This window comes from Drosophila persimilis, unplaced genomic scaffold (genome assembly GCF_003286085.1).
Source record: "Drosophila persimilis strain 14011-0111.01,24,50 unplaced genomic scaffold, DperRS2 tig00000191-arrow-pilon, whole genome shotgun sequence".
Taxonomy (NCBI): Eukaryota; Metazoa; Arthropoda; class Insecta; order Diptera; family Drosophilidae; genus Drosophila; species Drosophila persimilis.
Window position 1 is genome coordinate 252834 of NW_020825298.1, and position 217342 is coordinate 470175.

The 217342-nt window shown below is 45.1% G+C and overlaps 22 protein-coding genes, 1 long non-coding RNA gene and 1 pseudogene across 38 annotated transcripts; 10 read left to right on the plus strand and 14 right to left on the minus strand.

The window, feature by feature from the left end:
• Positions 1–9030: 9030 nt before the first annotated feature.
• On the plus strand, positions 9031–13652 carry LOC6595580. The gene is made up of 2 exons (XM_002020921.2): positions 9031–9269; positions 12279–13652. The coding sequence occupies exons 1-2, from the start codon at positions 9197–9199 to the stop codon at positions 13298–13300; spliced, it is 1095 nt and encodes a 364-aa protein (XP_002020957.1). The 5' UTR covers positions 9031–9196; the 3' UTR covers positions 13301–13652.
• An 8288-nt stretch (positions 13653–21940) lies between these two features.
• LOC113565690 (galectin-8) lies at positions 21941–24256 on the minus strand. Of its 2 annotated transcripts, XR_003408717.1 has the most exons (3): positions 23071–24256; positions 22702–22977; positions 21941–22639 (listed from the first exon to the last, which is right to left on the minus strand). XR_003408717.1 is itself a non-coding variant. In XM_026988485.1 (2 exons), exons 1-2 carry the CDS (start codon positions 24224–24226, stop codon positions 22922–22924), a joined length of 1212 nt encoding a protein of 403 aa, XP_026844286.1. In that variant the 5' UTR covers positions 24227–24256; the 3' UTR covers positions 21941–22921. The 2 variants fall into 2 exon arrangements, 1 of the variants encoding a protein (XP_026844286.1); XM_026988485.1 differs by having other exon boundaries at positions 21941–22977.
• A 2026-nt stretch (positions 24257–26282) lies between these two features.
• Positions 26283–27784, minus strand: LOC113565630. The gene is made up of 3 exons (XM_026988159.1): positions 27745–27784; positions 26676–26820; positions 26283–26602 (listed from the first exon to the last, which is right to left on the minus strand). Exons 1-3 carry the CDS (start codon positions 27782–27784, stop codon positions 26434–26436), a joined length of 354 nt encoding a protein of 117 aa, XP_026843960.1. The 3' UTR covers positions 26283–26433.
• LOC6595579 (galectin-9) lies at positions 27636–30992 on the minus strand. Of its 2 annotated transcripts, none has more exons than XM_002020920.2 (3): positions 30557–30992; positions 28881–28996; positions 27636–28807 (listed from the first exon to the last, which is right to left on the minus strand). In XM_002020920.2, exons 1-3 carry the CDS (start codon positions 30929–30931, stop codon positions 27787–27789), a joined length of 1512 nt encoding a protein of 503 aa, XP_002020956.1. In that variant the 5' UTR covers positions 30932–30992; the 3' UTR covers positions 27636–27786. The 2 variants fall into 2 exon arrangements, with proteins under 2 accessions (XP_002020956.1, XP_026844285.1); XM_026988484.1 differs by lacking the exon at positions 30557–30992 and adding an exon at positions 29389–29478.
• Positions 30993–32789: 1797 nt separating this feature from the next.
• Positions 32790–37060, minus strand: LOC6595578. 2 transcript variants are annotated; one of them, XM_026989188.1, is made up of 5 exons: positions 36855–37060; positions 36509–36726; positions 35780–35911; positions 33213–35716; positions 32790–33157 (listed from the first exon to the last, which is right to left on the minus strand). In XM_026989188.1, the coding sequence occupies exons 2-5, from the start codon at positions 36644–36646 to the stop codon at positions 32842–32844; spliced, it is 3090 nt and encodes a 1029-aa protein (XP_026844989.1). In that variant the 5' UTR covers positions 36647–36726; positions 36855–37060; the 3' UTR covers positions 32790–32841. The 2 variants fall into 2 exon arrangements, with proteins under 2 accessions (XP_026844989.1, XP_002020955.1); XM_002020919.2 differs by having other exon boundaries at positions 36509–37060.
• Positions 37061–46087: 9027 nt separating this feature from the next.
• Positions 46088–85581, plus strand: LOC6595577 (mucin-5AC). 2 transcript variants are annotated; one of them, XM_026989186.1, is made up of 13 exons: positions 46088–46152; positions 47205–47309; positions 71125–71678; positions 71759–71955; positions 75645–76209; positions 76268–76314; positions 77826–80942; positions 82576–82662; positions 82728–82921; positions 83457–83682; positions 83952–84389; positions 84458–84656; positions 84725–85581. In XM_026989186.1, exons 2-13 carry the CDS (start codon positions 47240–47242, stop codon positions 84896–84898), a joined length of 5868 nt encoding a protein of 1955 aa, XP_026844987.1. In that variant the 5' UTR covers positions 46088–46152; positions 47205–47239; the 3' UTR covers positions 84899–85581. The 2 variants fall into 2 exon arrangements, with proteins under 2 accessions (XP_026844987.1, XP_026844988.1); XM_026989187.1 differs by lacking the exon at positions 77826–80942.
• Positions 85582–86766: 1185 nt separating this feature from the next.
• LOC6595576 (ionotropic receptor 21a) lies at positions 86767–89466 on the plus strand. The gene is made up of 5 exons (XM_002020917.2): positions 86767–86997; positions 87060–87341; positions 87398–88277; positions 88373–88565; positions 88617–89466. Exons 1-5 carry the CDS (start codon positions 86767–86769, stop codon positions 89458–89460), a joined length of 2430 nt encoding a protein of 809 aa, XP_002020953.2. The 3' UTR covers positions 89461–89466.
• Positions 89467–90558: 1092 nt separating this feature from the next.
• Positions 90559–98737, plus strand: LOC6595575 (protein lethal(2) giant larvae). Of its 3 annotated transcripts, none has more exons than XR_003408732.1 (9): positions 90559–90641; positions 92143–92295; positions 94413–95191; positions 95252–96446; positions 96509–96614; positions 96683–97325; positions 97392–97843; positions 98057–98204; positions 98268–98330. XR_003408732.1 is itself a non-coding variant. In XM_026988587.1 (9 exons), exons 2-9 carry the CDS (start codon positions 92212–92214, stop codon positions 98587–98589), a joined length of 3501 nt encoding a protein of 1166 aa, XP_026844388.1. In that variant the 5' UTR covers positions 90560–90641; positions 92143–92211; the 3' UTR covers positions 98590–98737. The 3 variants fall into 3 exon arrangements, 1 of the variants encoding a protein (XP_026844388.1); XR_003408733.1 differs by having other exon boundaries at positions 98057–98173; positions 98268–98315; XM_026988587.1 differs by lacking the exon at positions 98057–98204 and adding an exon at positions 98457–98737 and having other exon boundaries at positions 90560–90641; positions 98268–98376.
• A 1357-nt stretch (positions 98738–100094) lies between these two features.
• On the plus strand, positions 100095–101729 carry LOC113565631 (ionotropic receptor 21a-like). Its single transcript, XM_026988160.1, has 4 exons — positions 100095–100107; positions 100318–100515; positions 100611–100803; positions 100855–101729. Exons 1-4 carry the CDS (start codon positions 100095–100097, stop codon positions 101696–101698), a joined length of 1248 nt encoding a protein of 415 aa, XP_026843961.1. The 3' UTR covers positions 101699–101729.
• A 1757-nt stretch (positions 101730–103486) lies between these two features.
• LOC6595574 (ATP-binding cassette sub-family G member 4) lies at positions 103487–114388 on the minus strand. Of its 5 annotated transcripts, none has more exons than XM_026988592.1 (11): positions 114228–114388; positions 111995–112049; positions 106408–106624; positions 105971–106094; positions 105816–105903; positions 105649–105750; positions 105436–105581; positions 104868–105381; positions 104637–104805; positions 104310–104566; positions 103487–104241 (listed from the first exon to the last, which is right to left on the minus strand). In XM_026988592.1, exons 3-11 carry the CDS (start codon positions 106613–106615, stop codon positions 103813–103815), a joined length of 2037 nt encoding a protein of 678 aa, XP_026844393.1. In that variant the 5' UTR covers positions 106616–106624; positions 111995–112049; positions 114228–114388; the 3' UTR covers positions 103487–103812. The 5 variants fall into 5 exon arrangements, with proteins under 5 accessions (XP_026844393.1, XP_026844391.1, XP_026844392.1 ...); XM_026988590.1 differs by lacking the exon at positions 114228–114388 and adding an exon at positions 112401–112836; XM_026988591.1 differs by lacking the exons at positions 111995–112049; positions 114228–114388 and adding an exon at positions 108858–109018 and having other exon boundaries at positions 106408–106679.
• On the minus strand, positions 111105–123778 carry LOC6595601 (ATP-binding cassette sub-family G member 1). Of its 2 annotated transcripts, XM_026988589.1 has the most exons (8): positions 123309–123778; positions 119911–120028; positions 118682–118871; positions 117540–118373; positions 117348–117470; positions 111932–111977; positions 111762–111862; positions 111105–111698 (listed from the first exon to the last, which is right to left on the minus strand). In XM_026988589.1, exons 1-8 carry the CDS (start codon positions 123490–123492, stop codon positions 111198–111200), a joined length of 2097 nt encoding a protein of 698 aa, XP_026844390.1. In that variant the 5' UTR covers positions 123493–123778; the 3' UTR covers positions 111105–111197. The 2 variants fall into 2 exon arrangements, with proteins under 2 accessions (XP_026844390.1, XP_026844389.1); XM_026988588.1 differs by lacking the exons at positions 111105–111698; positions 111762–111862; positions 111932–111977 and adding exons at positions 116475–117068; positions 117132–117232 and having other exon boundaries at positions 117302–117470; positions 123309–123777.
• A 3532-nt stretch (positions 123779–127310) lies between these two features.
• On the plus strand, positions 127311–129321 carry LOC6595600 (glutamine synthetase 1, mitochondrial). The gene is made up of 2 exons (XM_002020912.2): positions 127311–127493; positions 127726–129321. Exon 2 carries the CDS (start codon positions 127733–127735, stop codon positions 128933–128935), a length of 1203 nt encoding a protein of 400 aa, XP_002020948.1. The 5' UTR covers positions 127311–127493; positions 127726–127732; the 3' UTR covers positions 128936–129321.
• A 4768-nt stretch (positions 129322–134089) lies between these two features.
• On the minus strand, positions 134090–134882 carry LOC6595599. Its single transcript, XM_002020911.2, has 2 exons — positions 134751–134882; positions 134090–134691 (listed from the first exon to the last, which is right to left on the minus strand). Exons 1-2 carry the CDS (start codon positions 134835–134837, stop codon positions 134191–134193), a joined length of 588 nt encoding a protein of 195 aa, XP_002020947.2. The 5' UTR covers positions 134838–134882; the 3' UTR covers positions 134090–134190.
• Positions 134883–134946: 64 nt separating this feature from the next.
• LOC6595598 lies at positions 134947–136459 on the minus strand. The gene is made up of 3 exons (XM_002020910.2): positions 135570–136459; positions 135288–135501; positions 134947–135228 (listed from the first exon to the last, which is right to left on the minus strand). The coding sequence occupies exons 1-3, from the start codon at positions 136381–136383 to the stop codon at positions 135015–135017; spliced, it is 1242 nt and encodes a 413-aa protein (XP_002020946.1). The 5' UTR covers positions 136384–136459; the 3' UTR covers positions 134947–135014.
• A 57-nt stretch (positions 136460–136516) lies between these two features.
• Positions 136517–138033, minus strand: LOC6595597. 3 transcript variants are annotated; one of them, XM_002020909.2, is made up of 3 exons: positions 137189–138033; positions 136920–137133; positions 136517–136796 (listed from the first exon to the last, which is right to left on the minus strand). In XM_002020909.2, the coding sequence occupies exons 1-3, from the start codon at positions 138006–138008 to the stop codon at positions 136586–136588; spliced, it is 1245 nt and encodes a 414-aa protein (XP_002020945.2). In that variant the 5' UTR covers positions 138009–138033; the 3' UTR covers positions 136517–136585. The 3 variants fall into 3 exon arrangements, with proteins under 3 accessions (XP_002020945.2, XP_026844395.1, XP_026844396.1); XM_026988594.1 differs by lacking the exon at positions 136517–136796 and having other exon boundaries at positions 137048–137133; positions 137184–138033; XM_026988595.1 differs by lacking the exon at positions 136517–136796 and having other exon boundaries at positions 137049–137133; positions 137199–138033.
• Positions 138034–139315: 1282 nt separating this feature from the next.
• Positions 139316–140092, plus strand: LOC6595596 (31 kDa ribonucleoprotein, chloroplastic). The gene has a single exon (XM_002020908.2). It carries the CDS (start codon positions 139337–139339, stop codon positions 140051–140053), a length of 717 nt encoding a protein of 238 aa, XP_002020944.1. The 5' UTR covers positions 139316–139336; the 3' UTR covers positions 140054–140092.
• A 173-nt stretch (positions 140093–140265) lies between these two features.
• Positions 140266–149201, minus strand: LOC6595595 (TOG array regulator of axonemal microtubules protein 1). The gene is made up of 10 exons (XM_026988586.1): positions 147053–149201; positions 145225–145572; positions 144670–145154; positions 144529–144607; positions 144412–144454; positions 144185–144347; positions 143898–144124; positions 143718–143835; positions 141791–142101; positions 140266–141581 (listed from the first exon to the last, which is right to left on the minus strand). The coding sequence occupies exons 1-10, from the start codon at positions 149060–149062 to the stop codon at positions 140266–140268; spliced, it is 5100 nt and encodes a 1699-aa protein (XP_026844387.1). The 5' UTR covers positions 149063–149201.
• Positions 149202–149877: 676 nt separating this feature from the next.
• On the plus strand, positions 149878–150631 carry LOC6595593. The gene is made up of 4 exons (XR_003408734.1): positions 149878–150064; positions 150121–150260; positions 150317–150535; positions 150605–150631. It is a non-coding gene; the product is annotated as an uncharacterized LOC6595593 (long non-coding RNA).
• A 3448-nt stretch (positions 150632–154079) lies between these two features.
• On the minus strand, positions 154080–174211 carry LOC6595592 (cadherin-related tumor suppressor). Its single transcript, XM_026988581.1, has 7 exons — positions 168758–174211; positions 165350–165658; positions 165061–165294; positions 164790–164991; positions 164429–164721; positions 157596–163924; positions 154080–157516 (listed from the first exon to the last, which is right to left on the minus strand). The coding sequence occupies exons 1-7, from the start codon at positions 174179–174181 to the stop codon at positions 154747–154749; spliced, it is 15561 nt and encodes a 5186-aa protein (XP_026844382.1). The 5' UTR covers positions 174182–174211; the 3' UTR covers positions 154080–154746.
• Positions 174212–176635: 2424 nt separating this feature from the next.
• LOC113565623 lies at positions 176636–177082 on the minus strand. 2 transcript variants are annotated; one of them, XM_026988113.1, is made up of 2 exons: positions 176926–177082; positions 176636–176849 (listed from the first exon to the last, which is right to left on the minus strand). In XM_026988113.1, exons 1-2 carry the CDS (start codon positions 177034–177036, stop codon positions 176652–176654), a joined length of 309 nt encoding a protein of 102 aa, XP_026843914.1. In that variant the 5' UTR covers positions 177037–177082; the 3' UTR covers positions 176636–176651. The 2 variants fall into 2 exon arrangements, with proteins under 2 accessions (XP_026843914.1, XP_026843913.1); XM_026988112.1 differs by having other exon boundaries at positions 176911–177082.
• Positions 177083–180969: 3887 nt separating this feature from the next.
• LOC6595591 (cleft lip and palate transmembrane protein 1) lies at positions 180970–183348 on the minus strand. Of its 2 annotated transcripts, XM_026988110.1 has the most exons (3): positions 183262–183348; positions 182423–183188; positions 181903–182348 (listed from the first exon to the last, which is right to left on the minus strand). In XM_026988110.1, exons 1-3 carry the CDS (start codon positions 183301–183303, stop codon positions 181978–181980), a joined length of 1179 nt encoding a protein of 392 aa, XP_026843911.1. In that variant the 5' UTR covers positions 183304–183348; the 3' UTR covers positions 181903–181977. The 2 variants fall into 2 exon arrangements, with proteins under 2 accessions (XP_002020939.1, XP_026843911.1); XM_002020903.2 differs by having other exon boundaries at positions 180970–183188.
• A 181-nt stretch (positions 183349–183529) lies between these two features.
• LOC6595590 lies at positions 183530–185576 on the plus strand. Its single transcript, XM_026988111.1, has one exon. It carries the CDS (start codon positions 183561–183563, stop codon positions 185460–185462), a length of 1902 nt encoding a protein of 633 aa, XP_026843912.1. The 5' UTR covers positions 183530–183560; the 3' UTR covers positions 185463–185576.
• On the minus strand, positions 185494–187206 carry LOC6595589 (annotated as a pseudogene).
• A 1015-nt stretch (positions 187207–188221) lies between these two features.
• LOC6595588 (ubiquitin-60S ribosomal protein L40) lies at positions 188222–188758 on the plus strand. Its single transcript, XM_002020900.2, has one exon. It carries the CDS (start codon positions 188235–188237, stop codon positions 188619–188621), a length of 387 nt encoding a protein of 128 aa, XP_002020936.1. The 5' UTR covers positions 188222–188234; the 3' UTR covers positions 188622–188758.
• Positions 188759–217342: the final 28584 nt, after the last annotated feature.

Genomic DNA, 217342 nt, shown 5'->3' on the forward strand with positions numbered 1-217342 from the left:
CACATATACATATGTATGTACATTCACGGGATATAATTGGTGGTGGCGACAATCTTAATGAATTCTTAAACATTTAAAATACATAAATATGTATTACTTCAGCGTTAATCCATTTCTTTATATGTATGTACTTTTTTATATTGTTTTTAAATTATAAATACACTCAACAAAATTTCTCAGAAACAAGTTTATTGGTAATAAAATAATTGGGATGAATTTAATAGAAAACATTATATTCTTACAAGTATTAAAATGTCTTCTGACATTTAATTTTGTAAAAAAAAGTTGTGTTTGTTTAACCAAAATTTTCTTTTGTGTTGACGCACCTTGGCCGCGACTTGGAAAACACTTGAGATCATTTTTTGCGCTGACGACAAATTATGACAAACTGTGAGGGGAGCGATAATTTCCATACACCCAAATATATGGAAGACATGGCCAGCTGCGATGCCGGCAATTTTGTTTATGTGCATTTTAACCCAGGGTTGCGCCTTATTGCCCGTTAACGTCTAGGGGCATTTAGAGCGAAGACATAAATATGAGTTGCTTGTCTTCCGATTCGTAAAAATTTAAATATTAAACAGTGAATGCTCAAAATATGCATTTCCAAATACAAGACTTTGATTTCTTAGTTATAATCTCGAACTAATAAAAACCTTTCCATTATGTTTAAGGACTGCTTTCGAATTATCATCTTCACTGATTGTCCATAGTATCCTGATAGTAGTCCATATTACCCTGATAGTACTAATACATGTAATAGAGAAAGGTGCTGGCAACAAAGACTGGGACGCCTCCGCTATCCGTTTTGAACTTTTGTGCCAGAAAGCAGACACTTGAACGACAGATGCCACTATGCGCCAGCATCAAAACGTTGCCAAAAAGTCGGCCGCTGGGTACAAAGTCCAATTAGTGACATTCTAACAAGATGTTGCATACAGACTCGCACCGCGATCGCCACGTATGTACATATGTATTTAATACTCGTATACTCAATGAATCGGTCCGAATAAGCAAAGCTCTTCTAATTGTCTACATATTTTTAACGGCTGGCGCCAATTTTCTTCATGTGCAGCGTACTATCAACCAGAAGTTGTATATCTGAGGCTGTTCGACTGCAGTATACCCGGTAAAGTTTCTGATAAAATATTGTTTTTAAATGTTCATGTATGTACATACTCATGTATATACATATGTAGTCGGGTTTCTTTCTTCCTGATTCTTGTTTTGTCTGCCAAGTATCAGCATTTTGTTCTTTTTATGAACGAATATTATTTTGGTTCTGGAATTCGGGAGTTTTGGCTAATCGCTGGCCCTTTAGAAAATCTAGGTATTAGTTTAGCCAGTCATTATTTTTAGATTATGTGGCTTTTGACTCCTATGGCCACGTAGGGCTATGCTTATGCGAATGTTCAAGTTAAAATATACAAAATATTCGTAAAAAACCTAATGTAATGAAAAAAAAAGAAACTGTAAATATGCATTCTAATTAGTACTCTTAAAAAGATTAGTATTACTTTATTGGCAGACCTATGCTTTCAGCTATTTTTGGCAGGTTAAAGTGCTAACTTGAAATGTATTTTGGTCTTGCCAAGTAAACGTTGAAGCAATGTGTTAATTAAATTATAGTAAACTATTTGTATCTGCAGATTTGTGCTATTTTTATTATACTCATATGAATAAAACCATATTAATAACTGTCTGGCACCTTTCGAGGTGTTCATTTTTGATTACTTTGCCGCGTGCCAGACGGGTCGAAGTAAGAATATTGAAGAATGGGCCAGGTACACCGAGAAATAGAATATGCAATTAAACTGGATTTTTAAAGTAAATTTGAAATTTCCAATATCTAATCTACAATATATTTTACATATTTTTTGTACGACAGATATTGCGGCAGTACGTTTTAACCAAAAAAAACTGAATACTATTTTTGCTGATAAACTAAAATGACTACCATGGTCAGCACTAACCGACACAACGACAAAGGCTAGAAGGGTATAGAATAGAAGAATAAATTCATATGAAACACTATTTATTATGGCAAACAATTGTTCCAAACAATAGAAATCTTGCTAAGGGCTCGGTCCAGTCGCGTAGTGCAAATTTGGGTGGGTCAGCGCCGGGATTAGGAGGGTGCCTGCTGAGCGAAGCGGTAACGCCAGATCATAAACTCTCGACTGAGCCCTTTCGACTGGGCGTTCGTAAGGAACCAAAACTAATCCAATTAATAATTTAACATTTCTACTAAGTATGTAATATTGTTATAGTGTTGGCAATTTATCGTAATGCATCAGCTGCATCGCTTTCAATAAACTTTTCACTTTATTTTCGATAAAATTTGGATACCTTCAGTTCCTTGCTCCATCGTCAGGGTCATTTTACCTGCTGCTGATACTCCGTATTATTGAATGAACTTTCCAAAAGCACCTGAAAGACCCAACCGCATGTAGCAGTTATTAATTTAGGCACGACGACGCCGATCAACAGTCGATGCCCGCCAGCATATCTTCAGCCGCAGAGGCAGTTGGTCTGCACCTTTCCATGACAAGGCGTCCTCAAAGAACTTAGGCCGGCTGTGTCCCGAACACTAAAAATAATAGCGACAGACTTTCCGTGCAAACATAAGTATATATGTACATATACTCGTATCTTATATATACATGGGTATATGTGCATGTGTTTGATGGGCAAGTGCAGTCTATACATGTTTCTGTGGTACGTGGGTATACGGAAAAGTGCCTTGAATACTTAAATTTCTCTCTTAAATTAGCTATCGATAGCCATCACAAATGAAAAGTAGAGTCCTACAAGCATTCAATCTGATTTCTGCAGCAAAACACGCAACTTAGAGAAAAGTGTTTGTTTGTGAATGCAGATTAATTGTAAGTTTTAAAACTCATGATTTGAGAAATTTGCGATCTTTCGTCGCATAAACTTAGCAACAGATGTGTTCAGCACGCAAATGAAGAATTCAAACCAGTTGATGTTGTTTCGACGCCGACAAGTGGAAGTGGCGAATGCGCCAACATTGGCAAATGAGTGGCCAATAGTCCGTGTCGTGTCCATCGCTATACGCTGTGGCATGTGTCAACGTCAGCGCGCGACAACTGCAAGGCACCTGGTCGACATAGTGGATGGTGGTTATTTTACTTATTTGCATTGCATTTATGACACAGCATACATAGTCCGAGGCCACGGCAACCAGCTGTGCGCCTGGCGCCAGTCAAAAATTAACAAAATCGTCTTCTGTCTGGCTCTTTGTGTGTTGACTGCAAAAATGAAAAATCCTATATAACAAAAGGCAAATGAACAATACAAAGCCATTTTATGGCGAGGATATTCAATGCCCAGATACGAACGGTTAATAGCAGGAAGTGCAGCTAAAGGCCAGCGTGAAGACAGGTACCACAAAACCCTAATATTTCAAGATTCTGTCTCTTGCCTGAGGTATTCTGAGTTGAGGATTGTTTTGAAATTCGGCCAAACTTGCTTTGGCACCTGCCTAGCTTTTTTGCCTGTACGCAGTTTCAAAAAAATATTGCTTTTTATCAGGGCCACACAAGTTTAGCCCTAGTTAATAGAGCTTCTTATATTGTATGTTTTGGTAGTGCTATGCGGATCTCAGCATGAGTGACACTGAGGATGCAAACCAAGTGTGGCCCAATACTTTTTCGAGCGCCATAGACCGGTGTATAAATAGAAAGATTCGAGGCAAATGCAGTACCAATACCACCACATGCCAAGACATTCTGTAAAGTAACTTATCCTCTACCTCGTTTTGGGGCTGTGGCCTGATGGCACTTCTGCCCAGAGCGATCTCGATTTTCATATTAACAATTTGCTGCTGCCGTATTGCTTCTGTGTAATTTCCTATACACAAAGCAGTATGTATGTACATATGTATGTATATGTACATACATATGTGTCGACGCTCATACGTCCAGTCGGGGGATTTGACGGGAGGGTGACTGCATGAAGATGCAAACGCGTTGCTTACATTTTTGCTGATACGCTTGCGGGTGTTTCTCGTACCAAGAAGCGTGGGAAATTGTTGCGATTTCGTTTTCTGGACTCATTAAATGTTCTTTTGGCTTCTTCCTATTGCGTGCAAAACCTCTCACAAATTGCAGTTGTGGGGGTTGTCTGCAATCTGTCTCGCCAGCAGCCCTGATTTCGAACTTTTTGACATTAATAGCCTAAGTTTCAGTATCTAATTGTGTTTTATGGGTATGATTGCCCGCACGCATGCATTTGATTGCCGATGTCGATTCCACGTTTGGCTTGCGGCTGTCACGTTTTAAAGGAGCTGAGCTTTTCCCTGCTCCTGGATCAAAATGAAAAAAGTCAAACAAGCGTCCGATATATTAAAATATTTAATTGAGGTGTGTTTGGGGGGGGAGGAGGTTGAAACCAAACCATTTTGGTGTGGGTCGCCTTAATCACCTGCTGTTACATACTAGTTAGATTAGGCGGGAGTTCGTTCCCAGCTTACACCAGATGTGCGCATACTCATAATTTCCCAGGCAGAGTCAAACCTTTTCCCAGCAAGGAATACGTCATGTGAAGACACTATGTCGCCAGTCTCAGCGCGACTGGGCGCAAATTTCACACATTTTGCATTTAAGGATGTGTACGTTCCTATCCTTCTCTTTCTGGTCACCATATGTTCCATTAGTCGCCGACAGTGCAGTTTCCATGAAAAATCGCAAATCAGGCTGACGCCGCTGAAGGTCGCAGGGCGGGGCAAGCGAGCACATGTGTTGTCCCCCGAGGCCAGGCAGTGTCCATGTGTGACTGGATGTGCCATGTGCTCAGAACTTCGCTTCTGTAAATAAATTGTTTGAAGTCTGCTGTTGTAAGCAATCCTTTCACACCACCGAGAATACTGCGTGTCAGCCTTAAGAATTGACAAGGAACAAAAAAAAAAACAAAGATGTTAAACAGATTGACGGAAGCTGGTGCTAGTTCTTGCTTTAAATGGTGCAACAGACACTTGTGAATTTACTTTCGCGATAAACTAGCTTGACCTAAAAGATAGTTTAGCTTAAGAGATTGGCCTTGGCTGACATGTTTCCCCAAATGAAGAACAAACAATATGAATAAATCGCTGAACAACTTCTAGGGGGGTACCCGCATCCTCGTGACAGGACAGGCGGGCGGTCGGTTGGTTGCATTACTTTTGATCAATGCTGAACGTAACAATAACGATAGAACATGTGCAATTACGGGAGCGTATGTATGGATGCATGAAAAATTGTATATAAATGTTTCATGCCAATAGTTAGATGAAAAGCTTACATTTACAGTAGGTATGCATGTTTACACAAGCAGTACACTGTGGCTGCTTATCTGGATATTTTGCAGGCTTTCGACCGGGTGTGGCACGAGGGACTACTCGCCAAGATCAAAATTATGCTCAAATCCAAATCCCTCTACGGTCCGAAGGTAAACAGGGCAGACCCTCAAGGTCGCAACATTTGCTGACGACACAGCGGTACTCTCGATGGTTATCTGTGTCAATACAGCAATACCTCAAGCTGTTTGAAAACTGGGTCTTCCTGTTTGGGAAACTCGTGGAGCAGCGTAGGAATCACACATACCTCGGAGTTACACTGGATGCACGTTTAACTTTCGACAGTCACATCCGCAGCGTGAGGAGCAAGTTGGTGGGTAAGGTCCAGAAAATGTTCTGGCTACTTAAACAAAGCAACAAGCTCAGTTTATAAAACAAAGTCATGATCTACAACGCCATACTACCCCCTGACTGCAAGTACGACATTGAGGTGTATGGGATTGCCGCCAAGACTAACCTTGCGAGGATCATGACATTCCAGAGTAAATTTCTGCGTAGGATCTCCGAAGCTGAGTAGTACATCCGTAACCGAGACATCGCCAAGGACCTTAACGTAGCACTTGTTGGTGATGTTATCAACAATCAAGCGAAAAGCCATATTTGTAAGCTCAGAAGCCACCCTAATGTACTGGCTAAGTGTCTTGCGAGATCCAGATACCGGCGTAGGCAGAATACACCAGGCGACCTACCCAACAGGATGATCTAAGAGGACCCCAACCCTAGAATACCTCGACAGATAATTGAGACAAATAATATCCTCATCCAAATTCTTCGACCTTGATGTTGTAATTTTTCTGTGACTGTTGTATAAGTTACTCTAACAGTAACCACAAACAACATAATTTGTAGCAGTGATATTATTTTATAACCAAAAATACAAAAAAAAATGCTGAATATAATAAAAAAAATTTTTAAAACATATCCATTTGGGTACAACTGACATTAGCTATGACAATTCCGAGAAGTCAGTGCTACCTGGCATCGAAATGACTTGGGTGGGTAATTCCAGAAATCTATCAATCGTTCGCGGGTCAGTTGAACTATAGGCATTGGCCGGAAATTAGTCTTAGCAGACTGAAAACAATTAGCGATTGAGACTTGACCTAGCACGCGAGGATAGCGCCACGTCACAATTTGCGCAGGTAACGGTATACGAATAAAGTAGGTATGTGTATTTGCTTGATTTTATTTGTATATGCATACATATGTTCACCATTTTAAATTAATATAGACACATATTTATTTTCCCCAGAAGGAAGCCCCTTCCTCGAGCTTTATAGGCGACTGTATACTTAGTTTTTAAAAGGGTCAGCTTGTGTAACCGTTTGCAGCCAATCTGAGCGCTTTGAGTTTCAAACAGAAGCCAAATCAATAAGTGCAATTCCATAAAAAACTTACCAAACTAATTCTTTAGTAATTCTAGCTGGGGTTTGAAAAAAAATGGTTGATTTTCAAGGAGACGATCAAATTTCGCCGACACGTACACAATCCACTTTTGGAAGTCCAGCGGTCCTTATCCTTGAACCTCGCGCTGGACAAAAGACAACGGCTAAAAAGCTTTATCGCGACCTCAGCGGCGGTAACGGTGGCTGCTTAAGTTGCCACTACGGCGGCTGGAGCTGGAGTCTCCCGTCCAGCTCCAGAAAACAGGTTAGCCAGCCGTCCAATCGCATTCTTATAAAGCAGAACAAGTCCCTAAAAAACGAAAGTCATCATTCAAAAAGTATTCTGCGCGACAGCAACAAACTCGTGCCCAACGTACATCTGCTGCTGAGCTCGGGGTATACCAGGCACAAGGAACCCTAACGATATTCTGGCCCACCTCATTTCCGCGATTGGTTTTGTTCTGTGCCGCGTAAGACGAAGCGAAGGCATGATCATGCGAAATTTAAACTTTTTCCTAGAATTATTTTATTTAATACCCAATACGCACGGAGTACACAAGTTCGGTAAATATGTATGTATGAACATTCCTATGTACATATGTATGTACGTATACATATGTATGCATTTGGAAAAGGATATTCGTGTAGGTATTGAGTTAGACGCATATGTATATACATATATACTCGCTACCTCAATCACGAACATTGACACTCTCAGCGAAAAAGGCCCGTGCTATCGATGACGCCATTTCAGATCTTAAATCTGCAAATGAGGCTACCCTGTGTTTAATTTTTTTCTTACAGCACAGCTCGTAAATTAAAACCACAAACGCCGCCAATCCCAATCCAGACACCAACACACCACATACAATATCCTTGACTTGTTGCATGTGCTGCATACAGCATACACCTTATCACGTGTGGCCAAAGTTATGGGGAGGGGATATTGTCGCCACTGAACAGCGACTGGTGTAGCTGTTTTTTTTTTATTTTTTTTTTTATTTTTTTAAGCCATTTTTGCCGTGTTGTCGCAACTTGTTTGTTGGCTTTGGAAAAATGGGAGCTTTGGACCCTTGACCAAGTGTAATGGCTCTGTGAAATTAAAAAAAAAAAAACAAGCGGACTAGATCCTTGCTATTTAATCTTCATTTAAATAGGTATGTACATTAGTATGTATGGGGGATGGTAACGCTGTGTTACGCAAACTTCTCAAATTTGTTGGCATTGCATCACACTCGTAAATACAAATTAATAATCTGCAACCATTGTCAAAGACGTCAAAAGCAGAAGCATCTACACATATGTGACGCATTTGATTCCTACTGCGCAAACGCCTTGCTGGTGAAACAGATAAAAAGTGAAAAGGTTTTTTGGGGATATCCTGAAAATGACAGAAGCCACGTCAGCAATATAAATCTGGCCCATGGGGCTGGGTGGGAGGTGTGGTGGTTCTAGCTTAAATATTCCAAAAAATTTCGAAACCCAAAATATATATTACCATAGCATGTCCATACCATACCTCTTTTACTTTGTCGGCAACATGTTTCCCAGTCACATTTTTAGGTCCCCAGTAACATATTAAAATTTTATCCGAGGAGGGAAGACTACGAAATCAAAGTAATTGGTTCGTGCCAGTTCGTGAGAGCGTCTTACTTGAAACATACCTTATGTCCATACCATACATTTTTTTTACCTTGCCAGCAACATGTTTCCTTGTCACATTTTTAGGCTGCCAACATATGAAATGTTCGCCGATGTGGGAAGGCCACGAAATCAAAGTAAGGTTGGTTCTTTGTCCGTTCGTGATAACCCCCTACTTAAACATTCCTTATGCCCATACCATACATTTTTTTACCTTGCCGGCAACATGCTTCCCAGTTGCATTTTCAGGTTGCCAGCAACATTTTTAGGTCCCCAGCAACAAAGGCGGGCGTATTTGAATGAATGAAAGAATGAATGAAAGAAACTGTCTGAAACATGTTTTGGCCACCGACAAGGAAACAACAGAAAAAGTAGTGTCGGATTTTCTTCTGAACTCGAAAAAGTTCGTTGATTTTGATATATTAAAAAAAAAAAACAATTCAAACAAGACATTTTTGCCAGAAAACAAATACTTAAAATATTTAATTCAACAAACCCTACTTTTTTGTAAACGGTCTGAAAATACTCGTGAAAATCGGAAATGAAACAGCAATAAAAAAAACTGTTAAATGATCAAAATAGTTATACAGTTTTCTTGTGAAGGAGCCTTATAAACAAGCCCAAGCTTTATATAATTTAAAAACAAAGTGTTAATGATAGAGAGATATCAATTAGTTTCCGTTGATATCGTATCAGTTACTGAAAATCAAACTACTACGCGCCGCTGACCATCGTTAAAAAACAGCGCACTTGGCCCGTTTTTTGGATTACGCGCTCCTTCTAAGCAAGTTTGTGACTTTTAGTCATTTCGACTATGGCTGTTGCCCAACCAGACAAACTCTACATGCAATTAAGTGCAGCGGAACTAGCGGCCATCATTATGAAAGGTAAGAGCGCACGAAATGTTATTAAGGGCTTTGGCCACCTGTTGCCGGCTAACTGTGCAATTTAAACATGCACTTTAATATTCCCCTATATAAGTGCATGCGTACTAAGTACATATGTTCATATGTATATTGTATGTATGTATGTCCCGCACCTGGAAGTTATGTTTTTGGATTATATTTTGCGTGTTGAATAAGTCACATAAAGATCTAGAGGCGGTTGCAGAGTACATTACAGCAATGGATATTATTAATCCGATGCTGAGTCAGCAACTCTACTGCCAATTTGTTATTCTGAATTGAAGTGAAATCTCTGTAATAGAAACGTTACCAGATAAAGAGGTTCGAAAAGCAAAGTAGTTAGAAAAACCAGCTGTGCAAAAGCTCTAAATGAAGAACCGAACATGATGACTATCTGATGACAGATAGTATACTTTATGGGGGATGTGCTGGGCCATTCAGCACCAGCAGCGTAATCATAAAAGGGAAACAGTCCTTTGAGGGTGGCAAGCAATTGAGATACAGACAGATACGTAAACAACGCCAACTATTTGTCGCCGCCGTATGTCTGCCTGGGTTCTGTGACGCATATGTCAAACAGGCACTTTGCCCGCTCTAGTGAATTGAGGACGACGACGTCGCCAGACATATTGGCAATTTGTGTGTGACTGGGTTTGAGCACAGTTGGCCCGAGAACGACTCCACAGATTCACTCAGGATTAAACTCAAAATTTTAAGATTCAGTATGAATCTAGAAAATATGTTTGTTCGTCGTTTCCGAAAGTTTGTATGTGTTCCAAAACTTTGCTTCTTTTAAAATGAAATAATATTTTAATGTAGTGTCGGTATTTTCCCTTAGGGCCTTCGAAGCTTGTCATTGGCGCCAAGTATATTTATTTACCAAACATGGCATTTCAATAGTTGTCATTAGGGAACTCGAATTGATTTTTTTTTTTGTACTATTTTTTCATAATCTAACATTCCTGATAATGTCTGAATCAGCTAGGACCAAAATGAGAGCCACACATTGGTCAATAATGCAAGTAAAAGGCTGTGAGCCATAGTCTCTGGTTAATTAAGCGATCGCAATGCACCATTTAATATTTTGTTGTGTTTCATTCATAAAAATGGCGCGTCATTTTACTACAATACTCGTACACCATTTAGTCGTATAGACATATGTACATACATATAAATCTCATCTATAAATTTATGGATCTTTATATGCACGTCTGAATGTAAATATGTCTGTATGTTGATAAGCTCAGACTTCCCACACACGGAACGCTTCCCAGTGGACCGACCGGCAGCCAAAAGCCGCCTATGATGATAACCTTTGGCTGACTTTTGGCGTGAATATGGGATTTTCTGATGCCTCTGACAGTTAGTGTCTGCCTCTTTTAAGTAGGTTTTAGCTGATTTTCACGGCAGGGCATTCATTCTTGGAAAGAAAGCCCAATAACGTCTAAATGGCTGCCAATTTTAATGCAAAAACGTCAAGTTTGGCTTTGTGATCAAAAACTCATTAGATGCATGTAAAAAAAAATCAGAACTGACTTTGTATCGTAATATGTATGTACCGCCAAAAACATCTTTGTCCCCAAGATTGGGAATTGATCCTATTCGGTTTCTACTCACTACACCGTTTGTCTATCATACTATATAGGCCATCATTCAATGCACTCCTTATATGATAGATAAAAGCAGATGTTAACCACGAATACTTCGTTTATCTCGATCCACACACAAAACCGTACATTCATATATGTAACTGAGATGTTATATACGACGTGACGTGCACAGGTGTTTTGGCTTATACGACGCCATTGACGAAGTCGGCTTTAAGCAAACATTTGTCTGAATAAGAAATACAATCCTCAATATGAATGCTCTACACACAAGGGCTAGAGCTGTAGCTATAGCACTGCTGTTATTTATCCAGCCTGATTTCGTCGCTGCAATGTCAGTCAGTTGCTTTGAATTTCGTATGTTGTTTGTCTGTCTAAAATTAGAAAAGATTAGAAAAGCACAATAATTTGCTTATAAATAGTTGTGTCAACATGCAAAAACATACCTTCCGTCGTGTTTCCATACGTGTCTGGCTCGACTCAGATAAACGGTATACTTAGTACAAGTTAATACATCTGTATTTACATAGGTGGGAAACCGCTATCATATGATCTAGTACGTATGAGGAGCAAAAGTGGGGTAATAATGCATATCATTGGCCAGATGTATTATAGAAATATTTTGTAACGGAAAAGCACATAATTAAGTTCACTAAATGAACAGCTGTACTGTATTCTTGGGTAAAACTTATAGTATACTCTCTATTACTGTTGGCGATAAGAAAAAATAATACTATCCTGCCTGCCCAAGTCCATTGATTTGCATTTCACCCGAACACTTGCGAAGTACACCTTTATTTTTTCGTGTTTTTGTTTTATTAATTACTAACCGGGTTGTTGGCTTCTGATGCAGTGGCTGCTGCTGCTGAACTTGAACTGACTTTATTCGCCAGACGCAAAATAAATTACTTTCAACAAGTAAGCTGTGCTTAAACGCTTTTTAAATACCTTTAGAGGTCAGTGGTAGACCGACGGGCCTGGAAACAGGTTTCATTTTCGCGAGCAATGCAAAATTTGAATTTGCATTTTAGGACGTACATATGTATGTATGTAGATACATCAACACATACATACAATTTTGTACTTGCCAAATAGTACCAAAGGATAATGATTTTATATAGATGTTAATAGTTGTGTCTCACAGCCACAAACTAAATCGAGTACACAAATATATCAATGGGCGTTTGGATATAATCATAAAAGATTTTTGGTGTGCTGGTCAAAACAACCGCGAGGGGCTCCGAATGCCCTATGCGGCATGTGTTTCGCGAAAAGGGGGATTTTTTAAAATTTACCAAGCCTTACTTTAAGCAACCGGTTCAGCGTAAATACGTCACAAATGGAAGAAGACAACTAACATTTTAACTCTTTTGTTTATTTTTAGATTCACCCAATTCAAACGACCGTGATGCGGGTTTTTGTTCCGCCAGCTCGGAAAGCGAAGGCGGCGACGATTTAGCCGTTGAGCAAACGCGCAGTGGCAGTCCCAACATCGAACTAAAAGGAACTGAAGACTTCGGAACAGCAGACTCTAAGCCAATAGCACTAATCCGCAACAAACGCAAGAGTACGGAACCTTCGAAAGTTGTGGGATCGATGACGTCCACATTTGGACAAGCCAACGCTTGTCCTTCCTCCTGCGCGAGTATTGCTGCAACAGGCCCGCTTAAGAAACGCATACGCTATACCTCTTCTGCTGATTCAGCAGTGGTTTTGACACCTACAAGCTATAGCCCCAGTCGTAGTGTGCCAACCCCGTTAAGCTTGGAACACGAGATCATACCAAATCCGGCCCATATATTTGTTCGTCACCCAGGCGTCACTACTCTGCACCGCACGTTCGCCACGCATCCAGAGCAGAAAGAACCCCTAGAATTGGTGACAAAGAAACCACAGCAGCTAATTGAAACAGAAAAAAAATCGGAGACTTACTCCACAATGCAGAACAGAAAACCACAAAATCCAAAAAAGACATTGCACAAAAAAATGGCGAAAGAAGCAATCGCGGCATCATTGATTGATGCAAATCTTAGCGATGAGGACATGTGCAAGGTTGGGTCGGGGTCCGATACTTCTACATTGCGTCCGCACTCGCACCAACGCAATTATAAAAACATGACGCGGGAGCGCCGCATTGAGGCGAATGCGCGGGAGCGGACTCGAGTGCACACTATTTCTGCCGCCTACGAGACGCTACGACACGCCGTTCCAGCATATGCCAGCACTCAGAAGCTATCCAAGCTCTCTGTGCTGCGAGTAGCTTGTTCCTATATACTGACCCTCAGCCGTATGGCTGGTCAGGACTACAGCGCTGATCAATCGGAGCCGTCCATTGCCGATTGCATCGAGGCCGTCACATCAACTATTCAAACGGAAGGAAAGGTGAAGCGCAAGAAAGACGAGTAATCGGTATAGTTTACCAACTCTGAAAGACTTTTATTGGGACTGATTACTGCTCATGTTACTGTTAGTCGCGTGTGTTTGATTGTGGGTCAGTTTGACATACTGTACTCATAACCACACGTTCTAGGTTTTAGGTATAGTTGGGGTCACAAGTGACCGAATAGCTTTACAAGTTTTTAAAGCTTTGTTTATAGAGATATACACACCAGCTAATTTGTAAGTAGAGGGTACACAATAGGCGCGTTATATACATATTCTAGTGTACATACATACTCTTATGTACATATGTAGGTATGCGTACTTGCCATAATTGATATTTTTAGAATCTAAGACCAGCGATGTGATCCTAATTTAAAGTTGCTTTTAAACTTTGAAACTATAAGAATATTGAAACAGCTCAATGTTTTTGGCAGTACAAATATTGAAGAACACAACAATTGTTACCCCTAACATACATATGGATGTATGTACTCACGGCTTTTCATAATCCAAATTGACAATAATAGTATGGGAAATCCTAAAACTGTATGCCAAACTACTAAGTAACTTTGTATGATGTAGGTATACGTACCGATACACTTAAATATAGCCGATTTTCGCATAAAAGCGGCAAATTCCTAAAAAGTCACTAAATTTAATAATGGAAGTCATTAGTTTTACACTACTGGCAAAGTAGATAGTTTCCAATGTACAAAAGTAACTATACCATTTTTACAGATATATTATTCAAGAGATGAGCAAGATGTATGTACACAAATACAAACGAAGATCCGCAAATGGAACTAAAATGAAAACCTGAAATTTTCTTGTCTGTGTGAATATTTATAGTCTTTTACGCCTAAATTGAAATCTCATTGTTATAAGTACAGTGTATATGTATGTAAATTATGTAGAGATATAAACATAAGTGCCATAAAAGCAGTAAATATACAAATCCGACTGTCAAATGCCATGTATCCTTTAACTATCTGGTTGGGAATCGAGTTTACAGTGCAAAAGAAGTGCAGAGTGGTGTTGACCCATTAGTCACCTGGGTGCGAGCGTACTTGGAAGATTACAAACAAACACGAAGAACCAAACAGCGGTAACTGGGTAGAGGCGTTATTTATGTCTATACGTTGAATAATCTTATCGCTTTGCAACAAGCCATTTGGCGGTATAATAAAGTCAACAGGTGCGCACAGAATGGCAGGCGATCGATTCAGTACACCCGAACCCATCAACCCAGCTATTATAAACGCGTTTTGGCACACCATAGTCCCTTATCAGGTTCGGAAATAAATTTGTCAGCTAATCTAGCAGGCACAAAGTTTAACGATATCATGGTATAGTTAACATAGTGCAAGCGTACCCATGACGCATACAGGAACGATGCCAAACTAATAACTAGGCGTATACTATACTCGTATAAAACGAGGTGCCTGCATCTATTTGACCCAGTGCAATAGCCGCCAGAAATTACATCAGCTTTTAGAAAACAGGTTAATTAGAGCAGTCTCTGATCAGTATATAATGACTAAAAATGCAAACGTTACTTCGCTTGAGCCAGGTGGCTGTGCCTACACTTGTTTGTGGCCAATTATACAAAAATATTTACATCAGCTTATTTAAATTTCTACTCGAGGTTATTCTCCTAGTAGTAATCGTACTGTATATTTGAGTACATTTACAAAGAATATATTCAAACAGTGTTAAAATTAATTCAATAATATGGTAATGAGACAACGGGATACTTGTACATACATATATTAGCACAATCAAACTGTTTTTGTGCAAATAATAAAGAGAATGATTCAGCAATTCGACTGTCTTATGAGTAGGCATGTTTGCATTTATCTCTGGCTGGCTGGGAGCTTCAAATTTGATTGCAGTGCAGCATTCTGTAAGCAGTCTGTCGTCGTTGCTATCGATCGAAACAGTGCACAATGGAATTGTATCACGCCCAGCTAACCTCCTCCTCCTCTAAGACTAATCAGATGTAATCCGACATAAAACATCAAATTAATGTTTCATCACTTGAGAAACTGCGAAAGTGGAATATTTTACGTTTTTACCAAACGAATAGTCTATACAAGTAGGCTTCTTGAGTAGGAACATTGACTTTCCATTCTATTCTAGTTAAATTATCTGCTACGGACGTAAGCCTGACGTAATTACAGCAGTCTATTTCAAATACACCAGGCACAGAGGCAGCTATAATAAAAAGCTCCGCCATCTCACTTGAAAAGTGGTTACATTTGTCAATGAAGGCCCTAGAGCTAGTTATAATTCTATATCAATGAACCTGGAATTACATGTAATCGATTTATATGTAATGCCTCTATATATTGAAACAATTCAACATTTTATGAATTATTTAGTTGAGTCTTAGTGCTTCTCTGTATGGAGTTTAGCCATAATAAAATTCTGTTTTGCACAATATGCAAAATGGGAAGTTCATTGAACTAATGAACCACTGGACGGTGGCCATATGAATGCACATTTGTTTCGCCCGGCTGTCTACTGGTGAATCGGTATTAAACTGATTCGGCTTTTTACATGGGATTGTGCGGTTGACTTAGATAAGGAAGACAGCCTGTAGCTGTAGCTGTAGAAGTAATCCATTTCGTGGGTAGTGCTACCGGCATCTACCTTTATATTGTCTGACTACCTAAGGGAAGTTTGGGCAATCGCGTAAAAATTATTTTCAAAACAAAATAATTGAAACAATCATCAAAAGATCATCAAAAAATAATGAAATAAATTTTGCGAACGCATTTAAAATGAGACAAAGCTAATTTATATTCCGACAACACAACGGCGGGACCTCAAGAGCACCGAAGAGAAACAAAAAATTAAATGCAGGGTATGGCAAAGAACCAAGCGACTGCAGCTCTGTTCAGTGATATTAATAAGATTTATTCTCACATTAAAACTCTTTCTCCTTACGCAGGCACAGTCGATACAGTCTCATGTCCCATGTCCCATGTCGACGATTTCCCCAACCATTCGAAATCACACAGAGGCTCCGACTGTAGATTTCGGACTCTGCTCCGACTTCGACTCCGACGCCAAACTCGTGATGTTCACTGTTCACTGCCTGTTGCAACATTAAAGACATTAAACAAATGGACATCTGTTGCCAGCCGGCACAAGTTTTGTGCTTAGCTCGCACGGGGGCTCACGGGGCGTCTTCCACGAGGAGACTTCTACTGCCAACGCAAAAAATTAGCATTTGTGTAAACAATTAAAATAAACTAAACTATGGCAAGTCGGTGCATCACATGTCGTGACGAGATGTTATTTTAGTGGCAGCAAACTGAGAAATTGTTGTGCAAATATTGGCTTAAATATTGTCTAAAAATACCCATTCCAACTGTAGTTGCTGTTTTAACCCATAGCAGACGTCAAATATTGTCGCACCTGTCGCAGGTGTGGCCAACGTCTATTTCGGGGCGCACTTGCGCGTGTGCCATTGAAAGTGCGAGGGTGATCCGAGCCACCTTTCCTCATGGCATCACATGCTGTAGCTCCAAGCGTGATCTGTTCATTTAATATGCGTATAAATTAACATAGCTGACGTTGGCCGGACTGGACTACGTTGATAATTAGGTACAAATTTACTACTTGTCATAATAGCAAGGCTAAAAATAGCTGCCGCCTTTGTTATTTGGTTTTAGGCTAAATTAAGCCTACACTTTAATAAATTTGGTTCGATACATTTTTAACCAAATATTAATCAATTTATATGGTATAGAATAACTTTTCTGTCTGCCTTTTCTGCTTTCTAACCGGAAGTGAAACATTTGGGAGACCGATTTCTGGGAATATTTGCACAGATGGCGGCATTTAGTTAGGACTGAATGAAACTTATTTGCAACGGCAAATTAACATGTCCCCAAATTAACGGGGATGGGATGGGGTCTGTAAGTGCATGTGTGTGTGTTGCAGCACAACGCGCACACGATTCATTGGCGCCAAGATTGCAAGGTACAAGTGACAATTTTTAAATAAAACCAGACTGTCGCGCTAGTGGCGGGGCCATTGCAATCGTTGACCAAGCTAAAACACAAAAGAAGAAAAGGAACCTAGCTATTAGGCGAAGCGACACGACGCGACGCGACGCGACGGCTACTCTTCATTGCTTGCCAAATGTTTGTCTAGCAATTGTCGTGTAAAATATTTTAAATATACTGGATCTTTCACGTCCCAACATGTTATACATATGCATGTATGTACATATGTCCATATTATAGGTACTTACACATATACACACAAAAGTTTATCATTAGCCTTTAATGCAGTAAGAGCTGCATATAGTTCAATAATCGGTCGTATACGTTATTCTTCGTCATCTGTTGTTTCCAACTTATAATACCACCATGCATACTCCGTATTGACACCCAGTTGTTTATTGAATGGCTATCGTGGCCAATTATCACGTACTTTGCGGTAAATTAAGTACAAGCGATTGTCTGTGTGCGTAATTGACGTGGCAGACGGGAATTTCAATTGACAGATAGACAGACGGTGAGCAATGCGCATGTGCGCAGACGTTAACACAAAAGTGTCGCCAGATCCTCGTCGCCAATCTTGCCATGAATAAATGTCACTTGGCGCCAACATTTTGCATTCAAATTAAATTAGTTGGAGCCGGCCATCTATTCGTTTAACATAGATGAAAAGTAAAGCATTTCGAATTGAAGATCCGTTAGCTTACCCCAGATAATTGCCAAAAGGATACAAAAAAGCTGCACGCACCAGTTAGCAAAAGGTCTCATTAAAAAATACGTGGGGGCGTTGTTTGAGTTCCTATATTTACTCCGCAAAAATTTATATTTGGTCAATCCTGTTTATCTAAAAGGGTGTCCGCCGTAAATTATAAACTTGCCTGCGTGAAAGAATTCCAAAGCAATCATCTTTTAACAAACTCGTCTACATAGCATGTATGTGTGTGTATATTCAAAATTGATTGGATTTACTTTAAGCACGCAACATTCGAAGTTTTCATTAGACGAGTGCTTCGTAAACTTTTTGGTTTTTGAAATCAACACAAAATTGATTGTACAGTAAGTTCGTAGAACGATTTTATTAAGTTGAATGTCATATCTGACTACATATTGGCTGTATTCTGAGAAACTATCAGGTGCATATATTGGTTGATACTGGACCAGACTCTTATTGTCTACCTTACTGCGTAATAAAGAAAAGTGATGCAATTTTCACACAAGTTTACAACAGAGCTATGGGAAATTGCTTAGTTGTTTCAATGAATCTTACATTACTTTCCACGGCCTAAAATAGCAGGCACTGCCAACGCAGTTCTGTTGTTCAAAACAATGCTAAAGTTGGACGCCACACAAGCCACCAGCGGATCCAGTTCAACTTTGGCCAACTATCAATGCTATTCAGCGTGCAGCGTCAAAGCAGCGGACCCTGAAAGCCAATATGGCAAGTGCAACATCTGGGTGCACCATCGACTGGCTCTCTAGCAGCAACATGTGCAAGATTAAATGCACAATCCCAGCGAAGTCAGTTACAGAACGCATTAAGAGCCCATCCCAGAGGGCAGTAAGCCATACTTTCCCCTGGCGACGGTCGCGACGGCCATCAAGTAGACCGGGTGAGCAACACGATGCCTATCAGTGCAACAAAATTTACACATTGGTGCTGCTACCAGCTGTGACCACCGCCATCGCCAAACCAAGGCTATCCAGTATAATCCTGGTTGCAATGTAGGAAGACATGCGCATTGAATTGGCGCCAGCGCGTCCACGTCCACGCAACATGCCTTGCCGGACCCACCGCTCATCATCCCACTCGTCTGCCTGTTCTGGCCAAATGTGCCACATTGAAAATGATACATACACATCGAATTATACGTATTCACACATACCTCTCCTATACTTATAGTTTACATATATGTATTGTATACATTTTTCTTGTTTTTACACTTAAATTTGTACTTATGTTTAATGGGGGTCCAATCACATGGCATGGCTAATCCAATGGGCAGGGATTGTACATCGGTCAAATCTAAAAAATTCACAATTGGGATAGTAGGACTGTCCAATATTATTCGCATTCAAAAAAGGTCAGATATTGATTGTATTAAATTATCGACAAACATAATTTTAACGCGACTAGAAAAGAAAACTATATGGGTAGAAAAGGCCCTTTCCAAGACATCAGCAATGAAGAAGCAAAGAAACAGCAATAAACTTGCTGGAATTTTCGTGCAGGGACCCGAAAAAAAAAACTGTTTGTAACACAAAGCAAGTAGCAAAACAACAGACGCCGACCCGACGCTGATGCCATTGCCGACGGGACGGACTGTGGCTGCCGGTGGCTGGCGGATGGCGACGACAATACCGAAAAAGGATGCGAGCGAACGATGTGATTCTGATGTGTCCAACTACCATATAAAAATATGCAATCAAACGAGTGTAAGATTGATCTCGGGCGATATTCTGAGAAATCGAGAGCCGGAGCAGCGGTCGGTTTGTGGGTCCCTTAGTTGGAGGAGAGCACACACACACACCCAGACCGACAAGTATAATACAACATTTTTAAAGAAGGATCGGTCGGTCAAATGTAGGTTTAGAAGCGAACCAAGAATTTCCCATTTTGTGGATTTATCGCTGCCAACAATGGGCACCGATAGCCCTAGTTTGACCAAACGTAAACCTTAAGTTGTAGAGTTAATATTAATAATTTATAAGTGTATGTTTTAACACTGTTATGTATGAAATACAATATCGGCAAAAAGATAAAATGGAGTATTATCTATATGTTGTCGGGTATTTTCTGAATCAGAATCAAACATCTTCGATTTAAGCCGATCAGAACAAATATCCACAGATTTAACTTCCCAACTATTTTCGCCCGAGCTCTGGAAGCTTTGTCCTTGATCAAGTGCTCTTATGGTAGTCCATACGAGAACACATAAAAGGTTGTTGTCACTTCCATACCACGTAATTGGTTCTGACATTGCTTAAAACGCACTCACATTGGCAGGGTTGTCTGAATCCATGGGATTAGCATCGTGTCCAGTGAAAAAAGTGATTGATTTCCTTTCAATCCTTTCTGCCACGAATAGCGTTCTCTGCAGTCCATACACTATACAAAACTGTATGTCCACTCACCAATTTTTCGTTAACTTCTTTTTTGGATGGTTCGTAATTCGGACGGCGACGAGCATTCAGCTTTTCGCAGACTGCGTGAGTACGTCGCATGCGAAACGAGTTGCATTCCGTTGACCATTTCAAACAATTGCCACTGGCAACTGCTGTAGCAACAGCAACAGCCACAGCAAAGGCACAGGGACAGCGGCAGAGCCAGCGGACAAAACCCCAATTGAGGTTTAATTTAGAATGTACCCACTGCTACCGCACTGCGGAGGCATAGGCATTGATTGCGCCGTGTTCTGTGTGACAACAGTACACAGTTGGAATATTGATAAGCCCCTCGATACTCAAACTGCAGCACCAACAGCGGCTCACTTTTCCGCCTGGCCTGGCTGGCTAATCGGCGGAGGCTGGCGAACACAACATGTTGTAAAATGGTGCGAATGCATTTGTTACCATTTACTTCTGAACTGGCTCGTACTATCGCCGGCCCAATTTCGTCCAATTCGATTGGTTTTTTTGGTCGGAAATTCTTCAATGCGACATTTCTTAGGCCCTAATTATACCTGGGCCTGCGTAGTGAGGGGGGCAAGGGTTTATTGCCAGCGCAGGGTTTACATGTGTACATATGTATACATATGTGTACATAGTACGTAGGTATGGAGGATTAGTATCCAAATCCGTAGGGCCGTGCTAACTATTCTTTATTATGAAGAGGATACAATGAGTGGCTATATAAGAGCTGGAGCATCTTGATTATAAGCAATTACGAATTCTGTTATGCTGAGTAAAGAGTCCCGAGACGTCAGCATCCTTTAAATTAAATTAATAACATTATCAATCCTGACAAATTGATACAATGCACTGGCCATGGTATGCGTAAAATGCGAAGCCGGATCAACGAGATGCCACAGAACAGGTGATGATTGAAAGCCATGGACTGCCCAGAAGCAACATAAAGAAGCAGCATAAAAAATATGAAATTAATAATTAACAGGCCCAGCAGCAATAACATCGTCTTCAGCAGCTGGCCAATCAATAGGGGAAGAGAAAACGATACCAGCGATAATTACTATACGCACTATACGCATCCTGAGCGAAGTATCCGAAATACTAAAAGATTGCCACAGCACTTGGAATTCACAATTTTCGGTTAGACTTTTCAGCGATCAAAGAGACCAAATGAACTTTTTGTTTTTTTTTTTTTTTTTTTATAAATTTGAACATAAACGTATGGGTGACCAATTGGCGGTGCCTTCCATGCCCGCATAATTAATTTTGATTAATTACCGCAAATGGGTACACTCATCAAACCAGGAGCCAAGCCAGATTGTCCTCTTTTCGCTCACATTTTTTCACGAAATTCACCAGCATTTCAAGGCCTGTTGATGAAATATTTTTATACTCAGCCGTTCAACGCGTGTAGCAAAATTAACGTCTGTTTAGTTAGATCTGTTAAATATTTATCATTTTGAAATATCTCATTCTTTTGTAACCTGTATGCTGTTCAGTGGGGTTAAGAAGTACAGGCTGGCTATGACTGTTAATTACTTGTTGCGAAAATACATACATTTATTCATGTAAAATAGTTGCTGTTAATAAATGTTATAATAATATATACTATATACATATGGACCACCACCAAAGCCACAAAATAAGCCAAAGGATGCCAGCCAACTCTGGACCCAACGTCGCAGTAGACAATGACAATCTGTAATCCACTTCATTAGCAAAATGGACCAAAGCATGCGTAACACGTACGAACTTGAACCATAAATAATATTTTTTCTTGGCAATCGCAGCGTTGGCAGAGACTACTTCCTTTGGCAAGCCCTGGGAAATATTTACAGGGATGACGTTTTCGGCTTGAATTGTTTTGCTGGTGCTTTTTGTTGGCCATGCCAAAACAATGTCAACTGTCTTGCTAAACACATGTAGACATAAACGTCAATTGAGGACAGCATGCTCAGTGACGACCCTGGCAGTACTGCACTGCAATACTGTGTCCTTAATCGATTATCGTTTTTAATAATCAATTTCCGAGGCCCTTCAGACGGTCAGGTCCGGAGCGGTCTTGTCTGAGCTTCCTCTGCTCGTGCTCCTGCTCCTGCTGCTGCTGCTACGTGCTGCTTATGGGCAGAGGCTCAGTTGACAACGACAGCACATTGACATTTATGAGTTGGAGCGCGGCGCATTGCACTAGACCTTACTCCTTACTCCAGGGCGCAGAGCAGAGCTATTTTAATTGCAGAAAATTCTGTATACGTTTGGTAAAGATGAAATCATAAATCTACGCACACAGTGAGTGGCAGTCGTGTGGTGTGTGTCGGCCGATCGTAGTAGTAGTTTGTTGGACAGCAGCAGCGCCAGCCAACAATAGCAAAAATGGCACCCAGATCGAGGCAATAAAGACGACGTGGTTCTTATAAATATAAATTTGTACAACATGTCTTTCGACAGGTTGCGTTTCCGTCCAAGAAGAAGGGTAAAGCCACATATTCAATAACATTTTCAGGAATTATTCAATGTGAGTTTGGCGCAAAGTTCTGATAGCTCGTTGGATGATTGATTGGTCTGAAAAGGAAAAGATGTACGTCAGTTAAAGGTATCGACATAGCCTGGCAGATCGCTAGAACGATCTATTTTATTGGCATATAGTATACTCACTAGATCGGGGCCGACCGAGCCTGGTGGTCTCGATGACTACATCCCAGAGCCTCACGTCTCCACGGATATTAACAATATCCACACACTCTGGGTTCATTTGATGCTTAAAGCCAAGCAAGAGTTTTCTGTTCACGAACAACTCGTAGTAGTTAGGTCGACATGCAATTAATATGACAAAGGCTTTTCCAGGTCTTAGACTTGTGTTAAGGTGTGACACTTTCCTCTTCACCCAGGAGCCATTTAAATAAGCGCTCCGTGTGATGTTTACCTTACCAACTTTATCGCGTGATTTTCGCAAAAAACTCGGGCTAAAATAAAACGACACGGTTGGCTGTGGCCAAATTTGCTGGCCCTGCTGTAACGCCACACTGAAACTTTGGGGCATCATGCGTACCCGGCCTTCGATTCGAACTGCACGTCCCTCTATGAGTTTTTCGTGGTTTGGCACGCGGCCGTAAAATGGAAGTGCTAGGTTTGTATTTACTTGCCTTGCAGCTCTCTGCAGTTTGGATAAATTGTCCAGGGAGGCCCAGCTATGTAGCATTCTAGTGGCTTCCTCATTGACCCATTTCAATAAACTAGAGTCGTAGACAAACGGTAGAACTCGAGCCACTGATTGAGATAGCCGAATCGGATACTCTGTCACATAATATTTATCAATGACAATTTCATCAATGTCACCGCGTAAGTCGATTGCACCTAGCCATCTATACGGCATGCGATGAGCGTATTCGGCAAAATGATAACCATTTACTGAAATGTAGAACGATTCCACTGTGAGGAGTATCTGCATCCAAAAAGTATCCCCGCGTCTCAGTTGAAAGCGGAGCGGTGATGAATTTTCCTCAAGTCCCCATTTTCCCATTAAACGGGAGTTGCGCACAATATAGTTTTGAGGTAGTCGTGCACCGAGTTGCAGCAACACATCGCAGTGATCGCAATTTTCTTTTCCTTTTATAGTGAGGAAATCGATGGTAAAATGTTCACATGCACTAAGAATAAGTCCGTGGAAAAAGAAACTTAGCCCCGGCCTTGGCGGATCCAACAGTTTAAAGTGTTTTCGTCGATTGGCAGCAGTGCGTTTCTCATAAAACAGTGACATCGCATCCCTTTCTCGTCGCAGGGCAATGGTGGTAGCACCGGGTAAAAAATTCATGGCGGGTAGGCATACTCGAGCAAAATTTTACTAATTGAACAGATTTTGACCGAAAAATAAACGTATATTTGATGAAGATCTAACTATTTCGAAAAACCTCGTACAACAATGTGCTTATGTTGTTGGCAACATTCATTACTGCCTAATGTTTAACCAAAACAGAAAAGATTTCCGCACTGTACTACATGGGTGGTCACTGTCAGTCCTCGATTGGTGCTCGATCGGAAGAGCATTCAGATGTGATTAATCACATCTAATCACAACATACTTTCTCAAGCGTATTCGGATCCGTTCATCAGTGGTATTGTATATGGCAATCACGTAGTAGAACTGTGGTTGGTGAAGCAGCACGGCTGGTTCAAGAACTCGAATAATTAACTAAGCACCAAGCTCAACATAGGAGAATAGTGCATACTGGAGTCTGATTAGGACCTTCACCTCCAGTATGTGGTTGGTTTCCAGTTAGCGATGCAGATCCAACTCGGGTATCAAGAGCGAGAGGGGGGTAACTAGAAAGTCCATTAAAAAACTATAAGCTTACACTTTTTGGAAATAAAAGTTCCCATCTGATTTTAGCCTTGTACTCCGTCTATACAGTGCCACTGACCTTTTTCAGGCGCTTCATTGACAACAAGGTATATTTCACTATCAGACATTGTCAAACATGTGCTTTTTTAAATACAGTAAAATATAATTTGAATTGGCGTTTAAATTCAAAGCGAAAATCGCGCTACAATTTTAAAATATTTTCCAGCAGTCTGGCAGTTCCCTGGCGCTGTTTCACGTTTCGGTGCAATATTTAAACGATGAAGTGGCGCCCTCATCGGTGTAAGAGGGAGTTTCTTGAAAGTGAAGATAAGATATTGATATTAAACGAGGGGGAACGTTGTGAGTTGCTGCGGACACCGCAACTCTACAGTTATACCCGATACTAAGTCAGTATGGCTCTCCTCCGGCAGACGCCGCTAATATTAAGCGACACGACAAAGAATGCGTCCGAGAGAGACAGAAAATCAGTCTGAGCGTGACGTCGGGCACTGCGTAGCCAGTGCAAATTGATTTGTTCCTTTTGGCTATAAAAATGATCTGATCTGATCCAAATCCAAAGCAACCGGATAGATATGGTCATTCTCTATAATTCTGCGTTTTTAGTTTTCTCGAATCTGCAATATTGTGGATGCAACAGATTTTCGTCCTTTGTGGGGGTGGGGCGAAATTCTGAGATATACGTTTTATAGTGACATCTTAAAGGAGTGTGTGTACCAAATTTGGTTACTCTAGCCTTAATAGTCTCTGAGATTTGTGGTTGCCCCAGATTTTCGTCCTTTGCGGGGGCGGAAGGGGATGTGTCGAAATTTTGACACAAAACGGTCAAGGTCCGATATCACAGGAGTGTGGATACCAAATTTGGTTGCTCTAGCTCTTATGGGTTCTGAGATCCTTGAACTCATATTTAGCAATTGGCAAAACCGACCATGAAACCTGTGCGTTAGAGTGAGACAGAGCGAGAAAGAGTGAAATTGTTTTCGTGATTCTGGCTGTAATAATTATACGATCTGGTTCAGATTTTGCACTCTAGAAGATATAGTCATCATTTCTCGTATCGTCGAAATTGTGGATGCCACAGATTTTCGCCCTTTGTGGGGGCGGAAGTGGGCGGGGCAAAGTTTTGAAATATTTTTGGAGCAGTGACATATCACAGAAGTCTGGATCCAAAACATCGTTGCTCTAGCTCTTATAGTCTTTGAGCATTAGGCGCTGAAGGGGACGGACAGACGGACAGACAGACATGGCTCAATCGACTCGGCTATTGATGCTGATCAAGAATATATACTTTATGGGGTCGGAAACGATTCCTTCTGGACGTTACACACATACACTTTTACCACAAATCTAATATACCCCAATACTCATTTTGAGTATCGGGTATAAAAATGCTGATTTAGCAGCATTAAATGCTGTCATAGCAGCTGTCCTTCCTACAGATGTTGCAGCAACATAATATGTAAAATCGGCCTTTATATTGTACGTAGTGTAAATTTAAATATTATTAAAATTTCTTTTTTATAATATTTATTTAATTACACAATTTTTTTACTCATAGAAAACAAGCTTAGCAATTTATTATTGTCGCTCAAAAACTTGGACAAAAGAAATGAATAAACAAAATTCATGCTCGTAGTGGTTCAAGATGCAGCTCTCCATAGCTAGTATTCGTCATAGTACATGGGATTGTGATAGATACGCACATTCTTCCCTTTAACCATCGGATTGTGCTCCAGAGTGACGTTCCATAACTTCAGATCTCCTTGTATGTACACTGTGTCAACAATCTCAGGGCTTACTTTGTATTTAAATTCCAAGTTTATGGAGAATCTGTGGGATTGGTTCGAATGTTGTAATCAGATGGAAATTGATCAAATTGGATTAAATTGGATTTCAGACCTACCTCTCACAGTTAATTGCTATTTTGCCAGTAATGGTGAAGCTAACTCCTTCACTTAGTTTTCCAATTTGTTCGTTGCTGTACTTTGGCAGTGCATCTGAATATTCGTAAAATGAGGCGAAATTCTGAGATATACGTTTTATAGTGACATCTTAAAGGAGTGTGTGTACCAAATTTGGTTACTCTAGCCTTAATAGTCTCTGAGATTTGTGGTTGCCCCAGATTTTCGTCCTTTGCGGGGGCGGAAGGGGATGTGTCGAAATTTTGACACAAAACGGTCCAGGTCCGATATCACAGGAGTGTGGATACCAAATTTGGTTGCTCTAGCTCTTATGGGTTCTGAGATCCTTGAACTCATATTTAGCAATTGGCAAAACCGACCATGAAACCTGTGCGTTAGAGTGAGACAGAGCGAGAAAGAGTGAAATTGTTTTCGTGATTCTGGCTGTAATAATTATACGATCTGGTTCAGATTTTGCACTCTAGAAGATATAGTTATCATTTCTCGTATCGTCGAAATTGTGGATGCCACAGATTTTCGCCCTTTGTGGGGGCGGAAGTGGGCGGGGCAAAGTTTTGAAATATTTTTGGAGCAGTGACATATCACAGAAGTCTGGATCCAAAACATCGTTGCTCTAGCTCTTATAGTCTTTGAGCATTAGGCGCTGAAGGGGACGGACAGACGGACAGACAGACATGGCTCAATCGACTCGGCTATTGATGCTGATCAAGAATATATACTTTATGGGGTCGGAAACGATTCCTTCTGGACGTTACACACATACACTTTTACCACAAATCTAATATACCCCAATACTCATTTTGAGTATCGGGTATAAAAATGCTGATTTAGCAGCATTAAATGCTGTCATAGCAGCTGTCCTTCCTACAGATGTTGCAGCAACATAATATGTAAAATCGGCCTTTATATTGTACGTAGTGTAAATTTAAATATTATTAAAATTTCTTTTTTATAATATTTATTTAATTACACAATTTTTTTACTCATAGAAAACAAGCTTAGCAATTTATTATTGTCGCTCAAAAACTTGGACAAAAGAAATGAATAAACAAAATTCATGCTCGTAGTGGTTCAAGATGCAGCTCTCCATAGCTAGTATTCGTCATAGTACATGGGATTGTGATAGATACGCACATTCTTCCCTTTAACCATCGGATTGTGCTCCAGAGTGACGTTCCATAACTTCAGATCTCCTTGTATGTACACTGTGTCAACAATCTCAGGGCTTACTTTGTATTTAAATTCTGTTATGAACTGCCGGTTGACATAGACTTCAAATGATTCCTTAGCACATACAATGGCTAAACTGAAAGTTCGACCGGGACGGAAATTTGTATCTAACTCTGAACGTTCCTCTTCCGCCCAGCTACCATTGTACCAGGCATTGCGACACACGACTGCTTTTCCGATGGCACCGCTGCTCGCCTTCGAGAATCGTGGGTTTAAATGGAATGCTATTACAGGATGTGGCCATATGTCTCGGCCCTGCTGCAAGTTTATGTAGAATGAATGTGGAAGAAGACGCACGCGTCCTTCAATCTTCAAGCATCGACCCTCAACTAATGACTGCGTTGGCAGGGAGCCATAATATGGCAATGTAAGACCTGGATCGTTTGTGCTGTGTGTACTCTTTGGGCTGTCTGAATGTGTAACTGGCGCACTGATAAGGCACCATTCATGAGGTATATTGATAGCCTCCTCAATGTTGGCATCAATTTCATCAAGTCCGTCCTCTATGTGGAGTGCAATGTTCTTAGCCTGGGATTCGGGCAATCGTTGAGGATAGTTTTCCACTATGATTCGCTGCATTTCCACATCTTCGACATCGCCTTTTACCTCCAGAATTTTAACTGCAATATATGGAATTCGATGAGCATACTCAGCAAAGTGGTTACCGTTCACCGATATCATATAGCAAGCGTCTGTAATGAGCACTTGAATGGCGAAATTATCGCCTCTGCGTAGTAAAAAAGGCAGTGCTGAAGAAACTTCCTCGCTGCCCCATATATCGGCCACTTTGGTGTTTCGGACGATATAATTTTGGGGCAATCGTGGATTAATGTGAAGTGCCACATCCCGCGTCTCATTGTTGTGCACCAAGTTTATGGAGAATCTGTGGGATTGGTTCGAATGTTGTAATCAGATGGAAATTGATCAAATTGGATTAAATTGGATTTCAGACCTACCTCTCACAGTTAATTGCTATTTTGCCAGTAATGGTGAAGCTAACTCCTTCACTTAGTTTTCCAATTTGTTCGTTGCTGTACTTTGGCAGTGCATCTGAATATTCGTAAAATGAGGCCTAAAATGTGAATTTGATTTAATAGTCTTTAGATTTATGAACACTCCTTTACAATACTGCGTAGCGGCTTCGTTAGTTCAGGGTAAATGTTAAGGAAGGATAACATCATTCAAAATTCAAGCAGTTCGTATGAAGTGCCAACAATGGGAAGGCCTACTCAACGTAAAAACTCAAGTTCAATTTTAAAATAAAATTTTAAAAAATGTAGATATATATGTCAGCACTACATTTGGGTTTGGACATTAATTATACACGTAGGCCACATATTTAATTTTTTTCAAGTTCTTCCTATTTTTTTCATTGTTGTTTATTCTGAATGCATAACGAATTTTCAATAACATAACAAAGATCCACATACATTTATGTATACATATTCTTCACTTACTGCTTACCTCATTCAAACCGCCCTGTTTGGTCTGGTCACCACAGCAGAGCAGTTTTCTACATAAATCCCCAAGACACATTTTATATCCTTAGTTAAAACGGAGGCTACACAAAAACTTGAATAACTATACACTTTACACTTCAACATATGTATGCATTCTCTGGTACATTCGGTAAAAACATATTCTATCAATAGGCAAAAAACGAACAACATTTACAGCTATATATGTATATTTAATAGAAGGCCCCTAAGTGTGTAATCAATAATCTTTAATTCAACTAATATCTGCTTTCACGTAGCTAAATGATGATTCAAAAGCTGTCCTTGTATTTACGATCACAGTACATATAATTATATATTATAGGTACATATGTATGTAGTATATACACAGTATGAACTTGGGCACTACAATATATTTTGGTTCCCCATTGCCTTCGGTTATTCGAGAGATTTTTAGGCGTCAGCCAAGCCAAAAAAGTACGCCCTAAAGAACACCCGGTGAATCCATTATTGACCGCTTTGTTTTATTGAAACAACCACTATTATATTATTTGGATTTACAACATTTTTCGCTGCTGCTATAGCAATTGTTTATATTTATTCGGTTGTCTCACGCTTCGCGAATGACTCGCTATAAGAAACTCAAAACAACACCAGTGCGACAGCGCTAAAAAGCTTTTGTACAATAAAAGTGTGCTGCGTACTTCTACTGTACAGATATTAGTACTTGAGAATGTTTTTAAGTATGAGCTTCTGAACGAGCTTCAATATGAGATATTGTACAAATAAATACACATATTTATGCATATTTTTGTTAATAACATTATAATGATGGCGAACGTGCCAGGCCTTTGAACGGAGAAAACAAAAATGAGAGTACAACACTTTTTATGCCACGACTGTTGAAACAGCTGTGCAAAGCTTTCCAATGCACCCCAACAAATGCGAAAGAGAGAAGACTCTTTAAAGCACGCTAAATGTCACAGTAAAGACGCAAAAAGAGTGAATTAAATGAATATGTATAAGTGTACTAGATACTGGTATTCCAAAATATGTAACAAAACCGAAATATAGAAAGCTTATCGAGCTCGTACTCATGCATACACACATACATTTTTAAAGACACATATAGAAGAATATAACCCTAGGCTGTCATATGTTTACTGATTACGTACATTGAACTCCCTGCCATCAACAATTTCGATGTCAGACAAATAATCCATCTGGCAAAGGTGCTGACGCTCCGCTTCCTGAAACCTTAAATGCAGTTCCTGCGCTGTATCGTCGAAGTTTTCAATAATTTGGTTACAGTCTGCGCCGGCCTCAATGGCAGCAAAATCCACGTCTCTCCTACGATGCATGCTTTCCGCGTTTTTTATGTACTGACGCAACCAGAACTCCCGGCAATGAAATCGAAACAATTCTAGTCGACGCTTCGTATGGTAGTAGGTTAAACTGCGGTCAATGTTAAAGGCGTTTTGCCAAAATGCATCCGACAGATCGAGTAGTTCGCGAACGGAGCGGCAGACTAGTAGTATTATTGCCGTCATACTAACAAAAACGGGTTAGCAAATTTACGCGTTTCTCGTGATGCAGATGCGATTTGATGAAGCTTACACTCTCTTTTTTCTCTCTCACTGTCTGGTATTCAGCGCAGACTTGGCAAACGAGATGGGGCTCGTTTGTGTGATGTACGTATAGTATATGTACATACATATGTGCTCAAGTGCTCATGTGTTGGTGCCTGTTGATATTATTTCTGTGCGCACAGTTCTCTAGTCTTCTATGCCAGTGCCGCCACCTTTATGCTAAAAGTTTACATGGGCAATGAAATAGTCAAGCTTTTTCGTTGTGATAAGGTGCGAGGTTTATAAGTGTGGTGCGACATACATATCTCATAACGGAACACATACAAGCAAAATTCGGCGCGAGCGTTGTATATTGTAAGTTTCGATAACTGTGCCGCAATCAGTTGTATCAGCATTGAAAGGCGTTTCTTAACCCAGGGATTTTACCCTTACTTTGATTCTCCTCTGGCTTAAATGATAATGTACAATCGAAGGATTGTACTCAGTACTTACATCATGTACTTGTTCAAAGTGCAGGCGATGTTCTTCATCGCTGCTATAGTTCGCTCCACGCTTTCGCTTTCCATAGCAGCAATTCATCATTAATTATAAGACGACACTATCAAACAAATGTAAACCGAGAATGTATATGTAGTTAATTTATAAGTACGTACATATGGATGTAGGTTTTTGATCAATCACAGCCATTATCAGTTAATGAGATCTGGATAAAATAAATTTTACGATAACGGTGTTTAAATCTTGCCTATGGTTATGTACATAGTGTACATATGTACATGTTTTCTTTTGAAACAAAAAATTTATTTTTAAAATATTGGCGGCGTCACACTGCCAGTGCGGGTCGTTCATCTTCCTTTGCTGAAGAGCACCATTCACCTGCTAGCACCGCTCTGTTGGAACAACCGCCGCACAACGCGAGACATATTCAACTGATGTTTTGCTTTGCTTGTTGTCATCAACTGACTCAGACAAGACAACCTGTGCCCGTGTGTACGAGTATAGTATATAGAATCTTTATTTTTTTTTTTTAAAAACTCGATTCGATTCGTTTCGTTTCAAATTATATAGTTGTCAACAAATCCATATTACTTGTTTAAATTTTAAATTTTATAATACATAATTATCGCATAATACAAATAAATGTTTAATATTTATTTCGCGAAAATAGTGATTGCTGGGGTTATTATGTTATTAAACAAAATCTGAATGGTTATTTAGAGGTAAAACTAAGCAACGTAAGAGTAGACTTCGCAATAGCTGATGACTTACATACATATGCATACTATTAAGAGCTGATTATGAATGGAGGTTTGATCTTCTGTTTTATAGATGGTATTGTTCAATGATTGTAAGTGAAAAGAAACAATTTGACAAAAGCGGCTATCCAGCACTCCCTTCAATTTTCTTGTTCCAAGAAATGAATCGCATAATAGTAGTTTACGTTAAGCATTTTCTATGTTAGAATATTTACATATATATATGTATATGTATGTACAAAAACCCTTATTGGGATAAAAGATAAGATGTTGCAAAATTACTAAAAGTACTTAATACGGACCAAATCATTAGGAAGTATCAAATATGATCTTTAAGCATAAAGAGAAGTGCCATTTTACATACTGGTCCAACTCAGTGTATATATTCCTTGAAATTTTCAAATAGTTTAACTATTTTCGCACCATTACGGCTAATAAGCTTCAGCTGCACAAGTAACTGCTATATACTATAACATAGTTAATGTATTCGCGTGTACATTAAACACATCGACATTTTTGCATGAAAATGCGTCTTAAATATATACAATATTTGTCCAAAAATATATTGTCGTATTTGATACGTGAAAGGTAAGCGAGTCGTGTATTTCAAACATCTCAACGTTGCCGTGTCGACCGTGTACCCATTGAGTGTTGTGATTTCAGGGACGATAATGTTTTGTCACCGCTAGGTCCCTTATAATACTTGGACATAGTCTTGCTGGTGCGTGCGGGGCGACTGCTGCTACTGCTGCCGCTCCTTTCTAAGGCTTTCTCCCCTTCCGTTTTCAACGGCAAGTCATCATCCTCATCCCATCGCTCGGGTTTCTTTTCTTCATCCGCTGAGTCTTCCACTAATACGTCGGTCTTGGATTTGCGATTTCTACGATTCCGCGACGAGGAAGAGCTAACATCTGTACGTTCAGATTTTTCACTAAAAAGAAAAAAACAAGTTATTTGTATGTTTATAATATAACTAGGGCACTCACTCTTTCAGTGATGGTTTTCTTTCTTCAGATACTTTAGATCTGCGTTTCAGTAGCGCAAGCTCTCGTTCCGCTATGGCCTTTTTATGCTCCTCAGCTGATTCGGAAGCACTCGGCTTGGTGGTTGAGTCTGCCAATTGTTTCACTGGCTCTTCCTGCTTGACTCGCTTCAATTGTTGCTGTTGCTCCTGGGCCTTTTTCAAAGAACGTTTTAGTGCGCTTCGGACAGTATCTCGTGAACTCTCCGGTGGCAAATCGCTATTCTGGGGTAGACCAATGGCCTCTAACAATTTTTGACCAAGAGCAGACTTGACATCTGATTTGCGAATTCCTGTTTTGCCGACACCTTCGATATCATTGAAAATACCTGCAGCGGCATCAGTTGTTGCCTCAGGTTGTTCCTGAGTGTTGGGTGTAATATCGTCATTGTTTTTGGCTTCAGGGACGGTACTAGTGGGTGCTTGTGACAATTCTAATGGCTCTTGAGGACTTGGCGATTTCCCATCTTTATTTGTATCCTCTTCTGTATTCTTAGAAATAGTAGGCCCTGTTGCAGCACTGGTTTCATTCCCTTTTATGAGAGTCAGGGGTTCTTCCTCATTAGGCACTATGATTTCAGGCAGTTCGGATAACGGAGTGACGGTCTTCCGCCTCTTTACAATTGGGCGTGTTATCAAAGGTTCTTGGGGTTGCGGGCTTAGGTCGTCTACCTCGCTGATGTCAGAAACAGTTTGAACGCCCTCTAGGGCCGGTTGCGGTTCGACTAGCACAATATCTTCCAAATTTAGATTACTGCTGGATGCACTACGACGACGGTGGCTTTTATATTGGTCTTTTGATTCCTGTTGTTCCTTAAGCATTGAAATAAGCGCTTCGTTAAGCGCATCGGCTGGATTAGATCTGAATTGTGACATTAGCATAGAGTTGATGTTTAGTAGCTCGTTGGTAACACGTTCCGCATTCGATGTGGCGGCTGCAGTGTCAGTGTGCGACTTTCCAGAAACAAATTCGCGGGCGCGCATCTTTCGTTGTGGGCGCTTTACGGAGGGGACTGTCTTTATGAGCCGTAATTGTGGTGGTTCCTGATCGGTGGGACTAGATGGCACTAATTGAACTGACGTTTCCGGAGGTAATTTATATGGAATCGAGCTTGATAAGTCAGCTATGTTTATAACCTCGTTTGACGCCGGTGAAGTCAACGAGTTCGATGCGAAAAGGGATGTAGACGACTGATTTTCGTGGTTTTGCACCACCGCCAGCATAGGAGCCAAATACGGGCCGAGCAACTGCGTGAGATCAGTGTCTTGCAAGAGATTGTTGTCAGACATAATACCGGCAAACTTTGAGCTCTTTAAACGAGTCATTTGCTCTTCACAATTTCCGTCTGAGACTGGCCATTTGAGTGCTTTTAGAATAAGCCTTAACAAGTCAGGATCCCGAATAACACTTCCCAATGAAATGGCATCCGTAAGGCTATTTACATTAGACATCGATGGCGATGGGCCAGAACTTTGTGGACCGGTCGGTGCTAACGTTAAGTCGAGTGTGACAGGGGCAGATTTGGTTGGGCTTGAAACTATCTTTTTAAGTTTTGATGGCCCCTTTTGGACCATGTGGTGGACATCATCCTTTTTTTTCTTGGGTGCCGCTATAATAATGTGCTCCGGCAGTGCTTCTTCGACGCATGGCTCACATCCATACAGGGATCGGTGTGGCACTACTGTAGTGGTGACCAATGGTCTAAGATTGGCAACTGGTTGTCGACTTTGAGCCGATTTCAGCAATGATACCTGTCCACTGTGTATGGCTTTTATATTGTTCAATGCATTTTTGAGATTTCTCCGTTTTTGCTGCAGCACGCTATTGGGAAGATTAGGAATGCCGACACTACTGGGAGAGGGTGCCTGCACGGAAGTTTGAGGATTTCTGGTATCCGTTCCGTTGGAGTTTTGTCCGGAATCCTTTTTGGTGCTACTACTACTGAAAGTAGGTGCGTTGCCCGTAACGCGTCCATGCGTTTGAATAAAGTTAATCACGCCTGCCGGCGAATGTTTCTTTTCCGGGATGCTTTTCGATGTTTTCAAAGCCCTCACATCGGAATGAAGGGGAGCTAAGGATGGAGGACACTGCATCGACCGCTGTGCTATCGACATCGGTGCCGAACCGTAACGCGTATCAACAAAAACGCTGCTGCGCCGCCTTGGTACATTATTGCTTGTCCCTGTACTTATGCCAGCCATGCTATTACTATAGCTGGAAGATGCCACTGGTAGGGCATGCTCCCTTCGCGTCTCGTGGTGGATCTCCTTCACTCTATCGCCCACGATGTCATCCTCTTCTTGAGTGCCCGCCTGGGGCATTGATACAGTGATGGTGGTTTCTGGTCCACGAGTCAGAAAAATCGGACGGAATTCATCAGGCACCGAATGCTTTTCCACGTTTTTTCTAACTGTCTGCTCCATTGGCATGTCAAGCCGTGCTGCCGTTGCTTCGCGATCATTTTTTGGCTGAAAGATTTAATGATATCTAAGCTTAATGGTTTCTTAATTAAAAAGACTGATTAGTTTTACCACTGTGCTTAGTAAAAAGTCCCGAAACACAAGTTGTGTGTGCTTTGCTATATTCGAGAGTGACGATGTTGCCTCCACCTGCCGATAGCAGGATTTGCAGAGTACCTTGGGCAGTGGATCCTCCTCAGCTACCTAAAAAGATTGAAGGATGAATAAACAATACAAATTTGCCATTATTATAATCCCATATCAACAGGTTTAATGTGTCGTGCACCTGTACATGGACGCTTTTTCGCTACCACAGCCACTATTTTCAATTTTTTTTTGCCAATTTTGATCGACCATTACACACATAAATATACGTATTACATGCAGCATTTGCAGTTTTGCACAAATACATTTTCCGTTGTTATACTTAGAAGCTTTTACGATTTTTTTCTCGTTTTGTTTGCGAGAATGTCATATTTGTTAAGCTTTGTTTTGGGAATGCGACTCTTCTTAAGTCGCGAGATATAAATAAATCTATCTTTGCAATGGACTCTAAATTCTGCAGTAACGGATCTGGTTATAGTCGTGCAAACATAAATTTCTTTTTATACTATGTATTACCATTTTCAAATTCTTCAATTTCAAATGGGCGCGAGGCTATACACTACCAGGGATGAAGCACACCAAAATTTAGTATTTTCGCCGATACACACTAAAAATGCCATACCGCGGTCCGGTTTGCAAAAACATTCTGTGCATAGAGCATAATTGCAATACCTCAAGGATTATATATTTACTTACGTTTAGGTATAGATGACGCGATATTTTATCCTTTAAACCTTGGGTCTTGAATATGAAAACACTTTCGACCACAGAGTTGTTTTTGCTCTTAGTGTTGGCCGCACAAATACGACACAAGTGCTCAAACTGTGCATCCATTTTAACAATTTACTAAAATGTCTCAATATTTATGCCGAATTCAATGCACGCACACTGCCATGGGTCGCTCGCCTTGCAAACTATATTTTTATAACATTTTTACAATTACAATTTCGTGAAAGTCGCGCGCGAACAATAACAAACTGTATTTATTCACATTGAAAGCGGCAAGAGAAGAGAGCAACTGATCTTGCTCTCTCAAACTCACATTTTGCTTTCTTCTTTTGACGTTATCCGCACTCGCTATGCTATGTTTTTGGTCGAAAAATAACTTTTCTTTCTCAAATATATTGTTTAAATGTTTTCAGCGCGTGGTTCGTTTTCTTTACAATGTTTTTATAAGGCCACTGCGGTCTATAAGGTAAATTTTCCAGCTTCAAATTGACTTTTGCCACACGATTTCACCAACACTTGCGTTCACACGAGCCAACAAAATAAAAATGAACGAAATAAACGTTGCTGTTTGCTATTACACTCTCCACCCTCCCATACATATGCATTCTTTCACGCACACACGCGCGCTGCGACGGTTTACTGTACTCTCACGTCGCTGTTGCTGTTGCTTATATTACACATTTACACGAATTTTTTGTTTCTTTTTTTTGTGCAGTGGTGTATGTGAACGCCTGGTATTCAGTCTGTTTGATGGCGCACAGCCAGTTTTCCGCTCTGTCCGTGTGGCCTCAATGTTTGTGCCTGTGTGCATATACCAGGGTATATGCATGAATTTTGGTTGGCTTTTCTTTCTGCCAGTACCAGGGGCGGACTGGGCAGATAATGTTTGTTAAAATTATGTCACTGATGATGTGAAGCACTTGATGGAGAGAGATTCTGTTTAGCTTGTATACTAGGTATTAAATATGTGCACTTGTTTGTGAAACCAATGGATATCAAAGATTCGAGTCGAATATTCTCTCTTCTTTACCAAAACTAGTTGTTGCTTTGTTCATGTGTGTGTGTGTTCGTCTGGCGCGTGAGAGTACATGCATACGTGTGGGTATTTGTCGTATTATGCTTTGGTGCTTCTGATCTTTCATTCCTTTTGTTGCTATTTCTTTTCGTTATCGTTGTATATTTCCTTTCGTTTTTCTATTCGTGTATTATGCAGAGAATTCATATGTACATATGTAAAAACTTTTAAATTATTTAAAGTTAATGTATGCAATTATCATCAAAAGGGGCCGGGCGGGTAATAAGAAAGTATTTTAGGATCTCTGAAATATAAATTAATATCGAAAGAACCCATTTAGTCGCTATTTTAATATAAAACAAAAAAGTAGGCAAACGTTTTCCTTTGTTTCAAATTTATCTATATAGATTATATGATCATAGATAGATATTTTCGGTTACATAATATCTATGGGAACCATTTATAACATACATTTCTGAGCAATACCTTGTGTTTACGATTTTCACTGTTAAAAAATATTCTTTCCTTTTTTTTTCATACTATAAGTATAAGAACTCCACTATGTCAAACGCGGGTTTAGGTACAGCTAATATATATGGGTATTTACTGCCTATTTGTATACACACAGAGCTATGAACAAATGCATATGCATCCCTTCGCCGCAAGGTATGCAATATCTGTTTTTTATTTATTTTATAAACTTTTTTTTAATGTTAACGCATGCTGAAATCGCATAACTAAAAGAACATAGCACCATCAATGAAATAAAGTGGCCATATTTGAATAAATGTACATATATGTATGTAAATATACACGGCAGGGAAGCATGGAAGCAAAAATACCATCCTCGGTCAAAACGAGCTCTCCATAAGGATTTAGTGGGTGGCTGACACTTTAATGGGAACTGAACAGTATTAACCACCATTCCCAGAAGATACGGATGACAGCGCTTGAGGTACGAACATTCTCTCTCATCTCTTTAGAGAAGTGACACTCTGGCACACTGGTGTATGCAAAGATTGGTTCGGTTTCTCTAGTGGCGACACACGCGTCTCAAGCCCGTCCTTTCCAATACTCCCTCAATACTGCGTCACAATACCACCTCCCAGTACAAAACTCACTGCTTTTGCAAAGAAGAATATATGCTCTAAGCGCCGAAAGCCTTGGGATCAATTAATATTATGTAACTCCTTCAACTAATATGATTAGAGAAGCCAGTTAAACCAAATAAAGCACGTAGATTGAAAACAGAAACACAAACCATGGAATCTGTTAACTTCTTTAAGACAGAATAATAAACACTGCTGTAGTCAAGAAGAAGGAACATGAAAGGGATTGCGCTTCAGCCCATCTGATTTGCAGAAATTGATTTATAGCACGGAGTGTCTCATATCAACATGGTGGATCGTGTGCATGGATGTGTTCACTTAAAAAGTGTCTACTCTGGTAAAAGCATACATACATACATAGTTAGATATGTACATATGTATGTGTGTATCCACATATTTATATTATTTCACTTCTGCTTCTGCTTTGTTCGCTCCAATGCGAGTTTTTGCACATTTCTCTATTAACATATGAATATGTGCATACATTTAAGTAAGTAAGTATCCCACGACTCTGTAAGAATATTTTAAAAAGATAACTTGAGGAGACTAGAAACTAAAGAGGGATATATTTCCGAAAAGCAGCTCGTACAGTATTTAAATCGGCTAGTCCAAATCAGCTCACCTCTCTAACAGACTGGTCTTGCAGACCCAGGAGACAGAAACTGATTCCGAACCTGCTCCAAATCACGAGGATTTGGTTTCCCGAATCGAGTACGAGGCTGGGCAGGTTCCTGTCGGCTCCAGGTAGTCGCAACCCAATCCAAGAACCCAACACCATTTTCGACCCTACAGGCAGAGTATAGAATGGCATACTATAGACGCAGCGTGCTCACTGAAACGCATATTCAAAGATTAAACTCCAGTACAGTACATTGTGCATATCCACATATATATATAAAAATATAGCCCCAAAAGTATGCTTTCATTCCATTTTTAAAATGATATCTAGTACGAATGTAGATAGCATGTAAATTTATCACGCCGCTGCAAATTGCCAAATATATAGCTATATGATAGTGTGGGTATCATATACATATGTATGTATATATTTTGGCTTTCAGCCTTCGAATTGTAGAAGTACGTTCTCGGCAACTCGCGCTGCCGCTAACATCATCTCGAGTGAGTATGAATGGTGCTTAGTGCAATGAATTCATAGTAGAGGTGGGTGCGGAGAATGCATTGTGAAAAATAGTTTGCATAGGCTGATGGTTGCCATTGCTCTGTGATTCGTACATAGATACTGCTATAAAGGGATTGCAAATGGACGGGCAAAGACCGCACCTTTGCATGTCAAAGATAGTTTGACATAATGTATCATCAATTGAATCATAAACTCAAAACAATTGCAATCCATTTGATACGATCTGAAATCTGAAATTTGGCACAAGGCGCGCACTTATTCGTTTGGACTGCAAGGTGGGGCATGGGGGATGGAAATTCCCCATGAATGCGCCTCATGTTACTCGAGTCATAAACAAAACACGCCTCCTTGGAACTATAATTTCAGTAAGCTCGTCTCCTCATTAAATGCCACGAGGGTACTTCAATTGCTCGATTGAGAATAATACATCTCGCAATGCCTTTACCCATACATTGGCTACAGAAAGCACCGGAAACAACCTACTGCGCTCAAATTATCAAATTTCTAAGATAAATCTTTGATATAAGAACATTAAACTGTACAGAGTATGGTACTTTCCATATTGAGTTAAATTTTACGTTGTTCAGAGATCCGCCTGTTGAACCGTGCCCAACAGTTGGTAATTAATCTGCTTAAAAGTTTCTCGAAAGACATGACTAGCTGGCCATGCGTCTGTCTATTTGGTTTGGTCTGTCCACAGGCAGCCTATAGATCGTGCGCTGCCTTTCGCGCCTGCTGTCGTGGTGTTCACGAATTTGCTCCAAATGTAGCGCTGTGTGACCACAGACCCACCGGATAGAGGCGTGGGGTAGTCAGTTTTGCGGGGTTGGTTTTGTTTGAAGATTATGTAAATAAATTTGGACATTTTTAAATGGGAAAGGTACATTTTTTTAATACTCGACAAGGATTTAAGTAACTATATTTTAGAGACTAAAAAATTGATTGATCCGTAAGTATATTGCCATATCCTCTCTTTGACTTGACACGTGGAATTCATGCAATGCCAACCAACTTCCTATAATATAATATCAACAATTAGTCAGCCATACACAGAGCTCATGGTTTCTTACTTGAGTACGGGTTACGAAGTCAACAGAGAGAGAAAGGAGAGAGACAACTTTTATGACACCATGACCTCTCCAAGTGCTCCCGGTTAAATCAAAGCAATTGGATATTACCACACACAGAGCAAAACAAAACATTCAAGTAATTTGATTTACAATTTGTTTCAGGTTACGAGTTACAGTGATGAAGTGAATACCGCGTAGACATGGGTACATGGGTACACGGGTAGAGTGACCCAAACATGAACGAACAACTACAAACCGACAATAAGAGAAAGAGTTGTGTCGCGTCCCGTCGCTTGCCTTGCGGAACAATTTGGAGCAGAATGTAGACCCCCGATCTCACAATTGTGGGCGGAGCAGCTTTGCAGACAGATAGCCCAGCTAATGCCCATTCGTTATAGTCAGAAGGCATGAGCATTAGCTAACTGATTTTGTAATGCATTGCAGCCCTTGTATTGTGTGCAATTCGAAAGCACGTCAAATTGCCACAGACAAAGCCAAGCCACAACAGATAAGTTTGTTCTCCAAACCCGTAAATCACGCATTGTACGCATCGCAATTGGTCAGGCCTCGCACTTGAACTTGTCCATTGCGGGTGCATGTGTAATGCCAGTTATACAGTTATGCCAGTCTCTGTATGAGACTCCGTTTCCCTCGGCCTAGCCCTCGCTTGCTGTCGAAAGTTAAGGAAGTAGATTGACGCAGTAAGGTTCTGCCAAGAATCAGCAGCGTAAGTTTCTTCCGCATTGCGAGTCGACTCCCGATTAAGCGGAACTGGATCCTGGTGGCAGTTAAAGAGGGCCCGCTAGTAGCCCAGTTGTTGATTTCCAGGTTGGTAATTGTCTTGCTGGCGAAACGACCTTGAGATTTATATGCTTTTGCCAGTTGATATCGAAATGGTAGTTCTGAAGTCTGAGCCGTGTAGTAGAGTACGGCTACAGTTTGTCATTCAAATCCGGTTTATTTAACCTACGCTCGCTGTTTCTTAACTTGGTGCGGTAGAGTGTGATATTATTATCAAAAAGTGGCTACCAACCAGAGTACAGAGTAAAGAGTATGGAGTGTTCACATCTAGAACGATTAGCATGCAGTTTTTAAAACGCCCAAACAGGTATACACACATATGTGCAAGAAAACATTAATAGAGCTGTTGGTGCATCCAGCGGACTTCTCGCATATGCTTGCAATATAATTATTGTCTTAATACTTACCTTAATACCTTCTACATTTCATAATTAATCTATTAGTTAAGCAGTTTGTGAAATTTATGTGAATGTAGATAGCCGTTTTCCAGCAACTACAAGCATAACTGGTCTGGTTAAAGATAATTACTTTAAAAACATAGAACTCGTATATAAAACGGGTGAGACGAATGAAGAACGAGTACGTACGTATGAGCCAGCTTCGTCTGCCACTCCCACTTTGGTCAGTGTTTGCAAATGGCTTAGTTTAAAAAAAATCACAAATGCAAAACGAGGATATAGTTAGCTCCATTGTTTGAGGGACGCAGCCAGAGAACATTCCAATTTCGACAACAAGAGCTTTGACGGGAATGACGCCTTTGGTTACGATCAATTATTGTTATTTTCGAAAGTGAAAAATCATTTGTATAATTATTTCTGAATCCAACAAACCAAAAACTTAAAAGTCGATCAGCGCAAAAACAAGAGCTCACCTTGATGATCACAGAGAACTTATATGATATTAACTGCTGCTCGTAGTTGCTTGAATAAAATAAGGCGTGGTTCGTAGTGTCTCTGGTCAACCGATCAGCAAAGTCCGGTACTAGCCTCTTGTAATTTGTTCTAGACACCAGCATTTTCGCTCTGCTTAAGTTGCTTTCAGCACCTGCACCCTCCGCCTCACTATCTCCGTCTTCGTTTCTTGTGTGTCCACAAAGCGGGAATTGTAGCACAGAGCAGCCACCCAGTACTGATTTGACGGGTGTTGCGACACCGTCACGCCAAGTTGTAGAGAACGGGAAGGTCAACAAGTTACTTCTCGCTACCTTTGTTTTGGCGTTGCATTCACGTTGCTGTTGCTGTTGTTGTTGCACAAAAAAATCAGAATTTCATTTTGTTTATTGCTGCAGCTGAGACTGGAATGTGTACATAGCCAAAAATTCCTGTCATGGAACTTTCCAAAATGCACTATTTGCGACATGTCAAATTTTCGGGATAGTAGAAAATTGGTTTGTTATGTACACATGTACATATGTTTGTACATACATACATATCTATGTATGTATATCCATTTCCCAGCTACCATGTGTGCTTGCCTTTTTTTGGATTGGCAGGTGTCAGCATGTTTTCTTGTTTCCTCACGTTTATAAGAGTGTCTATGTATTACTGTATTTTTGAAAAGGCCTCATTAATTTACTTTATATGTATTAGAAAGGCAAGCAACATGCGTACCCAATGTTGAGGAATTTGGCCGAAAATTACTTTCAATATGCTCCATAAAAGCTTATAGCGCACTTGTGTATGTACGCCGATCAATTTCATGGATTTTGCGTATCACTGGAGCGTTAACGGCTGCAATAAATTGGAATACAAGTAGTCAAAGTCGAACCGTATTGACAAGGGCAAGTAAAATAAAGTACCTGCGGCATGCGCCAAGCATCTAAGTCAAAGGCAACCAACAACACTAAACATCCACCGATCTGCTGGCCAAAATTATACAAATCGAATGACGCATGAAAAAGTTAGTAAGGGGACTGTGAAATGGCGAAGGCAAACATAAAATCTTGTCGGATCTTGGTATCCCTCTCCATCGGTTTTTATTTTGGCTAAGGCACTGTGTCCTTTTAAATGAGGACTGGGATCAAGCACCAAATGCAAGACCTTGTAGGGTAGCTTTATTTTATCACTCTACAGTTTTCAGTGAAGTGTAACTGCCACCGACTTACCATTTTTGATTTGTCACTCACATCAAGAGTATAGTTTAATGCGTTGAATTTCGTATTAACGTTCACGAACACGAATGTACGTACGTACATTTTAATTAAGCTTTTTCCAGGCCATTTTTACCATTCCACAATGATTTTTTCAATTAACGGGACCATTATTATGGGTATATTTTGTTGTTGTTGAAGTGCAACACTCCCATACGTTAATCGACCCCTGAAAACACAATAGATACGTACTCCGAACAAAGCACAATGAAGGCCCTAATAAATGCGGCCTGCATGTGTAGACATAGACGGAGTGCCAGTGTATGTGTTGACATGTAGGCTTACCAGGCCATAAGCTTTTTATAAAAGAAGTAATAGGGAAGTTTTCAAGGTCGGGGACATTTAACGGTTGAGCACATGAAAAGGGGTTTCATGTGTGTCAACCTATGATCGCCTTCTGACGGACACCATTTTAACGAAACCATTAAAATATTATCATGAAAACCTTAAATAGTTTGCAACGGAAAGGAGATTATTGCGCGTTGATAAATTTGCACCGCCTATTTATATAGTGAATGGCAAGTATTTCTGGCCTTTTGGGGCGCTGTCTGCGTCGTTTTTCGTTTTTGCAATGGTACGCGAGACAGAAAACAGAAACGACTAATTGTAAGACATTTGTAAGCACTCATAAAGATTTCGGCTGTCGGTCGTTGGTTAATTTTTGTAATTAAGACATTAAGCAGCATTATTATAATTCGTTTGTGAAATTGTCCATTAAGCCTAATAACTACCTGCCAAACTATGACAAAGTTGCGGGAACATTTGGCGCATGGTGTCTGTTGAAATAAATACCAATCTTCACATTCACATTGCGCATAGACCATGAACTATACACAATTTTAAGCTTACATTTCAAACAGATCAAGAAAGTACGGTTCCAGTGATTGAAATATGTTCTAGGCCCCATCTTCTTAATTTAAACGCTTATATTACCCAGAATCTCAGATTCATCAAAATACGATCAAGTTTTTCTTGAAGGCCCTAAAGTGACCTCCTGGTGGCTCAACTGTGAAAATTAGACACTTCCGAAACAAAACAAAAATGTCTAAGGCAGAACAACGCCTTGTCCTCCGCTCGCAAAATAAATCGTGTGAAACACAGTTCAGTAATAAATAAATTAATACAGAACTTGTACATATATTAATGTCTATGCCATGCTTTAGTCATCAAGTCTAGGCACCCAACCGGCCACTCACCAGAGCGCCTTTTATTCGTGCTCTGCAGGCAGTAGCTTTGGTAGTAGCTTTGGCTTTGGTCGGTTGCTTTGGCCCAGTTCTAGGCCGTTGCCATGTTTCGAGCACGGTTTCACTTTCAATTATCTGACTCCGAATTGTTGAATTAAACAAGGCGTTAGCGTTAAGCTATTCCAAATGTGATCACATTTGGTTTCTGTTCATTGGATTGTATTGGTATGGCAAACATAAGCCACCAAGGACATCAATACGCGAAAGATTTTATACTTTACATGAAAAAGTTCACTGCCAGATTGCCAATTCATTGGCGAGAGACGGATTGGTAGTTCCACCATTGGTAGTTTTACCAAATAGTGCATTCTGGAATGCATTGTAGTTTAGTGTAAATCAAAAGCCTACGGGAAACTGCTCTGCCGAAAAGCAAAATGTCTGAACTGTAACAGTATTTCATAATCCAGCATGGCGCATGGGGCACATAGTTGTGGCGCCGGCCAAGAGAGGCTGGGGAGGTGGCCAGGTTGTTGGTGAGCGGCCGAGCTGGTGTGCTTCGGTTTTTCGTTGTGGTTCGAGAAAAACTACCCAGTTATCTGCCTTGCAGCAGTATATGGTTTGCAACTGCTCGAGCACTGTGGGTAAAATTCTTAGCTAAAGTGCTAAATTTTAAGAAAACAGAAGCATACAGTCTTTTAATGGAATGGCGATCGGAAGCGAACAAATTGCTAAGGAAAAGAAAACAAAAAAATTCCCGCAAATGTTACGATTTTCTTGGTTTACTGTGCAGAAAGATCACGTGGACGTGCTAGTTCTCCAGCTCCCCAGGCAAAGGCCTTTTAATAATAAAACAAGCTTTACTCTTACTTTCAAAAGCTTAAGAGATACCAAAGTGCCGATGTAAACAAACCACGGACCACGAATGCGAACGACGTACGAGTGCAATAACAGCAGTAACAGGCACTGTAAAGTAACAGCAAGAGCCGACCACAGCTCAGTCGAAGCTGGGGCCAAGCTTAAGCTTGGGGCCCGAAACTTGGCGTCGCCTGTCTGAGCTTGCTTGAGTGTCTCGAGACACTTGATCCGCACAGTCGCGTTGTATAGTTGCTCCGATTAGGACGTGTGGTTCGCTCAAGCGCACGGTAAGAGGAGATTCGTGAGGGTCATGTCATATGCCTAAACCGAACGTGCTAGCGCGAATTTTGAAAATAGTTTTCATTATCATTCAAAAATCGATATGCTTAAGCTATATGCGTATATATGCGTACCGTGTGCTGACTGCGACTATTGCCCTCGACTCGACCAATAAATCGTACATAGAAAGCAGGCACAACTGCATTGCAGCAGAGCACCAGCCCCAGCCCCAGCCCCAGCTCAAGCGTGTGTATCGGTAGACTCGCTTTGCGTCGAAAAGAAAGTTTTCGCTAAATATACAAGCATCAACAAACAAAAATAAAAACGTGCAACTTTTGTTTTATTTTGCTTGGCATTTTCATCGCCACGCTCTAGACTCGCTCGCACATCACACAGTTTTCCGATTTGGTAGTGCCCGCGAATACCGTATGCCGTATGGGAAATCTGAATCACAGCAGCAAACGGGCGATCTGCGTTTCGATCTTTCGTTTGTCTCTTTGCATTTTGCTAAGCCTTCTTTTCCATAGCAACTGTCGGTCATTGCAGCAGCTAAGAGTGAAAAACTGAAAAACTGAAATACGGAAAAACCGCTTGCTAAAAGCAAAAGAGAAAAACTAAGTGTTGTAATCTGTGAACGTGTGTGTGAACTATGCATCGCCGCTGTGGGTAAAGCCACAAACGAAAGCTCAAATAACAGGGGAATACAAACACATCCAAATAAAGTGCAGCCACAGCCACAGCAGAAACAAAGCCCACAGTCAAGAAAATTGTAACACAAGGCCCGATACAAAAACAAAAAATCTAAATTGAAAGATTGCTACACTGCCTTCTTAGTTATTTACCAATTGTATGCAACTGAAACAGCTTTTTCTCAACTGCAACTGTTGCTGTTGTTGCTGTTGCTGTTGCTGCTGCTGGTGCTGCTCCCCGTTCTGGCCGTGCTGCCCGTCGAGACCGTGCACCAGCACCGTGTTCGGTTTGAGCTTGTCTATTGATATTTTAAGTTCTGTGAACTAACCTCAAAACGCAACAGCACCAACCACATCAAGAAAATTTACAGTTACAGTTACAACGACGACGCGCAATACCTGCAACATGGAGTTTTCAACATATCGAATAAGTTTTCTGTGGCTGCTGGGATTATGTCTGCTGCTATTCAAAACAGGTAAGTCGCGAACTTCTGGGTCGCAATGGTTAAATACTTGAAGACTTTAAAATCTGGGGAGAGCTCTCATAGCTCTCTATAGGAAATAGCTGATTCATCTTTAGTACGAAATGCAAGGTTCTAATAGTACTTGGCGGAGACCTCCCACATGAGTTCAGTTTACGGCTAGAAAATTCTGCATTCTTAGCAAATATCAATTTTGTTTAGTCAAGGGCTTAGTGAACGCACTATTTGAGATCCAATGGACTCGAATGGCTGGTCGCCTGATTGCCAAGTTTAGTTAAAGCAGTCGAAATTTGATCTTTTCGCGAGCTAGCAGAAGTTTCAAATTTTTCTTTGGGAGGTATTTTCTCTCATGCCTCTTGTTGGGTTGGTCCAGGAGCTACACACGATTGAGTTAATCGGGTCTGTATTTTTTTGAATTGTATTGTAGCTACCTTTCGCAGAGAAATAAGGCTACAAATGGATTGCTGTTACCACATTTAGTGCCACCATTCGAAAGAAACTAAGAGTTAGAGAATACATTCGATATCCGACTTCTCTCTGATCTTTTATCTAAGCGGGATTCATTCGTATGTTTTATATACTCGTAAATATGTGCATATGTGTAAATGATTAACGCCTATTCTCTTTTGTCGATGAGGTGATACCTCAAACATATTGGGTACTTTGTTATGGAAATATATTTTCGGCAGAAAAATTGAGAAGACAAACTAGTTTTGGTTTCGGTTTCAGTCACAAGCAAACCACAAGAAATCGGATTTCAATTCAATAATCTTGGAAGAAGTCAAACCACCAGCTGCAAGCCAGCACTTGCTGCTAGCTGAAGCTACGGCCGGTGGATATTTGGCCAATGTTTGCTATCCACGAAAAATTTACGCCATTGGGGGATTAATCGCTTGTCAAAGAAACGCGGTGAAATGTAAATGGGTGTTTGTATGTGTGCTTACATAAGGAGATAACTAATTAGATGTAGTATGTGAACACATACAGCCTGATCACCTGCTCTATTTACCAGCGAAACAATAACATAATCGAGCATTTCGAGCATAACAAGCCAAACCATGTCAAGCTATTGGTCAGCTGCTCGGGTTGTCCACTCAACGAAATGCTGGGTAATGGTAATGGACTTATGTAAGTTATGCCAATCAGCCAGCCGGCCAACCAGCTTATGGCACAGATATTAATTGCACACAACACACTGGCTTGAATGGCATGAATGAGTTGTGAATGTGAATAAGTGTTTGGCTAAGTGAGTGAGTGTGTCGGTGTAACCGAGCAAATTGCGGTAATAATAACTGTTAATAATCCCCGAACAGTTCACTTAATTGTTTGTCTACATTTAAATATGCAAAATTCACCAATTCACCAAAAAACAAGCCGCAGGAAATCAATGATCGTTGGCCGTTTGCGTATGCATGTAAGTCTGAACAGATAGACTGAATAAACTGAAATAAGAACTGGGTTTCCATTTTTTTTCTTGGTCCACATTAACCGGGTCTGGTCAGGGATTAAGCTAACCTTTAAACGAACTTTCGATCGTGGTTGCTGTCTCACTCTCTCTCTTCTCAATAAAAATACAAATTAATATTAAAATTACGTGCAAGTAATTAAAAGTAAGAGCATGCACACCTACTGCTCCTCATTTCGTTTGGCCACTGCCCCTCGAGTGCGCTGGACGGCTGTCTACTTCACTTTCATTTTCGGAACGAAACGGCACTCAATTGTTGCTTATACCTACCTATAGTAGGTAGCATTAATTCCTCTTTCGTAGGGGTTTGTCCAATGGGTCGTATACTGAATACTTTAGGATAACTTTAAGTTTCAAAATTGTATTGGGACTTGAAAAGAGGCCCACACACATGTGTGCACGTCCCATTGGGCATTGCAGAAGATACGTGCAAGTACAGTGTGTACAGTTACCTTGGCAAGTACTTGGCAGGCAACCTTGCCCTTTCTCTGCCTAGTGCACAAATTATAATGAAAGCTTCAGTTCACTTTCGTTGCTGCATTTTGGAATTGAGTTGAAATCTGTGAGTGCGAGTGTCTGTGTGAGTGTGAAAGCGAAAGACTTCCTAATTGATTGTTATTTCAACGAGAAGTCGCTTCCAAAACGATATAATTATCATTATTGTTTGGTCAAGACCGAAGCTTGGAAGAGCGTGTGAATTAAAACTAGCGACTCACAGTCTACACATGAATATTTGAATAGTGGAGAATGTGCGGAACTTGGCTTAACACTTATCGATGCCAGGAGGGCCGTGATAGGGGAAGAAGGGAAGTGAAATAAACGAACCATAAAACAGTTTCTTGCCACTGATGACACAATAAAACAGAAACAAATGCGTGTACAACAAAGCAATAAAGATAAATAAAAAGCAAAAGAAAGTCATAAAGCATAACACGTAGACTGCTGACTGACTGAGCGGCTGAGACAGTGACAATACTCGTACTTTCCATTTCGTTGAACTATACCTTCCAAAACTTTGATGTCATTTCTACGAGTTAACGAAAGGTCGCTTGGTTGGTCTCCGCTGAAGCGTTTTCTTGTAGAAAACACATTACCCACTACCCACTAACAAATGTCTGTCTCTGGCCCACTGAAAATATTTTCATTCGTTATTGCTGGAAAACGTTCCAGTAAATTTTGCATAAAATCGTATGTACAAGTATGTAAAGCACGACTGGCCATTGCAATGGAAGGGCCTGGTAGAAGGGCAAAACACTGTGAATGGTTAACAGCGAAAGTACCTGAGCAAAAGAACTGTATTCGATGTAGTTTAGTTTCAGTATTACTAGCCTGTACATTGGACTCTCTTTTCGCCACTCCGATGATCGGTGGAGCTCTTCGCTGTACAATTACTGTGGGACACGAAGTGTCAATGCCAATTCAGCAATGGCAACTACCGCCACGCCCCCGCCATTCATTGTGGGCTAACGTAACTACTAACTCTAAGTATGTGTTACCACAGGCCACAGGCGGTGTCAACGCTTACCGTGCGAAAGTGTTGGAGCATGCGGAAGACAGTCATTAAATTACTTGGCTAGGTCTTCGAATGTAGAGTGTAATGTGAACGCTTTATTCCTGTGTATACATACATACCTACGTATGGTGGCATGGCGCAACTTTGTTTTGCATGCACTCGCTCAGCACTAGTGGCTCGGTGCGGTGCACTTTCGCTTTTGTGCGGTCCGGCACGAACACACACCACACACCACACACCACACAGATCTGATGCAGGCTTGAGTGATTCAGTTTCCCAGTACCATGGTAGTCCCTAAATTTTGATTTTGATTTCGAAAGGCCCCAGTTAATTTTCGTTGGGTTGCAAGTTTAAATATTTGGTCGGCACTATACTACACTAAACAGCCATCACAAAACCAACATCCACAGCACCCAACATCCTCTCCTACACTTAACGATTGCCCTAAGAGCTATAAGGTCTTAATGGTGCTACTCACCTTGAAATGCACATGTTATCGTATTATAGTCGTAGCTGCAAATTATTTTCGCTGTGCAATGAGCAATCTATTAAAGCATTGCCACAGCCCGACAACATCCATAACCAATGTGAATAGAGCTTTGACGTTTGTATGCGTCGTGGGGTGGAATTACATGAAGCCCGAAGCTGCTCGGGCTGCTCCACTTAACACTCTCACACCTGCCGCTGCCGCTGCCACTGCCCCTGCCCCTGCACCGTGCCACGGCCAAATAGCTCTCTTTTTCTTTCACTACAACAATGCCTGGCAGCTGAATGTTGTATGTGGATTGCGTAAAAACTTTTAATTTTTATGATTATTTTATGCGTATTTCACTTCACATTCACGCCAGGTTGCATTCAACACACATAGACATAGATAGACACCCGACCCGAGCTGCGTGCCACTTTAATTGATTAGACAGGCTGTGCTGTAGTTTCTAGCTGGACATCCTATGTGGCGGTACAAAAAGCCACCCAGTCAGATGACTTGTGTGGAAATATGATGCATGTCGAAATAACAATACTTCATATTTTTCGAATTTTTCGGGTTTTTAGTTTTTGCAGTCCACACGAATCAGAATTTATAATTCAATTCATTCAAATCGAAGGTAGAAGATAGAAAGGTTGTGTGTCAAAACCGAAGAACCGTGTAGTCCGCACCAGGCACCTGCCAGTAAGTCTGCTGTTTCTGTCTGTTTACTCAGCCCCCCTCGCTGTCCTAGTTTGACTGTGAAAACATGAGCAAGAGTTCTATACACGAATGTAGAAACGCATGATTAATGTTAGTCTAGTTTGAAGTTATGCCATTGCAAATGAAGCAAACAAAAAAGGGCTTGGGATTAAACGTCCAAATCATAATATGCATACGCAATACTTGTGGCCGTTTTTTACCACAGACAAGACAATTTAAGCCCGCCTCTTGAGACTCTCACGGCATTTGTTCTTGGACGCATGATCACGGGATCGCCTGAATTTGCGATGTGGCAGACAACCCATACAAGGTCATTCCGGACCCATAGCTGAGCAATTTAGAAAGGTAAACTTATAATAAATAATTGTATTGTATTGTATTTTGGGCGGACACGGACCGATTTGTCAAGGTCCCAGTCGAATTTAGATACCAGCCACAGTCGGGACTGGCGATTATGATTCACCAGAGTCCGGGAATCTTATGTAAATCTACATTTGTAGGCATCATAAATTGCAATGACTATCCCATACACTCATAAATACATATGTACATACATATATACTGGTACATATGTATGTATCCCTTTATTAATGAACGTCGGGCAGCAGTAACAAGAATGAAAGTAAAAGCTGTATCCCCAATCCCCCAATCCATGCTCGGGCACAGCACGATTCGTCTGTTCGGCCTGTGGCTTTTTCATTGTCTCCTTTGTGGGCAGGTAAATGGATAAACTGGATTTTTGCAGATGCTCGATTCAACGACCTTGACGCGATCGCCGTTGCTGCTTTGTTTTGTAGTTTAATGGACCGTTGTTTTTTTTTTTAAGTTCAAATCGGAATTAAGGCTCAAGGCTGCCAAGGGCACATGTTGACGACATGCTCCGGCTCCTCCTGCTCCTCATACCCCTCGCAATAAGTATGCGCATCGTTTTTCATTTTCAATTTAGCAAATACTTTGCAGTACTGCAGCATGTGCTGTTCACCTTTCACTTTCACCAGCAGCAGTAGCTGCGGCTGTGGCTCTAGTGCGTATTAGTTAGGCCCGCTTAAAGAGCGATGGCGGCCGACAGTGACAATAGCGTAGTTTGCTTGTCTGAGTTTATCGATTAGTGTTCGCGCCGATTGCATAACAACATCTGTATCTCATCTGGGTCGCTAGGAGCCTCACTTCATTAAGTGTTCAGTGTCAAATGCAATGGGCTGCAGGACAGACCAGGCAGGCATCACAGCCGATTACGCATGCGTCGGTCGCACCGAGCTCAAAGCGAAGCTTTTAACATGCAGAGCACTGCTCTATTAATCATTGGGAACGGGCAGTCTGTCAGCTGGGGCTTGCAACTGTTGCAAGCCTGAATGCATTTGAATGCATATCTATGCTTGTAGATACACGGTTGTACATATACACTCAGGTGTATGTACACTTACTTTATGAAATGTAGCTTTGCCCAAGTATCTCTTTGTTTTGGTCATTTACGAGTAGAGTGCGTGGATGATATTTCTGGTAATGTTGCCGTTTAAGCCAATTTCACTCGCCTGTTGCGGTCATTCGGGTTTTTGAATGGCGAGGCTCATTGCACCGCACAGATACTGCCGATTTTCCTGATGAAAACCTGATGGGAAGCCGAAGTCACCACTCCACTCCACGCCACAATCGAATTTTCAATGTCGGAGGAAGTGAGGATGGTGGGCAGCGTGATCCTCGCTTGACCAAGTAACTGGTTTCCCATGCAGCCGATAGTTTGACGACTTTTCAGCGAGTGGGGTGCACTTCTTGATTTGATTTTAAATGAAATCATCCACAATGGTTTTGGTGGTTTGTTGCGGACATTTTGCTTGGAAGGCTATTGCTCCGCTCCGTTGGGTGAATGTTTCCGTACGCGCGCCCAATACAACAAAATACAAGACCGCATTATCAAGTCATCGTACCACCCTCCAACTGTCTGCAAGTCTACCCCCAACTCTGTCACTTGATCTGCAGACGCGGATCACATGACTTTTGCTTTTGAATACTACCGCCAGCAATTCGGCTGGTATATGGCAGTGGCGACTCATCGAACAGGCTACACGTACGAGCAAGCACTTAGACAACATTTAAATACTCGCAAGATGCCGGTTTCAGCTTGTGTGTTCTTCTTTTTTACTTGTTCACTAACTTGTTTCACTTTTTATCACTGAGTTCGTTGTTGCTTTCCAGTCGCAGATAACGGTATTTTCACTTGCAATGTTTGTTTTGATTAACTGGTTTCAGCACCCATTTTGGAGATCATTGATCATCGATGACTCTTAATTTTCATATTCAAACATTACATCTTATATTTTTAATTGTAGGAGGCACTTGGTTCTGGGCATACCTACAACAAGTCTTACGACTCCTGAGTCCAAATAGATGGAGGTGGGTGTATCCGAGTGCACAGGGGCCAACTCAATTTTGTATTTTTTTCTAAGCCAATTTCGCTACACATGCCCAGCTACACATGGTCGCTAGTTTAGTTGTGGTTACTGCCAATTGTGTTACAGAAAAGTTGACATTTAACCGGCAGTGCGGCAAGTAATTTGCATGGTCACGCTGCCGTCACTCATGAGCAGCTGCATTGTGGTGTGCAGGGTGTGGTCCAGCAGCAAACCGCATTCAGCGTGGGAAAATTCGCGTGTATGCCGTCAGACGGCTGAAATTGATTTGACGAAGACAACACATATTCATACTCATACAGAGGAGCAGTTCAATGTCGTGTATATCATTTGTCTAGCTCGCCAGCACTGATTTGATTAATTTATTACTGGGTGCAAGCCCAGTCCTTAGGCAGGCAGGACCACTGGCAAACACAGGCACACATGTCTACAGAGGGTTACAGATACAACGAGGAGATAAAGCGATCATCCTGAGACATTCGTACGCCTGCGTATAAAAATATTTCAATTGTTACTGGTACTTAAAAATGCTATAAATTTATTGTGGCGTGGCGTGGCCCTGGCTGAAGGCTGGATAAGTCGCAAGACGACATCGCCGAAAGAGCGTAGGACTCGCCACCAATATACTTCACTTTTGTTTACAATGGCAGCAGACAAGCGATGCGGATTCCGAACAGAGTGCTGCGCTGCGTACCCGCCTTCTTGTACTTTATGAGATGCTTTTGGCCTGATTGCATGCCAACAATAATTCTGCACTCTACGGCGTGCCGTCTCATCTCCTCTGAACTGTCTTACTCGTACTCGAGTCCTACGCTGAAGTATTCTACACTGAAGTTCGCACCGCATAATTCATAGATGTGACACCGATAAGCAGCGTGTACAATGTACCTCTTGCGCAGATACTACCTTATGACACTGACATGCGTGAGCCGATGTAGGCAACAGTTTAATGCATTTCTGTAGTTCAGAGAGTAACGTTTTACGCGTGGATTACTCATGAAATGGGCCTAGGCCCATTATTTGTTTGTTCTTGGTTAAAACCCATAATTCGTATAAAATTTGAAGCTAGCGGGAAAATACGTGATTGGTTTTGAATGACGGATGACAATTTGTTAGCCTTGAATGTTTTTGTCAGCATCGGATCATACCGAAATATCATCGCGTAGATCTCGACTTTTTTACAAAACAAGCAATGGCAGAACACAGCATTTAAAACACGCATAATTTAACTAAAACTCTTCGAGACGCCAGACCGACCCAATCAAGCAAACCGGATAGTAATCCAACGAACAAATGATATCCGCTTAGTCAAATACGGCTCCGCTTTGCCTGGCAAAGTATATTATGTATGTATGTATTAGACAGTTATTAGTCATTGAGTTATTAAAAGATTCGGCTAAATTAACAAAATATGAGCAAATTCCCAACCGTCCCAACCGTCAGGGGAAGTATCCAACCGTTTGGGAAGTAAGCGATCCGTTAAACGCTCAAAAGTAAAGACGCAATCTTTCGTGCTCGCTCCACAAAATACTTGAGGTGTCAGTCACGAGAGTGGAGGAACACATAAGCTCAGACCAGACCAAAGCTCAAGTTCAAAACTCCAAATGTAGCCCACTTCTGTCAGAAGCGAAGCCACCTCGGAGGACGGGACGTCCTTGACTTTGGCTTTTCACACGATACTAGCCGAGTATCTTTGATCTTTGCAATAAAAATGCTTGTCTAACATCCACCTGACTTTGGTGGGCTTAGAGCAAATAGTATTTGAAAAATTGTATTACTACCAATCATATTTTTGATCTGCTGGCACATCTGTGCATATATACATGTACGAGTATGTGCATACAGCATGTATGAACTCGTATGCCCAGAGTATGTTGCTTTGTATGGTATGGTGCTATTATTAATTTTACTTTTCTTCAACATTTTTGTGTTTTTGTGTTTTTTTCGCTTTGATTAGTTGTGGTTTGACTTTGCCTTCTGCTTAATAATCGTTGCCTTCGCAGTGTTTGTGCTGCCAATTAGACATCTTGATTAAAAGCTGTTAATGAAGCTTTGTTGTATCGGACGCGAACACACGCAGACTTAAATACCACGTTGGAAGCAAGCCCCACACGCAGCCCAATGCAATTTATTAGTTTAATGTCTTGGTTGTGCCGCAGTCCCATAAAGTCTTGTGGCTCCTTCTGTTGCTGTTGGTGGTGGAACATACATATGTGTGTACGTAGTATGTTTGAGTCGACGTGAACTATGGTATTTTTTTCAGCCCGATTCTTACGCCTTAAGGGCTTGCGCCGATTTCTTGTCCGGTCCTGTACTCGTTTATGTATGTTACCCAGAACGTCTTACAGAGAAACTCCATTTAGTTAATTGCAACGACTAAAAGCCTTTTCGGGTTCTGCGTGTCATTTGTGGGGTGAAACCGCAAATGCAACTAATGCAGTGTCATCGCTTGATCACAAGTACAACAACGTTCATCTGACATTTAAAAGAAAGCCCAAGCTGTCATTGGAAACTCCCTGATGGTCATGGCCTACGAAAGCTTACCATCTTGTAATAAGCGGTCGTTTAACCAGTCGCAGCCCAAACAACCGTTGATGCAACATCGCGTCGGGACTCTGCCGGTTTTCGCTTTTTATCATTTGCTCGGTTGTGGTTGGTGCGGTGTTTTTTGGTGTTACTGGTTGCTGGTGCTTTTACCTGCCAAACATGTGGCATCGGTTCAAGTTCAACGACAGGGCGGACAGGTGCGCCTGCGGCGGATGCTCCATACCACCCAGCCGCTTGGATGTCAAAGCATTTTTAAATTCGCCAAATCGTTGATGTTGATGGTATCATTGGAGTTGAAGGACTTCCCTCCTCAGCATATTATCTTCTTCAGCATTTTTTGGGCTTGCTGAGGCAACCTAAATGGTCGCGGCTGGGCTTCGTTAGTCTTCGATTTGATGTAAATGATCACTCGTCGCTTTAGCAGCGCCGAGGAAAAGGTGAAGGTCATTATTAGCCGTTAGCGAGAGGCATTTTATGTTATGTTTTGTTATGTGCTTGTGTATTATATTGTGTATCAGTGGTTTCTGACCCGAATAACTTATTCAGTCCATTGAGTGCAAGATATCTCCTAGATTCTATTTAGACATGTCACACCCAGCATAGACCAAATACGCTGCTGCACAACGAATCGAATCGAATCGACCCGAGCCCTGGTAAGTGCTCCCCACATTACCATATTTAACATTTAAATTGCATGGCCAACCTTGGCATCGTTTTAGCTTACAAAGAGAACAAAGTCTCATGAACAGACACAGAATACAAAATACAGAAACCGAAGCAAACACAAACACACAAACACAAACGAGAACAATCCACAAAGAGTACATGCTCAGAAATTAGAACTTTACAATCACGATCTGTGCTGCTGGTGCCGGCGCTGGTTGCGGCTCTAGCGATGGGACTCTAGCTGGTGGCACTTACCTACAGCGTACACATGTTATTAATTTGACGCGTTTAACTCCATAAATGTTGAAGTGGCAAGAGGGTGCGTGCTGCAGCAGAGTTGAGCTAGACAAACGTACGTCTGTACTGCTGTACTGCATTTGCGGTTGCAAAAGTGGATGGCATTAAGACAAGTTTGTTGCCCAAGTCTTTTGTTTTATGCTACTCGTGGGGAAGCTTCTGGCTTTTGCAGCTGTCTTTAGCTTGGCTTTGCACATAAACGACTGTGTGGGGACCTGGTTTTAATTGGTTCACATTATTTATAAGCTAGCAGCCAACTACTACATACAGACAGACATAAGATCTAATGAATTCCGAAACCCAGACACTCCCTCGAGCTACTTTTTCAAGCTTGGGAACTCAAACACACAACCAACCAAGGCTCAGAGTCACTGGTGAACTGAACTGAGCTGAACTGAACCGCTGTTACACTTAATTCAACAAATTAGTTCGCCAAAATGGAATTGAATTGCGCCCAAAGGCAGCGAGTTTCTGTTTCTCTATTTCTCTGTTGCATAACGCCTAGGCGAGTAGTCGAGTCGCCGGATCTCTCGTTCGAGCTGTGGACTGTGGGCGTTGACGGGCGTCGCTTTAAAAGTTCTTTCAGAGCTCAGGAATGGCAGCTCCAAATGCAATAATTATCCATCCACTCTTTACAATTGGCACCAGGCAAGGCAACCTTTCGATTTTGTTTTGAACCGTTGGGCTTGGGCCTGGGCTTGGCATTCATGTGAACCGTTTACTGGTTAAGGCCTTTAGTTTTTAGTGCCATGACTCACTGGCAGCTTTTTGATACCAATCTCTTTTCACTGCTTCATGAAATATTGCAAGCTTGCAAGCATTTACTTGTTCTGGTTTTGCTTGGCCGGGGATCAATTCTTTTTGGGGGGACAACTTCGCCCATGTCCACTAGCCATATTTGAAATTGCTCTGCGCTGATTAAGTCCCGAAAATTATGTACACACCCCAGCAGGCTAACATTCGCAGCCGTAAAGCGAAGTATCTCAATAGAATATGGCAATGCCACATTCTAGAAGAGATCAGAATATTCCAAGTGACAAAACACCAGAAGATTTCTGGCGACTGAACTGGTTGTATAATAATTCCTATACTACAATACTAACTAAGCCAAAACTTAAGTGTGAAAAATACATGACCCAAATAAAATCCAGGGCCAGATAAATAAACAAACCAAGTGGCAATAATAATAACAGCTATAAGACCGAGCCGGACCAAGTGCTGGAGTCAATTAGATTCAGCACCATTTGCTTTTATTGTCTTGGTATAATTGTTTTTACCATTGTCATTATTGCTGTTATACTAGTAATTGTTTGGTTTTCAAAAAAGGCGCTTTGTCGCCGTCTTGTTCAGCTCAGACTCAGATCCGCCGTCGACACAGAACGCCAACGCAGACAGATAGAAACAAAAATAGTTATTCCTTCTTTATTTCATATATATTGGTGGCAGTGGCGGCGGCGGCGGCGGCGGTGGCGGCGGTGGCGGCGGTGGCGGCGGTGGCATTCTCTTGCGCAACATTAGCAGCAGCCGTCGCCTTTTATAGTCATCCGGGTAAAGGCGTTGTGACCCTGAATTGGTTTCTGACTTGATCTCATAGCGTAATTCTGAAAGCCACAAACCGCGTTCAATCATTACATAAGAGTATTGTCTATGTAAACACTCATGTTCAATCAAACAAAATTCAAATGTCATTTGGGCTGGTTCCAGATATATCCATATATATGTACATCGAGAATACATCCAAAACACTGCTCTCGCACACGGAAAATTGAGTTTTTTGAGTATTTTAGCTTAATTATGTCGCGACAAAATGTGCACAAGGATCATTAAGATAGAGTATCGAAAACATGGAAGTTTGGCGGATTATGGCTCGTATGCCATACAATTTTTTGCATATTGTTCGCTCAGAGCGAACCGAACAGTTTGTTTCGATTTGGGCACACCCAAAATATGCCCTGGACCAAACAGGCGACAGGCGACCAGCAGTCCACTCGTGAGGCCGACATGCCGCTCACTTTTGGATTCTAATGCCAGAAGTCGCCAGCTTATTGCAATGCCTTTCTGAATTCGGCATAAGCATTTAATGTCGTTAGCAGGCGCCCACAATTACATTCACGCGAAATGGCAATGCTCTGTGGATGTGGGTTGGTTCAGACATGGGCTGATCCATTTTTAATTTCAACGGATTTGAGATCAATACTTCCGTTCCTCTCAAAAGTACTAGAGTATACATATATAGGCTTTTTAAAAAATAAAAATGGAATAAAATTGGAAATCAAAAGTTATAATATAATATATAATAATATAATATATAATAATATAATATATAATAATATAATATATATATACATATGTATATATCAATAAGGTATTCAAAGATAAAGGCATTTTATTCTCTTACTTCCAATCTCATATAAGAGTAGGACATTCAGTAACAATCGATAGCATCCACCATAGATAGATAGATGCTATTCCACCTAGCTACGAGTATAGTTTGAATTCAATCTGTGAGTGACTTTTTAGTAATTTGGCTCACCCACACACCCGCACGTGGATTTGATATAGTCGTTATGCATAAGCGCTTTACAAAACGTTTGTAGCAATTACTTTTTCTCTACAAAGCGACTGGAGACTCTGGGGCCACTCTGAGATCTCGCAGTGGCTGGGGCTGGGCTCTGCTGTATTGGACTGTACTGGGCCTGTGCTGGGGCTTGGGCTGGGGCTTGGGCTGGGGCTTGGGCTGGGTGTTTGTTTCGTTTGTTTTCAGATTCGAGCTAAGCTGGCCACCTTTGTGTGGTGTGGTGTGGTGTGGTGGGGTGGTGGCCTTTGCTTTACTTTTGGCATTTTAGTTTATGGCGTGCAGTAAGCGTGTGCCAATGGTGGGTGATCCGTTTTAGGGGCGCTGAACTCGACAACAACAAGGGACAAATAAAAGGCTTGAATTACGACTTACCGCTTGTAGAATTTAAGTTTTGAGCTTCATTTCCACATTTTCCAGATGCACGAGAGGCATTTCCGCATCAAAATACTTACTGAAACACAAAATGTAAAATATTGTTTAATATATGTACATATGTACGTACTCGCACAACACAAATGTGGAAATGTCTTTGACGCCACCAAGAGCAGACATGCGGTACACATGAAGACGGAAAGTGAAGGCAACTCGGCAGCCGTTCCCATGAGAAATATACAAAACATACAGGGCAAAGGGAAACAATGCGAGCAATCTCCGTTGCCTAGACTCCCATTAAGTGACTGCGACGGCGACGGCGACGGCGACTGCGACTGCGAGTGCTGGCTGCCCTGCACGGCCTAGACCTGAGCTCTGAGTTCGCAGCTCCAACTAGCAGGCCGCGAGCTGCCGTGCGAAAATTTGAAATTCAAATGCATTTCTCTGTTATTGCAGACTGAAACTCGAAGTATACGTTGCAACTGCAACTGCAACTGCGGCTGGGGAACGTTAATTACAAGCTGCGTTTTAATATCGTGCAGTAGGTGTAACGGCAAAAGTCAAACAGAAGACTGAAAACAGCTACAGCCTCTGCCGCATTATGATACTCATACCTGCCGCTTACATCATAGTCACCGCATCGATTTATGTCTGGCTCTTGACTGCATTTATTGTAATACGAAAATGTTTTAAACGTGCTGCGAGCGTTTTGCCAGAGCTGGAAGCAAGCAGTGAGCTGCCTCTGGCCTGGCCAAAGACCTTACCCACGCACTACGCATCCCCAGTCTCAGTCTCAGTCTCAGTCTCGTCTCACAGCAGAGTCGTTTCCGTTAAGTGTAGCCAGCAGTCACGACCATATCTCCCAGTGGGTCGTAGATATAAGTTGTTTCAATAGCCCAATTTCCACAATTCATCTTGCAGCGAAAATGAGACGGCGAATCTGTAGCTTCCCTGGGCTTCCCAGCTCCACAGCAGATGTGCGCCAAAATTATTATTTATTATTTATTACGATTGCGACAATTGAACGCAATTTCTTTTCGAATGCGGAAGATTTCAATTTGCAGTTCCAGTCCCTCGCTGTCCGTAGAGTTATTTTCTTTATTTACAAATTACGCGTACGTAATCGTGCAGAGCACTTTGGTCTGTATGACAGACTGACATAAATTTGATAGAGATGGGCTCGAAATTAATCTCAGGCTGTGGAGGACGAATGTGTGAATGTGAATGTGAGTGCGTGGGAAAATATGCTGTGGTGTGGGAAGCCATTGACTGATGCTTGAGTCTGCCAAAAAAATATACGTCTAATCGAACGGCAGATAACGGACAAGACAGAGCCAGATGCTGCCAACTTACAAAAATTTCAGGAAAACTGGCTCGTGAAATGTACAATACGATCCACTTAAAATGAAGACATTGAAATGTTTCTGTTCCGCCCATGTCCCATCAGCAGGAGGCATATATCAAGCCGCGGCATAATGGCCATTCACCTAAACTGCAGGCAGACCACGCCTTTGCCCCGCTACCGAAGATACAAACGATCGAGGCAGCATGAGCGATGGAGTGCCAAAACCATCACGTCAACAACAGCATGACAAGCCATAAAACTGCACCGAAGACGAACGAAGACAACCCATCCAGGTGGTACAGTACTGTTGGCATGTGGTGTGGCCCCCTTCGACCGCAAAAGTGTGATTACCAATTCGCAATTTGAAATGCAGGGGCGTCGTCCTCCCGTTTCGATTGGCAGTAGCCCGAAAATGCATATTGGCTAATTATTTGAGCTATCCCAAAATCCCAAACTCTGAAACTCGTGAATAGCGGAAGCGACAATTATGCAAACAATGAAGCGGAAATTGTAAATGAAGGAGAAAAGTTGAACAAACTTTGCAAACACTATTTGACAAGGCATAATTTGCAATAACGCATCTTCAAGTTAGACCACGAGCACTGATCCACTCCCCATGTGATCATTATTGTATTCTATCCAGTCAGCACAGACTGGAATAAGTCTCCAATTCGCTTTGCAGCATTATAACTTCAATGTCTTCAATATAACCTGCTTGCAGCATTAAGATTTCTTGTGACGTGTGCCCCAACAAGTACTGGAATGTAAGACAGTAAGCCGCCCCGTAAAAATATTACAACTGTTGCCCTGGCAACAAAGATTTCCGGCACTATCAAGTTGTTGCTAGCTACGGTTGTGGTTGGTCTGCTGGTCTGGCCTGGTCATTGTTGCAGTGTCTGCAGTTGCTCTGGTGCTTATCAAAATCATTTAAATGAAAAGTGAAAGGAAAATTGTTATTGCTACAAAGCTCTTATGACTGCCCGTGGCTGTCTATGTCAGCCTCAAATTTGTCGCTGCATGTCCAAGTCCAAGTCAAGTGCTCGGGCTTACGGGGCTCGCTTACGAGTTCGAAAATGTATTTTGGCCGATCATTCAAGCATCCATCGCATAGCACCAGCTAAACTATTTTTAATGCTTGCCTGTTTAGAAACCTTTTACCATTTGATCGAGGGATAGCTTTTGGATAAAATATCTGTATTTCTGTGGGCACTACCAGAGAGCCGTCCAAGTCTTGAGGCATACCAACCGACTTCCGCGCACGTTTAGCGCAATGCAATACAAACTACGATTTAGTTGAAAAAACAAATTTTAAAAATGCTTTATATGTCAAATCAATTCTCTAGCAATAAAGTTGGCCTCTGAAAAATCTGCAATCCCCTGAATTCAGCACCAAACTTTGGCCTGTCTGGTGTCTGGGGTCAACAATTACACGATCCGCTTGTTAGCGGCAATGTTGCGGGGCACCATCTGCAAGAAACGAGTACCTTGACCTGTGTGCGTGTGTATTTGGTATGTGTGGTGATGCCAATGGGGCAGATGTACTCGTACTCGTACTCGTCAGCAGTCACTGGGGCGAGTGGGGCGTTTTCCTTTCAAATTGAATTGAACGCTCAAACGGTAAATGGTAATAGGCAACACAAGCTGCAGACCGCTGAAGCAGAAATTGTTTACTGTATGCAAATTTTGGCTTTTGGTTATCCACACTTTGTAAGTGCTTCCTTCGTGATGGCAGCTACTTTTGAATTTGATGTTCCGCCAAATTTATGGTTTGTTGCTTTTGCAATTTGTTACTGCCATCGCCCACTAGTTTGTTTTCCTCTGTCTGATCTCTGCTGGGGAGCTGCTGGGGATAGACCATGACCTTCGCGGGTATGAGGTCGGATGGGAGGTAAGGCTGTTTTCATCTCTTCATCTGCGCTTGCTGCTGGCCAAGATGCGGCGCAGCGGTCAAGGCAAACTCAAAATTAGTATTTGTATTTTTTTGGTAGGTAGCGTGCACCTACTCCTCGACAGTTGGCCAGACGTTGAGTTTTCTCTAACAACTTTAACACGAGACCCCCCGAATCTCCACTCCACCCCAGCTATCATCATTGGCTATCATGTCGCAATTGTGGCCACAGGAAAGATATTGAAATGTAACGCAGAGCGTCGTTAGCCAGATCTGTGACGAAATCAAGCTGCCATCATGTACTACAAAACACAGCATAACGAAACAACGCAGAAATGCATTTGCAGCAGATCGCCCTCAAGCCAAACAACATTTACAAAATCGAAATCAGTTTCGTATTTGTGGAGCAAATCACGCGTTTTAGCGCGGTTAGGCTCCATTTTTACTGTTCCTTTTCGTAGGTCCGAGCTCCGAGCTCCCAGTAGCACCCCAGACAGCCTCTGTCCAGAGTTTGCTGACTGTCACCGCCCAGACTTTGGCCAGCGGCTGCGATTATTGCAGACCTATTGCCAATTGTGAATGCGACACACGAGCCGTGGACATTGCTTGGCCCATAAATTCGAGTAGTGGCTGTTACTGTTGCAGTTGCAGTGGCCTCAGTGACTAGCCGGCTGGCCCAGTCGATTCACAAGTAAGCGAAAGTGATCGATTTTGAAGTAGGCGTGGCTCTGAGCGGGCCTTGCGCCACAATGTGGCGTTGTCGTTGGCGGCGGCTCGACGTCGCGTGGTCTAGTTGCTGCCACTAGCAAAAAGATCTGAGATACTAGCTGCTACTCGTACATACAGCTGCTATGAATGGCTTGGTGAGTGCCGCAGTGTGCTGTGTGTCTGTCGGTTATGCAACATTCCTGGTTTGACCCACTTTCGCGATCGCCGAAGTTTTTCTTGAGTTTTTTGTCGCCAATACAGCATTGGGCAGCATTCACTTTAGGCAACTTAAATGCAAATATAGTTTATGCCCGTAGACCGCTTTCGGCAAAAATTGTAGTGGAACATACTGGAATACTCTGGAGCAGTATTGTATTGAGTATTGAGACATATTGAGGAACAAACTACAAGAATCCATCCGAAGCTTGCCCCTGCAACAGCAGTTCCTGCTCCAATTCCAACAGTTCGCCGAATTGATCCCTGTGGACTGCAGGCCAGAGGCAAACGAGACCACGGGAGCGACAACCATATTTTGAAAATTATTTGAAAGTTTGCTGCCAATTAACATTTTGAAAAGTTGTCCGGTTGATAAAATCGTGTGCCACAAGTGTCATATTGCCAGTCATAACGAGTGAGCCAACTGGCGTGCTGTGCTGTGCTGCGTGCCCCAAAAGCCAAGTCGTTTGCGTGTATACCGCTGACATGTACATACAGGTGGCTGCTCCATATGACTAAGAGGCATGCTGCAGTCAGCGAAAATTCCGCTGTATGCTGTGCACCATTTTTTTGGCACATTTTTGGTGTTTTATTCAAATTCTGTACAGATTTAGTTCATTTTCGCAATCTTTATGCCAGAATCCTTGAACTAAAACCCACATACAAATAAAAATAAATACTAAAGATCAACTGATCAATTGGCACAACCGAAAAGTTCAGACCACATATCATTATTACGAGTAGGCGACAAGCGAAAATTGTACCAGGAGCGGCGCATAAAGCCACAATATGGACGTAACTATTAAGCCGAACTAGTCGAGGCAGTGAACACACATAAACCTACTGGAAAAATACAGTATGTACTGGCCAGCCAGGGCTTAATCTCAAGTCTTGAGTCTGCAGCTAAGTCTCGTGAATGTCCAAAGAAAGTCAATGGTGTCCAAAGACTACAAAGAGTAGCCCCTGCGCAGCCTTCGCTGCGGAGTGGTGTGTTGTGTGTCTGTGTGTATCTGTGTGGCGACTGCCTTGCCAGCAAATTGGAGCATTCTCCCCCAAATAGTTGAAAGAAAAAGCGAGCGCCTAGTGCACTGCACAGCACAGCACTGTACTCTGTACAGTGTACATTGTACATTGTCGATTATGTATGTATGTGTGGCAATACAAAAGCCAGTCGATAGTCATGTTGCATAATAGCCGAAAAGCACTTCGAGCCGGAGCTCTACTTAGTATTTGAATGTGGCCCACGGCTATGAAAAGGAAAGCAACCGGGCAAGAGGTACGAGGCATGAGGCATGAGGCAAGAGTAAGCGCTGCATATTTCCTGTTTTGTGGTACACACGAAAATAGGTTCACTACTGCGCTTGCTTTGCTGCTGGCGATTATTTAATTTTTTATTATTTCTTGCTATCTCTGACTGCCCAAATCTGTTCCCCGTAAATCTGTCATGCTGCTGAGCGTTGAAATCGAAATTGGTTAATTTTGATTGCACTGAGAGATGCGGCATTATCACTAAATGATGGTGTTATCTTACGAGCATAACGAAGCGCTCACTTTAGGTGTCTTCCGTTGCGGACGGACGGACGGTCCGATCGAATAAGCAACGTCCCCAGTTACGCTCATCTGTTCGCGTGGCGTGTGGACTTACGAGAACAGGAGGGGCCTTTGCGACCACGTATATCATTAATTATTAGCTAAAGAAAACCTGAACTGAGATGCGAATCAATAAAGATATTTATAGGGCAGTCTCAGAGTAATCGAAAGTCGTAATTTTGTTTGCAAAGCTATGCTAGATTTGGCTCCGCTTTTCAGCCGTTCTGTGGCATATATTATTCTCAGAGTGGGTTTACGTGTGCTTATGGCAGATTATTTATGGCTTGTTGTTGCAAAAATATCGTTGGCAACAGCCACAGTAGCAGAGTAGCCAGGAACGCAGTTTGAGCACGTATCTGTGTCTGTGTGTTTGTCAGTGAGGCAGGAGCAGGAGCAGGAGCAGGAGCAGGGCAACTATAGATCTTCTCCATTCTCTGTTAGTCCGATTTTGCGGTTTGGATCCCCAGAGTTTGCTGCCAGGAAATGCAGCTGCAGCACAGCACCGACTTTTCTTTTCGAAAGGAAAAGTTCGACTGGAACTGATTCCCCCTGCTGCTTGTTGCAAGCTTTCTGCGCGTGCGCATGCAAAGCGAATGGAATGGAAGCCAATCGCCTTGCTGTTGCTGATGTTTGTTGATGTTGGTGTTTGGTTTCTGTTGGTCAGCTGGGGCATGTTTCGTAATGGGAGAAAAGTCGGAATGCAACAACAATTGGGGCGGTCGCCTTTGCGCTCATCGGGGGCGCTGGGCGAAGACGCTTACTTCAATTGATCTCTCCAGCCGATTGCCGATTGAAAATGAAAACCTAAGCTAAAGTCCGCCCATGATTTATATTTCCGTCTGGCGGGTGTGCGAGCGTGCGTTTAATTGCGGACCGCACCCGAATCGCAGCGAATCGAAAGACTTAGGCAACGAACTTGTCGGCTGCCTGTTGGCCACGTTTAATTAAAAGTTCAAAGCGATCACGCGAAAAAGAAATTGAGCCATCAATTGAGGCGGCCAGATAGTCCAATACGAGATACATACATATGTTCGTAGTACGAGTAAATCAACGGCCAAATACTTTGGGGCGGATATATTTAGTTGCAATTCTACTGTTATTCGGTATTCTTGCTGTCCTGTCGACCATTTCTATACGGTCGAAGCCTCATTATGGTCGACATAAATCGGATTTCGAGGCTGCATTCGACGATGTTGCCACCAAACGAGGTGGCAATTAGTGCAATGTTTCGCGTCATTTGTCTAAATTTGGCCATGCTATTGGCGGTTGCCAATTTGATGGCTTTAAATAAGTCGGAGGCAGTGTTGAAATGCCGCCTCGCCAACTTATGGCTTAAAGACCATAAAGCTTTGAAGCATCGGCGACCGTCGTCGACGACGACGTAGCGTAGCGGTGGGCCTAGGATCATCAGTCGTTAACGTAGCGACGGTGGCGTCGATGGAGGCATCAGTGAGACATTAAACAAATGGCGCTTTACATAAATTAGCGCCTTTCGCACGGAAACGCTCAATCAACACAAACAATCGATTGATATACGGCGTGAATTTCAGGGTTTGAACTCTTTGCCACAGCTTGTGCTGTGGCTGAACCTCACACTGCTGGTGCTGCTGGTGCTGCTGGTGGCACCAGACGGGGTCACTTATAAATATTCAACGATTTAAAGATACGACAGTTTTATTGATTTTAAATGCTCAACATCTTTTAAGCAGCGGCATTCAAATAAATTGATAATAAAATGCCTCACGCTGATCTTCAGCAAGTTGTCCAGACAAGACGTGATGCTTTTTTAGCTGTAAAGTCTACCACAGCCAGAGACGGCAGTTTTTGTGTCGCTGAACTACGAGTACCCTGAGTGCCATGTGTTTTATTGCTGCTTCCGACTGACATGAAAGTCAAGTTGCTCATCAAGGGGCGCTTATGGCTTACGGCAGAGAAGTTGTTGGTCGAGTGCACTTCGGGCACACCACACGAAAAGGCCAAATTGTAAAGCTTTCGGCACGCTTCTCAGTGCATCATCGCCTAAGAGACTATACTTTGGCGTGGAGGAGCTTGGGTAGCTTCGTAAGAATGTATGCCCGGAATGCTGTGAACAAGGGTACTGGTACTCTAATACGTAGACTGCTTTCAATAAAAATCGCGCTACGTGCTGCACTTATATACGAAACACTAAACCAAAGCCAACGACAAGCGCCAAACAAAACAAAACCAATCAGGCCTATGGTCGAATTACTGCGCGTTGCATAACAACCCAGCCGCCTAGCCACCTAGTCGCTTTGAACCTTAGCTTCGGCTTTAGATTTGGCCTCAGCGTCAGTTTTAGCGTTGACTCGTACAATATATTGTTTAGTGGAGCAGAAAGCACGATTGCATAGCACTAGCGGCAGCGGCAGCGACACAAATGCAATAACAACAGGCAACAACGAATCAACAACAACAATCTGACCAGCGGACGCGTCAGGGGCTGCCAAGTGTGGGCAGCCGCTGCCTAATACAAATGTCATTCGTGCGGATAGTGGATGGGCAGCTCTAGGCTCTTGCATGGTCAATTGCCGTTGGCACGTGATTAGCTTTCATTGTGCGCCACCATCGCCATCGTATATCGTGTATCAGCCACTCAGATCACTCACTCGGTCACTAGTAGCACTTGCACTTGCGAATAGTCGAGCTGCCGGCTGCCGTCTGCACAGTTACCGGCGAAGATTCAAAAACTGCGACGATTTTGCGCGTTAATTACACAATTTGTGGAGCGTGGAGCGTGACGCGTCTGCTGCATGCTAAGTAGATGATGTACGCTACCTCAAGGAGCCTTGACACCATTGGAGAAATACTCGCCAGTCAATGACGTCAATACAAAGCGCTAGGAGATGTTGTGCATACTATTGAAAGCAATTTCAGAGCAGTCTGCCCTTTGTGTCCATACCATTTTTGTAATAAAACCCTTTTTCGACACTTTGCGTACACTTTGCGACTCCCACTAGATCCCAGCGGGGGCCTTATACACTGCCTTCGAATAAACTATTCATCTACGCCCAATCATGTCAAAGATGTTGTATCAAATGAGGCAGGAGGAGGCTTGTCGCCTCTAAAAGTGAATGGAAAGTGATGTAGGGAGAAGCCGGTCTATCAAAATGCGAAAATCCGTCCAGTCAAAAGTGCAACATAACGGCACCGTTATTGTTTGTTCAGTCCCCGCGTTACAATTAAAGCGTAACATAATGCTGCGAACATAATTTCGGCCCATTTTGTGGCTTCATTTGTGTGCCAGAAGAAAATGGTAGTACTACCATGTACTCCAATAATCCGATCCGCGACCACCGACAGGCCAATTACATAAATGTGTAAAAAGTACAGCAGTGTATTGCAGTGCGCATTATGGAGTTCTGAATCTGAGTCTGTACCTTAGATTTTACTGACGACTTGTGCAATTTGAGCATTTCTGATTGAACGGCTTTGGAATGAATGGCTTGCGGCAAGCTTGCTTAATTTATTAGTTATCGTACAGTCATAAACCCGAGACTCGTCAAGCCAATCGAATTTTTTGCAATCTAGTGGAGTCGGGCGCGCCATCGCCTTACTTGGTTAGCATTGTTAGCGCAGCGCTTAGGCTTGAAATAACTTTGATTGCAAAGAATTGATTTCAATTGAATTCAAATTGAGCCTCAATTGTTCAGCGTAATCAGTTTTATATTTGGTTTCGGCTTTTCTGACTTTGGAGGGGTTTTCTGGTTTCCAGTCCGCTGTTGCCTGATGCCTTCGCCAACGTCGCGACGGGGCCAAATTCATTCTGTCTTGACTCTTGAGCACTGCGCTTGGAGGTTAGCTCTTATTTTTGGGTGCAGTTACCTTTCTGAAGCATAAACCGAGCTTATAACGGCACGTTTTTATAATTAAAACTTTTTTGCCAGCGAATTGTCACCACTTGATGGCTGATTCAGCGCAAATCGCTTTGAAGGCGAACGCTTTTGGATCGCTTTTACTGCTTAAGTCTTTCGGTTGTTCGGATGCTGGCGGTGTAGATTGCTACAATGGTCATAAATTTCGGGTATTATGCAACCACATGTGCCATTCTTTCTCCTGCTAGCACTCGTGGTTTGTCGTTTCTTAATTAACATTCCGGCGTCGCGCGCCAAAACGAGTGAAAAAACAACACCATTGACCACTGAGCCCTGTCTGTAGAGTGACGATAATTTGAGGGGAATAAACTTTGAATACGGAACTCATCGCCATCTGGCCTACACAATGCTTTATTCACATGTTTGTACATATGTACATCCCAATCAAAGATAAATCCAATAACTAATTAAATTGTTACAATTCCGTCATGGCTGGACTATACTGGACCGTCTGTTCTGTTTGCCTTTGCGGATATTTCAGCACCAGTCAGTCTGTACCACTGAGCCACTCTTTGTATTATTAAAAAAGCTATAGCCCAAGCACAAGACAAATTTTGTTCATGTGGCATTTCGTTAAGATTGAGAAGGTCACGTTAGCAACGGCATCAACGGCAATCAAAATGTTTCGGCGCCAACAAGAACTCTGCATCTTGGCCACACTCATGCATCTGCATTTGTGTTCGAATATATATATATATATAATTATAGATGTATATATATGTATGTATGTGCTGTGTAGGTAGATGTATAAAAAAATACATTACAAGTGCAAATAAAACCGTGACAGGCCTACGTGTAGAGTTCGGCGATTGGCTATCGCTCAATGGAGCGCAACTGCAATAAAAGAGCTACTGCCGCTGCCAATATTGACCCCTTTCCGCTGCGGCTGCCGCTGATGGCAAGACTGTTCCCCGGCTGCTGTTCTTGCCGCTGGAGATGTTGCAATTGACATTAACGATTCTGAACCAGCCACGGATAGATGTATGTTGGCCCGATTATAGTGTGTTTCAGTTAGTGCATTGTGTAGGATATGCATTCAAAAGCAGTTAAAGTATTAAGAAGAGAAGTTATACTTATACTTATACTCTTTACTCATTCTGTGTATCTCCAAATCTCTTCACGTTGCCATCACAGGATGCACAGAAGCGCAAGGGAAACGCGCCTCACGTATCACCAGCTCCCGCAGCTTTGGCACCAACGTCAAGTCCACAAGCTCCAATGGCCTTAGCTTCGACTGCCCCGAGGAGTTCGGCTATTACCCGCACCCCACGGACTGCACACAGTACTACGTGTGTGTGTTCGGTGGGGCACTTCTTGAGAGCTGCACCGGCGGCCTGATGTACTCGCACGAGCTGCAGACCTGTGACTGGCCACGAAACGTAGGCTGCGAGTTGGTGGACACTTCCACGGAGCGCGGCCCCGCACGTAGCCAGAGCCAGACGCAGCAACAACATCAGCAGCACGTGCCTAGCCGTGTGCGCTTTGGGTCTGCTTTTGGCAGTTCGGGTGGTGCCCCAAAGGCGCCCACAGTGGCTCCGCAGTACCACCGCTCTCCGCCACAGGTCATACAGGCTCAGGTCCAGCATATCCCGCCGCCGCCCCCAGAGCTACGCGTCCCACCCAATCCGGTGGTCACATCGCGGGGTCAGCCGAAGCCATTGCTGGACGCGCAGGAGGACATAGCGAAGGTATGTCGAAGGTCAACAGACTCCATCCAGAATATAGGGAATACGAGCAGTATGAGCATTTGTTCTATTTATATATTTAGCTGTACGCTGAGGCGCAGGAAACACTGCCGCCCGTGGAGGAGGAGGAGTCCGATCGCCAGCAGCGGGTGTACCGCGGCCAGCCAAGTACCGTTAGCCAGGTTCAGCGGGATCGCGATGGTATCATACATCAGGCCAGCATTAATGCCATACCCCAGAGCGGGAAGCTTGGATCGTACGCCTTCGGAACAGCCTACAGGTAAGCAGCGATCATCCCTTCTAGCAAAGCTTGAGTGTCATGTACTTTCCTCGTTGCTTATTTAACTGAATTGAATTCGCTCTGCATTGATGCTACTCACTCTACCTTACTGAAGCTAAATTGATTCTAAATTCTCCGCAACTCATCGTATTTCATGCTCTTTCTCTCATACAATGCATTATCTGCACTATCTCTATATATCTTGCTCCAACAACAAACCACCGACCACCGACACACCACAATCCGAACGACCGAACCGCTTTTGGCCAAAAACTGTACGCAAACAGCGAAAGCTTGGACGACGAACAGACGCTCGAATACGAACTGTCACAGAACCGACTCGAGGCACTCGATGTGGACAGGCGACCACGCAAACGACGTGACCTCACGGTGCAGACTACGCCAGTTGCGGACACAGAAACGCAGACGCCAACAAAACCAGAACCAGAAGCAAATGTGCAAGCAGAAGTGCCCAACGATTCGAATACGTCGAGTGAAGTTATGGAACCTGAAAGCCCCAGCCCCAGCGCCAAACCTAGCTCGCTCCTTGGCAATAGTGAATCTTCCAATAGCTCCAATAACTCACAAGAGCACTACGACGAGGCGGCTCCAGCTGTATCTAAGCCACAAAAATACTCCTCGAAGATCAGTCAGCCACGAGAAAAGAGTGGAAGTGCAGTAATTGAATTCGACTACGTTAATACGGGTGCAGATGGTGAAGAAGGTGATGACGGGGACGGGGACGGGGACGACAGCCCAGAGGATGCGGCAACAGGGGAATCAAAAAGACGCCCACGTCAACTTCGCCCCGTGACGCACACTTCTACCAAGTGGACGGGGCCGAACTATCGTGCCATTGACGCGCCTCCTCCACCCCACCAAGGATACCAGCAGCACCAAACTGGCCAGAGCTACAGCTTCGGTAGCTTCAACCCATATCTTACGCCTCCGGCCAACCCCGGCCACACTCAACAGCCGTTCGGCAGTCACAACTACAACCAAATAAGCCCCGGCTACCCGGCTCAGGCCTATCTTCACCAGCAACAGCAGATTTCAGCTCCGAACCAACAAAAGCCCAAGGTCGTCTACACCGGCTACAATCTTTCGCTGCCTCCTCCCCCGTTAGAGGACGACTTTCGTCCGATAGCGGGAAACTACTTCAGATCGCCAAATGGGGTACCGAGCAGCCCACGAACACCACTACCCGCGCAAAACCTCCAACAGCAGCAGCAGCAGCAGCACTCCAGCCCCGGAGATCTACTACCGTATTTAATACAACAGCTGAAGGAATTAAAGGAACGACGCAAGCATCTACAAGCAGAAAACTTTGCCTATTTTCATCTGGAGAACCAACCAATAACACCTGGTCCGTCTCCCGGCTCCACACCCCCCACACCCGCAGCCCAAACGCCATTCGCGTACTACTCCCACTCTCAGGTTTCGTCAGGTGACTCGTCCAAGCCCACCCAACAGGTGACACCGAACGGACAGTTCAGTACCATGGGAGGCTTTTACAATAATCAGAGTCCGGACCAAGCACCGTACACCGCGAACTATGCAGGCAAACTGGTCTCGCAGTATAGCATAGGCGGCAGCACCACGGAGAGCAACTATTTTCAGTACAATGTTATAGCTAATCAGAAGATGAAAGGGGTCTACAGCACGGCCAAGCCAAACCAAATAGGACATGCTGCGGTCAAGGTGCGCCCCCCTGTCACCCCGCTGCAGGTCACACAGAACATAAACATTGTCTCAGCGCCCAACCTGGCCTACAGCCGGCCCGCAACAGGTCTGCAACAGGTGCCTTTCCGCGACTTTTCGCACCTACCCGTAGGCATAACCTACGCGGGAAACAGTACAATGCCGGAATCATATCAGACTTTTACAAAGTCGATCACTTCAGAGGCTCCGCCAACGCCTACTTCGCCAACGACTGCCAACAACAAGCCCAAACTGTCAAATTTTCAATTCAACATCCATGAATTCATGGCTAACCTAAAGTCCAGCGACCTGGCAAGCGTGAACCCGGCCATAAACCCGCTGATGAAGTATTTCAAGCAGGTGAGCAGCGATGGAAATGGCAATCTGCGCAATGCCGTGGTCCTTCGTCGCCCAGTCCCCCCCTCCTCGAGCAGCAATACCGGCACGACCACCACTTTGAGTACATCTACACCAAAAACACGACTAAGACCAAATCTCACCATTTCTACGCCTACAATACCAACCACTGCGAGACCTCTCAAGGGCTACGAGAGCTTCATCAAGGGGATACAAAACCAAATCAACAAGCAGACCTCGACACACAGTGCATCCCTGCACACAACAACAACTACTCCAACGCCGCGAATAAGACCCACCATTAGGACTAGCAGCATCACAACGACTCTTGAAAGCGTCGACTACTATGACGAGGACTACGAGGAAGATGAGGATATAATGCCACCGTCCCGCATGCCGCCTTACATGCCAATGTCCGAGACAATGGCCCCACCACGCCCGCAACTGGTGTCCACCACTGCGCCTGTCACCGAGTCGCCTGGAAAAATACGTGGCAGCTTTCAGACGGGCTTCCTGGAAGCCACAACGACACGGCGTCCATTCCCCAACTTTGTGCAGCTGAACAGCAGGCCCAGTAATGAGACTGGTGCAGGTGCTGGAGGAGTACCGTCATTCATCAACTTTCCCAGCGACATATTCCAGGAACTAAAGCAACGTCTGCCCCAGTTGCCAGAATCGACCACACCTACGCCAGGTGCCCCTACTCCGCGGAGCACGCGTCCCAGCTCCACGCCAGCATCAACATCCACACGGGTGCGTTACACAACCCGGCCCCGCACTAGGGGCCAACAAAAATGGATGACGATGGCTCCCCCCGCATCAGCTACAGCTGCAGCTAAGGGAGTCGAGAACAACACCGAACGGGCGAAAAATGATAGTTCAGCCTCCGGTTACTACTTCGGCAAGCAAAGCCACAGCAGCATAGGTGGCCTCCAGTTGAACTCTATTCACGCCGGCGGCTCAGTCTCAGGCGCGGACAGAAACAGGTAGCTATATAACAAGTCGAGGGCAGCCGCAATCGATGTTTGACTGAATTCAGACTACTTTGTGCCGCTACACAAATACACAAGAAATACCCGTATACATATACAGAATACAAGAATACAGCAGTCAAATGTACATATACTCAATACTATACGCCCGTCCGCCCGTCTTGCGGCACTACTGTTTATACGACCCATTACTAAACGATCTTAACAGAATGAGATTGAGTCTACCATCTACCAAAGTTGTACAGTTGACTAAACAAAATTGTTCTTGGACCTGGCTACACTAACCTCTAACCCTAAATTTAACCTAAACCTTGACTACGTTTTACCTGCTCTAACCTCCTGTGCTGTGCTCATTCTTCGATACTATCTCTTTACCCGCAATGCTTCATGCTCCAAGCTCCATGCTCATTTTGCTCATATTTATATCAAATTGAACTACTTTTTGATCTCGTTTTACATTTCTCTCCCCCGTTTTACGTACGTATAAATACCATCATTACGTCTACATAATACATAATACTCGTATATCTATGTTTAATTCCACTTGTGCATTTCGGCCAATGTAAATAATCTGCGCCACTTCAATCCAATCACTTCACCAACACAAAATTCCAACAAAAACTTCAACAACGGTTACAGAGTTGAGACATCTTCACCGTCATCGCGGGGGGGGGCGCCAACACCCAACGCTAATATCTTTGTACAGCCCACGCCACAAGCCCCATCGCCACAGGTAGAATCCAATCGTAACTACTACAACGCATCCATATTTAATCACGGGGGCGGCTACCAGCCATCGCGGCAGCAACAACAGCAGCAACAACAACAACAGCTACAGCCAACACCATTTCAACAGGCGCAACCGCAATCGCCCAAACATGAGCAGCAGGCACAAGCCATACCAAATCCCTATGATTCATCATATTATTCTGTTTACGACGACGATATCGATTTATACAGGGACATTGAGTATCAACAACAACAGCAAGACCATCAGGAGCAGCAGCAGCAGCAGCAGCAGCAGCAGCAGCAGCCGCAGCAACAGCAGCAATATCAGCAACCAGCAGTACGCCACCAGCAGACGCAATCAACCTACCGCCCATTGGAGCTATCGGCCACACCGACTCCTCCACAGAAGCCGCAATACAGCAACCAACCGACGTTGACCTACAGCACGGACTACGATGAGGATATTAATGCACAGGTAGGGGATATATTTAATATACGCATAGGGAATATCACCGAAAACCGACTGTTTTTAGATCGAGCAAGACAACGTGTACGATCAGCCAACTCGTTCGCCCCAAAGGTAAGTGACACCACTCCCCCATGCACCACCCCTAAAATCGCTCATGAACTCAATCTGGGAGCATATCGACGAAAACCATTATCATTATACAGAAAGTCTAAAGTGCAGAGCATTTTACCATAACTGCATTGAGAGAAGGGGAGCCCTTTTTAGTTCCCAAGCCCAGCCCCCAACCGCACCTCAGTTAGAATTATGCCCTAGAAAAATTGCACACAATCACACTCCAACACAAACTCAAATACAGACGCCATCAAAATTAACACATTTCCAAGATGCCATACTCTTGCCAAACCGATTACACACCCAACCACAAAACATTTGTCTACCGGAACAGGCCGGAGCAGGTGGCCATCCAAAGACTGAATGCGCGGCCAACATCCACGATGACACCCTCCACACGTCCCGATGTACGTCACTACTATGACACTCTTACCACGCCCAATTCGGGCATCGGGGAATCCGATTACAGCTACTCTAGCTCTGGAGAGTACGCGTACAACAGTTCGCCAGGGGACTATGATCAGAGCGAGCACACTTTGATGCAGGTTGTTACGGATGCAGGCAGAGATACGAGAGGTGATTACGATTTGATCGCAAATGTCGTGGGTCACACCCAAAGGAAGACAACAAAGCCACCCGCCACAAGCGGCCAGAACACTCAAGCCACTCCAGCAATAAGTTGGAGTACAACGAAGGGTTTCACCACACAAACTGTAAGGGCTACAAAGCCCACAACAACATCAACAACAACAACCAGCACAACAAAAACAACATCAACTACAACACCACCACCACCAACGACAACAACAACAACAACAACGAAACCCCAAAGGTATTTCGAGAGTCACATTGCGTTAGCATTAGCGCCTGCATTCAATTCATTCACCGTTTGAGAGCAACAAAGTCAAACTAGCAGACTCGTCTCTCCGTTTTTCGTCTCTCGGTTTTCCCTTGTGCAGTTTTAGTTTGCTTTTAGGCCACAGTTTGTAAGTTCTCATTCGGCAATCATCTCACGCGAAAGCTTTTCAAATCGGCTCACATTATACACAGACTACACACTCTCCGGAACGGTATGTCATAGATCTACCATCGGTGCATACATATGTATATGTAATATCTACCGCTTCTTCGATATTGCTTCGCGTTAGACTATCATTTTAAGTAGGTAAATGCTGCTGACTGTCTCTGTGTCCCTCTGTTCTTCTTGTTTTTCTGTTGTAATGTGATTAAGTACAACCCGTTCTCATATTCATTGCATGATTATTCATAAGATAACCGATACGTGTCGCGATATATCCGTACGCATGAGCATGATTTAATAATTTGAATCCATTACTTTGACAGCCCCAGTCGAGAATGAGATAACAATTCCACATATCTGAATTCTGAATTCTGAAAACTGAGAACCAAAAAGGCTAGGGACTGATACTAGGATTTCGAAAAATCGAAAGCTTAGCAACTAAGTTACTAACTTATGTGATTACTTATCCAAATACACGTCTCTTCAACAGCTCGAAAGCGCATGCAAATAAAATCTATATACAACATGCTATAAACATGTCAAAGACAACCACAAACACTACACAGCCACCAACGACCAGCACAACAACACCCCCAATATACCATCCTTCGACATATAGTTCCAATCCCTTTCTCAAATCGAAGCTCCAAAGCCTAGCCCAGTCGCTGGTCAGCTTTGTTGCCAACAGCCACACTCAAGGCGAATCGACTAATTATCATCCAGCTAAGATTCAGAACCAGACCCACTCCCAACTCCAACTCCAAAGGCAACCTGAAGTCCAAGTCCCAGCCCAAGCATATCCCTCAGTCACTGAACCCTCAACGACGCAATGGCCTCTGGTGGAGGACAGTCCCAGCAGTCAACTAGAACATGCGGAGACCGTCTTCGATGAGAGTCAGAACGTCCACGTGCAGACGGCCGAGGCACCCAGTAGCCGATCCTTTGAGACCAGCACGTCGCCCAAGTTTCTGGACTTCATTAATGCCGCCGCATACGGCACAAGTCCGCGCGGTAATCTGCTGCACTCCGTTCCCGACAAAAAGCCCGTGAAAACAGCCTTCCATCAGCTGCAAAAAAAAAATCCATATAGAGGCGTGGAAAGAGGGTATCTAAATGACCAACGTTCGACGGTGCCACAGCAGCCGAATAAGCGCATACAGACCTACATCTCATCAGATGTGGAACCGCAGAGTTTCAGATCTCCGGCAAGCGAACCCCTCGTGCCAGTTGCATCGATTGAGCTAGTGGATAGCTCAAGCACCACACCAGGCACCAGGCCTAGTAAAGCGGTTCAATATAGTCTACAAAGTGGATCGCACGGCTTTAGTCTTCGTGCTGAGGATTTCGGCCACAACGAAGGTCCAGTTGTCTCCGAGACGTTGTCTGATCGGAAGGAGAGTCAGCCACCAAGTACAAGTACAAGTACAATTACAAGTACTGGTACAAGTGCAAGTACAAGTACAAGTACTTCTACAACACCATACAACAGCGATGTGGATGTCATACCCACAACATATGCTCCACCACTTCGTATTTGGCGCAATGGACGACCCACCATTCAGGCATATACCAAGGCTACAACCACGACTACAAAATCCGCTGCAACAGCTCCTTGGTGGACCGATAGTGTGGAATCCAGCAGCACTATAAGAACCACGACTACGCCGAAAGCTCAGGGGACGCCAAGCACCGAGCGGTACATATCGCCGGGACAAAGTTTCACGGCTCGCGCAAATCACTTTAAGGACAGCCTGAACCGCGTAACTGCCAACCCAGCAATGCGCTTTGTCTCACCATACAAGAGTCTTGAGAACTTACTGCAGGAGGAGCGACAGCATCCAAATACCATGTTACGGACGACGGCCAGACCGCGTTACACAAATTCGCCAGCTTCACCGCCTTTCCTACAGACCACGCAGAAACCGCCAAAGAATCTCTTTCTTTCGGGGATGTCGCCTCGAAACACCAGTCAGGATGTCCTTGCCACAATGGCGACAGGAAATGCTCGAAACTTTAGCGTCAGCGACGCGATTTTGAGCACTTTTAGTCCCCAACGACCGGCACCAAGTATGCTGCGTAGCTCCACCTCCAGCAGCACCACTAGCACCACCGAGACACCACCTCCACCGCCAACGACAACCACTATACCAACGACTATATCGGCGGTAATCGCCTCATCGCCTATTCGAGTCTCCCAGGTTTCGATGCGTCCTCGCGGCCGCTCTCGCTACACAGTCGCAACTCTTGACAATTTATCGGAGAGCGTGGACGAGCCCACGACCTATGCCCCCAGGTTCAGATTACCCAGCAGCTACGAGGCCAATCAGTATCAGTATCCAAAACGAAAGCCCCAGCGCGTCCGAATAGCCGGCAATCAGAGGCCGTCGTCCGCCGAACCCACGGCAAAGCCTCATGAAAAATACGAGTCATATAAGGCTGCCTTACAGGCCAAGGATTCAACCCCTTTTAACTCTCAAAATGTACACGCAAAGAATTTATCCGCGCAATCGGTGAATGACAAGTTACTTAAACGCAAACCAATTGAGAACGAGACTAGCACATCGGATGGGCCACGAGCCGAGGCATTGATTGGGCATCAGCTACTAGAAGCCAGGCAGCAAAATAGCATAGAGGAAATGGGAACCGCATCGGCATCTAGCTCCACAGAGCACGTGGTAGCCATAACAGACCGTCCCCCCACTGTGAAGTTCCTCTACTCAAACAAATATCGCCAGCAAACGGCAGAACGCACATTAGCGGAAAGTCTTCAGAATGCCGGGTACCTAACTACCGGCAATGGGCGGATCCAAAAGTTCCGTCCTGTGAGTGTCCTCGAGCAACTGAAGCAGTTCCTCGCCGGCAGCGACAGCAATAGCAACAGCAACAGCGATGAGAGTGGCACCTCCCAATTTGTTGACGAATATTCGCACCCAGAAATAAAGGCAGCCGTCGATGAAATCAAGCAGCTTTATGTACCCACGAGTCGATCGACTACGATCACCACTACGACCACGCTTCGTCCTACCACTACGCCTATTGCGCCTCCCACTACTACCTCCCGTCCTAATATCGGAGGTGTTACTGCTCCGTCTAGACCAATAGCAATCCAATCCAAAGCCTATTCCTCCTATTCCTCTTCCACTTTTAGCATCTTGAGCACCGATCCTCCCACCTCTCCAACAGTCAGATCCACCCTGAGCACCACTCCCGATGTTAGTACCACTAGAACTCCCACCATCCCAACAACAGTTCCTCCAACAACTGCTAGCGCCACTGCCACCGCTACACCCTCTTCCATGTTTGCTCCGCCAACTGCGCGCGCTTCGAGGGTTAACAATGTCATAAGATCATCGATTGCCGCTGCTGCCGCCCAATCGTCCAGCTCAGGCTCTCTCTCAGGCTCCTCTACCTATCAGCAGCAGCAAATGCAACCAGCGGGTGGTAAAGCTAATAAGTTCCAATTTGGATTTGCTCCCAACAATAAGAACCAGCAACAACACCAACACCAAAACAACAATCACAACAGCAACAACAATGCCGCAGCCGCAGCCTCAGTGAAATGCTCTGATAGCACATTGAGCGCCAAATGCAACGAAATCCCCTCAAGGTATAGAAACTCATACCGATTGCTTCTAAGTTCAGTCGAATACCAAGTCATCACTCTACTATCTATATCGCTCTCTATTCTCTCTATTAGAATTCACCGTAATTTCGTTTTTGAACACCAACCAACCCCATAGTCCATAGTCCCACATAGTTACACTGTACTGTAAAGTAAAGTATTGTATTGTACTGTACTGTACTGAACTATACTGTACTGAACAACAACTATACCGTTGTACTGTTCTATAGCTTTCTATAGTCTCTCATTACTCCCCACATTCACCCACCTCTAATACTCTATATAGCTACTTCGTACTTGGTTGATGTTGAATGTTGGCTTTCTACTTAGTCTCTGTGCCCACAGCACAGCACAGTACTCGTATCTCTTAGCTAAACCACAAATACCTAATAAGCAATAAACTTTTGTACACATGTACATACATATGTATTCCGTAGGTACGTACATATGATCACAGTAATCCAGTTCCCTTCACTTCACTTAAATTTCTCGCTGGCCTAGTGCAATGATACACCAATATATTCGTATAAGTACCTGCTACTTTTTAGCTGCTGTGTAAAATGTTGCAACAAACAAAAAACAAAAAAAATGGTAAACAATATCTAAGACGGTGTACGTATGGAATTCCGTTGTTAACTGATCACGGCATACACAAGGTGGTGGCCCGTTTAAGTTCGTAAAATCGTAATACACCTTCAGTTGTTTTTTTTAGTTTATATTTTTCGGTAAAAATGAATTTGTAGAATCAAAACGTGATTTCATGTCGCAACAATGTGAGAACTAAGAAGTTTGAAAAACAACTTAAATCGATTGTATAACAATGTTTGTCTGGGCGTAATTCCAAAACTATGAACTCGGTCGTCACAGATTCCCGCATTCAATATAGAACACAAGATACAGAAAATATCTGTACCAGTACATTTTCAACCAGTTTCAATTCGCACATTTTACCGAGCTTTAATTTAGTAAGGGCTTGCGTGTTGCCTAGTGTCGCAAGTAAAGATTTAAGTTTGACTCAACAGCCACAAAGGCACGTAGCACTAAGTTTTCGACGCCCATTGCGTTTTCCAGCTTCCGCGTTTCCCCCGGGCTGGAAGAAGGCTTGAAGCACCCAAGCATCCGACGAAAATATTACCATCTCAAGAAAAGTGGCTAAATCCGAATTATACACATCTCTGCGGTCTCTTATAGCCTCGTCATTTCTCAGCATAGTTTTAGCTCCCAAAACCCCACAACACGTGACAAATAAGTATACAAACTATACAACTTTTTGGTTCTCACTATATAATGATGTCGAATAATTGGCCGATAAATTCTTATAAATCTTACTTTTTCTGTTGGTGGTGGATGTTCGGTTTTGGATACAAAAATGAAACTCATCTTCAAATAAACACTAACCTCCATCAAAATGTATATACATATATGTACCTTCTAGTATGTAAAGACTAATGAAATGCATTTGATGCATGTACTCGTATCTCTTGCCTATTTGTGTAGCACGAGCTAGTAGATAAGTAACTGAAACTCTAACTCTATCTGAGTAGAGCATTGCTTTATTGAGCACAACTTGAATATTCGAATACTTCATAAAAATCGCATTTCATCGAATTGTACTTAGAAACCACAATAGAAACCGGGGCGGCACCATTTACGCTAATCAGGATCGGGACGTTGTCGCTACAGCCAACCGAGGAACGCATCCCCCGTAAGTATCGCTAGATGAGAGCAAGTAAGAGAACATTTCATCTGACTACATTTATGACATTGCAGACGAACACGTCCCACGCTTAAGCCATCTGGAACTATTGTCTCAAAGGCTCAAGAATTTGTAGATATATATAGATATCCACCAACGCGGCCGGACCCCATATACCCACAGCCCACACCCGACAAAACTGCTGCCAAGTGCCGCAAAGATGTGTGCCTCCTTCCAGACTGTTATTGTGGAGGCCGAGATATACCTGGTAAGTGAGAATTTAGTTGTGTCTGACTAAAATCGATCAGGGCTACTTCTCGTGCGAAATAACGAATAACGATGCATTGCCAATAACGTGTAGGCGGCTTAAATGTAACGGAGATACCACAAATTGTATTAATAACGTTTGACGATGCGATCAACCCCATTAACATTGATATCTACAAAGAGCTTTTCAATAACAAGACACGCAAGAACCCTAATGGGTGTCCTTGGCGCGCAACCTTTTACCTATCCCACGAGTGGACAGACTATGGCATGGTCCAGGATATGTACTCTGAGGGACATGAAATGGCCTCGCACACAGTCTCGTAAGTTGCGATTACCGCTCACTTTGACGCTCTCCTCGACATCGATAAATCAACATCCACAAAGGCCACTGCATTAAGTCTCTTCATCTATTTCTTTCTTGCTTATCTTTTTTGTATTTATATTTCTGGGTACGAGATTGAAACTCTATTGTATTGCTTTTTCTCTACATTTTTCCATTCCATTACCGTGCATTTTCGTTTCGCGAATACTAGCCGAGCTTCCCGCTGAAAGCATACCGCAAATTGTTCTTTTGACTTTCGATGATTCCGTGAATGATTTGAATAAGCAATTGTACACGGACCTCTTTGAGAAGGGGCGCGTCAATCCCAACGGGTGCCCCATCACAGCCACATTCTACGTCTCCCACGAATGGACTGATTACAGTCAGGTGCAAAATCTGTACGCCGATGGACATGAAATGGCCTCCCATACAGTTTCGTAAGTAGTCGACATCCATGTTCGACATCTCTTGTTACACAACACAGAATACACAGCACACAACAGCCAAAACGGAAAAGTCGCCACAGCCCCAAGGGCTAGTAGCTAGTAAAAAATATTTTTAGTAATCTGTAGTTTAGAGAAATCGACAGCCGCACAAAAATTCCATTCCAAAAAATCACTTACGTCACTTAATACATCGTTGAACTAACAAGAGAACATTCCCAGGTCTAGTTGCAACTATCCTAACCACCAATTTGTATCTACAGTCATAGCTTTGGCGAGCAATTCTCGCAGAAAAAGTGGACTCGTGAAATAGCTGGCCAACGAGAGATTCTTGCGGCATATGGTGGTGTTAAGTTATCGGATGTTAGGGGCATGAGAGCGCCGTTCCTCTCGGTTGGCGGCAACAAAATGTATAAAATGTTGTATGACTCTAACTTCACCTACGACTCATCCATGCCGGTCTATGAAAACCGACCCCCTTCCTGGCCATACACTCTGGACTACAAGATTTTCCACGATTGCATGATTCCACCCTGCCCAACACGCTCATACCCAGGTGTGTGGCAAGTGCCTATGGTCATGTGGCAGGACTTGAACGGAGGACGTTGTTCGATGGGCGATGCCTGCTCAAACCCCAGTGATGCGGAGGGTGTCACGAAAATGATTATGAAGAACTTTGAGCGGCACTACACCACAAACAGGTAAATCGAGTAAAATTATAAAAGTTATGTGTAAAAACGGACGTCAATTGATGCATGTTTACCCTTAGAGCACCTTTCGGACTGTTCTACCATGCGGCGTGGTTTACGCAGCCCCACCATAAAGAAGGCTTCATTAAATTCCTCGACGCTATCAATTCCATGTCCGATGTTTGGATCCTAACCAACTGGCAGGCTTTGCAATGGGTGCGGGATCCAACACCCATATCCCGCATTAACTCTTTCCAACCATTCCAGTGCGATTATTCGGTAAGACTCCCATTACTGAAGGAACCCACTAATGACTAATGCTTAAATATATTTTTAACTAACCGAAGGACCGGCCGAAGCGCTGCAACAACCCGAAAGTGTGCAATCTGTGGCATAAATCTGGCGTTCGCTACATGAAGACTTGTCAGCCCTGCCCAGACATCTACCCTTGGACCGGAAAGTCGGGCATCCGATCATCACGCATCGATAATGATAATGTTGAGGAACCGGCGGCGGCGTAAGACATCGTCTATCATCAGTCTCTTCTGCAGTACGCAGAGGAACAAGATCATAGGCTAACAGCAGTCTGAAGTAGCAGAAGGAACAAGTAGCGAAGTAGCTATCTAAGACGCCGAACTGTCGAAGCGACGATGGTGGTCATGGGTAGCCCAAAATACGGAATTCACTCGTTAAAATGTTTTCATTTACTTTAATACTTTAGCTAATTTTTTAAACGACAACAGCAATCATAGTTAATTTTTTTTGGAGCATGTGACTACAAATTATTTATTCCCTCTTACATACAGTGCATACTCGGTACCTACTATATCTGTATATTCCTATAGATTGCTTGTTATACGGATTCTTGTAGTTGCACACGCAAATGCAAACCGAGCAGGACCCTTGTAAAGCAATTAGGCGTAAGACTGTAGACTAATAAGTACTAATACTAATAAATTGTGCGTGGTTGGCAGCCCTTTGGGTCCTTTTTAAAATGCATGAGTAGGCAAGAGGATTGGGAAGGAAGCCAGAAAGCCAGAAAGCATGACAAGTAGTGGTTAGGCTAATGTATTTTCATTTAACTTGTGATAAATATTTACATCTGAATTTATGTATTATTATATGTGCAAAAGTCTCTTCAAAATCATATCCTTATCTAGCTCCTTTTCACGAATATCGCAATATATTTTTATCTTTCTATTAAGAGTGTTTTTGTCAAACTATTGTCAAGTTATTTGATTATCCCTGGAATTGGGTGCATTCAAATAGATACGTTCTTTCGTACATATTACTACCCCTTTCTTTCATTCCACTACATTCTGCTACACCTAAGTATTTAGTATTTAGTACCACAGCTAAGATTAGTAGTGGCAGTTTTAGACTTTTAGAGTACAAGCAGAAGATATTGCATACTGATGTATGCTAAGAATTTATCATATTATTTAAGTTGTATACTAGTAGCATTCTGTATATCATGCACATCCTTTTGAATTGTTAGTCTTGGTAATGGATAATTAATACGATACCGGATTGGATCAACTGATAGAAGTCAATGAGAAAACGTATAAAGTGAGGAGCTGAGAGCGAATATACATAGACATAGATAAAACGATATTATTGCCAATACTTAGCCGCGTTCTTCATACAAAACCAACTTAACTAAATCGACGTGCAAGCCAATCGAATGTTCGAAGTTTATCACGTAAGATATGATTATGCGAAAGTATTAAGGGGATTTGAAATGCAATAATTAAAGCGACATTGATAAGCGATTCGGTTTGCTAACAAACAATCGAATACATATATGTATGTATCATATAAGGACATCAAAAATAAATAGTAAACTCTTCACAGCAGGGCGCAATGTAGGAAACGAGTGAATTAAGTATTTTGTGCTAATGATTGTAAAAAGCTACACCTATGTATGTATGAATGTACGTTGCATGTCTATAATAAAGTTTAATATTTAAATCACAATTAACAACTTCGAGCATCGAAAATATGAACTATCGACTTCTGTGAATAAGCGGAAAGGCGGAGCTCTGCAGCAGGTGCTACAATTAATATCAAAATAACAGAAAATGGGTGTAATTTGATGAGGTGATGAACCCTTGCGTGCAACACTGCGACTGGCTATTCAAGCAGTTATAAAAGGAGCAGCATGTGGCACTCTGCACACATTTCAGCAAGACGTCGTTGAAAAGTAACCATCATGTGGACGAAGTGGATTGTGCTGGCACTGTTCACTAGCCAATGCGCCGAGATAGGTGCTGCATTATATCCAGTCGACTTCACTGAAAAGTGTGTTAGCAGGCGACTTATCAATCGTTATGGTTTGAACGAAGAAATCTATGGGCTGAGAATTTGTGGAGGCGGAAAACCAAATCAAATGCGTCTCCGACGACGTGTTGATTCAACTTTTCACGGCAAACCAAAGCCACGCGGAGAGCTTCTGGCCAATAAATTTCACATAAATGCATATAGTTTGGATCAGACCAACTCCCTTGTGGCGCTTGTCAACAAAATAGCTCATGAGTACTTGGGAAAGTGTCCACCGGTTATATATTACGATGCTTTTGTGGAAAAATCGGATGGACTCGTGTTGGAGACTCTATTCAAGGTAAGTTCGTAAAAGTGTCAAATGCAAAACCACTGTGAACTCGAAATCATCGACTTTTGCAGACCATTCCTATTTCGTTTTATCATGGCGAAATCAATGCCCGCTATGAGGCTGAAAATCCCCACCTCACAAGTCATATCGACAGCAATTGCAAGAGCTACATTCTGTTCCTTTCGGACCCGCTGATGGCACGTAAGATTCTAGGTCCTCAGACAGAGAGCCGCGTGGTGCTCGTCTCACGGTCAACGCAGTGGAAGCTCCGTGACTTTCTGTCTTCGGAGCTGTCCTCAAATATTGTGAATTTACTCGTTATTGGGGAGTCGCTGATGGCGGATCCAATGCGAGTAAGTACAAGCTTATAATAATGCATTCCTTGGAGATTCACTCACCTTTGTCGTAGGAGCGTCCGTACGTATTGTACACCCACAAGCTGTACGCAGATGGTCTCGGCTCGAATACACCTGTCGTTCTTACTAGCTGGATAAAAGGCGGTCTATCCCGACCCCACATAAATCTCTTCCCTCCAAAATTCCAAGCTGGCTTTGCAGGACATCGTTTTCAAGTCTCTGCTGCCAATCAACCGCCTTTCATATTTCGTATACGCACTTTGGACTCTTCGGGCATGCTGCAGCTGCAATGGGACGGCGTGGAGTTGCGGTTGCTGAACATGATTTCGAAGCGCCTGAACTTCTCGGTGGATATCTCAGAGGCTCCTAGGGTGTCCGATAGTCGCAGCATCGTTGAGAACATTCAGACGGAGATTGCCCAAAAGACAGTTGACATAGGAATGTCCGGTATTTACGTGACTGCGGAGCGTCTGCGGGAGACCGACATGTCCGTCGGACACTCGCGCGATTGTGCGGCTTTCATTACGTTGGCGTCCAAGGCGCTGCCAAAATATAGGGCCATCATGGGCCCGTTCCAGTGGCCAGTTTGGGTGGCTCTTATTTGCGTGTACCTGGGTGCGATCGTTCCGATTGTATTCACCGACCGCTTGACGCTGAGCCATTTGCTGGGAAACTGGGGAGAGGTGGAAAATATGTTTTGGTATGTGTTTGGCATGTTCACAAACGCTTTTACCTTCACCGGCAAATACTCGTGGAGCAATACGCAAAAGAACTCCACGCGTTTGCTTATCGGCGCCTATTGGCTCTTCACGATAATCATTACATCTTGCTACACCGGATCGATCATAGCGTTTGTGACATTGCCGGCGTTTCCAGATACGGTTGACTCTGTCTTAGATTTGCTCGGACTCTTCTTTCGCGTTGGCACGCTGGGTGAGTAGCGTCAATAGCAAGTAGTCGACGAACAGTCCGTAATAGAGCCCACGTCTTTCACATGTACATATATGTATGCACATCCATTTTTATAGACAACGGAGGCTGGGAGACATGGTTTCAAAATTCCACACACATTCCCACGTCACGGCTTTACAGGAAAATGGAGTTCGTAGGGAGTCTGGAAGAAGGCATCGGAAACGTCACGCAAAGTTTCTTTTGGAACTACGCATTTCTTGGATCAAAAGCTCAGCTTGAATACTTGGTCCAATCGAATTTCTCGGATGAGTAAGAACTATTGCTTTGGGTCAATGATTTTTACAATGATTTTTCATGTAGAAATATATCGCGGCGTTCGGCACTTCATCTGAGCGAAGAGTGTTTCGCTCTCTTCCAAATTGGTTTCCTGTTTCCTCGAGAATCTGTGTACAAGCGAAAGATCGACTCTATGATTTTGCTGGCCCAGCAAAGCGGACTTATTAGCAAAATCAACAATGAGGTAAGCTGGGTCATGCAGCGTTCAACATCAGGTCGCTTGCTGCAGGCCAGTTCGTCCAGCTCCCTGCGAGAAATCATCCAGGAGGAACGCCAGCTGACCACCGCGGACACAGAGGGGATGTTTCTCCTAATGGCACTGGGATACTTTCTGGGCGGAACTGCCCTGGTATCCGAAATCGTAGGAGGAATCACCAACAAGTGCCGGCAAATCATCAAACGTTCTCGGAAGTCAGCCTCCAGCTCGTGGTCCTCCCAAAAGAGTTCCGCACTTGGCCCAGGTGGAGAGCGTACATCTGCCCAGAAAATAGAGCACGACGAACGCAAGGCGGCGCGTCGTGACGCGGCAGACGATGGCCAGAAGATGAGTTTCGGAATGCGGGAACTTAATTTGACGCGCACAACGTTTCGTGAATTATATGGGAATTACAGCAGAGCAGATCAGCAGCAAAGCTGTGGCCACAAGCCTTCGGATCTCGTGCAGTCCCACGAGCACACCGCCCAGAACGAATCTCTGGATTGTTTGGATGAGTTAATAGCTCATTTGGAGAAGGCCGAAGCTCAAAGTGACCCTTCTTCAGCTCAGCAGTTTTTTCCTGATGAATATTTTGGTGCAAACACCGAACACGCGAGCGTCGAATGTTTTGGTCCAAACACAGAACAATCAAGCGACACAACACAGAAGTAAATAATCAAAATGGCGTATTTTACCGAAATGCAAGGGCAAAGGCGCATGCTATAACGGTTTAAACAAAAAATGTAACTTCGCAAACTGTTTCTCCCTCTGTACGTCATACACCTTGCAAAATATATCTGTAAGACTCACCTTCTTGTGCTAACGCATCCAGTAAAAATCATCTAAATGCATAAAAGGTTCAAAAGCATGCAAATCTGGGAAAGAGTCATTATTAATTTGGTTTCAAAGTAGTTCGAAAACGAGTATGTTAAAATTATTAAAGGAAATAAATTATACATTCCTCTATTGCAGTATATACTGTATGGTTAGTGTCCATAGTCCGTAGATATGTAGTTGGTATGTAGCGAATGTGTAGTTCCCCTGTACACAATTTACATTTCTTTTTAAACCTATTTTATAAACAATTCAATAACAGGTATTAATCAAAATGATCCAATCCTTTTGAAAATTGATTTATGAATCGGATAAAATTATTTAATACAAAAATGAATTAAAAAATCGAGGAATATGACATCCAATCATGGGCTGATAACGATTAAGCCATTGTCGAGCAACTTGTCAACAATCCATACAGCTGTTCAGCTGAAAGATATCGCGATTCATTCATTTTTTCGAACACTTTAAAAACATTCTACGCGGATTTATTCAAGCTGTTCACCTCTTGAAATAGAGGGGGTTAAGTGGGTTAAGTTCGTTTTTGTCATCAGTATATATCAGTCCGTATATTTTTGAGGGTCAGACCGTATATTTGTGACTAGAACCGCGCTTTTGTCTGAGCGTTCGGCCACTAACCATACAGTATATATATGCTGTATGGTTAGTGGTTCGGCTTAGGGGATTGCGCCATTTTAAGAGTTTTTTAAATTGGAGTTTAGCGATAACCGCAACTCGTATGTATCTACCCCGAATTGAGCGTTTTATTATTTTCGGTATTTATTTTCGGTTCAAGGCATTTTTGGTATTTTTTTAATCTAGCTTGAAAATCTGGAGCGCTGTCGTCATCGATATCGATATATGGATATATCAATATTTTAACATCCCTAAAAAATGCCGTCATGAGCGGGTCGCGTCGCAGCAGAATTTTCCCACCCACTGAATAATTAATAAAGGTGTACAGTTAAGGTGCAAAGCAAACTCTTAAGAGATTAAAAGTGGAGTTTAGTTTGTTTTCGGTAATTGTTCGGTTATTGTTTAAATACAGATATAGCTAGAGGCAGTGATATATAAACGTTGCAAATACAGTTTTGTGTACGTGTGTAAAGCGACAACAAAAACAGGCATTTCTTCAAGCCGACGCCTCTTCACTGAAAAAGTGCGAACACTTTCGTATAAGCGGATAAAAACGTTCCGAATAAACTAAAACATTAAACAAATTGTGAACATAACTAAATTTAATGAAAACGTAGCAAACAAAATTTTAATTTCTAGTGTACATAAATATATCACACATACATACAAACGTTCTAATGCTATGCAGTGAGTCAGCCACACACACAAACACCCTTGCAGCATGAGTATACCTATGCCGTCATGTCATCTTTCGTTGACAGTGTTGTTTTTATACCCTAAACAGAATGTTATAACATTTTGAGATGCATGTAAGGCACTATTCGAGCCACTTGGTCCTAAAACAAAAGTAGCGGAAGCCTTTATTTAAAAATGTAGTTCCCTTGCATTTTAAAGTTAATCCAAAAGAAATTGTATTATTTTGGTATTAAATGGAGAGTCAAACCATTAGTGTAAGGGTATACAGTCCTCAGTGCGCAAAAATATTTGTCCCGCCTTTCGTTTCTGGTTTTCTATGTTCGTTTAATACATTCACACATTTTACGTGCATTGTGTAGATGAATGAAAATAAATGTGCTGCCGGCGTAAAATAGCAATTTTTAGCTTACCATTACCGTAATGGCAGATTAAAAAAATATGAAATTGGGTCATCACTCCGCTTCTGTTCTGTTGTAGTAAACCGATTGTATACAACCAGTATTATCACCCAAAGCCACAAGGTTACATTCGGGAAATTGAACAGTGGCGATCCGTTAATTATTCGACTGTCGCTGGCGACCGTAACCATCCACATCCATGTCTTGTTTTTACGAGTATGTTCAACGCAGCATAGCGAGTTCATTAACTCCATAAACCAGTAACACCAATACAAATGTACATTTCTAGCTTGAGCTGGCCGTACCCTTTTTTGTACCAGTCTCTTAATATTTGCGTGGGCAATTTAATATATTTTTTCAAAAACAATGCTCCATGTACAAATGTGATTTTCAATCTCACCAGTTGGTTACTTAGCTACTTTTATTTGGCTTCCTCTGATCGTTGAACGTGCATAGCAATGGCAACATATGCATGTATGTATGTATGTATGTATATGCATAGAAGAATACAAGCATATGTACATACAAACTTTGCCAACGTTTCACCCGCCCACAAACGATTTCCCGACGTTCATTTGAAATCTCCGCACAACTTGTTTAACAAGTCTTGTAAATCGAGTTCTCGCTTTGGCTCGGCTCGGGTCATAGATTATTTTTCTGGCGTTCTGCTTTCTTATGAAAATTTGTATCTATTTTGGCAACACTCCCGTTTTTAAAATGGCCATAGAGTTTCATTTATTATTTATTCTCAACGTAATGTATTCAATGTATTATTTTGATATCATTTCAGTGTTTTTAAATCCCCAAAAAGTGAAATCCGTATTGTTATTGTGTTACGTCAAATTAAATTCGTGCAACAATGTTAAAGTTTATTCGTGGAAAGGGGCAACAGCCGACAGCAGAACGACAACGGCTGCAGAAGGATCTCTTTGCATATCGTAAGGTACGTATGTAAGGTGTGGACGTACGTATACAGGCACAGCCATGAAATATTCTTGTATATATGTATGTTATCATTCGTTTTGCTTACCAGACTAAAAAGTCTTACTCACTTTTAGGCAGCTTTATATTGATAAGTTTTTATCAGCAGAACAGTACTTTTCGTGATATGTAGTTTCATTGAACACTCAGAAGTATGGTAGACTTAAATAGTCCAAGGCAATTGCTAAAAATTTTGAAAGAAAAAAATGTACATATTGATTTGAATGGAGCTGATTTCTTAATGTCTCACCTTTACAATACATACATACAAGGGTGTGCCAATTGACCTATTCAGTTGTGGGGTCGTCATATTTCATTGAAAACTGACTGCTATGCGGCGTCTATTAGCCCATATACATATTTTTTGTTTGTTTTAGAGCTTGTTAAGCCACTTAAAGTTCTTTGAAAGAACTGTACGTAATGTTTTGAACCGACTGTCGCATGAATCATTAGGAAAGTAAAGCCTTGTCTGAAGCGGACCTCGATAAGTGGGTCAAGCGAATTGCACCATTTTGTAATATGGCTTTGCAAGCACTTTTACCTGTTGCGGAGCTATTTTTATATAAAAAGAAGGTTGGAATATAAATACACGTGCAACCATCGTCGATGTCATCAAGTTCTTCCAACAATATTTCCAATGACATCATTCACAATTCAGTCTCGATGTTTGTATATGTTCGTGGACAAACATATGTATAGTTACATATACGATATTGCAGGTTAAATGATAATATAAACGAAAGATAATTTCTCTTTAAAACGCATGCACCAAGACAATACAAATATGTTTAAATAGTAACATATATAGACAGTGTAATCCCTTGGCGAGCCAAAATTAGTCATCTAAATCTATTGTTGCGAGGTACACAGAGAACATTCTCATATTCACCAACCCCAAATAATAAAATTGTACACATAGTACAATCATAGCACAGATAGTCACCAGTCAGTACCACGAAGGCAGTAGTTGATAAGATTAATTTTGTTTGTTTTATGTGCTGCTGCCCTCAGAAGTACCACATACATGCATATGTGTATACATATGTATTTATGTACATACATTTATGCCCATACGAAGGAAAATATCGAGCGTATATATTGTTTGCGTAGATAGGCGTGGTATCTTCCGCTGATAAGATTTCAAACAACCTACAACAGATCCCAGGGAAAAGGAAATGCTGCACCTGTATGTGGGTCAAAATACTCGTACCGCCGTTTGTTCAAGTTTTCAGAACAAGCCACAGAATGTCTACCTTACATCAAGGATTTTGATTCACCAATATATAAAATTAAAATTATTTTCATATAAACCAATGTTTAATGTGGTTTTTGCGGCGACTTTATCGTTATATATCGTATATCGATACAAAATATGCATTCAATATTAAATTTAAGAGTTTCTACTCAGCCCAGTAGGAGGTAAAAATATATATTCCTGCCAAATATCTCAGATGGGACTTTTCGTCGAAAGCTCTTACTTCGCTGTGTAGCAGGTAGCATTTTATACAAATTAGAATACCTTTTGCAAGGGTATAAAAAAGCTTCATTAAACTTTTAGAGATGCTTGGATGACTACGCTGTCGCTTCTCTCATTAAGAATGTGTCGAAAAGCAAAGTTCTTCACGGTCTGCGGGCGAAACAGTTTCATCTTATTCAACTTTGGGCATGTGTTGCTTCATTTTCACACTCCGCCACTGTTAAGGTTTTAGCTGAGGCTATACTTCTAGGAACAATTCCGAAGTTCAGTTAAAAACTTCTTTCGTGCTTTTATTTTTAGTTTAATCAGAACTACGCTGTTGGTAAGGTAAAAAGACAGCTTTCGTTTAGGACGTAGTCATAAGTAAACCATTGTTGCGTATTTTGTTAACTATGTACACAAAAGCGTCAACAAAAATTGTATTAAACAACATTGCCAAAGCATATCGGGGCAACGTCATTGAACAAGTTAATGCGATTTTCCAACTGACTACTTTTAAGGTAAACTGAACGTAAACTGAAAATATGAACAAATGCGGAGATAAGCAAAACAATATAATATGCATAAATATTTAATTATGTTTATCATTTCTCTATTTTCAGACTGCGCAGCATGGCTTTCCACACAAACCTTCAGCTCTGGCATACGATCCTGTTGCAAAGCTCATGGCGATTGGCACACAAACAGGTGCCATAAAAGTATTTGGTCAACCCGGAGTGGAGTTATATGCCCAGCATACGTTGGTCAATAATTCGGCAGCGGAGCTCAATGTTCAGTTGCTAGAGTGGGTTTACGGCACAGGCCGCATACTTTCGTTGACAGCAGCCAATCAGCTGATCCTGTGGGAACCAGTAGGCACTACACTGGTACCAATCAAAACATTGCCGTTTGACGGAAAACTTAAGAAGGTCTCCTCGCTCTGCTGTTCCCTGAATAAAGATTTACTGTGGATAGGAACGGAAGGCGGAAATATCTATCAGCTCGATTTAAAATCTTTCACAATACGAGAACCAGTCATCTACCACGATGTCGTTCTGGAGCAAGTGCCCCCGACTTACAAGCTCAATCCAGGGGCAATTGAGTCTATTCGACAGCTTCCAAATTCATTGAATAAACTCCTAATTGCCTACAATCGTGGCCTATGCGTGCTTTGGGATATGGATACATCTGCCGTAGAGCGCGCATACATTGCACCGGGACATGGACAAAGCGTGGGGCTTTCTGTTAATTCAACTGGAACTGAATTTAGCTGGTATCATGCGGACGGTTCGTACGCAACGTGGAGCATAGATAATGGAGAACCGCCACAAAATGTAAACTATGTACCATATGGACCCGATCCTTGCAAGAGCATTAATCGCCTTTACAAGGGCCAGAGAGGGTAAGTAAATTTGTAATTTTAAAAAAAGACATTCTGTGCTATAGTATTTTATATTTCTAGCACCAACGACGTGATCGTTTTTTCCGGCGGCATGCCGCGTTCAGCGTATGGGGATCATAATTGCGTTTCAGTACATGTCAGCGATGGACACAAAGTATGTCTCGACTTTACATCTAAGGTTATAGACTTTTTTGTTACGTACAAGGAGGGAAGTGACGACGTTGAAGTACTGATTGTTTTGCTGGAAGAAGAGCTGTGCGCATACGACCTGACCGACCCTAGTATTTTGTCAATCAAGGCTCCCTATCTCCATTCAGTGCATGCGTCAGCTGTGACATGCAACTATCTTGCCTCTCAAGTCACCCAGGGAGTGTACGAACGTATTTTACGAGCAGGAGATGAACAAGATATCGACTACAGCAGTATTGACTGGCCCATCACCGGCGGCGTGTTGACCGACGATTCAGTTGAATCTGATGAGGACGAAGTGGTGAAAGATTACGAAATACTTTTAACAGGTCACGAGGATGGGTCGGTTAAATTCTGGGATTGTACTGGAGTCCTGCTTAAACCTATATACAATTTTAAAACGGCAAGCATTTTTGGGAACGAGCATGAATACCGGGAAGATGGAGCTGCCGACATAAGTGCAGAACAACTTGACGAAGGAGAACCACCATTTCGTAAGGCTGGTTTGTTTGACCCTTACTCTGATGACCCGCGATTGGCCGTTAAAAAAATAGCATTTTGCCCCAAGACAGGCCAGCTAGTTGTGGGTGGAACTGCCGGCCAAATTGTTATTGCTGATTTCGACACTGCTGCCGAGGATCAAAGTTCTCTAAAGTATAACTCTATGAACTTGGTCAGCGACCGCGATGGTTTCGTATGGAAGGGACACGATCAGCTCAATGTTCGCGCCAATTTGTTAGAGGACAATGCAGTCCCATTGACCGAAAATGGGGTTAATATAACGGGAGTACTTCAAGTTCTTCCACCCGCAAGCATCACTTGCATGGCCCTGGAAGCTAATTGGGGCCTTGTGTCCGGTGGAACAGCGCATGGATTAGTACTGTTTGACTTCAAAAACTTTGTTCCGGTGTTCCACCGCTGCACATTAAATCCAAATGACCTAACTGGAGCTGGCGAGCAATTGTCCCGTCGTAAGTCGTTCAAAAAATCACTGCGAGAGTCATTTCGAAAGCTCCGAAAGGGTCGATCTACACGAAACAATCCAACCAACCAGGTGCCCACTACGGCAAGTCTTACATAAATAATTACAATTAAGAACAAAACAATTTACTGAATAATTCCTTGCAGTTGGAAGCGCGTCCTGTTGAGAGGCAAATAGAGGCACGTTGCACCGACGACGGCTTGGGATCCATGGTGCGATGCCTACTGTTCGCTAAAACTTATGTCACCAACGGTAAGTATTCCTAATAAATGCATATAACAATACATTTCGACATTAATTAATTGAATATTTATTTTCAGTCAACATAACATCGCCGACTTTGTGGTCAGCTACAAACGCTAGTACCGTTTCTGTTTTCCTCCTACACTTACCACCAGTGCAGACCGCCGCAACCACTGTACCACCCGCAAGTGGAAATGTACCACCGCAGGCATCCCGTCGTATTTCTGCGCAGCTTGCAAAAGAGATTCAGTTAAAACATCGTGCTCCTGTTGTGGGAATATCTATTTTTGATCAGACAGGTAGCCCTGTCGATCAATTTAATGCTGGAGAAAACGGTTCGCCTCCGCATCGCCTACTGATCGCCTCCGAAGAACAATTCAAAGTATTTTCGCTGCCGCAATTAAAACCAATAAATAAGTACAAGTTAACGGCGAACGAAGGGGCTCGCATACGTCGCATTCACTTTGGATCATTTAGCTGTCGCATATCGCCGGAACTATTGCAAAGTCTTCATTCCGGCAGTCCAACCAAGTCCGTACGTTCCCATGGCGAGGGCGATGGCGCTGGAAATGTGAGCGCTACGTCAGCTGCTGGACGCGGTGACTTGTACCATGAGATGGCGCTGATTTGTCTGACTAACATGGGAGATATTATGGTTTTATCAGTCCCTGAGCTAAAGAGACAACTGAATGCTGCTGCCGTGCGACGTGAAGATATCAAGTAGGTGGAAATTTACATCATTATAGTTCATAACAGTCTTATATACTATCTATTATCATTCTACAGCGGCATTTCTTCGCTCTGCTTCACCAATGACGGAGAAGCTCTGTACATGATGTCCTCTTCAGAACTGCAGCGCATCGCTCTCTCTACTTCTAAAGTGGTACAACCTACAGGCATTGTGGAGGTTGAACCGTTAGAGAGTGAGGACAACGAGACCGCATCGCTGGTGAACGACGGCGATGAAAGCGATAAGGATGGCGAAGCAAATAAAGAACTCGCAAATACTGCCTCAGACACACAACCACCAGTGGCTACGCTACGCGCCAAACCGCTAGAGCTGAACGCTGATAGAAGTAGTCTCCACCTAACTAACGGGATTAGCAATAGCAACTCACCCAACCGTGCCAATGAGACTATCACAAGCTCTATAGGTGACATCACCGTTGACTCTGTCCGCGACCATTTAAATACAACAACCACCACACTGTGTTCTACAACTACAGAGGAGACTGTTGGTGAGTGAACCACTCCCTAGTAGTTTAATATAACCCGCTTTTGTCTGTTCTCTTGTAAAAATACCCATACAATTTACATTAATTGTGCAAATGTTCTGTACTGGGAATATCACTGGTCAAATCACTTATCTATTGTCAACATCAATGTGGCTTTTATTCGTTATTATTTAAATCAGCCGAATGCTTACCATTTTATCTACCCTTTGATTTTAGATCTGCAACAGTAATTGTACAACCGACACATAATCCAGTCCAATTTGTAATATTAAAGCTGCCCACTATTTATTTCTACAATCTTCACACAATTTTAAGTGGTTTTGCATGCCCTATGTAATATTTTTAAACGACTTATGTCGACTATGTAATCTATTCTTCACTGTACATAAATATTATTAATTAAATTAATATAATTTTTCAACCGTAGGTCGATTATCTGTGCTTAGCACGCAAACGAACCAAGCCACTACTACCGTGAACATGAAGGACATTCCCGACATTAACATACCTAATTTAATGGACTTGGCATCAAAGAGGTGCGTGCTCTCATAAAACAAACACATAAGCAGTCATAATAAATCAATAAATAAAAAAATAATAATTTTCTTCAAAACAGCAACACGACAGAGACGAGCACCAGTTCTGTAGTAATAAAATCGGTAATTACGAGCATATCACACGAAAAGACAAACGGCGAGAGCGAAAACGTAACAACAAAAACCACAGCGCATGAAGAAAGTCAGTTTTAAAAAAAATGGAGCCATAAAGGCATATATTTTATACTTTATATATGTACCACACCACACCACACATGTACACATCTAAACGGCACCTTCATATCCATACAAGAAGAATATCGTGCTGAACACGATCCGAGGGCAACTGTTGCATTTTCGACAAAAAATCTATTACATATGTTACAATGCATGTTATTTTATGTAATTCAATATAATGTTAAGTTTATATTGTAATCTATACAATCCATTCGCGTGTTTACAAATTTTTAGTGGAATTTACTCCTTTTTGTATGTATTAGTCCTTTCAACATTACAAAAGCTTCATACCTGTTGCATATGAGCTGATTACATTTCCATACTTAACGATAGACAAAAAGTACAATACGGAACACGTATGCCTTATCAGAAATGACTATTTACAACAGATTTTATACAAGTATTAAACATTCAGATCATTATACAACTTTTATATAGTAACTATATCAACTATTTAATTTACTATTGTTTGAACCGCGCGGGTTTAGCGGGTAAGTTTATGTACGACTCACAGCTAAGAAGTCAAAGTTGACCTCATTTGAGCGCGGGGATATCATTCAATACTTTTTATTCTCTCTTGTAACACTTGTTGCATGCAAGCTTTGATTATTTTCGTGAGGCGCCATCCAGCGCCTAAGAATCAAGCTCAATCCGTGGACATTTCTTACATTGACCTGTTAGGGGGCTTGCCGCCAGGACACAGGCATCTGTACCGAATTTGTTTAAGCCGGTTGTGTCTCTCAGTGGAAATCAAGAAAAATCCGAAATTTGAATCGGTAGTTGAAGAGGCGGCTTAAGCCGCTATATTTTCTGCTGCGCTGAGTTGGGGACACTTTGGGAAGAACAATTAAACTACATTTAATTCGTTGTTGTTGGCCGAAAGCACCGAGCATCGGAGCGGCTAGCGCAATCGCAAAGCAGCCACACTTCAATGAGAGCGCGTTCCAAAGCGACCAGCATCGGCAAACCTACGTGCTTCGAGTGACAAAGTGCTTTAGAGTGCCATTTATGGAATTCCTATCTTCTTGTCCCGACCCACTGATCGACAACGGAAAATCAACAATTAAACGCCTAATAAATGAAATTCGTCAGTTCTTGTCCCTGGTCCGACCGAAAGTTGGGCTGCCTTCTTCCACCCAGGAGATAGGATGTGAAAAAAAACGATTGTGAAAGAGTAGAGCGAAATATGGTTAAGTAAAGGGCGCAGAACGTACAGTGGAAATGGAGTGAGATTTCGCATGGCGTTTTTTAACTTTAGATTCCGTTGCCCTCAATTTGTGCCGATCAGTAGCCATGTTGTCCCAGACCCTATGCCATTGAGATTCTTTTCCACCCACAGCATTTTAGGCGCTTGTCGAGGAAAGCACTTACGTCGATGGAGTGACCAGGTATGAGTGGATTTCTGAGCGCAATTGCGAGTCATTCGAGTATTTCCAGGGTTTTTTTTAGACTCCCTATTAGTGGATCTCGAGTGGAATGTCATGGTGTTTGGGGGTAATTGTAGAATTTTCTTTTAGTGAATAAATTAATTTTATAATGTTTTGAACTGGAAAAATGGCCACCTCAAGCACAGGGGCCATTTGGATGGTCTGGGCAGGCTGGCCTCATTAACACCTGAGGTCGAGTCAGATTAACAGAACCAGCGGAGGCAATCGGATTGAATTCTTCCCTTGATTTGTTTGTGAAAATGAAATGGATGGCAAGTGCGATTCTCCCTCCCGGAATTTAAGCTTGTACCTAACTCCACGCGTTTGCTTATCGGCGCCTATTGGCTCTTCACGATAATCATTACATCTTGCTACACCGGATCGATCATAGCGTTTGTGACATTGCCGGCGTTTCCAGATACGGTTGACTCTGTCTTAGATTTGCTCGGCCTCTTCTTTCGCGTTGGCACGCTGGGTGAGTAGCGTCAGTAGCAAGTAGTCGACGAACAGTCCGTAATAGAGCCCACGTCTTTCACATGTACATGTATGTATGCACATCCATTTTTATAGACAACGGAGGCTGGGAGACATGGTTTCAAAATTCCACACACATTCCCACGTCACGGCTTTACAGGAAAATGGAGTTCGTAGGGAGTCTGGAAGAAGGCATCGGAAACGTCACGCAAAGTTTCTTTTGGAACTACGCATTTCTTGGATCAAAAGCTCAGCTTGAATACTTGGTCCAATCGAATTTCTCGGATGAGTAAGAACTATTGCTTTGGGTAAATGATTTTTACAATGATTTTTCATGTAGAAATATATCGCGGCGTTCGGCACTTCATCTGAGCGAAGAGTGTTTCGCTCTCTTCCAAATTGGTTTCCTGTTTCCTCGAGAATCTGTGTACAAGCGAAAGATCGACTCTATGATTTTGCTGGCCCAGCAAAGCGGACTTATTAGCAAAATCAACAATGAGGTAAGCTGGGTCATGCAGCGTTCAACATCAGGTCGCTTGCTGCAGGCCAGTTCGTCCAGCTCCCTGCGAGAAATCATCCAGGAGGAACGCCAGCTGACCACCGCGGACACAGAGGGGATGTTTCTCCTAATGGCACTGGGATACTTTCTGGGCGGAACTGCCCTGGTATCCGAAATCGTAGGAGGAATCACCAACAAGTGCCGGCAAATCATCAAACGTTCTCGGAAGTCAGCCTCCAGCTCGTGGTCCTCCCAAAAGAGTTCCGCACTTGGCCCAGGTGGAGAGCGTACATCTGCCCAGAAAATAGAGCACGACGAACGCAAGGCGGCGCATCGTGACGCGGCAGACGATGGCCAGAAGATGAGTTTCGGAATGCGGGAACTTAATTTGACGCGCACAACGTTTCGTGAATTATATGGGAATTACAGCAGAGCAGATCAGCAGCAAAGCTGTGGCCACAAGCCTTCGGATCTCGTGCAGTCCCACGAGCACACCGCCCAGAACGAATCTCTGGATTGTTTGGATGAGTTAATAGCTCATTTGGAGAAGGCCGAAGCTCAAAGTGACCCTTCTTCAGCTCAGCAGTTTTTTCCTGACGAATATTTTGGTGCAAACACCGAACACGCGAGCGTCGAATGTTTTGGTCCAAACACAGAACAATCAAGCGACACAACACAGAAGTAAATAATCAAAATGGCGTATTTTACCGAAATGCAAGGGCAAAGGCGCATGCTATAACGGTTTAAACAAAAATGTAACTTCGCAAACTGTTTCTCCCTCTGTACGTCATACACCTTGCAAAATATATCTGTAAGACTCACCTTCTTGTGCTAACGCATCCAGTAAAAATCATCTAAGTGCATAAAAGGTTCAAAAGCATGCAAATCTGGGAAAGAGTCATTATTAATTTGGTTTCAAAGTAGTTCGAAAACGAGTATGTTAAAATTATTAAAGGAAATAAATTATACATTCCTCTATTGCAGTATATACTGTATGGTTAGTGTCCATAGTCCGTAGATATGTAGTTGGTATGTAGCGAATGTGTAGTTCCCAAGTACACAATTTACATTTTTGTTGTCCTTTTTTGTCTAAACCTATTCAATTACAGGTATTTCTTAAAATTATCTTAAAATTGATTCATCAATCGTATAAATTCACGTGTTAATGGCTGAGGGTCTTAGCTAGCTAGTAGTGTCAAAAGGAATATAAAAATTGAGGAATAAGATTTCCGAACAATCGACCAGTTGGTATGAAAATACTCTACGAAAGTATGAATCTTGAAGAATTTTGGAGCAGTTCAGGTGATAGAATCCTTTATTTTCCTTCTTTTAAGTAAAGATGAAGGATAGGCTGGATCTACAACATCAACTATTCAGTCAATTTTTACTCCTGTTTAAATTAAGGTGGATTTAAAGAACTAAGTTATTTTTATGTCATCGGTATATTTACGGTATATTCCGGTATATTTCTGAGGGTCAGTCACACTGGTTGCACGTAGGCCATTTATACTCGCATGCCCGCGAAATGTCGAATTTTTTCAAGCTCAAAACGCAAAATGGCACAGCAGCCATATATCTGTGTAAATTCATAAATATCTAAATAAATAAATGTAGATAAACATTAGTGTTTGAAACTAATAATTAAAGTGTATGTGTGGAACGTGTTATTTGTAGCCTCAAATCATTTCTCGCAATAAGGAAATATTTTCCCGCGCTTTCTGCCGCACTGCACAATGTGCTCACGCATATATACAATGAAAAAAAGAGTGTGTGCGTGCTGCACATTTTATATTTTTTGTTGTTTGTTTACACATGTGCGCGTTTTCGCGACATCCTCGTTCGTATAAAAATATTAAGTTAACCGTTTTTGTGCAATTCCTTCTTGTTTTTAATTTTTTCTGTTATTCTACTATAAAGTGTAAAAAGTTTCACTGAACAAATTATTATTAGTAATAATAAGTTTAACGATAACCCAAACCTTTGTTTGAAATTGAAGCCCCCAAATTAAAATTAGTGTGGCAAAATTGCTTATAATTTACTCTTCTCCTGTGCTTAAATAAGCACATCATTAAATAATAATGAATTTTGTGAATGCAAGGAGTAATATGCCAACAACTTTGGTTCTTATTATTGTGTGTTTCCCAAAAGTTTTTAATCAACATGCTTGTATGTACATACATATGTATTTTTCTGCAAAAAACTATAAGCTAATAAATAAATATTTTCCTCCAAATTTCCTCAAAAATATATTAAATATCCAAACGAATGACCATGATAATTGCAATTACATATATAATAAGAACCATCGCAATAAATGAGCAAATAAAATAAACAGGCAACCAATCGAAAATGGTTGTGGTATTTTAATTATGCGCTAAAGGACTCTCCTTACAATAGTTAATATTTATGTATGTATGTTTGTATGGACAATATGTGAAATTTTCCCAAAACTGCGATAAACTTAATCGACAATTTATCTCTCTTGTTTACAGTTCCAGTGGACCTTTATTGGGAAAAGTTGGTAAGTTTATATGTAGTACATGTAATCTAAAATACAATACATATATAGTTTTCTATGTTTATGCTTATTTGGATGTATCCGGTATATCACTCAACAGCTCGGCCGTACAATTGATTTATGCTATAATCAGTATAATGCAATATAATTTGTCACAGCATGGCGAAACAGGTAACGTATGGCATTTTCCCATGAAAATGTCTGATAAAAACTAGAATCTCGGATAAAACTAGGTTTTAGGGTACCAGCACCAACCTTCCCTTGGTATATGAACAGCGTGCTTAGTACTTATAGGAAGTAAAATTAAAGTATTTAGTTAAAAGCTGAAGGACGTGGGCGAAAATGGGGTTGCACGACGATTTCTTCAGTCGCTGGCGTATCATGACGTACGCCGAGACTGTAAAGAGCATATAAAATCCAATCAAGCAGAAGACAGACCACAAATAGTGCATGTTTTCAAAGCCCAGAAAAATTAACAAGAACTGAGATTTCTTGAACATGCAGAACATTTCGGTATCTTCGCAGATTGTATCGCCCCTTCCGTAGTCGTATAGCGCTGCTACTAGCCCCTCCATACCATGGCGCAAATAGCTAAGAGACATCAAAAATCGCATGATAGGGGAAATGTATGTATCTTTGCCGTAGCCAATGCCATATATAGACAGCAAGATCAGAGGCACAGCCAGTACAGGACCCATGAACATTCCATTCTAGAAAGGTGTAAAGGTGGTTCAGACTAGGTATCAGGCAAAGTAATCAACTGAAAAACGAAACTTACCACCAAGCTTAGTCTACTGGAAATCAGTAAGCCAAAACTATCAGAGGTTAGGGCCGTAAGAAAGGCTATCGTAAATAACATAATAAAGCGGAACCATTCCAGAGGCTGGCTGGACATTAAGTACACAATTGATAAATAAATTACGGCCAGTACGAACATCGATGGTAATTTGGCAGAAATCATTGCAGCGTAGTAGGAGCTTAGGCGGTACCACTGGTTGAAGTATTCCCTCTTCAACAGATTTATTTCCGACGGAACTGTTTGCCAAAAAAAAATAAATATAAATTAGATTGTATAGGAAGAGAGTAACAGACAAACATGACATACAATAAAGCAGTACAGGCATCATTGGCAGGTACAAGTAAGCTATTACAATAGTAAACATAAAGCCAAAGTTGAACAGCGCTTTGGAAGCCAGACGTCCCACTCCGACATAAAGGCCTCCCACGATTAGTGCTAGCACTATGTTCATGTAGAACTTTAGCTTGATGTATGACTGGAAGATTTAAGGAAAATAAGATCCGTGCTGTTGGCCAAGTCATTCTCGTCGCCACTTACCTTGTCCCGCCACATTTGGAGTAGCATGCGGGTCAGCAGCAGCTTATACTGCATCCACCAGCTAGATTTCGACTGCAATAGCTTTGGGTTGATTTCCTCATCGAACTGCTCCATTTCATAGAATGACGACGCGCCGGACGTTGTGTCGGTTTTGGTGGGTGTGATTTTGCCATCGTCCGCTGACGGAGTCCACCGCGTAATCTTACCGTTGCACACGGCCTCGACCATTGGCTCCTGGTAAGCATTGCCATACTCGTGACAGGCCACCTCAATGATAAAGTCGGCCGGGTTGTATGTGACGGGACAGCTCAGCCCCAAGTATTGCATGTAGGGTACAATGTTGCTCCCAGCTCCCTGGTAAACGCATTGACCTTCGGCCAGTACGTACACAGTGTCAATCATCTCAAAGATCTTGGCGGACGGGGTATGTATTGAGCAGATTACAGTGCGCCCCCCGGCAGCCAACATCTTCAATAGCGACATGCACTGGGAGCTAGACAGATCGTCCAGGCCGCTTTTGGCCTTCAATTAGGATTTACAGATTTGGAAATACTTATCATGCACTTACGTTGTGGGCTCGTCCAGGAAAAGGACAGGTGGATTATTGACCAGTTCAAGGGCAACGCACAAGCGCTTCCGTTCACCTCCAGACAGCCTTAGAGCTTTTGTGTTTTCTGATTTTTTTAATCGTAGCATTCCCAAAATTTCATCTATCTATGCAATATTGATCAAATAAACTCAAATATAAATTCGTTTCGATGTATGTATTTATGGTACTCACAACTTCTAGCTTTTGTTTTAAGCGCAGATCATTTCCCAGTTTCAGATGGGCGGCTAGGAGCATCATTTCGAGCACAGTAAATTGCGGATCAAGAACATCGGTCTGAAAAGCATTTGAAATTAAATCAACCTTCTGGACTGGACTGCACAGCAGCAAAGCCCTTGTACCTGCATTATGTATCGGGACATTTTCCGGAAGACTCTCATATCCCTTGGATGGCTGTTGACTAATATCTCGCCGACATTGTTGACAGCCCTGCACAGGGTATCATAGTTTAAGTCAGTGATCAGTGGTAGGTGAAAATCAGTTTGATATATCTTACCCAAATCCCGCTAGTAGGTTCAACAGAGTCGTTTTCCCAGCTCCTGAGGGTCCCATAATCGCGGTCAGTTCATGAGAGCGAAATTCACCATTCACTTCCCGCAAAATCTGCTTCGTCTTTTGGGCTGCAAGACGCGATGGGTCATTAAAAGGTGATAGTAGGTGAACTAAATAGGTGACAGTGTGATATGGAATGTATGAATTGTGGTTAAATGGCACATACACTCATGTACATATTTCATCAGATGAGTATAGAATTGACGTCGATAATTGTTGTTTAATATATGCATTTTTAGCCACACAAAATAATTGGACATGCAGTGCAATTACTTGGGAAAATATCCCCAATTATCATTCTTAATAATGCAATATTATACACGATACGTTCATTAGCATTTACTTAGCTGTAATGAGTGAGTGGCCCTCGCATTAACTTACCGTTGCATCGGTCCGGAACTTCACAATTTAGTCCCGTAAACTGCAAGTTAACTGCTGGCCAGGCTGGCAAATACTTTAATCCGTTAGTAGATTGGAAATCCTCTGAATGGTCGGGTAGTTCAAGGCTTATGGCATTGATATCGCTGCTGTACTGCAGCGAACTATTTTGGGAGCTGGTGCTGCCTTTGATGCTACTAGTCGATTGCATCTTGATTGCCTGTTAATACCTCAATAAGTAATTAATGCCGTTGTTTAGGTTGAAGTCATTGCCCCTGAAATGTAGGATGGGAACAAGCTTTAAGTAAACGAGTAGAGCTATAACCTCTCGATACTGTTAGGCGCAATCCTCGACGGCGCTTTTCGCTCTGTCTCACTCTCTCTCTCTCTTTCTCGACGCGGTCAGTATTTTTTGTCTGTTTATTTGCATATTGGTAATCAATTAGTAGTCAAAATCACATGCAATGTGGAAATAAGTAAATAATTGTAAACCAGTTTGTCAAAAGTATTCACTGCTTGTTCGTTGTCTCAAGACGTTTTGTATTATTATTCTAATTAGCGATGCGGGCACTTGAAACCTTTCATCCCCCTACAAGTGAGTATTTGCATTTATTACAATTACTTACGCTTCGATACGACTGCAAAACGCGGTGCTTTCGTTCTGGAAACAAATTTCGCACTGAGCAAAGAACTTTTTAAACGAATTTCATTTCCTCGGCTGGAGCGGGAACGCGCGAGTGCTGTGCTGTGCTAGAGCGCAGCTCGAAAAATAAACTCAGATTTTCAATTGATTGAAAGTAGTACGGGAACGACTGGCGGCCACAGCATGAATTCTGACCGAGTGACTGACTGACTGACTGGCTGGTTGAACAGCCGGCTGACTGTATGCCGATCCAATCTGGGTGTCTGAGTATCTGGGTATGTGGGGGAGAGTAAGTATCACGTCACGGGTTACTGGTGAGTAATTTCAGTAGAGGCAGGCAAACAAAACTTGTCCAGAATTTTGCAACTACCACGTTGCGCTGTCCCAGCCGGAGCCGCAGCCGAAGATAAGCGAGCGGCAACTTCCAGTTCAAGTTGCTGTTGCAGTTGCAACTGCAGTAACTGCACAACAGCTTTGGGGAATACGAATACTAGTAGAGAACGTTATCAACTTGTACATATGTACAGCAGAGCAACAGCGGAAGCTTTATTGGATTGATATTTGAGGGCGACAGCTGATAGCTATGTACATATACTCCTCTTTTTCATTGTTTATCTTTACTTGGCTCTCATTGATTGCATGCTCCATATAATTCTCCGCATTAGTGCATGGAAGTATAAGCCCGAACAATATACAGATGCATACAGAATGATACTCGTACACACGTTTCTGAACTGCTTCACTTGGCTTTGTTCGTGGAAAGTCTTAGCGGCATGGCATGAATACAAAATAGGAGCGAAAATCGGTGGGAACAGGGTGCGTGCCGTCACCAATGGCCTTACTTAAAAGTCTTTTGTATCGTACTGTTTACGCGTTTGAGTACCATTTCCTCAAATATTTGGGTATTTCCAGTACCCAGGTCTTTATGAATATATCCATGAGTTTGTATGAGGTGCCGTGTAAGGGTATGCAAGAGGCGACGTGCCAAAAGATTCTTTATTCTTTGTTTCGTATCTTGTCTTTTTTGTGTGAGTAATGGCGCATGCAAATGCAATGAAGCGGCGAATGTTGAACTTTGCTTTGACTGTGCGATATATGATTAAAAATCCCATATGTACACATGTATGTATGTATCTATGAAGCATAGGCTAAATTCACCATACCATTATAATTATATGCGACTATTTGTATGTACGAGTATTCCCACATTTATCAGGGCATATTCGGGCACCGAGCTTTATTTTGGTGTCCCAGAAGCAGATTTGTCTGACATATACTAGTGTCAACATTGGCGCTAAGAGAAGCGGGCTCCAGACGCTGTTAGAGGATTCTTACATCTATCACAGTGTTATCACCGACTCCAACCGGATACGTGGTGGCTATATTTCTAAATGAGATAATTCCGAGTGCAATCAGTTGACTTTTCAGTGGGTTATATAGTGGGTTTCCGACGTTATCAGAACGTTAGATCATAATGATGATTCCCTTAGTTGACCCAACAATCGATTAAACAGTACTTGCTGATTGTATGTGCCAGCGGGAATTGGCACGGCGGCTGAAAATATTTTCTATCATATTTTTGTACGTACATACATACATACATATGTGTATATGCACACAACCACAATCACACTCGCGCAGCCATTCCGACTTTCAGGTTCAACGAACGCGCTTAGATATTGCTGCTGGTGGGTATTATTATGTATTTACATCTACATCTGCGTAAGTGCACCACTCGCTGGCACTAGCCTTCACCACAATCGGAGAGGGAGAGAGAAAGGAGAGGGTCGTAGAGCTTCATTGCACTTACTCCGCTTTCTTTTTGTTGTTGCTGCTCGCGTTAGATTTCCACTCTCTTTCGCCTGGCAAAGGCAGCTGTTTACGGGTGGCATGGATGGTGGGGAGACTGAGAGTCGGCAACAACAACGACAATGACAACTACAACGAAACCGGCAGCAGCGACGACTTGTTGCACCAACGACCGAAAATGTACTGAAAGCAAATGAAGGAAGAACAACAGAGTGGCATGACTGCCCCCTGCCCACAGAAGACAAAGAAAAGTGGAAAGAACACTTCTAGGCAAAGAAAGAGAGCTTTTTTCATCCTATGCAGCAGCAAACCCTTGGCAAACTTGTTCGGCAGCCTCTGATTTTCGATACAGCAGGATAACATACTCTATTTATAGGCCCATCCTCTAGAAATGATCTGTGCAACGAATGTGTAAACAACTGTCAATGCCCATGCCCCAGTGGAATTCATTATTCACATTTAGATAGTCCACAAGTCTAGTCCCAAGAAAAAGTTCTCATTACGAACAGTAAGAACATAAGGAAAGGGGGTACTGAGAGCTGGGATGAAGAACTTAATGCGAGAACATTAATGTTGCATGAAATTGGAAAACCGTTCGCTAAATCTTTCCAAAATGATGGTGACTTTGAAACCGCTGGCATTTCTAAACCATTTCCTACATTTTACTAACGAGACGCAATAGCAAATTCATTGCGACGGCATGGCAAATGTTCCTCGATGCAATCAGATTTCGTATTCATTTGACAGACGTGCAGACTCGCAAAAGAAACAAATTTGTACCAATTGATATTTTTTCCTCTTTAGCCATTTCATTTTAATTATTTGTGCAATGATCGCCAACGCAATTAAATTGAAGTGACGCCAGGTGGCGATCAATATCGGCCACATAAACAAATTATGACATACTTTTGGGCTGACTAAATCCGTAGCCTTGACGTTGAAAATCATTAAAAAAATTATCTAGAATTAATTTTTGCAGAATATAGAACTGTAGTGTTTTACAAATAAATTCGTTATATAGTAAACTTCGTTGTACCTAAGTTCGTAATACAGAAGCTCGACTGTATTTTCCAATTCCATTATATTTCTCAGCCATACATAAATCGGCCGATTATCGATGAGTTTTCCACAAAATGTGTGTTTCTCGTCTTTATCCTCACGATCCTGAAAGAACAACCCTTACTGATCAGACTTCATTTACACGAAATACAGCGCCCAAACTTTTGTTTTGGCCAATCATTTTATAAACAATTCTCAACGAAGAACATACAACTATATTTTTTTTATTTATTTATTTATATATTTGAAGGCTGACAATACAATTCTTAACCTGAGAGAAATTGTGGAAAACTAGCTGGCAGGTCATCGGCTCTTTACTATAAGTTTTAAATTTGATATACAAGTATTGGCTTGTATAGATAAGTATTTAACAGCCAGAAGGAAGCGTTTCCGAGTCCATAAAGTATATACCTAAATTAATTCTATATCAGTATCAATATAGCATCAATATTTGATCGGTCCATACATAACCATGTCTGTCTATCCAAGCCCGCCTGTCAATTTCCCTGATGTCGCATCTGTTGGCAATGTTGATGGAGATCTTCCGTACTTTCTGCGAAGGCTTCTCAGGGTCTTAGGTTTTGTACTCATGTGTAATTGCTGGTCTATCAGATCGGATGATCAGATGACTGTGTATTATTGGTTCCTGGAGTAAATCGAATCAAGACTTTTTTGTACAGCATTTCTTTATTTCCTCCACGAATCAACTATAAATATATATGTGATTACAAAATATGTTTTTCACTTAAATAACATGTGAATTTATCAGAAACCTGTATTTTAAAAATTGTTATAAAATAGTTTCACACAGTCGTAATGTAATGCATCTTGAATACAAATTGCAAAATTTTTTGTTGTTGTACATGTATATATGTATAAAATATGTTTTTGTTCACGGACGACAATATATAATTTCCTCCTTGCTTGTACACATTTCAAAGGTCACATGAAAATAGTATATATTTAATATTATATTGGTTTTGGCAAAATAGTGTGATTTGATGTGTGAATTTTTCTTACCTATAGCCCTATATTTGCTTACTCCTTAATTGTGGTTTGTTCAATGTGATTTAGTTTGATCAAATGTTATCTTTAGCTACATCTGGGGCTGGAATAAAGCGCGTATCACTTAGATTATGAATTTCGCAACTAAAAACTAGGCAAAAATAAAATGTACAAGGATTAAAAATTAAGAACCCAGAACGCTTTGTTGTTAACTAAATAGGTATTAGGTACATAAAAAGCTTTTAGAACCGAAATCAATATTTAATTTTACAAAAACCTAGCGCACAGTCTTAAGCTTCCAGCGCAAGAACAGGTACGCTGAAATGCGCAGCACCACAAAGATCACGACAAGGGCCACAATGTCCAGCGTAAAGTTCGCGTTCACCATGTCCAGCTCCTCCAGCGTCGTGATGGGCGACTTGAAATGGCAATAGGTCTGGAAGCATCGCAGCTTCTCACGCTCGTAGCCGTAGGTGGCCAGAGCGGTGCCCTCGAAGCCGTAGCGGATGTACGATAGATACGTGATCCAACGTAAGTACACCGGTATAGCGTCGAAGGAGACGAAGAAACCGGAGAACAGCAGGAATGGCACAGACATAACCGGGGCAAGGAAGACTCCATTCTGGACGTTCATGGCAGCGCCAACCACCAGACCGACGGACTGAGCGACGAAGGAGATGAGTAGGCAGGCCGACAGGAACATCGAGAACCGGAACAGTTCCCAAGGTTGCGAGGTGAAGTAATATACGATGGATACGTAGATGACACAGAAAATTGCCTGGTAAAAATAGAAGATAAATATTCGTTCTGTGGTTCGTTTAAAGGGCTTTGAAAAACTTACTTGAAATGGTAGATCAGCCACTGATATAGCCAGATAGTAGGATTTCAACGAATACCAGCGATTAAAGTTCTCCTTTAACAGCACGGGCATCTCAAGTGGGACTAAACACGATGGATTTGATACACATATGAGTACATAATATACATATATTGTGTTGTTAAATCACTTACATGATAGAATCGTTATGGTCATTGAGGTGTACATGAGGAACAACATGTTAAAGAATTGATTGCCTGTTAATACCTCAATAAGTAATTAATGCCGTTGTTTAGGTTGAAGTCATTGCCCCTGAAATGTAGGATGGGAACAAGCTTTAAGTAAACGAGTAGAGCTATAACCTCTCGATACTGTTAGGCGCAATCCTCGACGGCGCTTTTCGCTCTGTCTCACTCTCTCTCTCTCTTTCTCGACGCGGTCAGTATTTTTTGTCTGTTTATTTGCATATTGGTAATCAATTAGTAGTCAAAATCACATGCAATGTGGAAATAAGTAAATAATTGTAAACCAGTTTGTCAAAAGTATTCACTGCTTGTTCGTTGTCTCAAGACGTTTTGTATTATTATTCTAATTAGCGATGCGGGCACTTGAAACCTTTCATCCCCCTACAAGTGAGTATTTGCATTTATTACAATTACTTACGCTTCGATACGACTGCAAAACGCGGTGCTTTCGTTCTGGAAACAAATTTCGCACTGAGCAAAGAACTTTTTAAACGAATTTCATTTCCTCGGCTGGAGCGGGAACGCGCGAGTGCTGTGCTGTGCTAGAGCGCAGCTCGAAAAATAAACTCAGATTTTCAATTGATTGAAAGTAGTACGGGAACGACTGGCGGCCACAGCATGAATTCTGACCGAGTGACTGACTGACTGACTGGCTGGTTGAACAGCCGGCTGACTGTATGCCGATCCAATCTGGGTGTCTGAGTATCTGGGTATGTGGGGGAGAGTAAGTATCACGTCACGGGTTACTGGTGAGTAATTTCAGTAGAGGCAGGCAAACAAAACTTGTCCAGAATTTTGCAACTACCACGTTGCGCTGTCCCAGCCGGAGCCGCAGCCGAAGATAAGCGAGCGGCAACTTCCAGTTCAAGTTGCTGTTGCAGTTGCAACTGCAGTAACTGCACAACAGCTTTGGGGAATACGAATACTAGTAGAGAACGTTATCAACTTGTACATATGTACAGCAGAGCAACAGCGGAAGCTTTATTGGATTGATATTTGAGGGCGACAGCTGATAGCTATGTACATATACTCCTCTTTTTCATTGTTTATCTTTACTTGGCTCTCATTGATTGCATGCTCCATATAATTCTCCGCATTAGTGCATGGAAGTATAAGCCCGAACAATATACAGATGCATACAGAATGATACTCGTACACACGTTTCTGAACTGCTTCACTTGGCTTTGTTCGTGGAAAGTCTTAGCGGCATGGCATGAATACAAAATAGGAGCGAAAATCGGTGGGAACAGGGTGCGTGCCGTCACCAATGGCCTTACTTAAAAGTCTTTTGTATCGTACTGTTTACGCGTTTGAGTACCATTTCCTCAAATATTTGGGTATTTCCAGTACCCAGGTCTTTATGAATATATCCATGAGTTTGTATGAGGTGCCGTGTAAGGGTATGCAAGAGGCGACGTGCCAAAAGATTCTTTATTCTTTGTTTCGTATCTTGTCTTTTTTGTGTGAGTAATGGCGCATGCAAATGCAATGAAGCGGCGAATGTTGAACTTTGCTTTGACTGTGCGATATATGATTAAAAATCCCATATGTACACATGTATGTATGTATCTATGAAGCATAGGCTAAATTCACCATACCATTATAATTATATGCGACTATTTGTATGTACGAGTATTCCCACATTTATCAGGGCATATTCGGGCACCGAGCTTTATTTTGGTGTCCCAGAAGCAGATTTGTCTGACATATACTAGTGTCAACATTGGCGCTAAGAGAAGCGGGCTCCAGACGCTGTTAGAGGATTCTTACATCTATCACAGTGTTATCACCGACTCCAACCGGATACGTGGTGGCTATATTTCTAAATGAGATAATTCCGAGTGCAATCAGTTGACTTTTCAGTGGGTTATATAGTGGGTTTCCGACGTTATCAGAACGTTAGATCATAATGATGATTCCCTTAGTTGACCCAACAATCGATTAAACAGTACTTGCTGATTGTATGTGCCAGCGGGAATTGGCACGGCGGCTGAAAATATTTTCTATCATATTTTTGTACGTACATACATACATACATATGTGTATATGCACACAACCACAATCACACTCGCGCAGCCATTCCGACTTTCAGGTTCAACGAACGCGCTTAGATATTGCTGCTGGTGGGTATTATTATGTATTTACATCTACATCTGCGTAAGTGCACCACTCGCTGGCACTAGCCTTCACCACAATCGGAGAGGGAGAGAGAAAGGAGAGGGTCGTAGAGCTTCATTGCACTTACTCCGCTTTCTTTTTGTTGTTGCTGCTCGCGTTAGATTTCCACTCTCTTTCGCCTGGCAAAGGCAGCTGTTTACGGGTGGCATGGATGGTGGGGAGACTGAGAGTCGGCAACAACAACGACAATGACAACTACAACGAAACCGGCAGCAGCGACGACTTGTTGCACCAACGACCGAAAATGTACTGAAAGCAAATGAAGGAAGAACAACAGAGTGGCATGACTGCCCCCTGCCCACAGAAGACAAAGAAAAGTGGAAAGAACACTTCTAGGCAAAGAAAGAGAGCTTTTTTCATCCTATGCAGCAGCAAACCCTTGGCAAACTTGTTCGGCAGCCTCTGATTTTCGATACAGCAGGATAACATACTCTATTTATAGGCCCATCCTCTAGAAATGATCTGTGCAACGAATGTGTAAACAACTGTCAATGCCCATGCCCCAGTGGAATTCATTATTCACATTTAGATAGTCCACAAGTCTAGTCCCAAGAAAAAGTTCTCATTACGAACAGTAAGAACATAAGGAAAGGGGGTACTGAGAGCTGGGATGAAGAACTTAATGCGAGAACATTAATGTTGCATGAAATTGGAAAACCGTTCGCTAAATCTTTCCAAAATGATGGTGACTTTGAAACCGCTGGCATTTCTAAACCATTTCCTACATTTTACTAACGAGACGCAATAGCAAATTCATTGCGACGGCATGGCAAATGTTCCTCGATGCAATCAGATTTCGTATTCATTTGACAGACGTGCAGACTCGCAAAAGAAACAAATTTGTACCAATTGATATTTTTTCCTCTTTAGCCATTTCATTTTAATTATTTGTGCAATGATCGCCAACGCAATTAAATTGAAGTGACGCCAGGTGGCGATCAATATCGGCCACATAAACAAATTATGACATACTTTTGGGCTGACTAAATCCGTAGCCTTGACGTTGAAAATCATTAAAAAAATTATCTAGAATTAATTTTTGCAGAATATAGAACTGTAGTGTTTTACAAATAAATTCGTTATATAGTAAACTTCGTTGTACCTAAGTTCGTAATACAGAAGCTCGACTGTATTTTCCAATTCCATTATATTTCTCAGCCATACATAAATCGGCCGATTATCGATGAGTTTTCCACAAAATGTGTGTTTCTCGTCTTTATCCTCACGATCCTGAAAGAACAACCCTTACTGATCAGACTTCATTTACACGAAATACAGCGCCCAAACTTTTGTTTTGGCCAATCATTTTATAAACAATTCTCAACGAAGAACATACAACTATATTTTTTTTATTTATTTATTTATATATTTGAAGGCTGACAATACAATTCTTAACCTGAGAGAAATTGTGGAAAACTAGCTGGCAGGTCATCGGCTCTTTACTATAAGTTTTAAATTTGATATACAAGTATTGGCTTGTATAGATAAGTATTTAACAGCCAGAAGGAAGCGTTTCCGAGTCCATAAAGTATATACCTAAATTAATTCTATATCAGTATCAATATAGCATCAATATTTGATCGGTCCATACATAACCATGTCTGTCTATCCAAGCCCGCCTGTCAATTTCCCTGATGTCGCATCTGTTGGCAATGTTGATGGAGATCTTCCGTACTTTCTGCGAAGGCTTCTCAGGGTCTTAGGTTTTGTACTCATGTGTAATTGCTGGTCTATCAGATCGGATGATCAGATGACTGTGTATTATTGGTTCCTGGAGTAAATCGAATCAAGACTTTTTTGTACAGCATTTCTTTATTTCCTCCACGAATCAACTATAAATATATATGTGATTACAAAATATGTTTTTCACTTAAATAACATGTGAATTTATCAGAAACCTGTATTTTAAAAATTGTTATAAAATAGTTTCACACAGTCGTAATGTAATGCATCTTGAATACAAATTGCAAAATTTTTTGTTGTTGTACATGTATATATGTATAAAATATGTTTTTGTTCACGGACGACAATATATAATTTCCTCCTTGCTTGTACACATTTCAAAGGTCACATGAAAATAGTATATATTTAATATTATATTGGTTTTGGCAAAATAGTGTGATTTGATGTGTGAATTTTTCTTACCTATAGCCCTATATTTGCTTACTCCTTAATTGTGGTTTGTTCAATGTGATTTAGTTTGATCAAATGTTATCTTTAGCTACATCTGGGGCTGGAATAAAGCGCGTATCACTTAGATTATGAATTTCGCAACTAAAAACTAGGCAAAAATAAAATGTACAAGGATTAAAAATTAAGAACCCAGAACGCTTTGTTGTTAACTAAATAGGTATTAGGTACATAAAAAGCTTTTAGAACCGAAATCAATATTTAATTTTACAAAAACCTAGCGCACAGTCTTAAGCTTCCAGCGCAAGAACAGGTACGCTGAAATGCGCAGCACCACAAAGATCACGACAAGGGCCACAATGTCCAGCGTAAAGTTCGCGTTCACCATGTCCAGCTCCTCCAGCGTCGTGATGGGCGACTTGAAATGGCAATAGGTCTGGAAGCATCGCAGCTTCTCACGCTCGTAGCCGTAGGTGGCCAGAGCGGTGCCCTCGAAGCCGTAGCGGATGTACGATAGATACGTGATCCAACGTAAGTACACCGGTATAGCGTCGAAGGAGACGAAGAAACCGGAGAACAGCAGGAATGGCACAGACATAACCGGGGCAAGGAAGACTCCATTCTGGACGTTCATGGCAGCGCCAACCACCAGACCGACGGACTGAGCGACGAAGGAGATGAGTAGGCAGGCCGACAGGAACATCGAGAACCGGAACAGTTCCCAAGGTTGCGAGGTGAAGTAATATACGATGGATACGTAGATGACACAGAAAATTGCCTGGTAAAAATAGAAGATAAATATTCGTTCTGTGGTTCGTTTAAAGGGCTTTGAAAAACTTACTTGAAATGGTAGATCAGCCACTGATATAGCCAGATAGTAGGATTTCAACGAATACCAGCGATTAAAGTTCTCCTTTAACAGCACGGGCATCTCAAGTGGGACTAAACACGATGGATTTGATACACATATGAGTACATAATATACATATATTGTGTTGTTAAATCACTTACATGATAGAATCGTTATGGTCATTGAGGTGTACATGAGGAACAACATGTTAAAGAACAAGAAACCGAGGTTGCTGAGCACCTTGGCTCCATCATTGCCAATGTCGTAGTAGAGGGCTCCAATCAGAAAACCAACCAAAAGATGAGCAAACAATCGTAGGTACATAAGCGTCTATGAGAAAAAAGTTATTATTGCATTAGTTATTGGTTCTCTAAAAATTTTCGCAGGTGCCAAACTTACCCAATCGCGATAGCTGAAAAGCAAAGTTCGCTTGAGCACCACCCAGAACTGATGGAACTGCGACGTCGGGTACCGCTCCGGCGATGTAATCTCCTCCGAGAGCAGAGCCGTTGTACAGTTGTCCGTCTTCTCCACGTCAATCATGGCATCGCCTTTCTCATTGGTGCTGACCACGGCAGTCCCAGTGTTGGTGTTCTTCACAATATCGTTGACCATTCCATTTAGCAAACCATTGTTTAAGGTCAGATTGTCCTCGTACTTGCTTCCGCTGACGTTTGAGGCATCGTTCTTGTCCAGGATGGCCTTCAGATTTTGTACCTTCACCAGATCATTGCGGGCCTTCAGTCCAGCATAGTCCGCGGAGGAACGGATGTCCCTCTTGCCATTGTCGATTGCCTCCACCAGTTTGCGAGTGTGATCGCCGTGCTCCCCGCAAGAAACCTCAATGACATAGCTTGCCGGGTTGTGGTAGCTGGGGCACTCCAAGTTCAGGGTGGAGAGAAAGGGCACCAGCTGCTTGGTGCTGCCCTGGTAGACGCACTGTCCGTCCGCGAGAGTGTACAACTGGTCGAACATCTCGAACAGACGAGCGGAAGGCTGATGGATGGTGCAGATGACTGTGCGTCCACCTGCGGCCAGCATTTTCAGGAGATGAATGCACTGGAAACAGGTCGAGCTGTCCAGGCCGGAGGTGGGTTCGTCAAAAAACATGATGGGTGGATTGCTGACCAGCTCCAGGGCAATGGATAGACGCTTCTTCTGGCCGCCTGACAGATTGCGAGTCATCGTATTGCGGTGCTCGCTCAGGCTCAGAGTCAGCAAAATGTCATCGATCTGTAAGAGACATCTAACTTATTAGCGCTGTGGAATTTCCTTTCATTAAGTTTGGTTTTTGCCTGGCCGCGATGACTTGCAAGACTTTTGAAAATAGCCTAAACAGACTTCCATATTGTCACCTACGGGTATTGTGATATATTCTGCCAGAAACTGGCTCTGTTCTGAGTTAAAAATATGCGTCGGGAATACAGACACCTAAGTCTGGAACTTTGATTTAGCTTGCCCAATTCATAATTGAGTGTGTTGTCTGTATGTACATACTTATGTGCCTGGCCGTCTGTCTGTACTTTGATCGAATTACTTACCATTGAATTCTTCTCAGGCTTTGTGAACTTTTTGCTGAGCTTTAGATTCGTTGCCACCGTCATCGCTTCCTGCACAGTTAGATTTCCGTGCAGCTGATTATCCTGCATTATGTAAGCGGATAACTTGCGGAAAGCACTCAGGTTGCGTTCGGCGCCGTTCATGGTGACGCTTCCTTCGATGCTCGAGGTTCTGCAGGAAAAAATAAAATCGTATTTAAGGATGCTATGGACTTGCTGTGGCGAATCCATCAAGGACTGATCACGGCCATCGGAAAGCTTTTCATAAGGTTTCCATCTAAAAAAGGTCTCGTTAAAATGCATATGCCTACCATATTGGCATGTTGGCAGGCCCGTGGAGACAGTTGCTTCATTGGTTATCATTGAATTTTGAACAGAGCTAATAACACAGATAATTAGACCCTATTTTTTCCTTGCATATCTACGAGTGTGTACACTTATATCATATATTAAAGTACTAGTATGTACATAGGCATGTGTACAGTATGTGCACGCGATTGGAGAACTGTTGCGCAAAGAGGTTGGTTCCAAAGTTCAGCAAACTAGTAGCGTATTCCCACACAAGTATTTCAACTAATAAAACACAAACAAAGCGAGGCGCTGATTACACTCTGATATATGTGTATATGTATGTATGTAAGTACATATGTACATGGCATGACAAAAATCGGCTTCCTGCGATTCAGTCAACCTCTCGTTCCCATATCGATTCATGGCGATTCATGGCTAGCGACTTGTCCGCCGCCTAGCTCCTAGTAAAAACAGTAACAACTAAGCAAGTTAATTTGAAATGTTTATGATTATTATGCCGCACAGCAAAACTTCTTCAACGTTTTCAATAAACGAATAAAGATAATAACTTTGGAAGGGACGGATGAGGATTCCGTACCCACGGTGCATAAATTATATAATTTCAAAGAACCCATTCTGTGCTCGTGCAGAGTCGCGAAAAGGTCGGCGGTTCAAGCTCTCTGAGAGGCAGTGTACTTATCAAGTCGTACATATTTCTTTATAGTAATGCTGATAATACAGGGCGGGCTTATAAATATACTCGCACTAGCACTAGTACGGCGCAACAGGCACCGTGTGCCGTACATTCTGGTGTATTTCCACAAGGTCATAAACACACATACACACATGCGAAAATATGTACCAGCTACTCGTTGTGAATGCAAATTATCATCATCGGCATCAGACAAAGCCAAACTTACTTGTAGCCAGACAAAATATTCAGGAGCGTACTCTTGCCAGCGCCGGATGGTCCCATGATGGCTGTGAGCTCTCCTGACCGCAGGCGCCCGCTGACGCCCTTCAGAATTGTTTTGGCATCTGAAATGACAAGATGTATGAAATTAGTGTTTTTGGGGAAATCTTTTATCAGGCCTAAAAATAGTCGCCTTCATGATTAATCTAACGTTATTGAACCAAGCGCCGCCACTTAACTATGGCGAAGCTATTAAATGTCATCGGACGATCAAGTGTGAAGTGAAGTCAATAGGTAAAAAAAATAAAAAAAAGACTGGCAATCAAACAGCATAACCCGGTCATTGGCCCCTGCCTGCGAGCTTTGTTGCCCTCCATCTCCATCTGGACGCCGCGGCGTCTGAGCGGTGAATGCAGACAATAGAGCTGTGTCTGAAGCTTTACAAGCGCTGGTATTCAACGATTCCGGTGATCAGATAGTCCTTAATGTTTCTTGGGTGCGTTTTAGATTGTAGGTGCTTTCAATAACATATTCTTGAGGGTTTTAAACGATCCGCCTCAGAATCACATATTGGCGTATTCTTTTCAAATAAAAACAGCTTAGATGAATGAGCAGACGCGGAAGTGCCTTATGTACACCATACACCATATGAATAAAATATAAACTAGAAAATAACATCTGTGGAGGAAAATGCTAATAAACCAGTTTGCTCTCGGGCACGCGCGGATATTCGCAATTGCCGGTTACGAATCTTCGCCAAAGATGGACATATCGACCATTTGTATGGCTCTCAGGTAATGATCTTTTGTCATTGATGCGATCGTAGCAGACTGCGATCGCGGGGCTGTGGGTTAGTGGTAGAAACTACTAACTGAAGAGATGTTGTTTTAAATGGCCATTACAAAACAATCCAATTTAGGCGTGTCGTAACTCAGACTAGTTACTAGTCAGTTGCCGTGACCTATAGCTTCGCTCTAGCGTTCACAAAAAACTTGAATTGTACGAATCTCGTGCATATGTACATAGGTTGGTTTAATTTAGTTGCCCGACAGCTCACTTGATTACAAAATACGGCGCTATATAAGCTGGTAGTGAACCTCAACTGACAGACTGCGACTGCCAAGCCGCATACTAGCGTAGCCACTAACTATACGCAATGCTTCGCATTGAATTGCCGCATATTGCAGCTGCCACTGGCCCGCAACTCGGCTGTATCCGTCCCGAAATTGGGACTGGGGCTGGAGCTATGGCTGTGGCTGTGGCTCGACTGAAGTGCGCTACGCTTGACAAACTTTAGTCCAAACGCTAAGGCCAATTCAGAGCTGTTCATTTTATTCCACAGATACTCGTATCCCGAGCAGCCACTAAGTTGGCCAAAAATTTGTGCGCAGAAGAAGCTTCCAAGGGCATTTCAGTCGGTGTTTGGGGAATCAAAAGGAGGGAATCTTGCTTGTAGTTATTTTTAATTGTACAAGCAAGTGCAGCCGCCTCAAGGCGAGCACTTGAAATAAAAATCTGGAATGGCCTTTTGAGAACATTCGCAGGTATTTCCATAATTGTTTAACCCGAGTAACCCGAATGCCAACAGCGGCGGCAGTTGCTTCATGCCACTTTACTTTGTATGTATACATTATTAGCCCGAAAACTTAGCACGTCTCCGAGAGTGGCGTGCCATCTGCAAATCTTTTGCCTTAAGATGAAACATACACTCGCATGTGCAAATATACTCTTTCAATTGTAGGTAATAGGAGTGTGTATGTATGCACATACTCTTACATATATTCTTACTGACTCAATTGAGTCGTATTGCCGACCTTTGTGTCTCGTCACTGATGATTGTTATTCGCATCAGACTTAAAGGTTTGCGGCTGTGCAAAGTTCAGCTTGCTGGCGCTTTCAATTACCTTTGTACTTAGTTGAAGTTGATGTGCTTCGAACGGGCTGCGCTTAAAGCTTAAACAGGCTGTGGCAGTTACTTAAAATTGCTTTGGGATGCATGGTATCTATAGACTGGAGCGTTAAAGTTGTTGTCCTTGCATCATTTTAGCTGCATATCAAGCGATACAGAAGTGAAGTCTTTGTAGTATCTGGCCCCATACCTGGAGCTGGATCTGAGAATTGTATTGATTTATGGATTTCTGAGAACAAAGCAGCTGTGCCCATATGAATACCCAATTATTGGAAATATCGCTGGGCCATCATTACTAATTCAAAATGGACATATAGGAGGGAATAAAGCTATTCATCACATTTACTGAACATGTACTCACAGGGGCACCCCACACAGATATGACAGTCCAGGTGCATACATATGTACATACATATGTACAGATATACCATTGATTACACTTGTTTTGGATAGCAATTTATGTGTTCCGAAGGGAGTTTAACCCCAAACCTTCTTTCATATCTATCCGCCTATGAATAAAACCTAATCGCTGTGCTAACACACCAAGCACACACTCGTACTCGTACTGGTACTGATGCCTCTACAATCAAATACACGGAGAATACGGATTGGCATAGAATGCTTTTTGCTCATTAACAGCACAATAGCTACGCCAGTGTCAGTACCAGCGCCAGATCCAAACCCCCACACACTGCTCCACCCATGTTTAGCTGCGGATACATACGAAAAACAATTGTTCATGCATACATATGTATGTACATACATATGTACATATACTTGTAGAGAGAAGTATGTACATGGTTCGCATTCTTGATGCGGACATCGGGTATCAAATCAACTTGTTGACTGTCCGTCCCAATAGGAAAAATTGTGTGTGTGGGCAGTAACAGTAACTCTAGCGACTATGTATCGGTCAATGGCTTATCGCGCATTACTGTGCCCTTTGGCCACTATTCACTAGTCACTAGTCACTAGCGTTACTAGTTTAATGGGGAAATCAATCCTATAAGCTGACAGCTTACCCCACGTTCTTCACTCAGGGTGGCAACGCCACAGACAACCGCTGATATGACGCTGCGAGAACAAAGAAACCAGAAATCAAAAACCAGCACGAAGCCGGAGCGCAGCTAAAGCAAACAAGTAAAACTTGCTAAAGTTGGGGAAACAGCGCGTAGTGCGTAATAGCAACAAATCCGCTCCGAAGATGAAACTTGCAGTCGAGAAAATATACATACATATGTACATATGTATGTATAACCACAGTATTACAGAATTCGTATGTGAGGGCGGTGAGGCCTTGCCTTCCGTTGCCTTTTCATAGACTAAGAGAATGCACAAAGAAAGCGAAAACGATGAGAATGAGAATGAGCAGGCGCGTCCAGTTCATGCTCACGGTCTCTGCTCACTCTGTTGTTGTGGGGTAAAGGTGTGGAAACCTATACTTATGTAAATATGTTGGTATGCATTTTCCAGATAGGTTTTCACACTGTACTTACTGCTGCGGTTTCCTTCCTTGACGCGGTATGTCAGGTTGTGGAACGCCAAGTCCACTGCCGGTCGCTTGGGCAAATGCTGGAGGGTCTTCGGTTGGGCGGGCACAACCTGGGCTTTCAGCTGTGCTGCTCCTCCAGTACCCAGCCTGTTGTCGTTCAATAGATTTGCATTATCGCTCTTAGTCATCTTGTCAATCAAGCAATCAATCAATCAGATATGGGGTTGAAAAACAAAATGCAACCACTACTGTATTCTGTGTGTGTATTCGTATTTAGAAACTTTGACACTGCGACGCGATTCGTTCACTGCCCTGGCAGCAATATTGCACCGGGTATTTTTGTTGTTGTTCCCCTTCTGCCTTTTTCGTTCCCGTTCCCGATTAAACCACCACCGTGTGGTCTTCTCTCAGAAAATAATTCCACCCGTGCGTATGAAAGGGCGCTCCTGCTTCTCGGATTTTTGAACTTTACTCGCTCGCGGGTTGATCGTGAATGAACGGGCCCCAGTTGTGGCAGTGGAACGAAGCCAGAAATTAATACCACTGCCGCCAGGCAGAGAGTATATACCTGAAAACACACAAACAGCAACAGCTGAGCAGCTGAGATAGCTACTGCTATGCTATGCGTCTGAGCGTGATGGCACTAGTACCCCCAGTTCTTGTTCATATTCTAGCGAGCGCCACAATGGCTGCCTGTGTGCGTGTGAGCGGGGAGAGAGCGTCAGTTGGGGTATTCTCAGAGTGCTGCTCCCCAGAAGAATTCCTGATAATTAGAGTTCTCTGGGAAATTTAGACTTCGCTGGGTAATTCGTTTGGATATCATCGATACCTATTCCCATGCATGAAAACTTGCCATCTTATATTTAACTACATACATATGTATGTATGTATGTATGTACATTGTATTTCTACTATGTACTACTACATATATGTATAAAAATGCTTATCGGCCAGGCCTTGTATTGAAAGTTTATAACAAGCTGTTCTGCGCGTGGTGTAAGACATTCTTTATTGATAATCCTATCGGTTGGATAATAGATTGACCGTTTCCAAAAATAGTAAGAATGTAATGAAGTAACTAGGAAGCACATTTGTTCTGATAACGAAATCGGGTATTTCATATGTTAAATTACAAGTTCATGGCTTTGGGAAAACTGTGATTCATAAACTAATTGCATTGACGTATGGACTGCCTCGAAAAGCTTGGCCAGTATCTTTCTGATAGCAGGTTTCGTTCAGTTGATAATGTACCTTGTACTTTGAAACCTTTTATGATGTACCGGAAAACACAATTATGGGTTTCCAGTTCTATAGCTGGATACCTTGTATCGGCAGGCGATAAGGGAATACTTGTTTGAACAAACAGCTATGAAAGTTGACAGCTGTTATGCTGTAACTCAGCTAACCCTCCAACTCCTCCAATTTTATGTGGCATGAGGTCATTATATAGCGCGTGGGAATTTCGTTGGCACAACCAGGGTTTTCTGTGACTACGAATATTTCCCTTTTTTTGTGGTTTTTTAATCAAATCACAATAAGATGGTGTTCAAAGTAACATCGCATATTGACATCGTTTCAGTTTAGTGAGGAGAGGCCTTGGCTGAAGAATTACTCGGTTTAAGCATGTAACCATGTTCTGAAAGCCAAACATCTGAGCTTACTCTCTTACAAGCGCAGCATTGCTGCACTCATCAAAAATCAAAGTAGGAGAATTGCAAAATGTAGCAAAGGGAAACCGGTTTGGTGGATTTTGTCGACTTCGCGAAGTGAAAAGAGGTACAAAGTGTGTGTTAACATGGGAGGCATTTTCCAAGCACATGCCACAATTTACTCGGTTTCGTGTTTTCCTTTGCAAATTTGTTCAATTTCGCTCCAAGATAGCTTACTTAAAAGGGGTGCAGTCGTTTCCAGTTAAAAGTTCCATAAATGTTATGCAAAGTTTATATACATGTGTATTTCGACAGACGCCAATTCCGATGACTCCTACCGTGGAAATCACTAAGACGCATTGAGGTTTTCAAATTGCGGAGATCTCAACGATTGGCAGGGATTAAAAACCGGTTTCACTTCTGGCCCTTGTTGCTGTTTGCCGGGGAACATTGTGGGTTAACCGCAACTGATTTCATTTCATAAAAATGCTCTGAAGTCGCATAAACTTGTTGGGGTACATTTTGTTTAAAACCCCACTCTGCTGTGACTACTACTTACAGGTTATTATTCTCCAAAAACTGCTTCCAGCTTTTATAGTCCATGGTAATGGGGTATCAACCCTTGGAGAAGCCACAAAAAACCTGCCACAGGTCCAGGGTACAGGTTGAGCAACAAGTGGCCTTCGCAAGCTTTGACCAAAAGTGTCAAATAATCAAATTATAATCTCAATGAGTCGTTCGGAAAATAAAACTGAATTATAAAATTTATCTTTGTTGTTGCAACAACCGCAATTCAATCAGCGGCCCAAACTTTCCTTGTGGCTTGCGAAAGGCAACTAATGCCGGCCATCCATTGGAAACGATGCTAACAACTGGAAAAGCTTAGTACGAGTGACGTGACTGAAAATGATGCAGGCGGCCCAGTGGCATGCCACACACCAACACACAGAGCTACATAAAGTATGTATTTACATTGCATATACAGCGGATGGATGGTGGAAATTCGTACTCGCACACATATTCATATTGAGCTTGTGGTTCACTTCACAGTATGTACGTATGTATGTATGTATGATTTTCATTTAGTTTGCTGTATTTTTGTTATAGCGACCTGAAGCTCGGGAAATGTTATGTCAGACAGGCGGAAAACTGCTTGAAAGCTTGTTTCCCGCCATTTGCCTTTTTTTTTGGATCAGGACGTGCCGATTGCTGCGATGGAGCAGCTTATAGGCCACACTCCGTTTTGTGTTCGAGTGTATCGCTGTACATACTTTGGAGTCGATGTTGTTCGAGCTCTTACTTTGAAGAGCCATGGCCGCCAGTGCCTGTTGCTTTAATAGCAAAACCCCTAGAGAACACTCTACGATTTGAAATTTTTAGCACCGAGCCCACCGTAAAAGGCCTAAAAGCATGCAACAGGTTATGGTGTATCGCATCTAGGATGGCAGCGTACATTACAAATTCTGGCCGGGGTCTCTGATAACCACTCTTAGATTGAGAAACTCAAATGGATTTTTCCCGAAATCTTTTTCAAACGAAAAAAAAAAACTGTACTGATTCGTTGTATCGGATAACTATCCTTAGAGAAACGTTCATCAGTCACCATGTATAATAACAGCTGATCCAACAGCCCCCATAATATCTTGTTTATGTAAAATATGTATGCGTGTGTTGAACTTTGTACTAGAAATGGGTCTAGGAGCGTTTTGGTCGATGAAGTGAGAGCGCATGCATTCACCACCACCACCATCTCTTTAATGCTTAGCTCTCTCCCTGCCGCGCTGTAATACGATGGAGAGAGAGAGAGAGAGAGAGAGTCGAAAGTGAGAGCAAATATTGTGTACATCGTACAGTGCATTAAATAAAAATACACCCAGAAGAACATACACAGTGTACCACTGCTGTTTCTTAAGAAAATTGTCTTTGCCATCCATAAATCATACAAATGTTAACACCTAAAGAAAGAAAACATGTGTGTACATACATACATATGTACATATGGATCCAAAATATTACAAACATGTCTACTCATCACAACCAATGCACATATTACATTTGTCAAAGTAACGGTAGATTTAGTCTAATCTCGTAGCCTTGAAATATTCTGGTTCTCTCTGCGCTCTCAGACAGGCGCTCCGAGAGCAAATTTGTTTGTGTATTCGGTGCTCTTCCAACGCTATCTGCGCGGTGCTCGAATGTGTGTGCGTGTATATGCTGCTCATTGTCTGTTTTGGACCCACTTGTGTTGGGGCTTGCTTGGGTCTGTTTGTAGGAGACTTCATCCGCTGCCGCTGCCGCAGTGAGCGCCAGCTGCAAACGCGATAAAGAAAAACTGAGACAGACCGAGACCGAAAAGTGAATGTTGTCGCACAGACACAAGCCTTCCAAACCTCGAATTGGTTGGGTGTCCTCAGCAGCAGTTCCCACAGCAACGGAATAAACCACAGCGCAAGTCCCGCAATTCACAAAAGCCTGCCCTGCACCACCAGAAAAAATTTAGTAAGATATATAACCGTAAATTGGACAAAAAAAAGTGAAAAGTAAGTCTGATAAAAAAACCCACTCCTACACAGTCTTTAGTTAGTGCGCGGAAAAGTAGGACTGAACGTTGGAGAGCACTGAGACCCTCATCTCGCGTCCACCCCATATCAATCATCCTTGAACTGGTGCACTTACACAGTTCGACGTACACTCTTACACTCTATCTCTCTCTCTATCTGAAGTGTATTGCAGAAGTAAACGAATAATTTTCTCTACATTTTTTCAATCAAGCATCACCATGGCATTCCGCGTGGCCGGACTCTTCCTGAAAAAGGAGTTAGTTGCTCCCGCAACACAGCAGCTCCGTCTATTCCGCACATCAAAAACAGCGTGGTCCACGTTCCTGGTGAATTCCCCGAACACGGCCCTGGACAAGAGCATCCTGCAGCGATATCGTAATCTAGAGACGCCTGCCAATCGAGTGCAAGCCACCTACCTCTGGATTGACGGCACTGGCGAGAACATTCGCCTGAAGGACCGCGTCCTGGACAAAGTTCCAAGTTCCGTGGAGGACCTGCCTGACTGGCAGTACGATGGCAGCTCGACCTATCAGGCACATGGCGAGAATTCGGACACTACTCTCAAGCCGCGTGCCATCTACCGAGATCCCTTCAAGCCGGGCAGGAACGATGTCATTGTCCTGTGCGACACCTACAACGCCGATGGCAAGCCCACACCCTCCAACAAACGCGCAGCCTTCCAGGCAGCCGTTGACAAGATTGGGGACCAGGAGCCTTGGTTTGGAATTGAACAGGAATATACGCTGCTTGATGTGGATGGTCGTCCTTTCGGTTGGCCCGACAACGGTTTTCCAGCACCCCAAGGACCCTACTACTGCGGCGTTGGTGCCGACCGTGTTTACGCTCGAGATCTCGTGGAAGCCCACACCGTGGCCTGCTTGTACGCAGGCATTGACTTTGCCGGCACCAACGCTGAGGTGATGCCCGCCCAGTGGGAGTATCAGGTGGGTCCCAGCAACGGCCTGAAGGCCAGCGATGATCTCTGGGTCTCGCGCTACATCCTGCAGCGTATTGCCGAAGAGTACGGCGTGGTTGTCACCTTTGACCCCAAGCCAATGGAGGGCCAATGGAATGGGGCTGGCGCCCACACGAACTTCTCCACCAAGGCAATGCGCGCTGACGGCGGAATCAAGGCCATCGAGGCGGCCATCGAGAAGTTGAGCAAGCAGCATGAGCGCCACATCAAGGCGTACGACCCCAAGGAAGGCAAGGACAACGAACGGCGCCTGGTCGGCCGCCTGGAGACATCCAGCATCGACAAATTCTCGTGGGGCGTGGCCAACCGTGCCGTCAGTGTGCGGGTTCCGCGCGGCGTTGCGACAGCTGGCAAGGGTTACTTCGAGGATCGTCGCCCAAGTTCCAACTGCGACCCGTACGCCGTGTGTGGCGCCCTGGTGCGCACTTGCCTGCTGAACGAGTAGAGGAGAGGGGGAGAGAGTGTGTAGGCTGTAGGCTGCTGGTGGGCGTAAAATTTTCTTGTACATAGCATATAATTGAACTTTGGAGCAGACCGGGGCCAAACCGTGCGGTTTGGCTGATAATTTGGCTAATTTTCGATTTTGAGTGGAGCAAATATAATTTTGCTTGTGTGAAAAAGACAAAAAGCAGAGAGCACGAGTAGCGTGTGGTTAGCATTTAAGAAGTGTAGGAGGGAAACAGAACAGAAACAAAAACTGAAAAAGTGAACCTGAGCGTGAACTACTGAAGAGAGCCCGAGATTTTGAAAATATTTTGCCATTAATATTTTTACAAATAATGTATACTTTATCCTTGCTTTAAACTAATTAATAAATTAATTTTAAAATTACGTTTATGCAAAACGTTCATATGCACATCTGTACATACACATAAACGAAGAGAGAAACAATTGGTTTTGAACATCTCCATGATGTTCGGTCCAGTATCATTTGTAATTGCAAGTTCCATGCAAGTGTTTTGTGCAATCTTTTGAGTTGTTTATTTGTTGATTTGCCTGCCAGGAATTCCTCAATACCCCGGCGAAAATGAAAGTTGGATGAAATGAGTATCAGAAAATTAGACAAATATTATATTTATTAACCACTTGCATATCCTCACATACATGCATAAATTATGCATAAATGAATATTGTTTGTAGTGTAGTGTTTGTTGTTGAGTAGAATCTGTTGAAAACAATTTTAATGAAAATATATACAATATCGTACACAAGACACTTCAGACTTGTCGATCTTCACTGTTTGCCACCATTGCATTGTACAACATTCTATATGTATTTATGTATCTCTAGTACAAGCGCATTGAATAATCAAGAATTCCAATGCAATTCATATAAACATTTCAAGTAAAAAGCACAAAGTTGTAAACAAAATACCCATTACTAAATGTCTAATTTATTTTCCTTCTATTCTGGCGAGCTCTCAAAAGCGACACGCTGTAATTGTTGTGAGAAGCAGTGGAGGAATACATATACATACATATGTATGTATGTATAGAACGGCTGGTTTGTATAAGTAGCACGAGGGGAACGAACGTAAAACTAAAGCAATACCTTGTATATATTTAAATGGAAAGTTTTCCACCAATACCATAAAATGAGTCGCATGGGCTGACACTGAAAGTTCTGAAGATCGAGTGCCTGCGGTTCGATATGAAATTATAAATACATATGTATGTACATACGAGAAAACAATGCATTTAGTACATGCAGTATATTGGCGATGCATACACACAGCTGATAATGTGGACTTCGAGTGCATTTTGCTGATGACAGGGCACCTTAACGCATGACAATCAAATATTGATTGACCCTAGAGGGGTGGCCTTAATCGTTTCTAAAGGGTGCTTATTCACCCCGACTCTGCCTCCGCCCCACGTTACCATGTGGATTTCATGCCTTGCCTTGGACTGCCGCCACTTGTGGCCCTTGCATCACCTTTACACCAACCGTTCTGTGTGTTTTCGTACTCGTTGTTCACATTCACATATTGCAGTGCTCGTTTCGCCTTGTTTGTCGGGGCTGGCTCTGATGCCCTTGGTAAAACTCTGCCCGCGGATTACGGGACATGTAACTGTAATGGGACCGGGCCGCAAGCTCGCAAAAGATAAGGCGGTTTGTTCATCATAATACTGAATACACACACACACACCATATTATCAGTTTGCCAGAGCCAGAGAAAGCACTGCAACTGAGTTGAGTGTGCTAGGTTCAGAGATTCCAATACATGAAAACCATATTGCCTAGCAGGGCAGATAACCCGTGCAATTTGGGGTCTATATACTCTATGAGGCCGGAAACATTCCTTTGGCCAAGCACTTAACCTCACAGACCCGTTTGCTGTTGCAGCGTTATGTGTGTGTGTATGTGTGTGTAGATATAAGACTGTAGACTCCCATAAACAATCATAATCAAGACTAAGGCTTGTTATGAACGCAGAACTTGAGAGTTCCGCACCGAAATCCATAGCAAGATCGTTAATGAAGTTCATCTAAATTCATGGAACGAGTTTCGAGATGTCAACATCTTACAATGCAGTGGATATCTGTGGATATCCAGTTATGCTCAGCTGCCTAACCAATTCCTTCTCTATGCCCATTTGCATAATATCAAATGATAAGCTGAAAAGTGTTTTGGTGCTGAACAAAATAAAGGAACAGAAATGTATTTTCAATGTCCACAATCTTATCGTCGGCTTTACTGTGATAAGCACTAAAGAAATACATTGGTACATCTTTATAAATATAAATTTTCAAAAGTACATTGCATTTCTACATTGCAAATGTTTTAGTCTGCAATACATATTTCATTTTTAGGCCTACTGATGAACGAGATTATTTGAGCAAAAGTCATTGGCTGTGGGCGGTTTATTAAGCAATGAAATATAATTTGAACATTCAGTTCATTTGTACGGCGTTTAAAGTCCGAAACAGCTGATAAGATGCTCCTTCCGCCTGCACAAGTCTGACCAGCACTTGTTATTATCTGTTTTGGCGTGGCATTTAACTCGGTCAATAGAATGATGGCACTGGTTATCAGTGGTCGCGTTATCAAATGGTTATAAATCATGGTGGAAATAAAAACATTGCCGCGTTGGCAAGGGAATTACTTCTGAAATTTAATTGAGGTAATCGATGTCCCTGTTCTGTATGCAGAGAAGACAACTGTTCTTTTATACACATACGCACATTTTTACCTATATGTACATATGTACGTGTTCGAACAAATAAATATAAATTTAAAAAATTTTGGCGCACGGCCATGGTGCGTGATGTGTTACTGATCGACCTGCTCCTGAACAGCGGAGGCCTGAAAAATGAGAACTTTAACCCCCATTAATTTTCAGTGTGTACTATATGTATGCATATTTGATCGACTCTCTAACGCCAGCTTCGAATGGCAAAAAGCGAAGCCAAAACTGGGTCAAGAAACTTATATAGGCCCCTTTGGGTAGAGCAGGATGATGCGGAATAAAATACGAACTACTGATAACACCAGATCTACAGCTACAATGTGTAGCGTCGGCTACGTCACAGACAGAGTAATAAAAACAGTAAAAGCAGTAAAAACAATAAAATAAAGGAAAAATCAAAAGCAAAACACCCAAAACCTGTTTATGGAGGTGCAGGTGTTGCGATCGTTGCTGGGGGCTGCGTTGGGTTTATTGTTTCAATTGGTTTTGTACCAACTGCTCGTTGAGATTACCGTTTATAGGACTACTAATAGCCCCTCATAATTGATTACTCGATGAAAAATATATGGCAGTAGCACAGTGTCACAGTTTGATTATGGAATCGCAGTGTCACTTGTCACTCGAGTGGAATGGCATGTCCTGTGACTGATGTGCAAAAATAAATTTTTCACGTATCGTGTTTATACAACTCCTGGGAAGAGTGTCATTTTTTTAGGAATGGTTTGTTTCTCTAAGACGAGTCTTCGTCCTTATCTGCGGTGCGTGTCGATATTGCGTGGTCTTCCGCTAAAGCAGACGGCCGCACGATTTGTATATAACTTTTTATCTGGCCTATTTATCTAATTTCACACTGCTCACGCCATTCGTAATATTTTGGTCGTGATGTGTGGGGCTATATTTAATCTGTAGCGCTCTATAGAACCTCACGTCATATAGTCTTCTGGAATGGCTGGCGAATCGAAAATTTTTAGGCTCTGCTCCCTGTCCCTGTCCGTTTCCTATTTTGTTTTCTTTTTTCCCCGGCACAATTCAGTACCCCTCTTGTCCTACGAAAAATTTAAAAATCTGAGAAAAGCGTTCTTCCCTGATTTATTTATTGCATTCGTGCTCGTCGTTACTTTCTCTGTCTGCGCAGCACACGCGAGTGGAAATCTTTGCGTCATCAGCACCACGCACGCGTCCGCCAAGTGATCTTGTTCTTCAGCTGATTGGTTTGGCGCATTGAACGAAACAAAGTTCACCGAGGCAATCACCAAAATCAGAAGCGATGACGGGCACAGACACAGACACGGGCATTGCGCTTTAATTTAAGTTCGAATTATGTGTTTTGATTTGGATGTCCTATTATGGATTATTTTTTGGATTTTTGGATAATTCATCTATACTGTGCTTAAATACACTTTCTTTTGCGAAGAGCTTGATGTTGTTTCTTTCCAGCTGATAGGGCACTTGCGATAAGTGGACAATCTGTTTACTGGAGAGTTGTTTATGCAGCTTGCAGAATTCTTACATGATACCAAAGTTGACTGAACTGAACCATCACAAGCATCGCATCACAGTCATCGGCATTTCTTTGTTTCTTAGTCAGATAGATATAATTAACCTCATTTTAAACCTATTTACGTGCATATTAATAATTTTGGGGATACTTTGTTTCTTTGTTTCTGCGTACAGTTCATTATTACACATTCACTCATATATGTAAGTCCATGAGTTCATTCACTTATCAGTCCAGCTCCTTAATTTAGCCCTCCCGCACAGAAATTGTAGCAACTGCATCCCATTCCATTCCCTGTTGCTCCAGTTGCTCATTAGGCATCCCAAAATTATTTCGAAGACCTATAAGAGCACTCGCAGTAGTTTTCGCTCCATATTGGTTTGGTCGCTACGATTTCTGATAATTAGCTTGGGGGCACAATAGGACTCGTATGTAAAAGCGAATCAACCTTTTTAAAAGCTGTTGCTACAAAGCAGCAAGAATCCAAAGAAAAACTTTAAATCAAACCACCTTTCAAAATAGGCGAAATTTCAGACCTTTATTTCATTTTACTGCCGTTTTAAAAGCTTTTCCATGTGAACTTTTATTGAACAAATAATTTTACCCGATAAATGAAGATATTTTCTTTAGGATTAGGTAAATTTTTAAGGAAGTAGGCGACTGCGTTATTTTGAAATTTTTATTTTGTATTGATCATTTTTATATTTTGTTAAACAACTATTGTTCATCACTTATTATTATAAAATTGAATCGGTTTGTTAATTTGGGGAAGCATATTTTTGGGGATGTAGCAGTATACAGAATGTACGTCCAAGTAATTTGTCACACAAAATATTTCGGATCGCGACCAGTCGGATCCAGTCGGCATGGCCTTTTGTGATGGACATCAATCTCCTTGATTAACTGGAGGGATGCATTTTCACAAGTTCCACAAGAGGTAATCGAGAGCAGGACAGGTGTTTTTGTTGAATGCTGATTTATTTTGCTGAGACAAGACGTTCTTCCTGCCGACTCATTCGTTGGCACCACAGGACTTTTTTATAACCTTGCCCGCCATAAAATAAGTAGACAACGGCCTTATCCGGCCGCGGGGCAGCTCCTCATATAGTCCTCCCTTTACCGTGAAGGAGTGCTTCGGCTGATAGAGCAAGCCCAGGAGCGGGTTCTTTGGATTGATACGCATGTTGTTCATGGCGTAGGTTCCCTTGGTGAGCGGACAGCTGAGTGAGTAGTTACTTTGTTTCAGCACGTTGTCCTTGACGGGCTTGAACAGCGGAACCGAGTTGAAAACATTTTGCAAGTCGCACAATCTGGTGGAGGCATTGTATATGGTGCGGGGCTTCTCCTTGCTGGATCGCTGAACGATTAGGATTCGGGACACAGGCGAGGCGATCTCCTCGTTGATTGTGGTAAGGGAGCCAATCCCAGTTTGGTTAGAAAATGTCATGTTCACTACAAACCGGGGACGGTCGTCTGTCCAGTTTGCGTAGGTTAGAATCACGTAGTAACAGTTCTAGTGAGAGCGTTCTGATATGGTTAGACTTCTGCTGGTGAGGACACACGAATACGAACCTCCTTGCTCTCGATTTCTAGGTGGCCAGTCAACATCATCATTATCCAAGCGATGATGCACACAAGAGTGCTCCAAGCAAATCGCATGTTCTCTGAGCTTCCAACGATAAAACATAATGAGCCCAATGAGTACTCGACTACTGACAAACATGAGTTCTATCGAGTGCAAAATGTGATAATTAGCTACCCCATCAAATTCACATTATAATCAGTCATTTAGTCAATTTAGTCAATAATAACTACGAGGGAGCATCATTGATTAGTCTAGTACAATATATCGAGCTGCTGTGCTATGCTTAGAATTTGGTTCAGTCTGTGACATATGCGCTCCGAGCCCGTGTTCTTCAGAAGTTCGGCCAGCTGATGGTGTTCTTTTTGCTCGGTGGTCACATTCACATTCTCGGCTAGGATGAATCGCGTCATGAATATGGCATGGGGCACCTGGATGTAGGCAACACGTTTCACCTCCGCCCGAAATCTGTGGAGCAGCGGTACACAATAAACACAATCTCTTACGGGTTCATTCCCTTATCTTACGCTTCGTAGCTGTATCCTGATACCTCTGCCCCCACTCGATCCAGACAGCTTATAAATTCCTTGTAGTAGACCTCCAACATGTGTTCGAAGTGTAGCTCCAAGATAGGCATATCAACGCTTGATAACAGAAACGAGATTATGTCATGCGCAACGGAATCGTATTGTGCTGTTTGAAAGTCGATTATTTTCATGTGAGTGGGCGTGCCAGAGGGGCCTGAAAAAAGAACTACGTATATTAGATGCTTGTGTACTTTTAAAAAGAGGGTTTCCTGCCTGACTGACCGTATTGGAACATCAGATTGTTAATCCAGAAGTCCGAGTGGATTATACTAGTGAATTGTCCATCCGGCATGTTTGAGGGAGCTGCAAGGAAGTCGAAGAACTCGTCTGACAATTTCTTAACGCGGGATATCAACTCCTCGTTATTGTTGGTCGCTTTTCGTATGTCTTCTAGTGTCTTCGCTTTCATTATGGCCTTCGACTCTGGCGCCGCCGCATGCCAATCGAATTTTTCGAAGAAAGGTTTAATCTGCTCCTGGAAAAAATGTGGCTTCAGTAGCCGCAATGCAAGAGGAAGCGCATGAAACTGGGCCATGTATGTAAGCGCCATCAATGTGTGAGATAGATCGTAGGGCTGCAGCCTCTGGCCTGGGACGTAGTGGCTGCTTCGCAAATTTTCCAGCACCAATATGGCATGCTTGTCCACTAGCTGGCAGCTCGGATCAAGCGATGTCCGTGAGCCGTAGTATCGCGCGAATCCGTCAAAGTTGGCAGCCTGCGGGATTCCCGCCTCCTCCTGTAGTGTGGCTAAGGCAGGCGCCAGTACTTTATATAATGCATTTTCAGTGAGACAAGTCCTTTCCGGCTGAATGAATTGCCAGAATTTTGGATCTGTAGGTGGGACTTTGGCCACCAGATTCTCTTCATAAAGCTCTCCATCTGGGCGAAGCACCTGAGCGCGTATTGATAGCAGAACGCTCCCGTAATTGTCGCCTGGTTGCGTCAGACTGTTGGTTTGGTAGCTGCGAAGGCTTCCTCCGGAAAGGTGGGGCTCAATCACGTGGCCAAGATCGCAAATATCTGGTAAACTGTCCATGCTGCTTCACTACTTAATTGGTACTCTGGTTATGTACGACAGCAAGATCGGAGCAAGCTTCTATCTCAAGGGGTCTTTGCCTTAACTGATTAGCTTTCTGATAACAGAAAGGTGTGAGAAAGGTGTCGTCGCCTCGTGATTTAGCAAAATGTTTATTTGGTATTGTTATGACTTCGATATGCATAATTATATCTGTAGTGACTTAGTAGAATAAATTAAACTTTTTCCCCAACCGCAAGATCTCGCCAAACTTAGCTACAATGTCCTTAGCTCCAGTGTTCTTAGTCAACACCGTCAGGTCCACGTCTTTGTAGTCTGTTGGCAGCTTGCTGCTGTCAGCCAAAATAACTTTCATCATAAAAATGGCATGGGGAAGCTGTAAGTGTGCTTGTTTATGAACTTCATCGAGGAATCTGAGAATGGAAATGCGAATGCAAATTTGAGTTTTTATGTTAAGTAAAATAAACCATATCACGATGTTTTGTATCTACAGAGTAAGTAGTTTATCTGGACTTGTCTGTTGGGAAAATACTTACGTCTCGTATCTATAGCTGTTAGTATCCACACCGACTGCACGCAAAGATTTAATAAAAGCATTGTAATAAATTTTTAGCAGATTGTAGAAATTCTCATCCAAAACCTTTGTTTCCACACTGGAGAATAGTAAAAATATTATATCGTGGACCAAAGACCCATATTGTGCAATTTGGAAGTCGACAATTTTTAGCTTGACCGGGACGCCGTCATCGTCTGGAAGGGATTGGGCTATAAAATTAATCCTTTCAAAAAAATTTTCGCACCTTACTATATTTCACCATTAAATTGTTGATCCACAAATCTCCGTGCACGAGCGTAGTGAAAGGACCATCCTCCACGTCTTTGCCAGCTTGAAACGCATCGAATTTGTCTAGCAACTCTTTGACACGTTTGACATCACTTTCATCACCATTGGTCGCAGATTTGATGTCAGTTAGGATATCATTGTTCATCAAATCTTTCTCTTCGGCTGATATATTAAGGTTCATGTCGAATTTTTTAAAGTAGGGCCGCACATACTCTTCATATATCTGTGGGGTTTTTAGCCGCAAGGCAATTGGAAGGGCGTGATACTGGGCCAAGTAATGGAGAATTAGCACAGTGTGCGCCAGATCATAGGGCTTGTGACGGTTCCCAGGCTTATAGTCGCGAATTGTTAAATTTTCCTGAACAAGTACGGCGTCCCGGTCCACCTTGGTGGCTCTGTCGTTCAGAGAGATGCGGGATCCATAGTAGCGGGGAAAGCCATCGAAGAGTTCGGCGGGCAAGACACCAGCTTTAAGCTGGAGATTTTTCAGCTCAGGTGCTAAATACTTATAGACAGCATTTTCTGTGATGCAGGTTCTTTCGGGCTGAAAGATTTGCCAGTAAATTTCGTTGGTGACAGGTGGAAGCTTGGCAATCAGCGGCAACTCCCGTACTACAATATCAGTATCCTTGATTTGTGCCTGAATAGCCAACATCACGCTGCCGTAGTTATCCCCAGGCTTGGTCAAGTAACAGCTAGAATATGACTCCAACGTGGTTCCCTCTGGCAAATAAGGCTGGATCACTTTGTGTAGATCCGTAATTTTCGGAACTTCTCCCATGTCGGATCGGCTTGTGCTGCTCCGTTCTCAGTCAATGACGATTGAAAAATGGGAATGACTGAGCGAAGTCAACGTGCTTTTTACTCTCGGTTCTTTATGTGTAGTTCCTATAGCATTATTTAGCTTAAATGCATGTGTGGTAGTCAAATTATTTGTTAACTAAACGAGCGGCGGTCGGCTCTGGGCAAAAAATTGGCTCAAGTGGGGCAGATAACATTTATAGAATGATACCTGGTTCTCGCGGGGTATACGTGACAGCCAGAAGGAAATGTTTTCCACCGCTCTAACTATCAAGAACCTTTTTGCACCGGCTTATTTCGAGAAGAACATTCATAATTTCGTCTCATATGTACGGGGTATTTCGTAGGTGTCAACATTTTAAATGGAAAAATCTGAAATGTTTTTTTTTTATTTCTGGTGCTCTGTTTGTTTCGGCGTGCAGGTCACCCTTCAGTCGCCCTGACTAAATAGAACGCTTCATTCATATCACTCGAGGTGCTGATGGGAGATGAATTGTGTAAAGCTAGTACTACAAGAGGCTGCTCAATCAATAGCGGCAACGATGGCATCAGCAACAATCAGTAACATCGACATGTGGATGCCTAATTAAAATGTCTTTGTTATCACAGATGCTTATGCATTGTGTTCAATATCTATGTATCATTCATTCCATGCATTCAATATAAGAGGACATTGAATTTATATCGATATATAATGGCTTTTGTTGCAATTTTTTGTATATTTCAAGGGATGAAACTGTTTTTAGGGACTCTTGAACAATTGTGATGTTTTTTTTTTTGATCTGGCAGCGCGAAAACTTCATCTTAAACCAAAAACATCAGAAAAATAATGTAGGGAGGACAAAAAGAAAAAAAATCGAACAGAATTTATTCTTAACAAATGCGTATGATTGAGTGTGTAAATGTGTAATGTGTAAATTTTGAGACCTGTATGATAATAATTATAATTTTTCAAAATAAAATGCCGATAACTTTCACTTATCGCACAAAAACACTTGTATTTTTTCTGTGTTTAACCCTGTGTATCGATAGTTGATTCAAATGTCACGGGTTATAATCTTATGAGGTGAAACAACAGAAAAATAAAATAAATTTCATCCAAAAAAGTGTTTTGGTGATTCTCAATTTTCGTATCTTATTCAAATTTTGGCCAGTTCAAGAAAAGTAGCACATATCAATTGGCATTTAAATTGTAATTTAAATTCATCGCATTGAAGTATAGCGCGCATATCGATATATATGTACATCACTAATAAATACAACAATACACAATACAAAATCGTGAAAAACAAAAATTAGAAAAAAACAATGGACCTGCAAGTAATAATGCAACAAATGATGCAAGATTTAAACGGATATGGCTATAGATATGCAATGCAAGCGGGTCAGCAGCCCTACGACCAATATCCGCAAAATAGTGTATTCGATCAGGCCCCGGGTCCAGAAGAACAGGACGACGAAGATGACGAGGACGATGATGAACAACGCACCTTGTTCTGTGGAAATCTGGACCAACGCGTTACAGAGGAAATCCTGTACGAAGTTTTCGTGCAAGCAGGTCCTATTGAGGGTGTACGCATTCCCTCGGACAACACTGGGCGGCAGCGCAACTTTGGGTTTGTGATATATCAGCGAATATCTGCGGTTCCGTTTGCATTGGAGCTGTACCAGGGCTTGGAATTGTTTCAAAAAAAGGTTACCATCAAACAGCAAGGGGCAGACAAGGTCAAGCCGCCATCATTTGGACAAAATCGTTTACACAACCCGTTCATTCACGAGTTGCCCGGTCATTTACCTAATGACTCTGGAGCACCACGCCACGGTCGTCACAGCTTACACGGTGCCAGACCATATGATCGAAGTTCTGGCGCGAACAACAAGTACAATAATGGGGACCTGCGTCGCCGCTCCGACAGCTCAGTTATGGATCGCAATCGGCCGAGGGCACATCCGTATCCTCAGCACCACCATCAGCATGATAGACGTTCGGATCAACGCAACAATAACAAGCGAAGATTACTTTGAGCCTATGCCTCCAATAAAATCAGAATCAGTTAAATGTAACAATTTTTTTTATTAGTCTTTAAGTATCGCTTACAAACATCTAGATATAAACTTTTGTATGTATCGTAAAGCAGAGGTCTAAATCATAACATCACACTAACGCCCTTCATCAATGAATTTGCATTCCATTAAACTGTTCAGATGACAGATGCTTACTATTGCGTATGCATCAGCTAACGTGTTATACTTCTTAGCGTCTTCTCCACATTCCTATACGTGCGCGATGGTATAACTTCCAGCAAGAGTCGTTGGTAACTGCTGTGCTCGGACAGGGCGCGGAACAAGGACTTGGCATAGCTGCGAGTTTCCAAGCTTCCTTCAAGCAGAAGATTGGCGCCGACCACAAAGAACTTATCGCGGCTCTCGCGGCCCATAGCATATATGCGATCACTGCCTAGTCGCTCGACCAGTCGGAATAGTAGCTTGGACGTTGAAGTACGAACCAAAGCGTTCTGATGCTGTGCACCCTTGGTTGCAAGAATATTTAATACCTTTACTGGCTGAGCGTGATCCACCATCGACTCCAGAGCGTGAGTTGCGTCCGCACGTATGAAGCGATTTGTGTCTGCGGTTCGATGCAATAGTGCACAGACCAGATCATCACATTCCTGTTCCAGATACTTGGACTTTAAGCTGAACAATTCAGCGGCGGCCTGACAGGATGCGCGTGCCACCTGAGAGCGTAAATTCCGGACAGAGCGGGTGAGTTGTATGCAGGTCATGTGCATGTGGCTGTCCAGAAAGTCGGCATGGCAGCGAATCAGACGAACCGTGCTCTTTAAGCCGACTATGTTCATCTCCCAGTTGCTGGAGTCTAGCTGGTCAAAGGTCTTGTGTAGGGCCTCACGAGGCTTCTCGAAGCGCGACATGTTTTGGGGGAATAGCTCCGCCTGTGAAATCTTGATGGCCTGCTTCACAGGAGAGACGCGCCGTTGCCCGCGCAAAAAATATGACGTCTTTGACTTTTGCTTAAGCTGCGTGTGTTGAGTCTTCCCTCTGACAGTGATGTTCCCCATTTGCGAGCCTGATTGCGAAGTATTGTCAGTAGTACTTGTACTGGTATTATCCAAAGAGCCTTGCTTCGAGGCAGGGCGTACTCCATAGAGTGACTCTAGGGAAATGCTGCGAGGCTGCATAACCAAGTTATCATGTAAAGGTCTCGATTTTGAGGTAAAGGAACCGCCTGTACGATTCGCTGATGTTGTCATTTCGTTTGCTGCCAACGGTTCCTCTAGTTGCTTTAAAGGCGAAGACTCAGTGGGTGTCGCCTCCAGTTCATGCTGCACTTCTTCGACCACCACGAAACTGTTGCTGCCCTCAATGTCTTCTTCAATGGGCAGCGACTTTGTTGATTGTGCCCTTGATAGTTGCGGTGACACGTCTTCCAGCTGAGTTTTGATACTTTCTGTTTTACTGTGGAGACTGTTGACACTCTCGTTACGTTTCAGTGTGTCTTCAGGGGGCAGGTGTTCCGTTTCCTCTTCTATGACTGTAAATATATTGAAGATGAGCATTAAAATTGTACGTCTATTAACAAGTTGTTAAAGTGAAAACATTGTTATATATCGTATCATGTGTCGGTAATGTTAGTGACATTGTGAGGATAAAAAACCCCAAAATTCTAATTTGTTTAAAAGAAAACGTAATGAAAAAAATAAGTGTGTGAAACAAGAGTGCTGTTTTAATGGGTAGTCCTACTTGATACAATGTCATCCACTACGAGCTCTCCAAAGGACTCGACCGCGTTGCGCTCCAGACTCAAGACCTCCATTTTTTTATCAACGCTGTCGCCACTCCGAGCCGGACTTTTTGGTCGTCTGTCCATCTCACAGTGGCTGTTACTTGATTTGGCCGAGGCTGTTGACTTCTGTGAGTAGCTTGTGGACTTCACAGAGAGCGGGGACCCGTCCGTAGTTCCTTTGTCCGTCTGCGATCCTAAGGTCGATGACCGAACTGTTTCCGGATCTGCTCCAATGCGAACGCTTGCATTGGGAGAGGTAAGAATAGAGCTTAAAATGGGAAATAGGTTACTGAATAACTTACAACTCTTCAGACGGGAGCACAGCATACACATTGTCTTTTTCACCATCTACCGGTGTCTGAATCACTTCCCAGGTCGACCTATCATCGACATGTTCACTATCTGTATCAATTTGCATCGATTTTCTGAACTCTTGACATTTGCTATCCATTGGCGCCGTGTTGGTGCAGCAGGTGCCGGAAAGCTGATTGTTGCGATTGTAAGATATAGCCTCGCACAGTGTTGAATGCGCGTTAATTGCCTTTTGGCAAATATACGCCCAGCCAGAGCGGAGAAGAGTGCGTGTCCGACGTAGTAGATTGGACGCCTGTCCGCCACAGGAAAATGCATTCTGCATTTTAAGAAATACTATACTACACTACTACACTCAACTATTCACTTGAAAAACCCGTATTCGGTGTAAAACAAATTAAATACCAGCGCGAAGAAAATTAACGCAAAGACAGTGAACTACTTCAAGCAACACCACTGTGCAGACTGTTTGCAATGCTCGTCAAAAGTAGTTTTGACCATTTGGACAATGGGCTGCCCCCACAACTATTCACGTACTTCTGTATTTCCATACTTGGAATCCACAACAAAGCCAGAGTTGCAAATGGAAAACAGGACATTGCGTTTTCCAAGAATTCACACGAATACACACACACTACACGTCCACTTAACTTAAGGGGCCCCCCATCCCCACACAATAGCCAGAAGGAAAAGCCACGAAAAAGGTCGCAGTATGGTCTAGCGACGAACTTCCAGACGAACTAGCCATGTTTCTGACCAGGCGGTCGCCGTATCCACAATAATACACTCCATTCTGGTTTGCAGACGAGGGCCAACTTAGTCATATTCGGGTCTCTTCGTTTCGCTATGGGCTAGCCGTTGGCTGCCTCTACCCGAAGTCTGTCATGTGAGGGATGTAGGTACATACGTAGGATGTAGGTAAGTATGTATCTGAAGAGGTGACATTTTCACCAATATTCCGAAATAGATCGGAAATATGCTTATGTACATATACTATACACATGAATACATCTTGAGGAAGTTTTAGACAAAGTTTCTAGACGTAAGTCCATGAATTTTACTACTCCTTGCTCTGGAATTTTTCTTTCGAAGTCATAGCCCAACAAAGGAAAATTGATTTTCTTGGGAAGGCAGAAGATGCGTCCAGTGGAAGCCGAATCGCCAGTGGTCAATTGAAGGTTTGTCGCAGGCGACGTTGTTCGATTCTCCACATTCCCTTGCCATAGCCCTAAATATCACCAACGCGAGCCCCACTGCGCATTTAAATTATTTAGGTTAAATAACGTGACACCTTTAAGACTAAGGGTCTTTGCTTTGACTCAGATGCGTGCACCGAGAGCCGGGTGAGGCGCGACCGCTAAATTCGCCTATAAAAACTGCGGCTAATGGTTAACCCGCATGGGGCTCGAGACTATATCAGAGTTGGGCATTCAAATATGTAGGTTAACATTCGTCAACGAACATGGGTATGGGTAGATTGTGGGGGTTGTGGTTTTGGCTTTGTACAGCTGACCAGAAGTGTGTGGGGTTTGATGCCGGTCCGGTGAATTGAGATATGGAGGCAACACTTACTCTGGTTTTGCGGCGCCGGCGCACTCTCTTCCCAACGTATGTGGTGATTGTAGGTTATCAATGGAAAAGCTGCGCTGCTGTTTCCTGTGTATTTCGTTAGTTTTGAGCATTTCTCCATCTATAGAGTATATGATATAAATATGAAAAAAGTTAAAAGAGTGCTTTGATAGGTTTCCCTACCTTGTGCTTGGCCGGTGTTTCGTGTCCTACTGCTTTGCTGCGAAAGCGTGAAGGAGTGCTGGTGCTGCAGCTTCTTGCGCAGCATCTGGCTCTGGTGCGATTTAGTAGGATTCGTATAGCTGACTTTTGGGTATGCTTGACCATCCAATGTGTAGGACGTGGTAGACCTCTGAATGCTGCGCATAAAATTGTTCACAAAATCCGTATGTTGGTTCATGGCGGGAAATCTTTAAGGAATGTGCATTCAATCTTGAAAGTACTCTCTTTGCAAGCTATTGATACACTACCTTGAGCTGGGTCCTGAAAGATGACTCCCAGTGCGGGATGTTAGCTGTATAAAGCTGCCAGTGCTCCCACTGCTGCAAGTGGTTGCCGTGCTGTCAGTGCTTCGGCCATCCATCGAAGTATCTGAGCACGTTTTGCCCACCATGCGACGGTCCATAAGATTTCCTTCATTGGGAGAGACGACAAGACATTACTTGAAAGATCTATACATACAATATCCAAATCTTACCATGCATTGTCCTAGCTCCGAAACTTAATCTCTGAGAAAAGTCCTACGAGCAAAAGTACAATATAATTTTTATTATTTTGAGATTTTTTAATCGGAAAAACTAACACTTGAACTCACATTGGGGCTAGCTATGTCCAGGGTTTCTGGAGGAGAGTGGAAGGAATGTCGATGCAGGCTCTCATTGACGTGAGTAAAGCTGAAAGTAAAAGCCTCTACCAGTATAATGTACGGGGTGTTATTAAGTTTTCCACTGCTAACCTGTGGAGTGTCTCTGTCCTGTCTTTTGCTTCTGTGCTTTCCTGGACGACCCTCTGTCTGCCCGCAGCACGCATGCGTCGCCTTTTGATGGCATTTGGTGAGGCTGAGCCGTCGCCTTGGTTTATCCAGTCAATATCTGCACCGCGCCTATTGCCGGGCTTTTCAGTTTGGTTGAAAATAAACAAGACGGAACTGTCCGGCGTTATAATGGGCAACTGCAGGCGGGACAGACGCATTCTCGTAGCATCGAGCATGAGAGGACCGAGCTCCACGCCTGATGCTATTTCGGATACAATCGCCAGAACCTGCTTGACAGATGATATGTCAGCCAAGACGGCAAGTACCTCCAGTGCCGCCTGGCGCACGCGTCGCTTGCGATTTAACGAGGAGTATATTGTCTGCGCCGTCAGCAGGTTGATGTCGAAGCATGTGCCAGGAAAGGTCATCAAAGCGAAAATAGACATTTGGAGGGCATGATCGCGGAACTGTGGTCGGATCGATGAAAAAACGCGCATCGTTAGTTTCGGGGAAACGTAGAACGTGTTATGAACTTACCTTTGAGCTCTTGGCATGCATGAACTCCGGTGCAGTTAGTTTGGCAACAATGGTGCCCGCTGGCAGGCGCTGCATTAGTGCCTTGCAGACTCGATTCGCCCCAGCTGTGCCTTGGCGACACAGCCCTGTTAGAATCTGAAGGGTGCGCTCCTCCAAGTTGTCCAGCGGAAGGCGTGTGATCAGGTTTACCAGCAATTCACGTTTGAGTTCAGCTATGTCAAAGTGTCGCTCCGAGGAGAGTAATGTTCGCAGCAAGCTGTCCAAGTACGGCTGCACCTTAGCTAAATTACCCGAAGAGCTTAGGGCGAGCTCTAGATGGGAAAATCCCTGCAAGCGATGTCGCCAGTCCTGTTCAAAAAGAAAGAACGATGTTTATAGGCACGCTGTTCATTTGTATGGGGCAAGTGTTTTATTGCCTATTTGCTCAATTTTCGCAAATTAGATATATTCATGCAATACAAATATTTCCCGAAAGTGTCCATTGGCCATTAGAGAGTGCAAATGCGAGCCAACTTTAGATAGTTGACTTCTAAACCCGTGCCATTTATGGTGTCCTCGTCCGCCTAGGCGACTTTTCGTACCTGTTTGTATTTAGTACGCGCTATAATTTCGGTTAATGTTTTTTATATTTTTGTGCTTGAACTGACCCACTTCCTGGCACGCTCGGTTTCGGCCCGCTCCCGCTTTCTCTAGAGTCTTCACCCGAAAGCATTTCGTAATGTTGGTCTTACTATTTTATCGTCGCCTATGCAAGCTGGGTGTGAGTGATTGTTCCTGTTCTTGTTTTTGTTCCGGCAAGCTGCTATGAATATCGCGTGCACTTAAATGATTGACCGGCCAGTTACGCTACTGCCGGAGGACTCTTTGGCACTATGCAGTTACAGCTCTAAGCCAATCCAATACCCATTCCGCATAGCATGAACTGTTACCGGAATCCCCCAGCTTTTTTGCAGCACTCAAAAAGTTCAGATTGATAAGGGGGACATCACAGCCAGAAAGTATGTATGTATGTGCAATGTACATAGTGTTTCCAACTTTAAACTGCTGACGCATATTGACGTCTCCATTTTTACAATACTTTAAGTGGTTTTTCCTATGAGAATCGTTTTATGTTGTGAAGAATTGACGTGAGGATACAAAGTTGCAAGTAATAATTTAAAAGTTCTAGTTTTTGGATATAGTCTTACTCAAAAACTTCGTATATGCATATAAAGTCCGTACCACTCCACGCTCCCCAAAGTGCTTACGAAATTCTTCAAACAAATAATTTTGCTTTGAAATGTATATGTCAAAAATTAATAGGTCATTGATACAGCCACGGTCCGCATTGTTTTCCATCGTCATCGATATAGGTGGGCAGGGGCAGAAACAGCGCTTATCGCTGAAATTTTCATTAGTAAGCAAGGGGTCGCAGTGGCCGGCAATGCGAGTATAATAGCAGTAGTAATAGCGACTACACGTTGGAGGTGGAGTGATGCGTGTCTCGTACGTAGTAAAGCCAGGCGTCTGCCATTATGAAGGCAGAATTATGAACGCATATGAAATTGTATATATCCTAGTGACCCAGTTAGAAAAAAAAGAGCAGGGCGGCACAGTCCGTACAAGCGACAGGCTGCGTTGTGGTAGCGTGTGGTATAATTTAATTCCTTCATTTTTCGTATTACAATGTAGACAGTATGGGTGGGACTTTGTGAGAGGAGTGCAGGAGCAATTACTCTGAGCATGCTAAATTTCGGACAATAACTCGACTGCAATTATGGTGATGTGGCAGAAACAGCGGCAGCCAATTTTCTGGAGGTAGATTAATCGTCACAGTTTCGGAACTTACCCCAGATCGGAGGTCCATCAGAGTTTTGTAGTTGACAATGTCCAGGTCCTCCCACGATTTCGGTGTGACTGGTGACTCCGCCGACATTATGGAGCTGGTTCGTGCTCTTAAGGATTGAGTCGGGGATGAAGAGGGCGATACCGCAACGGACTCCGTCATGTCCTCGATGCGGCGCATAGATCGCGGTGAGGGATCTCGTTGAAGATTGTGAAGCACTTCGATCTGTTTGTGCGGAACTTTGGGACTAATATTGTTGCTTCCAGCTGGACTCGTGCTGCGACTACGGGAAAGAGGTGATTGCGGCGGCGGAGTCAATTTCGATTCTTCCGTCTGATGTTTGGGAGAGCTATACGAGCTTGGACTTGCCGTTGACTGATCGGCTTGCACGTTGCTCTGTGGACGGACAGACTGAGAGCTAAATGGGAGAGGCAGGGGTTTGGTATTATCATAAGGTATTTCCACGACCAGTGCCGATGTCTTGCTATCGCCGAGTGCACTTGGAATGCTAACGACAGGTTCACCCTCTATCGGAAAATGCCGAGGAGACCCCGAGGAGTCATCTAGCGTTATTATAGCGGGGCCGTGAATGGGCTGACCTGTTCGTTTGGAATTGTTTGAGGAAATAGCCGCGTCGCTGTCGGGAGTACGCATTTTCACTATCTCTCCACCAAAGGTCACTCGCTTTAGCCCACGAGAGGGCGTGCTGGGCTCGGACTTGGTTTCAGATCCGGCAGTAGGATGCTCGTCCAATTCAGAATCGCTGATAACTTGGACTATTCCTGCCCCTTCTCTCAGATCCTGATGGGACCTCGCACTACCCATCAGTGCTCGGCAAACAAGCTCTGTTGGTTCAATATCTTTGGAGTATACTCGAGCTGGACTGTCGTACTCTTCTGTCTCGGTATCCGCCTCCAGCAAGCGCATGGTCACAGTGTCGTCATTGATTTTGATTTCCGTCTCCATAATGACCTTTCCTTTATCAGAACAGCTTGGTTGCTGCAGCTGTAGCGAAGAGTCCAACGGATGGATAGAGGTGCTACTGCTCCTCCAGCTCTGTTCCCTCGGCAGAGCTCGCCACGCTCCCGTTTTGACTTCTCCTGCGCGATTTGGCTTTTCACAAACTCCATATACCTGACACAGCTGATAATACTTGGACAGGGCGGTGTGGCCGCACACCGCGTTCATAATAGCTTCAAATTCATGGACTCCTAAAATCTCTCTCATTTTGGACAAAACCTTCAGCGTAATCTCCTGCTGAGCCAGTTGGTCCAAGTGCTCCACCACACGCTGCAAAGCTTGCTGCACTATGAAGTGCCGTTGGGGGGTGTGCAAAATCGATTGAAGTATTGCGGGGAGTGAAAGCAGGACTCCGCAGCTAAGTCGGCCGTGGTCAGACTCCATGGGAGTTAAGCCAGTGTCGAGAATCTTTAGTACGACCGATTCTGGAATAGCTGTTTCAGCAAGATAGACTCGTAGGCAGTCGAGGGCCCCCTTACGAACGGTGGGCGCCTGGTGACCCAAGTTCTCGACTAGCAGGCCGATCAGCTGGTGTTCCTCTATGTGATTGTCGGCCCTGTCTTGCATCACCACAAGGACGTCGACGAGAACTCGCAGAGCGTGTTGGCGCACCTGCCACTCTGGATCCTGTAAGCGTTCGTGGAACTCTGCATACATGGCGTTGGGGCAAATTGTTTCCGGCAGGCGGCGAGTGCGAAGAATATGCTCCCACAGTGGTGTCAGTTGCACTGCACCTATCGGAGCCTCTGTTCGTCGTTGCATTTTCGTTAGTGGGAGGAGCCCAGCCCCCACGCTGGCTGACTGGTTGTTATTCTTGTCCTTGACTTCGCTTCCCGTTGTACCACTCACGTATGTGACACTCTCGCTGGCCTCGCAGTTGTAGTCATTCATCGGAGTGCGAGTCCTATTGGCCGCTGACGTTGCCGTGGTCGCTATAGGGAGCGGCACACTGTTAGTGCCATCTTTGCGTTCCAAAATACGTCGAAAGAACATACTGAGCCTCCCGTTTCGGACTCACTTTTCGCAATGCAATTATCTGACTAGCTGCCGTCGGCCTATTCACTTGCTTTTAATTTTGAATTGTCACGCACGCTTGCATCCGGTCCGAAATGTCCTATGACTGGTTGTGCTACCTTCTTTTCATTTTCTGTTCGTATCTATCTTTGAGGCACAACAGGAACTTTCAACTCGCTAGCAACGACTGAGAATATTACTGTTTGCTGACTGCTTTTGTAGCCAACGCTAGAACTTGGACATTGTGAGCCTAGCTAAACATCATTGAGAACGATCCACTGCGCATGACGGCGCTGCTCTCCGCCTCGAGCTACCGCTCTGCTGCAACTTCCTAAGCAACAGATAGTTTGCTACCACCATTTTACATTTAAATACGTCCAAAAAATGTTGTCAACAGAATATTATCACGATCTTGGTGAATTTCTTCTGTTTTTCGACAGCTCGCAACCCTATAGTATAACGGTCGCAAAGGGTTAATTTAATATACATTAGTTAATATATATTTTCAACATTAATTTAACATACATATGTAGTAAGTAAATCGTACAAGATGGCTCGAAAAAAGTTGGTCAAGTTTTCTCCAATACTGGAAGACCCAAAACAAAGCTCACGAAAAAAACCAAAATATGAACAAAATCTTTTTTTTATGTTAGACATTTTACACTATGCAAATTTAACATTCGCCCCCCTCTTTAAACCCTGTTAATAGTTATGTTAACAGTAGCACAATATCAAGAGCTTAATCTTCCAAAGCAATCCCCTAAAGAAACCGATTTGGCGCATAGTCTTCCAGCTGAGGAGCTCCGCACCTATACAAGATTCTACAATGGCGAGGGTCTCTATAAAAACTGAGGGCGTGCTGCAGCGATGTCCTAAGCAGGTTGTGGACCAAGCTGCCTATGTTGCGTCGACTGATGCACATCAACGGAGTCGCTGGAGCTGTTTCAGGTGTCTCCGAATATCTTGCACATGTAGAATTAAGTAAGTTTTTTACATTTGATTAGTGGATATATTCAAAATGTGCATTTTATTCCCAGAGCTACTTTTTGGGGCGGAGGAAAGCCACGCCACGGCGATAACTATCGAATCAGACACCACCACACCCACACCATCTAGTAAGGTGTTTGCCTGCTTGTACTCAACGCTCAATGAGCGCTGGGCTGTAGCTTCGAGACGCGTGAGTGAATCAGTATATAATTGTGGATATATTTTTAAATACATATTCCTTCACAGCGGACTCTTATATCCTACGTTTTGCCACAAGCCGAGTCGTATCCGATTTCCCCCCGCCAGACGGAGTCCTATCCAAACATTACCGAGGCGTATTCGAGACAGACCGAGTCCCATCCCAGCCAGACTGAATTGTGTTCCAGCAGGACAGAAGCGCACCCCTTACCTGATTTGAACCCGGCCATTTGACGCGAGTTTTTTTGTACGGTGGCGCCCCTATCGGTGATTTCTTTAACTACATTTTCAAAAATAACAAATTACAGACTAGTTTTGTTTTCTCCGTTATTTTAGGCCCGTGCGACGGCTTCCTGTGATCGGAAAAATATCCCTGATTTGCTGGAGTCCTTATCAAGGACCAAGGAACAAGGAAATGTACTCCAGACGTATAAATATTGTTCTTGCCGTTATTTTAGGCTCGATCGGGACCTGCCAGGAACCCACGTGCTCAGATAAATATCCTTGATCCTTCGGTAAGGACATCAACCGCCCCAACCATACATATTTATTTTTCCCGGCTTTTTGTGGCCCGATCGGGACATGCGTCATCTTACTGTGTTTGGAACAGCACCCTTGATCTAATGCAGTCCGTATCAAGGACCAAGGATCAAGGATATTGTCCCCAGACCTATATATCTTGTTTTCTCCTTTATTTGTGGCCTGATCGGGGAGTGCCACGGCTTCCCGTGATCAGATATATGTCCTTGATTCTTTGATAAGGACCTCAGCCATACATATTTAGATCTCGGCTATTTTCTCGGCTATTTGTGGACCGATCTGGGCGTGCGATGGCTTCCTGTGATCGGAAAAGTGTTCGTGATTTGATAGTCCTTATCAAGGATCAAGAACATATTCCCCAATTAAAAATATTTAGTTTTCTCCGCTATTTGTGAACCGATTTCGGCGTGCCACGCCTTTTTGTAATCGGGATAGTTTCCCGGATTAAGGATACAGCAAGGATAATTTTTCAATAGTTTTATTCATCAAAACTTAGCTTAGTATAAATAAATAAACAAGTGGAAAACATTTTTAGTTACTATCTAAATGAATGGATGCGTGTATCTAGCATCTAGTAGACCGCGTAGCCCCTCCCTTGGTTGCCATAGTCAAAGTCCTTGTTGTCGATGGCCAGGTTGAAGGATGACGATGGCTTGTTACGTGTGAATCTTGCAATGGGTGCGCTTCTGTCCTACTGAGATACGATTCTGTCTGGCTGGAAAAAGACTCGGTCTGACTCGAAAACGCCTCGCTCATGCTTGGATAGGAACGTCTGGCTGGGGCAAATCAGATACGACATGGTTTGTGGCAAAGCGTAGGGTACATATGTAAGTCCTCTGTGAAGGAAGATAGAATTAAAAATATATGCAAAATTATATACGGATTCGCTTACGCGTCGTGAAACTGAAGTCCAGCGTTTGATTCGGCGGCTTATGAATGGGGGGTTGCTGACATTATTTCCCGTTGGCGTAAACCAACAACTCCGCCGTCGATCACTGGTCACTGCTGCAGCGGACCGGGCGCCACATTGTCAGGCCAGCTACACAGCAGCATCATCACGACAGGCCAGCCAGTGGCTGTCACAGAGGACGAGCAGTTACGGCGGAATCACCCGTGGAGGAGGTACCGACAGTGAGCGAACTGGAAAGACGAAGAAAACAGCGTGGGAGGCAAGGAAGAGGGCCATGGCAGTGGCCGGACCAAATTATCGGAAAAAAGGCCACAGGCTCGCGCGACAAGAAGCATGTCCCGAATCATGCCCCTGGTAAACAAGCGAATCAGTGACAGCGGGCACGGAAGAGGTACTCCTAGCCACCCGAGGGTGCGACCTGCTAAAAAGAAAGGTAGAGTTTAATAAAGTAACACTATCTTAATGATATGCAAATCTTCGGAAGGCTATATCTCAGATAAATAGGGCCAGATCGGTGAAGGACCAACTCTCCCAGGATAGTGAGGGTCCAGACTGTCGAGCGGCATCAAAATCTCGCCTATGAAAATGCGGCCGATTTTTGGCAAATTCAATGATGTAACCATCATGATTTTTTGTGAAAATCGTGAAAAAATGGATGTCCCTGTTTCCGATGACAGTCGATTGACAGGACCCTCCCGGTCAGGAAAAGACATGCCGCACTCCGATCGGCTGCCGTATAGCAGAGATATAGCATGCAGAAAAAACCAGTATTCTAATGAAATCTAAAATCCAAATGTTCCAAATTCTATATCTCGGCTATTTATGGGCCGATCGGTGAAGGACCAACTCTCCCAGGAGAGTGAGGGTCCAGACTGTCGAACGGCATCAAAATCTCGCCTATGAAAATGCGGCCTATTTTTGCCAAATTTAATGATGTAACCATCATGATTTTTTGCGAAAATCGTGAAAAAATGGATGTCCCTTTTTCCGATGGCAGTCGATTGGGAGGACTCTCCCGATCGCAAGAATACAGACCGAACTTCGGCTGCCATATAGCATATAGCTGCACGCTATAGCAGAAGAACCCAGTACTATAATGAAACGCAAAATCAAAATATTCGAAAGACTGATTCATACATATTTTGATTTCTTCGCTATTTATGATCCGATCTAGGCGTGCGACAGCTTCCTGTGATCGTCCGAATTTTGGTGATTTGGTGAAATCCTTATCATGGGCCAAGGATCAAGGATATTTTCTACAATCATATTTTTCCAGTTTTCTTCGTTATTTGTGGTCCGATCTGGCTGTTCCATAGGTTCGTGTATTTGGATATCCTTGATACTTTGCTAGCTCCAATAGCCCTATCTTGTTTTCTCCCTTATTTGTAGCCGATCTGGGCGTGCATTGGTCCGCCGTGATTATACTGATTTACTTTCACGTCTTGAAGCTGAAGCCCAGCGTTTGATTCGGCAGCTTATGAAAGGGGGTTGCTGACATTATTTCCCAGCTACACAGCAGCGTCATCGGGATAGGCCAGCCAGTGGCTACCACAGAGGACGAGGAGTTAACGACAGCGAGCGAATTTGAAAGACGAAGGAAACAGCGTGGGATGCTAGGAAGAGGGCCATGGCAGTGGCCGGGTCTAAATGTCGGACAAAAAGCCACAGCCTCGCGCGACAAGAATCATGTCCCGAGGGGCGCACGGCATCGTGGCCACGAGCGCAGGAGCCAGCCGGGGCTAACAATCAGTCAGTCGGTCAGGCGCCTGGAGTGGACAGCCGTCATCATAAGAACCGGAAGACCAGAAGACCGTGGTAACCGGTATATTGGTATCCACGAGCAACAAGGAGGTATGCCTGGGTACGGGAGGGGCCGAAATGTTATAATTAAATGAAGAGTTAAATAAAGTAAATGAATAAATAATAACTTAAGGTAAGGGGAGGTGATCGTGGCATAGAAGTTTGTTGCCCGAGACGTTATTGGCCAATAGAGCTGGAGGGAATACAAAAATAAAAGAATAGGAACCAAGAAAAAATAGTTAATGGCAAATGGCAATGAATATGGGGGAAACAAGGAAAACTTACGCGGTCAAAGCCGATGAGGCAAAGCATGGTGCAGCAAATAATAACTAATGTTATTGTACCAATGCAAGCGATCGTTGATGCAGTATCGATCTGGCAAGCTGGAGTACCTCGCCGGTGAGATTATCGAGAACTATTAGAACGATTTTATTGAGCAACAAAACCATCCGAAATGGAAACTTGTGGTTTTATCTATGTGAGCAGAAGCTATAAAAAGTTTGTGACGAGACACAGCCGTTGAGGTGGATACATTTTTTAACATTTTACTACGTATTTATTTCAAATACCAATTTTACATGTACATACATGCATGATAAAATGTAAGTAAGTATACATATCTAAAGGAATGCGAAGTATCTCTGAAAGTCATTGTCTATGGCTACGACTAAGGTGGTAAGGGAAGTTTAGGTGAATTGTGTCAATAAGTTAGAAAAATGTATTTAATGTACTTAAATGGCGATAAATATCAATAAAATGAGTAGCTGGAACTAATTTAATATAGCACACAGAAAACATATACACAAGTACGGAAGGTAATTATCAATAACATTATCCAATTAATAGTTTTGGGCTTCCTTAAAAAATTCGCTGACACTGATACTCGGTTATATATTGTAGGTTTGTGTGTTTATATGTTGATCAGTCGATAAATTGTTTTTTTAAAACCCTAACTGAAGTTTACTAAGGAAGTTTGGCCTTGATACAAGGCGTTCAAAAAGCAACTAGTGTCTAAATTATTACAAGGCATAAGATCTACGGATCTACAGATCGCGTAAATCTATTCTAATTAAAAAATATTTTCGATACGCTTTCGTTGTACATTGCGAAATGAAATGGCAATACTTAATACCTACTAGAGGGAGGGGGTTGGCAATTTTACACACAATTTACACATAAATATATAAGAATATTTTTCTGCATCTGTTGCTTGTACTGTTCCACCAGTCTACACGTATTCCTCTGGTGCGGCCTGGCCATTCGAGGGCAGTCGAAGAGTTGACACGGCCTGTGGCTGTTGCTGTTGTTGCTGCTGTGGCGTGTCCGTCGTATCAGGCAGCTCTGCAATATCTTTAAACACGCCCATCAGATTCTCATAGCTTGGCCCCCAGTTGAGCAAGTACTCCCATCCCAAAGTAGTGGCGGATGGGGAGGCGGCGCCGTTCGCTTTGCGATAAATGCCGCTCAAGTGGTTGGCAATGTCATCGTCACTGGCCACCAGAGTGCTGAGCGAGCCGCGGAACGAGGATTCGAAGCCATCGTATGGGTGCGGGGGTATGGGAGGGGTTTTGACGACACTTTGATTGCGGCTGGGCTCACCGCTGAGCGCTCGAGCGACAGGACTCCGGCCATCCAAAAGGCTCTTGCTGGTCGAGTATTTTCCATCACCACTCAAGCTATTGTTATCGTACTCGATCTCGGAACAGGTGAAACTGTCGTTGCCGCTCTCATCCGTCGAAGTTGAGCTGTGGGCATCCACGTCAGTGTTGTGCATCCCGCCTCCCAATGACATGTGGAGGGCGCTGCTGGGCACTCGCGGCGCCTCGCTACTTGACGACACAGCATCGAGTGTTGAGACGAGGCTGCAGGTTCTCGGACGGGCATTAAGGCGTTCGATCTCTTCGGCAGTCAGACCCATAGAGGTTTGTGGCGGCGCCTGCTGTGGAACGCCAGGCTTCTGACGGCTGGCACTGGAGCTCTGCCCAGAGAGCTGCGACATGACCGGGCTGTTCAGACTGCGTTCACTGTTGCTGTGCAGGGCATCCTTGCCGACCCCGCCAGAGCTGGAGGTGGTGGCCAAGAGCGCGCTCTGCAAGGGTTTGCCCGAAATATCGTGCAGCGTGAGAATGCGTGGTTGCTGGGAGCTCAGCTCCGAGCTTGGCGAAAGCCGTGCCAGTGGCGTGCTTTGATGAGTGCGAGAGGCGCTATTTGGCGGAGGCGGCTGTCCGCCCTGGTTGCGGGACACGAACGGAGCGTTGACGGCGTGTCGGGGCGAGTGCCGATGCTGCTGCTGGCTGGCCGCGCTTTGGTGCTTGTGGTGGGTATAGGCGGCCACGGGTGGAGAGGTGGCTTTGTACTTCCGCATGCCACCCGCCTCGCGGTAGCCCTTGTAGTGGTACACAATATCAATGTCCGAGGGAGCGATCGAGCTGGCGTTCTCCAAGTCGTAGTGTTCCGGGTATTCGGAGCCCATGTCTACAGAGCTGCCGTGGTCGAGCGGATGCATCGAATTCGGTGGCGGTATGGAGAGATGGTGCTCCTCCCTGATAAGCGGACTCTTGCCCACGACCTCGCGTTCTATGATGTCTGGTCGCTGAGGACGCTGCTGTGGTTGTGGCAGCTCTGCCGTTGGTGTGAGCTCACTGCGCTCCTTGAACTTCTTAGTCAGGAGCTCAGGTCCCACGAGATGGTGCGTGGGTGGGCGCAAATGCTCGGTGGCTCCCACCGGTGGAGCCGGGGCTTCGTTGGGGTGCAGACCTCGTGCCAGTACGTGGTCCACTTGACTCTGAGGCAGTGGTGGCCCGCCCAACACTCCGCCAGGGTGTTTAATTTTGAAGCCCGGCACTCCGCAGCTGAGGCTGCCAATCTTTTCCTGCTTCCCACGGAATCGGTATATAACGTACGATCCCAGAATGGCGACCACCAAAATGACAAAGAATACGATCACCAAAGTGATGCCGATGCTCAGTGGATCCGCAACTTGGGCCGCATCTACTCCAATGTCGCCACTACAGCCTAGCTCCACCTTTCCGTGATGCTGCACTTCGGGAAAGATGCTGCCGGACCCGTTCAGGGGCTGCAGTTCATGATTGATCGTAAAGTTTGCCACGCAACCGACGAACAGTTCGGCATATCCGTCCGCCCGAAGAAGCTCACTGGGAGCACCGCCCACAGTCAGTGTGGTTAGGTATGGGTCCAGGAAGTCGTGCACTCCCGCAATGTCGAGCTCATCGCCCACCTGACGACCGTCAATGAACAGCTGCAGACTGCGACTCTCGCTGTGCAGACTTACGTTGTGCCACCTGCCATCGTGCAGAGAGGCTGGCTCCTGTACCGTCATGTTGATGGTCAGCTGTTGCTTGGAGAAGTATACGAGTTTTCCCTCTTTCAGCGACAGAGAAGTGAACATCTGATTGGTGGCCGAATACAAGAGCAGTCCACGCGGCTGATAAGTGCGGAAGAGCAGGCTCAGTACTTTGGGCGCTTCGTATATCTGGGATGCTGCTGAGATGCTAATGCTCTGTCTGGAACTGGCATTGGCGGTTTGGCGTCTTTCGCGGGTGATAATGTCCGACCAAGCGTCCTTGCTATTGTACAGGTTGTCCAGCAGCTGCATGCGACGATGCAGCTCGGAGATTCTAAACTCAAGAAAGGCCCCGCCGCTCAGTGTGACTGGCTCAAGGGAGTCGGAGCAGTCGGGCGATTGCAGATGCCCTCCACACTGGCACAACGAGCTCGACCAGCGGTCTATACACTGCCCGGCGAACCCTCCGCAGCGCTCTGCCGCCAAGGAAGGCTGACAGGCCTGGCGATTGCAGCCGGGAATAATGCCTCTCTTTTGGAGCGGTGTGCTCAGGTTCAGGGAGCGTCCGGCGATGTGCACGCTGTGCAAGCAGCCCACAAGATCATCGCTGTGCACTTGACCAGGACGCTCCAGGATGGGATCCGCAGAGGCCAACCCGCCAATCAGAAGCGGCTGTTTGTTGAAGTTGAGTGTGCTGTGAGGAACCAGAAGATATAAAAATGAAATTATTGGATTGAGTGCGCCTCATCTTATACATCATTCGCAGTACTCACCCCACAGGTCCGACCTCGTCCGCATAGCAGGTGGAATCCCCTGGTGTGCATTCGGCACATACGTCTCCAGAGTCTGCACACTTAGCTACGCTCAGCGACATGACCCGTCCGTTACGCGTGGCCGTAACTTTGTGCCAGCTTCCATCGGCAAGATTGCGGCCGGCTACCACGGTGCTGATGGCCGTTCGTGCCCCGCCCGATGAAAAATAGGCCTGGCCATGCACCAACTCAATGGCCAGGAAGTCCGAGCGGCCACCGCTGTGCATTCCGTAGTTGTACAGCAACAGGGAGTTGGGCTTTGTGGTGGCAAACACGATGGATATGTCGTTGGTGGTCACGTCCAGGGCCGGGAAGGTCATGAAGGAGAGCGGCTCGAAGCCGTAGCTGAAGCGCTCACAGTGACGCCCGTAGCGACCAGCGGTACAACTGCACTTGTATCCCGGCTTGAGGTTGACGCACAATCCACCGTGCAGACAGGGATTGGGTCGGCAAGAGTCCGACACGCTCTCGCACTGGTTCCCCCGGAATCCCGGCCGGCAGAGGCAAAAGTACGACGATCCATCGGAGCTGCGTTGGCAGCTGCCGCCATTGCGACAGGGCTTGCTCCAGCACACGTCGCTGCGCTCCCGCTGGCATTGTTTGCCATCGCGGTTCGATGGACAGACGCACTGAAAGTCGTTCCCGATGCGCCGACACTGAGCCTGCAGCTGACAGGGATTGGGTAGGCATGGATCTTGCCTCCGGTTGCACTGTTCCCCCGAGAATCCATTGGTGCACTGACAGCTGTAGTCATGGACGAGGCGTGGCCCACTTAAGACGAGTGTGGGACTGTCGATGATGCCGAAGATGTGGGTATCCAGCAGTCGGATAGAGGCACTGCAGACGCCTCCATTCTCACAGACGTCGGGCTCGCTGCAGGGTTCGTAGCCAATGACCACCTCCTTCTGCAGGAGCTCGGCTAGAGCGGCTCGCTTCTCCCGGAGACGCTCAATAACATGGCGCGGCTGTTGGTAGGTTCGCCTTGCGGAGCGCACGGCCAGCAGAACCTCCAGGCTGCTTGCATTCCCCCCATTCCCCAAAAGGCTGTATAGGAAGAGCTCATCGTCGCTGGCCAAGCGGGATTTCAGCATCTCCATAACCGGGCGATAGTGCTGGGCCAGGAACTGGGCCGCCGTCATGTTCCGCACCAAGACGGACACCGTATGGGAAAGTGTATCATTATTGTAGGTCTGGAAGTCAACGGTCAGCTTCGAGGTAACATCGCTGTGCTTGCCATCATTTCCTGTGTAGCTGACGGCGTAGGCTGTGGGCGTGGTGTGCGAGGTGGTGTACAAGTCACAGCCTCGGGGTATAGCCAGCTGGAGCTGGCCTTGGGGCTGAGCCTGCAAGCGACAGCGATAGTCGCCCACAATATCGATGTCATTGGGGCGGACATCGGCAAGCTTTACGTTTGAGGGAAGGTCCCCGTTGAAGATACCGACTGCCACGTGAAGGTTACGCGGCGTGGATGGATTGTCGTTCTGGTCGAGCACTGTGATGATCAGCGTGTGCTGGGCCCGCTGCCTAGGCTTTCCGCTGTCTTCCACCTCAATCACCGCCTCCAAGGTGGGCGTGATCTCCCGATCGAAGCTGCCCGTGGACTTCACCAGTCCAGAGATTTTGTCCACACTCAGCCAGGACTTATGTTTACCCGCCACCAGTTGATAAGTGAAGGGTCCGCCATTGCGAGGAAGGTCCGGATCGGTCGCCGAGAGCGTCATTATCGATGTACCTGCTGGTTCGTTCTCGGAAACATACCCCAGCAGCCCCTCAGGAGCGAACACCGGACCGTTGTCGTTGACGTCATCCAGATCTATTCGCACTGTGGCACTTCCCGTTTGGGGTGGCAGGCCGGTGTCGATGGCCCCAATCACGAGACTATAGTGGGCAATGTCCTCGCGATCCAGCCGCGCAGCCGTGCTAATCTCTCCACTCTGGACATCGATCTTGAAGCCCTGTTTCAGGTTGCCGTTGATGATGGAGTAGCTGAACTGATTGTTCTGCGGCCGCACGTCCTTGTCCACGGCTCTGACTGTCGTAACTTTGGTTCCAATCGGAGCGGCCTCTGAAATAACTGACGTGTAGTAGCGCTTAAGGAATTCGGGGGGATCGTTGCCGTCCTGAATGGAGATTATGATCTGCGCCTCATCGGTGTCGTTGCCCCTAATACTGCCATAGTTCTTTGCCATAACTGTGAGCACCACCCGATTCTGCGTTTCGCGGTCGAGGTGGCGTGCTACGTGGATCACACCCGTGTAGGTGTTGATGGCGAAGCCCTTGTCGTTGCTGGAGCCCACCAGCAAGTAGTAGACGCGACCATCCTCGCCGCTGTCTTTGTCCGTGGCCTGGACAGCGCCCACTATGGTGCCCACTGCAGATGTCTCGGACACATCGAAGTGGAAGACGGGCTGCAGGAATTGGGGATAGAACTCGTTCACTCCCAGGATGTGCACGTAGAGTGTGGCATAGCTCTCCATGCTGGAGTCGGGGTTCTTGGCCTTTAGCTGTAGCGCGAAGGTGCGCCGTTCTTCGTAGTCAAAGGTGGCCGCGGAGGAGATGGTCCCGTTGCTGGAGTTCATCAGGAAGAAGTGGCGATCTGTGCCGCTGGGCAGAAATGAGTAATGAACAATGGCATTCTTCGGGGAGTCCTTGTCGGTGGCGTGGGCCTGGAAAACGAATGTGCCCACTGGCTTGTTCTCCGCTACGTAGCCATGGTACTCGGACTGATTGAAGAGCGGCGGATTATCATTGACATCAGTCAGGATAATGGTCAGCAGGGCCACAGCGGACAGCGGCTGGAAGCCCAGGTCCTGTACTGTGATGTTCAGATGGTACTCTTGTACCAAATCGTAGTCCAGCTGCTGGCGAATCAGAATCCCCCCAGTGCGCTCATCCACCATGAAGTCGCGGTTTTCGTTGCCGCCCGAAATGGCGTAGCGCAGCATTCCATTCGGCCCAACATCTTCGTCCGTGGCTCCAACTGTCAGGATTGTGGATCCAATCGGCTCATTCTCTGGCACAATCACTTGATAGCTCCGGGCTGTAAACTCGGGTGTATGGTGGTTCTCGCCCGTGACCACAATAGTGACACGGGTCCGGTCCGATTGCGGGGGCACCCCGTGATCGATGGCCTTGACGGTGAGCTCGAAGCGGGAGTTTGTGGGCACATTTAGGAGGGGCTTGGCGAGCGATATCCAGCCATCGTGCTTGCCGATGGCGAAGAACGCGCTAAGGTTGCCGTACACCAAAGCATAGTCCATCTCATTGGCGGCACCCATGTCCTGCTTGTCCGTAGCATGAACCTGCACAATGCGTTGGCCTGGACGGGCGTGCTCCGGCAGTGGCGACAGGTAAGCGGCTTGCTCGAACTTGGGCGGATTGTTTTTGGCGTCGACGATGTTGATGTTGACCAGACACTCCGAATACAGCGGCGGCTTTCCATTGTCCGTGGCCAAAATCGTGAGGGCGTACATGTTCTCGGGAGATCTAACGTACTGCGAGCGCTTGTACTGGATCGCTTTCTTGCTGAAGATCTCCCCCGTGGCGGGATCAATGCTGAACATGGGTGACGGCTGCTGCAGCGAATACGAGATTACAGAGTTGGGACCCAGCTTGTCCCGGTCGGTGGCTATAATCTGGCCCACAAGTGCTACAGGATGCAGCAGTTCCGGAAAGCTGAAGCTGTAAAAGCTGTGCTCAAACTCCGGCGCATTGTCGTTCTGATCCTGGATCGTAATCGTAATGGGCGTTTCCGCTCGCCAAGCTCCGTCCGAGGCTACCACTTTCAGTATGTACTCGTCCTCCTGCTCGCGGTCCAGATGACCCGCCACGGTGATGTTGCCGCTGAGGGGTTCGATTTTGAACTTCTCCCCTGGATTCGCGCTGAAGGAGTATGTGGCATTGGCGTTCTGGCCCAGGTCCAAGTCCGACGAGGTCACTCGGATGACAAAGCTCCCGATCTCGGCGTTTTCCGTTACATTAAGCGAAAACAATCGCGTGAACTTGGGCGGATTGTCGTTCTTATCCAGAAGGTGCAAGAGCACACTGGCAGTGCCCGTCAGCTGAGGCACGCCCTGGTCCACGGCCTCCACCACGAAAGCGTAGTCGCTTAGCTCCTCGCGATCGAGGCGCATGGTCGTGTAAATCTCGCCAGAATCGGTGATCTCGAATGTGCCCTCGTAGTCGTTGCTCAGACGGTAGCTGACCTCGCCATTGTCACCCGAGTCCCGATCTCTGGCCTTGACGACTGCAATCAACTGCGGTGGGGACTCCTCCTCGAGAACCTCGGCGTTGTAGATAAGCTTATCCATGATCGGGGCATTGTCGTTGGCATCCGTGACGTTGATGGTCACCAGCATAACGCTGCGCAGGCTGGGCCTGTCGCCATCCGAAGCCTCCACCCAGATCTCGTACGCGTGCGTCAGCTCATAGTCGAGGCCGTCGTGGCCCACACTGAGAGCCCCGCTGCTGACATCAATACGCACCGCGTCTCCCATATTGCCCCCTGCTATGCCATAACGTATATTGGCGGCAGATCCCTTTTTGGGCGAGCTAGCTGCGACTTTGGTCACAATCTTGCCCGGCTGAACATCCTCTGGCAGGGTGAAGCGTGTGTTGGCCATATACGAGTACGTGGGAAAGAGCTCGGCGGGGCGCAGCATCACCGACAACTCCGCTGAGGAGGTCTGCTGAGTCTGTCCCTGGTCCGTGGCCTGCATTACGATGCTGTAGATCGTGTCGCCAGGAGATTTCTTCCTGATTTTTAGTTCCAGACTGGTGCTTATCGCTCCAGTCTTGAAATTGACCTCGAAGAACTCTTGGTCCCTGCCACTGATGCTGTAGTGGATCACGGCATTGTCGCCCTCATCCAGGTCCACGGCCCTGGCGCCAAAAACAAACTCGCCCGCGGCTATCCTGTCCGGCACTGCAATGCTGTAGCTGCCCGACTCGAACTTGGGCTCATTGTCGTTGACATCTCCCACGGTGATAGTGAGATTTACGGACGAGGCACGGGGCTCGGTGATGGAACTGTCCTGGGCCATAAGCGTCAGATGGTAGACAGCGGTCTCTTCGCGATCCAGTACAGTGGCTGTGGTAATCACTCCCGTGTCCGTGTCTATGTGAAACCGCGCCATATGCTCGCCGAGCAGATTGAAGCGAAGCTTCGCGTTCAGCCCCGCATCCTTGTCCGTTGCAGTTGGCTGCAGGACCAGGGTGCCTATGGGCAGGTTCTCCTGGATGCTGGCGTGGTAGGACTGCAGCTCAAAGACGGGCCCATTGTCGTTGATGTCCTGCACCTCGACACGCACGATGCCAGTGCCTGTCAGGGGCGGAGATCCTGTGTCCATTGCCACGAGTGTGAGTATATATTCGCTCTGCGTTTCGCGGTCGAGCTGCTTGAGCAGAGCTATGGCGCCAGTCGAGGCGTTTATGCGGAATAGATCAGAGTCGCCCTCCTTTAGGAAGTACCGCACCTGCGAGTTTAGCGGAGGCGTGTCCGCATCGTACGCGTTCACCGTGAGAACGTACCCGTCGTTTGGCGGCACCGTGTTCTCCATTACACGTGCCAGGTACGGCGAGTCGAGGAACGTGGGCCGATTGTCGTTTATATCCAGGATGCCGATGATCAGCTCGGCCGTGTCACTGGCACTATTCTCCACGGCACAGTCCTCGGCGCGCACTGTGAGGGTGTAGCGAGCATTCCGCTCGTAGTTCAGGTTCTTGGCCACCCGCACTACGCCTGTGTCCTCGCTGATGCTGAAGTCCTGGTTCTGGTCGCCGGTCATAATAGAGTAGCGAATGCGGCCGTTGGCTCCCTCGTCCACATCTGTTGCGGACACCTGCAGGACCATAGCCCCAATGCTGGCGTTCTCCGCCACCGAGGCCGAGTACTGTTTCGGGTCGAACACTGGACTGTTGTCGTTCTCATCGAGTATTCGGACCAGCAGCTGGGTGGTGGTAGCCTGCGGTGGTTCGCCCCGGTCGCGTGCCGTTATATTCAGAACGTAGCTGGATCGCAACTCTCGATCAAGAGCATCCACTATGCGCAGCAGGCCATCGGTCGGATTAAGGGAAAAGGGAAGCCGCTCCGATAGCCCCTCAGACGCGTCGTCGTCAGGTGCGGCCTCCTCAAGAAGATAATCGATGTAGCCATTGCGGCCCTCGTCATAGTCAACAGCTTTCACTGCGATAACGACCGTATTGATGGCCACGTTCTCCATGATCGCCGTTTCGTTTGCGGAAACGAACACGGGCACTTCATCGTTGACATCTTTGATGAGTATCGTTACCTGGGGCGAAAAGTCGAGAGGAAAAAGGAGATCAGTAGATCGCAGAGATCAGTCTTAGGGTAATTTTGTGGATGGGTTGGCATCCAGGGGATAGATAGATCTTGATAAAACGGTAAACGCCAAGTGTGGCTCAGTTTTTCAAGCCAACGAACGAATGAAGGATAAAGACTCGAATGACACACACTTTAAACGCGGGTCCCGCGATGTTTCAAAAAAATCTTTCAATTAATTAGGGTCGCTGTTCTACCTTTGTAGAATATTATACATATGTATGTAAGTAATAGTCGGCTCGAAAGACGCTAGATTGGATGGCCGTCACAATTGCCTTTTTTTTTGACACTGCGCATTTAGTCTTTTATCTGTTAAAATATTTTTCATTGTACGTTATTCCAAACATTTCACTTTATTCTTTTCTTTAAGCTAACAACTCCACGAGTTCGGTTTGTATATCCAATATTGCCCAATACGAAAAGGATTTATCAATTGATTTTCCTGTGCGCTTACCTTCACGGTAGATGAGAGTCGTTGCTGCTTTTGATGGGCCAAAAACTGTTGCTGTTGGTTGGTTTGATGGTACCGTCTGGGGGAGCGGTACTTAAGCTTCAGTTGCGTCTCCTCTAGCTCACTGAAAGTGGCAATTTCATCGGCACAGTCGCGTGCTGTGACCGTCAAAGTGTATGAGGAGCGGCGCTCCCTGTCGAGCTGGCGACGCGTTCGGATGGTGCCGTTGCTGTCGATGCCAAACTCTTCGTCGGCATCTCCTGCTGTGATGATGTACTCGATGAGTCCATTGTTACCTTAAAACAAGCAATAATTAGTCATCAAACTATACCGTTGAATATACTGTGGGTGGACTGTAGTTTACCCGAGTCGATGTCCTTGGCTGAGACAGTGACTACCTCCATGCCTGTGGGCACATTCTCAAACACTTCGCTCGAGTAGCTCATGGGGTCGAACAGGGGTGCGTTGTCGTTCAGGTCGAGAACGTTGCAGTATACTGTGATGGTGGTCGATAGGCTAGGCTGTCCACTATCCTGAGCTTGTACAATCAGAATGTAGTGCTGTACCTGTGGGACCCAAAAAAAAACCAATGCATGGAACGATGATGGATGGCATGTTCGTTGAGGGTTACGTACCTCTTCGTAGTCTAAGCGGGCCGTAAGGGTGAGCATTCCTGTTTGCGGATTCAGACTGAATACATCGTTGGCCCAGTCTGAGACGACTCCGTAGGAAAGTTGTGAGTTCTGGCCGAGGTCCGCATCTCTGGCCACGACCTGACCCACCTGGTAGCCCCGGGGAGCGTTCTCCGGAATATCGAAGGAGTACACGGACTCCTCAAACATCGGTGGGTTGTCGTTGGTGTCACTCACCTGAGGGAAAGGTTAGTTGTGGGGAGTGGACCACAGCAGGAAGGGATTTTCTTACCTCAATTGCTATGTAGGTTTCCGTGTACTGTACCCCATCTGAAACCCGAATGCGCACGTCGTATTTGCTCTTCGTTTCCCGGTCGAGAGTGTCGTTCAGCACTAGCCTACCAGTCGTGGGTTCCAGCTGGAACTTTCCGTCCTGGCCGTCAATCAGCAGGAACTTGACAGTGCCCAGAGTATCAGGATCGTGGGCGCGTATCGTTGCAATTGTGTGTCCAATCTCCAGGTCCTCGCTGACATTGTAAGCGAATGGCGTTTCGAGGAACTGCGGGGGACTGTCGTTCTTATCGAGAACTGTTACTTTGACCTGCCGGAGGGAGAATACTCGAAAAAGTGAGTGAGTGACCTATAAAGCATCTACGAGCAATACGAGTATGTACAACGAAGCAAATATACCAAATGATTGGATCGCCGATGGCGATGTCGATTTCATCAAGCGGAAACTCGTTCCATATTTGGCACTAAATACACCAGAATACAGACTATCTACGAGTATGTATTGTACCCACTTATGTACCCGAACTTCTGTCGCAATGTCAATCGCATTCTTCATCTCTATGGCCTGGGCTTGACCCGCTTACGCTTTAGCTCCGTCTCCGGCTTGTTACATGAACTTTCTGCTGAAGCTGAATGTTCCGCTTGTTTATGACCTAGGGAAATATAGTTTAGGCCAGGTTCTCACATGACCGCCATTAAGTTCGACACAACCAAAAACCGGCTAAACGTACTCTAACTTTAAGAAATTTACTTTTGGCTGTCGCCATTGTCACCATTGTCACCATTGTCACCATTTAACATTCATTTGAATTTGACATGTCTGGCCTGTTCGTGCTGCGTGCCTTTAGCATCTCTCTGTAAGTAGGGGAGTCCGAGACGGACCTCCGCACAAAAACATGAACAGTTGACTTCAAGACGCACCATATGAGTAAGAGTACGGTCTAAGTATGAGTAATATATGTAGTATGTAAAGCAGGCGTTGAACACTTTCAGGGACTTTCGGAACCCATTATTTCTCAGAGGAGTTCCCTTCCCTTTCCCTTCCCCTCCCCTTGTTTAAGAATCAATCCTCTAATCAAGCCGCAATAAAATCGTGGCCGTTGGGCTACATAAACCGAGCTCGTAACTCTTGCCTAACTTTAACTTCCACACACAGTGCCCAGACGCAGTCCCACTCTGGACTCTGAAGGACAAAAGCCAAGAAAGCAATAAATACGCCAAAAGAGAGGCAGAGGCCAGACATAGAGACACAGAGCCAGCCAGAGCCGCACGTAAAATATAGCATCGTGTGATGTTGGTGCTCGTGGGTCTGGTGTTAAGTCGGTCGCTAGTACTGAGGTGGGCTCATGGAAGTGCATGCGAGCAAATACTGCATTTGTAATAAAATTTATGCAAATTTGTAACATCAGACAGCGCCTTGAGTGTGCCATTCAACAGACAACGACTAGGACGTGGATGTGAAGCCTGACACTGGGATGCATCGCTGAAGCGATCCGCGGGAGGAGCCACAAATGTACGTTAGTAGACACCCGGCTGTTCGCCTGCTCGCCTGTTGGGCTGTTGGGCTGTTTGGCAGAGAGTCTATCAGCAAAACACCATTTACGGCCCGGGGCAAAGTGAAATGTGTGCAGCTAATTGAACTAATTTGAGCAGTGGAAAGCGGGTGCAGCTGCAAGAAATGTGACCATTTGTCAATCCCCTTAATGGCCCACGGAAGAAGGCACAGGAGAGGAACGCTATACCACACTACACGGCACGAAACGAAACAACACGACTCGGAGTGGATCGGAGTGGATCGGAGCGGAACAGTGATTAGAAAAAGGATGGCAATAAATTTGCGTAAAATTCCAAACCCGATCTGTCCTGAAACTGGCGACATTTTGATTGAAAGCCAGCCGCAAGACAATCTCTCCGTTTCCATTTCCGTTCATGCCACGCGGTTTCTCTGCTTCTCTGTTTCTCTACGCTTTAATTGAGTTTCGTTTCAATCGGTCATGAGGCCAAAGCATGCCACTCGCAGAAGACTAGAAATCGACACTAAGCACCAGTCCATTACTATTATAGTCCCTTACTGCCGATTGTTCTGGCTGTTCCAAATTTCGCAGGTATGTATTGGGGACCGGATGAAGGCACAGTCATGGCATCCAGTGTGGCCAGCGGAGGCTGGTGAATACTTAAATATAACGCAAATAGCGCAAAAAAAAATTGAAAACATGACAATCGTTTTAAATCAATGAAACAATGAATTGATTGAAACCCTCTTCGCACGCGAGCAACAGCCACAGATACATCCACTAAAGCATAGTTCCTTGTACCAGCGACGCATGTGTGTGTGACTCTGGGGAACGCTGGCTTAAACGTTGCTTCGTGCCCCATGAAGTTGCTGCTGCTGGCTGCACGAAACTGGAACTACAGCGCGCACATTTGCATGCGTACATTGTTGGCATACCTACGCATACAACGTGTCTGTCGAGGCCATGCCACGAACACGCGGACGCGGTCGCAGATGCCGAAAATGGGGATCAGTACTGGCTTGTATCGAGCTCGGTAGGAGGTGGAGGAGGAGAAGGAGAAGAGCAGTGCAGGGAAAGGGCCGACCATTCCGATGGCTGGCTGCAAGCAGAGCAGCTCAGCATTATTTTCCTTTATTTTTATTCTTGCTTTACTTCTGCATGCTTTCTGCCAGAAAACCAGTAAAAGAAGGCCAGAAGTTGAGTTCTTCGCGTCTGTGCCATGCCCTTCAGCCGAAGCTTCCCCACTGGTGGTAGAAGCTGGGCCGATGCTGTGAAGAGGCCCTGACTCCTGGCGTGTAGGGTACCAGCAACATCAACATATACAGCACCAGCACCAGCCATAATTAAAGGCATCTGCCAATGAAGCATCTTATTATAATTCTATCCCTGCGGCCCATTTATGCAGGCAGCTCTGCGTTGTAAAATATTTTCTCGATACACAGGTCTGGTTGGTTTCTTTTCCTCATCACCTCCCCCCGCGACCATACTCCTCTATCAAATTCATTCAGCAGATATCAGGAGAGCAGCTTAGGGACGCCGAATCCGCCTGTTGTTTGCCTGTTAATTTGCATTTCAAGGCATAGCCGCAACTGCATGTAGAATATCCGAACCGAACCGATCCGAACTGGGGCTCAGGCTTCAGATCACTTGGAGTTGGAGTTCCTTGGAGCACCGGCTGGCGTGTAATCAACATTTCATATCAGCACAAGACATTAAAAGCGCATTAGTGCGGTCTCGACTTGCACTGATAAGCCGGCCCTTAAAGCTGGCCCAGTAATGGCCGCCACAATGGGCCAGGCAGAAGGTAAGGCAAAAGTCATAGCTCTGCATCTGCATCTGCCCTCTGCATCATGCGAGTGGAATGTGAATGTGAGGATATGGGGATGTGGACTTACCTTTGTGTGCGCTGTGCGCGGCTGTCCGCCTAGAGCGATGGCGTAGACCTCCACCTCATAGCTGTTCGGCCCTGCCTCGCGGTCCAGTTCGGCCGCTGTCGAGAGTATCCCCAGCTTTGCATCAATGTCGAACAATCGATCCACTTGCACCGGCAGGGCGCTGTTCCCCGCCGCAGTCACATTCGTCACAAAGTACTCGATTTCGGAGCCATGCAGATGGGCATTTACCGTGAGGATGCTGGTGCCGATTGGCTCGTTCTCATAAACAGAGCCGGACAATGCGTCGGGCTGTTCGAAAATAGGTACGGATAGATCGCTACCCGGCATGCCCGGCGTGATGATCGTTATGTACACCTCGCTGCTCTTGCGTTCGCTTTGCACCGCCTCGTCGGTGGCCTTTAGGGTGAGCTGGTGGCGAATTTCGCGCTTATACTGGGCCCCTGGGCTGAAGGTGATGATGCCCGTGTTGCGCTGCAGCCGGAATAGCTCCTGCTGGCCGCTTACGATCTCGTATGTAACAAGGCCATTGCTCGAGGAGTCGGCGTCCCGGGCTTGAACCTGTATCACGGGTTCCTCCCTATTGCCTTGCAGCTTCAGTGGCAGGATGGCCGCATTCATGGACACAAAGATAGGGGCATTGTCGTTGATGTCCTCGACAATCACCGTAACGAGCTTCTCGGTGGAGAGCTGTCTGCTCGAGGGTTGTGCCCGATCGGTGGCCACAACCGTGAGCCGGAAAGTATCTATGGACTCGCGGTCGATCTCCCGGAGCGTGTGGATGACTCCAGTCTCCGTGTTGATGCCGAAGTGGCGTCCGCCCGTCAGCTCGGGCTCCTGCCTGCTAATGGCGTAGCTCACTTTCCCGTTTAGGCCCGAGTCGGGATCGTCCGCTGTGACTGTCACTATCGGTGTCTTCAGAGCAATGCCCTCTTTGATTTGCCGCACAATCGCCGTGCTGGGGAAGATGGGCGGATTGTCGTTGTCGTCCACGACCACCACGTTGTAGAGCACAGTGGTGGACAGCGATGGAGTGCCGCAGTCCGAGGCCGTGATGTTGAGCGTGTAGCTGGTGATGTCCTCGTAGTCGAGCGCCTTGTGCAAATAGAGGCTGCCACTCACGCTGTCGATGTGGAAGGTGTCCCTACGGTTGCCCGCCGAAATGCTGAAGACCACCTGGCTGTTGACGCCCTGGTCGGAATCGCTGGCCCGAAAGCGCATCAGTTCCGTGCCACTAGGGCTGGTCTCCAACACCGACACCTCGCTACTCGACTGCGTGAACTCTGGGGCATTGTCGTTTTCGTCCAGCACCACAATGCTGATGGTGGCATTCGAGCTGAGGGGCCCCTTCAGGGCTGCGTCCCGGGCTTCGACGATTAGGTGATGCACATCCTGGGACTCGCGATCCAGCTTTCGGGCCAGCGTCAGCTGTCCCGTGGCACTGTCCAGGCTGAACAACCCCGCCCCGTTGCCCTTCGCAAGGAAGTAGTACACATCGCCGTTGAGGCCCTCATCCGCGTCCTGGGTGAACACGTGCATGATGTGCGTGCCCTCGGAGGCTCCCTCGGAGATGGTCACATGGTACGGGGCACGCAGAAACTCGGGGGCATTGTCGTTGACATCCGTGACAATCACCTTCACCTTTACCTTGTCGTGCAGCCGCGGACTGCCGTTGTCCGTGACCATGGCTTCCAGCATCAGGAAGTTGCCGATTCCTCTCGAGGCACTGCGCTCCTCCTCGCTGCTTTCTGTGTTCCGGTTCTCTTTCACCAGGGCCTCCCGATCAAAGGGCCTGAGGGTCCTGATGAAGCCGTTGCGCGTATCTATCATAAAATCCTGTGTCTGGGTGGAGAGTGTAAAGCTCAGCTCTGCGTTGCGGCCAATGTCCCGGTCCACGGCCAGCAGCTTGCCAACGAACGTGTCCGCGGGGGCGTTCTCCGGAATGCTGAAGGTGAACGTGCTGTTGGTGAACTGGGGCGCATTGTCGTTCTCATCGATGACATGGATGACCACGGGCACAACGGAGGAGCGTGAGGGGTCGCCCGAATCTTGACAGGACACCGTCAGGGCGTAGTAGTCGCGCTCCTCCCTGTCCAGGGGGGCACGAACAAACAAATAACCGTCCGGAAACACGCCAAACATGCGATCCGCGTTTCCCTCAATGATTTCGTACGATATGCGACCGTTCTCTCCCAGATCGATGTCGGTGGCGGCCAGTGCAAAGAATCGCGTATTCACCTTGGTCGTCTCCAGAAGCGAGGTCTCGTACGAGGTGTGGTCGAACACGGGCGTGTGATCGTTCACGTCGGCAATATGCACCAGGAGGCTCAGCCTGTTGGACAGCGGAGGGGTTCCCGCATCCGTGGCCATCAGCTCCACGTGCAGAGTGGAGCCCGGCTCCGCTCGGACTGGACGCTGCAGGTACAACACTCCCGTCACTGGTCCTATTCGGAACTGCTGGTCGGGGTTGTGGGTGAGGTTGTAGCTGACGCGACTGTTGATGCCAGCGTCCCGGTCCCGGACCCGTGACAAGTAAATCTCCTGCCCCACAGCAGCGTTCTCTGGCAGCGCAATTGTTGGCTCTGCATCACGATCCAGAGCGAAGCTGGGCGCATTATCGTTCAGATCGATGATCGCAATGTTGACATTGCACTTGCCATACACAATGCCAGGGCCAGTCCTAGAGTTAGGACTGAAGCTGGAACTAGAGCTGGATGCCAAGATAACCAGGCGATAGTATGATTGCTCTTCTCGATCGATGGGGCGTGCGGTGGTGATGCGGCCACTGTTGGCATCGATGGCAAAATTACCAGCCCTGTCCCCATGGATAATGATGTACTCGATGGCTGCGACCTGCCCCTTAACCTTAACCTGCACCAGCCCCACCTCGCGGCCCAGGCGCGCCGGCTGCTGCTCGTGATCCTCAGAAAGGTGGAACTCGTAGGCACCCTGGCTGCCACACTCCAGCTCTGTCTCTATCTTCGACTGCAGCACAATGTCCACCACAGCGTCCTGTCCACTCCGTCGCTGGCCAGAGTCCCGCGCCGAGACCAGCAGCTTGTAGTGGGGCTTTGTGGCGGTGCGTGCCCTGTCAGCAATGTCGCCACGCAGCATGACAGCGCCAGAGTGCGCGTCAACCTGGAACACGCCCTCGCCACCTGACTCCAAGGTGTATGTAATTAAGGCATTATCGCCCTCGTCCCGATCTGTGGCCGTGACATGGAGCAGCGTTCGTTCCTTTGCCATCCCGTTTTCGTTCTCCTTCTCATTGGCCTGGCCATGACCATCTACGATGTCATCCACGTCGCTGAACGTGTAGATGTAGTGCTGGGGATAAAACTCGGGATCGTTATCGTTGATATCTAAGACGCTCAAGTAGACGGTAGCCGTGGCCGACTGTGGTGTGGGTGCACCCTGGTCGCGGGCGATCACAAAAATTTCATAATTCGCCATTGTCTCACGATCGAGTGTCTTGCGCGTCGTTAATTGGCCCGTTATGGAGTCGATTGCGAACTGCTGCTGATAGAGACGCTCCACGCTGGGCGCCAGCGAGAATGCGACAGAGCCGTTCGTTCCCTGGTCGTGATCGGTGGCAGTCAGCGTGCATACCAGGCTCTGGGGTGCCACGTCCTCGCTGAGGCTGACGTTCAGCTGTTGCTGGCCGAACTGCGGGGCCTCGTCGTTCTCGTCCAGAACGGTCACCTTCAGCTGCGTGTAGGCGAACTTTGGATTGGGGCCGCCGTCGCGGGCCGAGATGCTCAGTTCCACGCTGTCCTTTATCTCCCTGTCCAGGGCACCGGCAGTGGCAATCAGGCCCGTGGCAGCGTCAATCGAGAACCACTTGAGCTCGTTTCCCGAGAGGATCTCGTAATGGACTTGCGCATTGACGCCCGTGTCCTCATCCGTGGCCGTTATCGAGGCCACGTAGCTCCCGGTAGGCGCCAGTTCGCTGAGCACCGCCGAATACTCGGACTTCTCAAACACTGGCTCGTGGTCGTTCACATCGTTAACGTCTATGATCAGGTGGGCCGTCGTGATGCGTGCCGGCGTGCCCCTGTCCATGGCCACGACAGTCAGGTTGTACTTCCCAATCTCCTCCCGATCGAGCACTCCGTTCACGCGCACAATGTGGAAGAGCGGCGTCTTCTCCAGGCGGAAGTGGCCCAGCTCGTTGCCAGAGACGATCCGGGTGGTTGTCTCTCCGTTGAGGCCATCGTCCGAGTCAATCACAGACACAGCGGCCACGACGGTGCCATTCACGGCGTTCTCATCGACGGTGGCCACACTGCCGGTGGGCGGAAAGTACTGGAATCGAATGATGGGATCGTGGTCATTTGTGTCCAAGAGGTTCACCGTCACATACGTGCGCCCGTCCTGTCGCGGGGAGCCATGGTCCCGCGCGAACACCGTGAAAACACAGCTTTTCTGACCACCGCCTCTGCCATTCTGCTGCGTCTGCTGGGGGCAGTTGACGCGCTCCGTGGTGGATATAACGCCCGTCTCCGGATCCACTGTGAACTGATGCTCCGTTTCGGCCAGATAGTACGTCAGCTTGCTGTTGTCGCCCAGGTCGTTGTCCGATGCCATGACAGTGACCACCGGGGTGCCGGCTACAGCAGTCTCGTTCAGCGAAACATTGTAGTCGCTGTGGTCGAAGATGGGCGGATTATCATTCACGTCCAGAATGGTGACGTTCACCTGCAGAAAACCCAGGCGGGGCGGGGAACCACCGTCCCGGGCCGATATATTCAGCTGGTAGCTGCCTCGCGACTCGCGGTCTAGATTTCCCGTCGTCTCCAAGTGCAGGTAGGATGTATCCCCGCTTGGGTTTGTGGTGGTAGCCAGACGGAACTTGTGGTCCACGTTGCCGTTAACAATCTCGTACTGATCGGTGACTCCGTTTTCGCCAGTGTCCGCATCGGTGGCCGCGTCCAGCAGCAGCCGCGTGCCCGACACGGCGCTCTCGGAAAAAGAAACCGCGATGCTGGGCTCAGGAAACTCTGGCGCATTATCGTTAATGTCGAGTACCTTGATGCGCACCTCTATGGGGTATGTGGGCTGCGAGGAGAGCACCACCAGGTCGTAGTGATCGCGCATGCCCTCGCGATCAAGCACTAGGTTCGTCTTCACCTCCCCTGTGACGGGGTCCAGTGAGAACTCGCGCGGGGGCTCGTTGAAGCGGTACGTGAACTTCGGCTTGGTGGGTATGAAGCCCACCAGGGTGCCACGCGGCTGCCCCTCGAGCACCTCAAAGTCCGCACTGGTGTCCACCGCTCGGGACTGCATCTCGGCCGCCGGCGAGGAGCTCCGTCGCCTAGGAAAGGCCGCGTACTGTTCGTAGGTGGTGGCGTAGCTACGCCCTCGGGGCGCCAGTAGCTCGAGTGTGGGGCCCAGCTTGATGTCCCCCGCTTGACAGCAGGATTCCATGGACAGCCACAGGAAGAGGAGCAGCAGGGGAGCCCAAACTCCAGCCTGCTCCCTTCTGCGTCCACGGAGCCGCCAGTCCATCGTCTCTTTGGAGCTCCTGGGAGCTGGTATTGGACGTAGTGGGCCGTATTCCTTAAATTTCGCACTTTCTTGTTCGCTTCTTTCCCTTCCCCTTCTCCTTTGTCTTTGTCTACTTTTCAACTTTTTCATTTGCTGTACACTTTTTCACTTTCTGCTTTGCTTTGCTCTCGGTGCATTTTAGATAATTTTCACGTCAGTTCACATCTTTCGAATGGTTTATCGATTCGTCAGTAAAATTCGCCTGAAAAAATATATAAAATAAGAGTAATATTAGTACGAGTCGCATGTCCAGACTTTGTTTCAATTTACTCATGGTCGATTAATGCGCCAATGAAGTTCATGTATCACCATGTGCTTGTTGGAATAACACTTTCAATTAACAAAAAACAGCAGCCATTTCATACTCCGTCGAGCATAAAATTGCATGCGCCACTCGGGCGGGTGCAAGCTGTTCGCTCTACGGTGCCCAGTGGCATATGAGGCGCGAAAGCGTAACCAGCGTTTTCCAGCGCCTAGCTGCACGACCGTGGAGCTCTCAGATAGGCCTTCATCTGTTCCCCATTTCCCCAGTTAATAAATCAACCCCTATTAGCCCACGCCTTCTCCAGGGACTGGGGATCTTTGCAGTCGAAATAAAAATACGGGCATATATTCGAACTGATTGAAGGCAAGCTAGGCAAGCGAGGCAAGTCTACGGCATAGAAGGCACCGCTCTTCTTTGGCTTTTAGGAAAATCTAATCAAGATTTAGGCGGCGTCTATTAATCAAATGAAATTCCAAAGCACACACACACACACACACATGGAGACGGAGACACAGAGATGATGGGAAAACAGCCATCGCATCCATTAATACCATGCGCGTCAGCTTTGGACCAAATGAATGCTTTGTGGGGGCAATCTCTTGTTAGTTTTCGATTCTATAAGAGTATCAATACAAAGACAGGAGACCCACTGTCACTGCCCCGCCCCTGCCCAACTCAGCGAAGACCAAAAACCAAGAACAACGTGCAACATTGTGTGTAGAATCGAGCTCTAAAACTGATTCGTATTCGTATTAACACTCGTATAGCGTAAAATCCCAAATGGACAGCGACAGCTGGTAGTGCTCGACCACGGGATACCCTTCCACTAACCCCGAGTGTGTTTAGCACGAGTGCTGTGTGGGGGTCAGTGATTGTTAGAAGTGATAATACGCCTTGAAGGGAAAGGGTATGAGACATCGTTAGATGGACTAACTAGACAAAAGTATGGCAGCGGACCCGCACTATCTGTCAGAATGTGGGCTGTGGATCAGATCTCTACAAGTATACATACGTAGCTGAAAATGCGTCGTAAATTTCGTTTTTGTTGTTCGAAGCGAAGCTTTTCAAGCCGAACCCGAACCCGTTCATTAATCTTCAAAATCTACCTGCTCTAATGGTATTGTTGGTTGCTGCTGCTTATGCGACTGAGGCTGCTGCGGCTGCTGCTGGTTCTGGTGCTGTTCCTGGCAGTCTTCCATTTCGTTTTCGGTCGTTTGGTCTCTATCAAATATATTTTTTATTTCTTGGTGTTTTGTGTTCTTTATTGTGGGACCGGACCAAAACACACACACGAAGCCCAGGAAGGTCTGTGCCTTTCCCTGTCTCTTGTATCTATCGAATACCAAATACCGATTGCATTAGTAAGACGCTCAAAATCAGTTCCGAGTATTTCAAACTTTTGAAACTTCTCCCCCATATTCTTCTCTTCCTTCATGGCAGAGATGTTCCCAGCGTAAGTGAAAACCTCGGTGATATCGCCAGTCGGTCGAGCTTGAACTCTTCAAAGCTGACTCCGAAGAGTTCACTCTTTAATCATATTAGTGAACCCATCTGCGGGCATCGAGATTTAAATATTGGCCACATGAATGTCTCGAGAGGAAGGGAACGAGAGGCAAAAGCCATTTGTTTGATTGATGTATGCATATTGTTTTATCTGTCTCTTTTACACTTTCCCATACGCATCGCTGGCTTATGGCATATCTGGTTTCCACGCCATTAATATCGATGCGATGGCGATGGCCATGGCTCTGCGGGCTATTTTTGAGAGCTCATAAATACCATATCTGTGCAAGATTTGACTGTGCCTCTGCCGGGCCTATACCGTATACTAAGCCGTATTTGCAATGCAAATTCAAATACACAACAAAGGGCAGACCATAAAAAAGATACAAGTATCGCTAGGACAGAACAGAACAGATATCTTTCGGCGACCAGAAACCGTCTTCGAAATTTCGTGAGGAACGCTCATTGGGGGAACGCCTGCAGGAACAGGCAGTGGCAGAGGCACTAACACACCCATGCACACCGCCAGATCCTTATTATTATGAATTTTTATTTTATTTGGGCTTTTCACTTTACATCTCACTACAACAAGTCAAAGCGAGCAGCGGAACAGTCCAGTAGAGCTCTGTGGAGTTTGGAGTTCGGGCTGGCCAAAGAAAACGTGTTTTCCATATTTCCATATTCATTTACATTTCGCTGCTGATCGGCGTGCAAGCGCAAGCGCAAGCCGATGCCAGGCACAGATACACACTCATACAATGGATACACCATGGAGAGGGGCTACAAGATTTTGAACAAAAAGGAATATTTTCTTGCTTCTTTCTTTGTCGATATTTCTTACAATAACAAAACTCACAACCATTTGAACCATTACGTGGCAACATTTTGTGCTCAACTCTCCGCTCAGCTCAGATCTCGGATCGGATGAAATCTGCTCACGGTCCCAGCTTTGGTTGAGCCCCAGCATCGTATCATCCGACAACAACAGAGGCCAACCTTTACTTCAACCACAACGACAGCGACAACGACAACGACAAGAGCAACAACTGCCCCTGCCTCTGGCCCTGCCTCTGCCTACGTTACCGTTGCCTTTGGCTTATAATAATTCAACAATTAATCTTATTTGTGTTAGTCGCGTCAAGACGCGGCGCTGTCTGCCGCCTGCCTGCCTTCGCCAACCGCTCAGATGTACGAGTACTCATATGTGTTGTACTATACATGCATATGTGCATGGTATGTACATACATATATTGTACATTCACATTCATCGTTTTTTTTTTTGCATACCACAATTGTATTATACTGCTATGAATGCGATTGCATTAGCCAAAGTTGTTTGCACAGCGCGTGGGCGTGATCCCAGAATGGAAATGAGTGGAAAAGTGATTTGTTTCTGGCTGTTGGATTTTACGCAAATTTGTTGTTCTGGGTTTAGCATTGGTTCGGGTTATCGGATTCTCACTGCGGAACTTTCGCAAACGTAATGCCGCTGGCTGAAGGATCAGTCGAAATGAGCCCGAAATGGGAGACCAAATCAGTGTTAGTGCAATCTCATATATGCTAGCATATAATAGCATAGCTATGAATGTTTGTATGTACATATGTACGTACATATATACAAGTACCTACCATTTTTCTTCACATTTTTAAATTCATTTTAGTGTTGGTGGGCTCGCACGGATACGGACACGGGAACAGGCGCGGATACCGATACCGATACCGATGGGGGCACACAAGCACGAACGCACAGAGGCACACACACACTTGCGGACATCTGAAATGGCTGCAGACGCAGCATATTTTTTTCTTTTAGCAAAACGTGTTTTGCTTCATTTTTCGCTCTTGTATATGGCTTGTTGCAGCAGTGGCTGCTCGCTGCAACGTTGTTGGAATTTTTCACTTATAAAAATTTGCAACGGCGACACACAGATGTACATGCTCACACACAGGCGCAGCAGATACACGGATACACTTGGAGCAAGACTCTGGGAGCACTTAATTTCCAGCTGCTTTGAATTTATATTTCAACAAATTGATTTGGATTTGTGCTCAGAGCAAACACCGCACTGCACAGAGACACATTGAGCAAAAGCCCTATGTTCGGATACAGTGGCATGTATCTCCAGTTGGAGAAAAGCAAACCGAATCCAAGTCACTGACGCACCTTCACTTTTGTCAACCGTTTCACGCACGCGCGCCTTTTCGAATCGCAGAACTCGGCCCAAAGTCTCGCTCAGTGGTCGCAACGTAACTGAAAACTGAATGCCGAGCGCCACGAGTGGAGTTGCAAGCAGAGATTATGAGCAGAGCGGGAGCCGAGCCAAGGCTGGAAAAGCCGACTGACAGGTTTAGGCAAAGAGAATCTCACACAGGGAGAGGGAGAGAGAAAAAGAGATATACTCTCCTGACCGCCATATACGTGCCAAATGTGGTAGCTTGTTCTTCTGCGCTCTTCTCTGCACTCTACCTGTTGTGGCAGCGGCATCGGCAGCGACAGCAGCAGCGGCAGCGGAGGCCTGCAACACATTTTTCACTTGTTGCAGTTTCGTTTTTCATTTTCTTGTTCGGAATTGTTGCCTGCGCTCTCTCTGGCCAGCTCTTCCATGAACCTATCCGATTCGCTCTCGCTGTGCCTTGGACTCTGGGGCACAGACGGAGCCAGAGCCAAAAGACAGAGCCGCCCCTCCGACTTAGGCCATAATGCTGCCCCGTACTCGGGCGCATAGCCAGTCCGACAAGATTCAATAGCCACCGGCGACCCATACACAACAACAATAAAAATTACTTGCCTGCTGTAGAATGTACATAGAGTGTGTGGGGGGTGTGTGGATGCTTCACTTGCTCCTGTTGTTGCTGTTGTATTTGCTTTCGTTATTGTGCTCAGTCGTGCTCACTCGGTCCCACTCCGACTCCAACGCTAACTCTAAGGAGCTGGCATCCAAAGTTGAACGGGGAGAAGGAAACGAAAAACGATGACGACGAAGATGAAGATGAAGACGAAGGCGAGGGCCTGCTCCCAGGTCGGGTTTGGTTTGCTTTAGGAATAAGAAATTCTTCTGTTTCTTCGGCGCTCTCTCTCTCTTCAACAACATCGGACCTCACTCCCTCTCTGGGGTCTCTCCTAGTCTCTCTCCATCGCTCTCTTTGTTGCGGGCACTTTTTATTTGGTTACTTCCCTGGATCGTCGGACCGTCTTGGGCAGCGCCGTAGAATTTTGTTTAGCATAGAAACTGGTTTCAAATTAAAATTATCGCTGGTCATTTTTCTTATGGTTAGTTGTCGTTTACTTCGCTGTTGTTGTCGTTGTTGTCGCCGCTGCTGCCGTTGTTGTTGTTACTGGTGCTGGAATTTCGGTGTTTGGTGTTTGGGACGGACCTGCGTTTTACTTCCCTTTACCGGGGTTGGACTGCTCTGCTATGCTGCTCGGGCTGGTGGTGTGAACTAGCTCTGCTCTGTCGCTGTCCATGTGATGCGTGTGTCGGACACCGGGCGCCCTAAAGTATGTATGTATATACATATATATATATTATGTATGTATGTGAGAGAGTAAGAAAAGAAGGCTGAGAATGAGTCGCTGTCTGGGGCTGGGATCTTGCCTGCAGACTGTCGGATGTCGCTACCCTGGCTGTGGCTGGCCATCTTTATTCTTATTAGGTTCGAAATTCGAAAATGGGACTGCTGAAATTCCCGGAATTCCCGACGGCACTTAAAACCTAAGCGAGCACTCGGTTCCATATTGATTGTAATCTGTGTGGAACATCCAAAGGTACCGTACTGTAAAGTTCCGGGAATAGGGTCAGGTTGGGTTGGATTGGGTCCGCAAATCCAACACATACTAGACATAAATAAGTCCACCATGTGCACCAGCACTCTGCATAGACCACATTGAAGTGCATAGAGTGTGGATCATGTGAGTAAACCACAGCCAGTCCCGCGACTCGCTGGCTGCCTCGTAAAACTGTCACTTAATGTAGTAAGTAAGTAAGAGCATAACAAGAGTTTTGTCCGATTTTATTTCTTTATGAATGTCGTCGCTGCCGAAATGCCAGGCACGGCCCGGGCCAAGCAGGAGAGCAAAAGCAAACGGCCAATGGCAACAGCAGCCGCAACAGAAAGGCAGCCCGGTCTGGGCGCATTCTTATCTTTTGAGAAATATTACAAAAACACGCAGAGCCCAGCACCAAGTCCAAGTCCAAGTCCTGGCCAGGCAGCGCAGTGATGCGCCGCGGCCACTGCTGCCAAGTCCAAGCCCGAGACCCAAGAGCAGTCAGAAAGGTAAACCAATAAAAATAGCTGAGCCTACGACGCGACACATTGCAGTTGTTGCCGTTGCCTTTGCCAGTAGAGAATTCGCGGGTTCTCCTCCTCCTCCTCCTACTCCGTGCTTATCGCTGCTCTTCGTTCCACTTCCACTTCTAGCGGCAGCCAGAGCTATAGTGTGGGCGATGGGCTCAACACAATGCCCAAGTCGATATCAAGACCACTACCGAGTCGTTGTCGTACGTGTGACTTGATCATTTTTAGCCAAGGAATAACATTATACTTGTAGGGGGATCACTATGCATCACTTTTATAAACATAAGAATACTTATTGAAATGTTAATCTTGATATAATATTTCATCATTGTGGTAATTCTATTCTAGTTGCTGCGATGCTGTGGTACAAAGTTGTTTGAATTGGTTAGATTTACCCGGGCACTTGTTCAGTATTGTAAAGTTTTGAAGCGCCAGTGCTGCAAAGTGGACGTGACTATTCAAACAGCTGGTCCAATGTTTTCATGATATGCATATGCATATGTGCTCGAGTACGTATGTATGTATGTGTGTATAAAACACCTCATATGTGGTTTCCCAGAGCAAGCGTGATAACTTATAATCTGGCCATTGCTTGACGATTAGATTAGATGCAGTGGATTCTTCTTTATCTCACACTTAATTTATTTGATCATCCAACGCTGGGAAGAAGCGTGGGCTCGAAACACAAACACGAACATACGTACATACACATACAATTTAGCCCTAGGGATTATAGTGATAGTGGAGTGTAGTGTTTGCTACAGCGGGGTGGGAGGATATTTTGACTATGTGTACTGAAAACTGATTTGATTACATACATTGTTAGAGTATAATGGTATTAGATATTAGATAGATATTAGAAATTTTCTAATGCATATACTGGCTCGTACATGTGGCTATGGCTATCTAGTCCTGTTTCTTTTGTGCGGCTGTCTTTTTGATCGTGGGAACCGCGGCCTCGATTGCCGCCCCATTGGCATCCGCCTGCCCCTCCAACGGCAGCGACTTGGCGCCAGACGCTCCTGCCGCGGCCTGCTCCTCCATCTCGCCGGAGAAGCCGAATTCGTTGACTCGCTTTAGGTCGACGCGGTACTGCCAGCGCTGGTATAGGAACACAAAGAATATGATGTCGTCGCGGAAGCAGCCTAATCGGTACATGGTGGGCATCTTGATGACGAACGCAAAGATGTCGTCGATGAATGTGTTGAGGAACTTGTAGGTCATCATGCGCCACGGCATGTGGGCGACAGACTTCATCTTGTAGTTGATGAACAGCTGCGGAGTCATCAGGATGAATCCGAACGTCAGCAGGTAGCTGTAGAGCATGTTCAGCACAAAGGAGTACCAGCCCTTGTGCTCGTTGTAGATCAGCGAATAGATGAAGTAGCACACCAGCAGGGGGAAGCAGGCCCAGCCCAGATACTTGAAGGCAAGCCTGTCGTACTCCTTGGTGGAGCTCTCCGAGTAGGAGCCCTTGTCGTTGAAGCTGATGCGGGGGAACACGCCCAGGATCTTCTGATCGTGGTTGTAGTTGATGTCGACCACCTTGTGGATCTTCCACACCTCAATTCCCAGGCCCACGAAGCAGGATATGCGTATCATGAAGTTTGTTTCATTGTCCAGCACATACAACAGTATGATGAGCGACTGGAACACGGCGAAAAACACGGAGCGGACTGAGAGGCCCTCCAGCGACTTTCGGTTGTTCCAGAACTGAATGTCGTTCTTGAAGGCCAGCAGCTCGAACACCGAATGCAATATAGAGACGGCCACCGTGATGCCGAGCAGATAGATGTTGGTGTCGAGCAAGGTCTCCTTGAGCGAGTCCTGGTCCTCGTCTGTCTCCTCCACAGCACCGGCTGCCATAATGTCGCCCAGCATATTGCCAGCCCATTTGTTCTTCATCTGCTTGGCGGCATACAGCTGCCACTTGAACATTCCGAGTGGCTGGAAGGTCAGGTGTAGCTCCAGCTCGGGAGTGGTCTGGTTTATGGGTAAATATTCACGCTGCAGATTCCAGTAGTCATTGACAAACAGAATGGGCAAATAGGTCTTACCGCCATCCACAAACTTGACATACTCGTCCAGTGGCGGCGGCACCGAGCCTTGGGCCCAGTTGGTCTGGTCCACCACGAGGTTGACGGTCAGATTGGGATGCCAGTGGGACACGATCTGGTCCTTGAGATTCGCGTGTTTCAGCTCGTGCTCCAGTTTCTCCTTCTCGCTGGCCAGCAGGTTGTAGTTGCGGTTCACTCGCAGCTTCTTGAACTTGTTTAGCTGGTGCTGCTGATGGCCCATGTGACCGCTCCGGGCATAGTTGGGCGATTTTGGGTCTGGGCTCTCGCCGCTCCTGGTCACAAAGGCGTGCAGATAGACACTTCCGTTGTTCATTAAATGCTGACTGGCCTTTATTTGCAAGTTGTGGCTGTAGATGCCGTCCTTGGTGGGGCCCGAGCTCCAATCGCCATACGTGAGATCCTCCTGGAGCCAAAGCAGATTCGCCTTTTGCTGGAAGTTTACAACGTCCGGTTCCTCAGAGAGCCAGACGTGCAAATCGAAATCTGTGCCGTTCTCAAAATAGTTCCACGCGGTTATTTTTGGACCCGCATTGGCCACGCTCTTGTCTTCGCCGGCATTCGTCTGCGGCTTTCGGAAGAAAGAGCTGACGAAGTAGATGATCAGGGCTCGCAAGATAAGCGACTTGGTCATGGCAAAGAAGGACTCCATGCGAGTGGGCTGATTTTGGGGCTGTTGTTGCTGGGGTTCTTGACCTTCAGCACCCACATTATTGGCCAGCTCAGCGTTCCCATTCCCAGCAGCCACCTGAAAATGAGGGCAGCATTGAAATGTCTCGTGCACGGCTGATGCAATTGAAGAAAGCCTTGATTTTGCTTACCGCGCCTTCAGCCGCAGGCCGTTCATCACCCGCAGTCGACATGTTGTGTGCTTTAAACGTTATCCACGTTTTTCGTTAAGGTTTTTTACACAACGTTCTTTTCCATAAATTGCAATTAGCGCTGTCAAAGAATCGATAGTACTATCGACAGGCAACTAACTATCGATTGAATTTGTACACTATCGATGTGCGCGTGAAACTGAGGTATCAATAGTAAACATGTAGTCTGCTTGGAATAAAACACAAAGAAGCTGCAAATACTTTAAACTTTGTGTTTAAAGCAATATTGCACTATTTTAATGTTCACCAAACGTAAATACAGCTCCCGACTTGCCGGCGACGAGCAACAGGAGAATGCGGCTGCAGACGCTGGGCCAAACACCAATCAACAGGAGATTGCGGCTGCAGACGCTGGGCCAAACACCAAGCAACAGTGTCAGCCAAAATCACCATTGGTAGAGTCACAGTCTCAGTCAAAGTCACAGCGTAAAAAACCTCCATCCGAGTTCGAAAAGACTTGGCTAAAACTAAAAAATTCTACGTCCACAAGCAGTAGTCCGAGACCAACGGATTGGGCTACGAGGTTTGCGACATGTAGGGAGTTAGCGAACACCAGTTGGCCAGCATTGCCGCGTACAAAAAAATCCACTTATTTCTGCAAGTCACACAATTATTCTAGATCCGCCAGCGCACAAACTGGCAGCAGAGCCCCTGGAAAGATATCGGAGCTTTGGAGCGAATTCAAAGACGAGTCACTGAATGATTCGAGCCACACCGGCGTATCCGATGATAGCTACATTGGTTCCTCGCCGGAACAAATCATCACCAAACGTAAATACAGCTCCCGACCTGACGGCGACGAGCAACAGGAGAATGCGGCTGCAGACGCTGGGCCAAACACCAATCAACAGGAGATTGCGGCTGCAGACGCTGGGCCAAACACCAAGCAACAGTGTCAGCCAAAATCACCATTGGTAGAGTCACAGTCTCAGTCAAAGTCACAGCGTAAAAAACCTCCATCCGAGTTCGAAAAGACTTGGCTAAAACTAAAAAATTCTACGTCCACAAGCAGTAGTCCGAGACCAACGGATTGGGCTACCAGGTTTGCGACATGTAGGGAGTTAGCGAACACCAGTTGGCCAGCACTGCCGCGTAGGACAAAATCAATGCCATTTTGCAGGTCACAGAACTCTCGTAGATCCGCCAGCGCACAAACTGGCAGCAGAGCCCCTGGAAAGATATCGGAGCTTTGGAGCGAATTCAAAGACGAGTCACTGAATGATTCGAGCCACACCGGCGTATCCGATGATAGCTACATTGGTTCCTCGCCGGAACAAATCATCACCAAACGTAAATACAGCTCCCGACCTGACGGCGACGAGCAACAGGAGAATGCGGCTGCAGACGCTGGGCCAAACACCAAGCAACAGTGTCAGCCAAAATCACCATTGGTGGAGTCACAGCGTAAAAAACCTCCATCCGAGTTCGAAAAGGCTTGGCTAAACCTACAAAATTCCACGTCCATAAGCAGTAGTCCGAGAACAACGGAGTGGGCTACCAGGTTTGCGACATGTAGGGAGTTAGCGAACACCAGTTGGCCAGCACTGCCGCGTAGGACAAAATCAATGCCATTTTGCAGGTCACACATCTCTCCTAGATCCGCCAGCTCACAGACTGGTGGCAGAGCCCCTCGAAAGACATCGCAACTTTGGAACGAATTAAAAGACCAGTCAATGAATGGCTACATTGATTCCTCGCTAGGAGTTCAACTAGTGCCAGAACCAACCGTCCGTCAATACCTTCCAGCTTTCAGCAGGAAGAAGGCGGTTCCTGAGCGTTGTGTTAAAGGAGGCTACGTGGACGAGTTCAGGACGATGATGAAGGAAACCAGTATGAATCATCGCCATCTAAGCGACAGAAAATCCACCCACACAGTCCACTTGCTGGATATCTCCAAAGACTTCGGCGTTTATATGGCCCGAGTAGAACCATTCCCTGAGACGAACAGTGGAGATTCGACGTTTAATATTCTACTACCTTCGGAAATTGGAGATAAAGTTAGTGTCGGCTCTACGGTAAAATTTTATCTCGATTCGAAAACCAACAAACCTCTTCAGCTACGAAACAGGCAAAGGATGTATTTCCAGCCACTCAATATTTTAAAATTAAAAAAGGAAATGCACACAGTGGATAATTTGTAGAAAAATAAGACTCAGAATATATAAATACTTACCAGCACAGACTGTTCCTTCAGAATGCTTTCAATAACACGTTGTGCAAGAAATCTGTAAATAAAAAGACATTTTCATTAGGTATCCCCCACAGATTACTACTACTTTCATACCTGGCATCTACCTCGTTACAGCTATAAATATAAGAAAAATGGTATTGCTTTGCTCATCCGTCCGAGCAGCTATATTGATATCAATCAGGACATTTGTTTTTTCTCAATAAGCCTTAAATTGCTGAATTGTCTCCCTTGTTTTGTCAAATAACTTCTTCGGCGTGTCCAGACGGTGCTGGTCGCCCACGATAATGCGGCTGGCACTGGCCGGTTGGTTGAGAGTCCGGGTGAATTAATTAAGATAATCTACAACACATTGCCATCATCATCAAAAGCTCGCGTAGACGGTAGGAAACACAGCGTTCGGCGGTGGACAGTCGTTCGGCTTGAGAGTCTCCTCGGGAATGCCCACTCCCGTGTGGAGCTGTAGTATGTTCAGATTCTCGACACTCAGGGTAATCACATCGGTGGCGGTCAAAAACATTAGTTGCTTCAGCATATCCAGCTGAATTTGGTGCTTGGTGGACTGGTTCAGGATCTGGCTTTTCTGCGTGAGATCGGCCTTCCAACGTGCCAGCTCCTCGACCATGACACTGCTGGTCAGAAACTTGGATCGCCAGACCTCGCATTGTCCCGCATGAAACTTAATTTGCTCGGTATGCGTCGTCAGATTGTTGGCAGTATCCATCAGGGCTCGAGCCAGCTGCAACTTGTCTTCGGTGAGCAGATTGACGCGAGTCTGCAGATCCTCACCCACTGACGCCACCAGCAGGTTCTTTAGCTCCCTATTGACGTGCGTTTGAAATTTTTATTGGGCCTGGAAGTAGTCACGTTCCTCCCTCTTTTTCGAGAGCTGGAGAGGATATCTAACTCGCCGTTGCTGGCATCTTTATTGTCGCTCTCTTTAGGTTCAGGGTCCAGTTCTTGGATGCGCAGTATGGACCCTTGATCCACGAGTACACCAATGTCCAGGTTATTTTTTTCGCGATGAATTTTATGTTTTGTCGATGGTGCAGCAGTCATGGGATTCACAGCTCCTGGATATGGCTCAAAGGGAACGAATTTTGGAGGTTTAGTCTTTTTGTGTTCCGGCAGCGGTTCGTGACGCGGTTGGACAAGACACTAAGATCAAGAACAATTGTCACAATTTATACTGGCTGTGTGTCTGTAGGTGCTTACTTTTTTGGATGTGGCAGATCCTCGATCAAATGTCCTGTGAGTCGTATGCGACGATGGGCCACCACCACCATGCGCATCTTGTCGCCCAAATCCTGAACCTCTTAATTTTGTGCAAAAGTGCCCAGGTGATAGACCTCATCCGGGCTCTGGACGACCTCCTCTTCCCCGTCGACTTTCTTGAGGAAAACCCCAACGTAGGGCTGATTAAGGCTAACTTTGCGACGCAGCAGATCCATAACAATTGAGTAGTGGTGGCCACTGGAATTCTGGATATCTATCCCAGCATTTGCACTCACCTCCACAACCTTCATGAATCGGGGAAACAAGGGATTCTTACGCATGGCTAACAGCGGAACATGTGGCCATACGTCGAGCACGGTTACTGTGGCAGGTAGGTCGGACAGCAGTTTTGTTACCGCTGACGCTTTCTTGTCGTCGGGATCATCGCGATTGCGACTGTAGAATCGCTGAGCCCTCACCATGGCGCGGTTACTGACAAAGACTCACCGCAAAGAAGTTAAACTCGCCGTTGTGTGTTGTGTGTGGAGAGAGCACACATTCGAGCACAAAGCAGAGCTGGCCAGCATATTGCCCTCGTTTCGGTAGGCATTCATGGCATGCATGTGGAGTTATCAAAGAAGGCATTCAGGCTTCACAAAGCACCCCGAGAGCACCGTTCGGAGCCACAGGTATGCAGACAATGGTTGTTTACTTGTCGTTGTCGCTTCCAATTGAATTAACACGTTTTGCAAGAAATCTTTAAATAAAAAGATATTTTTATTAGTTATCCCAATTTGAAGAAAATGCAAGCCCGTTGAACGAAGTGCCAAAGGCGACACCTGACGGACATCATGTAATGTAAAATGTAAAAATATGTAGAATTTGCGCAGCAACATTTACCAAGCACAAAATACTCCAAATGTGAAACCCCCTCAAACGACATTTGTACAAACATCACACGTCTCAGTTATTCAGAGCTGTCTGCAAACACTCATTTTTGCGTTTTATCGATCATGATAGAGAGATCTCGCTCTTTTTTCAGCAAATTTTAGCAGAGTCTAATATCATACAGCTATTAAATGCCGAAGTATCGATTCATTCACTTATCGCCTAAAAGTATCGCAGCTACCCGTGTATATATATCGATATATTGATATCACACTATATTAGCTTCCCTGATTTTCCTTTTCTTTTGGAATAGCATTTGGTTGCACGTTTTCTCTGGTGAGTTGCTGAAATAATGTGAAAATAATTGGTAAACAGTGAAAGTGTTGCAAAAACATACTGTCCATGGTCGAGCCATGTGGATGTGCAGCGAAAACTGGTGGCATCGAGAGGGTTTCGACAGAATATAACGCTAAACAGCCCGCCCACTTGGCAGTAGGTCGGACCTAACCTCGAAGCCGCCACAGAAACTGCGAAAATAGCAGAAAATGTGATTCTTTCGTGAAATGAAACTTGGGCGACCTTAACTAATGTCTTATTTTGTGTTTGCAGCAACGATTCGAAAATGCAAATCTTCGTGAAAACTCTCACTGGCAAGACCATCACCTTGGAGGTCGAGCCCTCTGACACCATCGAGAATGTCAAGGCTAAGATCCAGGACAAGGAGGGCATTCCCCCAGATCAGCAGCGTCTGATCTTCGCCGGCAAGCAGCTGGAGGATGGCCGCACTCTGTCCGACTACAACATCCAGAAGGAGTCGACCCTGCACTTGGTGCTCCGCCTGCGCGGTGGTATCATCGAGCCCTCGCTCCGCATCTTGGCTCAGAAGTACAACTGCGACAAGATGATCTGCCGCAAGTGCTACGCCCGTCTGCACCCCCGTGCCACCAACTGCCGCAAGAAGAAGTGCGGACACACCAACAACTTGCGCCCCAAGAAGAAGTTGAAGTAGATGCTGCCCCTGCCACCCGGCTGTGCCTGCTTCTACAGCAGCATCTAATCTGCCCCTACACCATCCATGGCGGAGACAACATATAATCCAATGGTTCACAATCTAAGTAAATATATATACATTTTGTAAAACGATCAGCCCAAGCTACGATTCACTGAGAAATGTATTTGCCTGTATTTGCTAAAAGGCGCACCGCAACCATCCCATGTGTATCTGTTGTATCTGCTGTCGTGCCATTGTCGTGTGTGTCTTGTTATGATCTGTCCAGTCATAACCCGTTCCGAGTCAACTGGAGCTAGAACTCTTATACTGCGATTAGTAACGCGTCTCTGTGGATGACACTCCAGCTTTGAGCCTTTCAAGCCTGTTTCTGTTTGGGTTCTTGCCAACTGTCGATGCGATTGAGCAGCAGCTGGTTTCAGTTTACATCCAGGAAGCGGGAGGCCGACCGCAGTCATTGATATGCCATTTGGCAGCGACCTTTGCTACTGTTGCGAACTGCATCTGTGGTTTGCCAAAGGGAAAGGGAAGGGGTCCGGTCCCCGAGTCCGCGTCTCTGTATCGTCATGGATCGATGGAGCAGGCCTACTTGGGCACGACGACTACTGTGAGTACAGTTAATTGGTTCCATTGACTCCGGATTCTCTGTACTCTGGAATAACTGGCACTTGTCCGCTACAAGACGCAAACAAGAGGCTTCCGTTGAGCGAAATGGATATTATACCATCCCCAGCCATGTTGGTTGAGATTCTCCGCTGGTCTTGGACCCCCCGGCCAAAGCTTATTTTATGAATCTCTTAATAACCCAAGGGTGACTGAGCCAGAGCATTCGAATGGCGCAGGCCCGTCGCTACCTGGAGACGGCCAAAAGGGTTCGCGCCGCCGTGCGAAAAGTCCTGATAAACAAAACCTGATAACACAAACGGAGAAAAGCAGCTTCAAGAAGGGCCGAGAACGTGGACCACGCCACAGACCCGCGCCCAGCAGCCAGGCGCAAATTGCGGTCAACATTAATTAAAAAGTACAGAGTGGGCGACCGCCAAACAAGGCAGATGACTCCCCTCGCCCCGCAGAGTGCTTTTGGGTGTGTACCGCGAATGAGGAAACAACGGATTCAGAGCAATGCAAAATTTTAATGGCCGCCACCTCCCTCCGGCAGCGGGCGTGGCCCTGGAAAGATGGAAAAGCGAACTCCAGCCCTACCGGCCTTGTACAGTGGTCCATGCAGAACGTCGCCATCACAACTGCCTGCAGAAACTACACAAAGCTCCGATCTCGGAGTTCTGACCACTGTGTACTTCGCTCGAATGTCGCTCATACTGTCATACAATATAAAAAGGTGTTATGTGCAGGCGTGGGGCGTTGGGCGTGGGGCGTGGGGAAAAGTATTTTAAAAATTAAGGCACTGCCTCCTGGACAGTCGCCCGCTTATTTATGGGTCCCGGGTTCCCTCTCCTGTCTCCTGGCCAGCTCTCGAAAATGCTTTCCGACTTCTGCCGCTTCCTCCTCCTGCCTCTCCCGACCACCACCGAGCGAGTTGTTGTTTTCCTTTTACATTTTTGCAACGCACGAGAGTGCGCTGGAGCAAGTATCGACTGGTGCCGTGCGTTGTGGTGCGCATCTTCGTCGCCGTTTTGCAAGTTTCGGGCTTTATCCTTTGGGCTTACTTCAGGCGCCGCCTCCACCTCCGCCTCCGTCATCTTCGGGGACTTTTATGGCCTGGTCGCAGTTTACATAACAGATGTGACCAGAATAATTAAGAGTGTGCTTCGTGGTTTGGTCGCTTCGATGGCGAGTGTCTTCGATTCCTCGATCCAGGCCCAATGTCCGATGCGGGTTTCTTGAGTGACCCAGATATCCCCTCTACTCTACTCCGCTCGAGGACATCAACTTGGATGCCTTCTCTGGCCATTGGCACTCTTAACGTTTTGGGCGTTTTTTTTTGGGACGGGTCAGGACGGAGCCGGCGTTTGGAGCGCATTAATATTGCAGACGGAGTCCGTTTCCCATCCCATCCCCGAGCTCTCCGCGCTCCTTTACGTCGAAAAGTGCTCATTGAAAATTGAACGAGTTTCCATTTGCGCCACTTGCACTTTGCGGATTTCTCGTTTCCATATGGTGCGGCAGGCCATGGCGGGGCTCCGCGACTTGCTCGGATGGGGGATTGCGTGAGTTATGGCCGACGCTTATGCTACAAAGTCAACTGCTGATTGCCTGGATGTTCGAATGGATAGTTTCTGAATACTGCGGCTCCGGCAGCGAGCAAGTCGAACAAAGTAATTCTCCTCGCTCCCAATCGGTGGAGCACGGCAGTAAGTTGCTCTAAAATATGCACTCCGCGGCCTTCGAATTGGAGTGGAATTCGGATGGAAATTGGGAACGGGCATGGTCATGGGGGACACCTCTGCGCATATAGCGGAATGAAAGTTGGCTCCTGGCTCACTGAGAGAGAAAAAAGCGGATTTTTCAATCGAGAAGAATTTTCAATTTGAAATAAATTTCCAGCCCGACTGGGGGTCCTGCCTTCTGCCTTATCCGCGCGTCTCCATCTTTGGCCCGACTTTCTCTTTCGCGTGGACTTTTCTCTCTGTGGACTCCCCGCCAAGTGTCCTGCTAGGGCAGGCGGCTGGCGGCTTGCGGCAGGCCGAAGACGCAAGAGGCGGGAACAGCCCCAAGATATGCCAAACAGCCAAACGTTTATAAATTGGGCGCTAGTGTGGAATCCCAATGGTAATGATGCCGAAGCAGAGAGTGGATGAGGGGGGAGCGGGGAGGGGAAGTGGGTTAGGCGATTCCATGGAGAACCGGGAACTGAGATGTCAGAAATACACACGCAGTGGCACAGGGGATGGGTGGCCAATAAGGAAATATAAATTGCTCAAAAGGAGCACCGGGCGACGCACGAATCCGTTGGATACAAATGCGAACGACTATTGTAAGGCAGTGCGTGTAATTTAATATGCATAAATCGATACTTTTGCTTGGGGTCCGCATCCACATCCACGTTCACATCTACGTCCACGTCCTCCCATTCCCATCCTCTCCAGATATGTGAATGGGATTGGCTGTGTAGGCTCCTCTCCTTCTGTTGTTTGTGTTCTATTTTGAGCGCAAAATTGTTATTTGTTTTTACGTATTTTCCGCTCTCTTTACGGCCAGGAGGGAGGGACTGGTGACTGAGGACTGGGAAGTAAGGAGGAGTTGCGCTTTGCATATCTACAGTTTATGGCTTTCATACAGTTAACATTTTCCCACAGATAAGCACTTCTGGCACCGCCATGTGCTGTGTCTCTGTCTCTGTGTGTCCTCCTGCCCTCCTCCTGCTGCTGTCGGTTATGGGTGTCGCTCTCTTCCGTTCTGTTCTTGTATCGCAAATAATTTGAAAAGTAATTTTATTCAATTTCAATTGTGCCCGTGGTGGGGGGGGGAGTCATTGTGAATGTGGATGTGAATGGGCGGAAGTGAGTGGTCTCGATTTCATATGCCTCCGATACGAGTATGAGCGGAAGCTGGGAGAAGTAGACAGATATACGGATATGCCGAAACACGGAGGGATGGACGGACACGCAATCGGTTAGGCGACATATTGATTTCCTTGATAAATCGCAAATACTTAATAAAAATACACTCAAGTGATGGGTCTCATCTCCCCATCCGGAAGCAGTAGCTCTAAGGGGACGAAAAATATCATCTGAACGGCCCGAAATATTTCCTATGTTTAGGGGAAACTCTTAAGGACTCCCATCTAATCACGTTGCAGAAGTTACTTTAAGCATTGAGTCCTTCCCGCGGCCTGCGGGTAGCATGCAACGAAAGTCAACTGTGCGATGCAGTCTTCTGGGACTAAGAGTTCCACGCCCCTATCCTTCTCACCAGCGTCTATTTGCATGGCGCACAATAACGTTTCTATAACTATTCGAGAGTAAACAAAGGACTCGACTACACAATCCAGCGTGCCTGCGTGGAGGAGTCCTCCGTGCTCTGTCCTCCTCCTTCCTGCCCGCATCATCGACAGCCGCAACTATTTTTCTTCCAGCTGAACTTTCGCCTCCCCAGTCGTCGTTGTCGCTTCATCTTAACAGTCAGTGTGCTATGCGATTAACCAGACATCAATGGCTAAGGCCAAAACCGTAGCCAACTCAACTAGTAGCTGTGGCCTCCCCGTGCCGGATGCCGCATGGCCCATCCCCAATCCCTTTCCATTGCTGTAACCGTTGCCGATGCTGTTCCCTGGTGCTGCATCTCGGCGAACCACAAAGTTGGAAATTAGTTTGTTTTTCTGTCAAGGTGCCAGTGGAGCTACTTGGATTTTTGGCTTTGTTGGCTTACATTGCCAGTGGGCCCCGTCTCGTCCCTGCCCGTCCCAGCCCGGACAGACATGAACCGCAGAGGAGTTCTCCTGCCTCAATGCTGAGGTCTGAGCTTTAACTTCAGTGCTCCCGATATCTGATATATGGCTGAAAGTCCATAGAGATAGAAGGGCATTGATGAGGTATTAATCCTGGGATCCAGCATGTAGGATGTACAATGTGGCGCGATGTGGAATAGAGTTTTCCCACAAGAAATTGCGCTAGATTGGTCGAAAAATTTGCATAGGAAGTATTCAAAGACGTTTCTTTATTTGCTTTTCCCCAATTCAAATCGATTCGATTTGTGGACTTTCCGCCTGAACCTGCTGAGCATTGAATTCCATGCCAATAGTATGCCAGCTCGTATGCAAATTGAGTTTGTGCAATTGTCCTCAATTGGATGCGTTTAAGTTGTCAAAGCTTCACTCACAATGGAGATAGGATGGGATAGGATATGGGGCTGTGGTTGGGGTCAAGGGTGCGAGAGCGATAAAAGGCATAACACAAATCAAATATTCTCGATTGTCTATCCATCCGGCTTGTTGCTCCCCCCATATCCACTCTCTCTCCTCTCTTGTCACTCTTCTTCCGTTCGGATCGAGTTCGGGCACTTTGCACAATTTCGAGTCATTAAAAATGCAAACGGCTTATTGGCCAGACAGACTGAGGGGACTAAAGTCCTTCCTTCCCACCAAGTCACTTCTGTACCCCTTCCGTAGCCCAGGTTGGGCGTGTCCCAGCCATTTTACTCCCCCTCAGGGGAGGACCAATCATTTGGACGGTTGCAGCTAAAGTAATGTGTTGGTGTGTTGGAGTGCGTGTGTGGTGGTGTGTGTTGGTGTGTGTGTTGGTGTGTTGTTGTTGGTGTGTATTTGTTGGTGTGTGTGCTGTTCTGTCCAAAGTTTGAGCAACTTTGCTGTTTTTCAAAAATATTGACACGCAAAGTTTGTGCAATCACCAAACAAATTACTTCATCAATTTTACAAAACAACAGAAATTTAAGATCTTTTAAAACTTTTCTGCCAACCAAGCAACGTCCCAAGAACACGGAAGAAGTGGCTGTGCCGCCGCCTCTCTCGTTGTACGTATTTTACAAGTAGATACTTTCCCGTGCTGCAGGCGTCCACTGGCTGTCCTCCTCCGGCATCCGGGCACACGCACACTCAGAGTCCGGACTCTGGTCTCCGGAGTTCTGTAGAGTTCTGGATGATGGTGGGATGATGGAAGCGAGGCGAGGGCAAGAGGCTGAGGTTAAGGCACAACAAAAGCCAGAAACAGAAAAGTTTGCAACAAATTGCTTATGCTCCCCAACATACAGAAATACATGGAAAGCAGTCAGTGGCCAGGGAAAGCCTTGCTGGAACTTGTTAATTTTGACCAGCTGTCCCAGCAGTAAACTGCCTCCACCCGACTCCCCAGTCCCCAGTCCCCAGTCCACAGGATCTGCTCTTGGACGAGGACCAGGCATCCAGTCTGTTCACAGCAAATCAACCCCCTCCCCACTCCCCAATCGCTTCGGATGGAGGATAAGATTTTGTTAGTAAAAATGCTACTTGAGCATAAATGAAATCCAAAAGATAGACGCTACATGGATACATGGATACACGGATACAAGGGTGAATTCTCGAGATAGAGGCTCTCTTGGGGTAGGACTACTGCTTAACCGGATCGCTTTGAGCTGCGCTGCACTTACTGGGTTGTGTGTCTGGGACTCTGCACTTGCCCCAGTTCTTCAGCTACTCCTCGAGCATTAAAAGAGCATTTCAAATTTACGTTCCGCTCCGTTGGTGACGTCTTGGTCATAGAAAAGTTAGGCTCGAATCCGAAATAAAATAACGCTTAGGCGAAAGGGGAATGGAAGCAGCATTTCCTTTCCCTTCCCTCCGTCTGCCCGTAAAAAGTTCATTTGATGCTTTGTTTCGGGTTACCCCGGATGTCGTTCGGCCTTAGACAGTTTTGACAGTAACTTGTAACATGCTTTGCATATTGAATCGAGCTCCGTGCATGCGATATCCACAGACGTTCCTTCTTCTACCGCTCCCCATTGGGTTCTGTTGCGGGATGTTCGGAACAGAGACATTTTACAGAATTCGATTTTGACAAGTTGACTTCACTTATTTGCAAATTACTTGTGTACAGCCTTCAGCCAACACAAGACACCCACCGCACACCCACCAGACGCACTTTCCTTGGAAGACCGCACGACGGTCTTATATGTTTATCGGAATGTCCTGTCGTTAATTGCGTGCTACTTTGCCCCGATTCTCATCCGCCACCGCCACACCGCCTCCATATCGCTGCTTTCGATATGTTGTGCACGTGCTCATTGCCCTGTCCCTGGACACTGGACATTGGACACACTGTCAACTGGCGAGTCGATGTCCGTGACAAGTGGCTCATTGATTTTTAGCACTTTGTGCCGAACTCTGACACTTACGGACAGCTGGACAGGACACGACTCGACAGGGCTGGAGTGGAGTGGAGTGGAATGGTATGGCGAAGAGGGCAGACGGTCAGACAGACGGGCAATTGACGGTCAAGCGAACGGGTAATACGTGTCGTCCATGTCGCTGCTTACGGCCGTGCATTATGAATTATTCATGCAATTATGCGCGATGTCCACCAATTTTCATATGCCGATGCTACGCTTCGCAGGGAGCTCGTGGCACGTTGGGAGCTGTGGCTGTGGCCCACCCGTTGAGGTGGTCCCGTCGCCTTGCATGTGGAGACGAAGACCCTAGAGAGGGCCATGGCATGCATCATCAGCCGAGGGCATCAAAGCACTGAAGAGTGTCGTTCTCGATGCCCGATGCCCGCAAAGTTTAGCAATTTCATGCATTTCTGAATAATGTCCACAGTTGAAAGGCAAACATTTGCCCAAAGTTTCGTACTAGACGAGCTCTGCACCGCAAGCTGCTCGGTTTCCTGCATTGTTTTACTCGTAGTTTTGCATATGCCCGGGGCTTCGGGCAGCTGTAGCTTCAGCTGCGCCCTCGTGTGAGTCTGCGTTGTGAAGTGCCTGGCAGGTGGTGTGGCAGGTTGGGGCAACTAATTAGTTGAGTCTCAGTAGGCAGCCAGAGCAGCCCATGATCCAGGCTGAAGTTGGTGGCCCCCATCTTATGCCCTTGCCTTGCCTGCATCCAACGCATTCTTCAAGCGCAGCAGCAGCAGAAGTGCACAACATGGCATGTAGTCGTATGCATGGATAAGGAGAAGCTTCTGCACAATGGCACAAATTAAGTTATCAGTGGCTACACACACAGCTACAGCCGGGTGGTGAAGTGTCCTCTGTTCAGTTAGGATGTCAGGCACGCATAATTCCATCGCATACATTTGAGCGCTAAGTGCCGGGAGAACAAACTAATCCATGGCTCGTTCAAATGTTGGCTGCAACTTCGGCTTAATCGCATTTGACTTTAAAGTTATGCAACATTACAGCAAAAACACTGAGCTGCACACAGAGCAGAGTAGCAGAACAGCATAACAGCATAACAGCAGAGCAGATCTCTTCCTCTTCCCACCATCAGCCGCGGTAGCTATCTCTCGCGCTCTTACTCCTCGCTAATAGTTTCAATTAGGAAAGTTAATGAGTGCGGCTATGTCGAGCGTAAAGGACAAAGTTTCCAGCACTCCAGCACCACTGCAGCCAGCAAGGGCATGGGGGCGCGAGGTTCGATCTAACTAGGCGTGAATTTTTACACAATAAATATTGGAAGAGATTGAGGAGAAGGCAGTAGAGGTAAATTTGCAAGGAATTGTTGGACATCCGGCTTTTCAACTGGCGACTGCACCCGCGGCACTTGCCATGTTTAATGACTGGGATGTCAACGAGGCCCATTCGCATCCCGAGCCCAGAAACACACACACATGGCTGAAAAAGTTCATTTAAATACGAGACGTTAATTGCTGTTGAACATTTATCTTAATTAAGTCGGATCGCAGTGCGACTCAGCTCCTATTTAAGCAGCAGTCTGTGGCAACAGATTGGTGGGGTAGCAGCAGGCAGCTGGGGGGACAGGTCTCTCGTGTCACCTTCATGCTCGAGGTGGCTTGGGGGGGATGTAGGACGAACTGCCTCGAAGACAATTTCTCATATTAAATCGTTGTCGCCAGAGGCTAAGCACGACAGTCCGGCTCATCTTTACCTTCTTGCCCAGGATCCTCTCACACACTCTCTACGTGCTCAATCTACTCTTCCTAGGCGGCAATGCCTGGGCACTGCCAATGGCAAATAAAACAAATATAAATCATTCGTTTTCACAGTGGCCGCAGATCCAGAATCGGATCCAGAAACAACCGAACGGAGAATGGAGAGTGCGGAGATGTTGGTGGCAGTAAAAACTTGTCAAATTTCCTGCAACTTTTTGTGCTGATGTTGTTGTTTGTGGCGGCGGGCACACAAAAAAATTATAAAACTAAATTACAGCAATGCCACTTTGTTGCCACGAGCGGCACACGGGGCGGCAGCGGCAGGAGAGCGAAGAGCGGGAAAAAAGAACTTTTCAATTACCACGCAACGGCAATTTCCGGTCGTAGTCCTGACGGCGCTTCGCCGCCAACCAGCGAGTGCTCCCCCGCTTCTGCTGCTGCGCCTGCTCCTGCTCCGCCGCTGAACTTAACAGGTGGACGACAGTTTGGATAAACGAGCTCGTAAAAAACGCATTTAATGTGTTTTTGATGACATGTCAAGTTTGGCTTCTCTTAGTACTGCTCGTGCTTCCGCTCCTGCTCTGGCTGGCAGCCTAACGGCGTGGGTGGGTGCCAGGAAGGGACATCCATTTTTTTAGAGCTCAAATTTGCTCTGTTCTGTTCTGTTCTGTTTTGTCCTTCACCTTTCGTTGCATACTCCTACCATACTGAAGCATATTTGCGGCCGTATTGTGTTGGCCACTGCAAATAACTTCCTTACTGCGTTAACAATGCTTGTTTGTTTGAGCGTACACACACCCACATTCACTAGGACACTCGCATACCCACACACACTCACACATGCACACACACATCAAGAGCGGAAGTGCGTGCATAACATGGCATAGCACTTAGGAGAGTGTAAGAGTGTAAGAGTAGTTTTCCATTCTTGGCGCGACGGTACGAGTGGCAGGATGAGGGGTAGCAGTAGCAGTGGCAGTTGGGGGAAATCATCTCGAGTTGGCGAAAATGTGAAAAATTCAAACCTCGAAGGGTCCTTTAAGTGCAGATTGTGCACGTGAGCTGAAATTTTAATGAGCAGGCCACGTATCGCTCTTGGGCTCTGGCTATGGCTATGGCTGTAGCCTCTGATAGAGGCATATCTACAGCTAGAATGCGGACACGGACACATCTCCATGTCTTTATGTGGGGAGGGGGGTTGTAAATAGTTATGTGGCCGTCTGGTGGTGGTGAATGCGTTCGTTAGAATGCTAAATAGAATGGGTGACAGTTTTTTGCACACTTTACCTTTCGCACAAACATACGTACCCACATATTTACGTATGTGTGTGTGCCTGTACGTCCGCATATGTATGAATGCACACGAACACGGCCTGATGACACTTTGTTAAGTATACGCAACGTGAGCCTCGCCTCAGCGACGGTAAGTGATTTTTAACTTATGCCACACCGTGTGGAAGGCATAAGTGTTGTTGTGGCTAGATATCAACTTACTCGTTACCCCTTCCTGCCACGGTTACTTCGACTCCCACTCCCATTGCCATTCCCACTGCTACTCAGACTTATCCCAAAAAGTTTCATTGTCCCTACGATAGAGGAAATTTATTCTGAAAATCAAACGATGGAAAAAGAGAAAGAGGTAGGGAAAAGGATAGACGAAAAACCGAGCAAGCACAAGAACAAGGTCGATTAGAATCGGGAAAGATGAAAGTTTTGCTTTGCCTTTACGCTCAATAATAATGCCCACCTAATGCCTGGGCCAGGCGACAGACGACAAACGAAAAAGTCCAAGACGAAGGCGAATGCGAGGGTGGCTTTCGGGTGCGGAGCGGTGCGGTGCGGGTTGGTCGAGTGGCTGCCAAAAAACTGAAGGAAAGTTTCTTCAACCGGAAATTAATTGTCCTGACCGCAATTTCCAATGTCCTTAAAGACCAGTCAGCGTCAGCAAACTTCAAAGCAGAACAAAGCAGCCAAGGAGCAGAGCCTCAACTAAAACAAAAGGCACCCAAGAAAAATGGCAGAAGAACAAGCAAAAGTACAAGAGTAATATGTTTGAGTTCTTAAAGCGAAAGTCGAGGGAGCAGCCCCAAAAATTTCGACAAGCACGAGCAGATAAGCTCCCATTGCTCCCTTCTGTGCTCTCGCTCTTTCTCCCCCTCCCCCTCTCCGGGAGCCATCTCTCTTTCGTTTCGGCCAAGACGATGTCGTCGGGGACAACAAAATGTGCTGCTAAGCATATTAACTCAAAAATGCACAAAAGCAAAACATAAAGTGGCCAAGACGTCCAGAGCTCGTCCAGACAGCGACCAAGGTAGCGGCAGAGGCAGAAGTAGAGGCAGAGCTACAAGATAAGATTGGGAGCGACTGAAACATGTAAATGACTGCACAGGACAGGAAAGGATGGGATAGAGCAGGAGAGAAATGGCTTGTCGCTGTCACGCGGCAGGACTAGGGACAACGGAAAACGAGGCTAACGCAGCACCAAAGAAAGGTAGAGATGGCGGTAGAGGTAGTAGAGTCAAGGAGACTGCAGCAGAGTGTAACGACCAGGGCAGGCCAGGCCAGACCAGAACGGTGCTTTCTCTGCTCTGCTGTGCTGTGCTGGCATTTACACAGCCGAGTAATAAAACCCAAAAGCTATGCAAACATTATTATGCGCTGCCCGACAGCCGTCTTCCCGCTGGGAGTCATGAAGGGGATTTCTTCATGAAGAGTTTATGAGAGGGGATGGCGGTGAAGTTGACCAGAGAACCGGCTGGGGCATCTGCACCTTGCTGCTGCTGGTTCTGCTGCTGCTGAATACTTGCAGGACTTTGCCGGGTGACTTGGAATTCTTTCTACTTTCACAGGCTCCCTCCTTCTTTGACTGCCTCCGAGGCCTAAGCTGCTTATAGATATACACGGCTTATGAGATGGGGAGTTCTGGCTGCCTTGAAGAGTCCCAGTCTCGCTGTAAGCAGATTACTTGCGAGTCAGTCTCCTCCTCCTCTACTCAACATTCAACTATCCAACGATTGATCATCTAATGTCACTATCGTCTGCATACGCTAATGATTAGGAAACGCATCGCATCGCAACGCTCTTAGCCCTGAACCAGGATTACACGGTGTATGCCGATACGTGTTCTTTTCGCTCTTGTTTTTTGTTTAAACACTCCAGTACCTCATTTTCCACTCGAATGTTCCGAGTGTGTGTGTGTATGTGTGTGTGTGTGGAAAGAAGGAATTTCCCCCTCACTGCCCCATCTTCCCCTGCCCTTCTTCCTTCCTTCCCCATCTCTTCTATTCGGTTCGGTTCTTCTTTCGTCTGGTTTGGTTGCAATCATGCAATTTTAACTTCAATTGAATTGAAACAATATTTTTCTTTTCCGTTTCCGCACTGCCGCTTGTGCTATTTTCCTGTACGCTATCCCCGTTCCCTCTGCCTCCTAGCCCCCGTCTCTTTCCTCTTGGTGATGCTCCGAAATATATCTATTTTTCGTTGGCTGCTGTCAGCGGTGCCAGCGCCAGTGCCAGTGCCAGTCGGCGGAGGCTGCCATGCCAGAGGGAAGGCGAGTGTTTATATCGCGTGCCTTTTGCTTCAGTCCGGCCCTTGCACAGCGGTCGGTGTCTTTTACCTTTCAACGGTAAAGTGGCACACACATACATACACACAGCATAGAATCAGGCGGAATGCAGAAGCCAGTGCAGAGCGAAGCGAAGCGAGGCAGACCACAAACAAGGCAAAGATACGAGCAACGAAAAGGAAAATGTATAAAATGTGAAAATAAAGCGGGTTTACTGTATTTCCCATGGCTTTCGCAGGCTTTCTCCGTTCTGTTCTTTTGCTCCACACAAAAGTCTACTCCGTTCTCGGTTTGCTTTTCCTTTACTGAAGCCAACAGCCAACAGCCAGGAGAAGCCAGAAGACTAGACAGGACGCCATATTCCCCTTCTCAGCCCAGTGAAGATGTACACATTGAAATAAGGAGGAGTCCAATTGCAGCAATTCAATAAGGACAACCCTGCCGACCAGCACGAGTGCCTCCTGACCGCCTCCTCGTCCGCCCCCTCGGCTCCATCACTAGTCAAGGGCTGGCCCTCCAGACTCCAGACTCCAGAGCGGCCTGCTCGTGGAAACAAATAAAGAATTTGTGATTTGGAAAATTAAATTTTTCGCTGAAAGAACACTGATGTCCTGTAATAAAATTAGGTATTTTGAATTCGGCGACGAGTCCTCCTCCTTAGCGAACTTTTTTTGGATGGATGGCTGGTAGGAATTTCCTCCACTGATTTCTTCTGTTCGCAGGAACAATGGCGCGTCACTTGGCTGTTGACAGTTGCCTGGACGCAGTGGGGCATTGAATGAGGCGCTCGTAGTTGTCTATGGAGCTGGGGGAATAATCAATCTGCTAATCAAGACTGGAGGGCATTTGAGACTGAAACTGAACTCGCGGAACATGGTGGGGTTCCATGCTCTACATCCAGCTAATGGCAACTCTTATCCTTCTATCCGCCTGCGTTATCAACGTCCGCGGCAAACAACAAAATTAGTCAGCAAAACATGGGGCCAGGCCGGTCCTGTGCAATTAGCATCATGAGCAGTATTCAATTTTGATGACCGAATTGCCATAAGCCGGTCAGTGACACACCGGGACACACCCAGACTGTGGACAGTGGGCCATTGCAATGTACTCGACTGGGGCGATAATCACGGAACACTGCACCGCACGCTGATGCCAATCAAAATTCAAAATTTCGACAGCATTGGCAAACTGTGAAACGATGCCCCCCCATCCCATCCCATCCCCCCATTCGACCGCTTACCCAAGGGGCAAATGCCGTTGCAGTCGCACGTGCAAGCGTGCAACGGAGCGTGGCTACCTCGATAAGTACAGGACACAGGACACAATGGCGGCCTGTCGGCCGCGGGTCAGTTCATCACGCTGACCACTGTTCTCTGTTCGATTTCCAGTGTCCACTTCCACTGTCCAGTGTCCAGTGTCAAATTGGAGAACAGTCGGAACTGTTCGGAACAGCAGAGGAGGTTGCAAGCATGATGCCCATTAAGCAGATAACATGCCGGTGGTGCACATGCTCTTATGAGTACGGGTTAAAGTGCAGTCTCGTTTTGGTGACTTGAAAAACGTGAAAGAATCAACGCATCCGGCATTTCGGTTGCATTCGCATACACTCGTACTCGTACTCGTATGGGACACGACGATAGAAGCGGGAGCAGGGGGTAGGAGGCAGGAGGTAGGGTGCAGGGTGCAGGGTACGGGGGCCCCGACTTGCATAAAACTCCATTAGAGCCATAAAAGTTAAAAGCATTTTGCTTTCTCTGCGCCTCGACAACGCCATTGCCGGCTGCCAACTGCAGACTGCCGCCAGTCGACTGCCAAGCGCCTGGAGCGTTCGATTGTTGCTGCTCAGTGATTGGAAATGGGACTCGACGACGACAGAGGAGGAAGACGCGGCAGCGTCAGGACCAAGAGGAGCAGGAACAGGCTCAGGGTAATGGCATGAGGACGAGTAGGAAATACAATAAAAATAAAACGAATAAGCGAAAAGAAAACGTTCCGAGGAGTATGGGGACAGAAGACGACGTCGACGCATTAACCCAACACCGTGAGTGCCAGTGGCAACAATAACAGTCCCTCCCGGAGCGGGGCATGTGCATGTGTGCCGCACCTTCGCCGTGCAGATGGAGAGGGAGAATAAGCCCAAAGGATGAGGTGGACGTTCTGCGTATGCTGCTGAGAAGGAAATTGCCTCTGGCATCGGCATCGACATCAGCTGCATCGTCGAACTGCCGTCCACGGGGCATAATGTCGGGGGAGGTCACCGCCACCTTATACCATATGGGAGCGGTGTGCAACGCGAGCAGCCATCGGAGCAGAGGATCAAAGCGGTACCGAAAGAATGAACGGGACACTTAATGTGGCCCCGTGCCGTAATTAGCAAAGCTCCTGGCCGAACCAAATGTGAACTTTTAATGAAACGAAGCGAACAAAAAGGAGCAGTGTGACCAGCAGTGTCTCGGTGTGTCGGCTTACTCATGTATCGATTGAGAAGCTTCACGATGATGGCGTAGGCGACTCGCAACCAAAAAAACAACGGACGGACGGGGCAGCACGTGATGCCCCCATCTAGTCGGATGGCTGTCTGGGGTTCGTAGCTGCGTAGAGCTCTTAATCCAACCCACATAATAAACGAATCCGACACGTCCCTGCATTTGCTGGTTGCTGCCAGTGTTGGCAGTCCTGCCATCGTGGAGAGGGAGTCAGGTGCAGGGGCGTGGTCGGTGGCATTGGGTTCGCAAAATAATTAAAGGCGACAGCCAAAGGAAAATCATTATTTTTTCGATACAAGCCATCCGCATGCGGCATGCCCGTATCCATATGTGACTCTTCTCGGAGGGAGTCCTGACCCGTGCGCGTGCATCGGAATACAATACAGATGAAGTGGGTGGGGGGAAATCGGGATACGGAATGGACATCCGAATGGGGATGGGGAAATGGGATTGGAAACGTTTTATTATCTGCATGTGTGTAGGGCAGTGCCAGCCCTCGGAGCTGAGGTGTTCACCTCGCTTGCTGCGTTACCTTTTGACCCGACCAAAACAATTCCAAGCAGCTACCAGCCCATCCATCAATAACCACATCACGTTTTTGTTATAAATTTGTTTTATATATTTTTCCATGGCAAAGAACCTCTGTCCCGCCTCTCTGACCTGTCTCCCGTTTCTGCTGCTCCTCCTGTTTAATGCCGAGCGCCGAGCACTTTATGTGCAAATTTATATAGCAATTCGTGCGTTGGCGTATGTGTGTTGTATGTGTGTGTGGCAGGACTCGTATGGAGGTGTAAATCCGGTCATAGCCGATGAAGAGCGCTAAAATATATGTCTGTGTGTGGGATTTTAATCAAAGTTCTTGATGCATCAAGTCCATGTCGTGATGCCTACAAATTAACTTTAGCAAGCGCGACTTTTTAAAGTCAGGCCGAAAGAAAGTTTAAAAAAAGAAATTAGTCTCCTACAGTGCGCCGGGCCCGTTCATTGTGCAAATGAGACTCATCTACAGGTTGGAAGGGAGGCGGGAGCGATAGCGAACCCCCCTGGTAGTACAAAGCATGCACTCAAACTACAATTATGTATACTTGAAGTAAACTTCTGATGAAACTGTAGCAACATTCACAACAGGAGTGGAAAAGCTGTGCTCATTCTCCATTTTCCATGCCCATACTCTTTTCATGAATAGAATTCCTGGCGGAGGAGAACGGAGTAAACTTTAAGGAGGACTGTAGTGGAGTGGAAAGGAGTGGAGTACCTTAAAGCATGCACACTCATTTGGGTAATGACATTTTTATTCACATTCACTGAAAAGTGGGCTCGCATCGCATTTTCCATTAGAAAATCTAGCCAGAAAGAAAGAAAACATTTCCTGTTTACATTCTCAAAATTGCAAAGTTGCAATTTATGGCGCGATTTGTTTATTTTCATCTTTTTTTTCTTTGTTTTTCCTTCATACACGCCGGCCACAGATGCATTTGTATCTGAATCTGTGTAGCATGAGTGTGTGTGTGGGCCTTGTGTGTGCGGCTGCTGGCGCTCTTTTTGTTGCTTTTGTAGCTGAGGGGGCGGGGCGTTGTGTTGGTTCCTGCCCCACTCTGTGTATGCTACATATTTTACAGCTTTGTGCGCTTGAAACGTGCCTGCTGGACATTAGTCGCCATTCGCATTGAGCTCCGGCCACTTGTCGAACGATGGTCCTGCTGCTGCTGCTGGTGTTCGGATATGGGGCAGACTACGGGGAGACTACGGACTACAGTCAACGGGAGGGCCAACACATTGAGCAGAAGAATGCAATAATACATGGAACGCAGAACGGAAAACAGAATGGGAGAGAGTGTGCTCCTTCTAGAGGAGAAAAATAGAGACAGCAGCATAGCAAGGAAAAATGCTACCCACGACGGGACCTCGGGTGTCGACTACAAGATACCCCCACCTAGAAAACAGGAGAGAGACTTACTCTAGGCGCTGTTATCCGTTGATCCGTGTGGTTGTACAGGGTGTGCTACTGGGAGGGAGCAGTCGTACATACACACATAAACAATATCTATCTGGCTGGACTGGGCTGGGCTGTAGCTGTAGGAGCTGTTGGCCTTCGCAGGAGGTGTGATTGATTGGCACCCACTCGTCGTGTGTCTGCCTAGCACTTCTGCTCCTTGTTACGTATACGCCCCGTGGTGTCCGTCATCACTCATTATCCCACGGGCCGGGCATATGCATCCCCGTTGCAGGCAGGCAGCCAGGCAGGCTCCCACTCGGCACTCAACACTCCTCCATATTCCCGCTGCCTTCCTGCCTTGGTCCTGCTCCTGCTACTGCGGCCATTTTCTACACTCTTAGATAACTTTTTCATGCTGCGCTCTGGAGAGAGCCCTGCCCGGCACGTCTTTTTGTTCTGAATACAAAAACGCGCACAATGTGCAAAAGTGTAATGAATTTTTCCGCTGTTGGTGCACATAAAAGAAATGGACAACAACAGGCATGGCGATGGTGGAAGGGGGCAGGGCAAGAAAATGAAGGAAAACGAGGCAAAGGGAGAGGGAGAGAGTGAGGATGGGGCATGGACAAAGCGCAGCTGCATAGAAATTTACTTTTTGTTCTGCACTCACAAAGAGCGGCTAATTAATGTCATTGTTTTTTGACAGCGCAGCGTCCGTTGCATTATTAAAAATGCATTTGGCAGAGGAAACGGCAAAGGCTACAGAGAGGAGGTATGGAGCGGAAGCCCAGCCGGATGCCCTCCTCTCTCTATTTCTCTCTCTCTCTCTCCCGCTTTGTGTGTGGGTGTGTGGGAGGAGGGTGGAGGCCATGTTGTTGGGTGAGCACTTGGAAAATTCCTTAGGCGCACTGGCCAAGGAAACCCTTTTCAGTCTTCTTATTTCCTTATGAGGATGCGTGCGTCTATCCTGCGCCTTCCTTTTGTCTGTTGGCTGCCAAACATCACATCCCGTCACTTTCTTGGGCAAATAAGCGGCGACTCGCATACAAAGGACTGAAAGGCTGTTTGCATAACAATTTCTATTGATTATTTTTGTTTGTATTGAGAGCTCCCCGCCCCCGCCGCCGCCGTCGCCACTGCCTCGTGGCATGCCTCTGTCTGGGGCAAACAATGCAGCAAAGTATGCCGGGAATTTCTATTATAACCGCAAAACAAAGGACACAACAAAGTTTCAATAAAAAGCCATATCCCATCTCCTTGCGCCGTTCGCAGTTCACCGCCTGCTAACTGTTAATGCGTAAAGTGGGCGTGGTCGAGCCTCAGTCGACAAATATCAACGCTCTGAATCAGAATCATTCGCCCGGTGCCGGTAAGCATCTGGCATCTGGCACTCATGTGAAGCGAAACTTCGATGATTTTCCTCGTGGAATCCAGGCTCAAGCCCAGGCCCAAGGTTCCCAGGCTTCCCTAATTGAATACGTTAAGTTCGTCCACCCGTCCCGCTACTTTCTGACGTCTGGACGTGCAACAATTTCATTTTGCAACTTGTGCCACGACTCGAGGCTCGAGTCTTGACTGTCACTGACTCGACTGTTGGTAATTATAATAAACAACAACTGTGTCCTGTTTACTTCATCATAATTAACATAATGGGACTTCAAGTACAAAGATGTTGACAGTAAACAAGAAAAATATGACAAGATTTCCATGTTTTCCTCGCCTTTGTCGTCGTTTTACGACGCCCCAGGACGAGCAGCACCAGCAGCAGCTCTTGGGGCAGTAACTCTTTGGGCCCCACGCTCGCCTTCCTTGGAAAAGCCACATACACATCCAAAGCCAGAGAAAGAGCGGGAACCAGAACCAGAACCAGAGCTTGTCCTTGTCCCGTTTAGCCATTTTTCCCTGTTACTCAATGTTTGTATTGTCATTGTCTCTCCGCCGTAGCGTGGCCCCTTCGTGTGTGAGGCTCTGGTAGAGACTGCAAGAGTGCTGTTTGTCCTTTGCCTCTTTGCCGTCGTGCGATTCAGTCGTTACGGCTTTGTTGCCCCATCTCTTACTCTTAGTGGGTCTTCTGCCCCCTATTTGTCCTCCGTAACGCACTCAAATTAATGCGACTTCATTAACACTGTTTACCCGTAAATGTGTCGTGGTCAGAAGGGAGATGGAGAAAGAGTCGGAGTCGGTCCCGGAGTCGAAGAAGCTGATGGTTCAAAGGAGCCACCGATAACCAGATTCGGAGCCATGAAATTGCGACAAAGATTTTTCTTTAAGGCGCACATATTCAAATTTAATTTCCCCAAAAGAGCAGCAGAGCGGCGGCTGCCACATGGAAGCCAAATAACCAACAAAGCACTTTAAAATAATTTAACCACCCAGCGGTGCTCCTGTCCCCTACAGGAGGGCCCCATCCACTGCCCCTACACCTCAGGCGAGGGCCTGAGGTTGACGTTGACGCAGCCTCTGAAGGGAATGACTTTAAAATGCGACATGTCATTTCTTACTTTTCAGCATTTCCCCAAGCCAACAACACCCACCTCATTCCTGGAGGGTCGGCGGTAATTTTGTTGGGCCACACCCACTCCATACGAATGTCCCGTGGGAGTAATTTTGCGTTTTGTATTTTGCGGTTTTTTGTGCGCTCCTTCGCGCTCTCGCCGGCTGCTCCTTTCCCGCTTTCCCCGTTTTCCAGCATTGAATTCAGCTTTCGGCTTGGCGGCGGCGTCTTTTTTCGCTGGTTTTTATACCCGGTACTCGAAGAGTTTAGGGATATCTTAGTTTTATGATTGATTTGGTTTTGTGTAACACCCAGAAGAAAGAGTTTCTGAAAACATAGAGTATATATGCTCTTCGTCCGCATCAATAGCCGAGTCGTTATGTCAATGTCTGTTTGTCCGTCCGTCTTTTCGACGGCCAAGATCTTAGAGACCATAAGATCCAGAGCAACAAAGTTTTGTATACTGACTCCTGTCATATCGCACTGTTACAAGTGTATTTCAAAACAGTACCGGGTATAAAAGCAGAGCCGCGGTCCTTGTGACGACAGCTCACATTCCCCCTCGTTTTTTACAAATTCCCAAATTTGCTGAGGTATACATATGCTCGAAAACACACATATGCATCCGTACGTGGGAATACACTCAGCGAAAAATGCGGAGACCGCAGCAGTGGCAATGGAAGTGGCAGTGTGGATAAAGCTAGTGCTGTGACTATCTGTTAACCCCAATTCTGGCAGGCTGGCTGACTGGATGGCTGGCAGTTGGGCTTTAGTCTGTCGCACTAATCAAACTTTATCTGAGCAACTTTATGCTTGACTTTGTCTTACCCTCAATCCGTACTCCGTACTCATCCGCATCCTTGTTCCCGTTCTCGTTGTCGTTGTCGTCCTTGTCCTCGTCCTTCGCTTCCTTTGCTCCATCTTCTCTTTCGCCGCCTAAGCCTTAGTCAAACAGAAAACACACACAAAATTTTGGCCATGTAATCAAACACATGCGGATGAGGGACGGACGGGTTCCGCGCTCTCTTCTTACATAAGCGTGTTTGTGTGTGTGTGCCCAGTACACACACCACACACATAACGGGATACATATGCACAAGGATACTCGCTGGTGCTTGCATGTATTTGTTTTAAGATGAGTTAGAAATATTCGTGCTTGGTTTGTTTTATGGCACCATAAATGCTTGTTTCATTGCAAAGTCGCACATTTATTTCCTTTTGGCGTTTTGCGGTTTCAGTTTGCGCCAGTATTCCTCCCAGTATGCCACCAGAATCCTCCCGCCTATACCCTACACATGCGCACATTAAAGAGCTGTAGAGGATTGCTGGACTGCTTTAAAGCCGTCACGGGTACGGGAACGGACAGCAGTATGCACGGGTATGCAAGAAATCGAATACTAAATTTACTTTACGCCGGATACAAGAGTTGGTACGAGTATATGTATATTGAAGTTTATGTTCGAGTGGAACGCGTTGTGATAATAAACGCAAATGACTGCTACGGGAATTGGTGAACAAGCGCTCTTTGGACAGGAGCGGAAACGAAACGAAACGAAAAAGGACCGCAGCGGCAGCCACAAGTTGCACAGCGCACAAATTCGCTTCTCATTTGCCAAAGAGCGCGGCGGGCGAGATGATTTTGAAATTACAAAACAAGAAGAAAGTGGAAACTCGAGCCGAGCCTCATTACGCATGCCAGTGTTTTGGGAATACTGTTCACAATTTCACAAGGATATGGAAGGAAGAAGCCGTAACCGTAGCCGTAGCCATAGCCATAGCCATAGCCGTAGTCGAGCCAAGAAGGGTGACAAGCAAGAAGCAACGCAAAAGGACAAGTCGAAACGGGGAAATGGGGCAGTGCTCCGAGGCATCTTAGTGGGCGTTCGTTCTCTGTCCGTCCCTAGGAGTCGTTTGCCCCGTAATGAGCTAAAAATAAGTTCCCTACACCGGGCCAAAACAGAGGAGCACAGAACAGAACGCAGAGCAGGACCAGAACTAGATCCAGAACCAGAAGCAGAAGCAGGACTTTGAGAGGCCAAAGACGCAGCAGCCTGATGCCGCGTCTGATGTGATGTGAGCTGCCTGCTGATGTCTGTGCATGGTTTATGCATTAGCAGCAAAGTAAACCTCAATCAAGCACAACGAGTAGGGTGTATGGCGTAGGGTGTAGGGCGTAGGGAGTAGGGCGTAGGGGCGGGGAGTGATAGTAGACAGGAGCTTTCATTGCTCGGTTCTCGGTGCTGCTCAGCCACAGCCCTCAAACCCTCGCCTTTACCTCGTCGAGCGCCATTAACGTCTTCAACTTCCTGTTAGTGAATATTTCAATTATTAATGCCGCCCAGGACCCGTCCTTTGGCACCCGTACACCCGTGTAGCAACACATAAAAATGTAAAGCAGCGTCGTCGACTACCTGTTCTGTCTCTTGTCTCCAGTCCGCGTCCTCGTCTTCGTCTTCGTCTTGCTTCCTAGAAAACTTTAAGCTTTTGAGGATTCTAGGGGGAGAGAGAGAGAGAGAGAGAGAGAGCAATGATGACGTCGTTACAGTTGTCGCCCATTCCATACCGTTCCGCTGCTGCTGCTTCATCTTCGGCTAAGCTCTGTGTGCTGATGGCACATTGTGCATTTTTCATAATATGCCTGCAATTGTGAGTGGGAAATGTCGCCCCATACACATTAATGGAGCCAACGGAACGGATGGGGACATCTTCGGCGGGTGCGTCGTCCGTGTGACCACACAAAAGTGGCTTAGCGCAAAGCCTCGGGTCTGGGTCTGGGCTGAAAAAATGCATGCTTTCAGAGGCATCATCTGCCCAGTCGTCTCCGTCTCCGTCTCCGTCTCGGTCTTCGTCTCCGCCACTAGCCCTTCACCGTCATCATCTCAGCGACAGCGACAGCGGCACTGTCTCTACAAGTATCTCTCGGGTTCGGTGTGGTGTGCTCTGCTCTGCTCTGCTTTGTTAACTTATCCGTCGGGATTGGAAACAAGCTGGTGCCTGGTTAGAGCCAGGAACATGGCTGAATGACTGACTGTCTGACTGTCTGGACTGTCTGTAGTGCCTGTGCTGACGGACTGACAGATAGACAAGCAGACCAAGCCGCATAGGCATCCTGGCTGGCATCTTGACTGCCGCTGCCGCATTTGAGGCATGGCCAGTGGGAAATTCGTATGATCTCACAGCTTGAAAACGGCTGCGGATGCAGCTGTCTTCTGATTTATGCAGTTGTGGAGAGACTGAGTCCGGGGACAGGAGATTGATGTTCTGGTCTGTCTCGCTCTATCGTACTCGCTGGCGAACCATTCAAAGTCGTCAAGAACAGACCACGTGCTCTGCATCCATCCGTGCCGTCATCAGTCATTGATACGCCTTCGTAATCGTTGTCATTGCCACAATCCACGCCCATTTTAGCCCCAGTTCAATTCTGTTCGGTGCTCTTGAGTTCCGGTCTGTCGGTCTTGTCGTCCTGTCGTCCTCGGCATATCCCGGACTTCATTACGGGTGTTCGACGTTCGGCGCACGGTGAATTCATTTACATTGGTCCTCAGGTTAATTTTGACAAATGGCTTCGATCTCCCTAATGTATTGGAGTAATTTAGCAAAATTAATGCCCTAATTAATCAGGCAGCGTCCGCTTCGACTGAGTCCTCTACACCCAAGCCCAACCAATCCCTACCACCTCACCCACACCCACATTTATAGACAATCTGTCGGTTATCTTGGTCTTATCGATGTGTATTGGCTGCCTGTCTATTTAGCAATCAGTTGCGCAGCTTGTCTATGTCTTACAGTCAGTCCTCCGCCCACAGTCCTCAAGGGGCGAATTCAGGACGGTGACCGGGATAGGGACTGGGTCCGGGTCGTATAATGAGGCTTAGTTTGTAGCTTAACGTGAGGCACATAAGGCGTCCCATAAGGTGGAGCCTGAGACCGGAAATACGTGAACGCGCGAAAGAAAGTGTGTGGTGCGGCCGGAACGTGGAACGGAACGCACAATACGCCAATCAAATAAATTTTGCAAATAAATTGGTATAGTTCGGGGCTCACGGCTTTTCACTGCTCCTCCCACTGTCCTCCTACTGATGAGGTGCGTGTGTGAGCAAGTCGATTCCCGCTGATCTAATACCCAAAGTTTTCGTGATTTAATGCTGCCTGTGAGCTATGGACACTGGGCGGTGGGCGATGGTCCACACCGAGATGACCGTAATTCGAGATGCCACATCTTGTTTTGCACCACGCCTTGGGTCTTCAATTATCCACAACTCAATTAGAATTTGAGGGGGACTTTCTATCGGCAACTCTACGCACCGGAAACCCGATACGCGAGCGAACAAAGTCATTAGATCGAAATCATCAGCGATATGCGGCGACGTCCAAACATTTTATTGCTTAATTATGTCATTAATATTGAGAATCATAACTGTAGCTCCCCATCCTACTCATAGAGATATACAGACTCTTCCTGAGACCCTCTGTCTCTGTGTCTGTCTGTCTGTCCGCGAGGAAAAAACTCAATTGGTAACAAAGATATTTAGCAATTTCCGGTAGCTGCGTTCGGCTCCAACGCCTTCTTCCATGGTTCCATGTTGATAAATTCGACTGAAAATAATTTAATTTTGTAATTTTGCCGGCGCTACGACGGCAGCCAAAGACACAAGCACGAGCCAAGGGAGCCAGACGGAACAGGAGCGGGGCAGCTGGGGCTGGAGCTGGGGCTGCCTTCTCAGCCGCATAATTTTTCCACTTTCGCTATCGAGTTTTCCGATGCCCCGCATCGTCGAGTCGCGTCGCGTCGATTCGCCTCGCTCCAAGTTGTCAGCGCGCCAAAACACAAATTGGCATAAATGTTTTTTAGCATTGACAAAACGGTTTTTGGCATATACATGGAAGCCCTATCGATATCCTTGATCTAAATTGTGCACCACCGCAAGCGATCAATAAAGGAAAGTATACTCGCACTTGGACAAGTATATTTCGGGTCTAGGGGCTACGGTCTAGTGTCGAGGCGCCGCGTCTCATAGGACGAGGACGAGAATGAGGCGCAACGCAGCGCAAGGAAAGGTCCTGCCTGAGTGGGGATTTGCATGAACAGCGATTTAGTCAAAAGTTGCCACGAATGGCCTTTCAACTTTCGCGCCGATAAAGTTTCGGCTTTTATCCTGCCCCTGCCTTTTCTTCTGTGTCTTATCCACCTTCCTGCCGTCACATCCTGTTTGGAACAATAAAACTGTATTATGAAATTAACAAGTTGTAAAAGCAATTTTAATAAGCATTTGTGTAAATAATTGCCATTGTCTCTCCTCACAAAATTGCCCCACGTACTCGTACTTTCCGGCGCGAATACGACTTCTGCTGCAGCTGCACATTTGGGTGACAGAAGATAGTATCCTGGTGGCAGGCCCTGCGGTGAGCGTGCGGCCATTTGTGCAGTGCTTGCATATTCTTTTAATTTTGCAATTAAATATTTAATGAGCTGCGCCAGGGAAAACCACGGGAACAGCAGAGTCGCCAGCATTTTGCAGTCATTGCGGCACTCTCATTAGTGGCAGAATCGCAATAGCGACGCGTCGGAGAGATGTGAATAATTACGGCGACTGACGGAGTTATCCTGCCTGCCTGCCTGTGTTTCAGGCCAGTTTTACTCTAATTGCAAAACTGTTGGCCCCAGAACCCTGAACCTGGTCCCACCCACTCTTAGACCAAGCCATTCGGATGCCCCAAGTGGCTTCCTTTGAACGATCTGCATCAATGAGTAACCTGGAACTCAATTTGAGAAGTCACGATTGGAGACCGGCTGGCTGGCTCATTCGAAATGCAAATGAAAATGAATTCACGGCAAGTGCAAGAAGATTACAGTTCCCTGTTCCAGACACAACCATGTCCCTCGCGGTGCATTCGGTGTTCGAGTGCAGTATCGATTGAACTCGTATTTAGTCGGATTCATGGAACTCCATGCCAATCCGGTGCGGACTGGTCATGTGGCACTTTCATGCTTAATTGTCGCCACACGGACTCCACAAATGAGAGACCTGTGTGCCGCATATGGAATATGGAATTTTCTGCGAATTCGCATCGGATAGTATCGTATCGTTTTATGTGCATTTCACATGCAATTGTAGAATTAATTGCATACTTTTATGTGACTTTAAGGCCGCCATTCGCGTCAGAGCAGAGCCCAACCGAAGAAATCGGCTTTAATCACTGTTCACCGTCCAGGGCCACGACCACGCCCTCGCCCTCGACCAGAAGCAGCAGCAGCTACTCGCGGCAGACGATTGAGGGCTCTGTGCAATGGTCTTGCAAATCGAATGCCAATTTTCGACTCATTTCACGGAACACTTGAATTGGTCTGCAGGAACCAGCGACCAGGGAGACCGACCAGTCGGAGGACCAGCCACTCGTCGGGGGGCTTGTTTGAGGCTTGGGCTTGGGCTCTTCTCGTTTCGCTTAATCGTAAAACTTCTGTTTTCGATGGCATCGACGACAGGCGCATTGGCAAGTCCCGGATTGCCGGACTGCCTAGTTTTGTTTTCTCTGGCTTTATTACGGCTCCGCCTAACTGAGAACATGACTGCAGGACAGGACTGCGAGGGCTGTTCGAACAATAGTTTGACTCTACAGATCGTACGAATCGCAGAGAGAGACGGCAGAAGAGACGGCAAAGCATCGGTCCTCGCCGTGCATATGGATACGACTGCTGCTGTGAGTGCTGCTTTCCGCCGTAATTGCGCGTCGCGTAGCGGCTGCTTCGACATTGGCGCTGGTTGCGATTGGGTGTTGTTCTTTTTCCTTTGGTCTCTCGTTCGTTTAATGCTTTCAAGTTCCAATATATCGTCAATGGCCACCACATACTTCAGCTGCAGATAGCAGAAAGCAGCGCAGTTCAAGGCTGGCCCTGGCTGTGACTCTGGCTCTCTGCTTCTGGCTCGTGGTTAAGCCCCCTAATTGCGTGGCCCGTGACACCGCAGAGGCCCCTCACTGTGCCGCCTCGCATTTGAGTGTAAGTGTGTGTAAGTGTCCCCCGAAAGTGTGTCAGCTGTGTGCAGCAGCCAGCGTCGAGCGTCGACAGTCGAGAGCTGTGCGGCAGGCAGCGTATGTGGCAATTTCTGAATCGCTTAAGTTGTTGCTGTTTCTGCGGTCGATTTTCCATTAAATCGAATCGTCCTGGCACTCGTATTGGTTTTGCGGTCATTTCCACCGCCGTTCGTCGTCCACCGTCCACCGTCGACCGTCCACCACCCCGTGGTCCCTCCACACTCCACACTCCACGTCCCCAACCCCCACTCCGACAGATACGCCAGATCCGGCAGATGTAATGGCACCTTCTCTGGACTCAGGAATCGAGTGTATTCGGTAGTTAAGGAAATGGACTCGCATGGTCAACATTCGGGATACATTTTCCACGAGTTTCCTCAGATAAGGCAAAGCATAACAAAGTTGTGCAACGCATGGAAATTTCGCTCATAGGGAAAGTGCTTCGAACGTTCGAACGCTCGTTCCGTGATGTATTTTCATTGTAGTTCAATAAGTGCGAAAGTTCCAGCGATAACACGGAAATTGAGAACTGGAGAAATGGAGAAACGGAGCTTTGCAACAATGTTTTATCCATGGCACACATAAATTATTCCACACAGAAGGAAAGTCGCCTTTAGTTCGCCATTTCCCCATCTTTCAGTGGGTGGATGTTTGTCAAAGTTATATTATGATGTTTAGTGTTTAGTTTCTGCTGTCCGTTGGCCCGATCCACGCCTCCACGCCTCGACGACTCTGGCGGACTGGCGGAGGATTACAGTACCCCTAGTCTGCCCCATGGTGGCCACGACCGCAGAGGCTTCAGATGTTGGGGGCGGCTGCCCTTGATGTTGCGTTGCCTCCATGTCCTTTGTGCAGCGAAGTGCAAAACTTTTCAATGGGCAGCCGAGTGGAATTGACTGCACACGTAACCGAGGAGAGCGCGAGCGAGGATACGGCTGCCACTGCCGTTGCCGTTGCCGTTGCCGCTGCCTTGGAGCCAGCTGCTCGACTCTCTTTCTCAGCTTTGTTTCGAAGGACTTTTAACGAATTTCATTTAACAAACTGCGGGGTCCCCGGACGCATGAAACAGAAGGTGTCGCCCCAGAAAGGGAGTGAAACAACAGCCACAAATGCTCCAATTGTGTGTCTGTGAGTGGGTGTGTGAATGTCTTTATGTGTGTGGCCAAAAGAATGCTCGTTGATTATTTATGGGGCAACCCGGAAAACGGGGAACATTCATTAAATTTGTATACTCTGTAGTATACAAGTATAGGCCCCAAAACGCGTGTATGAGTACGAGTGTGGGGCTATCCTCTCGGGCAGCGCAGCTTCTGTCGGTTGGTAAATTGGTACATTCTATTTTGGGGTTACGGTTACCCCCAGGAATGGGTTGTAATACTCGTAGCTCCTCCAGAACTCTCTCACTCCTGCACATACTCGTAAACTCATTAGCGTGGTGCCCGTTATCATCAATTTGCATTAAATAACGAAACGCTAAAAAAGTTTAACGACAAAACAAATTGCCAACTCCTCTGCGACGACGACAACAACACCAGCGGCAGCAGCAGCAGCAAGAGCAGCATCAGCAAGTGGGAGCTCTTTTTGCCGTTGATTAACAATTTGTGTGCTTTTCCTCTCCCTTAGACTACCCACCACTGTACGTGTGGCAGTGTTGAGTGTGTGTGTGTGTGGAGCTGCCGCTTGATGTATTTATTTATGCGACACGCGAAATGATAGATTTCTACTCTCCACATATTTATCAAAATGAAAAGCAGCCAAGTCGGAATCCAGAGAGGACCCCAGTGGGAGTGCGAGGAGGCATGAAGAGAAAACAAAGCTCTAGGGAGATCCGAACGGGATGTCCCCTGCCCCTTGCCCTCTTCCACCTCGCGCTGCAGGGCAGCGAGCGAGCAGACATTTTTTTGTTGGCCTTTCATGGCAATGTCACGACGAGAGCTGAATGTTAAAAATTCCTTGATAAATTATATGACACGGCATCATGTGTCACATGGGGGGGTGCCGACAGCAGCAACAGCAACAACAACCACAGCAGCAACGAAAGTAGGCGTCCCGAATCGGGGGCACAAACACAAATAGACGTGCAAGGTTGTGGAGTTGACGGAGCTGTCAGATTCGGTGGCAGCGCAAGTGGGAAATAATTTGAATAATCTTCGTTACGGTGGAATTTGTCTATGGCTGGCGGGCTCTGATTCGCGGATTTGTGCGCGGGATGGACTATCATAGCTGGACGCGACATCGATGATTGCTGGCAGGGAATGTGTACAAATATTTCATCTTTATGGCTTTAATATCCTGTACGGCTGCAAGCAGCTGCCAATATCCTGTCTGCACTTTGCTAAATTTCGAAGGATCAATGCGAAGCCTGCCCAAACATATTAACTTAATATTTTTACCCCTGCACTCCCTGCTGCCGACCAAAACACCATCTCTAGATCTGGATCCAACAAAAGGGACGTTCGTTATGGGAGCTTGTTTGTACGAGTATGAAATGACATTTTAATGCCACGTTATATTTTCATTGTTGTTGCTGTTTGTCACCATTGTTGTTCTTGCCAGCGCCATCATCGTCCCCCACCACCACCACACACAAGAGCGAGCGAGCATCGAACGGTTTGTGGCAACATGTAAAATCCATTTATTTTGACATGAAACACATAAATCTATATTTGATCCATTTCTTTCTTTCTCCCGCGTATACACACTGCCACAC

Excerpts from the sequence above, each read along its gene's own strand:
- LOC6595588 (XM_002020900.2), top strand. The coding sequence starts at position 188,235 with ATGCAAATCTTCGTGAAAACTCTCACTGGCAAGACCATCACCTTGGAG.
- LOC6595579 (XM_002020920.2), bottom strand. The coding sequence starts at position 30,931 with ATGACGGCAATAATACTACTAGTCTGCCGCTCCGTTCGCGAACTACTC. Across the intron at positions 28,997-30,556 it reads TTGATGGCAGGGAGTTCAAT|GCCTCATTTTACGAATATTC; the intron begins GTACGTAATCAG and ends TTCACATTTTAG. Across the intron at positions 28,808-28,880 it reads ATAGCAATTAACTGTGAGAG|ATTCTCCATAAACTTGGTGC; the intron begins GTAGGTCTGAAA and ends CCAATCCCACAG.
- LOC6595580 (XM_002020921.2), top strand. The coding sequence starts at position 9,197 with ATGGCTGTTGCCCAACCAGACAAACTCTACATGCAATTAAGTGCAGCG. Across the intron at positions 9,270-12,278 it reads AGCGGCCATCATTATGAAAG|ATTCACCCAATTCAAACGAC; the intron begins GTAAGAGCGCAC and ends GTTTATTTTTAG.
- LOC6595596 (XM_002020908.2), top strand. The coding sequence starts at position 139,337 with ATGGACCTGCAAGTAATAATGCAACAAATGATGCAAGATTTAAACGGA.
- LOC6595574 (XM_026988592.1), bottom strand. The coding sequence starts at position 106,615 with ATGCAATCGACTAGTAGCATCAAAGGCAGCACCAGCTCCCAAAATAGT. Across the intron at positions 106,095-106,407 it reads AGTTCCGGACCGATGCAACG|CCCAAAAGACGAAGCAGATT; the intron begins GTAAGTTAATGC and ends CGCGTCTTGCAG. Across the intron at positions 104,567-104,636 it reads GATGCCTGTACTGCTTTATT|TTCCGTCGGAAATAAATCTG; the intron begins GTATGTCATGTT and ends TTTGGCAAACAG.
- LOC113565690 (XM_026988485.1), bottom strand. The coding sequence starts at position 24,226 with ATGAATTTTTTACCCGGTGCTACCACCATTGCCCTGCGACGAGAAAGG. Across the intron at positions 22,978-23,070 it reads GCTCGGTCGGCCCCGATCTA|ACCAATCAATCATCCAACGA; the intron begins GTGAGTATACTA and ends TTTCCTTTTCAG.
- LOC6595591 (XM_002020903.2), bottom strand. The coding sequence starts at position 183,303 with ATGTCGACTGCGGGTGATGAACGGCCTGCGGCTGAAGGCGCG. Across the intron at positions 183,189-183,261 it reads GGCCTGCGGCTGAAGGCGCG|GTGGCTGCTGGGAATGGGAA; the intron begins GTAAGCAAAATC and ends CCTCATTTTCAG.
- LOC6595590 (XM_026988111.1), top strand. The coding sequence starts at position 183,561 with ATGTTCACCAAACGTAAATACAGCTCCCGACTTGCCGGCGACGAGCAA.
- LOC6595576 (XM_002020917.2), top strand. The coding sequence starts at position 86,767 with ATGCGTCTCCGACGACGTGTTGATTCAACTTTTCACGGCAAACCAAAG. Across the intron at positions 87,342-87,397 it reads TGATGGCGGATCCAATGCGA|GAGCGTCCGTACGTATTGTA; the intron begins GTAAGTACAAGC and ends CCTTTGTCGTAG. Across the intron at positions 88,566-88,616 it reads CAATCGAATTTCTCGGATGA|AAATATATCGCGGCGTTCGG; the intron begins GTAAGAACTATT and ends TTTTTCATGTAG.
- LOC6595600 (XM_002020912.2), top strand. The coding sequence starts at position 127,733 with ATGGCATTCCGCGTGGCCGGACTCTTCCTGAAAAAGGAGTTAGTTGCT.
- LOC6595598 (XM_002020910.2), bottom strand. The coding sequence starts at position 136,383 with ATGGACAGTTTACCAGATATTTGCGATCTTGGCCACGTGATTGAGCCC. Across the intron at positions 135,502-135,569 it reads CAATCTGATGTTCCAATACG|GCCCCTCTGGCACGCCCACT; the intron begins GTCAGTCAGGCA and ends TTCTTTTTTCAG. Across the intron at positions 135,229-135,287 it reads TCAGGATACAGCTACGAAGC|ATTTCGGGCGGAGGTGAAAC; the intron begins GTAAGATAAGGG and ends GCTGCTCCACAG.
- LOC113565623 (XM_026988112.1), bottom strand. The coding sequence starts at position 177,036 with ATGCTGGGGCTCAACCAAAGCTGGGACCGTGAGCAGATTTCATCCGAT. Across the intron at positions 176,850-176,910 it reads TGGTTGTGAGTTTTGTTATT|CCCCTCTCCATGGTGTATCC; the intron begins GTAAGAAATATC and ends AAAATCTTGTAG.
- LOC6595592 (XM_026988581.1), bottom strand. The coding sequence starts at position 174,181 with ATGGAATCCTGCTGTCAAGCGGGGGACATCAAGCTGGGCCCCACACTC. Across the intron at positions 165,659-168,757 it reads CGCGCACAGCGCACACAAAG|GTCAAAGTAACAGTTCTCGA; the intron begins GTAAGTCCACAT and ends TCCCTCCGGCAG. Across the intron at positions 164,992-165,060 it reads CCCGCTTAGACTACGAAGAG|GTACAGCACTACATTCTGAT; the intron begins GTACGTAACCCT and ends TGGGTCCCACAG.
- LOC113565630 (XM_026988159.1), bottom strand. The coding sequence starts at position 27,784 with ATGGAGAGCTGCATCTTGAACCACTACGAGCATGAATTTT. Across the intron at positions 26,821-27,744 it reads CCACTACGAGCATGAATTTT|TCACTATAAAACGTATATCT; the intron begins GTTTATTCATTT and ends TCCTTTAAGATG. Across the intron at positions 26,603-26,675 it reads ATAGCAATTAACTGTGAGAG|ATTCTCCATAAACTTGGAAT; the intron begins GTAGGTCTGAAA and ends CCAATCCCACAG.
- LOC6595578 (XM_026989188.1), bottom strand. The coding sequence starts at position 36,646 with ATGGATGCACAGTTTGAGCACTTGTGTCGTATTTGTGCGGCCAACACT. Across the intron at positions 35,912-36,508 it reads CGCGTCATCTATACCTAAAC|GTAGCTGAGGAGGATCCACT; the intron begins GTAAGTAAATAT and ends CAATCTTTTTAG. Across the intron at positions 35,717-35,779 it reads ACTTTTTACTAAGCACAGTG|CCAAAAAATGATCGCGAAGC; the intron begins GTAAAACTAATC and ends TAAATCTTTCAG.
- LOC113565631 (XM_026988160.1), top strand. Across the intron at positions 100,516-100,610 it reads CTTTCGCGTTGGCACGCTGG|ACAACGGAGGCTGGGAGACA; the intron begins GTGAGTAGCGTC and ends CCATTTTTATAG. Across the intron at positions 100,804-100,854 it reads CAATCGAATTTCTCGGATGA|AAATATATCGCGGCGTTCGG; the intron begins GTAAGAACTATT and ends TTTTTCATGTAG.
- LOC6595595 (XM_026988586.1), bottom strand. The coding sequence starts at position 149,062 with ATGTTCTTTCGACGTATTTTGGAACGCAAAGATGGCACTAACAGTGTG. Across the intron at positions 145,155-145,224 it reads TGCATGCCAAGAGCTCAAAG|TTCCGCGATCATGCCCTCCA; the intron begins GTAAGTTCATAA and ends ATCCGACCACAG. Across the intron at positions 141,582-141,790 it reads AGTGGATGACATTGTATCAA|TCATAGAAGAGGAAACGGAA; the intron begins GTAGGACTACCC and ends ATATATTTACAG.
- LOC6595575 (XM_026988587.1), top strand. The coding sequence starts at position 92,212 with ATGTTAAAGTTTATTCGTGGAAAGGGGCAACAGCCGACAGCAGAACGA. Across the intron at positions 92,296-94,412 it reads ATCTCTTTGCATATCGTAAG|ACTGCGCAGCATGGCTTTCC; the intron begins GTACGTATGTAA and ends CTCTATTTTCAG. Across the intron at positions 96,447-96,508 it reads CCAACCAGGTGCCCACTACG|TTGGAAGCGCGTCCTGTTGA; the intron begins GCAAGTCTTACA and ends AATTCCTTGCAG.
- LOC6595597 (XM_002020909.2), bottom strand. The coding sequence starts at position 138,008 with ATGGGAGAAGTTCCGAAAATTACGGATCTACACAAAGTGATCCAGCCT. Across the intron at positions 137,134-137,188 it reads CAATTTAATGGTGAAATATA|ACGATGACGGCGTCCCGGTC; the intron begins GTAAGGTGCGAA and ends AATCCCTTCCAG. Across the intron at positions 136,797-136,919 it reads AACAGCTATAGATACGAGAC|ATTCCTCGATGAAGTTCATA; the intron begins GTAAGTATTTTC and ends TTCCATTCTCAG.
- LOC6595601 (XM_026988589.1), bottom strand. The coding sequence starts at position 123,492 with ATGACTAAGAGCGATAATGCAAATCTATTGAACGACAACAGGCTGGGT. Across the intron at positions 117,471-117,539 it reads TTTTCAGCTATCGCGATTGG|ACGCTTATGTACCTACGATT; the intron begins GTAAGTTTGGCA and ends TTTTTCTCATAG. Across the intron at positions 111,978-117,347 it reads TCGGTTTCTTGTTCTTTAAC|ATGTTGTTCCTCATGTACAC; the intron begins ATGTTGTTCCTC and ends CAATTCTTTAAC.
- LOC6595577 (XM_026989186.1), top strand. The coding sequence starts at position 47,240 with ATGGAGTTTTCAACATATCGAATAAGTTTTCTGTGGCTGCTGGGATTA. Across the intron at positions 76,315-77,825 it reads CCAACTCGTTCGCCCCAAAG|CTCGAAAGCGCATGCAAATA; the intron begins GTAAGTGACACC and ends TCTCTTCAACAG. Across the intron at positions 82,663-82,727 it reads AACCGAGGAACGCATCCCCC|ACGAACACGTCCCACGCTTA; the intron begins GTAAGTATCGCT and ends ATGACATTGCAG.
- LOC6595599 (XM_002020911.2), bottom strand. The coding sequence starts at position 134,837 with ATGCGATTTGCTTGGAGCACTCTTGTGTGCATCATCGCTTGGATAATG. Across the intron at positions 134,692-134,750 it reads TAGAAATCGAGAGCAAGGAG|AACTGTTACTACGTGATTCT; the intron begins GTTCGTATTCGT and ends CGCTCTCACTAG.